The 288,358-nt window shown below is 41.8% G+C and overlaps 1 protein-coding gene across 1 annotated transcript; it reads left to right on the top strand.

The window, feature by feature from the left end:
* Positions 1–13,403: 13,403 nt before the first annotated feature.
* Positions 13,404–165,891, top strand: KCNH5 (potassium voltage-gated channel subfamily H member 5). The gene is made up of 11 exons (XM_035551291.1): positions 13,404–13,476; positions 25,691–25,814; positions 31,541–31,647; positions 35,352–35,480; positions 50,041–50,156; positions 54,045–54,437; positions 69,782–70,211; positions 116,697–116,896; positions 128,461–128,713; positions 139,135–139,331; positions 164,944–165,891. Exons 1-11 carry the CDS (start codon positions 13,404–13,406, stop codon positions 165,889–165,891), a joined length of 2,970 nt encoding a protein of 989 aa, XP_035407184.1.
* The last annotated feature ends 122,467 nt before the right edge of the window (positions 165,892–288,358 follow it).

Below are 288,358 nucleotides of genomic sequence, written 5' to 3' on the forward strand. Positions count from 1 at the left end.
GTGCTGCTGTAACTGAGAAACCCTATGCTTTATCGCTTACACTTCCGGCACAGCTCATCTATGCCAGAGACGGGGGAATGGAGAGACTTTGAGTTTGAAACTTGGCTTTGGACAAACCCAGCAGAAGACTGAGGTGACTCAAGGTCTGGTACTCTGAGGCTTTGCTCACAGGCATTTGCTCCCAGGGTGTAATATTGAAACCTGCTCCTCTGTCAAGGTAGCATGAGGGCCTGGTGACTGAATGAACACCAGCCTAATCTCCTCCTTGGTCAATTGTGTAGGTAATCATAAAAATTATGTAACCCTGGCCTGTTTTCACCAGCACTGCAGCAGCTGCATGTACCATTCCCCTACTGAGCTCTTGAGGGGATTTGTGCCCAGGGAGAGCATCCCCATGCCACTGGCAGTGGCTGTTGTGGATGTGCAGAAAGCCACAGATCCAGAGACCTTTCAGGGTCAGGGAGAGTTCTGGTACCTCTGGTCTTGGGTGACACGTGGTGCTCTGCATGGCACCGAGGGGCTGGTGGCACATGGGGGGCTCACAGGCTCCTGTCCTGGGAGCCTTGGGGGGCTTGGTGCCACAGGGATGTGATGCCACTTACAACCTGGCGTGACCTGAAATGGGTGGCTTGAGAAAAAGCTGTGCCCATCCCATGTAGGAATGTCTCTGCCAACCAGTTGCAGAGAGTTAAGGCAACCCCCAGCAAGAAATAATTCTGCTGTTCATCAAACAGGACAAGCCAAAGGTCCTGGTTTCAGCTGGGCATGGCATGGCTGAGGGAGAAGAGTTTTGTGTGGGTATGTGCCTGCTTTCCATTTTCTTGGAAATGGTGAAGGAATAGCCCAAGGCACAGCCATGATTGCTCAGCAGTAGGCATCTGCTGGGCTACCAGCAGTCACAAAATTCCTCCTGGTATTCCTGTGTATTTCAATGTTCTGTTATTTCATAAACAGATTATTTTGTCCCTCAGTTCTAATCCTGATATCACTGGTATGCTTTTAACCTGAGGACAGAGGCAAAATTCCTCCAGTGAGAGGCAGTGGCTCCAGAAGTTAAGGTAAAGGAGTGAAATGGGACTTATGCCTCCTGCTCCTGGCTCTGCTGCGGCTTCACAGCATAACACCAAGTCACCGAGGCTCTGGGCAGTTCAGCCATCTGCACGGTGGAGACCACATATGTCTCCAGGAAAAGGCTGTCATTTGCTGATAACCAGCTCTGGGTCACCTTTCTGATGAAGCAGGAGTCTGTGGCATCACAGGCTTGAAGAATAGATGTGACAGCACTCCACACAAATGCAAGGACTTTAATGACACCATTTGCAGCAAAATATGGGAGGACGGTAATTCCTGCTGTGCGTCTTCAATTCTGATGTTGTTTCTAGGTCAATACAAGGCAATGGTCTTTATGTTTTGCTCTGCTCTGTAGGTAGAAACTGTTTATCACTTACATACTGAGTGATACTTCCTTACAGCCTTTCTGATGGACAGATGCTCAGCCAGCCATGCAGGATCAGCCTGGCACTGTCCTCTGTTGACACATCTGCTATCTAGGACGGACAGGGAGTGTGCAGCTGTGGGCAGCTGGCAGGAATCCTTGCTGAAAGGCAAAGGTCCAGAGATGGGCACAAAGAACCTCCCACCACCTGCAGAAGTGATTCCCACCTCTGAGGTGATGTTGTCTCTGCTACTGCTCCTGAGACCACAGGTAGCAGTCATCTCAGCATCTTGTGCTGTCCAGAGCCGGGCACAGTGTTTCACCCCACCTTCGGTCAACAGAAAACAAGCTATTGGACAATGAACTTTTTGATGAAGAAATTAATTTTCTCTTGTTTGTTTATTCTTTTTTTTTTTTTTTTTTTTTTTCTTTTAATAAAGGGCAATTCCATGTTTAGGATAAAGTAACTACAGAAAAGTTAGCCAGATGAAGATGCTGTTAGTTCTCGGTTTGGGTGTCTCCTCAGAAACTATCAAAAGAGTTATAGAAAAGCTTAAGAAAATGTTGTTTGTTTGTTTGAAATAACTGACCCCAAATTAGCATTTTTTGCTTTCTCTAACAGGTAACCCAGAGGGCCCAGGCCCTATGGCTCCAGTTTACCATGTGTAGGTTCTGTGCCTCAGGACAAGTCGTTATAGGGCGCTCCCATCACTGGGACAGACACAAAAGCTTCCCATGCAGGAGAATGGGGCTCCTTGCTCATAGAGGAGGTGAGAAATGCCTTCAGGTGAGCCTGAAGCATAATCTCTCTGCCAATGTAAGATTTAAAATGTTGCGTACAACACTTTTCTTAGCACTAGGAACTGGAGGAATCCCTATGTGTATATGCTATGTATTTAGCTATATATAACCAACAGGGGGCATTAGGTTTATGCTGATTAAATGTGGATTTCTGCTCCTAGCAGAGAGAAATCACAAACTTGCTTGATTGAAAACAGCAAGACTGGAATCCTGTATCCTGCAAATTAGTAAGATTAGGCCTTGGTTTTCCAGAAGATTTATAATTAGTAACTGGAGAAGTCTATTCTATTTTCTTTGTCTAGCTTATGTCTCACTTGAGACGAAGATAAGTGAGATTGATATAATTAAGATCCAGATGATTTTTGCATGATCTGTAGCTCAAACAGCACTTGAAAAATTTAAGTGTTTCTGGTGCAAATTGGTTTATATTGATGGCTTCCGGTTTTCTAACTATAAATTAAAGTAAGGCTGCAATTATATTTTTTTCTGACAGAAATTAGATTCAGCAGTACAGAGTCAACTGCTGCTCTTCATTACGGACAAAACCTTGTCCTGAGCTGTTTGATTACTGAATGCAAATGGCTGTAGCAAGGAGCTACAGTGCAAACACAAATTGTGGTCTCTGAAAATGAAAGTAGTATTTATTACAGGGATAATTATGATGGCTACAACCACTCATACTCCTGTATGTGGGACCCTTCGCACACGTTCTGAGGGAGATGTGGTTTTTGATGCTTATAGCACTGGTTAAAGAAGCAACTTTTTCCTCTTCAAACGAGGATTTGGAAAACTGCAGCCTTTTCTGTGCTGTTGCCACACTCAAGCAGTTAGATGGATGCTTTAGGTGAAGGACTTTCTACTGTCTATGGTTAACCTGAGCTGCATTTGAAAATAAATGCTACGCAATTAGGCAGTACAGCTGAGGAGAACTGCTTTCATAAAGCAATATCAAAATGAATTGTTGGCTAAAAACGCACAGATGCTCTAAGTTTTGAGAAGTTGATTTAATTACCTTCCTTATGTTAAAATGGGTTTTAAATAACCTAATACCTTTAATTTCTTCCAAAATGAAGTAGCAGTTATGGTTTTAAAATAAAGTAAACAGATGAGTACCTCTAGCAGTAGCAGAGCTTTTGCCTGCCAGTGCATCTGGGATGCTGTGAGCAATTTTGGTCCCCCATGGTCAGATAAGAGGAATTCTAATTGGATCAGTGGCACACAGCATCTTCCCTCCCCTGAGCTTCTTAATATCCCTATCATAAAAGAAAAGGCAAGAGGAGTCTGGTTCATTTTTATCTAGCAAGAAGAAAGGTGGAAGGGATACAACCGAGTACAGCCAGTCCTGTAGCAGAGGTAAGAATTTATAAAGTGAGTTTATAAAGTAAAGCATATTTTTTGCCTGAGAAATGAATGAAAGTTTGCAAACCTGCAGGTGATGAGGAAATGAATATTTCTGTGGCACCTCTCTTTAGATGGTGCCTGAAGCAAGGAGGGTCAGATGCTTCCCAAGCATTTGCCCTGATGGTAAGTCCATTCAGTCAGTGTGTTCCCTGGGGTGCCCAACCCAAATCTGCTGTCAGTAGTGGGAAATGTGTAGCAGTGACATTTCTGAAGTGCCCAGGTTGCTCTGATGTTGCCCCGCTGACCTTTAGGGGCTGTGCTGTTCTCCCACTTGATGCACCTCCTTTGAATGAAGCTGATGAATTTCCACTGCCTGAGGGGAAGAAGAGCCTGTCCTGGTGCAGAACGACTTTTCTCCATTTGTGTTCCCTGCATGAGAGTATGGATGAGTGGTGGTTACAGGGCATTCCCTGGCTGGAGGAAATCACGAGGAAGGTACAAACGCTTGGGTCACCAACTTGCTGCTGCCTGGGGGTTCTGACCTCTGCCTGCTTGCCGGGCTTGTTTTGGATCTTAGCAGACAGCTCTGCATTGCTAAATGGGTCCTGGGGGATCACAAACTGTTCCTTAAGTGCCAAATCTGCATTAGAAGGCCAGGCCGGGTTCCCTTCAGTGCACTCTAAGAAGCTGCTTAGTTTTAATTGCTAGTATCAGATTGTAGATTTGCCTTCATGAGTAAATGAAGTGCTTAAAGATGTCAGAGGTTAAGTTACTAAAAGGTAATTGCTCCAATAGCTTCTCCTTGAAATCTGCTCCTATCTCCGCATATATTTGTCTATCTGCTCAACGTCAGCAGTGATGGTTTGCTACTTTTAAAGTCCAAATACTCAGGGGTGAGCCTCCTATTCAAACCTTCAGCACAGGAGGATCATGTAATTGAAAAAAGGAGAGCATTTAGCTGAGGGGAGGGTTGGAGCAGATTCACTGACAGAAAGAAATCTGAGACTCCTCTCTTTCCTCACCTCCTCTTTTCCCCCAGTCTGTTTTTTAGCTAGTGCATTTTAAAGTTCTTGGTCGGGATTTCCAAAGCATGGGAGAGGGCTAATACATGGGTCTGACTTGAGCCCAGGAGTCAATAACAAAATTAAATCCCACTTTGATGCTTGCAGATCTCTTCCAAAGATGGTCTTGAGTTACTCTGGCCCAAGCCCAGGAACAGCTCCCTGTGCCTGTATGTATGCGTTAGTCTTGATGTCTCACTTTGTGCCAGGCCCAGAAGCAGCTGTGGTGCAGGCCCTTTGTTGCTCTTGTGCACCTTTCTAAAGCAGTAGGAAGGTCTTGAGGAATGGTTACAGCCTGGCACTATCTGCAGCTGCAGTTGTAGACCGAGTGGTGGCCTGGTCTTCTGAGGGCTGGGATGCTTGTCCTGGTCCAGGAAGGGTCCCTGTCATTGCTCCAGCTGCAGAGACTTGACTTGGTTGAGGGATGGTCCTATATCTTAGGACCTCTTCCATAGTCCAAAGGTGCTGCAGGCAGTATGAGGTCTGTAGGCTTCAGACTGGCCACTTAACATAAAAACAAGTGTGTTTTAGCTTCCATTGCTTACCTGGTGTGTTTGTATTCTTAAGGGAAGCAACAGGATCATCTGGAAATATATATATTGAAAGCTTCACGGTCAATGCCTTGGAACATCCTTTCTTTAAGGCAGAGTTTAGTGTCCTTCAATATATAACTTCATATGAGCTATAGTTTAACTACGTCTCATCTGTTGGACCTGCTCGTGTTAGTGAAGAGTTGTATTATTCTGTATATACAATAGAACAGCAAATTAGAGACACCTTTTCCATGCTAATCAATTAGTCATGTAAGATGTTACTACTTTCCAAAGAAGTGCTGGAGTAGCAGCTGTGTCACTTATGAAAGGTTTGTGTGTCAGCAGATTCTGTGTCCATGTTATGGTTTCTGCAGAGCCAGCAGCAAACCCTAATAAAACTTAATGTGAGAAAACATCGCCAGCGAGGTGATGGGTTGAGATTAACTGAACTAAAAAGAGGCAATTCCATGCTAAGTTTTTTAAATTTTCTGAAGTCAACATTACAAACATACCAACTTAAGGACTTCTTTCTGCTTCTGTGAAAATCAATATGAAAATTTGCACAGAATTAATCTAAAGAAGAAAAAGGAGAGCCATCTAGCACTCATCCTAAGCCTGGGCAGCTAAACTGTGTGAGCCATATTAGCTGTGGGCTCAGTGGAAAACTTACCTGGTGCAAGACTATGGAGCTGAATTAAATGTTTACTGGGGAATCTGTGTTGTTATCCTGCCGATCTTTTGCCTTAGGAGTCAGGGAAATGGATTCACTAATCTGTTTTTTCTCTTATTGCAGTTAGACATAAGTTGAAGACTAACCTGTATGGTAAGGACAATGTTCAGCTGCCTTCCAGAAAGGCATGGGGGATCAGTTCCTCTGTTATGTGGTGCATCCATGGATAATTGGTTTTGCTACCTATACACTGAAATTGAGGTTTCCATGTCAAACTGGTGTCTGTGAAGAGAGAGGGCATGTGAGCAAGGGTTGATGCAAACATGCATCTGGTGTCATCCTTCTCTCCATCTCAAAAGGACTTTGGGACAGGAACGTGAAGCGTCAGGTTGGCAGTAAGAGGATTTGTATCTGATTGTGGGCTGATTTTTAATTATTTATTTACTTATTGGTAGCCTGACTGCTGTCTGAATTTTCTATCTATAGAAGAATGCTTTTTTGCCTGTCTCTTGTCAAGCTCAAACTGAACCATGTAGGAACATGTACCTAGAGTTACAGTGCCTTCATTGCTGAAACTTTCTGGCTTTCCAGCAATATAAATTTTAGCAAGTATGTTTAAATTCAAAATTTACCCCCATGCTGAGTTCTAATGACTATTTCTACCGAAAGCCATGGCTGAGCTAAGCCCCAGTGTAAGTAATTTCCTTCTCAAAGACAATTTTTTAAACAATTCTATATAAATCGTTTAAAATTGAAAGACCCATTATTCTTAACTGTGTCACTAATATTATAACATTTTTTACCCAAAACATATAAAACGCTTAACTTAGACTGCCAAATTAGAAGCAAAAGCCGTGTTTAAAGTATTTCTGTTTTTTAAGTGTATAATTTTCAGAACAATTTAATGTCATCCATTTATGTCGATGCTTCAGCTGCCAAAAAATCTTTTTTTTTTTTTTTTTTTTTTTTCTTCTGGGGTACTTGAGCTCTTAAGCTCTTGGAGACATTCCTACAGAAGTAGAGTGTGATGAAAACAGTGGACTTCTAGTTCTGGAGAAGGCTTTTATGTAGCTCCTGCCTGTTCCAGAAGAGGCTCCGGAATGTGATGTCCTTGCACAGAGACAAGGCCAAAGGAGGTGTTGAAGGTGAGAATAAATGTGGTGCCTCTGGGAAGGAGAATGAAGTAAAGGTCTGTCTCCAGCTATCCTGCCACGAGCAGCACTGATGGCTCTTTGCTCTGTCCTCCCTCTGGCCAGCACAGCTTGCCTGGTGGCTTTCCATGCGTGCATGCTGCTAAGTGAGGAAGGAGAAAAGATTCAACCAAATAAAAGAACCAAGATCAGACCTAGGGCCCCAGCTCCTGGAGTCATAGGATTACACATAATCCTAGCTTTAACTTTTTTTAAACAAACAAAAAAAAAAGTATCTTCCCCTGGGAGTACCCTCGGGGGGGGAGAAAAAAAGCCTGGAAACATGGTCACATAGCTATGAAGCTATCTATACCTGAGTGCACGAAGCCCAAAAACTATCTGTGATGAAGCAAATGGCTCCATCTTCCAGCAGGGTGCTTGCTTTCCTCCTGTCCCTACTGGGGGGGGTCGTGGGTGCAGAAGAGTGTGGTGTATTTCCAGCTATTCATTTAATAGCACCCCAGCTCCCTGCAGGTGGGATTGAGAACCATGGGAGTGCAAAAGGGGATATTATGCTCTTTGGGGTCTCTGTTAGACTTAACCAAGACTTTCACCCACTACTGCCCGACAATTTCTCCATTTCTGCTGTTAGGATAACATTTTTTGTGTTTCCCACCAATGAGGCGTCTGGGGTTTATTGCTAGTCCAAGCAGTCCAACCCCTACCCCATGAGGTGTTTTTTAGCTGGACACTACTTTGAGTGCAAAACATCTCTTTGGAGATACAACTGTGGATTGTTTCCCAACCTGAACCTTTTCTGTGATGATTCAGCTATTGGCAGAAATAACTCAGAGTATGATTTTTAAGGTAAAGGGACTTTCCGTAATCACATCTTCATAAGGTTGTTATTTCAGGCATTACCCATTTGTGGAAAGAAATATTTTTCCCTAAAAATAAATAAATAAAAAAGGCAAGTGGAGGACATCAGTCTGTTTTTCTTGGCTTTCTGTAATTAATCCAGTGATTTCACTCTGCAAAGTCAGACAATAAATTATTGATTCAAATCGCCTTATTTCTCAGGAAGAAAGGCTGGAAGAGGAAGTTGCGTGGGCCCATAAGAGCCCCCTGTGATTAACCTCACTGCTGACACTTGCTGTCCTTATGCTGGAGTAAAGTTTCCTCCCCTTATTCCATGTGCCCTTTTGACCTACTGAGCCATTCACACCATTGACTTCTGTGCCTGCATCCAATCTATTCAAACCTCACTTCAGGCAGCTGCAAGCTGCCATCCTGTGGTACTGGTCTTTTTTTTTTTTTTTTAAGGTTACCTCAGAGGACTCTGTCCTCCTCACCTTTCCGAACAGAAGTTTGAGATTCCTACCTCTTTCCTCCTGAAGGTCTAAAGGACATGGAAAGCTTCCACTCCTCTCACAGTACCTGTTTCTCTAGCAGTGAATGTGCTGCAGCATATGCAAAATTTTCCTTGCAGGGTTAGAAATATGAAATCTGTGCCCTTGAAGAGAAGGAAATTCCCTGCTTTCCTGCAAGAAACTCCACAGGCGTCTTGGTTTGGACCTTGCAGAACCTGCCTGGTGCTGTGATAATGGACTTTGAAAGTTTTGGCATCGTTAAATTAGAAGTTACTTGAGGTCGTTTCAGAAGCTCTAATGGCTCCCTGTGACTGCACAGCTGGTCTGATGATAACAGAAGCACAGGCTTTGCAGGTGAAGGAATATGAAAAACAATGCTCATAAAATGAGAATATTCCTCAGGCTTTTCTTCCCAAGCCTCAGATTCTGTCTTAAGAAAAGGTTGTGGGAAAGTAAAGTTGGGTTTTCTAAGTCATGTACTCCAAAGAGAGGCTATACCTATATAACGGTTACTTCTTCCCTTGTGTATGTTCATTGTGACACAGTTTCCAGTTACATTCCACAGTTTTGTATATGTGTGTGTATGTACATCTTCCCCACTTGCTTGCAATGTCTCTTCACCTTTGGCCTGTTACAACTTCGGTGTGCATGCTAGTGAAAATGAAAGGTATGAAGCAATAAGGCGAGGTCCTTAAAAAGTCTCATGTTAAAAGTGAAACCTATAATATTTGAATCTGTTACAAGGCTCTTCCATGAAGCTGCTAGAGTCACTCGAGCCTGGTGTCTCCTGGTGCCCCCTCCTCTGGTCTTTTTCACAAGCTCATGGATGTCTCAGGTTGGACACGGGTTGATTTTTGACCTTAACCTCACTGTGCCCATTTCCTGTCTGACCCCTCTATGACAAGGAAAAATGCAGAAGTTCACTGATGCCTACCAAGCACCAGGAGATTAGTGAAGAGCACCACGAAGAAATGAATCGCTCAGTGCTTGAGCAGAGTTTGGCTGGGATCCCAGCAATATGGCATGGGGCCATGCTGAATGAGAAATGTAAAGGGGAAATACTGAGTTAACCATTCACTGAGCACCATCCTGAGTGCATCCTGGATGCAAGATACACAGGAAGCCTGAATTCTTCCAAATTCCTGCGTGCTTGCCTCAGCTACCCAACCCTCTCTGAATGCTGTGTGCATCTCAGTTCTGCATCCCTTAGCCTTGGACTGCCAAAGATGTTAAGGGATGGGAGATCCATAACCTCTGGGTCAAGTTGTCGAGACTTAACTTGTACGACACAACAGAGAAGGAAGAATTCTCACTGGTGCCAAATCAGATACCAGCGAGTACTTTGGCTCTGAGTTTTCATCTCAACATCCCAACTTTTGTTGGGCTTTTATTGATTTCCTGTCTGTCAAACCACTCTTTCAAATTTCTAAAGGGAAAAGAAACAAACGACAAAGAAATAGGAAAGAAACTGTAATGTATTCCCTCTTCCCACTTTTTTTTCCCTCCTAAGTATTCTTGGTATTACCAGCTGTTACCTTGATTATTGTCAGCTGTTTAAAAACTCTATGTGCAGAGTTATTTCCTCTTTTCTTAAGTCTGTAGTCGAAAAAGAAGTAATCCTGTCACGTGTCTAAGATGATCTCTGGCACCCCCCTGGTGAGTTCAGAACTCAGATTTCACCTGAATGGTGAAGGGAGAGTGGGCTTAGAGATGCTTGCCTCATACAGATTTCCAGCGAGTCCCATGCACAGATCTTGGGCAGGTTTTTGGGACAAATAAGAGAATGACTTTATATTACTCCCTGCTGAGCAGAAGAAAGCTGTACAGTGGGCTCACCTGTTATCTGCTCTCACACACTAGAGTGAGACATGCTTTAACTACAGGGAAAGATTTTTTTGAGGAACTCCTGCCTCATCAGATACCAAAAAGTATTTTCTGTTGCATTCTAATGTGCAGACTCTCTGGGCTTCAGTGAGCAAATTCTACCTGCTTTTCCTGCAGATAGCATGCCTCAGACTTCTTCCCTGCTTCCCCCTTGAGTCTGTGTTTCAGCAATATACCCCTAAGTCACGAGACACAGATCCATCAGAAACCAGCCACTGCTAGTTTTAGAGTTCATAGGCTGGTGCGTGCGAATCCCATTGCTTACAACTAAAACTTGTGCTCGCTATGATTACTGTTTTCAGAGCGGGAAGTTTTCTGCATGCACCTGGGCTAGAAAACAGCTCTGAGCATTGCCAAGGGCATCTCATCCCTCAGTCCTGCTCACAGGGCATTGAAACCTACATGGGTGGCTCCCACTGGGTGTCCACACTGCTCCCAGGGAACCCGAGTCCTTGTTACGTACAAACACTGGCAGCAACAGCAATGCTGTGGAGGGGTTCAGCAGCTCATATGTTTTAATGGCTCAGGGCATCAGGGCGGCTCATCAGAGAACAGTGTCTGACCTGTGAGTGCCAGCCTACGGCTCCTGCCTCTTCTACGAGCCCCCTGAGTCCTAGGTGGGGATTCTTCGTTCATACATTTGTGGAAAATACATTCACAGCTCTGTGAAAAACCATTTCTGAAATGGTTAGTACTCCCTGAAGTAAAATAAGCCTGTGTTGTAGGTTTAGATTCAAAGGGTCAGCTCTTCACCAGGTGTAGCTGAGCTTTGCAGCGTGTGCTGTCTCTGCTCACTGTGAGAGTCGATGTTTGCCCACTGCTTGGTGGGTATGGGGTATCGGGCTTCTTGTAGGAGTACAAGTAAAGATTTAAAACACAATGAGCAGGTGTTTGAAATTGCAGAGGAAAAGAAATGGTGATTAAGAAAAGGAAGCAATCGTGGTTACTCTTTTACCCTGGTACAGCAATGCGCTCGTTTTAGCACCACTTAGGAAAGGAAAGCTTGTTTCTTTGTTAAAGAAATCAAGTTTGAAAGCTGGGGGGAAACAGCTGATCTTCTATCAGGAGTGTGGTTACATTTAGGTCAGACTTTTAAAAATGTTTTTAAAACTTACTAATTCCCTAAAGCTCCAACTGTGTTGACTTAAATAATTCTGGGTTAAAAAAAAAAAAAAAGGCATTTTGAACCACAGTGGTTTTTCTGTCATGTTTTAAAACAGCTGGTTGTGACTGGGGCATTTTTGGTTAAGAAATTGCTAAACTGCTTCTTTCCTACTTACACTGACCTCAAACCTTTCCAATAGCTTCCTGCACAGTGGTGGCATAATGCTGTCTGCAAGCACAGTCTGAAGATCCAAACAAGTAGATGAGAATCTCTTTGCAGTTCCCACTTCGCTTCCCTTATCAGACTCTTGTTTCCAAGGTTATCTTTTGCCTCACCCAGAGTTTCAGGAAAAAATATGAGGTGTCCTCTGGAGTTTGTTGCTGCCTGGATAGAAGTGATGCAGATGTTTAGTAGAAAGGGTCAACAAGAAAGGGGTCAATGCATTGATAAAATGGTGTGTGTCTGGGGCAGGAAAGGAAATCTAGGTTTCAAAGCAAGGATGGTAAATGAGTAGAATAATTCAAATTGGGTGGAACAGCAGGAGCTGGTGAGCAGAGGTCTAAGCAACACTATCCAGACAGGTCGGTCACACAGTATTTGCCTGTGCACGCATGTCTTTATATGTCTCCTGCTTACTTGAGAGAAAGGAAGGTGCTGCTTTCACTCACTGGTTAGCAGGAGCCAAGTTCCCTGGGATCTGGGGCAGAGCTCAGCAGGAGCATCTTTCAAACCACACCACTCTAAGGAAAGCACTGAAGATTTCAGAGCTGGGGGGGAAGCAGTGTTTGACAAACAGGGTCTGTTTCACCTTGCAAACTGGTTTTAGATCAGCATTTGCAAGGTGATTGTGATGGAGCTGCTCCTGATTTGCATTGATTTAAATGAAAGCAGAACCAGAGCTCTGCTTTTCAGCAGCTGTCTGTGGGTGAGCTGGCAGCAGCAGCAATCCTGGCTCTGCAACGTGTGCTTAACTTAGTAGAGGGGTGCAGGAGACCTCAGTGCAACTTTTTTGGACCAAGTATGGGAAAGGGGGATGCTGGAAGCAGGTGGGAGAGAGCAGCACACCGGGACACGCTGTGCAGGGATTGCCTAGGCAAGCTAATAGCTGGTTTCCATCTCTCGCTTCCTTCTGTGATCCTTGCTAGCCTGAAGCTGCGTGCAAAATGAGCAGAGGCAGAAGCAAGAGGTGGAGAATTTCCTTCCAGGATTTTCCTGTCCATAGCTTGAAAAGACGCTGTGTGAGTAATGAAAAGGCCGGAGGGAGAGATGCAGCGGGGTCAAGAATGGGGAAGAGCTTACGCCGCAGTTAGCGTGCGGTGTCTGCACTGAGCTCCTTTGGGGCTCCGGCACAGGAGCTGCACAGCTCCCTGGATAAAATGACAGAACAGAGGGCTCCAGCCCCAAATCCACCTCCTGTTGCCTCCCCCTCACACCCGCTCTCCCTGGAAAAGGGACGAATCCTCCCAAAACGGTTGATGCCTTCATGCAAGGCTGGCGTTTAACACGTTTCAGTGCACTTTATGGTTATTATTTGCGCACAAATTATGCGATGTGGCACTTTGTGATCCTGTTTCCCCAAAACGCCGTCTTAATAAATATGTGAGAGTAGAAAAATCGGGGATTTAGTGTTAGATTTGCTTAATTTTGGGGGGTTTCGCTCAGGGGCAAAACTTGGACGGGGGGGGGTTTGGAGAGCAAAGGGCGAGGACACCCCACGGGGGGCATCCCACGGCGCCTCGGTTCGCCTCGGCACGGCTCCTCCCATCCATACCGGGCCCGGGGCGGCCCGGGCGGGCGGCGCAGGCGCGGGGGGGGGGGGGGGGGGACACAACCGAAGGAGGGGGGGGAGATCAGGGGGCGGGCGGCGGCGCTCGGCGGCGCCGTGCGCGGCGCGGCCCCAGTCCGCGCTGCAGCCGCCGCGGGGGCGCCACTACCATGAGCGGCCGCGGCCGCCCCTGCGCGACTCACGGGCACCGGGCGCAGCAGCCGCCGCCGGCCCCCCCCCCGCCGCTGCTGCCGCCGCCGCTGCAGCCGCTGCCGCGCACCCCCGGCCCCCGAGCCCGGCGCTGCAGGATGCCGGGGGGCAAGAGAGGGCTGGTGGCACCGCAGAACACCTTCCTGGAGAACATCGTCCGGCGCTCCAGCGGTGAGAAGCAGCATCCCCGCTTTTATCCGGCCGTCCATCCTTCCATCCGTCCCTCCTTCCATCCTTCCATCTGTCCATCCATCCCTCCGTCCATCCATCCATCCCTCCTTCCATCCTTCCCTGAAGCTCCCTGCCCCAGCCTTTCCCTGCCCTGTCCCCTCGTTCCCTTCTCACCCCGCCGTCGGTGCTGCAGGCAGCGGGTCTCTAGCAGGTGTTGGTGTGAGCCCCTTCTGGGAGTCAGGGTTCCCCCTTTTCATTTCTCTCCACTCGCCGGGTGGTTTTTTTCCCTCTTTCTCGTTCGTTGGTTCCCCAATGTTCGGGTTTGCATTGTCTCATTCGGCGTTTTGAAGTCTTTGCAATTCTGTCTCACTTTAAAGCGTGTGGCGACGGTGCCGGGAGAGAGGACGAGGCAGTGCCTGTGGCTGGGGCGATGGTAAAATCCTGTGCCTGGAGGAACCTGTAAGAAGTGCCTGCAGTCACTACTGTGCCGCTCCTCTGCTGGGCGAGCAGTTACGGGACTGGTTCAGAACCACACGGGTAGAAAATAATTCCCTGCTGCTGGGGCTCGCTTTCCCATTCCAGCCCATTGCAAAGCAGTGGCCAAGAGTGCTGCACGCAGCTCCGTCGAAGTTACGGTGTGGCTGCAGGCATCTCTAGAGGTGTGTGAATGTAGACGTGGCTTTAGGCAAGTCTTGTGCTGCTTACCTTCTGGTTTTAGCTAGTTTTTGTACTGGCACGGAACTACTGAAATGTGAGTGCTTGTGCGAATGAAGTCTGGTAAAAGACCTCAACTTTGCATCTGCTGAAAGGTTTCTTCTTGGGCAGCCCGACCCTGCCATGCATGAGAGTGGGAATGGGAAAGGTGGGCAGAACAGAGCGTGGAAAGAAGTTTCCATATGCATTATTAATCGAGACACTAATGTGATGTGAAATGCTGCCGAAAAGTGTTTCCTTCCACCTTTCCACTGCACTGGTCTGGATTTACCTCTCGTTCATACTAATGTAGTCTGGTGTGCTAGCTTGAGTGGGTTTTGACGGCAAGTAGTGAATTCGTGAGCCACTGACTTCCACGGAAGCAGCAGTGGGCTGAGGACCTGGAATTTAAAACTTTGCATTAAGGCATCAACTTTTGATTGATCCCATCAGCTCTGTCAGGCTCTGTAGCTGCACAATCACTAGAAGCAAATTTCCTGCAATAGTGTATTTATTTACCAGAATATTGAATGCAAACTTAATTAATAGGGTTTTATATAGCACTTTCCCTCTGATAGTTTCAAAGTGGAACTTAATTACACTTTACAGCTCCTTGTGGAAGAGGGCACACAAAGGTGTTGCCAACATGTTCTTAAAACTGGTGTAACAGGGGCTCGGGGCATCGCAGTTGTTCTCCCAGGGTCTTGTGGCAAGTCGGGGGCAGAGCTGGGACCACGGTGTGGGAGCGCCGTGCTTTTGTATCGTGCTCTGATTGAACCACATGTCCTCCCTGGTGAAAGCTCAGTAAAGCTTTGAGATGTCAAAACCCAGAAAACCTCAGCAGGCTTTTGAACATTATACTTTAAAAACACATTAGCCCCCCTCAGGTTTTAACCTGGCCTAATTTGGGTGCATAAATGGTGCTGATCTGGTCACTCATTCTGCTTTTTCTCTGCCTAAGTGTGATGTTATGGAGTCAAATCTGTCCCATTGGACAATGAAGCAAAAAGTGGATTGGGAATCTGTTTTTAACTCATGTTAGCGGTCAGTGTTGTGCCCTGGAACATGATTTAGTTTTTATTTTTGTCATCCAGGTCATAGCCGTATTTGTCCTTTATAGAAATAGTAATTTTCATTGGATTCTGCACTGTTTAATCCGAACTTAATGGTATCCACTAGAGCAAATCTGGTTCAAGTATCTCCTGCCAGTGCTTGGTAGAAGGCAAGGATTTGATCTGCTGACTGTGTGCTGGGTTTTGTTTTTATACTTGGATTCACCAGTTTCAGAGAGATTTTTCATCATCAAGTTGAGGAACAGGATAAAGGAAAGAAGGATGATAGTTTTTTAAAATACATCTTTAGCATCCTCAAAAAAAAGCCTTTCCATCGTCTGTCCTAGTTAAAGAACACTCTCTTTTGAGATTTCTCATGCTTACACAATCCCATCACACTTCTTGTCCATAAATCTTTTCTCAACAACCAGGAGAAGGCTTGTAGATAGAGGTAATATCTTCTATTAGGCTAACAGGCACAGCTGGAAAAATTAGGTATTTTGGCAGACAGGCTCTTCTTCAGGTCTGAAATGGAAGCGGTGGATTTCAAAAATGAAACGCAGGTGCAGACAAATTATTCAGAGCTGGCAGAGATGGATCTGAACAACAAAGCATTTACAGACAAGGTTGCAGTATCTTTAAAGTGTAGAAAGTCAGAATGGACCTAGCGGGAGCTGTGTGTGCAGAGAGTGTGATGGCCGGCCTGGTGTTAAAAGCAGCCCTACGTTTCATTTTCGGCATTATTTAGGGATTTGCTTTTCAGGAATGTCGTGAACATTTCCTTTTTGCCCCAGCTTTGGCTACAGATGAGGTTAAAATTGTGAGGGAAATGCTCCTTGTGGTTCAGCTATGAGCGAAGCGTCAAGGAGTGGTGCAGAAGGAGCCGGGGTGGCCGTGGCACAGGGTGGGATGTCTGGGGGACCCCGGGTGCTCTCTGCCTGGGGGTCACTCTTTTTAAGGCAACTTCAGACCTTGGAGCTTACCAAGTGCTGTAGAGCAGCGGCTGACGCTGCTTTACGGATGGCAGCACCTTGCAGGAGGCTTCCAAATAATTTTGGGGTGGACAGTAACCTCCGAGCTGCTTTGCAGGTTGTCCGGCCACCCCATAACTGTGCTCCGCTCCCAGCAGACAGAATCTTCAGGAAGGAACAGGGTCCCTCCTTAGCCCCACTGCTGCTCTTGGTCTACGTTGACAAGCCCTCCGGGCACACAGGCCTATCTTCGAGGTGATCAGTGCACTCTGCGCAATAAAAATTTGTTCTTTTTTAAAGCACGGTGAAAATGCATGGAGTAAAGTCCTTCTCGTCGGGAGCCGCAGGTTGATGCGATCTCTCTCCAGCCTCGGCTGTACACTGATCTTGAGAACACCAGGTGTTTCGCTAAGCTGAAAGAAAAAGTGTTTTGTGGGAGCAGTGGGTTAAATCGCATTAAGGTGACTGCTTTCTACTGCCATTAGTATTTTGGGCTTTTAATAAAGCCCTTCCTTAGGGCAATGTTCTCTCCTAAGATGTTCTCAGCACTCTGTGCCTGTTATTACTATTATTATTATGGGTTGCTCCTTCAGTGTAGTCAGAGCTCCTGCTGGCACTGACCTTGGCTCAGCATCATGGAGGTGGAATGGGAATTTGGGCAAATCCCTAGAGCAGGGCTGGGCTTCGTGGTCCTGCCCTGCCTGCAGAAGGGACACGGCGAGTTGAGCCGCAGGCGTGGGGCAGAGATAAGTGTCTGTCTTGCCCATCTGCCTTCAACTTTCACGTCTTGTAGCAGCAAAAGCACGAAGCTTGCATTACCAGCGTAATTTGCTTTGGATGTAATTTGGTTGAGGTTGGAAAAAGGTTAACCCTGGGACTCTGTGGCGATATACAATAAAATGTGCTAATGGCATGGAAGCGGGGCATAATTTAGCGAAAGACAAATATGATAGCAGCCATCATTACTGGTTATTGTTTCTATTGCAATAACTCTTAGAAGCTTCCTTGGAAAAAGGCGTCTTTCAGGTCTTTCGCAAATGTATTTGACACTTGAGCTGAAATCTTGGCTCTGTAAGGAATTTTACCATAAGCTTTAATGAAGCTAGCATTTAATTCCAGGTCTTGCACAGCTTAGCACCATGTTCCTGCAAATCATCTCCTCCAGACAGAGCTTTACACCCTGTTGGGTTTGATGGGGAAAGGATCAGCCCAGTTCCCAGGTGACTGCGTTGGCAAGGCAGGTCCCCCAGGAAGGAGGGGACGTGAACATCACACCTATAGCACTAAGACACCTCTTCATTTTTATTAGACTGGTATTACTGACAAAATAGGTGTTTGCTCTCTCTCCCATCCTTCCTACTACCCCATGTAGCATACCTGATTTCTTGTAGACAGAGTTACAAAAACATTGTTCTCACTGGACAGGACACATGCAGGCTTCTTTCCCTCAAATGAAAACAAGCTGCATTTTCAACAGCTCCAAGCCAAATTACATTTGGAGCAGAAAAAAAAAGCTCTTTAAAGCAAGTTATTTCAAATTTACAGGGTGTCTGTCATTAGGGATCCTCTGCAAAGAAATCTGGACCTCAGCACTTGCTTAAATCTCTACTTAAAGATGCTAAATCTTGGGGCAAAAGTTTCCATCCTCCAGTTCTGTTGGCTGCGGGGAAGTTAGTGAAGGGATGACTAAGGAGCTTAAATTATTGGGGCTTTCCTGGGTGCAAGGTTGATTTTGCAATTTTTGTGGCTGCAGGGGACCCGCTGATATGTAAATCAATGCAAAGTGGAGTGTTACACTAAGAAGCATTACTAGATGACATTTGTGAGTAGTTTTCAATTGCAAGGGCCTCATTTTGTTTACTCTTTCAGTCAGTTTGGCCAAATCCTGGAAATTAGGTAAATCTGATGCCTGCTGAAGTCGGGGGAGATTTAGGTGGTTTAATTTAAATTTTTAAATTTTTAAGTTTTTAATTACAACAGCTCCATACCATCATGTTAATGTAGACCCCCCCCCCCCCCCCAAATAAAGGCGTATCATTAGTTAAAGGAATAACTGGATCTTTACAAGCTGCTCCTTGATCTCATTTACAGCTTTGTCAAATCTGTGTGTTATCTTCTTAATATTTCTTTCTGTGCATCTCGTTGGGAGCGGGATGGGGGTGGGAGAGATGTTCCCTGGGATGTCTGAGCGCTGCCGAGCACTTGCCACAAGAGGTCAGTGTAAGTGTTGTGGCGTTCCCAGGTTAATGTTGAAATCTGATAGAGAAGAGCAAAATGAAATTATTGATTTTTAGAATAAACATCTAGTTTTTTTTTTTTTATTGCCGTTGGAAGGAGTATACAGCCAAAGACTAATGTCAGGAAGTTAAGTGAGCTGTGGAAGTACATTTAATTAGCCTGTTTAACAGCATGCTGCTTGGTGATTAGCCTGGATTTTAAGTTATTCTCCTGGTGAGCTAAGAAAATAGTATGATTTTGGTTTGGCAAAATTAAGTAATAGAAGAAGATTTTGGAGTTGGCGCCCTAATAACCTTCTTTGCAGAAAAAAGTCAGTCTAAACCCCTTGTTTACTGAGCACGTTCAGTGACTGGCAGATTTGATTGAGAAGCCCTGCCTAACCCAGACAGCCAGGACCCAATTCTGCACCCGCGCTTGGTGCTGGTGGCATCTGAATGTTGCCTTGTGCGTAGCCCCTTACAAGCCTGAAGCAGCACCTTGCTATGGGGCTGGGACCTGTTCTGCTGACATGTTTTGCTTCAGCCCCTTGCTGGATGCTTGCACAAGCAGTGCTGCACGATTCTCTGCCAAAACAGGTTTGGGGAAATTTGGCCAAGCTCTGTGAAGCCGCAGCCATGGCTAGCTCCAGGCTGTGCGTTTGCAAGGCGAGCCCCCGTGTCTGAACGTCTACCCTTGGCACGATTTTCTCATATGGGAGTGTGAAGGAAGTGCTCTTGTTTGTCTATAGCTAGACGTCTGTTTTTTGGTTGCTCCCTGAGGGTGCCGGTGTGCCTGTGGTGAGAGCTACAGCTCCAGTTTAAATTCAGTCCCACTACATCTACGTTGTGCTCTGCATAATTTTAATAGAGAACATCTTCAGCATCATCATTTAGAAGATAACCAGGATAGGTGGGGATTGGTTTAACTCTAGGATAAGGGAATGTGTGGGGGAGAACCTGTGATCAGAACTGAACGAAATGCCATTTCTCAGGCAGCTCATAGGGACGCTCTCTTGTCCGTATTGATCTGAAACTCTTCCTGAAGTCAGTGAAGTTGTGCTGCAGTAAAGGAGGAGGACCAGGGTGTCTGTGGGATTTCACATTCAGAATGATTAAGGTTACATTTTAAAGTTTTTTTTTTAAAGATAAATTCGAGGCAGACTCTAATCTTTCTTCTTGGGCTCGCTTGCTAAATTGCTGAAAGCTGCTGTGCTCCTAGCTAAGTGACTTACACTTGGATTTAATATCTCAGCCAGCATTAGATTACTTAGATTTTGTTTTATCAGAGGAGAAGCGAATTGGGGCAGGAATTAGAACATTTTTGCATTGTTAGTATGGTATCTTGCCCTAGGTTTAGTCCTCCATGCATTTTCATAATACAAGTATTAAATAAAAACAACAGTGGTACAGAAAGGTGACTTAAAGAGTTTGTCCTTTGAGAGTTTTTTCAGGCAAGCAACACTTAATGTGCTGGATAAATTGGATGTGCTGGATAAATTGGATGACACTGATGTTTTGCATGCTTTAAAGACATCAGGGAAATAATAGCTGTGTTAGAAAACAGCAATGTGGTTTTGTAGTGAGGAGCACAAAGTGCTGGCGGAGGTTGCTGCTTCAAGCACAGCAGTCTGCCTGCAGCCGACCCCAAAGCTGGAGGGATGTTGGTGCCTGCTGAGGCTGATTTCGGAGGGCAGTGCCCATGCAGGTCTGCCAGAGGACTTAGGGTTTTGTCGTATTCTATAGGGATGTCTTGAGCATGTAGCTGGATTTGCTGTATACAAATGTCATTGGAAATGCATAGTATCAGGGCTTAGAAGAGCTAAAAGAAACAACACCCAAGAATATTTTGTAGAATTCCCCCTTCAAAACACACCTACCCAGGAGACCCACGAGTTTTCCAAGGTGGTCTGAAACAGATTGCAGCAGTATACTGATCCCGTGTAACTACAGGATCTCTATAAGGAGAGCAGCCTGACAGCAGTTCAAGTGGTTTGGGGCTTTTAAAAGACAGCGTTAGGAAAAAACAAACAAACAAACAAACAAACAAACAAAAAACGGCAAATTCCAGGCTTTTCACAGAGCCTGTCTGGTCTGTGCTGCACTTGCTCCGCGTAGGAAGGGCAGTAATTCTGAAGGACAGCTCTGTGTGAAATTGCTTGAGTTAGGAATTTATTCCGAGATGGAAACACTGCTGCTTCTTATTATTATTTGTGTTCTGCTACTGCTTCATTTTTTTAAGCATGTTTTCAATGGTGACTTTTCTAAAATGATTAGTTGGGTATTTTCTTGGGAAGGGATGGAATTCTGAAATGGTGATTTAAGCAATTTTGTTTACAAGTGGTACCCAAGCATTCTTGAGGAAAGATGATTAGAGACAACTTTTCTCACTTGGCTAAACATATCTCCTGGAATGATTTAGCTGTTCTTGCTCTCCTGTGATTACATAACATGAATTTTACACTGCTTTGGGCATTTTACTGGTTAAGAAAAAATTGCTTGCACACAGTGGTCATTTTTTTTTTTAAACAGCAAAACAAGGCTCAGTGCTGTGTTGAGTATTAGCTAGTGCAAGATAGACAAAGATTAAAGGCTTACTGCTTAAAGCACAGGCTGCCTTTATACAGAAGAGTCTTTTTGCAAAGTAGAAGCACAGGAATGGCAAATATAGTGCCTGTAACAATTGTTTACCTCAATTGTGTTTTCCAAATCTGAAATTCAGCTAACGGTATGACTTTAATATCTAAATTCTTTGCCATCTGTATTAAACTTTGTAAATAGGAGAGTGATATTAACTAGTAAAAAGCCTGCTGACTTCCTAAGAGGAATCTAGCAGCTCTGAGAAGGGCATGTCTGCTGTCTAAGCCCTGCTTCCCTGCTCTCTTGCAGACACCGGTGTTTAGATGGGTCTAGTAGAAGAATGCATGCACCTTATGGATTTGTGCTGGGGGCTCTGTGTGATAGATCAGAAAGTGGGATGGGGCAGAGAAAATGATGGATGGAGGCAGTGACATCAGGACAAGCTTAGAAATAATAAAAAAAAAAAAAAAAAAAAAAAAGACTTTTATCTCTAAGCAAATGGAAAGTAGATATGCATTTTCAGGGCATTGAAGAAATCCAAGAATGAATGCATTACTAGACACTTCAGGCTAATCCTTACTATGGAAGTTTTGAAGTTAGCTGCATGTTGATCTCTTCATTGTGTGATACATCACCACACGATAATTTGGCTTACAGGTTCATACTGTTTCATACATCAGATCAAACTGTTGGTCTGTCAGATTCACTGTACTGCTTTCAGCAATGGTCAGTACCTGGTGGATTGGGAAGAAGTTCCCAGCCTCCACCATGAAGTACTTGTGAGAACGGGTGCTGCCGTACATGGAAGGAGAAGATTTTCCTTTCTGGGCTGTAGCACTGACACTGCACAAGTTTCAGTTGCTCGTATCTTACTGGATGTGGAATGTGAGCTGCGTTTATGCACTGCCATCTGTAATGTCAGCTGTACTGGACAGTCCCTCTTGCAATACTGGTCTTTCAGTGAAATCATGGTATACTTAAAAAGTGAGGAAATTCTTCTCTTCAGGTGTAGACATACTGGCTCAAGTCTCTGTTGTCCATTTACTAGCTAAACTCTGTACAGACTTATCCTTGAGAATACCTCCAATATAATCTTTAAAAAAAATGTAACATTCAGAATATAGCTCTTACGTATTGAATCTAACAGCAAGTCCAACTGTGGACATCCCAGTGCTGCTGTCCTTGCATCTACAATTGTCAGACCTTTTGTCGGCTTCTTTTTGTCTTTTCCTTCTGAAGAAGGTGCAGAACACCAGTCTGCTCTGTGGAAGGCCCAAGTGGGTTGACAACTTGCCTCTCCCGTGGAGGGAGGCTGAGCCTGGGCCTACCTTGCGGAAGGCAGTCCTCGGTATGCTGCGATGAAGGGCTCATGCCCATACCCTACAAAAAAATGGTTGTGGAGAAGTCTTTTGGCTCACTCCAAACAAGAGCTTTGGTGCCAACCAACCATTGCAGAGTGTGGGCCACTGAGGCAAGTGGAGGAACGGGAGGGATCCTGGGGTTTGATGATGGAGGTGCACCCTGTGAGCAAATCTGATGGAGTGGAATTCACCGTAGTCAAATTAATAGAAATCTTAATTTGAGGCACAACTATAATTGAAATTTTTTAAACAAGGAAACCATGTAAGTGGGTTATAGAAGTATGGAAGTTGGGCATGAAGATGATTTTAGCCCAGGACTGGCTGTTAGGGCCCAACTCTAGAGGAAGTGACTGCAGAAATGGACTTTCACAAGTGGTAAGTGGTGATGATGTGCTATAAGGCAGTCTCTCCTCAAACTACCCAAAACCAATGGAAGCTCTTCTCTACTGTTGTTGACCAAAATTAGACTCCAAAATGGGGACATATTAGAGACTATACAAGGAGTCACAGCAGAGGATTCTGGTTATAGACTGGCCACTGTGAAGTTAAGTCATCTGGAGTTTTTGATCTGGACAAATTTTAGAAATAGGGAAGAAATAATGCATGTCCTGGGGAAAATAACATGACTACCTATAAAATGTAGGGTAGGCACAGAGTCCTGCAGATGCTGAGACTTGGGCACACAATAAAACCCCAGGGTCAGACGCTGACCTATTCATCCTTAAATTTTATCAAGCTGCTCACTGAACAGAGGCATTAATGAAACATGGATTCCTATAGCTTTGTGCCTGCAGTTAGATTCATTGGTCTCTAACAAGATGCAAACGTTGATTCAAGATTTTTGTTCAGGTGGAACAGGACACACGCGTTCGTATTCACATGCTCAGCATGGATGAGTAAGCCTTATTTGCTTAGAAGACAAGTAAAAAAAAGAAGTCAAGTAACAGAGTATTCGTGGGGACACAGGAAAACATATTCTAATATTTGGTCAAGTTACTAGTACATATGCTATGTGTATATATATATATGATCTAACTTTATAAGTACTAGTATCTATCAACATAATTCTAGTATCTTTTTTTCTTGCTTTATGATGAATTTTTTTTCTTGAAAGATCAGTAGTTTGGCTTTGTTGTATCTTCTCCCAACATCTTGGATTTGATCAGCTTAATGAATGCCTTAGCAATTATTTTGAGACCCTTAGGTGTAAGGAAGTAGAAAATCCATAGATGATGACCAATAAATGCTGAATGTCTGCTGGTGGCTGCAACGTGTATCTTCTGCAGTATACTCTGTGTCCTGAAACAGGGTTCTGCAGTGGGGATACACAATCAAGATGATTATGTTGGACAGAGAGGTTTCAAAACCTGCTTATGAACTGTGGTCCTCTGGGAGCACCCAGATGTGCACAGCATCCATGAGTGAGTTTGGATATCTGCTGCCTGTAATCACCCACCTTGTGCCCAGTGTATCTGGGTATGCGAGCAAAACTGTGGTGAAAGATAACCCTATAAAGAAGTCACTTTCCAAATCAAACCTTGGTTTGACCAGAGGGCTAATAGTAGTTGTTTCCAGCAGATACTGTAATCCATGTCTGTTGCTGGCTGTAGTGACTGAATCTCCCTTTGGGCAGAAAAAACAAATTTTTAAAGTTGGCATATAGGTTTAAGACTGTTTGTGATGAATTCAAATAAATTCTTTGAGTTTGGAAGTGTAAGACTTCACAAAATCTAAACTATATCTCACATTGGGTGGCTTTAAAATATTTTTCAATCTGCTTTTCTGCAGAAAATCTATTAATTTACAGATTACTATTTTCCAAATTCAGGCTTATAAAGAAAAAAGATAGAAAATACTTCTTTTTTCAGTACACTTTTCTTGTTCAATAGGATAATGTTTGAGTAATATACACTGCAGTCATGGTTATAAATATCCTGCAAAGGGCACATATAGCTCATAGAAACCCAGTGTCACATTTATGTAAAAATAATGCGTGCACCTGAGTGTATGTCTCAAGTAATTGACATAACCTAATAATTCTTCAGCTATTACGAGATTTGCAAAAATTCTCTCTTTTTTTTTTTTTTTACCCATGAAAACTGCTGAAAGGAACCTTTTCTATCATTTCTATACAGCAGTGATTTTAATATGTTTTATATAGTTGTGATGGCTTTTTAGTGTCAAGTGTTACCAGTTAGCTCCACAGCTACCATCAAAATAAACTGAAAATTATAAGTAAAAATAAGCGAAGTAAAATAAAAAAGCTCTGAAGATCATCACAGACTACAGCTTGAGAACCTCTACTAAGCGATATACTAAGTGAGAATATTATTTTTGAAGCAACATTAGAAACATTCACAGTGTTGATTAAGATAAAATCCCACAACATGTTTGACAAAATTGGTATTTCTTTCCTCAGAAAAGCCTTGCTAAAATCAGGGATGGAAGAATCCTTCCAAACTAGTGAATAAAACTATTTTAGGACTAACTCATAACATGTTGGTGCCAGTCCGTGTGTATAAACTGTAGGCACTGACTGAAAGAACATATGATTGAAGCAATATTTAAGCCTGAGTTCAGCCTCCTAAAAATACACCCTGCCCATATTTGTGTGTTTATGGCAGTTGGTACAGAAAAATGTTAGTGGGATGAACCAAAGCCACCTTTTTGCATTTTGATGTAGACCGCACCTGAAGTTTGATGCATTTTGTGTAATTTCAGCGTGTAAGTCCCTTTGGCATTCATCACTTCTGGTACCAAATTCTGCATGGGTCACCTCATACCTACCCTCCTGGGTGTAACGTGGCTCATGGTGTACCACCGGGTGCAGCAGGAGATCTCGCCCCTGCCCAGCTCCTGGCGCTGGCTGTCCCTCATCCCAGGGAGGGCTGCATCCTGCAGAACGTACAGGGACCTGCCAACAGGAAAATTTTACTTATCTGGTACAATAGTGTCATCAACAGTCTTACAGAAACATATGGCTCAGCATTTAAAGCTCAATTTTTAAGTTAATTTAAGGTTGGTTTCAAGATAAATATGTTTATATGCACATAAAATGAAAATGAAAATCAAACATGATAGCTTGTCCAGATGTTGCAAATAAATGAATCCTTTCTAAATTGTGAACTAGTTGGTGCTTATATCAGCATGTTGTTTTTCTAAAGCTCTCCTGTTTCATCATGATTTCCTTTCTGATGGCCGTTTTGATTTCAGTGCTCTCTGAAATTTCACGATGGAAGTTACCATTGTGTGTAACACTCTACATCTGCTGTGTAACATAAAGGATGTAAATGTACTTTGCCTCTGACAGCAGCTCTTTCTCTCTCCTCTCTTTTTCTTTTTAGAATCCAGTTTTTTGTTGGGAAATGCCCAGATTGTGGACTGGCCTGTAGTTTATAGTAATGACGGTTTTTGTAAACTCTCTGGATATCATCGCGCTGACGTCATGCAGAAAAGTAGCACTTGCAGGTAGGTCAACTGTCTCTTCATTGCCACTTGATGCACTTCCAAAATTATAATCTGCTGGCAAGAAAAATTAGGTTTTAAAAAAAGGATTGATATAAGGAAAGCATTGTTTTGCAGAAATTAAAGTATTAAAGCAGGCTTTAAATGAACAAAACCAGCAATTTACCTAGGACATAGCAAAGCACTTAACCATGTGCATTCAGTTCAGTGCATAGCTGACTATCATCCAGTAGTATCAATGGTTAGTTCCACCAGGATTAACAGACTATTCAGATACTTAATGTTAAGTCATTTGCTAAATCTGGGGTAGTGTTTAAAGTCCTGCAAGACTTAATCCTAAATAATAAAAAGCTAAATTCCAGATTTCTTGTTTGTTTTTGTTTTTTATTTAGAACATCTACAAATTTAATATATTTCACTCAAATATTTTTTGAAAGCAAGTCAAGTCTGCCTGGTTTTGCAGTTCCTGCTGTCCTCTGGTAATTCCATAAATGCAATGAGCGTTTCAGGAATAAAGACTGTTCAATGGAAAAACTTTTTAAAAGTTTTAGTAGTGAATGAGGATGAACTAGAGGTGTTCCCAAAGAGTGGTGTGGTGTGTGTGTTTAAATATTTTGAGGGTTTATTCCTTATTCTCTCATTTGAAATTTATCCCCGTTACTATCAGTATGAATGTGCTCTAACAATTCAGTAAAGAAAGTGGGATATTTAGGTGATACATTTCAAAAGCTTTTTTAATTTAATAGATTTTCATGAATTCTCCTGTTTACCATGCCAGGAGGTCTGCAGCGTGCTATCCTGGAGCCCATATTGGTCCCTATTCTTACACACACACACACACAGAGCACAGTAATGTGCAAACTGCATCTTTATTCCCAAGAAGGCGATTAGGCTGATGATGTATTTACTCTGAGCATTGCAGCTTTATGGCTTTTTCCTTTTGCTGGTGGTCTTTCAGGAGCAGGCAGCTGTGATTTATGGTTAGATGTGCATCTGCGCCTGCTCTGCTGCATCCTTTAAAAGGAGATGCTGTGGAGAGAGACTAAATCCCTAATGCATGTGTGGGTGTGTGAACAAAGTAAACCAGGGATAGGGGCAGCAAGAAATGGCCAAGATACAAGTTTGTGTAAGTTTCCCCTTCACGCAATCAGACAGTGACCAACTCCAGGGCTGCACACCTACAGGGCTGAAATGCTGATGTGTGGTCGCTGCTCTTGTCTGCTGAAAGGGGAAAGCCCTGGGGGTCTGAGGTTGCTCTGCGCAGCCAGGTGTCCTCTGATCGGCAGTGGAAAAGAGATGGGCACATGCAGCTGACAGGAAATATTAACTCACATGGTAGCAACAAAGTCAAAGTACTAGGTGGGGCTGGAAGAAACAGCGTTATCTCAGTATTCCCAAATATGCTTGCATGCTTCCCCCTTTGCTCTCTGTTGTGCTGCATGTTGAGTTGGATGTGTTACCCTGTGAGCCAGCACTTTTATAGTCTGTGCATGTTTAAGTCATTACATATGCAGAATGGGATTATAGGGAAATGTTGGGGAGATGAAGGTTTAGCAATACCTCACTGTTAATAATTCCCCTGTGCCTTAAATACTGAGGGGACCAAAAGGTTTAGTACGTCAGAGTGTCTTTTATGAACGTGATGGACTCTGGTTGATATTTGTAAGCATCCTGTTTTGACCACACTCAAGTGAATCATATGGATGCAAATCTAAGGAGAAGTTATTGTGGAAAACGAGGCTGGTAGCAAAGATTTAAATTTATTTATTTGTCTTCATTCTACATATCCAGCTCTGGATTTTGGAGGTACCTCTCTCCATTGAAAGCATGGCCAGCACTTGTTTTGTGTGTGGATCTTAGCTGGTGGAGTTATATTCGCAGTGTGATATTTCCTGCCTCTTAGGGCTCACCCTGGTCTTCACAGGTTAGAGCAGAGCTGGAGAGGTGCTCAGCATGATCTGATGTACCCTTCTGAAGAGGTGTCTTTGGGGCTGCTCTCTAATGAAGAGCTTTGCAGCTGTGTGGGAGGGAAAATGTTGGTGTGTGGAATGGAAAACGTGGGTGTGCACGACACCAAAAATTGCACGTGTGGCTGCAGCTGATCCACAGAGTAAGTGGCACAAGTGAGTGCTAAAATGCACAAGATTTTTAGGTGGAAGAACTTGCGTGCTTGTGCAGCGTTGCTGTGCCAAATGAAAATGAGCTGACAGTACGGAGGGAGCAGGGAGGGCATCTGCAATTGCTGCACCTCTGACATTCAATTAACCGTGCAAAAGCCCCTGCCTGGAGGTGCACCGATAGATTAACCAGTGCCTAGGAAAAACACTTGTTTCATGCCCAGTTGCCCACAGTCACGACAATTTGTCTTGATGAATACATTGCAAGAATAAACATCTCCAAACCATTAAAACCCTGTTTAATGTTGCAAATAATATCAGCATTGTTTAAAATTGTTTCTTACCAGTAAGTTCAGTCTTCTGGGCAAGCCCTCAGCAGAGCAGGCACCGTTTGGTGGCTGGGTAGTAGACCTAGTACCATTTTGCACTTGCTGTTTGCTCCAGGCTTTGCTCTCCTTACCCTTCCTTGCACCAGGCTGGGAGTAGCTGGGTGCTGGTTTTGTTTTTAAAGAGGAAACCTGCTTTGGAGCCCTGTTCTTGTGTTGCCTTCCAGCTGTACAGAGGGAGGGAATTAGATCTGCTGGCTGAAGTTGTGTACAGGTTGTGTTTCCACTGAAACACTTGCAGTGCTACGCTCAGCATATCCCTTCTCCCTTGTTTTGATTTACTGCCACTGCGAGCGGGATGAAAACGTCCAAGAGCCCTGGCCCCAGTGAAGATCATGGCAAAATCCCCACCATGGTCAACGAAATGGTGTTTTGCGTGGTGGGTACAGAGTGCTAGACCTGAGACAAGTTAAATTCGGTACCAGGATGTTAACTCTGTGACGATATTTTCCTGTACGAGAAGACCCCTTTGCACTGCCAAAGCTGTGCAAAGGAGTCTTGCTGCATGCCAGTGGGACCCGGGGAGCTGCCCTGTGCTGCCTCGAAGGGGTGCCTGCTGCTGTGCTTGCAAAGGTTTGGAGCTACTGGCACATAGATCAGTATTTGCTGTTCCTCCTGGGTAGCTGGTCAGTTGTAACTGATGCCTTTTCATCCAATGCTTTTGGATAAACAGAGCTGTTAACTGGATGTGCGATCGTATGCCTTTCGTGCTTTATCTGCCCCCTAACCTGGCTAAAGCCTCACAAACAACCACAAACACTTCTCTGGCACGTGCTGCAGACCCGGAGCTGCTGTGGTGGCACTTTTTTGGATCCTGTCAAAGGACAGGAGAAAGTGATGCAAAGCTTTAGATGTGGCTTTTCTGTGCCAAGGAGTGCTTTCAGAAGGAGGCAGGAGCATAGGCGTCTGAAATGACGGATGGTCTGTTGCAGGGATGGGGAAATTATCTAAGATTGTGCCTTTCTCTGCATGTTTCAGTAAGTCTTGTTTCTCTTTGATAAGTCTATTTTCTAGGTAGTAAGATCCCCAGTAGCAGGCTGGTTTTGATATTTATGTCTTGTACAGTTTGCACTGAAGGCACTTGACAAGCAATAAATAACAAAAACATGAGGCAGAAAAAGACAGAGTGATTGACTGAAGAAGTAGGAGTCCCTCCATGTGTACAAAATAGGACAGACTAAATTAAATTAAACCTGTGATAAGCAGAGATCTTATATAACTTATACAGTGAGTGGCTTGGAGGTCCCTTTGGTGCCTGCTAGTAAAAATCACCCCCTGAAAAACATTTGTATCTTTCCACAAGCTTTTAAAATGTCTGTTTATATGTGAAAATAATGCAAGATTTGAGTTTTACAGGTTTACTGCACTAGTAAGCTGACTTTAAAGCATAAAGCTTATTGATTGTATTCAGCAGAGCTAACTGCTATAGTCAACCACTGTTGAGTATGGTTTGTCATTTTAATGCTAATTAATGATGACTTTCTGTATTATAAGCCATGTAAAGTCATGCACTTTAACAAATTTTAATTATTTTTTCCTTCAGGACTAAGAGAAGCATTGTTTTTAAGTCTCAGGACCACAAAAAGAGAGTTCAATTGAATTGAATAACTAAAACACCAGCTCTTATTTTGTCTTGCAGACTTGAGCAGTCTGTTTTACCTCATCAGTGCACTAAAAAAAAGGGTTAGATTAAAAAAATAGCATTCAAACTGTTGTTTGTTTTCACCTCACGTGTAAATGTAGACAAGGCTATAGGGAATGAAAGGCAGGCCATATGAAAATGAGCAGCAAGGTGCCCAATGAGACATGCAAGTGCTGTGACTGGTCCCATGGCCTGTGTCTGCCTGGCCAGCACCTTATTTTGGGAGCAGCCCCATCGCCTCCCTCGGTCACTTGTGTAAAGGAAAGATTCACCGCCCAGCCTTCATTGAGTATTTTAATGCTTGCCAAGTCACTAACCACTGTGCTGTTTTATTGTTTCTTTCAGAACAGTAGACGTAAAATAAATGTTTATTGAACCTTTGGAGGTCTGTGGATCGATAAAAGAGAAGCTGGATTTAAACCACGGAGGCACCGATAGCTTTTCTTTTTCTCTTTCATATTCTCAGGGTTGTCTGTTGTAGGTTTCAGCCGGAGCTCAAACTGTTTGTGAACAAAGAAAACGGGGTGGGGGAGAAGCCTGATCAATTAAAAATGTATTCATCCAAGTGTCTGAAAGCTTTTATCCCTTGCTCCATTTTCCTTCGGTTCTATAATTGGGAATTTGCACAGGGCAGTCGTCACCTATTTTTAATCCAGGGAAGAATGACGAGAAAAGCCTGGCTGTTTTCTTACAAAGGCTTTCAAAAATAAGGTCGGGGTGTTGGGTTCACTTGCGCCAGCTGAAAGTCTGACCTGGAAAAGAGTGCAAAGGTGATGAAATGGTCAAGCAGCGAGAAACAGTGGAGTTAAAATTAGTCTTTTGTAATCTCTGTCTGGAAGGGGACGAGCCTTCAAAAGTATTTTAATGCTTTCCGTATTTTCAGTGGGGTATCAAAGAAATGTGACATACAGTAAGGAAAATGAGGGTGAATTTGGTTATCTTTGGTGGTAGTGCAGACACAGTGGGCCAACTCATTCACTTGCTTTCTGTGTGATTTTTCAGAGAATTCCAGTCATTAGTTCTCACTGGTTAAATCCTACCTCAATTCTAATTGCTTTTTGAGAAGAAGGATTCAGAATATCTTGTCAGATGCATCTTGACAAGATTAGATTTGCATCCATTGATTCAGCCAACAGCCCTTACCTGTAGCAAGTTCTGTTCTTCCTCCAGCAGCCTTTTCAGGAAAATTGAATGAAATTTGGGAGGTTTTGGAGGTTTTGCTTAATATTCTCCATTTTCACAGCAATATTCTCATGGCCTGCAGCTGTGGCAATAATGGCTTTATAGGATATCAGCTCTTTTTCTAACAATATGCCCTTAAAGATATGTTCAGAAAAGCACTTAATGAAACGTTAGATGACAGCAAATACATCTACTTTACAGAAAAAAGGCAGCCATGGTTATTACTATTGTAGGTTTCATAACAGCCTTGTGACATTCGGAATATTTAAATGAAGTGTAAATCATAGTTAAACTTTGGTAAATGACTGTGAATAGCATCCCCGTTGGTTATGCAGTCTAAGGCGACTGTAACAAGCTGTTGCTTGTCTAGCAAAAAGAGAAAAATGTTTTTTTCTTTTTCAGTTTTATGTATGGTGAGCTGACAGACAAGAAGACCATTGAAAAAGTCAGACAGACTTTTGACAACTACGAGTCAAACTGCTTTGAAATTCTCCTCTACAAGAAAAACAGTATGTATATATTAGTTTATGATGTTGGGAGTGATAATGCGTATTTATTATATATTATAGTACGCTATAAACATTATGTATAGTGTATATACATATTATGTATTATACCATATTATATATGTCTTTTATTGTACTATATGTATTAAACGTAATATATTATTATAACTCTATACTATAAGTATATAGGTACATATATATATATATATATATATATATATATTTCAGGTTGGAAGTTAGGAGAATTTTTTTCCCTGAAAGAGCAGTCAGGCATTGGAATGGGTTGCCCAGGGAGGTGGTGGAGTCACCATCCCTGGGGTGTTCAAGGAAATGTTGGACATGGTGTTTAGGGACACGGTTTAGTGGGTGACATTGGTGGTAGGGGGTGGTTGGACCAGATGATTTTGGAGGTCTTTTCCAACCTTAATGATTCTCTATATAAGTACTTAATAGACTAAGATGTTCATTTTGACATATGGGTAAACTTTGGAGCAAATTGTGGAGAAGAAATGGGTATTTTGCTCACCACTGATCAAGAAAAGAGCTTATGTTTCAGGACAACTGTTCAGATTGCCAAAGCTAGTAGGTGTTTCCTGGTGTCTCAGGTCTGAATCCCTCCTTCCAAAAAAAAAAATAATTTTGAGGAGTTGTATTCCTGAAGGGAATCTTGACTGGGTTAAGTGAAAAGAAATTCTGAATGAAATTTCCCCTCAGGAAACATCCCCAAATGTCTGCAGGTGAGAACGCACACCCTGATTTGTGAGTGGTTACTCCCAGCAGCAGCGATGTGTGCCTGTGGTAAGCACTGGTGAGCCCTGGGGGAGATGCTGACTATACTTGACTGCCCCTTCTCACTGCAAGCTCACATAAACCCTTCATGACATTGAAGAGAGCATTCAGGATACCTCAGCGTCTGGAAAAGTACTCATACGCTTATGCTTTATTTCCACTTCCCCTTTGTTGCCTAGATTTTCCTGTATGTGCAGTTAAACAATTGGGATTGTCTTCAGATTTCTCCAATTCTGCCTGCTTCAAAGCATTTTGGTAAACACTAATTAAAAAGAGAAGTAAGAGTGCCTCTGAAGTCCAGCTGTTCCTGCAGGTGCCCGTGATAGCCCTCCAAACCTTAGTCCTCCTTTTGGTCGCTCAGCAGGCGGATGTTCTCTGGATTTGCTGCCTCTCTCCCCTGTTCCTGTACAGGTGATCTGCGCACACCCTCGCAGTGGGGAGGCTTCCTGGGACAGACCTTTGTTGTGTATCTTTGTAGGTGGTGGTGCTCAGCACCCCCCTGATGTCCAGGTGATTGCAGAAGATCCCAGAGACTCAGGGATTTTCCCTACCCTGGCTTCCCTTTTTAAATGGGCTGTTTGTTCCTGCTTGGCATGGGCCAGTCCTAAACTAAATTTCTTTCCATTTTATTTAAATATTAAAAAGAGGAAAGCCTTATCTTTGTCACTGTTCTGTAACTAGCCAGTTGCTTTTTTTTGCTTTGGGCTGTAGATTGCCCGCTTGAGCTTGATGGTGTTTCAGAGATTTATTGAGCTGCAGTTGCCTTAATAAAATCTTCACCTTTGCCCAGATCTCCAAGTCTGTACTTTCTGTAAGATACGCAGGATTATAGAAGGACTTCATGGAAAAGTACTCATTTTTCTTTTCAGTCTTGAGCCAGTTCCCATCCATAACATGTTGCCAGCTTTCATCTCCATCACCTGTAGCCCAGCACTTCAGCCTCTTGCTAACATTAACAGCCTCACCTTTTGGCTCCAGTTCAGCAGCTGGTTTGCCTTGGGTTTGCTTCCATTTGTCATACGCTGGTACTTGTGAAAGAAGCTTCTTATAGAAACTGCATGCTTATCATCCAGGCTGAATATTGGAGCAGATAAGGAAATGAAGAATAGTGTCTGTTGGTATGAATATACTTGTGAAAAATGTGGAGTTATTCTGTAGAAAGGCTAGCGTTTATCACCCTGCATGCTGCTTCTCTCCTGCACGGAGCTTGCAGAGCACACTTCCACCCACACCTCCAAGCTGTAGCTCCAGAGGTGCTGGGTATTTTGTTATTTTATCGCAACCTTTTCTTTCTCACTCATTCCTTTATGCTTTCAGCAAATTTAGATCTTGAGATTTTCAGGTTGCTTTCCCATCCTCCTTTCTTTCGGCCTAGGGATGATGTTTAAGAGCTGTTGTTCCCAAGCAGCATCCATGTGGCTGCTGGCTTCACACGCTCCCTTGGCACTCTAACCCAGTTAGCTGATTTTAAGTTCAGACCTGCAAGTTTGCTATGAATTTCTGCTGCTTTACTGCATTCCCTCACATACGGTCCTCAGCTCTACCTACCCAGCTATTTAGCACCCACGTAGACATGCATAAATGTGTGGGTAACGCTCAGGAAACCTCTTTGCCTGCTTTTGAGCCCCTGTCCAGATTGCTGTTTCTACAGCACTGTCCACCTTGCCTCTCTCTTTGATTTTTCTCAGGGCTGTTGTACAGGTTATTTTGCCTACTTACATGTGGAGCTTTTCAAAGGGTGCTGATGAGTTGCCAGGTACAAGTGAAAGCACAGTATCACTCCTGAGAGCTGCAGCACTCTTTCTTAGAAGTTATGAAAAGAGCCTTTTATCTTGGGTTAGCAACTGGGAATTGAGATAATCAAGTGATCAGCATAATGGCTCTGGAATTACCACTGAAAGCAGTCTCCCATCTCCCCCACCTCTCCAGTTCAGTGAGTTACTGCTTTAATTCCAGCAGAGCACTGCTGAGTTTTGCCATGAACCCCTGTGGATTTTGACCTTCCCTACAGTAGCCCTGCTCCAAATGGGTTTCGTTGCCCTCTCGGCATCCATCCCTGGCGCAGCTCCCAGATGCGGTGTGTTAGAGGAGATTTGGAGGGGCCAGCTGTGCCCTGGGATAGCAGTGGGTGAGCAGCTTGTTTCAATGTCTCGGTAGAAAGCCCAGTTTTTAGCTGCTGAGCACTTGCAGGAGCCCTCTGTGGGCAGTGAGGCTTTACCATAAAACCATTCTAACCACTCTGACACTGTAAGCAGTTTTCTGGCTGTTCATTTGATGAATGGTATAATCTGAAAATTATTTTCTATTTAGTTCAAAACCTAAGTATAGATAAATGCATTGCAAATTTGTTCCACTCGGCAAGACAACGAGGAGATGGAGGGTATGACCTGAAACACAACAGGAAATCCTATCTCCATATTTGTCCAGATAGGACATTTAAATTTTATGTCTGAATTAGTTCAGGCCCTCTTAAATAACAGAGTAGCATCAAATTTGGAGCATTTGACAGTACAGTCTAGCAATTTTGGTTTTGATAGCTCCATATTATGTGAAGAAGGATTCAAAGATATCCTCAGTCTATTTTTTCTCACCTGACTACCCTGCAGATACCAGGTTTGTGAGATATAATGGTAAAACCAAGAGCAAGAGGGGACGAGTAATACAGTTATCACAGGGTGTTCTCTCTCTGGTTATCAGCTTGTCAGTTTGGTAGCATTTCCCCATTTTAATGAATCTGTAAAAAATAAGAATGTTGTTTTCTCTTGAGTAAGTGAAATTAAAGGTCTGGGACATGTGGAAATACTTCGATGTGGTCCTAAACAATGTGCATATCATATGATGTATGAAGTATTCTGTGTATGGGCTGGGGAAGGGTTGTGCTGCACCACACTCCAGCGTCACCTTTTTCTCTGCTCCAGGAACCCCAGTTTGGTTCTACATGCAAATTGCTCCTATAAGAAATGAGCATGAAAAAGTGGTTTTGTTCCTGTGCACTTTTAAGGATATCACTTTGTTCAAGCAACCAATTGAAGATGATTCAACAAAAGGTAAATATGAAATATACTAATATTTTTTTGTAAATGATAAATCGTATATTCAAGCTGAGTCCAGTGACAGGGAGATGTCGTGGCTGTGATCTTGCTATCAGGAAATGTTTTGTTGGAATTTTGATGCCACTTTTCCAAATTATTGATTAAAAAATAAAGAACTATGAGTGGAATATTCCCTTACAGTGCTTTGTCAGAGCAACAAACCTTCATTTTCCTTTGTAATATCACTATTTCTTCACTACAGCTGATATTTGCTAAAAATAGCATGGTTTTCAGTCATTATAATACTGTGTTGTATTGGGAGACCTTTCTTCTGCAGGACTGGTGTCTTTTATTTATCAAAACTAATTTCAGCTCCTTTGTGCTGAGGTGTTGGTCTTTACTCCGTTTCTCTTTCTTGGAGATGAGATGGGGAAGAACAGCCCAGCTGGGTTTCTTCTTACTGGCCAGCAGTGATGTCTGCATGGCAATGGATGTTCTGCCTAGTATTTAGCAGCTGCTGCTGGTGGTGTTTGCTGAGGTATGCAATGCTCTCATCACCTGATGACCTGTGCTGCACAGGGAGAATTGGTAGGAAAAGGATCCAGCAGCATTCTCGCCTTTGATTGTAGGATGTCTTTGGTGTCAGGTTCACATGTATATTGCTTTGGGTAAAATAATGCATGTTTCCATAAAGAAAGGCATCTATCCTATGGGATCCATATCCATCTTCTGTAGGAAGTTGCCTTCTGGTAATTTATTCCTTGCTCTGTTTTTCTGTTCCTGCTTGGAGAAGGCTTGATTTGTCACTGAGAGCAATGTGCCCTCTAAGCCATCTTGTGTAGAATAAAACTTAGTGTCATTTGAATGCAAACAGGATTTAAACTACTTTCCGATGATATAGATAACACTTATGTGCTTGGATAAATGACAAGTAGATTTATAAAGGCAGACTTCAAATAAAATGAAAGGCCTCTCTTTGGGCTGACATCAAATACGAGATTTTTTTTGCCTCCAGAGTATTATCTGTGAAGTTGTAAGATCGTGATGTAGGAGAACCTTCTCAGCCACCATAAGCCTCTCTGCCTCTACAATTCAGCTGGTGTCCTGCAAATGTTCCTTTGGATTCACAGCCTAGGAGATTTGTACTTTGAGGATGGAGGGATGTGCTGGGGGAGCTGAGCTCGCCCTCTCCCCATCTGAGGAGGAGCAGGATCCTCCTGACATCCACTATAGGAACAATACCTGTTCCTGTGGGAAAGAGCAACAGCTGCAAAGTGAGTAATGCATGTACTGCTGTCCTCCGGTGAAGGGAACTGTTAGTTACAATGCCAAGTATTAACTGTGAACACCACAAAACATTGTTGTCAGCAGCCGAGAGAGGTTTGACTGCATGTTTAAGGAGTACTTACTTCTGTCAAAGTCATACTTAAAGCAAAAAAAAAACAGCCACATCTCTTTTCAAGGCATATGACTGGAGTCTTAAGAATTTCCTCAGGATGCTTTGATTAGAGCATGGATTAACATTGATCAATACATCCAGCAAGCTCCATAATTAGAAACCATTGACCTGATGTTTTTCCTTTTGTGTAGATCTGAGTTTGTTTTTTTTATATTGATAAAATAGTAAGAAACAAAAAACACCACATAACCAAGTATTAGCAGCGTTTTACTACAAGGATGGAAGAACAGCACTGTTGCATTATTCTCTGCATCTCAACTGGGTGGATCTGCAGGATCCCACTGCACTGGGATCAGAGCACTGTTTTGTCAGACGTAGTGCTATGAGACATGCATAATTCATTGTCCTTGCAGATAACATTACAATGTGCTTAGAAACTGTCAGGCCACTTGCTTCTTGAATTATGAGATTGGTAAACATATATATTAGAATTTACGGGAGAATTTTTAAACTTTTGTAAAAAGCATTTCAGTAAAATACTGCTGGGATTTGTCATTGAAAGGGCTATTTAAAAAAGAAAAAAAAAAGATTTTTTTCTTCAGAAATTCTGCCAGGCCCATGCAATACATAATACATAAGTAACTATGGTGTAGATGAGTTACTGTCTATTACTTATGGGAGCAGTAAATTTGAGATAAAAAATTCAGCAGAAATAAAATATTGATGCCATTATACAATAATCTCTCCATACTGATGTATTCTGCACTGTTTGAAAGTATGCAGCTTTGTTGTGAAGCTGCAGTATATCACGCTCCTACGAGGTACAAGGGTTTGGTATTTAAATCATAACGATGGGTGTAGCTAGGCTGCAGGATGTCTGCGTGTCCTGGCTTCTGTGAAGAAATGGTTGTGTTTGCTGGGCCCACTTGCGGTGGCTGTGACGCTGTTGGCATCTTGTGCCGGCTTTGCACAGGGGACTCAGATCTGCTCAGAAGTGTTGGGGAGCTTGTCACGTGTGTGAAAAGAGGGCATTAAAATAAAAGAATATATTTTTTGTACTGCAAAGCATGTTGCAAGGGAGGAGTGGGATTTTTGCCCAACATGGGCTCAGAAACATGCTTGCTGAGAGGCTTGGTATCAAAAATCTAGTTGGCATCACAGGGACTGGCCCCGTGGGAGCAAGGGGAGCTAGAGAGGGCTGGGGCTCCGTGACAGATGGTGTATGTGTTTGCTTACCTGTGTGCTGACTGTTGGCTGCGTTAATGCTGTCAGAAAGCAGGAGGAGGAGCAGGCAGAGGGGGCATTGCTTGCAGGAGGGAGCAAAAGCGGTGAAAAATTTTCCCAGGTCACCCAGGAGGCTGTGATTTTATTTTAGTCCAGAAGGCTGCTGAAGTTTACTAAGCAAGAATGGAGAAAAGGGATACTTATCCTCCTCAGATAAAATACACTGTCAAAGATAAATCAAAAGCCTTGTGTTTGGGGAGGGGATAGGCAGGGTGACACTGAAGATCTGACTGGCATGTTTTCTTGTTACCTGTGCTGGTATCTGTTATTGTTGAGTGATGTGCAGGAAACCTATGATACATTGCTGTAAAACACAGAGAATTTTATTTGTTATTCTGTTAATCCCATTGATATAGAGCTGTTAAGTGCCGTGGATTCCTCCTGACTCTCCCCCCACCTTGCCAACAGTGTGCATACAGCTCTGAAGAGGTACAAGAAGCGCAAACAAGACTCAATTACCCAAGCAATATGTTAGCTTGGGTATAACAAGCAGCTACAGTGACCAAGAAGTACTGTTGTATCCTCTTAACTGGAAAAGTACTTTAAAACTGTCTAACCATGCAAGTCTGCAAAACCAGCATCTCAGGCAGAAGCAGTGAAAGCCATGATAATGGAAGGAGACATCAGCCACGTGCTTGGTGTGTGCCTGGATGGAGATGGCACCGACAGTTGTGCAGGTGCAGAGAGAAGGGAGAACATCCCTCTGTTGATTTGCTTTATGGTTTGTAGCAGCCTGGTGTGGAAGGAGAAATTGAGAGCCAGTGGTGGGGCAGGAGGTGCTGCAGGAGCTGCTGGCTGCACCTGGTGGTCACTGGGACAAAGCCTTATTTTCCACTGAAGGAGCTGTGCTGTGTTTTCTCCGGTTTTTCTTTGCTTTTCCTGTTCCTCTTTGGTGACACAAACACTTGTCTGACCTGGATTCAGTACGAATCAGTACCAGGTTGTACCTGTGGTGGTGGAGGGCCAGCTCTCCAGGCGTCCTGCCTGAATGCTTTACACAGCAGAGGTGGAAGGCCCTTACAAGCACATGAAGGTATTTTCTTCCAGAGAATAAAACCCAGAGAATCTTCTCTTTTATGTTTGTACCATTGTAGGGTCACAGTTGGATGCTTTTATCAGCTCGCTGTGTTTTTATTCTGTCTCAAAAGCATCTGAAGGCATTCAGTCCCTCCAAAGACACACAGTGGTAATAATCTTATGTTTATTTACCAGAAAAGAAATGAAGCCACTTTTCTGGGCCCTAACTATTAGGAGGGCAAACTGGGCCACTTAAAATTTTAACACCATTTGAAGCCAAGAGTGCTGTAGATTATACTAAACTGAAAGCTTAAGGATGGAAAAAAGACTGGCATTTTTGGGATAATAGTGAAACACCACCCAGTTATACGATGGTTTTATTTCCTTTGTTATCACCAGTGAAGAAAAAATGTGACCTCCAGGTAAACTTGAAAGCTTATTTTCCTGGGATTCTCACTGGTTGTCTTGAGTCTCTTTGGAGTGAAATATCAGACTTTTCTGCAGCTGGAAGTGGTTGGGAAGTTCCTGTGAATACTGGTGGAAGACTGGATTAGGATGCAACGATGTGCTGATGAGGTTTCTACAACTCAGGACAGTGTGCTGTTAACAGATGGGACCAGGAGACAGCACAGCAGTATCCTAAAGGTTTTTCTTCACTTGGTACAGCCAGACTTTGATAATCAAGACTGTCTGGGACAATGCTGTACTGCTTCCAGTGATATAACTCTTTATGGTTATATAACTCTATATAATAATACAACTCTATCTTGGAGTGTGACAGGGCTATAAAAAGTGTGGTAGTTGCAGAAATACGCACTTATGCTTGCTAATCCTTGCTAAGCCTATAATTCTGATCCTTTTTATCTTTAATAAGTGCAAGTTATTAAGCATATATAACTAGTTGCACATGGGAACTTTTTTTCTTGAGGGGGTATCAATCCTGGTGATAATAGAAGTGGATGGAGGGATTAGAGCATGAAAATGAGGTTTCTACCTTTAGCTGAAGCACAGTGTACCCTGTTGAATACATCGCCTTGACAGTAATCCATACCAGTAATTTAATAGGTCACAATTTGGATATCCTTCCCATGTTTTCATTGCACTTCTCCATGGCTATAATATCAAGGGTTTTGGTTCTACAGAGACCTGGTTGCAGTTTTGTTCTGGTGCTGTTTCCAATTGCTCTGATCTGCAGAGTTGCATCCTCCAAATGCCTTTGGGCACTCAGGAAATTGTCTCCATCTCTCTGTTTTCCCCTGGGTCCACTGTGCAGCATCCAGGGACACCTGCCCCTTGAGGAAGGACTCTGTGCAGGGTAATGGGAGAAGTGGTTATTTGCCTGGACACCGGGTAGGTTTCTGGTGGGAAGAGTAGACAACTCAGGGGAGTGGTGCTATGATACAGTCTCTTGGTGTTTGAAACTATCCATTTCAGAAGCACATAGCCTGCTAGTAAGCAGGAAGACCTCCTGAGGTGCCCTTGTTCCTGTTCGTGTGGGACAGGCATCCCCATTATTGCCTTTGGTGACATGTCAGTGGCAATCTTAGCAGACAGTGCAAAGGTTGAGAAGTCACAGAGATTTTTTAGAGTTTAACAATTTTAAATTCACTCCTACTCGTGTTGCTCTCAGGATTTACTTCTGCCCCCTGTTCTTGCATGCCACTGTCAGAGACCTGCTGTGGTGAAGAATGGAAAATTTCCACATCCAGGACTGTTTAGTTTTCTTCCCAGAAATCAAGTACTTTTCTGAATCTGGTATTGCCTGTGTGTGCTCCATCAGCAACCCAGAAAACATACGAAGTGTCTGTAAATTTCTAGAGTTTAATGTGCAATAAAAAAAAAATCCACTAAAATCAAATCTAACCTTCCAAGAGATTGAATTAAACTGGAATTTGATCTTTAAAGCAGTAACTGTTTGTAGATGGATACACTTTTTATGTAGAAAACTGAACACTCATAAGCCGTATATAAAATAATAACAATAAATACAGTAAAGTTAGGGAGTTTGACTCTAGTCTGTATATCACAGGCCATTACTTTTTTCTAAGTTACTCCTCTGTTGAACCCATGAACTTGTGTTTAACTAAACCAACTGGTCCAGACCAATAGCCAGTACTGATTTAGAAGTCTGAACAGAGACTGAGGATCTTCCACATCCCTTCATATTCTTTTCAATTTTTCATTACACTTTATGGCTTTAAAGAAAGTATCAGATTTAAATTAACCTGGCTTCAGCTTCTTGAACTGGCATCTACTTACACATTTTTTCCACTGTACTAAAAAAAAAAAAAAAGTCCTGTTAAGGCACTTACGGATGTAATCAAACCATCACTCAACCTCCTTTTGATAAAGTAAATGAGCTGAGCTCGTTAAAGCTCTGTCTAGCCTGAATTTGGATGTCTGGTGATGGCAGATACCAACATTTGGGCTGCACTTTAATCCAGCTCATTAGCAGCAGTAGGGATTTCAGCCTGCTGGGTCCCAAATACACGTTTCTGCAACTGGTATTGTAGCTTGTTGGGTTCAGAGCTTATTTGTCAATGCTGTCTGTTGCTTAGCCTCTCCAAGCCTACCTCTGACTATTGTATATCTCAGGAGTAGGTGACTTTTTGCCAGAGCAAACCACATGTTGGATTGCGCATCTAAGATTTCTAGATCCTTTTCAGAACTGTTCTTGCTTGGAAATTTTCCCCTTCCCGTGATGTAGATATGGTTTGCATTGCTTTCACTTTACATATCTGATTTTCATAGAAAACATTTTATTGGCACATGCCCAGTTATCAAACACATCATCCTGTGTGACTCCCCTCATTACTTTTTAAACATACCTCTAATCTTTCTGCCCACTGGAGTCTGAAAGGCTCTCAGTAATATTTTTTGTTTTTGCTACTTTCCACTACTCTCAACTCCTTGCTTGATATCTCACAGGTACCAATTTTTCATCCATGTAACCTGCAATTTATTGAACTGCATAGCCTTAACATTTAGTCAAGAGTGTCATGCCGTGTCAGTTCAGGAATGATTACCACACAAGAGGATTTGGGAAACCTGTGATGCTTGGGTGGTTCAAATACAGCAATGGGATGAGGTGATGCTGTACGATGGGCGCTGTGGCCATGTGGATCTGGGAGCTGTTGGGAGGAAGCTCCTTGGCTGCAGGAGGGAGCAACTCCTGAGGCCATCATCAAGCCAATGGTCCACATTGCAGCCCAGCCTAGCCTGAAGAAGGGGAGCACTGGTACCTGGAGCTGGCCTGGCTCATGCCTCTCTCGTAGACATTTACTGTGTGCTGTGGCGCTGTCTGGCTGCTGCATTTGTCCTGCAGCTTGTTCTGCCAAGGAGTTTGGCCATCTTTCTGGAGCAAATTTATACTCTTATCAGATAATGAAATATACATTATGGGGCATTTTACATCATTCCATATTGACAGCCATTCATTATGTTCTTTTCCTTCTTTATTAAACGTGTTTAAAGTTGGTTTGGCTATTTTGTTCTTTTGGCTGGCACTGAGATCAAGCTAAGCGACCTGTAGTACCTGGATCATCCTCTCTGCCCTTTCTGCTTTTGGATGCAGAAAGCCTTTTGGTCATACTCTGGAAGTTCTCTAACAACTTTATCATTGTTGTAATAAATCCAGCCATTGAAGGATTTTTTTCCATACGTACTGAGCTTTCAGTGTCCATTTCGTAAGCCATAATTTCTCATGCACATACTTAATTGTTCCCTCTTTCTTCCTATCCCTGTGTGTTTTATTGTATGTTGCTTTTCCATTTCTAGCCGCTGCCTTCCTTTTGACCCTGAGCCTTTGTCTGGTGTAGTCCTTTTCCTTGACCATTTAATGGCATCATTTTGCTATCTGATGAACTCCTAGAAGCCAGATGACTGACGTTTACAGTATTCAGGCTTTTTTCCTAAAATTACATTTGTTTTTATGTAGTTATGGGAAATAAGTCCCTGGTGGCCCTTTGTGTATGTGTAAAAAGTTTAGTTTTAGTTGCAGAAACATGAAATTTAAGTAGTTGTGCACTGTGAATTTATAGCTATGTCAGAATTAAATTAAAAAATACATTGTGTACCAAATGTAGCCTAGTGGTTTATAAATCTTACCAATTCTCATCAGTAGATCTCAAAATGGCTTGCAAAGTAGGTCATTAGCATTATCTCCATTTTATGGAGAGGAAACTGAAGCTCAGAAAGCTGAAGTGATATGCACAAGATTACCTGGTGGCAATTCATCCATTTCGAGCTCCCAAGTAGTTGTGGTGGGTGGATGCTAACCGGGAGTGCAAAATTGAGCAAGAACGGAGGTCAGGTGTAAAAATTATCCCAAGAGTGCAGTGAACTGGCAGACAATGGAAGGCGCAGAATTTCAAGTAGGGAAATTTATCCTAGTATTTTGAATTACATTTGCATGGGTAGTGTGGTTCTTCAGTTCATGAATAGTTTTACTGTATCATGGGAGTGATTTAGGTTTGTTTGACTATTATGCTATTTATTCAGGAATCCCATTTATCCCTCTGTCTCTAGCAAAGCAACAGCAGGATGATTAAGTTTTCTGAAGAGAGATTGAGCTCTTCCAGCCACATTTTACCTGCAATAAAGAGCAGATAGACAGCCATTGCTATGATCTTACAGTCTGAACGTCTATAAATAGTTGGGATTTGTAGATGCTAACTATTGATGTACAAGGACGATCGATGTTATCAATTGACATCCAAAGTGCCTAACAGCAATGCTAGCTCTTTGCTTTGTGGGTAAGGCATAGAGTATATATTATTTAAACATTCTTTGTTAACTGTTTCATGCTCCACAGCAAGAGAAGAATGACCTTTCCATGGTCTGGAGGTGTTACATACACTCCTGCAGGCAGAAATCTACACAAGTGTTGCTGTAATTACACTTTTTTTTTTTTTAAACGCAGAATATCATTGTTAACCCAGGTGTTTTCACTGAAGTCTAAAATATTGAGTAGTTTCCTGAAACACTGATTTAAAAGCCTTCATTATTTCTGTTCCTTTTAAGATCAGACAAACCTTGACAAAAAGGTTAATTGCAACCCAGTAGAGCTACACTAATGTTTTATTAGGGGGAAATAGTCATGTCTAGATTTTTCAGAGCAAGTGCACAATAGACAACGTTAACATATTACCTTGAAATTTTTAAAGTCTTCATAATCTCCGATGTACAAATTTAGCTTTAAAATAACATAATGCAATTTATGAACTAGATATTATATATTTTTTCAGTGCATCTGAGATGGGTGGCCGAACCAATATTGGGACCTGTACACAAATCCAGTCAGATATTGCAAAATTTTGACTCCTAATTAAACTAGGAGGAGAATTGGAAGGGCTTTCTCACTTGCAGATACTTATATTTGTAAATATTTGTTGTCATCTTTGAAGGCAGTGGATATACTTATATTTGTAAATATTTGTTGTCATCTTTGAAGGCAGTGGATAAGCTTATTGATTGCTGAGATCTGAGCAGAATCACAGAATGGTTAAGGTTGGAAAGGAGCTTCAGAGATCACCCTGTCCAACCCCCCTGCTCGAGCAGGGTCACCTAGAGCATGTTACACAGGATTGCATCCAGGTGGGTTTTGAATATCTCCAAAGAAGGAGATTCCACAAACTCTCTGGTGGTTTAACCACTAAGGGGGCAGGAGACCCAAAGCCATCTTTGCTCCTTAGCCCTCTCCTGCAGGGGGATCCCACCCTGGTGGAGGGACCTGCCTGAGTTTCGTCCAGCCTCTTGATAGGAGTGTCCATGTGTGATGGGTACCAGGAGCCATTCCTTGGGGTGTGCTAGGAGGCAGGTGGCTCACAGTTTGGGGTGGGATGTAGGCAATTCTGTGCCTGCTTTGTGGCCTCGGGAGGAATCAAAGATTTAAAGGTTTGGTCTCCAGATAGCCATCAGGAAATGGTGATTGTATCCTATCACTTCTGAAGAATTGTCTAAAAGGAAGGCTGGTGCTTCTCTCAGGAGGCACGTTGTTTGAAAGGAGAAAGGGAAGCCTCCCTTATTGTGCTCTCTTTGGACACCTTTTATCCTGGTCCTTTTTTTTTTGCTTTGCTGAATGCTGCAACAGCATCTTTGACCTGGATGATGTTTCTTCTGACTCAGAGAAGGCAGCAGAAAAGAGGAGCAGGTGTTGCAGATGGAGGAGAGTATTTGTATACTGGATGCATCTGTGTAGTCTGATAATGGGAAGAAGATGGGTGACCAAAAGGGCAGGAATAGAGGTCCCTATGGCAGTGCAAGGCTGCAGTTCACAGAAGGTCCCTGAATGCAGATTAAGCAGTGAGTATGGCTGTGTAGTAGAGCTGCCACAACAGCAGCTGCCACAGAGCTGTTCCCATCCCAGCTGTCCAAAATAAAACATAACGATTGATTTAGGATCTCAGGAAGAAAGATGTGTGAGCGTAATACTACTCTTGTTGGAGTAGTAGCTGATGAAAAGGCACATGCTGTAATTGGTAAGAGGTTTCAGTTAATATAGTTTGGACTTTCCAACTGTGGAAGGGCCATGGGCTCAAGTTCTAAGGTGGTAACCTTACATTACCTCTCTCCAAGGTATCATCCCTGTTTACGGGATCATTAACAAGAAAACTTGAAATACCATTTCCCACTTAGTCTCTACATCAGTTCTGAAGTGGTGTATGCATCTATGTGCATGAGAGGCTGAGTAAGCATCCTGGACCTGTCTGGAAAGCTTTTCACCCTCCAAGGCCAGGAGGTGTTTGGGTTCTCTGCCTTTCTTGACTAGTGCCTACCCCTGCATGTGGTCCTGCTCTCCTTCAAGCATCCTGGCACAACGTTAACAGTGTCACTTTGTCGTAGTAGCTAAGATTAAAAAGAAATACTAATTAAAATAAAAGTTCTTTTTTCTCCTCCAAGAAACCTTTGGCTCAGCTGTTATCTGAGGGACAACAACAGACCATCCCTGCTGCATTTAACTCCAAACTCAGAGGACTGTCAAATCAGCGGTCCTAATTAGAGCAAAGGACATGGAGAATATTTTGCTGATGTAAAGCATTGAATTGTGACTAAAACCACGGAGGAGGAGAGAAAGTTACATGCTTGGAAGAACAACACTACGGCAGGGCAAAGGCAGAGACTAGTTTAGTTCTTGTTTACCAGCATGCTTGTCTTGTTCACGTCCTGTTTTAATAACTGTATAGAGGTGTTAAACCTGCATCTTTGCTTTCTTGAGAATGCAAGAATTTCAATTTTAGTAATGGATAGGGCCGGTGAACTATTTTGGTAGCTTTCCATTTAAGAACTGACCTTTGTTTTGAATCATAAGAATGAATGGAGATCATGAGGTTTCTTAAAAGCAGGGATATAAGTTCTGTTTTTGTCAATTAATCAAAGAGAACCAGGGGAAACAATCATTTTATGTGTGCATTATTCAGAATTTTCCATCTCGGTAGTTCACATCTTCCTCTGAAATACCCAGTTTGGCTTCTTTGAAAGCAGCTGCTGGTGGGATTTGGTACCATGATGCCTTTGTCCCTGAGAATTTGAGTGTGACAGTGCAAGTTCAGGGTATTGTTTTTCAGGTGGAACCATGGAAGAAAGACACAGTCCAGATGAGCTGAAGAGAGCATCAGAAGTGTTGCTTTTTGTTGCAAGTAGGTTTTCTTCCATCTTACACCTGCTGTTTGTGCCATTCCTTCACTCCTTCCAGACTGAAAATATCTGTGAGGACAGGAGGTCACTAATAGACGTGGTAGAATTATCGTTCATTTTAAGCATTTATAGAGGAAAAGAAAGGAAGGAATCATTTGAAGAAACATTGACAGCATTAGGTAGCTATGCAAATTTTGTCTGGTCTATTTAAACATACAAATTGGTTTTAAATATAATTCTGAATTTAGCAAGTCTATAACAAGGTCAAGGAATGCAGAAATGTATCCTCTACAGATTGTTTCAGACACGAGGCAGCCTGTATACATTTTCACCTTCGCACTCATATCCTAGAATTTTGCTGTTACTATGTTTTTCTGTTGGGTTGTAAATAGGAAACAAAAGAACTTGGTACTTTTTCACGCTATTGCAGACAGATTGGTTAGATAGGGTAGAATAATGATGGACTTTGTGCTGAAGGACAAAGACACTGGAGCTTTTTTTTTTAGCGGGAAAAAAAAGTCATGTTAGTGTATTATGCACTTCCAATTTCCAGAATCATGGCCTTCATGGGACGGAAGGAAATGTATAAATGTGAAGCCCCTAAATGAGGCTGGAAGGGTTTTTGTGGAAGGTCTGCTCTAGCTCAATGCGAAGCTTTGCTCTTGGTGGAGCAAGGACACAATGAAATAGTTTGTGCCCTTAAGAGAAGAGGTCAGGCCAAATAACAACCGGAGTGGTAAACCTGAATGCTAAATTATGTGGCTCTCTTCTTTCGTGTGATCTCACCAAAGTGGAAAAGAAGTATTTGAAAAAGTCATAGTTCCTCCTTGCTTTTTGTTTTTACAGCAGATGTGTCACTGTTGTTTGCTGCCTGTCTTACATTGCTTCTTCAACATGTTGTGGTACATCTTTCCCAACTTCCCCAGGCTTTCTATACTTGTGGTAAATGTCAGAAAGGTATTCTTCTTACCTAAGATGATGACAAGGGCTTTCTTACTACTTTTGATTTTATAAGAGGAGAAGCATTTTTAACATCCATGTTTTTATGAATGGAATCTCTACACCTTTGAAGTGCTGTGGGGAAGAGAAGCAAGACAGTAACAAGGATCATCTCCTATCTTTGCCAGCCCTAGACTCTTCTAATCCTCATCTAATCACTGCATTGATCAATGCCCTAACCTCAGAAAATAAAGTAAACCTTGACTCATTAGCTGTCTGCCATCAGGAAGGTCAGAATAGTGAATTTGATGTGACAAACAAGGGTGTTTGGGACTGAATCCAACAGCTTGGCTGTGGTGGTTTTGGCTTTGCTGAGCATCTTTCCATCCTTCTCGTATCAGCTCTGTGGTGCAAGGTGACAAACAGAAGCTCAGAGGCTGGCCCTAATCTATCCCCACGGACCCCAGTGAAGCCTCTTTCCAGGGGAAGAGGATGCTGTGTGTTGAGGCACCTGCCCAGGGTCTGGAGGTGGATGACCACTTCCTGAAGGAGAGCTTCTCTTCTCTGGGTGTTGCAGCAGGATGCTGAAAATGTTTGAAACTTCACCCTGATGCAGTTTTATAGATAACTAAGAAAAAATGTCTGGAAGTTAACAGTTCATACTTGGATCACTGTAGTCTCTTGATATCATTTAATACAGAAAGTGCATATTCCTAATTGAATATTCCGGTAAGCTTGAGATGGATGAGACAAAGCTGAAGTTCACATTTAAGGTTTAGATTTGAAAAGTTAATAAAAACGCTTCTATATTTTATCTTTTTACAGTGCATTTTAATGTGTATTTTTGAGGTCATACATAAATAACCAGACACACATGGTTTGTGCTGTGCTGGTAGTGTATTGGGATATTGAGGTCCATTCTGATTGCTAAATGATGAACAATGGATTTACATTTGGGTGAATGTGGTATATAAGTGGTGTATTGCAAGGCCAAGCGGTAAGTGATTTTTTTTTTTCTTGAAGTTTTATTGCCTGGACTGGTCTCTGCTCTTTATTTTGTCTGCCTCAGGGCTTCCTTTAGCTCTTCGAGTCCCTGACTCCTATCAGACAACATGTATTTAAAAATAAACCGAGCTAACATAAAAATGTTGTGTTTCCTTTCTCAGATGTGACATTCATTCTATTTTTTCACCTTTTCAGCATTCAAGTTAGGTAAAAATATAACCTTCACCTGAACGCATTTCCCGTCCATGGCTTGTTTGATATTTTATGCACACCTCTATAGTAAAATAGCAGGCTATACCTGGCTGAACTGAACATTGAGCAGATGGGATTGCGGGCAATGCCACAATAAAACAAAGTTATGTCACAACAAGGATTAAAGACGTGAAGTCAAATCTACTTCAGTGCTCACGTGGAGGTGTTTCCTTCCTGCAAACATTTGAATTTTTAATTCTCTTGCTTTGTGGTGCTACCCCGGTGAAACCCCTCGCTTTTTCTTTGCTACCTCTGCTCTACCTCATCCCGTGATGCATCCGTACCAGCTGTCACCTATGGGCATTGTTCCAAAAGCAGTGGCTTAATGTCACGTTCCCTGCTCTGCACTGCTGTCACCAACAAACTCCCGACTGCTCCTTTCTGAATGCTGCAAAAAAGCATTCCCCAGGGCTGGCCCAGTGTGTGGGTCTCAAGCTACCGTGTGGGCAGCTGTTGGTCATTAGTTTAACAGCTAAATGTATTGCTTAATGCCATTTAAAATCCAGTGCTAAATCTGTCTGTAAAGTCTTCCAATTATTTTAGTTTGAAACACAGTTGTTGATGTGTTTTGCTTATTTATTTATTTATTTATTAGTTTTTATTTCCCTGAATTGTAGTTAGAGCAAGGAACAGTAAAAACTTAAGGATCTGACTTTTGGGGCTGCTCCAGCAGTCGTGGATCAGCCAGAGCCTTTCTGTAGCTGGCCAGGATTTCACTTCAGGAGGGTTTATATTTTAGCATCAGAGCAACTCCCCAGGAGGCTGAAAGCACAACATTATCCCTCTAACATAATGTCTCCAAAAGCCAGAAGAAAGAACAAGCCAGAGCATTTTAATTTTACTCCATTTTGCTGGTGGTTGCCTTAAAGCAGTGGTATTTTTCCTCTATTGCAATGCCTTTGAGCCTGGAGCCAGAACTTGTTCTGTGCAGCAATTTGGAGAAACGACTCAAGCCTGAGACTTAATACCAGTAAACATGAAAGAGATTTACTGGTGGTGAATGGGCCGTAAGTGCTTCTCACACTGTTTCCTCCTTCCCTACAGGTTGGACAAAGTTTGCGCGGCTGACGCGGGCCCTGACGAACAGCCGGAGCGTCCTGCAGCAGCTGACGCCGATGAACAAAGCTGAGGTGGTGCACAAGCACTCCCGCCTGGCTGAGGTAAGTGGGACAGGCACCAGCCCTTTATAAGGCACGAAATGGTGGGAGGGGGGAATACCAACATTCACATCAATAAATATTATTTTTAGGGTGAAACATTGCCCATTCTCTGATTTTTTTCCAACCTCTTTTCTGCTCATTCTTAATAAGCACTGTGTGCCAAGAGCATGTTTCCAGGACAGGTCATGGTCTTTCAGTTATGGAAATAGTCTCTAGGTCACTCTTACATGGCCCCATTTCTGCATGCAAGTCTCAGTTTTCTCATTGCTGCTTAACTTGGGGTGCCCGGTATGCTCCTCTACGTGCTGTCTCATAGAGACCTGGAACCAGGCTCGATGTTCTGAGCCCTGTGGATGGTTGCTGAGATCATGGATGGGTTGTTTGAGAAGCCAGGTGCTCTTCTTTGGAAGTATCCCTGCCTGGGTCCTTGGGGTTGTACAGGCACAATGACTATACATAGACCTTAACCTCCACTTCCTTGCAAAAGTCATTCCTGAAGTGTTTTGCTCATCATTTTCTTCTTCAGAACTGATGAAATAAACTCTTTGGCAGGTTGCAAACATCTCCTTAACAGTGCAGATGGTGCAACAAGTGAATGCCTTCAGGTTAACTGATGAAACAGAGGTACTGCTTTCGTCTTCATGTCCATTGGTAATGAAAAATATACGGGTCAAAAGTATATGGTCAGAATACACAGGCTCCTAAAAATGACAGCTCTAGCTAGCTTGTGCCAGAGAGCTTGTCCTGTGTCTGATGCTAAGAACTGGCAGCAGTTTTAAATGTTTTTGTTGTTTTGTTTTCTTTCTTGTTTTAGTGGCAATCTATAATATAAGCTCCACTTAAAATGAAATCAGAATGGAAGCTTACAGTTTTCATGTGTTGGCAGTGTGACATTTTCCATGAATTATCCCATACCAGTAGCTTGGCTGACTGCTGAATTACTCTCACTTCTTGCTGTCTGATTCATGGCATTTCAGCGTTCTGTAAATCCAGTTATATCTGTTAATGGTTTAGTCTAGAGAAGGGAAGACTGGAAAAGATAGGGCAACAATATTCAATCATATCTAAAGCACCTGCACAGAAGGAGGAAGGAAATTGTTCACCATCTCCTCTGTAGCTAGAGGAAAAACTAGTGAAATTCAGTCACTGCAAGGAAGATGTGGATTGGGCAGCAGGACAAACTCAGGTGAAGTATAAGGTTGTAGCTGGGGATAGGTTCTTTGGGGAGCATGCAATCTCCTCTCTTACAAGTTGTTTAAAGCTGCGAAGTGCTTTAGAGACAAAGTGCTGTCAGGAATTCAGAATGGGTTGCATTTCCCAGGTGGCGGTATGCCATTTCCATCCAGGACCCATTTTCCATACTCCTGTGTCTGAGGAGGAGCATTTTCATCCCACCTCATCACTGGCAGAACATACTGCTCGGCTTTACCAGACTTACCCACTGTCAGCCATGCCTGTTAGTTGTATACCAGAGTAATTCAGAGCGTCTGTGATGAATGCAGCTGACTAACAAGATATTGTGTATTCTTTAGTGGTTTAAAATTAAAAATTCATGCAGCATGAAAGAAATAATCATTATAGTTCAGTGGTCTCCACAGCCATTTGCCACCCACACGCCATGTCAAACTCAGCATGATATTATGTTAAGAATAATAATTATGCCTTTACAGTACCATGGGATCTCCTCAGCACTTCACCACCAGAGGTGTAGGGAACTATCAAGCATATGTTCATTGCATTTGGCTTGAGCCCTAAGAAACTTATTACTCCAGCTGTTGTGAGGCTGTTCCTAGCTCCTGCCCCAGTGAACAGGACAGGGAACAAATAGGCCTGGAGATACCAAGAATGGAAGATCCTGTCCTGGTGTATCATGCCAGTGAGGCGTAGAACTGTCTTGTCCACAGATGAGAGCAAAAAGAAGAGATGAGTGGAGATATTCACCAGATTATGTCTCAAAATCAAAATGGTGTGTTAAATGCAGGGGATAATTTTGGCATTAGAAGAAGTTTCATGGGCTTGCACAAAGGAGACCACTGTGGAAAAAAAAATATGTTTTGGGCTTTTTTTTTTTTTATTATTCTGGGAAGGACACGTTGATCCATGAGCAAGTTAAGTGTGCCACAATGGCCGTTTGAACCTTGCCTGTTGGGTAGTTAGAGGAGTGCTGTACGTGGGTATTGTCCCAGGCACTGGAGAAGGAATACCTGGAGGCTGACACCTTTTTGGGTCTCACCAGGAGTTTGGTGTCTGTAATGGTTTCTGGTGAGTGCCACTGGGACCAGGCTGCTCGGTGGGCGTTGGTGGTCAGCCAGAGCTCAATACGTGGCTTTGTGTTATGCCAGAGCTGCTGGCAAAGGGGACAGTCATGGTCTCATGGAGGTTTCTGCTGCACTTTCGCTGCTTCCCAGGTATTGTGTTGAGTGGTTTTCTGACCTTCAACTCAGCTGATGCTATAGAAAACAAATGGCTAACTAATGTAAGGATGAGTTAATTTTTCATTGTATCAGCTTAACTGATTTTCCTTACAGGTTGTGATTGCTAAGTCTGACATTAGGGAGGATGGGCACAGGTAGGCACAAGCAGGTTTGTGTTACATCAGGTTACAGAATAACACTGAGCCAGACATAGTGGGAAACCACATCCTCCAGCATGGAGTGAGAGAGGCTGCTGTTGTTGTCCCTTGGTGATCTCTGAATAACAGATTTCCAGTAGAGCCAGACTTTTACCGTCTGATCTCAGTAACAGCTTTCTCATCTTAAAAATAAGACTGTAAAGAATTAAGGGAGAATCTATATCTGTGATCCTTTAGTTTGTATTCTTAGTTGTTGTGCTATTTATTCAGCCATTCACTCCTCTTCATTGAGCAAGCATACTGCTTTTGTTTGTTTTTACATGTAAGGTGCTGCTCTTTACCATCTAACTGTCCTGCAAATGTGTTGTATCGGCTCCAATATGGGGCAGTCATAGGGCTGAAATGAGTTTTAAAGTTGCTGAAATTAGTTATTTTATTCTCTACGCACTTCAATCCCTAAATTTTAAAGGTGTTATTAGTTTGAAAACACACATGAATCTTTCAGTTGTCAGTGCAATATATTACCATGCTGTGTGTTCCTTTGTGCTTTTGTTTCTTGTGGTGGACTGAGATAAGAGGTAATTAGATTAGCTGGGAAGAATGTCTTGAATGAATTTGGCTTGGTTCCTTTGCAACATTTCCAGTTCCACATTTTACAAAAGTGCATGTGCAGGAGATTACAGTCATATGCAAAAAAAAGTAATTACAAAAAATAAAAGAGAACCCACTGGTGATACTGAGATTGTAAGGGCAACAGCGTTTTGAAGTAAATGGAAAGGAAGCATGGTATTGCCAAGGAGTTAGGGCAGAAGTTGTGCATATAATACTTCATTTTAGAAGGAGGTCAGCCAGGAAGGCTGAAGACTGGTTTGATAGGTATTGCTTTGGCTAAACAATGGTTTAAAATGGAGATCAAGCATGAAATTAACCTTGTAAAACTTCCAAATGTGAATGAATATTCATGTTCGTAACTGCAAGGCATGAGACAGTGCAGCAGTACCCACAACCTGTTGGTACGGAGCCTTTCTGCTCTTGCTATAGGCATGGTTTCCCCTGAGTACATCTGCAAAGATCTGCCTTTATGCAAAATTATCCTTGTACGCTCTCCTTATATGTATCTCCACTCTTTCTTATGTGACTTACACAGTGGTGAGCTAACTGGTTAATAAACCAAATAATTTAGAAACCGTGGGTTGACTTGGAATATCCAATGAACACAGTCCCATCTTTTTGCTTTTCCTTACAGAGATCTGTGAGACCCCTAATTGGATCGTGTTAATTGAAACCAGTAACATTTGCTTTTCTGTCTGTTGTAGGTTCTCCAGCTGGGATCTGATATTCTTCCTCAGTACAAGCAAGAAGCTCCAAAGACTCCACCACACATTATACTACATTATTGTGCTTTTAAGACCACTTGGGACTGGGTCATCTTAATTCTAACCTTCTACACAGCAATTATGGTTCCATATAACGTCTCCTTCAAGACGAAACAGAACAACATTGCCTGGCTCGTGCTGGACAGTGTCGTGGACGTTATTTTTCTCGTTGACATTGTTTTGAACTTTCACACAACCTTTGTTGGCCCTGGTGGAGAGGTTATATCTGATCCCAAACTCATAAGGATGAACTACCTGAAAACGTGGTTTGTGATTGATCTTCTGTCCTGTTTACCGTATGACATCATCAATGCCTTTGAGAATGTCGATGAGGTAAGCTGTTGTAGTCCACCTCAGAAGTGTTGTTTTAATTAGGAATTAATTTAGGAGCATGCTTCCAGACATCTGGCAGCAACAACAGGCAATGGAAGCCCTGTGCAAATGTGGGGATGGCATTATGCTGCTGGGCTTTACTATGTGATGTTCCCATGTTAGAGAAGAAGAGGTGTCTTAAGATTTCAGTGTTGCATTCAGCCATGAACATTAATGAACATGGTTCTCACAGTCACTTCCTTTTCCTCCAGAAGCATCATCTCACATCCATTTCCCAATGGGCTGAACCAGTTGGGGTGTCCCCCCCCAAGCCTCCCTTTTCAGCTCAGACCCAGGGATTGCCTTTAAGCACTCCTAATCCATTGCAGGACAGCCTGAAGCAGCTTTACGTAAATAATCAAAACCCTGTCTCTGCTCTGGCTGAAGTGGGTGGCAAATTTGCCACTGACTTTTACAAAATTAGAGAATGCCTCTGAACGAGCATTTTTAAAATCCTGTCCTAGGATTACTTTTCGAAGCATCCTGTAATTTTCTTTTTCTTGTGTTGTGTTTTTAAATGTCTGATTGAGAGGGAGGCTTATCTCCATTTTTTAAACAGTCTTGAGTTAGTGCTGGAATTTTAGAAACTGTGAGGAGAGACAAACACGTCTTAAAGGGACACTGAATTAACGCTTTTTAACTGCTAAATATATAAATGTTTAATAAATTGGGCTTGCAGCCTAAGATAATAGAGGAAACAAGCAATAACTAAGACAAATAATATAGGCACAAGTCAATGCAGAGAAAATTCATTATTAAAATGCAAGTATAATGGCATTAGAGCTTGTTTTAATTTTTCTCTAGAGCCTTTTATCTTTAGGGCCATAAACAGATGAAAAAGCCTTTGTTCATTTCTTTTTAAAACATTTTAAACATTTTTTTCTTAGATTCCTGTTTTTAAATTCTTAAAAAAAAAAAAAAATCTGCAGTTGTATATCCTTGCTTTATAAAATCCACATTAGTATTTTTTAATACAAACTTTGGTGCAGGTGTTGTAGAGCTCTTAAAATTCTGTCCCTGTCTGTGTGCCGAGTACCTTCTTTTGACATTGTTCCATTTTATTTATAGCAAATATGACAGAAGTTATAATACTTGCAGCTTAAATTCAAGATCATATGAGGGCTGCCCGTCTGGAATCAGGTTGTACAGTCAGGATTGTAAGGAGGTGGTATTACCAAGGTTGTAATAATACAGCTTTTTAAGATACCTTTTTAAGTTTCACATGAACAGGAACCTGATTTTTATAAAAATGCAGTGTTACCTCCAGATTTTCATGTTTTAATACGTAAAACAAAAAATTTCTGTGCCCAAGCAGTACAGATTTAAATGACAAGTTTAAACTCTTTCTCTAACATCCATGGGAGGTAAACCATCTGCGAGATTTGTGGCAGCAAAGAATCATTGGCATTGTGGATTATAATTGAGGCACATTTCAAGTGGCAAACTTTAACCAAAATGTAGTAACAATAAAAAGGTGATCCTGGAGCTGCTATGATTTTACCTTCAAAAAAATGAAATATCAGCTCCTTTTTATAAGAGAGCCACCAGCAACATTTCTCTCTTCTGAAAGGGTGTGTTATGGCCCTGGGGTCTCTAGCAGACACCAGACACTGGAGCCTAACTGCTTGTGTCTTTGATTTCAATGCCCTTCAGCCCCGATTTTCCCTAGCACCTGAAAAGAAGTGATTTTGAGAACAGGTATGTAAACAGCCAGTCTTTCTTCCTTGCTCTACATTTTTTTTTTTTTTTTTTTTTCTGTCCAGAGCAGGTTTTTAAGGTGGTATGTCTTCATTTGTGACATTTAAGTCCTTTAAGCTGGTTGGTGAGCTCTGGATGGTTGTAGTTGTTATGCTCTTTATCTTTGTGTGGCTTTTACCATTTATTTTAACTGTTACTTCTTTTGTGGGACTTAAATTCTTGGCCTGCTAGCAGCAATTTGCTTGCTATTCAGAGAATAAGTAAATTGATAAGCTTAATTTGGAAGAAATATTCAAATTGATTAAAAGGAGAGTGTTTCTCATTAGAAGGTGAGTGTTTCCTCCTCAAGGCAAGTCAGAGAGAGAAGTTCTTTTAGCTCTTGATTCTGGTAGATTTGTGCACTTTATCTTGGCACTGTGAGTCGGATAAGGGAATTTGTCTTCAGCATTAAAGTTGGTGGTTGTGGCACTTGAAAAAAAGTTAATGGAAAATCAGATCTTGTGGACAGGTTCTGGTGGTCTTTGAGCTTTTGGTGTGGTGGTGAAGGATGGCCCCAAATCAGTGGGATTTGCCCTAAAAGCCAGCTGAGTGAAAGATGACTTGCCAGATTACTTGCCACTTGTGTATCCCACCTCCAGACCCTCCTGTTTTTTCACATAAGACATCAAATGCACTTGTGTGAGTCGTTAAGGAACCAGCTGGGTAGGGGGCCACCACTATGGTCAGCTGCTTCTCTTCCCCATGAGCAGGTCTGTAATGCATAAGGGAAGATACAGCAAGGATGCTGAGGTTTGTGGCTCTGTTGTAGCACTCTCAGTTCGCAGCGCCTGTGGATTTGGCTTTGGCCCAGACATAATAAAACATAAGCTGCTAGTTCAGCATCGGCTACTTCAGAGTACATGTTTGCTAGTGTGTGCTCATGTATATGTGCTTGAAGTTTGTCGTGCAGAAGCTGGGTCATTGTATAAGGTGCCTGATGCACTCAAGTGCTATTTTATAAAGTCGGAATTAGGGAAAGAAATAGAAAGTTTAAACAAATGAATGTGGGGAAAAAAAAAGTGAGTTTCCTTGCTTGAGGGTTGGAGTTTTCCAAATAAAGTCTTGGCCAGGGTAGGAGCAGTGTCATTCCCATCATGAACATTAGGCCAAAGCTGGAGTCTTGTGAAATTTCCAACTGAGGTAAACATGACTGCAAATCAAAGTTATTTTGCTGTTGAGTGGACATAGAGTCTTAGTAGGTGGATATGATGGAAAGGATTATGACACACACATTGAGAATCGAGGTAATGATGTTGATTTGATGCGGAATTAGAGGTGGAGGTTCCCATGCCTAGAGCTACAGAGCCAGGCTGTTATATTCTGCTTCGAGGGATTTAGATGCATGACAAAGAAGGGAAAAGGTAAGGTAATGAGAGAGAGAGATACCTTGCACAATTTAGAGTGGTATAAATTGATGTGATGGGTAAGGAATTAAGTGGCTAAGTGGTATTGAGAGGGTAGGAGAACAGGGTAGAATAGGTTAGAGAAAAATAAGCTAAGAGTGAGGAAAGTGGAAGCCTTAGTTGGATACATGCCTTATTTAAGAAAATTGGTAGGATGAGATAGTAGTAGAAATCTGAAAAATGCATGGTATCTTTTCTAACTGGGAAACATTACTTGCACTGAAATACATGCTGGCTAAAGCAAAGACATAGAGAAAACTTCTCACATACAGGGGTACATGCTGAGGAATCCAGCTAGTTTTCAAGATGTGAACCAGAATGAGGTGTGTGTGCTCAGAGTCTCTGAAACTAGGCCATATTTTTTCTTCTTCTTTTTGAAAGAAAAAGAGTTGTGTGAAAATTCAGGTTTAGTTTGAAAGTTCTTATCTGTCTGGCTCTTATTTTGCGTAAAAAAAAAAAAAAAGGGGGGGGGGGTCGGGGGTGGAGTTTGGGTTAACAGGGAGATGAGGCATTTAGATTCCAAGATTTTGGTCATGTGAAATCCTTGTTGTTACAATGCTGATTTGAAGCCTGTAGAAGTTGGAAGTCTGGTCCATTTGCTTGGAGTCTTGGAGTTCTATGTCATATGAAAGAATGCTATCTTTTTTTCCTCAGTATTTAACTGTATGTAACAATTCTTTCCATTGGTGTGTGTACAGTCGCTTATATTTCTAAACTCATGACTCCCTACTTCTGAAGCTAGATGATGAAGTTACCTTGAAGCTTAGCCTTTTTGTGTGGTCTTCCTGTTTAAGAGATTACTATCTAGCCTCTCTCAGCCTGTGCTACCAAAAGGTTGGTTACAGTGTGGGCAACCACTCATTCCATACAAGCCACAATATTTATCAGAGTCAGGCTGGGCTGAATTTGTAATGGTTGGATCTACGGTGTGCCCAATGACGCTGGCCCCTTTTGTTTGTTCAGATGTGGTCAAGCCATGCTGCAATTCCCTTTGGGACTGGATGAGTGGATTTACTTCCCAGGGAAACGAGGATATTGTGCAAGTGTTTGGCTCTTGGTCCCACATGAAAGCATGCAATTAGGAGAGTGCCCTGGAGCTGGAAGCACCCCAGGTGCTACCACATAAGGGCACTCCAATACGCTGCTGCTGAGGGCTGCATTTGAGCTTCTGAAATTTAGTGCACAGCATAAGTAGTTCCAAGACCAGGTGGATGGACAGGCTCTTGGCTGAGTGGAAACTGCTTCCTCAAACTTCCCATTTTGATATTTGGAAAATATTGGTGCACTGTATTTTTTTTTCCTGGTAATTTTCCCCTAGTTTCATGAATTTATGAGTTCATAATGAAAGAAAACTCATAACTTTTAGTTCATCTCTGCCAAAGATATGGCCCTAGAATGACATGGCAAGTATTGCAAAGAATGGGATGGGATATTGGGATAATACACATACGTAGCCAAACAAATGGTTTTCAAATGAGTTGTATACAAGATCATCCTTCCTGCAAAAATTAATTCTCATGAGCCACTGGCTGGAAGTGAAAGCAGACAAATTTAAATGAGCTAAAACTCTGAAATCCTGTCTGTTGTTTAATAATGTAAGACTACATGACCCAGTGGCCTTTAAAATTTAGTGGTCTGTGCAGGACATGTTAAGGCATGGAATCCTTGTAAGTGTAATCGACTTTTAATTACTATTATTGATCTGTTCAGCATTGGCAGAAACTTTTTTGCATCACTGATATTAGCTAAAACAGCAATGTCTGTAAAATGAAAGCAAATGCAAGCTAGGACAATCAGTTTAGCCATATTCACACCTGCAGTGCTTTTCTGGAAACATTCCTTTTTCCCAAAGCTATTTGAAGAAGGGTTTATGGACCCCAGTCTGAGTGGTATAAGCAAAGAGGAGATGAATCAGCAAGTCGCAAGAATGTAGCTCTGGCTCTGAAATACAGTCTATTGCTAGCTGCCTTTCCTAAATCTCGGTGGCTGACATGGAGAAAATAATTCCCAGAGCTAAATCCCTGATGCAGCCAAGTGTAAAACTATGATGAAAGCTCCTAGCAACATAATGACAGACGTGCTAAGCCTGAGACCTGGCATTTTCCCCTTTGTTACGCAGTGGGAAGACAATTAAATATGAAGAACACTGTTACTGCAATATAATAATACAATGTCTTGGTTAGGATGTCCAAATATAAATTTAGCCACCCTAGGCATGCATGATATATAGATGGCTAACCATATTCACCCCTGTCGCTTATGTTCCTGCACTTAGGTGCAAAATTGCACCATTTGTCTTTATTTTTTATTCGAGCTATGGTTTTATTCAAGTTCTGCCATTCTTTAATTCTTAACTTTGTAACTGCTGTAAGATGATGGCAGTTTTGGTGTATTTCTACAGCTTCTTCCCTGAAAATTCAAAAGGGTCATCTTGATGTGCGGGGAAACTTGCAATAGGAAATCCCTGAACCTGAGACAATGCCAAGGGTGGTGAGGGGGCAGGCGGAGTTATCTCACCAGCTGGATGTGGTCTGGGAGTCCGTGATCTGGATTGTGGAATACTAAACTTTAATTATGTGTTTCAGTGTAGTGTGTTTTTTGTTTGTTTGTTTTGTTTTGTATATAACACTGGGAAGCAGATGTTGGGTACAAGCCATTTAACTCAAATCTTTAGTCAGAGCCATACTAAGTAATGAAGAATCTAATTGAGGCAAGTTGTATGTGGAGTACTTTCAAGGGAAACTTCGTGTTCTGCAGATGCCCTCTCTTGCAAAGGAGGAGAGGCTTAGGAAGGAGACAAGGCAAATGAAGTAATTCGGTCAGATACTGAATTAAATAATGCTGATGAGAATAGCACAAATCCACGTTATTGAGATTGCTGAATGCACGAGTTGAAGGAAGACTCGCAGACTTACGGATGCAGGCAGTTGATCTGCATAAAATGGATCCCAGATACAGCCTTGGAGAAACCAAATGCATGGCAGATAGCAGCATTGCCCATGTTTTCCTAGAGAGAGAGAGAGCTTTTAACTTGGTGTGAGTCTTCGTTTTGTTAAATCCTGAAGACTGTGTTGCATATATATCCCTCAGCATCAAGGCTATGTGTAGATCCAGAAGTACTTGAAGAAACATTGCAGCTCAGGTTACTCTATCCAGATATTTCTTCTCTTTTCCTTTCTATATTTGGGACAGAAAATGTGTAGTTTGTTGCTGGCGTTAAACTATCATCTAAGTTCAGTATCCTCCTCAGATACTGTCCTGAGCAATGGGACATACCTTCCTCTCCCTCCCATTTCATCCTCCATCCACCTTCCCTAAGTGAAAATTATAGTATTTTTTTGACAATGATATTATTCCCCAGTTAGGCACCCTGCAATACAACAAAAAAGTACAAAATTTCGCATACCCATCAGATTAAATGTAAAATATTTAAATATTTTGAAGTCTTCCTTCTTCTTGTAATCTCAGTTATTCTGTGTTTGAAATGTATTGCACTGTATGGTTCTGCCATAAACAATTAACAACAATTACCTGGAAGTGCATTTATAAAGTTCTAGTTTATTGAGCTAATTGGGGGGCAGGGGGACACGGACACGCCATAACACAGCAAAAGCTCCAAATCCTCATAGAAAAATAAAGTCGTGAGTGTAAATTTGGAGGTGCTTTCAGAGACTGCATGAGAAAACCTACTTGCTTTCGTTGTGCTGTAAGGGCTCAATTTTCTGCTCACTGCAGTTATTGCTCCCACTGCTGCCAGTGGTGCAGGATCAGGCACTAAATGGACTCTGCCTCTACCTGGAGCCATGAACTAGATAGCTTGTTCAGAAGCAATGCCCCTTACTCTTGTGTGGATTTACATAATTGAATCCAACCCTAAATTCAGTTCTTGAAGTGGTGATAAATCAGAAAAATTACTTCTTTATTTTTCTCATTCCAGCATTTTGATTTGTACCTATGCAACTTTATTGCATTAATTGATTACCTTAAAGAAAAAAAAAGTTTCTGAGGTATGTTGGAAGACTTATTTTAACATTAACTCCAATAAAGAAGCATTAAGGAGCTAACCAGGGATTTTAGAGCTAAGCTTTATTTAAGTAGCTCAGCTTGAAAATTTCTTTTGGGAATGATTTGCTGGTTAAATTTCAAACAGCCTGTACGTCCTTCTGGATACTCCTCTGTGCTACACAGAGCCATAACTTCTGGAGATGTGCCTGCGGGCTCACATGCTCGTGTAGACCAGAGCTCACCATTTCACTTGTTCCCCAAATCTGTAGGCACTTTGTCTTCTTTTTTCATTGTGTGCCATGTAACAACTGCTCGGTGAAGATTGCCTAAGGTTTACAAAAACGATGCATGCTTTACTGCTTCAGTGGCAAATCTCGAGCTATACCCTGACTTTACAGAAGCAAGTAAGTAGTTGGTTTGAGTGATTTTTTTCTTGTATGCAGTTACTTTTGGTGAGAGAAGGGTAATGAATGTTTTGCTGTGAAACCCAGAGCTAGGCACGCTCCACAAGGATATACCGGCACTTTCAGGGTATGATTCTTAATGTCCTAACAACGTGTCTTCAAAGTAGATCTGAGGAGTCACCCTCCCCTAAAATGCCCATTTCTCACCATTGTCAGTAATGGCACACTAGAGTGACTTGTTGTGATGTGGACCCCTCCACGGTGTAGTTTAGATTGAGCTGAGATGCAGCCTGCCCTTGGGGCTGTATTCACCTCAATTCAACTGCTCAAAGGATAAAAACAAAAGCAAATGGGAAAAAATAAGGGGGAGGGGGGTAAAAATCACAGAGACCTTTTTAATCATTGACTTGTGCCTTTGGTGGGCAGGTTCATAATATCGTTCTTCCCATAAACTGATCAAAATCTGCCTTAACTCATGTTGTCTGCAGATCTGTCTTAATTTGCAGTCTGCTTATTTGTCCCTGTGCCACCCTCCATGGTTACTTTAAATATTTCTTCTTTTTCCCTCACGTTTATCTCCTTGATGTGCATAGAAAGAACAGTCACCCTCCCGCACACACACATCAATTTTCCTTTCCTTAGTCTAAGCAAACTGATATTGTCTAGAAACCCCTTTTTTTTTTTTTTTTTTTAAATGAAAGAGGTTTTATGAGGTTTTTCCTGCGTGGCGTTATGTTTGAATGCATCTCTTTAGAGCAGAGCTGTATGTATTAATTGGGGGATCCATCACTGCCATGTAATGGGGTTTGGCTTTTCCTCTTGCCTGTCGAAACACTCACCTGATACATCCTGGAGCTGAATTAACCTTTTTTTGTGAGTGCACAACCCACTGATTGCTCTGAATCACTGTGTGTTTAACTGGGGTACCTAAATATTTCATTTTCTGTCATTTTCAGCTGAAGAACTTCCTAGTAACAGGAATTTAGATTATTTTTCCCTGTAATGGATTCTGTTAGTCTCTGTATTGTTTAGCTTTATCATTTTTGTTTTATTCCCACCCAGTTATTCCCCCTCCTTCTTTACACTGGCAGTGTCTTCCAAATTTGTGCCTCCAGAAGATTTCATGAGCATATAATGTTTCTGCTTGCATCAAGAAAGAAAACAAAAAAAAAAAATCAGAGTTTTGGCTTGTAGTCCTTACTAGATTTCCTTCTGAGTGGTCTCCATTTTGCCATCCTTTTCCCAAGTTCCTCAGTCACCTTACAATTCCTCTTTTAGTCTCTTGTTTCTCTGTTTCCTAACATTTTCACCCCTTGCCTTACTGAAATACTGCATGTATTTTCTTTAGAAAATCAGGTTTATCAGGGAAAGCTATCAGGCAAACTTGGCAGGACCCCAGCTAACCTAAGCTTAGCAAACCTGCACTGCTGCATTGATTGCATTTTGATTTATCTCAATGTTTCTAATTACCCTTTCCCTTAACATTTGTTCAGGTAATGTATCTGTTTGTTTCCTTCTTGATGCATTAGGTTTTCTGGAAAACATTAACATCATCTTTGAAAACTAAAGCTAAGAAATAATTTAATTTTTAGCCCAGGTCTGGATTATTTTTACTTCATTGTAGCCTGATCTCTTTTTTGTTCCTTTTTTTTTTTTTTTCCTCATTTATGAGTGCGAAGAATCTTTGGATATTTGTTTTAATGTTCTTTGCAAGAAAAGGTTCGACCTGACATTTGGCAATTCTCACTTCATCCATTTTATCCACTAAGATGTAATTTTCTGTTCATCATTTTTTTATTTTTCATATATTGTCAGTTCTAAATTACACTTTTCTTCTTTGGGACAATGATTTTCGTGTTTAGAACAGATGCCAAACTCTACAAGTTTTTCCTCTGCTTGAGAAGCAACCTCTGGATGTTTTTGTACCTGTGGTACTTTTTGACATAAGGACCCTCCAAGTGTCCCCTGCTGCCAGGTGTCTGACTCTCCTCTCTCTCCCACTCCAGTTGCCTTCACTTATTATTGTCTGCAATTCAATATAAAATCATTTATAATTTATCAGCTATTGCACTTTGGAAATCAAGAACCCTAGTCCAGTTTACTTTGTGATTGTTCATTTTCTATGAACTGATTCAATTCCTTTTTTCAAGCCAATGGGGACTTCTGCAAAATCCTATCAGAACCAAATGTAGTGTAGCATCACTTTCTGTGGAGTAATTGGCCATTCAATGAAGAAATAAGCATGCTACTGCATCTGCAGAAAATCTTGTCCTACTGTTATTAATAGCACTTATTCTCCAAGCTCATAGTGAGAAAGTTAAGTCTCACATTGTGAGGCAGTGCTCTGTAATATCCATCTCCGTAATAACATAATACAGGTTTGGACGCTGCCCAGATCTGGGCTATCCGGATTTCTAAGGATGGGTTTAATTTCTCCTCCCGTAAGCTGTGTAAGTGATAGGCTTCAGCCTCTTTGTATTCGGTGGGAGGGGAGAGAGGCAGCTCCAGGAGGTGATTCATCCCACTGCCAGCTGCCTGAGATGGATTGGGTGAATCACTTTTCTGACATGCCTGTCCTCATACACCGGGGTGGAATGCTAGACAATTAACATAGACTGGGTGGCGGCCGCAAGGTTGCAGCATTACAGCAGGTGGATTCCACCCCAGGAGGCTGGTTAGAGCTTGGTCACAGTGTGGCTGTGGCTTTTGTGGGTGTACCCGAGCTCAACTTCCATGAAACCATTTTGCTCTTGCACGGAGATAAAGAGCTCAGCCTGGGCTGCAGACTCCTCAGAAGATTCGATCAGGCTTTAATAGCTAGTTTTGCTGAATGCAGGTTGCTATAATTGCTTTGCATCCAGCAACTCTAAGCTTATTAGCTTAAATTTAGCTTAAGGTCTGCATGTGCTGCGGTCTCACCTTTGCAGTGGCGAGATGCCCTAAAACATTTTCATAGAAGGGCTCTCAGCTCTGGTTCTGGGCCACTCCATAAATTCTTCAAAACTGCAAAGTGTTGAACATCAAAGCATAATGAAAAGTCTTCCTTTTTTCCTTTGGCCTTTTCTAAGACAGTGTTTTCTGTTAAATGATGCAGTACCAATCCCTGTTTTCAGAGCTGGAAGGATTTCAGTTTTGGAACACATTTAATTTGCATGTTTCATTTTTTTTGTTGCTGTTGCATATATACCCACAGCTAAGAACATATAAATAAAAAATCATGGAGTGAAATCTAATCAAAAAAGTGCCTAGAGTTAAAAACACATTGTTTCCTAATAGGGGGAAAAAAATCTGTGCATGAATTTACCATTTCAGTATACTGGGATTTAATTTTGTGGTTTGAGCAGATTTTAGTATATTTAGATGATAGAAACTAATGACTATTTATGTTTTTATTTTACATTTTAAAACATTTATGCAATAATTTCCTACTGCAGAAAAGATTTATTAGATTAACAAGTAACCAGCTGATTAAATCTTTTATATCTTTTACAAAGATGCAGCTCTGCTGTGCTGAGAATTTCTCCTTTAGTGTACAACAGACCCTACTGCTCTGTTTTCTAGTTTAGGAGGACATCTCTAGCACTAATGCTAACTTGAATGATTTCCTGCACTTGTTGACCTGCATTTTCCTTTGGTGACAATGTTCCCTTTATCCTCTTGCATGTCTGACTCGTGACCTCTGTATAATGTAACTTTGAAAGCTTTATCCTTCCTATTGCCTGGCTTATCAGGGATTCATTAAGTGCAGGAGAGCTTTAGCTCCCTGTACTTGCTCAAGGTCCAGAGGTCTGTTCCTAGTGCCCGTATTGCAATTCCAGAAAAGGGTTTGCTCAGTTTTTGGTTAGAAAAAAAGTTTAGCCAGAAGCAGCCACACAGCTTAGAGACTTCTTTTATCCTGGAAGACTGGAGTTTGACAATGTGGACATTTAGGATCTGAAATGGTAAGATTCAGGTAACTTTATCAGGAAGGAGTGGGCCCCTCTGCATTTCAAACTGAGTGCTATCCCCACTTGTGCATCCCACTATAAAACTGAATTTTCTTTCTTAGTATATCAAGAAAATTGAGAAAACAGGTTTTGCAAGATGCTTAAGTCAATATACTTGGGCTTTGTTTAATCATGAATGGATAATCTAATTGCAAAGCCGAACATCCTTTCCCCAAAAGCATCCTTCTGGGTAAACATGACATTGTTCACTTCCTCTGCAGTGGCTTCAGCTGTCTGCTAAATAGTGATAGTTTAAAGATGGCTGGTTCACAGCTATTGCTTGTGTCCTCTCCTGATCAAGTGGCTTCAGAAATCACGGGGAAAGTCTCCATTGACTGCAGTGATGTATGACTCACACTTCTAAGTTGATGGTGTGTATCGGATAGGAATTTGGTTTGGGACTTCAGGTTCCAAACTTGACACACAAAAGGGAGTTCTGGAGTTTTCTGGTTTTCCACTTATAAGATTTCTGTGACTGAGATGATTGAAGGGTAAGCTGAATGAATGTCCTCATTTGATTAAGACGTGATCCCATACATTGGCCAAAACCTCAAGGGCCAGGTTTGGATAGTTCATAACATAATGAGATATTCTCAGTCAGACAACACACAGAGCAGCAAATACTATACATTATTGGCCCAATTGACTAAATATGGCAATAAAGCAACACGTGCCTCTCTCAGAAGGTTGGATTTTCAGTAGCAAAACCACTCATTACTTAAATGATGCTAGCACCAAACCAGATTACATGTTCCATTTCAGGTTTCTAATCACCTCTCTGTTCCTTGAGTGCCGAGGTTACTTCATTTACCACAGATGTTCGCCCTTTATTAGAAGGGTTTCAAAAACATTCACTGTAAAGCATAAATACAGTTAAAAGAAAAATGAAATTAAAGGCAGCCAGTAATCAGATGAATTAAAGAAACTGAGTTTCTTAATAGCTCAGATGTAATTCAAAGCAGTTAGTCTTTAGTATAATTTCAACCAAAGAGTGCTGCTGAATCTTGGAAAGAACTTTGTGTATTTAACAGTTGAGGCTTTATTGTCAAGATATAATTTAAGTATAAAGATACCAGCTTACCAGCTTTAGGCACCCAGTATTTAATAGTGCAATGCATCACATGTTCATTTAGTATGTGTTTAATTGCTCTTTCCTTGGTAGTGTTTTATGGAATAGGCTTTTAAAGCTCCAAACATTGTCTTTATATTTTGCAAGATTAGATATGAAATGTGAATGCTCAGTAAGTACATCTCTGATTATTTTAGCCATAAAGCAGTCGGTCAGACTGAACAGGCTTTAAGACTTGCTGGACTTCTAAGTAAGTTTTACTCAATTACTTTTTGGAAAAAATATGCTTGAATGTCAGCTGAAATGTTCTCTTTGTTTTATACATAAGATATATGACTGTTATCTGTGCTTAGAAAAAAAACACACATACAAAAAAAAAAGCAAACAGAACTTTCTCCCAGACTTTCAAATAAATGCTGTATTTTTATATTAGTTATACAACTGCTAAACTGCTCATGTAATTTAGGGAGAGAAGATGTAATAAGGATGGAAAACAGAGTGTCAGGTTATAAACTCTCCTGGTCAGGAATTGATTCTTGGCTTGGGTTTGTACAGTAGAAAGTGCAGTGTAAGTAAGCCTTGCCACTGGGTTGAATGTAAACTACTGGGTATAAAAACTCCCAAGTGTAGATTCCAGATCTCTAACTCCTTCCCTACCCATACTCCTGATAATAAGCAGCGTCTCTCTAAGTAAAATGGAAACAATGCTTATCTCCTTGACCAAAACAAGAGGACCTGATCCTACAAAAAAAACCCTTATGCCCTTTTTTTCTCCCTCTGATTTCCTAGCAAACTTCTGTTAACTTTCAGAATTGGGGTACGTTCACTGAAACACACTGCAAATTAATTTAGTGAAATAGATCATTAAACTACTCTATAGTTGGTTTATTATTATTATTTAATGTAGATACTGTTTCTGACTCATGCAGTAGTCTACTGGACCCAATCTGTTGCATAATGAACCCTAAAAGGAACTTCCCAAGTTATTGGACAAGTGGGCCATGCAGAGTAGCTCACAGACACATATCCCAAACCAATTAAGTAGGTATACATTTAGGTGAAAATAAGGACAATAAATAAGACCCATGTCTTGTGTAAAGGCAAAATACAGAAATCAAAATGGGAAAATTCCACTTCCCTCCATGGTATTAGTCATCATGACAGCTTCAATGCAAATATGGAACTTCAATTTATTAGGGATTTGGGGATCTGAAACAAATTCCAACAGGATTTGAAAAGCATACAAGAACTTTGTTGAACAGATTACATCTAAAAATATCAGATGCATGTTACCCTTCAAACGTTAGTTGTGAAAAGAAACAGAGGTGCAAAAGCAAGAAATGTTTTTCTGGTATGGAAAACTCCAGAAACTCCAGTCTTTTACTGTTTGATAATATAATTAGCCAGTGTTTTGACTAGACTGATTTGATAATGATGCATAGAAAAGGGCAATTTAATCTTGGCACAGTAACTAGGAATGTTTGCCTCATTGCTTTCTATGTCTTAATTTCTACTTTAAATTAAATGTCTTCAGCTTCTGAATGTTTTATATTAGAAACCTTCCTTTCCAAAGTTTCTATTTTGAGTCACTAATTAATTTAATGCACAAGTTAGGTATATCATGGGATTGCAATAGATCAGGAACATATTTTTCTTCTCTTTCTGCATCTATACCCTCTATTAAAATACATTGCCAATGGTTTGTGTGCTGAGGAGGACATACATATTTCTTGGTCCCTCTCAGATGTTTCCATTAACTTTTTAATGGTCCCTGTACTTCTATTCCCTAAATATTTGTGCTTCCACTTATTTGTACTTCATTTATCTTGCATGAAAAAAATGCTCAAATACTTGCTTTAGGAAAATATCTACTATGTCTCTTGATAGGCAAGGAAATTAATTCTATATGCAAAGGCATGCAGCTTTCTTGCCAGTGCTTTTTGGTCTACATTATGCTCAGTCAGAGAGGTGATGTGCCTACAGATGTTAGGTCCATGCTCAGTCAGTGAGATATAACTGGAAATTTTGTTATTTATAAAGATATTAGCTGTAGCGAAGCACACTATGAGATGGAGACTATTGGACCAGAGGACGTTACCCAGCTATTCTCTGATAGACAAGAAGAGCAGTACGCGTATTTCTCTCTTTACCACTTAAAATTATTTTCTGAGATTTCAGTTGAGCATTGGATAATGCTGCAGGCTGTTGAAGTAGGTGGACTCCCATTTTGGTTAGAGTGGCAATCCTCTCCTTGGCTTTAATTTTAATATATAGCTGTTGTGTTTTGAGAAGTTTGGAGAAAACCCCACTTGGATGGTGTTCTATGACTGCTCCTCTACTGCATTTGACCTCTTTGAGGTCAAAGCAGAATTTACCATTTACTTCAAATTGACAAAGTATCAACTCTCTCCTTTTAGTAACAAGCATGCCATTTCTCACTTTGGATTTCACAGGATTCTTTTGTTGCTTTGAAAGACTGAGCTTGATCGAAGTAATTTATTCACCTATTGAATGCCAAACTTGATTTACCCTGATGAGGCCAAAAGTACTGGAGGGGGAGAACAGTTTGTTCTTATCTGTCATCCGGGACGCTTAAAAATTGCGCAGAAAGGTTTATAGCAGCTGCAGAAATCGCTGCACAGCTTTCTCTGTTAACCACCAGGATATTTCTGATGAATTAATTATTTTTATTCTTTTCTAGGGGATCAGTAGCCTCTTCAGTTCCTTAAAAGTGGTGCGTCTTCTCCGACTTGGTCGAGTTGCCAGGAAGTTGGACCATTATCTGGAATATGGTGCTGCTGTACTGGTACTGTTGGTGTGTGTGTTTGGACTGGTGGCCCATTGGCTAGCCTGCATATGGTACAGCATTGGGGACTATGAAGTTATAGACGAAGTCACTAATACAATCAAAACAGATAGCTGGCTCTACCAGTTGGCACTGAGTATCGGGACACCATATCGATACAACACCACTGGCTCAGGGCAGTGGGAAGGAGGACCCAGTAAAGACTCCTTGTACATATCCTCTCTCTACTTTACCATGACAAGCCTTACAACGATAGGATTTGGAAACATTGCACCAACCACTGACGGAGAGAAGATTTTTTCGGTGGCCATGATGATGGTTGGCTGTAAGTAGAATTTGATTTTATTGTGCTTAAGCCGAAGATAATTGCATAAGCAGTATGATGGTTGAATAGAATACATGTGGTAACCTTTCTTGACACCGTAGAAAAACTGAAGTACCTGTAAATAATCATGAAATGAACTTGGAATTATCACTGAAAACAGAAGTTGAAACTATGTGCTTGTTGTAGCTTTTAACTTGTTTGCAAGACTAAGTGTAGTAGGTACAAAAGTGTGTCCAATGGTAATTGTATATTGAGTCTAGGGCCTGTTGTGAATTAATTTAGACAAACTCGAACTTAACAGGAAGTAGGATTTGTTAATAAATCATGAGATTAGATTTTGAGAATTTTAACAGCACTTAATGACCTGCCAATTTAATATATTGATATAAATTGGATTTATGTGATGTCTAAGAGCTCTTAAGGTTTATTGATATGATATAGCAATTTAACAAAAATTAGTTATGATTAAAACAGCAACTTAATTAAAGATTCGAGAATGGCAAGGTTCACATGAAACTTACTGCAGTGAGTTGCGTGCCTAAGGATTTCCCCCTTAGTGAATTACCCTTTGTGTTGGCATTAGTTAGTGGGTGATCGTGTACCATGAGAAGTTTGTCTTCGAGGTGTCCCAGCTCAGGGGGAGTCACTGGGTCAATGCTATATTGCACCTTTCCCCTGCTTCTTTCTGTTTCTCAGCTCTTAGTAGTCCAAAACAAAGCTCTTAATAGTCCAAAAACAATAGTGGTAAGGTGTGGGAGAAGAATTCGCAGGGAGCTTTGTGCTGTTTTGTGGGAAAGGAATTCGCAGGTGGCTTCATGCTGTTTCACACATCCCTAAGTTAGAGATAATGAGGAAAACAGCGGTAGAACCAAAAACTTGAGCAAGGACGAGATAAAGTAAATTGGCTAAAGTGTTAAAGATGAGTTTTGGGCAGTAGCCAATTGATGGCTGGCTCAAGGCGTGTGTCTGAGGGTCTCTAACCAATTGTAAGACAGATTCGGGCACGTGGACAACGTGTGGGGCTACGGGGAAAGTATATGTAGTGGTGAAAAATGGCAATAAAGGTCCTGCTGTTCAAGAGCCATCAGGAGTCCATGTTGTGTGTGCCTTCAGTAAGGCACATTTCTGATTTCCAGTGCTGCCAAGGTTAGGTGATTGAGAAGCTCTAGAGGTTAACAGAACATTTCAAACTATAGAAGAGAATGCTGAAAATGTTAACATTGTTTGGGAAAATTATTTTTCTTTTAAATAAATAATGCTTGGTGTTTCTCTGATGCTTTCCGTTTTCTAAGTTTCATACGAGTACTTAGCAATATGTAATGAGAGCAAACAAAACCTTTTGAAAATAAGATCTGCATAATCTCTCTGATAATTATCTCTGCTAACACTCTGAGCTCATCTCAGAGAAATACTGAACCATAAAAAGGAAGTTTTCTTGCTGAAGTCTTTCTAGATCTTCAGAAGATTAAAGCTATTTATTTTGCGATTTTTAAATACTTATTTAAAAACATGGTTGTGGTTTTAGGACTCTGCTTGCGGTGTGGTGCAATGAAATTTGTGCTGAACAGCATTGTTACATGATGGCTTGATGTGCTTCAAAACATTACAAAGTCCATAAAAAAACAAATCCCCAAGCTAGATCATTAACGAGCTATTGCAGCTGGGCTATGGAAAACCTGTAGGTGCTGATTGGTTATTTGTTGAAGGTGGTTGGTGGTATTCACAGAAGTCTGGGGATTTGGAGAATATGGTGCATTTAGAACATTTAAAATGTGATGATCTCTATTCCTCTGGCTTTTTGGGATACTTCTGTTGCCTTGCAGAGGAGGGTCCCAACAGCAATGGTAAATGATTTAAGGTGAGGTGAGAGCTTTAACATAATAACAATAATGTTGTAGTAATAACAAAATAGTAACATGGCATCAGTAAGTGAAGGGAAACGAAGCTTGTAACCTGCTTTGTATTTGTTCTATGTTATGTTCTTGTATTTTTTTGTCTCTGAAGCACATGCCAAAGATGTGGAATGGAATCAGAATCACAGGATAGTTTGGTTTGGAAGGGACCTCACAACCCAACTAATTCCAGCCCCTGCCATGGGCAGGGACCCCTGCCCCCAGCCAAGGCTGCCCGAAGCCCCATCCAGCCTGGCCTTGGGCACTGCCAGGGATGGGGCAGCCACAGCTTCTCTGGGCAGCCTGTGCCAGGGCCTCGCCGCCCTCAGAGTAAATAATGTCTTCCTAATTTCTAATCTAAATCTCTTTCAGTTTAAAAATGTTACTCCTTGCCCTATCCCTCTACCCCCTGACAGAGTCCCTCAGCTTTCCTGTAGCCCTCTTTAGCTATGAGAAGGCTGCTGTAAGGTCTCCCTGGAGCCTTCTCTTCTCCAGACTGAACACCCCCAAATCCCTCAGCCTGTTTCCACAGCAGAGGTGCTCCAGCCCCTTGATCATCTTTGTGGCCTTCCCCTGGACTTGTTCTTATACTTCCACGTCCTTCTTGTGTTGAGGGCCCCTGATCTGAATGCAGTACTTTAGGTGGGGTCTCACAAGAGCAGAGCAGAGGGGGACAATCCCCTCCCTCGCCCTGCTGCCCATGCTGCTTTTGATGCAGCCCAGGACATGGGTGGCTTTCTGGGCTGCAGGGGCACATTGCCGGATCATGTCGAGCTTCTCATCTCATCCCAGTCCTTCTCCTCAGGGCTACTCTCAGTCCATTCTCTGCCCAGCCTGTGTTTGGGTTTGGGATTGCCCTGGCCCAGGTGCAGGATCTTGCATTTGGCCTTGTTGAACCTCATGAGGTTTGCGCAGGCCCAGCTCTCAGGCCTGCCCAGGCCCCTCTGGATGGCGGCCCTTCCCACAGCTTGGTGTCACCAGCAAACGTGCTGAGAGTGCACTCGATCCCACATTACATGGCAGTATCAAAGTTGACATTGACAGCAACCAATATTAAAGCCACTGCCTGATTTTAATAGATGTCCGTTGTTACCTGCAAATCTATTAGCCCATGAACATGTCCAGTTTATAAGCAGTACTTGTAAGTCTAGTGGTTGGAAAATCATGAGTAAGCTTATAAACATCTGGGCAAAGTCAAGATTAGAGTCTGAAATTCAAGAAGCAGGGCAAAAGGACAGTTAAGGACTAAACTGAGTTTACTTATTGCACGTTAATTATGCCATCACCATGCTTATTTGGCGCATGCAAGAATGGTACAAGCGGAAGACACCATTTTTTGCCTTTTGTTGTTGTTTTAGATTATTTGAAAGTGTAAATATACCCAATTGTGATCAAATGGTTGAATCTTTCATAACCATATTAATGAAGGTTTGAAGATTTTCATCATAGTGATATGTATGAATTAACTGCTCCTGAAATATAAAGGAGTTGCTTGGTTGTTTGAATACTAGTTAGGAAATAAGCCACCTTCCAGGTGGATACCATTTTACTTGGAATATTTCTGCAGAGAAATCAGACCTGCAGGTTTGTGTAAACATGCTTTGCAGTGCCAGCTGCTGAAAATATGACAGTGGAACACCAAAACAGGGCAGGAAAATACAAGAAATAACTGATGGAAAATGCTATTTCTCAGGCAAAGTGGCCAGTGGGACTGGGAAGAGGTTTTGGCCCCACGAAAAGATGTAAATAAGAATGGAAAATTATTCATTTGAGTTGTTGTCAAAAAAAAAAATAATAAAGGGGGGTTGTTTTTCTTTTGAAACGTTTTTTTTTTAATTTTAAAAATTCAGCAAAATTCAATTACAGTTCAATCAATGAAAAAACACTGGTCCCTGAACTGCTTTTGTAAGCAGCAAGAGACTGAAGCACCTTTGGTAGCTCTTCTGAAGAAGCTTACTAATACCAGTAGTTGATATTGGCAGTGTCTTTCCTAACAGACTCTGCCAAATAAATGTCTAATACTTAGCACTGGAATCAGAGATAGTAATTCATCACAGTCCCAGCTGCCTACACATGCAAACTTCAGATATGAAAGAAATTCTTTGCTGTGTTGTCAACTAGCAGTGGCTTATTCTGCACACCAGAAGCTTCCTATTCGCACTGGCAAAGTTATCGGGACTTGGGAGTAGGGTTTGGAGAGGTTTGCAAATCGTTCTGGTGGGTAGGGCTGCACACTGGTGTGCTTGTTAAAAAGAGACAGATTAGGACTCTGTAGCTGCTGATACAGCATTTCACGATGCAGGGCGTTGGTGGGGGAAACCTAGATGAATGCGGATGCTTTTCTGTTTGATAGGCATTTTGTCACTTGGTTGTTCGTTGAGGACAGAACCAGGTGGAATATTTAGACTGTGATATATCACCTTGTGTCTTGCAGGAAAGAGGGCTTTGAATAACTTAACCTCATCCTGTGGAGCTTATTTCAGCTTTCTTTTCACCCTACCTTCCATTTCTCAGCGACCAGTGCTATTCAGCAGTATTTTTTCTGTTGCTTTTTAGCACTTTGAAAAGCTAAAAATAAACATAAAGCATCCCATGGAGAGGGTTACTGTTTAAATACCTATTCTGCATTTGTTGCTTAGAGTTGCTGAATATGCATTGAGAATCTGATTTGTTGTAGCTCCTTTTGTGTTGATATAGGTCATTTCATCCCCTCTGCTGCACAGAACAGAAGAAATGGGTAGGTCAGTCAGATCCTTTGAATGGCCAAGGAATCATTTATCATTCAGGAAGGACCTTTATTGTAAAGCTCCCATTAGCTCCTGTCAGCTCACCATCTCTAGGAAGAAAGTCAGTCTCTTCTGTTGCATTTTGCTCTAGCTTCAGTTCACAGGCAGGCTTTAGGCTTCTGCAACACAGCCATAGATGTAGATGTGAAACTAACTGTTTTTGTGCCTTTCACAAAAAGGAATATATTGTGGAAGAAGCTAGAAAAAAATCTTTTGGTTCATAGACCATTACTGTCTCATAATACATCACAAAGCACTTCAGTGAGCAAAAGTCTGTAAAAGGTAACAGTGATCTTGGGGAAGGTGGTAATGTGGCAGGATGAAATCTTGGGAGAGATGAGTTTTTCTGAAGAAACAAATGTGAATGTTTAAACCATAGGAGTCTGTGTACTACTATATGCCTTCTTCCCTCCTGTGGCTCCAGTGGGAGAAAAGTGGCCAGATTTCCAGCTTGCAACTCCAAAGGTCGCTGTTAAGCTTTGTGCTTCGTGTGTAGCCTAGAGCGATGAGTTTGGCCCTGACCATGTGCAACAATATATTGAAATAGCTCTGGAAGACATAGTGCAGATTGCACAGTCAGTGTAGCCCCATAAATGCGGCATTTACATGAGGTTGGTTGTCCAGTTGAGTGTGCCAAACCCCACAGCATATTTCTTCTCAGCGACAACAGAAATGCAGTGTATTCCACTCTGCAATGGTTGAAATTCTGTGATGATTCTCTCTGCATGGGAAGGTCAGAACAAGATAACGAAGGCAAAAACATTGATTTGATGAACATTGAATACTTCACTATTTCTCAGGATGTGAAAGACCCAGAAAAATCTCTTAGTCATTTGTCCATCCCCAGAAGAGCTCAGGAATGGTGCTTTGTTCTTGCTTTAGGGAGATACTGAAATCTATTATATACATAGCTTGCTTTGGCTTCTGTTTACTTTCAGATTTATGTGGGGGTGGTTTGGGGGGAGTTATTTTTCAATGACTGGTTTTAAATTATGGTGAAGACAGGTTTGTTAATACAAATGGGTTTTGTGTATGAGCAGAAGGATTTGTTATTGTGGTTGTACAGGATACCTTCTCTGGAAAATTGGTCCTTCCTGCCAGCTATTGGAACAATTTCCAAGCAGCTTGTTCCAAAACTCAGTTGCTAATTTCATGGCTTGAAATGCTGACTTCTTGTTTTCATCTTAAAAGTACTCATGATAGCAATTTGCAGGTTGGAAAAGAAAACAGACGCGACTGCCGTAGCTTTGACCCCGAGTTGTTGTTGTTCAGGGGAGAGCTGATGAAGGAGAGCGTGGGTGAGTTCCTCTTGAGACCCTGCTTGGCTCTTTTAATTTTACTAAATGGAGAGAGCAGGACATGCTCATTCCTGTTGAGATCAGGTGCACCTGGGGTTGCAAAACCCTCCCATAGTGAGCAACGGGCGAGTGAAAGGCTGCCGAGTGCTCATGGCACCCTCTTTGCTGTTGTTCAGCTCTTGTTTTGGAGTGGTGACACTGACTGTCAGTCATCTCTCCATTGATTGCCAAAGCCCAATTCATTATTCAAATGGTTTCTTTCATTGTTCAAGTAACGTTAGTCAGTTCCCTGCCAATATGTGGCAGTTAGCCATTTGAGTGCTGTTTGTATGAATCACAGAGGTTTATCTAGTAAATTTGTTAAGCAGTGGCTAAACCCACACACTGACACAACAGTGTATAATTGTAGGAAAGCGTTTATCTGGCAGACCTCCAGGCAAAGCAATCCCAAGGGTCCATAGGATTTAATTTTTGATCCCGAGGAAAAATGTATGTGTAAGACAGCACCTTCTAGCAAAAATCGTTACCAGTAGCGTAGATGAAATCATATTTTGCACAGCAGAAGATAGTAATGTGAGAAGCCTTTATTTACATCTGTAGGAATTCATCGTCTTGAGTGTTTGACTGTAATCCAGCTGTGCTCTAAAGGTGGCCTACAAGAGTCAGTGCTGGGCGAGGGTGTTTCCTTTTCCTACAGGGATGTGGGACATGGGAGGGACGCAGCAACCACCCAGGAGCCGCAGGAGGGTTCATCCTTCTTGGAAGTAGAGGACCTGCGTTGATTTTTGAGCTTGCTCCTTACAGTTTCATAAAATGTGAGCCAGTGAGGGGAAACGTGTGTTTGAACAACAGCACAGCCCTGCTAGTGAGCTATAATTGCTTTGATTACCTACAGATGTAACCCCCAAACCAGAGGATGGTGCAGGATGCTGCTGCAGCAGTGAGGTGGGGTGGCTAGGCCACAGCCTGCACCCCTGGGAGGGATTGCTTGCAGGTTATTGCCGGGGTTGTCTCAGCAAAGTTTTGAGTGTTCTACACAATTTGGACCAGTGAAGGAGTGAAGCAGCTTCTCACACCTTCATGGTCTTTCACATTGTACAACCTGCACCTACTACATGGTTTGGCAAAATGGGTCCGTTTCAAGGTTCACTCAGAGGAGGGCACGAGGATGTTTCCAAATGAGGAGCTCTTCTGTGTGTGACTGCTTCCCTCCTTTTCCTCTGTACAAGCATGCACCTACCCAGAAAGCTGTAAACTCAAGTGCGCGTTAATGACTATGGCTCAAAGACAGAGTATTTTGTTTAGAGGAGGCGGAGGTTGTCTAGAGGAAATCATCAGTTTCTAATTGGCCTTGTAAGAGACTTGGGGCTAATGGAGGAGGAGGTGTTGATGTGGGGATGGCCTTGCAGTAAAGGAGTGCTTGATCCCACATGGTTTTAAGCAGGTGATACTGTGGTGTGTTTGCTAGGAACTAGGTACTAGGAACTCTGTAAAATAAAACATATCAAGTTCCTTGGCAGCAAAGGAGTCCCCTCCCAATTCTTCATTGAGACTGGGTGCCAAAGATTTTTCTCAGAAGGATTGAGTTGGATTATTTCTGTCGTCTTCTGGGCAGGTTGGCATTTGGCTTCATCACCTTTATCCCACTGGATGAAATGCCAACAGTAAAGCTGTGCTTCCCCACTACCCCTTGCCTTTGAAGTGAGCATGTCTTGATATTTCAGAGCTTGAGGGAAGGTTTTCAAAAGGCTGCAGGTCACCTACAAAACCAGGGGTAAAGCTTTCTGCACAGCTAAGTCAGCAATACGATGCGGACATCGGGTTAAATTCACTTGTCTGCTGTTTCAGATGAGGCAATGAGAAAGGTGATAAATTCTTTAACTTTGGGATCAGAAGAAAGTAAAATTGTTTATCCATGGTTGCACATCAGTGCACAAAGAAGGAAGTGACACAAAGTAAAATTAAGTTGACTTTCAATGGAAATCTGCCCTTTTGAGTGACAGTGAAAAAGCTTTTTGGCATTTTTGGACTGCTGGACCACAGTCCAAACACTATTAGCTCTACAAAGCAAGAACATCAAGGTTTTTGTGTGATCTCTCTTAATTATTTGCAGTCTCGGTGGTTTCTCACGGCAGGAGCAGGCAGAGGATTTCCAGGCAGGGTAATGGTCTCAGTGCAGCATCCAAACTTGGCAATCTTCCTTTTCTGTAAGCAGCTGCATAGAAAAGGCTTATGGTATAAACATATCAGTAGCCTATAGGGAAAAAAAAAAAAGAATAAAAGGGAGGAAGAAAAACCCAACTAACTAGTAAAAGATGTAGCATCACATACTTTTTCATGAAACTTCAATCTGAGTTTGGTAGATGCAAAGAGGTAGGTTATGGTAGAAGCAATGAGTTTAATTGACAGAAGCGCCATGGGGGGCACAGATGCCTTATTTTGCTTTAACTCTGACATAGCAGTAAGATTTTGAGATACTCAGCTTATGGCAAGACCGTGTCTTATATAAACAGCTTTAAAACTGTAAAACAGCCTTGTTGGGAAGCTTTATGGGACTTTTTGCAAGGTTATATCTAGCATGTGTTTATATAAACTTCACTTTTATTATTATTGGCTTGATGTATTTAAATGAATTTATGGTATCAAGAGAGAAGGGGCAGTGAGTGGGAGAGGTAAGACTGAAGAACTGTTATTTAGTGCTATTGAACTCTGTTATTTAAAATAACTGAAAATTGCTATTAGATAAATACATAAATGTGGAAAATCAACCTTTCTACTGTGCTTTTGCTTTCACATAGTGCAAGTAACCACCTGAGATTGTCTCGGGGGATTATCAAATTGTCCCAGATTACTTATAACATCTGTATTTCTCAGGAAGCAAAAAGTTTTAATTAATCCAACTAGATCAGCAAATACATCCAAATAGATCATAACACAGCACAGCTTTATAGCACGTCATGCCAGAGGGGTAAATAAATCCTAGATAAAAGATAACCCCCAAGGTATTACACCACTTGGACGGAGGAGGCTGAAGAGATTGTGTTTCAGAAAGACAAATGAATGATCTAGACCTGTGTCCTCACTGAGATCCTTACAAATCTGCAGGGCTTGATTTTGTACTTACAGAGGTGTGGTTGGTGTTCAAAAGGGAGAGCTGCATAAATGCACTCTGCAGTATGTGTAAATGGTTCTCTGCAAGGGCTCAGGCCGCTGATCCAAGCAGATCTTGCCCGATTTCAGTGGAGCTCTGCTTCTTGGTGGGCACTGCTTTTCAGTCAGTAAAACAGATGTTTGCAGTTAAATCTCCTTACTATTGGCCTAGCTTGAGTCCTAGTGAACACCTTTGGTTTATCAACCAGTGGGTACAGAAAGTTGTTGGGAAGGGGGGTGGACTGAGGATATACGTCGTTTTAGGAAATGTCCCACTATGGAGAAATTGAATCATGCCAGTGAATCAGGCCTTAAAATACAATTATTTTTAATCTCAGTCAAAAGATTTTCTTACCCAAATTTTCTTGTGTTGAATTTCAGAACTGAAAAAAGGTGATGAAATTTCATGTCCAGAGAGGCTGAAGGAGCTGTTATTTTTGTTTCTTTCCTTTTTTTTTTTTAACAATAAAAATAAAAAGCTCAGATTTCCGGGAGATTTCATTATTGCACTGCTGCTTGTGGTAATGTAACATGTTTGGTGGTACTAAGAGATGTCAGGTAATTGTATAAAAGATGACAGATACTAGCTGTTGGTTTCTCATTGCTTCATTTCCGTAGTCTGAAGCAGTACGATGTCGTGTTTCTCTCGAAAATACTAAGAGCACTGAGGCTGAGCCAGCACATCTTTCTTCTTCATTCATCTTTCCTGCAGCTTTTTTGGCAAGCACCTTGTTAGAATCAGGAAGACTTTTTCCACTGGATGAAGCATACACAATGTGGGAGTATGACTGCAGGTTCCTCCTTAAAGACGTTTACCCCTTTCACTGTGATTTGGAGGAAGGACAGGATAGCATCCCGAATGGCCCCTCTCCCATGGGTACCTGCTGTGTGTACCCCTCCCACCCCATGCTGAGTCAAAAAATCCCGCTGTGCTTCAATAGGAATATTTTGGTCACGAATGACTAAAAATAGTTTTCTGCTGGCCAGCAGCCAGCATGGATTTGTCAAGAAGAGTTCAGTTCATGGCAACTTAATATGATTTCTCTTTCTGACAAGATAACTGCCTATTGAATAAGAAGTATCTAGTAGATAAGATGCATCTGAGCATTTTAAGAGGCTTCTGACACTTTTTTTGCATGGCAGTCTCATAGTAAACGAGTGAAAGATGATCTCAACACAATCATAGCAAAGTCAACGACAACTGATTGAAAAATCTTTCTCAAAAGTAATCAAGGGCTTCACTGTCAAACGCAGGAGGAATTGCCGGGAATGTCTTTGTCCCATGTGTGATTTTTAATTCAACGCTTTCATTAGCAGAGTTGAGTGGCAGAACAGAGGGGGGTACATCAGGAGAGTTATGGGAAGGGTTGCAAGTGACTTACATGACAGCATCAGAATCCATAATGATCCCAATAAATGGGAGAGGCATCCTGAAAGCAGAAAGGTGAATGTCAGTCAAGGCAAGAGCAATACGCCATGTGTAAGGAGGGCAAATCAAATGTGTAAGCACAGTACAGGGAATAACTGGCTCTGCTGCAGTGAGGCTGGAGAGGATCTTGGAGGATAAGGGCGAAGGAGAGTGTGCAGGTGCCTATCAGTGAATGTAATGCAGCACTGGGCTACTACCAGTAAATCTTATTCAGGGAAGCATCAGGAGCAGTATAATAGGCAAGCTGAAGAAAGCGTTTATTCTCCTGGGATCAGGGCTGGTGAGGTATCTTTTTGATATGGGGTTTTAAGAAAGTTGTAGGCCATCTGGAGATAGAGTAGATCAATAAAAATCTGTTACAAGACAGGATCTCAGGGGAACAGTTGAGGGAACTATTTGCTTGGTTTAAGTTGATGGAAGCTGAAGGGGAACACGAAGATTGACCTCTACCATGGAAAGAATGCACTTGAAAGTGAAAAATGGTTGTTCCCTTGTGTTTTCTGGGGGATAATCAGGTCAGTTAGGAAAGAAGGACTAGGTTTGTGAATGGGGCAAAAAATTTCAGTTGTTGGAGATTTCAGACCCTGGCAAAGCCACCACCGGATTTGGTAGACTCCACTTTATTGACAAGTATCTCTCAGGCTTGCCTCAGGCATACTTGCTCATGCCTCAGTATGGCAATTGAACCAGGGCAGTTCCTTGAGGTCCCTCTCAACCAACATCTCTGAGATACTGCAAGGCAAAGCTAGCAAAGCTCACTTTCTCCAAGTAGTTGACCATCTTTTAACATTTATTGAAGCTTGGTGGTCAGTGATGTAGTGGCTACATGTTTGCACTTCACATTCATGCTATATCGCATACTTAAACTATAAAGAATGCATGCACACACTGGTGTGCAGTTGTCCCTGGATATGCTGTCATCCAAATTGTGCAAGGCACTGACACGTGAATGAGGGTGTCCAACACTAAAATGATGTTTTAGTGGATTCTTTTTCCTGAGTACAAGGGCTGTGCATTAGTGTTCATATTCTCTAACGGTTTTGGAAGGTATCATTTTGAGCTGACAAATCTTGATTCAATTATTTTTGGAAGAAGAACCTCTTGTCTGAATCAAGTCTATCTGCAGGAAACAGGAAAATTAATTTCAGTAGAGGAGTTTGACTTTTTCTTGCTTTAAAAGTTTTTGTTACAGAAGCGTAGTTCTCAGCTAAATGTTCTTGTATGGGTGTTTTCATCAGGGTGCTTTCGTTAAAAAATAAGACGTTGCACTGAAGAAAGAGAAAATATTAATTTTATATTGGTAATTTTATTTTTCCTCTCCCTTGTCTTTATTTTTTTAAGATAAATTCTTACCTGTTTTATAAAAACATTCAGTCAGGTCCTCCAGTGCTTTCCTGAACTGGGGCCTTAAACACGTGATGTGTTTTAAGCACAGAAATAGTCCCACTGACCTCATTGTTGCTTAATGCGAGCTTACCTTTTAAGTGTTTTTTTGGCCACAAGCCATAATGAAAGGATCATTTCCGGTATTTAACATTTATGGGTTGAACTTCCAAATCTAGTTGAGAGGGAATTAAGAGCCTAAGTCCTGTCTGAAGGTCACTAGGACTCGAGCCTAAAATTTGTGTAGGTACATTGTAAACTGCCACCATCTATCTCCGCGAGGTCCCACATATGAAAATTATTTGTTACGTGACGTGTTAGAATGATCACCTGTTTGGAAGAGCTGGGAGCACTGTCATTTCTTTATACAGTGAAAAGACTGACTTTGCCCTTTGTTCTTGTTTTCTTGACCAGAAACATTTTAAAACACAAAATCAGATGGATGTTTCCACTCCATTATTTCTGAATAGGAAATTAAGGCATGAAGAAGCTCACTACTGTGATTCATTAATGCAGACATTTCCTGCCCAAATTGATAGCCCACCTTACCAAAAGGAAATGTAACTTTCTAGTTAATCAAACAAAATCTTTCTGCATTAACACTTGGAAGGGGAAAAAAAAGCAACAAAGCAAGTCAATAAGGTAAGAAGTGCAGAATGAGCTGTTGGCATCAGTGCCACGTCAGGAAATATTGAAAGAGCAGGAGGATGTGAATGATTAAATGTGGGTGAAGATTGGTCATGCAAGAAAGCTTGTAATTAAGCCTTGTTGTCTGAAGATGAATGAGGGGAAGGAGGACTGAGGAGGAAAACAAGTATATGAGATGCATGTAGCACTCGTGGTATGGTAACAACCCTTGGAGGACTTTGGCCAACCTTGGCCAACGTCCCTTTTCCCCATGCACTATGTCGTTTTAGCAGAAGAGGTCTGTTTGGTGACGTGCAGGACTGTGCATGTGCTTGAGCATGAGTGACAGTTTGCTGAGGCTTCACTTCTAGCAGGGGCTGAAAACTGGTCCTGCTGAGAAGTGAAACACAGGTGACCCTCCTGGTGTCCTGTGGGACCTGGTGGCATTGGTGCCACTGAGCTCTGCATCCCCTTCCTATCCCTAGGGTAGGAACAGGCAGGTGCCCATGGTTGCCCTGATGTCAGGGCTGCTCTGCTGACTCTTCTGGGAAGCTGAGGGGTAGCATTTCTGTTAAATGAGATTTTATATGGCTGAGTGAGTTAGGGAGATTTATCTGAAGCATTAGTCTTCATTTCAAAATAATAAATTTTCGTTGGCAGGACTTCCTTAATATTTTTCAGGGATTGTAGCAGATGCACATTACCTACACTAGGTTAACAGGCTTTGGAGCAGGATTACAGTTTTAGGAAGCTAGTGACTTCATAGATCCCACAGCCCGCTTTGGCTGTTTTTGAAATAGATATATATTTTTCCAAGCTTCAGAGTGAGGCCCAGTGCTGCAGGTGGATTACATATTCTGTAACCAATATTCCTGGACCAATCCAGGAAAGCATGTACTTAAATTAAGTTTCTGTGTAACCTGTTGGGAAAAACAAACAAACACAAAAACACAAAGAGGAATATCATAAAGTGTTAATGAATGAGATCCTAAAGTGCTTTGCTAAACTGAGGCCTTAATGATGAATACTGCAGTCTTCCCAAGTAGAACACTCTCTAGCCAGCTTAGGGGAGAAAGACTTAAACTCCCCTGCATTGTAGACAGAATAGCTAGAAAAGCATTCATATGGTTTAAACATGGATGTGTTTTTGTTTAAACACCTCAAATATGCAACAGAAGCCACTAAAGACTTCTAAATGTTTGGAGTATTGTAGGGAGTGGTTAGAGGCTTTGGAAGATGGAAACCTCATGAGTAGCAAACACCCCATGGACACACAGAATAGGGGGAACGGGAAGCAGAGTTGAACAGATTTGATCTAGCTTAATTAGTCAGGTTGTTGTTGTTTTTACAGTCTGTTATTGATATACAAACACACTGTTGAAGATTTAGTAATCTAAAACACTTCACTTCATTAGAGTTTTTAGTGGTGCTCTAATAACCAAGCTCCATCTGGATGATAATAAGAAATAATGGACCGTAGAGAAGTTACGCATCCTCACCTTATAATCCATTTTCAGCCAGCTGAGAAAGCAACAAAGAGGATGTTTGCTGAAATATATCACTTTGTGATTATAAATTCAAAGGGAACAAACAGAGTCCTGTGTTCTTTATCTCTGCACAAGATATTTATTCCTTTTCTCCTTTGTGTGCAGCACAAATATTTCTAACCAAATTTATGTTGTGGATAAAGGCACGTTATTGTGTCGATATGACACAGATATCTCTGCAGTGGCATGACATTTTTAATGGGTTTTATGTTACTACAATGAGAATGTCAGAATGAATCAGACTTTCTCATAGTTTATTGTCTTTCAGGTTATAATTGTAGAAACAAAGCAACTTTGTGTACCAGTGTAATGGCAGCATGTGGAGGTTGTTAACTAACATGCTTTCATCTATAGATGAAAAGGAGAAGGAGTCGGTTGTGCTCTCTTTTAACTGGTAGCATTTAACAGAGGAACAAGAGCTATTGGGTAGAGATATCAAAAGGTTAGGGCTCTCACCTAGGAATACGAAACTCTTAGTTTCATTTCCAGGTCTGACATTTGGTAGAATCACGGGTTTTGGCATTCGATAATTTTTGTGGTTCTTTTTTCACCTCCAAACCTACGCCTGATTTATTGGTTTAAATGTTAAACGGTCTGGGGCAGGAACTCCCCGTGTTTTTGGGCAATGGCTACCAAACCACATTCCAAGTTAGAGGGAGCCAACAAAAACAAAAGAAAATCTTCCAGGGATCACAAAAAAAAAAAATAAAGTCTGCACTGCATTAGTCTGAATTCCAGTAGTGGACTCCAGTTTATGTAACTGGTGGACTGTTCAGACCTCAGGTCAAATTCAGAGAGTGCAGGAGCATTTAATTTTTACCAATCTACATATTAAAAGCTCAGGTGAAGGCACAGGTAAATGCAACATGCTGTCCTCTGTGCTGGCCAGTGTAATAGTCTGCAGTCAGGGTATTTCAGGATAGCCAAAAGTTCATGTGGATCTTAGCCACAGCATAGGTGGGAAGAAATCAGATGAACCTCATAATTCACCCTGAATTAAAATATGTTCTTTTACTCTGGGGGATGCAGCATACCAAATAGGACAGGAGGCAGTTCTTTTTACCATATGCAGGATGTTCAATGGTAAATAGTTCCAGGATTAACATAGCAAGGGCACATGGAAAAAGGTCACAGTTGTGCTGAAATTAGTGCCAGAACTGTGCTGAAATTATTGTCTCTCTGATAAGGATGTGATGAACGTATGTAGGCCTAAGCACAACAGTCCAACAGGTTAAAGGCAGAGTCAATACTCTAAAGAATGTCGAGACTTACATTGCCAGCTTGACAAAGCCACAACAGTTGTCTGTTACAAATCTGCACAAGGTTTGGAATCCCCATTATAGACACTGGAAATATGAGTTGTTTAGGACATCAGACATCATGTTCAAAACACTGGTACAACTTCGGGGAGTTTTTATCTCGCTCATCTTCAGAGAGATCTAGGTTTTTGCAGCACGTTTATTATCTTGAACGCCTTTTCCATTCAAACAACATATGACATTTTAAACTAGCTTAGGATCTGCTCCCTGCTCCCTTTCACCCTCCCCTCCAAAACCCCCAAATACTAATTATAATAGGAGATCTGAGGTAAAAACTGCTTAAAAAAAAAAAAAAAAGGAAAACCATTAAGCCCTTACCTTGAATTCCCTGAGTAGTATAGTTCCCTGAGTGCTAGTTTAAAAGCTAAATTTTAATAGTAGATTAATATTGTATACATCTACTTTTTGCACCCCCCCCCCCCAAAAAAAAAAATCAACTAATTAAAACTACTTACTAAATTTTTTAATTAAAATTTTGATGCCTTGTTCTTGGTTTGAGCTTTCTGCATCAGATCTCATTGCATGTTTGTTCTTGCAACCTGTTTCTGCCTACAAAATTTTGGAGTAATCTAAGACAAAAGCATTATTAATTCAACTCAACCATAAATAAATCAAAAAATGTGTTGATTGCTTTTAATATTGAAAGCTTATTTTTGAAGTCTGCATGTATGCTTTATCCTAATGTGATCAATAATTACATTGAATTTGATACTTCTGACTGTAACTGCTGTTACTCTTACATGTACTTCCAGAATTTAATGAAAAAAAATGTATTTTTCACAACCACAACAAATGAAAAACAGCTGGACTCACTTTCCCTCAAGTTTCCTAAAAACATTCACCTTGAGGCTGAAAAATATCAGGCCAAAACAAATTAGACTAAGGAAAGGAAGGAAGTTTAAAGTAGGAGGTGAAACTCCATTTTGGCTGGGGAACGCACTGCTCACTCTGCAAAAACATTTTAACTCCCTTTCTTACTTTAAACTAAATTTCCTTATTTTGGCAAAAACCCGCTGAATATACATTTGTGGGACACAGTATTACCTTACTTCCATTTCCTGCCCCAAATAAAATTTTATGATCAGTTTTATATTTGTAATATTCTCTTTCCTTTGTTTTATTCCTTTGCTTCACATTCAAAAAACCTAACTAAAAATACCAAGAAAGTTAATATTCTAGGCAGAATATACCCTTGGAAAAATGTCATGAAATGAGGACAAAGGTAGTTTTTGACAAATCAGTCTCTTAGGGTTTGATCCTGTTACTTCTTTTTAAAACCAAATATAAAACAACACACTTCCCTAAATTGTGTTTATGCAGTCTGGTTACCTGATACGTTGGATAAAGATGTTTTGACAATTACCCCATTGTTATCCTCAGGGACTCTATCCTCATATACTGTTTTTCTTGAAACAGTTTCCATGAAGATGGTAATGTATTTTTTTCCTAGTCTTTCCCTGAAAGATTGCTGAAGTGGCACAACTCTGTTGACCTGGCATACAGCTAGATAGTTATTTGCAGCTATAATTGGAATAAGGCCATCTAAGTTGTCCCAGGGTAAACTCCTGACATCATTTTTTTTGCTTATTTCCATGCAGCCAGAGTTTTACCCCTGCTGTTTTGACAGCGAAGGGAGACCTGCAGGATCTATAGGCTCAACCATGCAATGTCTTGCTGATACTAATTTCAGCTGGCTCTTTGAGACAAGATAGAGTGTGGAGCACAATATCTTGGAGGATACATGGCATCTTTTCATTAAATCAGGGAAAACTTCAGCCCCCATCTGTTTTTTTTTTAATTTCTTTTTAATGTGAAAGCCAAGCTGGCTTAAGTCAGGGTGTAGTTACACTGTTGAGACATGAAAGCAAGTATATATCAGCTCAGGGTTTTTTGTGGCCGTTGGTAGCATCAATTTGTACATGCAGAATGTGAAGCCGGTGTTGTGCATCACAGTAGAATGTGAAATTGTAAGAAAAATGTTTTTTTGTTTCATTACAAAATTATCCATGCCATCCCATAACATAGTAGAAATAACGTGTGAAATAATTGCTGCTAATTAAACCCGAATTAAAAACATCTTCATAATCTAATTAGGCTAAGTACGTAGCTGAGTGTTGTATGGAGTAGTTAATGAAAATATTTATAAGCATGGATCATGCTGAAATTAGAAAAGGTTGAAATTAATTATAGTCAGGAATTTTGCTGCCTCTTTTCCAACCTGGGGTATGTAAAGGGCTGGGCTGAGGGCTGGCAGTGAGGTTTGATCCCTGTGTTTCTTCGTGCTACTAGAAAAGAGATTTTCTGCTGTCTTCTGAAACATTTATCACCACAATAGGCATAAGTATTTTCTTTCCTTTGGGAGGTTAGTGCTCTGTGTTCTTTCTGCAGGATAGATAAGCTTTTGTGCAGAATTATGTTGTCAAAGTCTTTAAGTACAGAATATTGCAGACATTTAAAAATATATTCAAAAAGCACTTTGGGCCCATTTCATAGCATTTATTCTGTTTGCTTCTGATTTAATCTTTCCCATTTTTCACTGGAAAATGTGATGCATGCTTCCAAGGAAAGGAGAGACTCCCACCTTTTCAGAATCGGTACCTACGCGGCTGTCCTTTAATCAAGCACTTAACAGAGAGTGCAGCAAAGTTATTCCAAAAATGCAAGGTGTCCCGTTTGACAAATCTCTAAGGATTAAGGCAACACCAGAAATGCTAAATCTCTGCACTAAATCCTCCAAGGAGGAAGACCCAGCTTGCCTCTTCCTCCTGGGGACTGCACCAGCAGAGCCCATATCTGCGTGCTTTGGGTGGATCCCAGAGGCTCCGTCTCTGTAAAGACTCTCAAGGCTGCCTTGGAAAGGCTACGTGAGCAAAACTGAAGGCAGAGATGGTCTGGGGGTGAAATGGCAGACACGTGTGGCTCTTCTCATCCAGACCTATTGGAAGAAGAAGGGCATGGCTTTGGGGATGTCACTAGGAACCTGGGTTCATGTTAAAACTTGGGGTGAAAGTGTGGAGCAGTTGTTCTATGCTAGGGGCTTGGTTGCAGGGGAAACGTCTGCACAGAAGGCAGGGCACTTTTTATTTATTTATTTTAGGTCTTGGAGAAATTCTGTGAAGTGAAATAAGCAATATAGTCAGACGGAAATGCTATACCCGAGCTTTTATTCTGTCAGTTCCTTTCTTGGCCTGAAAAAACTGGGGGAGGGGGGATGTTTGTAAAAGAGAGGAGAGAATTCTCTGCTTAGAGCATGCAAGAGGGGAGTTTGAAGGTCCCTCTTGTCAGTAGGTCTATGAAGAATAACAGAAGAAAATGATTTTGGATTTTCATCCTGCTGCCTTTTTTCTTCTTAATTTTAGAGTTAAATTTACCAAAACCAATATGAATGTCTGTTCAAGCTGATTATTTTTCCCAGGGATTCAGAGAACTGATTAAACCATGAAGTGGAAGCCATGCTGCTGTTTCTAAGTTGCCCTTAATGAGAAACCTCTTTTTTCTTAATGGCTAATAAACTGAACAACAACAACAAAAAGTTTCTGATGTATTATGGTAATAGCTGTAGACAATCATTTCTACTGTCAGCACAAAATTTGACCTTCATTTTCGTCTGTGCCATAAAAATATGCCCTATTAGTGCTTCTGTTTTGTCCCACTGGTGGTTTTTCTGCTAATTCAGGACTCAGTTACTTATGGATGTCGTATAAGGACGGGGTTAGGTGGAGGTAGGAAGTGAGTCTATCCCTTGAGAGGCTCAAAGTACATCCATAATTCAGCGATTTAGCAATAATCTTTTTTAATTAAAGTTATGTGATTTTCTTTTTTGACTTCAGGCTGTGGTTTTTCAGTGTGCTGTGGGACTTTTCTTATTTCTTATTTTAACAGCCATCAGGTTGCATACTTTCCTAGTAAAAAGCAGTATCATGGGGGGCTGTAAACTTGGATTCTCTGTCATCTTAAAAAAGCACGTTGTTCCTTATAAGAAAATATTAATTTTAGTGGGTTGTGCAGAATGCTTTAAAAATGGTCCCTGTGGCTGGAATTCATCTCGCCTGAGAACATGTACGATATAAAAAATTACTGATTTTTCCTAGGCCCCTTTAGCTTTCTTCTAGACTAATTTAGAAGAAATGGGTGCTTTAAGGGCACAATATATCTGGCCCATTGTAGGTATCTGGACTTTAAAATGAGATGTAACTTAAAGAGTCTGATTGTAAAAATACCTTAAATGTAGATATCTGTATCCCACATTTTTTTAGAAACACGGATACAACTTTGTAAGTACTACGCAGCTGTGCTTAGATAAAAGCATTTCATGAAGCATGGGAGTTTGTGCATTGCCAGTAAATATTTTGTCATAAAAGTTTGTGGAACTGAAACAGTGTATTTTTGTGGAAAAGGAAGGAGGAGAAAGCAAAAAGGACTGTTTCTCTTTGTATGTATATTGAGTGCATGTGGGTGGGTGTGAATTTATATATAAACTTGGCGTACATGTCTGGATGCTTTGTTTTTATAATTGCTGTGCTTTTATCATTCCTTCAATCGTAGGCGAATCTTTCGTTTTCCATTCTGTGTATTTATGTGCAGCCCATCCCCACGAGTGGGCTGTATTAATTGCTGTGGTTGTGCTTTCCCTTATGAAAGCACTTTGCCTAAAATTGTCTAAACTATGAGCAAAAGTGAGTCCCCTTGGCCACGCCTGAGACGTGCTTACTCTGTACGTACCAGTGCAACAGTTTTGAGTTGGACTAGGTTCATTTGTTATAAAATCGTGATTCAGAGAGATTACTCTGAGCATTCAAAAACCTGAAAATTGAAGTAGTTCAGTGTTGCTGGAAACCTACTTTATTTTATCCGCTCTTGAAAGGATGCACTGAGTTGCGCAGTGCAGCCTGCGGATAGCACCTTCGTAATCAGTAGCTTCGTTTTAGCCAGATCACACAAGGCGGGCACAGAAATTAAGAGCTGCAGCTGAGCTCCCTTAGCAGATTTGCAGAATGGTGATAAATTCCTGCCTTGCCCATGTTTTCCTTTGTTACTTGTTAATCTCCTAAGAAATGGTAAATATGACTGAGCGCTGAGTGTGCTGCCTTGCACAACAAACACCAGCCTAATTCCTGCAGGCAAATGGGGCCGTCGGAACTGCCGTGTACTTGGGAGGAGAACAGCTTAAGGAGGAGCCGATAAATGCCTTGGGAGTGAATGCGGAATTGATAACTATCCTTTCAATTCAGCAGAGCCCCCTCAAATCATGCTGCTCCCAAACGCCATGAGTTTCATCAGTTCTGGCGAGCATTACCTTACACGGCTTGGCTGCTTGTGGCTTGTTCACGTGCTGGCTGGTGGGTGTATCTCCTTTAAACAGCATTTAGCTCTCCAGGTTGTGGAATAGGTTGTATATGTGTGGCACTTGATGTCAGTGCTGTCAACACTTGTGGCAGCATGGCTTTGTTAGAGTTTATTGACTGGGTTCCTATAATGCCTGTAATGGTCCCAGTCAGTCTCCCATACAGGCTGTTAGATCATGGGGAGTGAACGGAAAGAGCTGGAGACTAGTTTAAAATTACAGAAGTATGGAAGTGTTTGATTTAAATTGTTATATAAATACACTCCAAAGGGTGGAGAGTGGAGGCATGAAACCTGCAATAAGGACCTTTCTGAGTAATTGTGTTTTGCTGCTTGCGGAGGCAATACCTGTGGTTTGTGCTCTGGGCTGCACCTTCAGAAGGCACGATCAATGCAATCATAATCCAGCAAAGCCTGCTTGTTTTCAAATAAAATTAAAAACATTCTTTTCCAGGATGAATTGAGCTGTGAAATACCAAACAATATAGGTCACTTTTCTAGTATTTTATATGCTTTGTTCCCCTATAAAAATATGATTAAGTTTTTCTTATTTGAATACCATTATTCACATTGCACCATATTATCCTGCATGTTGTGTTGCATTGCAGCAATAAACATAAAACACCACTTATTTGTACAAGTGTTATAGGTAGTTCCCTGCAAATGTTTGCATATTTTTCAATAGCAATAGAATTTTCAAATAGAAAACGTGATTTTTTTTTTTGGTTATCCAACATATAACAGACTGAGTACATGAGTACTTCTCTACCACCAACTCATTTTTCAGCCTGCCAAGACCAAATGTGATTGACAAAGAATCAAAAAAATAAAAAGCACAAATAAAAATAGATTCAGGAGACTTATGTTACTGCAGTTTCACTTCCTCTAAGCACCTAACCCTTTCTGTAATTTCAAGAATTTTCTGATAAATACCTTTCAATCATAAAAATGAAGGATTATCGCTGTGGTTTGCAACACAGGAAATTCTAGGTCTTTGAAAGAAGAGATACCTGAGATGTGTAATCAGATTGTAACGGTGCTTGGTTACTGGAGAAACGGCAAGAGTCAGCCTTGGACAGATAGCCTCCATACTGCATTACCCACCCACTAAGGCATTGGATCTCTCTCTTTTTTTTTTGTCCCCCCTTTTCCCCCCATGTGCTGAGATGCAATATGGAAAAATGATCAGCTGAATCCTCCTGGGAATAAGCAAAAAATAGTTTTTGGAAAGTGTTGTCACTTGACACTTGCTGCTGCCTGAAGGTAATGTGTATGAGAGGAACTCCTCACCACGGCATACGGTGCTACTACCACAATGTCTGGGTGGCTGCTGCCCACGTAGGATGTCTCCGGCCTCCTCCACTTGACTTTCTCCATTGGAAGAACAGTTGATTGAAGTAACATGCTATTTTACTTCAGAATAACGGTGTTTCAAATGTCTAGTGCTCGAGTCTCCCGAATACGTCAGGAGAGTGCTTTATAGTGCGTTAAGTGGTCACACACAGATCTTGAAGAATTTAATGATTTTTTTTTTTTTACAAATGTTTGTGGTGAAAGGAAGGGCAGTTGCCAAATCCCTTTGCTATAAAGTTTGATTTGCGTAAAGTAATCCACAGATGTTGTAGCATGTTGAAAAGTTTGTTCAACAGAACTAAGCAGGGAAATGAGGTCATTAGGAAAATCATAAACTGCAAAGTAGTTTGATCGCCTCTTGAAAATTTAAATGTACAGTAAAACGTGATTTCAGTACAATATGGAATCTTTTTTTCTCTTTCTAATTAAATATGTTCTAAACAGTTAGAGCTATCTTTATGGAGGACAAGAAGACAGGAACCAAACAGCAACTGACCTTTTCATTTTGTTCAGGGGCTACATTATCTGTGGTCACTTTGAGGACAGTTTAGTCATTTCAGGCATTCCCCAGATTACACTGAGATCCAGTCACTGGGTTTGTCTTAATGCTCACTGTAAAAAAGAATAAAATTTGTTTCTCTAAACAGTAAAAAAAAAAAAACAAAAAACCAAACCACAGGTATTTCTAAGCATATTCTCAGCATCTTGGTAGGTGAAGAAACCACCTGGGGTAAGGAGAATATGCTGCTTTGTGATTGCTAGTGCCACTGATCAGATTTTCTAACTTCCTGCTTTCTTTATAGCAGTTCTATTTTGAAGTGCAGAAGAGAAAATGCTTTGGGGAAGAAGCATCTATAGCAATAGCTAGGGAGTGATCTTAATCCCTTCAGTAATTCTTTGGTTCTTTGACCTCATACTGCTAATCTCCTTGAGAATTTTATTCCTTGACCTCTTGGTTCTAATCCCATCACAAATTTTATTCCTTGACCTCCTGGTTCTAATCCTTTTGCTAATTCTACTCCTGAGCATTTGAGTGTGTGTGAGCTTGGGGGGGGGGGGGGTTGTGTAAGCATATCTATGAATCTGGTACTTTAAAATCAGCAGTGGACCTCTGTTATTGGCCCTTCTTGGTTTGTTTCTGGTTAAAGGCAGTAGTGATGGGAAGAGAATTTATATGATGCTCCTTAAGCACATAGCCATATATATTCTGAAGGACAGTCAGTTATTTATATGACCCAAAACTGTGGGATATTTGGGGTAGGAAAGGTACGCAAACAGTTGCAAGTTACGTTGATGGAGGTATCAGCTTCTTAGATGAACGTTAAACTACTCTAAGATGAGTCTTGTGAACTAGATTACCTTATCATCGCAATTAGGTCCTCAGGGAGGATGTAAGATAGGAGGATTTGCAAATGAGTGGATGTTGAGGTGTTTGCAGGCTCACAGAGCAAGAGGAGGGTTTGAGTGCACTTTGCTTGTATATGAACCCAGCCAGGAATGTAGAGTTACTGACCGGCACTTAGCACAGGCCAAGGATGGGGAGATGAAAGACTTGCATCCCATCATTTTTCTTCTTTTGAACTATTCAGCATCCTACAGTGCATTAATTTTTAAACCGAGACTAATCTACAACATTTTATCCCCTTTCATGAAGGGATTTTTTTCCTTACTTTTTCCATTTTGCCAGTTATGTAAAACCATCTGCTGCTTACTTTTTGTCACTTTGTGCTCACTCCCTTTCTTTATTCTTGTTCTTTTCTGCGAGCTATTCGGCCGAAATAATCATGTTATTTGGGAAGTTTGCTTGAAAGTTGCTCGCATTTGTCTGTGGTAAGTCCTTTGGCTGGCTGCTACAGTAAGGCATGTAGGCATGTCTATTTTGCCTTGTGCACTTGACATTAAGATTTGATTTACCAAGGGCAGAGACAAGCACAGGCAGCTGGGAACAGTGCTGATTCCCAGCATCCACATGAGCAGTGTTGCAGTGATGTGCAGTTGTGCAGCTGTGGCTTAGAGATGGTTTTCAGGGTAGCCTTGAGCTAGGGGCTTTGCAGAACCATGTTTACTATGTCCTTTAATTATCAAGCTCATGTTCCACCTTGTGGATAAGACATAGAGGAAAAAGGATATTGTGAGTAAATGTGGGGTTTGATGCTCAACTTTTGCTGAGCAATTATTCCTGTAGGCAGCAGGAAGGGATTTTTGAAATGCTGGTTTATTTTTTACCCTCATTTTGTCTGCAAAACCACAGATGACTGTTTTACAGCTCTTCTGTTTGTTTATCCCAGTTATTCATAAGCAGTATAGCTACACGGTGAAAAGACTGGCAAAAAGGTCGTAAGGAGTACAGGACAAAAGACAGGAAGAAATATATTGCTGAAATTGTTTCTGAACACCTTCTCCTTCCTTTCTGCTGTCTTCCAATGACTCAATTCCCAAGTAGCTACCTCGCCCATCCTAAGTAAAAACTTATCAGTGGAAATTATCATTACCATTATTATTTAAATAATACCATTTAATTAAGAGGCAGATTCTGTCTGCTGTGCCTCCGCCTCTCCTTTTTTCCTCTCTTTTTTTTAAAAATTAGCTGTCAACTCTGGATCCTCTCAACAGTCTCAGCAATTTAAATATTAAAGTTCTAAGGTGATGCATTGAAACAGCTGTAATGCAAAAAACCTTGGAAGAGCTAGCCAAAACCAGGGATGTTAGTGCTTCCTGTGTTTTGGTCTTAATCTTAGTTGTGTTTCATCTGTTAAACGCCAAAGCAGCAATGGTGTCAGAGTTTGTTTGTTTATTTATTTATTTTTTAAAGTCAGAGGTCTCATCTGCTGACAAAACTGCCCACATGTTCTTTGTTACTGCAAGCACAGTGAGCTCCTTGAAGGAGTCTCATGCTATTACTGTGTGGCAAGCAAATACCAATGGTTCAGCTGTGTTGTAGAGTTCTTTGGCAAAGTTGCACGTTGTGGATGCTTGATTTGTTTGCCAGTTTTGAAATTGCCGCATGGAGAAGGCTTGAGCAGGAAAAGAGTATTATGTGCATTGTATATAAAAGCTGGAATGGGGAAAATGGTGCTTAGAAGATGCTTGAGGTTCATGGGAAACTGGTGCTGTTTGTATGCCCCATGCTGACACTGTGGCTGTCCTGGATTAAGGATGTGTTGCATGACCATGGGCTCTAGGCTTGTAGGAGGAGGGCTGAGCTGTCTTTACTGGCAGGAAAGGACATATATGTATCTTTCATAAAATAATAGATGATGTATGCATTTGACGCTGTATGTAGTGCTTATACAGATGCTATCCATGCATGTGTGGGGAGGCTGGCTCTTTCCACATGTTCCCTGGCCTGGGGGGAAGTTTTTCCACTGTGAAGAGCAGAGAGAACACTTAACCTCCCCCCTGGAACGGCACAATAGGAAATGGAAAGCTTGTGTCTCTGGAGCATAGGGATGTTACAGTGAGAGCTGTGATACGATGACAAAGCCATAAATGCTGCATAGCCTCATGTCAAAATAGCTTAGATAATTGCTTAAATATGAAGGTAAATTGAAATGGACTGTATATGTAGTCTGATGGAAGTCATAGTATACATATGCTTGAGATCTTGTTTTAATTCAATTTCTCCAGGGTGTTTCTCACCTCCGAGTTTTCTTTACGCTTTATCTTGTGGCAGATGCTTTATAGGCATTTCAGTCACTCAAGCTGCTATATTTAATCTATGTATTACTGTTACCACAGAAGGTGTTAATATCCATAATGATGTTTCCTCTGAAAAAGCCAGCAGCATTTATTCTAGCTTTTTATCTTTAACGTGATTGTCAAGATTTTGCTATGTTGGAGAGGGAAATGATGACATTCAAGCCACCTCAAAGCAGTAATTCCATTAGAGCACTTTCCAATTCCTAAGCTATTGTTTTGGCTTCTTTAATTAGCAGAGAAATTTAATAAATGTGTATTAGTGAAAGGAAACCCATTTTAAAGTGCTGTCTGAAGACAGAAAATAAATAACCATTTTTCTGTTACAAGTGTGAGGAAACATGCTCTGCTCAAGTGGATCCACAGGTTCTTCTGCTAGAGTTTGCTTTGGGTGGTGAACACCAGAGGTTACAAAAATGCCCCACCACTCGTAACAAATCTTCAAAGCAGTAGCTGAAGCTACAAACCTCCTTATCCATTCTAGGTGCTTTTTACCTGCATCCTAGATGGGAGTGCAGGACAGGAGTAATGGAAATAGCCAAATGAGTTGGCCATAGTCTAGTGAGATACTTGATGAACACAACAAGCATCCAAGTATTGGAAATCCCATAACAGATGGTTATAAGGCAGGCTGGCTACCAAGGTCCTTTGCACATTTGAGACCCACCACCACCAATGCAGTTGGGAGCCAGTAGTTAGTTACTCTCTGAAAGGAGCCAATAGAGGTTCACCATGGCAGGGTGGCTGCCCTCACCTGAGTATTTGAGGAGAAAATGGTTGTCTGAATATTTCCCTAGGGCCTGGGCAACTCTGCACAGCCTGAGGCATTTCAGGCCTGCATCACTCACCACCAAGCCTGACCAATCCTTAACTATGACCAAGCCTAGCCATCCTAAACTATTCCCCACATCCTCCTACTTCAGCAAACTCTGTTGTTTGCAGATGCTTCTTCCCAGTCCCTCCTTCATCCTTGCCAAGTCTGGTGGTGTGTTGGCATCCAACGACTACCCAGATGTGTTTCTGGGTCCCCGTACATCTGGGGTGGGAGACTACTGCCATGTTATAAGAAACCATTCACTTCTGGGCAAGCAGAAAAAAGCAGCATGGAAAGTGACTTAGGAATATTTAGATTAAAAAGAGAAGCAGCAGATCATATTGTGGAATTCCAGGGTTAATTCTCATTGCAACACAAGGATGAAGGCATCTGAATTTGCTTAACCTTTGTTTTTTGCTAGTGCTTCTTCTTTGGATCTGTTCTATGATTTCCAAAGACCCTAACAGTGATCCATTTTTCACTTTGCAAAGCACTCAACCAAGTGAAATTCTCTGTTCTGACTGTTTATGCTGAAATACTCTGGCAGCAAAGTGAAGCTGTGTGTACAAAGTGTGTACAGACCAGTTTCATCTGCAGTACCTTCTCCTTTTTTTTTTCCCAAAAATGCTAATGACTAAGAGCATTTAACATAATTACATAATCAAATTATGAGGAAAAGTACATTTTTAAATGGAATGTTTCTTCCAAAATTGGTATTTTAGATGTCTTCCTTCTTGAAAAATTCAAATAATCAAAATTGTATTATTTGTGCGAATGCTTGCTACTTTTGATTTTTTTTCCACTTTTGCAAAAACTGTTGTGTACATTAATGTGTAATTATAAAAATCTGAAACTTCTGTAGCCATTTTGTTAGCCATTTTGTATTCCTTATGAAGAGAGGAGATACTGATGAGAATATTTTATATTTAGAAAAGGTATACTTTATAGTGTATGTAATAGGCTTTTATTTCTCAAATGGCTTCCAATGTAAGCTAATTGATATTTAAGTGGGAAAAGGAGTAGCTAGAGTTTCTTTCTTGAGAAGAGAATCTGAAAATGGGCAGGTCTTGAGTAGTTATTGGGGATCTGGGAGAAGAGGAGGAGGTTGCACCTGCATTTCCCGTCCTGGTGCAACTGACTTAAAAGCACCATCAGTTTTATGGAGAACTGAGAGGACATTACTGCATTTGTAATCACTTTTCCTTTCTAAATGATTTAGGGAGCATTTGTTTGTTCCATTTTCTTTTTGTACTAAGGCAAAGGACAGAAAGTAGATCCTTTATTTTGGTTACCTCTACAGTGATCTGCAGCGAGGGAACTATTGGCGTTTTTTGCGGTGGGCCTGTGGCTTAGATGTGGTGTTTGGGTTAGGCTACTGTCCACACTCCTGAATCTTACATCACCCCACTTTTAATCTTCCTCAGTCAAAAATAGTGTTAGGGTAACAAAGCAAACCATTGCTTAAATTCTTTCGGTTTTCCCTGTCATTCCCTATTTACTTCTGCCGGTGCGCAAATCAATACCCATCTCCAAAATATGTCTCTGAAGTTGCTTGAGGCAAAGGAATCAGTCTGCAGGTTTGCTGTCAGAACAATGTTAATTCAGCACCTACAGTAATGCCAGATAATGTGGAATGGCCCAATTTAGACAGTTTTCTGTTTCTGGAAATAGGTGGCAGCTTTTCTGTATTGATTACAAGTGGATCATGAAATGTTTATGTAATGAAGATAAAAGGATTCCAAAACAGCATTGTTTTACCAACAACTGGAAAAATTATGTATTGCCAATTAAACCTCAGTTCTTATTCCTCATCTTTTGTCTACCTTTTCTTTCTGCCTTTTCAATGGACTGTTGAAAAGAAGTTCAGTCAGCTTATAGAGGCTGGCTCTTGCAATTGTTGGAGCTTGATTTTTCTGATAGCAGCTTTATATAACGTACATCTCCAGAACATCTATTGTCACTTTTCTCTAAATAGAAGACAGTGCATCTAATATAGATTCTCTTCATCTTTTTGTCATTCAAATATACTACCCATAAATTTAGAACCTGTTAATTTTTTATTTTTTTTTTAGTTAGGAAAATAAAGTGCTGGGTAATGTTCTTTTTTTCCCTTCTATTTTCTCATTGTATGAAGATAACATTTTCTGAAGTACTTTTTATTTTTTTTTTCCTCAAGGCCTTTCTATTGCAAATTATGTGAGGTGCATATTGCCAGACTAATTAAAATTCTGACAATTTTTGCTGTTACTTAGCTTGTGGTTGTGCTATAGGCTTACAGGAGAATTCATCACAAAAGCCTCACTGTTATTAAATAATGCAAAATACAATTGAGATACACAGCTGTGCACAAATACAGTTAGGTTGCTTTCATGGAAAATATTTCATTTTATTTCCAGAAGAGAACCTTATTTCTTCACCTAGTGATGATCCCTGTCTTCCCTGGCTCAGAAAACTGCCTGGAAGGTCTAGCATGTCCTGGCCGTATCTTCCAAGTTCCCATGGGTCTGATCAATCCTGAAAAAGTGCTGGTCTATTCTGGAAAAGTTATGGTCAAAGACCTAGTGAAACAGCCTAGAGAGCCACTAGTTTACTGGCAACAGTATGGTATTAAGTCATATTTTATTTCCATGCAGAGGAAAAGTCACTGCTTCTCCACCCAAGGGCAGGGTATACTGCCCTTGTCATGATTTTAATAAAAGGGAATTTGAATGATTCAGTTTCTATTTGAACTACAATAGGTGAAATATAGTGAGAAATAAACCTGCTTCTGAAGGACAGCGATATATATGTATATTTTAGTAAATATTTTTTTCCTTTTTTTTTTTTTTACTAGAAATACTATTTTTTATTTTTCTTTGAAGGAAAATGAAATACATCGTGTGGAAGGATCCATCATGTAGATGTGTACAATAGCCTTTCCTAAACGTCATCTCGGCCTGTGTGAGGATAATGAGATCAAAAATAAAAGAATTTTCTTCCAATAACTAAGAAAAATCAAAACACTATATGAGCAATTACTTACAAATCCTTTATAATAATCTAGTACTAGATTGTGTCACCACAGTAGCTTGTCTGAACATCCTCATGAATTTCAATACGAGGGTATTCAATGTTGCCCTTTTCAGACTGAATGCCTGGAATGTAAATACCAATGGCATGTTGTATTAGCAAGTAAGTTGGTATATTGTAAAAGCTACTTAAATTTTTTAAAGGAGAACATTATTTCAGTAGCAGATTCTAATTTGTCAAAGGGGAAGCATTTAACTGATCTTGCCAAAACATCCTTTAAAGTTTTGTTAGCACTGTGTGTTCTTTTCCTTCCATCATGTCCTGATAAGTTTGGTATAGGGCAAACTGACATATCAGTGTTGTCGTTAACTATCCTGGGTTTAAGGGAAATTGTCTGTGGGCTCTGTGGAGGGTTGAAAGGATCATTTCTCATCCTCTACTCAGTCCGTCTCAGTATATGTTCTGTAAAGCATCAGAGTTTGCTGATTGCTTGTAGAGGATGAACCTGAGAAGTGAACTGTACATTCATTTTGTGTAAATGAGATGGGAGATGGGCAAGTTCTGATTAATTATAATTGGAAAAGCGTAGCTTTTGAGAATTTTACATGTTATTATTTTGGTTAAAGAACTTGGAAATGTCTTTTGCAAATTAAAACAAATACATCAAGTACATAAATCAGTCCTTGAATCTGGCATGAATCTGCCCAAAATATTAATAAAAACATTGAAGTTTAATAATAGCCTTATGCCGTATGAAGTGTGAAATAGAGATACCATCAAGGACTTCAGCAGCAAAGTTGTTGTTGTATCTAACTCATTAATTAAGATTTCATTAGCTTCTTCCACCATTGTTACCCTCACCTTGCTGGTGAATTATCACCAACAAGAAAAGCATGTTTTACACAACAAATTTTTTAATAGTGTAAAAATGAAAATAAATGAATGTTTTCTTAGGATAAGAAGCTTTGCTATTCTCAGTCTTTACCAGTTCTGCAATATTAAATACACAGTTTTAAAGAGCAAGGAAGCTCTGGTAGTCTGTATAAATAAAAATAACTGATAGGGCTAATACTGTGTTTCCTTAATAACATTTACAGAGACAAATGCACTGTGTGGGTTGTCTGTGGCATGCTTTTCAGACTGCATTAGGTATGAAGTGTGGTCCTCTAAATTGTTTCTAATTGTCCAGGGTAATGCGATATAAACAGTGTTTTCCAACACTCCAGAAAACAAGCTGTAAAATTTCATTTGAAATTATTAGGTAGCATAATCTAACTGATTCTTGCGTCATGAAAACATGAAAAAAAAAATCCCTGCGAGACCTTGTGTGCTGGGTGCTTAAAAAATAGAGGAAGAAGAGAACCTCAGCCCAGGAGCATATGTTTTTAATATCCTTTGGTTGCTCCTAGGCATTTCTGGCCAGTGCAAATAAGGGTGCTTTCCATTTTTACACTTCCCCAAGTGCATTTCCATCCAGACTTGATGGATGGATCTAGACCAGCTGCTTAGTCACTTGTATTCAACAGCACAGAAAATGCCTCCAGAGCTCATGTTTGAAATAGTATAAGCTCTTCCCTAGTGAAGTCATGTTCCTCCAAAAGTTCCCTCGATGCACTGCTTTTTCTGTGACTGTAAAGCTCTTGGTGAGTTGCAAGACTCTTAAAACATCTCAAGCTATTAGCATCTGTTCTGTAATTCACTGTCTCAAAGCATGTTGCTGTAATTAGAAGATTGCCTGAAACTTCAGGGATAGGCACCAGCTTTCCAGACACTGACTTGATGTAAGTCAGTGATAGGAGTGTCAACAGCTCAAGTCTGATGCCACCCTACTGTTTATTGCTCTCCACGGAGTGCATTGTTGCATTGCATGTACCCTACATTTATTTCTAAGACCAGGAGCTGTCAGGGTGGTCCTACTCCGAGCAGCTTGTACCTCTACCTGCAGCAGCCATTCGTTAAATTTTCAAAGAAGTACTGCCTTCCATGCTGGTCCTTATGTTCTGAAGATTCCTTATGTTGTTCTGTGTGTTTTGAGGTTTACACGTGGTCACAAATGTACTAGAAGAACACCTGAAAACTTCCCTTCTTCATGAGTGCCTTCAAAACATGCTGCAAGGGAGAAGCAAGCATTCTTTTGGGTTAGTCAGTGCCGTTGTGTTGATTCCTTGAGTTTTGTTGTCTGGACGGTTGTGGAGGAAGAGTGCCTGCGCCTTGCAGTGCTGCTACTCTGATGTTGCAGCACAGGTGTAGACACAGCTCTGGCAGGAGTTGGGGTAGCATTTGGGCAGTTACAGCTCTCGTGCTGTGGGAGCAGTCCATTCTGCTCCACTGGACATGTGATTGTTGTTGCAGGTGGAAGATGATGGTAGATAAAGGTGAGTTTTGTCTGAATTTGAGGAGAAGCATCCAGGTGGTGTGTGTGTGCATGCAAGTTGTCTGTGTGTGTTTTGTAGCAGCTGGGCTAATACCCTCAGGTGCTCTGTGAGTGATGCTTCAAGTCCCACGTCTTAGACCAAAGCCAAGAAACTCTAGCAGGCGTCACAGGACAGAAACTGACAAGGCTGTTAATTATGGTTACTTTGGTGGAACAAGGCCCCAGTGATGACAGATTGCCATTTGGCAGCCAAACTGATGGCACTTTGTATGTCAAAGGTATGCGGTGCTATGGCAGAGAGTTACAGCTGTGGGATCTCAGCCAGTTTTAGCAGAAAAAAAGAAAACTTTATTTATGGAAGAAACATTTTTATCCCCATTACTCTGATAAAACCTGGCTGCAAGGGTTAGATTGTTAATTATTTTTTTTACAGATATGAGTGAAGCTTGGAAGTTGGTGAAAGATATTCTACATAAATTCTTTAGCAAGATCCAGGGATAGAGAAGTACGGAGTGATTTCTTACAGTGTCATGGCAACCAGCTCTACCCAGAGGTGGCATCTTATCAATTACATTAAATAATTAGGAACAACAGTGAGTAAAGTGAAGAAAAACAAGAATGTTGGGTAGGAGGCAGCTAAGCTTCTCAGCAAAATAATATGCTGTTTCACTTCTGGAAGACTTCAGCAGAGGCTGAAAAGAGACTTTGAGGAGAGAAGAAAATGGAAGGAATTAACAAGATAAAGGAAAAAAAGCTTATGGTGGAAACTTATTCAGATAACATGGAAAGTATTTAGGCAAAACCTGAGTTTTGTTGAAAAATGTGTTTTTATTGACATAGATTTTGCAAAAAAGAATTAATATATTTAAGTTGTTGGGGTTTCTTTGTTTGTTTTACTTTCCAACTGCATGTGTCTTTGTTTCCAAGGTAGCAGAAGAGTTCTCTCTTGCTCGTTCTTTCTCTCCTTTTCAGCTCTTTTCTTACACTAGAAATATACTGCAGAAAAATACTTCCCTTTGATTTCTGTTCAAAAGGTTTTAAAAATGAGCGGAAGTGTTACTTTGATTTTTAAAAAGCTTTTCACTTTTATGGTGGAAGAATTAGAATAAAGAAAAAAGATATTAGATTTGTACTTCTTTCACTTTAAAACACCTACTACTACAAATTCAGATTAAGAAAACCCAAAGATGTTATTTTCTGTTATTTTGCTAAACTTCACCCTATATCACAATTTAAAAAAGCTGAATAATAAAATAGGATAATTTTTAAAAGAGTAAATGTCTCAATACTATGTGATATTTAATTCTGAATTCTCCCTGTTCAATTCTGAACATTCAGTTCTGAACAGGGAGACCTGTAGTAAATGACAGATATGGAACAAAATTAAATCATTTATCTTTTTTTGTAAAATATTTGTATAAATGTCAAATATGTGGTGGCTGTGACATTATTATTAACATCATTTTGAGGAGAGCTAATTCTTATTTTAAGTTCCCTCTTTCTTTAGTAACAATATCTATCCTTCTTTATGCAGTGTCCATGTTGCAATGTATTTACTGTGAATAGACGCTTAAAAAAAATCAAAAAGTTTCCTAAAGGCCTTTCGTACTGCCTTTGGGAAATTTCACATACAGTTTCTTGAAGGAAAAGATAAATGTATGTGTTTATTGCCAACCCTAAAGCTCACAAACATCAGCACATATTTTCTATTGACCTCAGTGAATTTTGGATCATGACCTCTGGGAAAAATGTGTTCAGATTAATATCATTAAGAACCAAGGCAGGTTAGCTTGCAAATTTGGTGCAAAGTGTTTTTATTTAGGTTAGGTTAATATGTTTTAATGTTATGCTTACTAATATGTACTTACAGGAATAATCACTTGCATAAAATGAGAAATATGTGAAAGATTGTTTCTCCCAAGCCATCACTACAGGAAATGAGGAGACTCTGCTCCTCAGATAATACATTTCTATGTCTTAAAAGATTAAAGGAAATATTTGCAATTTGATCAAAGAAACTGGGGAATAACATTAACTCAGTTGGGATTGGTTTTGCAAAACTGAATAAGAATGTGAAGAAAACAGCTTTGCAAAGTCAACTACAATTAATAGTTCAGTATAAAATTGATGTACCATTCTACAAAGACTTGGGAACAAGCAGGCTGGAAGGCCTGAGAAGTTGCTCTAATAAATGAGTTGTTGAATTTTAAATTCATTGGGTTTGTAGACTTCATCCTGCAAGACTTATGGCAACTTCTTACTCACAGAAGTAGTTTGTGGGAGGGAGAATTGAACATGAATGATACCTGCAGGTGTTAGTAGCACTAACAGGATTTGGTCATTAACACAGAGGGACAAAAAATAAAAGACACCTCAAAATACTGTCAAACTCCCCCATTCCACATATATTCCATACTTTGTGTGTAATTCAAAATGTCATTGCCCCTAAAAAGGAGTTTAATAGAATACTTGCCCAGCTATTAGTGCCTTGTAATAGCTGAGAAGCAACTGAGAATGCTAAATGTATTGGCAAAAAATGCATGAGAAGAGACCCTGAAGTAATAAATATTTCATCAGCATATGAACAAAACCATTGAAAGCATCAAGATTACTTAAATTAATCCATTGTATTCGTAACTAATCTCATTTCTACTTGAATATATGGCTATTTAGCATCTTTCTTTAATAGGAGGTAAAGTGGTGTGAAACTGGGCCTGCCAAACTGGAGGGTTGAACATGTATTTTAGAAACGAACGGCTTACTTGCTGCTAAAGAGTTAATGTTCAAGAGACATCCCCTAGCTGGTAAATGCTTAGGTCACATCTTGATGTTTTTATTCAGTCAAATCTCTCCTTTATTTTCAATGGACTTTTAGGATTGGCTTAGTCACTGTTGGATAAAATTCAAAAAAGAACAGCTTTACTTGCATTTGCCCTGCTCTGGGAAATAGTAAATAGTGCTTGTAGTAGAAAGATGATAAAATCTTCCTAACTAGTGGGATCTAAGCCATGATACTAGTATAAGCCTAAAAACAAAATCTAAGAAACAATTTAAATTTTACTGATTTCTTTTTTTTAATTCTTTCCCTCATAGTCTTACTTAAGTGCAGCTTTTCTCTCTTGTGCAGCAGGTCTTTCTTCTGCTTAATCCTGAAATTAGGGTTTCCCTTTTGATATATAAATTCCACCACAGAAGCAATTGTGAAAAGGACAGATGAAATTCAATGTCAATGCATGTGAATTAATACATGTAGGCAAAAAATAGCTAGCTATACCTATATAATAATGGTTTCTAAATTAGCAATTGCCACTCGGGAAAGAAATCTGACTGTGACTGCAGATAGTTCCTTGAAAACATCAGTGCAATATTCACTACCGGTCAAAAAAAAGGCAAATAGTATTTCTAGGCAAGTAACTGCAATGGAAGTGGAAAACACTGCACCACACTGCACTGTTCTGCAACAAGATTCTGTAAGACTGAAAAGGGTATCTAAAAGGTGGCAAGAATGAAGCATGGAATGACTTCCTCAGAAGGAGAGATCAAATAGATGAGGGCTCTTCATGATGGAAAAAAACAAAACAGGAAAAGGCTTACATAAACCAGGAGTGGTGCACAAAATGTGCAGAGGAGCAATTGCTCCCTGTTTCTTGCAAGGGGAGCTGGGGGTGGCTGATATCAAGGTTGGGGCAGCAGTACTTGCAGAATGGCATGACAAAATACCTCATCATGTAATGTTTTGGTGAGAGAAAAAAAAAATAGATTTTTGGAAAGGAATTAGGTATTCTCAGTGCAAAAGTCTGGTCAGTGGCTATTAAATACCCAGTTTGGATGCAATGGGCAGTTTAGAAAGTCCCTGGACTCTGGGTTCATGGAAATCAAGGAAATGCCCTGCACACCTTCTTTCTTGTAGTTTTAACCTAAGTATCCATAAGGGGCTGCAGTCAGGGGAAGGATTTTGGCCTCAGTGGGCAGTTGGTGTGATGCTATGCATTACTTCTGTCTCTGTACACAGCTCCTTGGGCCATGTGCATCTCAAGCATCTTCCACACAGCTTCTGGAGCTTTACAGTGAGCACACCATTGTCCTGAAGAGGGTAACTTTATTGCAGGATCCGAGAGCAATGGGTTTTAGTGAAATGGGACATTTTAAAATGCTATGAAACAACCTCAAAAAAAGTCAAAGGAAAGTGATAAAATACACTCAATTATTCCTTTCTGATACTCTCCAGACGTCAATGTAATTTCATTGACTTCAGTGAAATTAGTGTTAATGTTGGAATGGAAATGCAGCAAATTTAATTCCCACGTCTCCTTCCTGGAATAGCGAGCAAGAAAACAGAGAGGTAATCAGATAGGAACAAGTGCTGATCAGAAGGAGCTGAGCAGGGAAGAGGAGCGCTCCAGGAGAGGCTGCCAGGAAATACAGACGCTTTTCCCGTCTCACATAGTCATGCAGAGTTTGGCAATTTGTGCACAGCGGTTGAAGTGAAAAGCCAGACTTGTTCTGTTTCTTTTGGTTGGCTAGTGTATGCAATCTCTTGCTGTTCTGTTGAATATTCGTAAAACCCTTGTACCAGGATGGTGTCAATGGCTACTAGTATTTCCAGCAGTGTCAATTTGCTTGGTATTGTGGAGAAGGGAGCTCTGGAGAGCTGGTGGACTGGTGGAAATAGTGGAGAAAATGTGCTTGATGTACTGTTTAGACAGCTTTTGCTTTGTCTGAGAACAGACCTGTCTGTGACCTTTGGAGTGCTGATGTCCACTTCTGCATATACATTGCTGTCTGGCTTTGTGTTCCACCGATGGAAAATAGAAAAATATGTTTAGGGTATTGCCTGCCATTTTACCATGCTGTTATTCTTCAGTGGAACTGTTTGCGGTACTGGCAAAGGGCAATGTAGACTGTAAAGGGGGAAAATGTGCTCATTTTTGCAGCTAGGCTTCACTGGGCTATTGACTGCTTTCCAACCAGCAGAAAGGCCCTGAAGAAGCTGTCGGGCCCAGGGACAGTTCAGCATCTGCCACAGCTAGATCGATACTGCAGTAAAGGACAGGCTCCCAAAGTGGATATTCAAAGCATAGCAAAGAGACTTCACGTTTAAAGCCTGCTAATGTTAGTGTGAATTTTTTGGATGGAACCAGAATGATTCCAGCAAATCTGGAGTGGAGCTGAGGCCTAGCCCTGCTCCGCGGCCTATGCAGGCATGGCCTTAGTGGAAGCAAGGAGCAGGTGTCACATCAGTCTTCGGAACAAATGTTTTGATAAAGTGGAAACCTACAGGAGAGAGGGTTTGGCCTTGGCCCTGATAGGCAGCAGTGGGCTAGGAGCTCAGGGTTTGCATTTTGTGGAAAATATTACATTGCTCCCCTGGGACGTAGTCACAGCACCAAGTCTGTCAGAGTTTAAGAAGTGTTTGGGCTGTGCTCTTAGTCATATGGTCTGAATTTTTGGGTAGACCTGTGTGGTGCCAGGAGAAGGGATCCTTATGGGTCCCTTCCAACTCGGGATATTCTATGATTATATAATATGATAAGTTTTTGGGAGGGGTGACGAAGGTAGTGAATGCTCCATTTTGTCTTATGGTCTTAATACATTTTTTGCATCAAAATGGAATTTTCTTCCATTGTTCAGATTCCAAAGGTTTCAAATCAAAAAGACAGGAGGAAAAATGTTTTGATATGTTATTTTAGCATTGTAAAACCTGAAGGTGAATTATTTAAACTTCTTTGTGAATTTCTTTTTTTCTTCCCTCTTGCTTTTTTGAGGGAAGGCACATTTAATTTGAGACAGACTTTCAGCATCACCATAGAAAATGTTGGATACAAAATTTTGCTCATTTCTGTGCAGGAGGGAAAATTTGAGGGAAGGAGTCTTTGCAGATGACTTGCACAAGTGAGAAACATAATTTGGTTCAATTAAGCCAGTTTTGTGGTCATTTTGCAGAGCAGAATTATTCTGAAAATAATGGGATGTAAGTGTCATCTCCAAATTGGAGGCTTTTAATATTAACGGTATTAAGTGCTTTATTTTGTTCCTTCTAAAAATACCATATAATTACATACAGAATCTATCCTCACAGAGTTCAGGCTGATGAATTAAAATACAGAAAGAGGGAACTGCCACACAGAAGCAGCACTGCTTTACCTGAACTCTGTCTCATTAGTGTTTTCAGGTAGATATTGTGTAAGTGATACTCTTGTTATGCTAACAGCTGTGTTCTCCTTACCTCTCAAGGCTGTGCATGGTCTGTGTTTTATAGCTGAGATCATTTGTCTAATTGTTCCAAACCCATTCTTATTAATTGTGTTGAGATAAAATTGAACATCTAATTAAATGAATAAACAAAGTTAGATTTGGGAGAAGTAGAAAGAAAGAGCAAATTAGAAGACTGAAAGGAAAATTAACAGCTGCAGAAAGTCTGAGCCCATTCATATTGTGCGTTCACCTTACTTTTGAATACAGTTGTACCTGTGCATACATATATGTGGATACATATTTGTACATGTGGATATGTATTTGTCTTTGTGAGTCTAATATACATCGTGTCTATACAGTACAATTTTTTTTACACTGACACGTCGGGGGGGAAAAAAAAAGAGCCTGGGAGGAAAGAGCTAGAAACATCTTCCAGCACAGTCCAATACTTTGAAGGTGTGTTTACAAATTTCCTATTAAATTTTAACAAGACAGGCAATTTAGGTGGTGTTCCTCAGTGCACAAGTGATGTTCTGGCATCGTGCCTCCAGCAATATTGCTATCCTGAGTTCATCTTAATGTGACAAGAACTTGATGTCCCACTAAAAAATTCCCTTAAAAATGTTAAAGAAAGGAAAAAAAAAAAGCAAGAAAAAAAAAGGCCCAATCTAGCAACAAGCTGTCAGTTTGTTTCAGATGCTAATACTGACAGCTGCCTACTTTACTCAGAGAACTTTTTTTCTCGAAATGATCATTTCTGAGATGCTGTTGGTCCCCATGCTTCCATGCAGTAGTGTGGGAGACTGTGTGTATCTTATGCTTGTTCCTGGTGACAGATCTGACACAGCGAGGCAGGCAGAGGAGGGCACATGGGATGGTTTTGATCCACAGGTGTCAGTGCAGGCTAGTACTAACACTAAAGACCAATCACTCTGGAAAAGAAGCTTCTTTCTTTCTTTGATGGAGAAAGGAATGAGAAAAATTGCTGTGATGGGTAGGTGATTGTTTGACAGACACAAATGAGGGTTTTTTTTTTTTTGGAAATACTGGAGAGATTTGCATGGAAGTGAGGCAATGTTAATAATATTCGATATAAAGAAAATGATAAATAAGGAAGGGGGCAAAGTGCTGGAGGCATAGAGTTGCTAGCATTCATGGTGAACATAATTCTCATGAATTTTGGTCATCATCTTCCTCTCTACTTTCCTTCTGCACCTACTGTAATGCCTTTAGGGAAGCAATTGCATTGCAATTGACATTTACCATGGCACAGGACTTTATCCAGTGTGTCAAATGCTAGATGTGTCATGCATAGGTGATGAATTTCTGGAGAAATAAGAATAGTGAAGCATTACTATAAGAAATGGTCTGGTTCGTTTTAGTAATTCTTCTCTGTATTTACGTCATACTCTTATCATAAATGGAAACTTGTCACAACCTTTGTTTAACACCACCAAAAGCTATGACCCACTAGATGCGACTTCCACTGCATATCAAATATGTAGAAAAAGCTTAACTCTTGGCCTCTTACACTAGAGCTCTCACGGAAGAATCTTCCACAATTAAGGCCCCTTCACTACAAGACATGGATTTTTCAGGTGATGTGAAGTTTTTCCACTCAGTTAACAAAGGGTAATGCTGTTTGCCCTGTTGCCTGTTGCAGCGTAACCACCCACAGCTGTTTTTCAGGCTGTGCCTGCCCATGTGGCACTTACCACCCTTGAATAATACAATGAGGGAGCAGCAGACCCAAGACATACAACACTTTCCAGATGAAAGAAAATGCAAGAAATTGTGTATAAATGCCAAGAGAAGACCACTGAACCCGTGCAAGGCTGTATGTCTGATGTCCAGCACAAAGTGGCCTAATAGCATGGGGTAGCTGTGGTAGGGGATGCTGAGCAGGGAAGATGTTGTCTGTGAGCTGTGACTTCAAGCTGGTTAGGCATCTGCATCATCATACCCAGGCAGCTCTTGGCCTCTTATCCTCAGGAGTTTTTTGTCTTTGCTGCCAGGTAACATTAGCCAACTTCTGCTAATGTCCATCGCTTCCTCAGGGCTGGAAGATGAACATACTGATAGCTACGGACAATGGTAGCCTTCATTTAAGACTCAGTAAAAGAATGGTACTGTGTTTTGTACCAATTTGGCCAGTCTTAGATTGTAACTGTGTGCCAAATTATAACTCATCACATTTGCATGGTGAAGAGGCATCGGAGCTCTAAAGTAAATATTTTCCTTTTTCTAAGTGCTCTTATAAACAAAAATGCTCCCAGTTCCACCATTTAAAAATTCGTGACTGTACAAGTGCAGTTGAAATCCCTTATTTTTATAAGGATTTATGCATAAAGTATGCAGAATGCATAACTGCATCCAAAACAGCTGTTCCACTCTGCTGTGCAAACAGTGTCCCCTATAAAGGGAAAAGAACAGCGAGTATCAGTTCCTATAGTTTACTACTGATGATCCTTGTAATTACATAATTATTTAATTTCTGTCAAACAACTATCCCATCAGTGTGAACAGGGATTTTACAGATCTATCATTATTATCATTATCCTCTTAGTTTAGAGTTTGCATGACTACAGTATCAGGAAGATGTTGAGTTGGAAAAACAGGGATGAACATCACCTGGCCCTGCAGAGGAGCTGTGCATCTTCTGTAACGGCAGCGAGGGCTAGAGGTATGTTCGAGGGCCACCACCTCCCTGCATTGGCAATGTGGAACATACATCTGGATGCAGGCACTGTCTGTAGAGCATATAGGCTATAGGGCTGATGGATTCAGGCTAGTGCAGTAATTAAGGTGTTACTGGAGGTGACAATGCTTTGGTGGGGCTTATGAGAGGATAAACGTATTGGATTATGTGGCATGAGAAATTGCAATGATATGGCTACAGGTGTAATAGGAGGAAAGATTTATTTATTTATTTATTTACTTTGGACTAAGTTATTTTGGGAATAAAATTTGAACGACAGTGTGCTCTGCTGTTGATGTCTCTTCCCTGTAAAGCAGAAGCAATTGCATTTAGGACACTGATTGAACACTGCTGTAAAACTGGCATCAGCATGGCAGGCATGGGGGAGTGTATTTTAACAGCATAGTTTTTGTAAGGGCCAAGGATACAAAATCAACTTTGGCCTTTTGCAGACTGGAGGAACCATGGGGCTGTGTCGGTGACTTTGCTGCCAGAACTGGCTGGCAGGAGCATCGACACGGGGTGGAGGTGGAGGGCTGGGTCTTCAGGACAGGATGGGGCAGGCAGACAAAAACTGCCATAAGATGGTGGGACTGGTGGGAGAGGGGGCTTAGAAGGACTTTTCTTCTCCATGTAAAAACTTCGTTGAATAATGCTGATGGTAGCAGAGGCAGGCTCAGCTGGGAGATAGACACTGCACTGTACTGCCAAGTGTTGCATCGAATAGTACCTGCAGCCATCTTGCAGTATGATCCAATGCATGAAGGTGACATGGAAAAGTATAACAGAAAACTGCTCAGACTTAAAATAAATCACACATTTGCATTTTGAGCTTATATCTAATTTTATCTTCTATGTACATAGCTGGGTTTATATCTAATTTCTCTATTGAAAGATATAGCTTGAAGAACATTAATCAAATATTATTACATGCATGCCTAATTCCAAAAATTTGTTGAAGAAGGTGCAGGTAGCCTCAGCATGCAAAAATAAGTATCTGTATTTTTCCAGGACCAAGGCCTCATCTTCTTCTTTACAATTAGTTTAAAGGTATATTGCGTATGCTTAGATTAAATAATACTCTAGCATGGAGCAGACTGTAGGGAAAATTAGATCTCTCAATCAAGCCTTCAGTTCCTAAAGGCAGATGTCCCTATTTGGACCTATTTAGCATGCAGTCAGGATAATATGAGATCTGAAATGCTTTGGGATAATTTAGGTAACTCTGAGTCTTTTTAAAGAAAATTCCTTGTTTTTAAACAGGCCTAAGGGTTTATTTAAATAATTCAAAATATTTTATGCTAAATCGTTCAAAAATATTTTATGTATGTACAAATACGGTATACCAACACACATTTTAGATATAAAAATATATACCACTTAGATCCTTGTATTTGATTTAGGGGAGTTTTTATTTTAAACACTGAAGAGTAAAAAATAGAAATTAAAATAGCAGTTGAACCAGTTTTGGGACAGAGAAGAAATATTTCTACATCATTATTTTAAATTGATCACCATGAAATCTAGTGAAGAATGAGATTTACACACACAGGACAATTAGGTGAGCGCTGCATGACTGTAGGAAACAGAAAAATTCTGGAGATGTGCGATTCATTAAGTAGAAGATGAATAAATGTAGTCTGACCTAACCAGTCATCTCAAGAAATTGGGTAAAGTAATTTCCCCTTCAGCCTGTGTAGCATCATTTTCCTTGTTTCCCCGAGCTTCTTGTAAAAGGAGAGACTAAATTAAAACTATTGAGGTATGTGTATACTTCTAGAGATTTCTTTACAGATTGTTTAAATCCTCTTGCCATCAAAAGAGGCACAGTATTTTCATAATCTTCAAAACCTTTTGTAAATGATCTTTACTGTAAGTTCCCCCCTCCAAAAGTAATTAAAATCCAGCAAAAAGAGAAAGACCCTCGGTAGTGCTCCTCTGCCTTTGTTTTTGAAAGGTGAGGGGTGAGGTTCACACCTGGCACTGCGGCGTTTGCTCATTAAGTAAGGGTGCTTGGAGAAATCTTCGTTAATTACAGGTGCTGAGGATACCTTAAACCCTCACAGGCTGAGAGGGGAAGGCAACGTTAGCTGCCTGTTAGAGAAGCCCACAGGTGTGCATCTCTGCACAGGGGAATCCATAGGGTGCCAGAGGCCCTGAGGCTTCCCTGAGCGGAGGCATTTCTGCCAGCTGAGGAGCTTGCCCAGTTCATCTCCCTGTTCTGGCCTGTCCCTTTTGTGTTTGCCACTGATGCAACCACCCCAGCCTAAAGAAGTTGGGTGCAGAAGACCAAAGGCAGGTAACTTGTGGTTTTAAGGGGAATTAACCTTGTCCTGTTACACGCTGACAAGCAGGCTTTTCCCTGTGGAGGACAATGCCCCAGCAGGTTTAAAAACACAGTGAAAATGATTTCTTTATCAGCATAAAGTCATTTTGTTGCACACTGAGACCTGCTAAAATATTTATATTAGCTATTTAAATGTCGTGTGTCATGCCCCCCCTCCCCCCCCCTTTTTTTTAAGGTATCATCTGGGGATGGGGAGCTGCTTTCCAGAGAGAGGTGGATTATTTGTACCAAATTATGAAAAATGTGCTCTCCACCAAAACTCTTCAAACTCACTGCAGCGGTGGTCAGTGCTGGCATAGGGAAGCACCATGAGCAAGTAGTCTTTGAGGCACAGCTTCAAAGCTCTGAAGATCTTCATAGGTTCCCCTTACATGTTTGCCACTGCTCTGCCATGCAGTAATCTGTAAGAGAAGTGGGATATTTAGATGAACTCAGCTGTGCGTCTTTACCATTTCCAATAGGAGTTGGTGGAAAGCTTTGATTTCCAACAGAAGGATAATGCCAGTTTTGTCTGTGCAGACTGTGTCGTGTAGGCTTGTGAGTTCTGGCTTAGTGAGGTACTGCGGGGTAATGTTTCCAACAATTTTGTAATCTTGATCCAGTGATTTATTCTATTCTTAATTTCTTGAACAGACATACTCTTTTTAGGTACAACTTTCTAGGGCCCTATATTAAGATGCACAGAGACAGAATTTCTCTTCTGGATGAGTATTTTCTATATATTGTCTCTGCCAATGAGTTGGTTTTTTTTGTTTGTTTGTAGAGGAGGAAATGTATGCTGGTTGCTTCAGAACAAGCTGTTTTTGCCATGGCATTCTTAGCTGTTTCCAACCTGGCAAGTGTCAGAGTTGAATCTCTTTGTTTCCCCAGTGTGATAGGCCACTATGTCACATTTTCGGTCAGCCCCTGTGTTCTGTGTAGGTTTGCATGTCCAGTTGGGTTGTGTGCACAGCAATTGCATATGCAGTCCAGGTGTAGTTACAGGAGTGTGTACATTTTATTCATGCAGAAAGGCAGGGTTGTGGGGCCAGTCCTGACCTCTCTTTACCTTTGTAGTCACGGTTGTTTTCACGTTGCATCTGACATCAGAGGGCAAGAAAGGAGATACTCTGCACTCACACATCTGTTGAGCTGAGTTCAAGATAAATCACCAAACGTTCTTCAGAAGGGTGAGGGATGTCAGACTTAACAGAAGTGACACTTCATCAAGAATGTCTTCCTATGAAGTGCAAAGGAGCAGAGAAAGCTTGGAAAAAAAAAAGTCATGTGGCATTCTTCCATCTACACTTTTTATAATCCTTAAATTTTTATTCTCTATGTGAGTGTTGCTATGTATCCAAGTGGGCACAGAGGTACAGAAAACCTTTTAGTGGCTAGCAGATATGAGACAACAATCGGTAAAGCAAAGGGGTTGGGGGGGGGTGGAGGACCAAACCCTTGCAAAGAGCTTTATTTTGGTCATCACATAGAGTATTAATCTGCTGTGCTCTCTAAAACTGAAGCCTCATGTTCATCTGTACTTCACGCTGTGTGACTTTGTTCAATACAATCTTGTCTGTTGAGATGAAAAAAAACCTTTTGACTTTGATGAAACAATGAACGTTATATTTCTGATTAACTCTATCATCTAATTTTTATATTGACATGGTAAAAAGCACAGTGAGAAATGGAAGTACAATTTTTCTATTAGATAGGTTTTAGGAAAGCACCATGTTTCTTTAAAAATGTCACCTCTTAAATAGGGGTGATAAACAATAGTAAATGAGTATGAAACAAAGTGAGTTTTCTGGAATGAGGCAGAAATGTGTAGAGGGAAGACATTATGCGCTGAGAGAAAGAAGGCATTTTTCCTTTCACAGAGGGTTATTTCTTGCCATTTGTAGGCTGTGGTTGTTTTTTAAAAAAGCAATATGAAAATGCATAGCTGCACTCTACTATACAGTACCTCTGAGCAAGGATTATTAAAAATGACAGGCATACTTCTTTGTATTTGATAACGTCAAGAGCAGAAATAAAGTGCTATGCATTGGCATTTTGAGAAATCAGAATAATTCTCTTTTTTGCAAAACCTGTATTACCTAATGGAAGAATGTCATTTTGGGCTTTCTTGCAAGGGTAATTATATTGTGACTCAAAAAGAAACTTTAAACCTGCTTGGTTTTAAGAATGTCTTTCAATTCACCACTATACAAGCAAAGATGTACATTTAAGTTTTTGCTTGAATGCTTTGTCGAATTTAGGTTTCAGAAATTAACCATTCTACATCAAACAGTGTTTCAGTGCATCACACTTGTAATGGGATACAGAGTACGATGCCTTATCAGTTGGAAAGGCTTACTCAAAACATGTGGTTTTCTTGAATATGGCATGTCATTTTTTGGTGTTGCACAGCTCGGCTGGCTGAGCTTGACAGTTACGGTGGCACAGCTGGAAAAGGGAGAATCAAACCAGAAGAGGCAGTGCCAGGAGTGGGTTTGAAGTACTGGTTCCTACTTTACTGTGTCCTCCTCCTGCCTTAGTGGCAGTGAGGTACACATGGGACTTCCCATTGTTTGCTAATCTCATTTTTCTCCTTTTGAAATAATTATTTTCTGACATCTGGAGTTGACATGACATACCCAAGTCATCTGCTTGGGGCTGGCTGTAAAATTGGACTATGAAGTGCAACTCTGAGTCTGTCTTGTGTACCCCTCGGCTATTGACAGAGGGCCTGTTTCTATAAGTATCCCATTGCAAGGCTTCCCAGGTTCCTTCCTCCTCCATTTCATTTCTTTTTTTTGAAACTGAGGCCACTCCACACGTGGCATGTGCTAGCTGATCTCACATGAGAGCCACGTTGATTAGATGATGCCATCGAGGTTATTGGCAGGCTTCAGCTACACTTGAAAATCAGTTTGGATTAGTACAGGGTGTAGAGTTAAAATGTGCTAGCTGTTTTTGAATAACTCCTTTTGTCGACATTTTGTTTGTGATTGATTTTGTAAGTTAACATGCTTTGACTGGCTATATGAGTTCTATGGGTAGGTTCAATAAATAACTCTGTATGTGTACACATGTGAGACCGTGTCCATAAACTGAAATCTTCAGTTTACACCTTCACTCCTACACATTTGTATTAATTTGTAACCATGCATCAATTTATTTGAAATTATTCTTTAATTATGAATAGCATTTTCCTGGAGCATGCATATTTATTTTTAATTATCGTTGTGTTTTTATTTTCAGCTCTTCTTTATGCAACTATTTTTGGAAATGTCACAACCATTTTCCAGCAGATGTATGCCAACACCAACCGATACCATGAGATGCTTAACAATGTGAGAGATTTCCTGAAATTATATCAAGTCCCAAAAGGCCTTAGTGAAAGAGTCATGGATTATATTGTCTCAACCTGGTCCATGTCTAAAGGAATTGACACAGAGAAGGTATGAGTGCATGAGGTAACAATTTGGATAGCAAGAGTTTGTGTCCATTGTATACTTCCTTAGAAACAGAACTGTATAACAGCATATAACTTACTAACAAAGTCTTAACTGCATGCTACTCCATTATTGTGGTTGTCATTGAATCAAAAAATGGATGTTTTAAGAAAAGTTGTGCTGTTTTGGAAATATGCCTTTATTTTTCATTATGGTAAATGTTTTCTGTCTTCTAGTTTGACTTTACCAAAATACTAAACAATTTTAATGTACTTAACTATTGAAATCAACAGGAAATTGGTCTTCAAATTAGTCTGAGGACATAATTTAATGTCAAACCTACATCAGTATTATTCTGAAAAATACTGGTATCTGTGAGTTGCAATGAAATGTTTGATTGGCTTGGACCTGTTGCTGATGCCCAGGACATCGTCATCAACCTAATTAGTATAGGATTTAATGGCAGTAGTGATTGATCTTCTTGAGCTGAAATCTCTCACCTAGAACTTAGGGCCTTTGGTAGGGAGATACTAAAAACGTGTTACTGCTGACATCTGTGCTGGGTCCTACTTGACTTTAGCCTTCAGAAAGGACTGGTCATTTAGGTGTCATCAAAAGTCAAGTAAAGGAAAAGGTTGTCTTCAGAGTGATTCATCCATTCTGTTCCAGGACAGACCTAGTGAATTGTCCTCAGGGCCTCTGTCTCCAAGACGTGTGTAGTGGAGTATGTCTAGCCTTGGACTGGATATTTTAGAGAGCTGAAGTCAGATGGGAGGGTTTCCACCTGCAATACCTTGAATGTAGGTAAGATATGACAGTTCTAAGTCTAGTTTTTTGTTCAGTGGAGATTGGGGATCCTCCTTTGACTTCCATGGAGCTGATACACATCAGCCGAAAGTAGGCATTCAGGCTCCAGTTTCCATGAAGATTTAACATCTGAGAACTTAGAAGGCAATATTCCGAGGGAGGGCAAGGAAGTGTCATAGCACATTAATGTCCTAAAATGAATAGTGTTCACAGAGCTTTGAAGTTCTTGCTTTGGCCGAATCTCTTGTATAATGTGGGATGATGATGCAGCTTGTTTGGATATGCCAAGATAAGTTGCTACACTGACAAATTTAGTCTTACATCATACTGATGCAACGACAGTTATCATACTCATTTTCTGCAATGAAATTCAGTTTACCATTGCAAATATAAAAATGTTAAGCAACACAGATTTTGATTTCTTTGGTTCTTGTACTTCAGTGTACCACGTTCTTTAATATGTTAATTTCTTATACACTAATACCCTAACTTCCAAATGCTGATTCATACAATGTTAACAGTGAGCTTTTCTGTTGTAAACTACTGTAAATGCATTCAGCCTTTTTGTGTAAACTCAAAAACGTGAAAATTCAACTCTCATTTGCATTTATCTCCTTGCAGTTGAGCCAGTATACTGTATTATTCTGCTACAGTTTCATTAGATTTTAATGATGCTTTGCAGTTAATGAGGAAAACCTATGCTTTAATTACTGAAATTTCCTTCCATAGTTTCCGCATGTCCGGTTTTATAGATTATAAAAATGCAGTTAGAGCCATAATCTTCAGCTTGTGGTAAGCAGTGTTCTCTGGTCTGTAAGATAGTAATGGCTGCTTAGCTAGATAATTAATATGGCTGTAAAATCTGTGACTTAGGTTTTTAACAATTTTCCCTTGGTAAAGACTTGCCTAAGCTTAGGCGTGGATCCAAAACCTATTTATAACAGTGGAAGGATTTCAGGAACTTCTGCATCTGGACATCAATAGTTGCATCTAATCGAACTTCCCAGAAAAGCCAATGTTACAGAAGAACAGAGACAAGATAAACGTAAGAACTTGAGCACCGGTTTGAATATGTTGGTATTTTGTATCCCCTACAGCCTGCAAGTCTGCAAAAGCAACAGCACCAGCAGCCTTTAGTGCCCGCACTGAGCATCCCCAAGTCTGTACAAGTGTAGCAGTTTGCTTTTGACTTCAGAACATTAGTCAAAGTGAGGATTTGTTTTAGGGTAAGGGTAGAAAGAAGGCTGTTAAGTAATAGGGCAGCTTTCCTATGTTTATCTCCACTCAGGACAGTGTTGTGATGTGCTTCACCAAAACAAATTAGAAAATGTTGTAAATCCTAGCTGAGAAATGATGGGAACATTGATACAGTTCCAGAGACTAGTCATGTAGAGTGGATCCTTCCTCTCGCATTAGTTCCTTCATTAGCCCTTCAAGCCTGTTGTAAAGCCCTCTGCATTTAAGTTGAAACCATCTGTGCAATCCCTAGAGCAGCAAAAGGGGATGGGAGCACACTATTGGGACCCCCAGGGTACACAGGCATAGAGTCAGATTTATTCCCATAGACACAGTGGGGCTAGCAGGACTACACTTTACCTGCAGCTCAGCTGCAGACAGTGCTTCAGTATATGTTGGAAAAGCAGATTACTGCCCCAAGGTCTTGAGTAGCTTCTCTGCACTGGTTTGTCTGACAGCCTGGACACGACCTTAGGGGCTCCTTCCAGTCTGGATTTCAAAGCTCCAATAATGAGATTCTGACCTGTCTGTGTCTGGATATTTTTGCATCAAATGATTTCCCATTCTCCTTAATTTTTACGAACCTTTCAATAAGCTTCGTATTACGCTGCAAAACATGTGTGCTCATGACACATTGTAATTAGTGAGGAATTTCTAAACTTTTCAGCTTCTATCAGACAGCTCAGACAGTTTCCACCATCAATGGATGTTTTTCAACCTAACATACATTATTATATCCTAAATTGTTCCAAATACATCAGCGTTGTCACAATGGAAGGTGTTTTGCAACATCATTTGCCACAAATTTATAACACATTTCATTCAGTCACTCAGCATGTTGAAATGGCTTTGTTTTGAAATCCAAATTCAAAGGACAAGAAGATTAACGTACGCAAGAATGAAATTTCTTGTACGAGTGTTACAGTAGGTTCCTATGGTGATGAACCGTCCTAGCAATTTGAAGGACTAAAAATAGATACATGTATGTGTTTCTTTGATAACTAAAGATTTTAAATTCATATGCTTGAAATTAAAATATAGTTCATAACTTAATTGGAATTACTACCATTTAACGTGTGTAGATTTCTTGCGTCAGAACTCAAATATCTATCTTTGAACGACACATTCAGTGTGTAGTCCCAAAGACGATCTTGGCTAAAACCAGGAAGGATGAATCCTTTATCAGATATGCACTGAAGGCAAAGCAGAAGTTACACACGGAGAAAGTTTAATGAGGATCTAGTCCTTGCTGCTCATGAGAACAGGCTGTCCCAAACAGAACTTTGTTTTAAAGCCCCCGTTGGTTGTCATTACGTGGAAGAGGTCTTGTTCTCCCACACTGGGGCAATGGTGCCTTAAGCATAGGCTTCCCTGTTCCTCTTGGGAATAGCTCATCTTCAAATCCCATCTTCAAACCACAGCACTTCAGCGTGTCTCTGGGTGTTCACAAATAAGGAATTAACAATGACACTAAAAGCATTAGTGTATTTATTATTATTACTTAAGAGGAAGCAAGTGGCCTATGATCCATAATCTTAAATCACTTAAACATTAGAGCCCTCCTGTGACAGCTGGGATGATGTATGTAGTACATGCACATGGACTCTATCTCCTGGAGTAACAGTGGCTCAGACAAGATGGAGTTTATTTTTATGTTTAATGCTACAGGTTTCAGGGTTATTCGTCTAATAACGACCAGAACTAAGAACATGAAAAAACTAAGATGCCTTTATATACTTAAACAGTATTTATCACACAGCAGAATATGTTTTTTGAGAGAGAGTTATAAAAGGAACCAGTGCATTCTCTGTATATGGCCAATTTTTAGCAGGAAAAAATTCTTTACAGTAATAATCTATGAAACACACACTGAATTCAAACCTCTTAAGTTTTTATTGAAATCTACTAGGCAGCAAATCAAAAATTTATAGGTATTAGCTCTTCTGTGAGAAATAGGTCATTATACATGAAAGCAGAACAACCATTAACTTACATGCAGATGTCTCAAGGTCTCATCTAATGATAATGTTCTGAAATGTCAGTAAAACCCAAAGATTTTCCCTTCTTGACCTCCATGCTGTTGTATGGCTTAGGATTTACTCAGAAAGCAATTAAATAAATGTCTGTCATGTTTTAACAGTCAATTTGTTCAGAAAAGCCATAGGTTGAAATAAAAAAAAGGTTCTATTTAGTATGAACCCAAGCATCAGTGTCGATTCAAATGAGAGCCAATTCCACATTGAAATGACTGAAATAGAAATCATGGGAAAATAAGTGTTAAAACTATTCATTGCTGGCCCGCTAAGCTTTCATTCAGGAGGGATAGGTTTATGGTAAATAGACGCAGGTTGTAACTTTATTAAACATTTAATCTACATAAGTACAGTGCAGTTTAGTTGTGTTTGCTGTTAATAGGATCTTCAAGAGCTGTAGTAAGAATTAGCATTACCCTGAGAAAACTAGTGGAATGAGGCTGCCATTCCTACAGTGCCCCATCACAGAGGTGTCTGTAAGTGCTGGCTGGATTTTCTCCTGGATGACCGGGGTAGAAGGCTTCCAAGCTTCATGGCCAAAGAGAACTTCTACAAAATTAGGTGTGACAGCTACATACAATCCCCTGCTGAAGAGGGAAGGTAAAAACCATTTGGACAAGTATTTTTGTTTCGTTGTAGAGGCGGGGTTGTTGGTCGTTCCTTGCAGATCGGGACGAGGTGAACAAGAAGTCTCCCTTCACCTCACAGAGCTGAGCTAGGACCAGGTACAGTTGCAATCCACAATTCTTTGGAGAGCGGGCTGCAGGAGAGATGGTCAGGGTCTCACTGTTCTTCACACAGGTCCAAGTGCAGGGCCTGTGCACCAGTGGGGCTTTCTGTTTCACCTTAATGGATGGTATGGATCATTTACATAGAGCATGCACTGTGCAGAGCCAGGAAAGATTATCCACAATGATCTCTTCCTCTTGGATGTGTTGAGTTTGGGTTGACAGAGATTAAACTATGAACCTCTCATACTTGAGGAAACACCAAGTCTATAAACCATGGCTGTAGAGCAGCTCATGAACTTTTTGCCTGGGGGAAGAAATACCTGCCTGGATGGGTCGGATGTTTTCCTAAGCATGGCCACCAAGGGGATGGAACTGACAGAGGGGCTGTCAGTTCCAGAGACCACATCTTAGGGGAATGACCACATCTAAGGGACTTCCAGACGTCCCTTCCAACCTCAACCGTTCTGTGATTCTGTCTTCTTCTGATCTGTTTTCTTAATACTTTTACCCTTGAATGATATCTTTACATAATGCTGCATGTTAAAAAATTAAGCCACTGTCAGCAGAAGCATGAAATAAAACCCATTGATCAACTCCGTTCTTCCAAGGGTGACCTTTGTGCCAAAAGTTGTCAATCCAAACAATCTTGAAGATCTTGAGAGATGCTTTGATGTAAGCCATATTCTTTTTGATGTTTATTTTGCTTTCTGTTACCCAAAAAGCACATTTGTAATGATAAAGCCCTTTAGTCTGCTATCCTTTGCCCCATCAGAAGGTCATGTAACTATTGTGTTACAGCAAAACTGAACACAATAAAATCCTTAACTGTTCTGAAACTTAGACAACCTGGGATCTGCTACTGTGTCATCAATGGATGTTTTTAGTGTGCTTCTTGCTACATTTCTCAGTGCATTATACAACAGGTACTGTCTTGGTGAACCAGTTGAATTCTTAAAGCACATTGTGCTGCTTCTCATCCTTCCATGGTTTTTCAGACCTTTAGTCAGACTCCATCTGTGTTGACAATATTGAATTTAACATGATCTAGAGCAGTTTCTAGGACTTTTTGAATGTCTCTAACTTCTTACTCAGTTAAAATGTGGTTAATTTTATTCCTGTAGTACTAAATCTAAGCATTTTGATCACTGGTTCAGGTCATGTATCATCAATAAGAAAAACAAGTGGACCTTACTAGGCTTGATTTTCAGATCTGAGCAGTTAAATCCAAGTGACCTTGGATGTTAGGCAGTGCATTTAAAATGGAACACACCATTGCTGCTTAGATTCAATTCTTAGTGCCAAGATATTCAGTGATGTATTAAAGATTACCCTAATGCATGCAGGGTTAATAACTGCTCAGTTGCATACATCACCTTTGATCTACTTCCAAAATTATCTGATTATTACAGGAAAATGTTCTGTGATTTGCTCATCAATTGTTTTCTTACCTTTGTCTCTTTGGCTCCAGTTCAGTGCCAAATGTAACACTTTTAGCCATGTCTGCAAAAGAATTCAATGCTCAAATGAGCCAAAACCTTCTAAAAATCTGAATAATTTGTTCAGGTGCCTAGAAAATAGTGCTTTTTTTTTCTTTCCTTTTTTTTTTTTTCTTTCTTAAAGATCTGACCTTGATTATAAGTGCTGAATATGTCTGAGAACCCAGAATGGCCTTTCTCCACAAAATAAAAAGAGAGATCTGTGGAGTATATAGCAGGTTAGAAGTCAGAAGAGTTTATTATTGAAGTTGACATTGCGAAATGTCTCCAATACTTGCTACTGTTACTCATTTAAGAAATGGTCCTTGTTATTCTTCTGCTAAGACTGCCTAAGCTCTTCATTTGAACATCAGTCAATATATCCCCTAGCTACAACCCCGAGAAAGTGAGAATTTTGTGTGCTGAAAGAGAATTGCAAATAGATATCATTCATGATTCACTGGCCTCTGTCCTCTTTGTTAACAAGTCTTAACAGATTCTGTAATATTTGTTTAAGCCATCCCGTAGTGTTTTCTAGCTGGGGAAGGTTTAAAAATATACTTAAACCCTTCCTAAAATCTATTATTTGGACACATTCTTAATCTGTACAGTTTTTGTTTCGATTCATTTGCTTTTCTTTGAGTTCTTCATAAGCTCTGCTCCCTGTAGAGTTCTTTGAACTGTTCAAGGGGCTTATCTTAAACTGCCTGAGCATGCTGAGGAAATGGATGGGAGAGGAAAAAAATCAGATTGAACTTCCTTTGGAATTTTAACACCCCACCCCCTTCCAGATCTTAAGTAGAAAAGATAGTGAGACATTTTGTGCCAATTCCTGTGTCTTCCAGAGCTGGTTACTGCTTTTCCCCATCTCTTGCATCAACCACAAGCTTTTCACTCACCACCAGCATTTTACAAACTCTGTAGGGTGTTCTGGAGATGATGCCAGTGCTGAATCTCTGTACTGAGTCCCCTTGTGCTGGGGTTTGTATCAACTGGGTGCCAGGCAGGAGAGTGCTGGTGGCAAAGCCCAGCAGTTGTTTTATACTGACTTTGAGGAGGCTTGATTTTCTACACAGATAAGGGATGTAATAAGTGTTATTCTGTGCTTTGTTTTCTCTTCTCTCAGCTTTATAATGGTTCAGATCTTTGTGGATACATGTGCACTGTTCACATGTGGCATGAAGCCTGGCTTCTTTTCAGTTAGAAATACATGCAGCTTATGCAGACAGAGAAGGTTTTCCTCTGGGGAGGCTTCAGCTTTCTCCTCTGATTTTGCTTCAAAACATAGCAGGTTCTGTTCTTTTATGATGGTTGGATGCATATGGGAAAGCTGACTGCAAACTCTGTGGATACAGATTTATTATGGAGCAATTTCTGTAGCAGCACAAGCATCTGGTCCCTGCAGGCAGCCTGCTCCAAGTCGTGTGCTCCAAAACCATCAGTTAGTAAAAGCATTGCAGTCAGCAACCTTCGTATCCTTCCTTACTTATAAACTACAGCTTTCACTGAGAAAGGTCTTGAAACCTCTAAGGAAATTTTGTCTTCAGAAACTTGTCTTGGTGGTTTTTTGATATGCTGCTGAAAGAATACACAGACTTGAGCAAATGTCCCAGATGAACTTTCCCTCTGCTAACATAAATGCCAGAGACATTTCCCTAATAGTGAAACGATCAACTGGGCATTACAGTTTATCTTCTCCCTTAAACTGAATTTTTCTTTATACCCATGTGTTGCATTTGTTTCACCATATAGACTCACCTACAACCAAGTTGCTACTAGTTTGTGTCTTTTTAGCTGCATGCTGCCTTAAAAATGCTGAGATTTTAGTAAGCATTTCACAAGGGGAATGTCTAATTCTTGTGTTACCAATAAAGGATCATTTTCAGAAGAATGTTTATCTGAAATTGAGGTGCTCATTTTATCATTTTCTGCTCTTAGGATCTTTGGAATGTTTATCATTAGCTTCCAAATGCTTGTGTGTGATCCTATATCACATTATGTCTTTTATGGAAGCAAGAAAATTACTCCTAATCTGTGTCACCCACGATCCCTTTTTACAGTATAGCTAATAGTCATATCAGAGAAGCTGATGGTGTCTGTGAGTATTCTCCTGAATTCATGATGTTGGTATTTGTAAACATAAAAAGTAGTGCTGCAAAGTCAGGTTGGAGCTCATGAAGTCCTGTCCTTGGAGCATACAGAAAACACATAACTTGATATTGAGATTGTCTTTCTTTGTCCTGCTCCCCTGCCCCCTGTGTATATCTACATTTGTCTTGATCAGTCAAAGTCCCTTTGCCAAGTCTTTCAATATTAAATATTTCTTTAGTTGTCATCCGTTTCATTCTCAGATCTCAGTACTAGCAGAGTAGCAGACAATAGAACTGAAATAAAAACTATTCATCTGTGGCTAACTCTTGGGTCATTTCTCATTTACTGTTGTACTTGTTGATAAGTTATATCTCCATACAGTAATATGTCATTAGGAGAATCACTTCATCATGACATCAGTGAATTCCTGAAGTATGCTAAGACTGGCTTTTTCTGTGCAATGGATTTTTTTTTCTGACTCTTCCTTTTACAAGATGTGATGATGAATACGTTTGCTGTAGCTACAAAAAGAGTAATGCTTTGAGTGCTCACTTCTAGTTCCCTGTACTTACCTCTGTATTTGTGAGGAAACAGTATGCTACTTCGCATCCAAGTGGCTTTTATTCTTCAGGGACACAGTTAATTTACACTTAAAAAATAAAGGGTCCTGGAACATGTCTGGACTTTACAGTAACATCCTCCGCAACGGTTAATCAATTTTGGATGCATTTAAGAAAATTTTCAACTATTATTCCTGCAGTTTGGAAGCTTAAAAGACAGAATTTGTAAATCAAATACACATATTTTTTCCTAAGAGCAGTGTTTGAGAATTCATGGCTCATGGCCTTGTTAAGTCAAAAGCAGTTACATTAGTGAAAACGTTCCTAAAAATAATTTAGGCCCAACAGTAGATAAAAATGTTAAAAATCATCCATCATTATGCCAAAGAAAGCACATTTTTTCATGCAATTATTATTAAGAAGAAAGGTGGCATTTTTATATTTTAAAACAAAGATGAACTTTCTGTTTGATCCAGAAGTATCCAAAATATTTTTTTTTATCTGAAAAAACTAAGGTGTCTCCATATTTCTCATGGTAAATGGAATGACTCAGGTAAGTGTAAGCTTGTAAAACTGACATTTGCCCCTAATAATATTATGGAAAAGATGATAAGGGATATGGTCACCAGTGACTCAGACAAGACATTATTACTAATGCAAATAATGGTTTATGGAGAATATGTCTTGTCAGATGTGTTTATTACTAGTTTTTATGATAAAACAGATGTAGGCAGGGTATTTGAACTTATTCTTTATACCATTTGATCACAGAAAAATGGCGTTAAGCAAAATTAACCTAGTCTCTATCAAAGGAAATGCGAACTAATTAGCTGTTAGATCTGGGAAGGTTGTTTTAAGTGAGAAAACCTCATGCTATGGGGAAGTTTCCAAAGAGATACTGTGCTTCGCAGTGTTAGATACAGGAAGCATCGTCTCTCTTGTTTATTCAAGATAAGATTTCAAGATAACTTGGCCGGATTCTATAAACGACTGAATGTGGAAAAGATTTCTGGTGTTTGCAAGCCTTTTATCAGAACAATATGATATGGTCCTCTGGCTGTTAGATGAAAAAAAAAATCAGTTTAGAAACAGCACGTTTGAAAAGAGAGGGTAGCTCTCCATTGGAACAACTAACCTATATAATTTGAAGGCATTAAATCAAGGCCTACTAGGCTTTAATTTTACCAGGTATTCTGGGATTGATATGAAAAGTCTGAGTTGACCCATAATGCAAGAGGTTAGTGCAGATAGTTGCAGTAACCCCTTCTAGCCTGGGAATCTGTGCATCTATGTGCAAACAGGTACTTGGGTTGTCTATTGATCTATTGAGATAAGAAAGAGACTAAAGGTTATTAATTAAACTAGAAATTGGTTATTATTTTCTCATTCTATGCTTTCGGATCTCTAAGTAATACATTACCATAATATGTTTTATACCTCTTCTGCATTAAACAGAAATGAAAGTCATGGCTTTACTTCTGAGTTAATATGACCGTTTGCCTCAAAGCTTATTCAGGGTTACGAGAGTCTCCCTCTACGTGCTATTATTCAGTGGTAGCCAGTGCATTGACCCAATGTCCCTCTCTTCCAGACTGTCTGCAGAGCAAGCTGCCAGATTAATTCCATACAGTAAGAAATTAATCAGTATGATTGATCTACATTCTTCTTTACATGAGTCTTCCAAGCGCTCTTCATCTTATTCCTTTTTCCATTATTTATCTTAGCAAAACTTTACAAGGCTTTATATGTTTCACAGTGAAATTAGCTACCACACAGCGAGGGACATGCGTTCTAGGATTATAAGGACACTAGTGTGTTTAGGTTGGTGTGCAAATATTAAACACTCATTTTACATGTCTAATGAGATCCACAGGTTTTCACTTTCTTTCTTCAGGTGTATTTGTGTTACTGTTTCAATAGGGAAAGCTATTTAAGGTAAGAACTTAATTAAAGGCCTTATTTAATTGATCTGTGGTAAAGACATATTCACCTTCACAGGGCAGTTTTCACTCACCTTTACTTTGCGTTTCGTACGGTTTCCTAGTACTTTCTTTTTACTCTAATCTCAAACTCTTTGGATTTTCTAGTCTGTAAGCCCTCCAGGGCAGGTTACTTATTGTTTGTCTGTACAGTGCTGAAACTAAACCCTACGTGTGTTCGGATACGCGTTGGTAAGTGGTCACCTACATCAGCGCTTCTGAAGACTAGGTTTCCAGATGGGAAATCAAAATCTGGTGGTTTTGATTGTGAGCGGTCTGCCTTTGCATGTCTTCAAGCTTCTTCAGCTCTGAGTGTCCATCCTGTGCTCCTGCAGGGACCGAGCATAGCAGTGGGCGGATGGTCTGGGCACCGAGTCTGGAGGGATACCCACAAAAGGGACACGGTAGTGCCACCTGCAATTCTGGAAAGCAAGTGTGAAAGAATAACAGAATAGTCCCTCTGTTCCACATCACCCTTCCACCTGTTCTCAAAGTGGTAGATGGGTAGAAAAATAATACTACCCCATTTCAAGATAAAACTCCCACCAGAAACTTAAGATCCACCCAGGCGAAACCACCCGTTCACTTATTTCATAAAGCACGCACTGCTGCGGTGTCATGTTCTTAGCTGATTATTTTTCGTCTTTCTTTCCTTCAGGTTCTCTCAATTTGCCCAAAGGACATGAGAGCAGATATTTGCGTGCACCTAAACCGGAAAGTTTTTAATGAGCACCCTGCCTTCCGGCTGGCCAGCGACGGCTGCCTGCGAGCCCTGGCTGTGGAGTTTCAGACCATCCATTGTGCCCCGGGGGACCTCATCTATCATGCTGGGGAAAGTGTTGATGCGCTTTGCTTTGTGGTCTCAGGATCCCTAGAAGTCATCCAGGACGACGAGGTGGTGGCTATTTTAGGTACTGTGATCTCTATTGAAATGGTGGTGCTTGGGATATATTAGCCTTCTGCAGACGTTTGAATATTAACTAGTCTTGCCTAACATCAGCTGGGACTACAGTAGGCTAGTGGTTTTCATAAGATGAGGATGTCACATTTCCAGAGATACCACTCTAGGAGGAAATGCTTCATCTTTTATTCAATTGAGAATGCTCTTTCTGCCTAGTATGGCTCACTGGTTACGGTTCCAGTGTCCCTGAGCAGAAGAGAATGTGAGCTTGACATCTTTTAAATAGTCTGCTAGAAGAAATGCACACTGTTTTATATCAGTCTCTCGGGAGGATTTCCACATTAACCTTTGCTCTGAGTTTTTCAGTTGTCTGTATTCTAGCCCAGAATACTTGCAAACAGTGTCTTCAAGGAAGCAAAACTGTTGCTTTTAGTGAAGTTGCTCTACAGAAAATAAATGGTTCAATCTGAGTATGTGAAGTGATAGGGATGCACCATTTATTCCAGCCTGAGTCATAAGAAATCTGAGTACTGGGGGAGCTCCAGGTTAATCCCACCACCACCCTGCTGCTGTGTCTGGTTTGCCAGCAGTAGGTGGGAAGGAGCCTCATGCAGACCCCTCACTAACTTGTGTGGGATTGGGAATTGTGTAGCAGATGGTGGGACTGGGTGGTCAGCACCAGTGTTGAGGCAGGAATCATCCTCAAAGGCAAGACAAGATAAATGAAAATGGGTGGCTCTCCTTGAAAATCATTCAGAGTCCATCATACCTGTCTATAATAGACCTGTCAATTGTAGAATTCATCTCTGGTTTCACATCAGCTATTTGCCTTCTCTTAAACTGGAGGCGAGGCTCTGAAGGCAGATGTGGGTTCTGGCCCTGTCCTAGATGGCCATTCATGTCACTGTACCTCTGTACTACTTCTTCCCTATAAGGGCAAATCCAGAGGGCTCCTTGGGTCCCTCTTGTGCCTCATGAGGACGACTGCTGAGAAATGAGGGTCATGACTGCACTTGGGAATTGTGCCAGCATGCGGGAACAGGGCAGATACGGGGAGTCACTACTGATCGTGGTTCAGTGCTTCACCTCTTTCCCAGCTGGCAGTGAGAGGGAGGAGAGGAGAAATTAGGACAAGCATGTGGAAGGAGACAGTCTGTACACGTACACCACCCTGGGGAGGGACTGGACTAATGTCCAGGTGTGTATGGGACTGCTGGGGGAGGCTTTCTGAGGGCGTAACTCTAGTGCTCCCAGCTGGAGTGTGTGTACTCACGTTATGCACATCAACACTCTTTCAAGCTACCTTCTGCAGCTTTTAGTACTCTGGAATACATTAAGGTTTTTAACAAAGGAGATTTAATATAAGAATGAATTTGTTTTCATATTCAGATGAGAAATCATTATGGTGAAAGCTCCTAAATCTGTAATTTCCATAGCAAAATGCTCCTTGTACTTCAGCTCACTGGGCCATTTTGTTTTTATTATTAATCTCAGTGACGAAAGGATCTCTTATGTTTGCTTACAGCTATTTAAAAATAAGAAAAGCTTTAAGAGTAAGTAGCAGCATTTAACCAAATAAATGGTTTTCAGGGTACTGCAATGAAACAGTAAATATGTAATTAACTAAACTGCAAGACATCACTAAGTGGATTACATGCCAAACCTTATTGTATTTACTAATGAATATTGTATTTGGAATAACAGTGAGAACTTTTTGTTTCTAACTTGTATATACTGTAAACCCAGTACCTATGTTATTCTCCATTTGGCTAGAGAGACCTTTAACCATATCTAGTTAAAATGAATTACCAGAAATGATTTTGATTCTGCCATGGCTGTTGACAGGTGATCCAGGGACTAGGAGAGATGTTCACTGTGTATTACAGGGACTGGCAGAATGTGTAAAGCTGACTTAGAGTGAGATAAACTGCTTCTTTTAGTCATAGGCACACCAAAGAGTTTTCTCATGTTCTGACAGGTTATTTAACAGAATAGTGAACTGAGTAATTATGAGATGTCGTATCCTAAAAATTCACTCGTGGAAGGAAATCTCTCTCGGATGTAGTTGCAGAGACATTTATAGTGACAGCTATTGCCCCTGAAATACCAACTGCATATCAGATGGTGGAGAGCATCATTTTCATCAACCTGTTCTGCCCTGAGAAGTTCAAGCACAAGGAAAATGATTCTGCGTAAGGTGGAGACCAGGTTTAAAAACTTCTTCCAAACATGAAAACCCATATAGACTACTTCAAATACTCCAAGCAACTACCTTCACACTGTTTTTCCTAGGAAAAGATGACTTATGGGGTTGTACTGCCAGTCTGTCCATCCTCCCCTTCCCCCAGCAGTAATCTGTAGTGGAAATGGGATAAGCGTCATTTGGAACTGGTCCTCATTAACTTCTGCTGTGGGAGCAGGAGGATAGCAGGATACACTGTCTGCCAGCCTTAGCTCCTTGCAGAGTTATCTGTTTCCTAAGCTTGGCATTTTGCAGTTAATATTTTAATAGTTGTTTTCATCCAAGGGTAGTGTTATTTGCATTGCAGAGAGAGAGAGAGAGAGAAGGGTTTTTTGTCCATGCTTGCCTGTAGAGAGGATTTTTGGTGTGTTCTTAAAAATCAGCAGGAGGGGACACCAAAATGGGTTAAGAGCATGCATCTTCCATCGCTTGCATTCATGCTTCTGTCCAAAGGGCATGGCTTCATCCTCCCTCAGGTCCCAGAGTGAATCGCTCTGTGATGTTTCTGCTCTTTCTTTCTCTGTCTTCCCTTACCACATCTCTCTCCCTTGCAGCCAGAGCAGGTTGGTGCGGCCAGCCTCCCTGCCTGCTGAAATAGTGTCCTCAGGAGCTTGAACATCCCACCCAGCTGCTCTCCATGGGCTACACTGGGGAGAAAAACATCCTTTTGCATAGTATCAGTTTTGCTGGATCAAAGGCCTTGGCATTTATTGTGCTTGAAAACAGGCGAAACCCAGTGACTGACAGGGCAACTTGCCACGCCATGACGTTTTTGTTCTCCCCTGGTTTGGTTTTGTTCTCATTTGTGTGTTATTAAATGCACATCTGCTGCAGTAATCAGCACTACAGAAATCGGTAAAGTAAGAGAACGAATCCAATTGAGCCTAGAGTGCTGCAGTTTATAGGACTCATTAATGAAGGTACCCAGCTGCCCCATTATGTTCCCCTCATTAGGTGTCTTCATTTCTTGGGGACAACCTCCCCCCTTTCACAGGTGCCAACTCTAGCAGACCACGCAGTGCTCTCAGAGTTGGTGTGAAGGGAAAAACAAGATCTGGTCATTTTAATGTAGCTCATATGTAGTTGCCATGATAATGGAGAAGGGCAAACTGTCTTCTCTCTAATTATCAAAACTTTCTTAGGCAGGGAGGTGACCCTTGGAAGGCACATCAGTAATTTTCCACCACCTCAAGCAGGAGTAAACAATCTGCCACTGCACTGCATGGGAAGGCAGTATCAGTGCAGATGTCTTAGGAAACACTCAGGGCTTGAAATCCCCCAGCATAATGAAAGAAGTCATCTGCTAGCAGAGGGCACCTAGCGACTCACCCTGCCACAGTTAGCCTGAGTTTTGCTCCTGGAGAGGAGTTTGGTGTGAGGGGCGATGCTGACCCAGTGTCTCTGGAAGCTGCTTTGCAGCTCTTGCAATTAGCACAGCTGACCACGGAAGTTGTACAGTAACTTAAACCGGGCAGATTGATTAGCAAGGCTGAGAGAAGTCCTTTTGCCAGCAGAAAACTAATGACTCGTGGTGTTCAAATGTTGATTGTAGGAATTGATCAAAAATATTGCTCAAACTGTGTAGCGATAAAAATATATTGAGCAGTGAATTCCTAGTGGGGGGCTGCTGCTGAACGAATTCAATTTTGATAGTCAAGCCAGGCTGAATATAGATTTAACAGCTCATGTTTCAGCCACACTTAGGGTCTTGATCCCATATGTATTCAATCAAGTTGTTCTTTGTCTTTATGTGTTGCACGTTAATTCTCAGCATGTTCTGCATATAGTCCCAGTGCAATGGTGTTGTTTATTGGATTTATTGTTCTTAGGCAAGCTAGAGTTTCACTTATTACTGGTCTCCTTCATGAGTTTGTTTCTAAAGATTTGGGCTGTGAAGAGAGCATTACACTGTGACAGAGGAGCTAAGGAAAGCAGGAGCACAAGTGGCATGTCTTCTCTAATTTGGTAATTCAAATGAAAACAAGGAAGAGTATCTTTCTACTCCTAAATTTTACATGTGTTTGAAGGTCAAAAGGTTAAGTCTCCTACCATATCACACAGGGAAAAGTTCTTTATGAGCTGAGCAAGAAGCAGCTCCCGTTTAGGTGAGCAGGAATCCCGGGCTCCATCGCTCTCATCCATGGGTGTTTGTAATTTGGTATTTGGGATCCATTCATCAACACTTTGAATTCCCATGGTGGCACACAGGTGGACGTATGCTTTGTGCAGGGCAAGACTGACTGTGTGATGCACTACATGATGTGAAAAACTGGCAGTCCAATTCCATCTCATAGTATTAGTACCTCATTCCTTGATTTTAATTAATGTAATCACAGCTTGGGTCACTTCTCAAGTGGAAGGAAGGTGGCAGAATTTGTCTTCACATAAAATCAGCTTGATACTGTGTAGTGAACTTTGTTTGTTTTTCATGTGAAGTAAACCAAGGCAAACTAGCTGTGAGAGTTTCCCCAGCTTAGTAACGTGCAGCTGGCAGGAATTTGTAGAACAGCCTATGTTCTGTTGCATCTGCAGGAAAAGTCTCCTTTGTTGCAGTGAGTTAAAGCTCCAAATAAACTCACAGGGAAATGATTCATAAAGGAAAGCTGTTTTTTTCAGTTAGCAGGACTGCAATAATTAAGGTGATGTAGGCTGTTTTTTAAGTGCTGAATCTCAAAGTATTTTGCAAAATACTCAGAGTACTGATCTGAGACCCAGTGAGATGCAGCTTTGCACTGTGCAGTATGCCTAAACGCGTTCCTTGGAATGAGTCCTGTCTTACACGTTGGGGTTAACACGCATAGCACCATGTAAAGTTTAGTCCTACTGATGTGTGTTCAAAGGTGTTATCATCTCCTACTGACAGAATTAAAGGGAATGTTCATTTTTTCACGTTATTTTGTAAGTTTAAAATATTTTTGTCTCTCTCTATCTGCACCATGGTTAACTATAATAAGAAGCATCAATCTTAATTTAGTGCCAGCTGGTGTGTTATAGATGTGATCTGCAGCCTCCAATGTCAGAAAGATTCCTTCCACTGAATTGAAATGGTTTTGAATTAAACCTGCACGCTTCACTGCCAAACCCAGGAGCTCAAAAGTGTTGGCAGTGCAAGAAAAGAAAAAATATTTTAAAATAATGTGATGTATTTCTTTTAAATCACACTAACAGTTTGAGGCAATCTGATTTGCCTTACGAATATTGAAGATGGTGGGAATGGTCATGCTTTCACATTTATTCCTTCAGTCAGGAAGGATGGATACTTATTTTTGTATCAAATCAAAACTGAGGTTTCCAATCATGAGGAGCTGGGGCTTCTAGAAAAATATGAAGTATTAGGCGACTTGTGTTTGAAGTGTGAGAGATGGGGACCACTAAGCCTTCACTAACAGGAGAATATCTCTACAGATCTTTCCCTCTTGTTGCAGCAGTCCTGAGTGCTGGAAGAAAGGTAAATTTATTTCCAGTATTTAGGTGCAGATGGGGAAGGTTGCACTGTATTTAATAATGCAAAGTGCTTTTGCAAGCATGGACTTGAATCTTTGGCACAGTCGCTTGTTATTGTTTCTTTGCTGGCTATTTTGACAGTCTTTCAGACGCTAAAAATGCTGTTTTCTCTGCTCATTCTATCCCTTCACAGGTTAATGTACAGTCAAGTTGGATGTCTGACTAGTGTTAAGTGGTTTTCAAGGGAGTTCTGGCTCTTTGGTATGCCCTAGGGAAGGCTGAAGTTTTGGTTAAAACCTCCAGAGTCAAGGAGCCCTCTCTTGGTCTGGTAGGTTGTGCTTACAGGCAGCAGTGATGTCCCGGAGGGCAGGAGACAGCTGGTGAGCTTGCTTCACTCCAGACCCCTTCTTTGGGTATAGGCACCTGGATCAGCTAAATCCACAAATCCAGCCAGCCCAGTACCCTGTCTCCAAAACTGGGCAATAGCAGATGTGCAGGAGAAAGTAGGAAGATGAAGCAACCAACACTCTCCAACCCTCCATTAAATTGTGCTTCAAGATCTCCCTCACCCAAAGGGAAATTCTTGTGTTTGGTAGCCACAGGTGGGTTTTATTCCACAAATCCATGCTGTTATTTTGTAAACCTCTGCAACCCTGATGTCCTGTGGCAAGGAGCTGCAGAGCTGGCCTATTTGCCAAACCATTACAGAGCTGTGGGCTGCTGTGAGTAAGGGAGCAGGTTCTCTCCTTGCTCGTTAGAGATCTACATCAGCCTGAGATACGTCTGTCTGGCAGCCAGAGCTTTCACTGCAGATGTATACACACAGACAAATGTATGTGTATGAATACTTGTACCAGTAGCAATGTAATTATGGCTACAGGGACTTGATATTTGGTTCCTGACCTCCACGTCTGTGCATCCTTCATGGCTATTTGTACCTGGGCAAATTAGGTGAACATTTTCTGTGTGTAATACAGTTCTACTGATTCTGCAACAAGATTGTTTTGTATTGCCTCTGTGTTTCATAAGCAACAGAAGATTTAGGCGTATCCTGATGGAAAGCCTACATTATTCATTGTGTCTGGCTTTTGCTAGTGTGACTGATGGGTCTTGGGAGATGTTTTAAAATGGGGGGTAGGGTAGCTGGCCTATTTGCTAAGACTGCACAGAATATATTTTCCAAATTTGCTCTCATCCACAAGAGCTATCACCTTAAGAAAAAGCCTGGGCCCCTTTTATATGTTTTTCTTCCCAGTGCTGTTTTCCACCAGGAATTCATTCCCTCATTGCCTGTCCAAACCTTCTCCAAAAGCCCTCTCAGGTTATCATGTGTACTAGGATATTTTTTAGCTGTTTCTTTCCCTATCTGGAGAAAGATATATTTTCTTTTTCTTTTCATAGATAATGGGTTCTGAGGGGTTCTGTTTTACAAGGGTGTTTCCTCTCTGTGAATCCAAGGACTTTTTCATTTCCATTTCGAGCCCCTGGGGAGTTTCATAAGGCCCATAAGATTTTTTTCTGCCTGAGAGGTCCAACCATGAGCTGCTGTTTCACAAACTGGCAACTCAGTCCATGGTGCGAGGCTGTGGAGAGCATCAGGCCTCCCCCCCCCTTCTGTGTGGGAGAGTTACCCAGAATATAAAATTTAGAATAATATATAGGAATATAATTATCCATTATATAGTTACATGCTGTATAATTCTCTCTCTCTCTCTCTCTCTCTCTATATATATATATATATATATATATATACACACATGCATGGATCCATATGTATGTTTTCATGTACAGGCATGTAAGCATAATACACCTGGAAATTTTTGTCTGTCCTTAGGGTGATACCAGTAGAGCTATTTCATCAAAAATTATGCTCGTGACCAACACCCTGCACACGTCTTCCTGGTTTCTGTGGTTCTTTTGGTCCCCAGATCCTTCCATCTGTGCTCCTGCCACATTTAAGCCAGCAACATCCACATCCTGACTCTCCTCTTGCCTTTCCTCTGTGTAATTCTTCACACCAACTGCAAAGTGTACACAAGAGGCCCCCAGTTTAACTTTACAGCACTCCCTGTTTTAGCTATGCTTCAGGCACTGCAAGAGCAATGGCACAAGAGGACTTCCTCAGTTCAGGAGGAGTATTGGGACTGCTCAGGACTCGGGGCAGTGCAAATGTGGGAGGTAACATGCTGGGGCCTTGAAAAATCTCAAGAGAGAGACCTTGAGAAGACTGTGGGCTGTGTCAGCCCCAAGTGCCTCTGCATCACCAGCCCAGCCCCGGGCTGTCCCTGGAGATGTGCGCGCATCGTGCCGGTGTGCACTGCAGATGTGCCTCCAAGTAACTGGGGTTTAAGACCTACCGGGTACATTTTTTATTGTAATTCTAAGATTTTTTTTTCCAATTAGTTGCACTGTGTTAAATAAAACTTGAATGAATAATTACTGCTCTCCACACAGTGAGCTACAGCTCATCCGGACAAAGTATAGTACATTAATCTCTGTGTTTATGAGGAAACGCACATTGTTTTGGAGAATCTGTTTGGTTTTGTTTTCATTCAGGACGTTCCTTAGCACATTTATAGCAGGCAAATGAGACTTGGAAGTGTGTGGGGAAACATCAAATTCAAAAAGCCTCGAGTGCTTCCAAGATTTTATACTCGCTGAAGAGAATAAACTGCAACATAAAGGGAGCTTATGGGCCTCTTATAGTCACCTCCTGCGAATCAATGAGCATTGGCAGCAGACAAAATACCAGCTTTACCTTTTAAGTTGTCTCTTCAAGTAACCATTTCACCATTCAAGTCCACTGAGTGATGACCCATGAAAGAGGGAAGAGGTACAGTTTATCTTGACTCAGACTCTTTCAGAGGAACCCAGTATCATTCCTGCCTCACTGAACTGCAGAAAATGAGGAGATCTCAGTTTTATGAATGGTGATTTTATCTGTATGTAATTTGGGTATATTCTGTAGCACAACATCCTACGGAGTTTCTGAGTCAGCATCCACTGCTTCCACCTTCTTGGCTTAAATTAGTTATATATTACTTTAAATTTAGAAAGAAAACAAGTATTTTGCTCTCATTTCAGTGGAAAAATCATAGTAGTCCCTGTTATTGAATTCTGTCTTTTTAACTGTAGTCGTCCACAGCTGCTGAAAGCAGGACTCGGTTCTGTCCTGTGTCCACCTCAGAGAGCAAATCCATTATGCAATTTTTGTGCACTTCAAAAATGGTCTATTTTCTATAAATTATGTAACTGTGCTGAGTATGCCTGTAAACCAGGTTTTGAACTGTGGGTATAGACAAGGACAATTAACAGCAAAGGGGTTCAAAACAGTACATTAGATAAATAATATGTTAGCAAGAAATGCTCTGTGATAAGGAGAGCATTTTAAGGCAACTTGTTTTATAAATTTTATCAGCAATATTATGTATTGCAGTTAATTTTAATTACATCCAAATATGTGGAATTATTCAAAAGCAATTCAATGAAAATGCTATAACCTTTCTGAGGGATGATTCTGCTGTACAGACTTCTGTTACAAAATGAAAACAAGGAAATGAAGATAGAGACTCGCAGATCACGTTACTCTACATGAGAAATGTTGGTCCTGTTTAACTGAATATGATACCAGGGGCAAAAATAGGGAAATAGTCTCTGACCCCGAAGAGTATTAAGATGGATAAATTATAACTCCAGTCTGTGTTCCCGAAATAGAGCAGAGTGAAATGTTGCTAGTCCTTAAAGGAAGAAGTACGAAAATATATATTACCTTTTCTATCCCCAAACTATAAAATCACTAACCTTCACCAAGGGGCTGCTTGAGGTACCCGAAATCAATAAAGATAATACCACTGACCGATTGATTTTCATTTCCTCTTAATAACTACTGAAATAAAGGGCTTGAATATCATTGGGAACTGAAGCAAATGTCTTTCCATGTACCATGCTTCAAAATTTGAGGTGCCAGCCACCAACCACACGTCGTGGCCCTCAGCCAGGGCCTCACCTCCCATCTGGTTGTAGCTATTTAAATATGCAGGTGTCTAAGGGGTCAAACCCTTTCGTAGTCAGAAAATATTTAAATACAGACATAAGCATAACCCTCTACTTAAGTTGATGTGTTTGGATTTAGAAACAGGCTTTTGGATCTGCTCAAGATTTAGAGCCAGGTATTTAGAGGTTAAAAGTCTCAGGAAATTTTGGGTGCATTTTCTGAAGGAACGTTGCCTTTCACGCTGAAGTAGAAGTGTTTAAACTGTCTTTAAAATGTGATCCTCGGTCCCTGGAAGCTGGCTCTTAGACAGCACTGCAAAGCCATGGTGATAAAAAAAAAAAAAAAAAACAACTAAACGGCATCAGCTTTCAGTGAGAGTGGAGCTCCTATATAATTTAGGAAAGATCCTCAGAAATATTTAGTAACCTGACCATTAGTTAAGTACTTCTAAGTTCAGGAACTTTTGGAAAATCCATTACCAGCATCTTCAGCTACACCAAGACCTTTACAATCTGGCTTTTATGCTTTGTGTCACTTCTCAGGGCAGTCTATAAATAAGTTAAAAACCTGGGGCTATTGCTAAGGATGCTCAAGTACCTCAGATATTTTTAAAACTTTTATTAGTTTTCACAGCTGGGAGCTGATGTTAGCTTAATCAAAAGCATAAGAGAGTTCAGGAAGAAATCATGCATGTGCTGAAGAACACCATGTAAGTGTTACCTTTTAACAAATTTGTGCTGCTGTTTTTCAGGTAAAGGCGATGTGTTTGGTGATATCTTCTGGAAGGAAACCAGTCTGGCCCATGCGTGTGCCAATGTGCGGGCTCTGACATACTGCGATTTACATATTATTAAACGAGAAGCCTTGCTTAAAGTGTTGGACTTTTACACTGCTTTCGCAAACTCATTCTCAAGGAATCTCACACTCACCTGCAATTTGAGGAAACGGGTAAGGCAGCTGCTCTTGTTTTCCCATTTCTTCCACCAAGAGATTGCACACTCCTGCAGACTGTTTGCAGTGCTGAACAACCCTCGATTTACTCTTGATGTTTTCAGGTCATTGCAGATTAACTGGCCTTTCAATAAATGTTGTAGCTCTTTGTTAATGATTGCTCAATAAAAGTTAGCCATAGATTTGCAGCCCTGAGAAGCAGTCCAGGCAGGGTGACATGAATTACTCTTTCTTTTCATTTTCTCTGCCTTTTTTTCTTTTTTTTTTCTTTCTGTTACATAATGTATGAAGTTATATGTTACAGTATGAGAGAATCTAGATTCCTCAGAGGTGAGGTTCAGTCTCTCACCTGCCAAGATATAGGTCAGAAGAGAACAGTCTGATGGATCTGCATGGCACAGACCAACTAAGAGAAATTTATTGATGTTAAATAAATAAAATGTACTCAGCAAAAGTATTATTTTAATACCTGCTTCTCTCACTTGCGTAGTTGAAAATTTTAATATGGCAAGGTTAATAAAGCTTGGTAGCAATTTTACATTCACAGCTCACTTTTTAAATCCTCCTGCTCATTTTATAATCAATCAGCAATGCTCACTATCCATTAGTCCTTTCAAAGAGCACTCCATCTAAAAATTAATTAGCTATAAGGACGTATCTTGAAAACAGGTTAAGGGATTCTTTAATTCACATTGCGGCTGCAAAATTTAATCTTTATGATGTTTTTTTTAAGATTGATGAGTGTTATATAAATTTAATTTGCATAGAGAAATCTCATAACAATGATTTATAGATTATTGAGCATTAACTGAGATCCTCTAGCTGCTGAAACATTTTTCTACAGCTGTACCTAAGGGCATCTCACCTAATAATGTATCGAGGCTACCTTGGTATTTTACAAGATAATTTCAGCCTCTGAAGCAACAGGACTTAAACAGAACTAGAATTGTACTTTTCTGAGTATAGTTTCTCCCTGGTCACTGGAGCATCTTACAAATGCTTCTTTCAAAGGAGATTCCTTTTTTGGTGTATTCCTTGTGTTCATTAATATACCAAGTATGGCACGAAATACCCTTGGCAAAAAGCAGATGCAATGGGATTACAGTCCCACTCTGCCTGTGCAGGAGTCTGAAAGAGCTGAATTATAATCAGGTTTGGTTCCAGCTTGTCAGCTTACCTCTGACTTGAAGCTTGTTAACTCTGCTTCAGACCTGAGGAAGGGCTTTGGGGCTTGAAAGCTCATTTGGGGTTTCTAGCTTTTTGCTTCTCTGTTGATAAGATGTTGTCCAAGCTGTGACATTAACATCCTTCCCTTGCCATCTCACCTACCTGTGACAAGCCACCAGCTCCAGTCCCAAGATGACAATTCTGCTCAGGCCTTCCTGACTGTGATTTCATGGGACAAGACAATGCCACATACGCTGCCAGAATGTATTCTTTCTTTCTTAAAACTATGAACATGTCACTTCAGCTAGCTTCCTGGGAATCCCCTGCCCACATTAGCATGACAAGGTTGTGCACAGCAAAAACCACACAGATAGTTTTTCCTGACAGGTCAATGTGCTGGAGTCCAAGTCTACAGTCCTGGGATGCATATGGGGAATAATCACCTGGCTGTGTTTCCATGGATTTTCTTCTCTACCATGCTCCTTGTTTTGGGCAATTTGGTTTCCTGCAGGGCCCTGGCAGAGAGAGTCACACAAATGGAAAAACACTCAGGGAGTTCAGATCCCCAGTGCACAGCTCAGTGTTGGGTACATGGATTGTGCCATGCTGGCAGTGATTCAAGGTAATCACATCACCTTATAGCCCATGTGGAGTGGTTCTTCTAGAGGGCAATCATCTGGTTCCTCTTCAGTGATGATCCCTAGTGTGGGATCATCCCCTTTATGTTGGGTTTTGAGGGAGTCCTCGATTGCTAACTTTTAAATACCTAGGATACATAAGATGAACTCCACCTATGATATCTCCTGTAGTGTTACTCAAGAGCTATTTCAGGAAAAGTTTTACTCCCAGTATTGCAGTACGTTGTGCTGAGCCAGAGCCTGCTTTGCAGAAATTTTGGGTACTGTTCATAGATACAAAATAGATCATACTACTTTCAACACCGGGGATGCAACCCAAGTCCTGTTACATAAAATTATTCAGGAGATTGTTTCAAACCTTATATCTGCGGAAAGTATATGTGATTACTAGTTGGGCTCAGAAGTGTTTGACTGTGAGTTCATCTTTTAGTAAAAGCCATGCCATCCAGGACAGTTTCATCAGGCAAACAGAAAGCAGTGAGAGCGGGCCGACAGAGCTGCACTGTACTGCAGCAATTTGTGCTGAAGTCACGTAATCTAAATGGAAAGAAAATCATTGTCTCCTTTAATTGATTTCAATAGAAATATACTTAATGCTTTTTCTACGTAGTCATCACTTGTAAGGTTTGACATTTAATTATAACAAAAATACGCTCCTTGCAGTTCTGTGCTCAAGAAAATGGCTGTTTGTTCTCACTGTCAAAAATATATAGACAGAGAGAATTGCTCTTTCATCAGGTCTGCTCTTCCAAATATGCATGCGTGCATGTGGGTGCATACACACACGTGTATTTGTGTTGCATTGTCCCTCAACAAGCACTTAGGTGTAGTCTATAGACTGTGAAACTATTTAAACGTTCAAAAGGCTAATAAATTAATAATAGTACTGAGCAGGAAAGGTTAGTTCCACATGACAGGGAAGAGAAAGTCACACTGAAGTGGGAAAATAATGTTTTCTCACTCCCGAATAACATTTAGAGGCTTGGCATGTTGAATGACCTACTTAAGGCATCTTCTCAGCATGCTATTATCAACTCTGGATTTTTGTTTTCTTTTTCCGTGCATTAGGTAGCTCAGGCATCACACTGCATTTATGAGCCCATAAAGTGAGCATGCTTGCTAGCTTTTCAGCCAGCAGTCTTCTCTCCTGCTCAGGGTGACAAAGTGACTTTTAATCTGTAATTGCAAAGTATTGCAGCGTATCTTGTTTCATGGTCTGAAATCTTTATGGCACATCTAACGTCACTAATGTACACTCCAAGGCAGAACCAGGACTTTGAACTTTTTTTTCCAAATAGGGAAAATAATTAATCTGGAAAGTTATTCTATAAAATCACAATGAGATTACATAGCTGCCTCTGAAGACTGGAAGTTATAAAGCAGAGTTTGGGATGAGTCTTCAAAGAGTTAATTACTGCCTTCTGATGTTGGAAGAGAATATTAATAATGCCTAATTCATTAAGTGCCTTTCAAGATTTCACACAGCTGGAGTGAGGGCCTCTACAAGCGTAAGCCATGGAGCTTGGCATAAGGAAGGGGAGTCAAGACAGATTTCCAAGAGACCCAAACCCATACAAATATATGTACGTTATATTGATGGTCAAAATCAGGAAGGAAAGATTGCATTGAGCTACCAGTTGTGTTTCCACAGAATACAAGTCTTCAGCTGAGATATTTTTAAATTTTTTTTTCCTTTTCTCATCGTTTCTTCCATTTACACCAACTAATGCACCATCTCCAGCTAACTGCTAGACCACCGCAGTCTGTGGAAGTGCAGGAAAAAATCAAACTGAAATTTCGCCCTTCTGAAATCCAAACTGAAATTCTCCTGTGCTTAAGTAAAGTAAGCATTTTCCCCTCATATGGTCACATACTACTGTGAGCAAAATGAGCTGTGTTAAATGAACCTGGAGCAGCCAAGGAAGAGGACAATTGGCCATAGAGGGTCTCTGGCGCATTTGCTCCTGGAAGGTGTGCTAGGAATGAGCCAAGGAAATGCGAAGAGAAACAAGTGCCTTTAAGGCAGTGAAATACCCTCTGGAGAGGTTCAGTTCTCTTCCCAGTGATATTCTTAAAGCCAGGAACAACACTGTGACTGACTGATGTTATCTAATTCCTCCTGCACAGTGTGAAGCTCTGAGGCGAAAAAGCAGGTGAGGCCATCACGCTCTCTTAATACAAATGTCCTGTTTGTCTTTCCATTTCAGGTCAGAATAATTTCTTTTTAAATTGGCTTTCTGTTTTTGCTTGAGGTTTTAATGAATCATGTGTTGTTTCTTGAGTGAATCACACATCATTTCTGTGTCACATAATTTTTAAAAAAGCTTTATTTCAATTTGAATTCTGCGTTCGTGTCTCCTAAAAGTGAAGGTTGTACCAAGGCTCATTCGGGATCCCCTCACTTTGTCAGCTTTAAGACTCCTTGGATGTCATGCTACATTAGCGAGTGTCCTGATGCAGAAGCAATATCAAAGGCAGAAGGTGTTGCTCTGTGCATTGGCCCCTGCTCCTGAAGGTTGCACTTGTGCTGGTGAACTTGCAGATTTTCACCACTTTTGAGCTCTGAAAGCCATTTCCAATTAAGGCAGCTTCTCTCAGAGCTGTTTGCACTTTGCCAGCTGGTGTTTCTGCTCAGTCCTGACTTGCTCACATAGGACGGGATCAGACCATGGTCCTTGGGTAACACTGGCAAACAGAACTAAGGGGTAACTGTGGAGCAGAGCATGCTGAGCACCTCCTGTGCCCCATGTCCATCTGCACTGGTAAATCCATCATCCATTGCCACCCCTTTTTGCATTGTCACTGGGATCTTCCCCCATGTGGGGACAGCAGACAGCAGTGGTGACGAAACCTATCTGGGCAAAACAAGTTTTTCTGTTGTTATTGCTGAAGAGAAGCAGGGAGAAGAATGTGCTGCTTAGGGAGCAGCCATGACTAGTAATGGAGATCAGATCAGCTGGGGGGGGGCTCCAGTGGGGCCCTGGGCCCCTGTCCTGTGCTGGGGAACGTGTCCACCCCCAGGCCTCATCCATCTCTCAGTCCTGGTACTTTTCTTCTGTGTGTAGAGCTTATTCCTTTGCTGGTTCAAGCCAGTGGCAAGGGTCCCAGTGAGCTCGGGATCAAGCCTCTGGAAGGGCAGATCCAACAGATCAATTTCTATTACGGCTTATATAGCCAGCAGGCTTTTGGCATGACTGTTAACTCGGAGTTTTGTTTGCAACTCAGTGGCTTGCTCAAGCTTATTGGAAATTAATTTGATCCACTTCTTGATGGCAAAGCATATGGCATGTTTCTTTTCTGTGCCCTTCCGGGGGACTCAAAGCATCTGCAAGCCCTCTTTGGTCTTTTGTTATTTGTATTTTTTCTTCTTTTTATGTGAGTGTGTTGTTCCAGAAAATGAAGTCCTATAGCTATAGTTTAGCTGTAGCTACAGTTTAGCACGATCACAGACCAAGTAAGTTACACCTTCCAAAATCAATACGGTTTCATTTTGTTGGCATCTTAGCAGACCTTGCAGCCTCCATTATGCTCTAAGAAGCTTTCATGTAAGACAATTTTCTTTTTTTTTATTGTTTGACCTTATTGTATTCAGTTATCTCCAGATATGCTATTATTCCATTGCTGTATTTCCTAAAGGACTGTTTCACTGATGTAGATTTGGCACCACCTCTGCAGGTGTCCAGGTGTGTATTGGATGTGCACGGGACCCAGCGTGGCCTCAGCAGTGCACCCATGCTGCCCCTCCTGCTCCAGAAAAACCCACATGCTCCCATGGGTGGAGGGATGCCAGACCTCAGCTTCAGAGTTTTTCTGCTGGTCCTTGCTCCTGTCTCCTGCTCCCCCGAGTCATTCTTTGGTCTCCTCTTCAGGGGCACAGGGATGTGAATTTGAGGCGGTCACAGCAGGGAAGTAAGTCCTTGGAGAGCCGTGCATGACTTTGCTAGGTAGAAGAGCAGAGACAAAATTCGGAGAGAAAGCTGCAGCAGCATTAACTTTACCCCTCTGTGCCTCTCTGTCAGCCGGCATGGGATGGCTGTCCCTGAGCAGAGAGATTGCTGTATAAAAGCTGTCGGGGGGTTTGCTCTCTCACTTTTCATGGTAGCTGTGAACTTGACTTTCCTGCGTGCCTCACTCCCTTCCCTTTCCTGTTTGCCACTTCATCATCTCCCTTACAGAGCTTGCTTCTGGGCGCAGCCTGGGTCATGCAGATGGGGGGGAATTGGGGGTGTGGGAGCAACTGCACCGCTGAGATCTTCCCTGCAGGCACAGAGGGAGCACAGGGGTTTTCTCTGCATCCTCCCGTGGCTGCGACCGTGTTCATAGATGGTGGGGGAGTGGATGATAAACCTGAAATCTCTCCTCTCCCTACCACCTCAAGGGCTCAGGCGTCTTAGTGAGCATTTAAATACCTGAAAATAGGGCACTGTGCATCACCTGGGGTCTCTGGGATGTGTGGGGTAGTGCAGATTTATGGCACAGTCTGGATTTTCAGACTGAAGGCAAAAGCAGAGATTAACCAACACTTTAATAGTGTTTCAGAGCCATGTTAATCCCACAAGGTACCAGTAGACCCCTATTCTATTTTGAATATAATCTCTAAGTTAAGTACCTTTCTCTGAGGTCCTGGTTGTGCTTCTGTAAAGAACAAGAGGCAAAGCACCACTAACTCTGTTAGAAGTGGGATTGAGCCCAATCCTAATAATCCTTTGGCATTACAGAGGTAGAATTATTTTTTCATGGGCATGCAGCTACTTTCTCTGTCTAAATCTAAATCAAAATAGCTTAGATCTCATTTGTCAGACCATTATTTAACTGTTTTTTTTTGTTGGGAAATGCAAGGCAATTTAGTATACTTTTCGTTCAAGGATCTTTGAACAGTACAGTACGGCTGCAGAAGAAAATTGTATGTGCTGATGTGTTGCTTTTTGCGCACAGAGACTCAGCAGCTGTTACACAAGGCACTCTGCTGATTTACCCCAGCTAAATGTGCAGGCATCTCTTCTTCGTGCAGCCAGGGAAATGCAGATTGAGTGATTTATTTGTGTGCAGACAGATCGTTCATCAGGAAATGTCAGGGATGGGCAGCATCCATAGGAAAACAAAAGTGTAAACTGGCTATGTTAGAGGGAAGATCTAGACTGAGAGTGATTTGCTAATGTGCTCTTTGTGGATTAATACCATTTTCTTGTTTAGAAAGCTGCCATAATTAAGAGACTCTCCTTAGTTCACTCAGAAAGCTTTCTGCAGGCTGTCTGTTAATATTGATTCAGGGTAGTGTTGCTTGCACAGGACTTGAATGATGATAAAAATAAATCAAAGGTTTACTATTTTTAATCTTGTAAATATTAAAAAATATTTTGTGTTCACATCCCTTCATCGATTAAATTTGATGCTTCTAATCTCTTCCAACCGCTAAAGAAAGGGAGGGAATGTGCATGGTGCAACAAGAAACAACACTGCCATGTCATTTTCAGTTGCCAGTTAGGAAAGTTTTTATCATCAGCCCTTGTGAGCTTTGATGTGATGAACATAGGCATGGGAGCTCAGCCCGCAGCAGACCTGGGCTGATCACCGTCCCTAAGTGCCCGAGTTTCCCTCGTGGACTGTTGCTTTGCTGGGCTTAGCTCTGCAGCAGGCTCTCTTGGGCAGGCGTCCTAATGAAGCTGCTCTCCCCATGGCTTTGTATGGCTCCCCTGGTGCCTAATAAGCCATGAGCCCAGCCACGGGCTGACTGGGAGTATCGTATTTGTGGTACTGCTGAGAGTAGCCAGTTTATTCCATGATGTCCTCAGTGTGTCCTGGGAGCTGTTGCTGCTGCAGGTAGCCGCTGCAGGTAACCTCTAGCAAGTGGGATTTGTACAGAAAGTGGGGAGAGACTTCGTTGTGTTATCTCTCACATCCTCCAAACAGCTCACCCAGACCAATGGATTTCTTGCGTGAGTTGCTGAGCTTAATTACCACATAGATCTACATCTTCTCCAACACAACAACTGCAGAAAGAGGGTGAAGTGTTACAAAGCTGAGATGTTGAACCCGAAGTTCTCTGGTGGCTTCCATCATTGCTTGCTGGAGCTGACTGCCAGATGTTTCAGTAACTCAGCATGACTTTCAAATATCAAAACGAGTTTCTGCACCTGAATTCTCACTCCCTCAAATCTTTCTTTGTCAAGACTGGGGATGCCAGCTGCAAAGCACCCAAAGCCATAGCTGGGTAGAGAGAACCTCTGCCAGTTCATTGGGATCATATGAATGGATGCCCATAGGCTTCACAGGGAGCAGGCAGAGTTTTAGCACTCACCCAAGAGGGAGTTTTCTCTCCTAGCCCAAAATGGGATCAGTTTCGTCCAGTCTAGAAATAACAATAATAATGTCACAGCTGTTTTGCACCGGAGATAGCACTAATTTTATTTTTGCCTCCCCTTGTCCAAACAGGTTTTTGTCTTGGCTTGCACAAAAAGGCTCCCCATGAAGCCCCTGAAATGCTGTGAAATGCTAAATAAAACTCCCTGCATAAGGTCTTTCTTTTCTGTGCAATTATAAATCCATCCATTTATTGTTTTTCAGCAAACACTTCACAAATGCGATAATACCCAAACATGCTGGTTCAGCATGTGATAATCATTGCAGGACTGCAGTTCCTAGATTTACCTTGCTTTAAATGCTATTTTGGGGCTACCTTCGATGGCAAGGAAACTTTGCCTGTAGGTAAGAGTTAAATTGTACAGAGGGCAAGAGGAACTTGGTGGAGAATTATGAATCCCACTTGTTTTAGTTAAAAATAACCCCCAGCCTGTCACTTTCAACTTCATGATAGTTGATTGACTTTGCCTTTTCTAATTGTCAGCCAGTCGCTGTGATTAGCAAGCTGCCTTGGTTAAGGTCTTGTGAAAAGGAAGTCTGGAAGAGCGATTCTTTGAGGAGCTGATTTACATATATGCCAGAGGTGGTGGGAATGGTTGTCAGTAGGGACAGGGGTATTCTGGGAAGAACCTGAGATAAGCTGAGTCCCCTGTTATTGCACTTCCGAGCAATTTGCTGAAAGGCAAAAGAAAGTTTAGTGAATTTAGGAAAGAATACTTATTACTAATCCATGTTTTTTCCTCCTATTTTCACTTCTCAGTTTCCACAGCCCCTGGTCTTAATTTGTTTCCCTTCTTAAAGGCAACAAAATGGAATACAGTTTTCGGATGTAAGACACTGTTAGAGCGTAGCATACTCAGTGATTAAAGTCTTTGTTTCTTTTAACTCCATTAATTAGACTGTCAGTGATCTTTTGAACTTTGGGCCTCCCCTTGGACTTCCAGCTGATGGTTAGATTGTTTTATTGGTATTCTGCAGAAGACATTTCAGCTGATGGAAAGATTTTGTGCAGAGCTTCCTACCTAAATATTTCTATTGGTCTACTGTATATCTGGGGCAGGCAGCTTACCTCTCCGCACTCTCTGAATACACAGCCCTCTTGGAAACAGTCTGTTGGCCTCTGCTTTGTTTTTTTATGGATGATGCTCCTGTTCCCACAGGAGTAGGCTTTGGCTTTGTCTGACAGCCCAGAAGACTTTCTAAGTGGGATATTTCTTTTGGTCAGCTGAAGTGTAGCATTTTTATCAAGATAAGCTTTGCTTTTCCATTTGTACCGATCACCTGTCCCTTGGTGCATGGGCATCCAGGTTTCCTTCTCCATGTTCCTTATCAGAGCATCCTGGCTTCTCAGCACTTCATTTCTAGGTCTAGCCCACCATTTTCACCGATTCTGCCTTCCTTGACTCCTGCCATTGTAATGAATGTCCATCTCCACCATGTGTCTAAGGCAAATCCATTTTTAAACGGAACAGTTGTTGGTAGTTCAGAGCAGCTCAATTATGAATGACCTCCATCCTTCTCCCAGGCTGTATTAGCCCTCCTGCCAAAGAAGGCTGCAGTAGAAAGGTAAATGGAGGAACTGAATCATGCATGCTTTTCATGTGTTATTAATTGTCCCTGTTTCCATTTATAAAAAGACTTGGCCAATAACTTCAAGATGTTCTACAAAAGTATATGAATAATAATTTACAAGCACAACCCAGCCATGCATTAATATACCAAACAGATGCCTGACTGATCAACATGAACCGTAAAGCTGTAACTTAAAGCATTTGTCACAGAGTTTGAACCAAGGCACTGCTTGCCCTGTGGTCCATCAGTAACGCGTGCCTGTGAAGAGCTTCCTCTCAGACCAGTTGTGCTCAAATTCAGCCCAACGTGTCAGATAGCTGCTAATAGGTAAGGACTCTGTTGAGACAGAGATTGACCTTGCAAAATCCCCAACGGCTTCATTTAACCTTGTTAACCTGCTTGTGGGCAGATGCTTGTGTCCCATGGATCAGCCCTGCCCCGTGGGTGGAATATCTGGCACAGCTGCACATCTTTAGGCATTCTCCAGCACCCAAGGGCATGTGTCAGACCCCACTGAGAAGGTTCAGCCTCCTAGTAGTGTCTGAGCAAGATCTTCCTGGAAGAAGATGACTGAAGAACTGGTGTCTAGTGTGGGAGATTAGGGGATAGCTGCATTTTCAGGTGCCAGAGAAATATCAACTCAGAGGAAAACAGAGAGGATGCTTTAGCCAAGGTCCCAGAGGTCACAAGGAGCACCGGGAAATGAATGCAGCATCTGAGATGAAAAGGTAACAGAGCCAGAGATCTGTACTTCTTCCGTCTGGTGTCGCTCCGCATCATCGCAGCAGCATTTATCGTGTAGCAGCTGGTGTTTTGTTAATTGTGTGCACAGGGAGTGGTAGAAAGGATACAAACAGTGTGTAAACAGGGTGCAGCATAGTCACTAATGGGGAACAACAGAATCATCAATGTTATTGATTGAAAAGACCTGTTATTTGTCCAAGTACAGTTGTTTTTTTTTTTTTTACTAGTCCCAGGCAGGGATAGGGGACAAATCAACTGGACTGACTCCAATTTTACAGGAGGAGGTCATTTCTGATCACTTTTAAAGCCAGATTTGCCAAAGTATACAATACTGAGGATTATAAACTAATTTGTTTGGGTCTGGAGCAATGAGATAAGCTAAGGCTGCAAAAACAGCAGGCTCAGCCCCTAAGGAGCATCCTGTGTTAGTACCTAAATGCATGGATAGGAGTGTAAAACAGTGTTGATGAGCTTTGCAGAGATCCACATCTAGAAAAGAGGCAGTGACTGTGATGTTGGTATTAGGGAAAATCACGAAGAATCACACGAAGAAATTTGAAGGAACTTTTCCCTGAGAAATAAGCTAAATGCTGGGACACAATAGAATGATACCCACAAGTAGGATATAGCCAGATCACTAAAATCCTCCCCAGCAGAGCCTTAGCTTACTGACATGAAAGCCCAGGGATTGATTTAATGCAGTCAGCATGTAAATGGGAAGGAAATGGCTCTTCACCACACCATCTGTTTATCCCATCCCCATACCCCCACTAGTTAACTCTTTTGTGCTGTCTCTTCCTTTTGCTCATAATGTTCAGAAATAAATACAAAGCTCATAAGAGTCACCACTTGTTGTGTTCCTCAGTCACATCTTCTGAGGTTAGAAATGGTCCCTTTGGGGATCGTCGGAGCAGTTGGTCCTCCCTGGGTGTTTGTCATGTAGGCAACCCGCTGGGTTTGCCTGCAGGAAGCTCTGATATGACTGTCATCAGCAACTTCATTCAGATTCAGGTACCAAGAAACATTACCAAATCATCAAAATGGAGTATTTGCTCTTTAAAAAGTTTTTGTTTGCTTATGCCATAAATTGTAGGCCCCTGGTCTGCTGATGATTACAGATGTCTCTGAAAAACCATTTCCTTTAATCTCTTGAACTAAAACACTTTCAGTGGCCTCTCAACACCAACCACGTTTGGCTGAAGGGAGATTTTATCCTTGGTGTAGGCTGTGCATCCTCCTCATAGAATATTTCTTCTTGGCTGGATACTCTTCAATGTTTGTGTGCTTATGTCTTGGGTCTTTTTTTCTCCCCAAGAGATTCCTCCCCACTGAAGCACTGGCTGGGAGCATATTAAAGGCAATTACAGCATGTTTCAACAACCAGCACTCCTTACTCACACGCTGCCAACTGAGAGCTCTCAGCTGGGAAAATTTTAGCTCTTGCTGAGTGAGATGTTTCACTTGAAGAATCCCAGGGATACTTGTTACGGTTATTTCAGAGAGCATTTTGTAGTTAAACGAGGTAGATATTAAAAGTTTAAATAACCTTTTGGTCTTTTTTTTTTTTTTCTGTTAAATTGAGATTTCCCAGTGGCTTAACTAAGTTATTTTGTGTCTGTTATGCAGTGGGCTGACCCGTCTTTCAGTTAGTGAATGATCTGCCAGGGGTGTTCATCTTTGCTGAGTCTTGATTTCAGCTTAAAAGAATTGCCAGGTCACACTGGCAGTGCATTTTGTTTCATTCTGGCATCTCTGAATGGAGAAGCAGAAGCATGGGCTGGTGAATTGCCCAACTCATTCTCCCTTGCAGTGTCCCTGTGGCTTCGTTTGCAGGGTGTCCCATGGGAGAGGTCACCATGGGGATATGTCCAGCAGTCATTTGAGCTTGGGCTTCATCCAAAAGATCTGTGGAAAGGGAGTAAGCACTGGTACCACTTTCCTTCCACTACCCAACAGCTAGACTTGGTTGACTGGCAGATTCAGTCATCTCTGGTAGAGCAATAGGCTGTATTTATGGGTCAAGAAGGAAAAAAAGTAATGTCTGGCTGTCTGAAAGCAGAACCACCGTGAGATTTGGACCTGAAAGCAGATTAGAGCAGATCTTCACCGAAGCTAATTTATCCTGCCCTTCCTCAGGACAGATACTACTATGCTACACCAGGGATCTTTGTACCCTTCTCTGTCAGGTGGCATAGTTACACTCCCTTCAACCCTACAAGTGTTTAAAAGATCAGGTCCTTGACTGGGTTCTAGAAGCAGAACAGAAACAAGCAAACGATTGCCCAGCCACCAGCCTAAATCTGCTCCACTCAAGAGTATTACCATGTCTGTGAATTAGCTTGAATCTGGAACCAGTGGCTTTCCCCATAAAACTAGCCTCCACTATTGGATCTGGCTCAGGCGAGGAATGTCTAACAGTGACAAAGCAGCACATTTGATGTCTCTGTTTCGTAATATGGATAGATGCAATAAGGTCTGATGCCTTGGCTTTTTGAGGTACATAGGCTTCCCATTGTCCTTTTCATTCGGATCTGTTGTTCGTATGTTCTGCCCTTTAAAATTATTTCTTCATTTCTGACTCATCGTTTCCAAACAAAACTGATGGTGTTCTACAATGCGTGTCATTGGAAATACATCGTTTTAATTGTAGCTCCCACTGTAAAAGCTTTTCAATAAATTAACAAAACCTTGAGAATGATGAAGTGAATGGATAGGGTAGCTAGTAGTACATTCCCTATAAAACCAAAGTTTCTGAAAGCCAGTTAGAATGTCTTCGCTGTCAGAAACAAGGCTAATAGGGAGGGACAGTATATTTTTTTAGACCAAGTGATATAGCTGAAAAAATCCACAAGCTTTCAGTCACAAAACCCTTTTTCAGGTCTGAAGACTTCAGATTAAATTTCAAGTACTTTCTAGTCTGTTAAAGTAATATTTAGGGGAAAAATAATGATTCCAATTAATTTAAATTTCCACTTAAGGTGGAAGAAAGCAAATGCTGTTCTTTTGCTGATGCGTTACTTTGTGAAAGGAGACACTCTCTTACGCATTTATTGAGACTGGTCTTCAGACAAAAACCAGTAAAAGGCAAAAACACAGAGAAAAATATACGAATTCTGCAGATTCTATGGGCTTATATTCTGTGTGGCTTTGTGCTTGGAATATGCAGGAATACTGGGTCTGTCACAAGTAAGGCTGGCCAGAAGCCAAACATGAAGATTTTGACATTTTTCATTGTAATAGAAGCAAGACCTTCAGAAAATGTTCAGTAAAGAAACAGAGATAGTGCTGCCTGCCCCCCTTCCTGCTTCCAACACAAAGCTGAACAGCAGTAAAGTTGTCCTGGACTGGATTTAACTGCAATTAAAGTTAACCCCTTCCAACTCTCAGCTATTTGAAATCTAGGTCTGTAATTCCCAAATTGGACAGCAGTGAAAAGAAAGTCTATTGTTATATTAAGTATTTTATTTAGTTTCAATATTGACCATATGGACCCTTATATTTGTTTATTTAATCTTTTTGAAGCATGGATTTTCCTACTGTGGGGTCTCTGGGCTGCAAACGTTTGCTCCATCCCCCTCACGTCCACCAAGGAGCTCAATGACCCTGGGCAAGTGATATGACCTCTCTGTGCCCTGGTTTTGGCATCTGGCAAAAGACAGAGCAACATGAATCCTCTCCCATATAGGGAAAGAAGAGTGGTGGATTAGTACTGCATATTATTATTGATGATTGATTTTCTGTTCCAAGCTAAATCAGGCTGAAGAGCAGCTTGAAAAGTCTTTTGGCACTTTTCCCCATCCCAGAGAGCATCATTTCTGCAGTCCACCCCGAGCTCAAACCACCCTGCTGTCATCCGGAGGCTTTGAACTATCTTTCCCTGTTTATGCTCAGAAGCATATCACTCTTAGGAGATACTGTGCTGGGCAAAGGGAAAGCTGCTTTCTTTGAGGAGTTTCTTTCTGTAATCATCTGTACTAAAATGTACAGACCGTAACCCATTTGCAGCACAGCAAAGCCTGAATCAATTGACAGTGCTGCATGCTGACATTTCACTAGGTCGTTGCCAATAGCAGGTATTGATCCAGTGGCCAGTATAAGTTTGTGAGGACCAGGTCTGCCTGATCTCGATGGAAGCTGTCCTCTTGAAGAGGCACTGCCTGCCGGTGAGCACAGCGCCCCACAGCCAGGCTGGGAGGCAATGGGAAGCTCCCTTCAGCTCCTGAGCCCTGGGGCTCCTGCTGGTGATGTGCTGGCAGGATTGGTGGCAGCAACGTGGTCATGGTGCTCCACTTGGTGATATGTGTCACCAGTTATTTACATCAATATGGACTCCAAAAAGTTGTGGGAGGGTTTTGGTGTGGGGTGGTCTTTGCTGTGGTTCTCCTCCAGATCTAGTGGAAGAGCTAGGCACTAAGGCTGCTGTATTTTATACAGAAAATGAACTAGGTGCTGATTCAACAAAATATTTCAGCTCTTCAGAATTTAGTCTTTGTACCGAGCTCAGTCTAGGATTTGAGGTCCTGGAAAGGAATTAGGAGGCTAAAGCAGGGTTTCATTGCCCCCGAGTTGTGATGAGAACCCCATAGAAGGGACTGTGACTTTTTGGATCACAGTCACAGGTAAGTCTCTTCAGAGGCAGCACAGACCCATATTCTTGTCTGCAACAGACTGACCCTAAACTATGCCTGCAGTAGGTCCTAGTTGAAGCATACCTTAATGCATAAATAAAGCAGTCTTGCTGGTTCATTGTTTAAAATAACTTTCTGTATGTGGAAGAGGCATTTTGCTGTCTTTGGAGGAATAGATCTGAGTCTGGCTGTTCTGCAACGTGCTAAGACATCTGCTGTTTGGTTACAGCAATGAAAACAGTGAGGGCAAAGCAGGAGAAAAAGTGATTAGTTTCAATTCCAGGGCCTTGTTTAAAACCCGTAGCAAAGCTGCCCACATCCAAAGGTGCTCAGTGCCATTCTTCAGCATCCTTTTCCTAGCAGGAACACAGAGCCCAGCAGGCATCAGATATAGCAGCTGTGCCTGCAGCAGCAGAAAATCCCTGCATTGTTTTCCCCCAGCGTACAAAGAAAGGGGAGCCTCCGTAAGTGCCAAACGTATGGACTGAAGGTGCTCAGGTTCTCGGTGTCTTGACAGGCTCCTGATCCAGGAGGCTTACCTGTTCTCAGAAAGTGCTCTTGTGGACGGTGTGAATGTATGTGGTTGTGCAAATGGGATAAGGAGCTTTGATGTTTCTTTTGGAAATCTGACTCCTTAGCCTCAAAGCTCAGCATACACTTAGTTAAATGTGTAATCACATCATTTTGCAGAATCAGTGCCCATCACTCAAGCTGTGCGACTTGCCTAATCTCTCCTTGCTAAGCAGGTGTCAGTGCTACCGTGAATCAAGGTCGGACAGATGTATCAGGGCATTGGAAAGGCCCACATGTACCACTGCACATTTGTTGTGCGCTGCCCTAGCACAGCAGAGACTTAAGGTCTTCTTCCTGAACTGAAATCCGAAGAACACCAATGTCTATTTTTTATGGCTTCTTTTGTTAATGAACTGCCTCAATTTTGGCAAGAAGCCAAAACATTGGTCTCTGTCTGTTACCAGCTATGAATTCTAGTCTCTCAGTTGTAAATAGTTAGCCGTGATATAGGGATTTCCAATTAACTGCAGAAATGATGGCAGGATCATTATCCTCTCTTACGCCGGGAGGGATGGATACACAAAGTGACAGTGTGATTTGCACAAGACCTCCTACTTGGCCAAAGGCTGGACCAGTGGAATAATCTATTCTCCCGAATCCCAGTCTGGTGCCGTATGTGTCGGGCCATGATGTTCTTGGGAGGTGACGAATGGGACTTGGATCTCTTCCTGCTTCTCTCCTCTTTCTTCTTCAATCCAGACTTGTGAAGTAAAGCAGGATGACTTCAGATCCATATGAAATAGATGGGGCGAACTCTCAACCACTCTCTTTTTAATATGCATGCTTGTTCACAAATGCAGATCAGCCTAATTGACTGTCAGCATGCACAGATGTCTCTCTGCAAGAGTAGTTGGGTGCCGTGCAAATTGGTTGCGAACACAAAATGGAACCAGGTTAAAATTTGACCTACAATATTCAATTTCTAAAGCATGGAGCAAACAGTAGCGAGGGGATGGAAGTTCTGGGATCTGGGAAATTGCTAATTGGCTGTTTTGGGGTTCTTCTGAAGAGCCTCTCCCTCGCTATGTACCCAGCTTTTTTTTCAGATGAGCAGCTTGGGGAACACAGATCTATATTAAGTAATGATGAAAGGATCAACCTTTTTCTTGCCCATAAAATGTGATTAAATTTCCCTTGAAAGGGCTTTTTCAGCTTCACACAAATAATTCTTCTTGCCCTGAAATGACATCACTTTGTCATTTGTATTGGAAATACTCACCTCTCTTACAAGTCAATTCAATAATCAGTTAGGAGGAAACTACATGAATACAGTTTCTCCATAGGAAAATTAAAATGTGCTTGGTAGCAAGCTTTTGCTTTTGCATGCTACCATATCTGTGAAGTCAAGATCAATAGAAATTTGCAGAAGGGTTATTATTTACTGTTTCTTTCAAGCAGCCAGCAGACCAACCTACAGAAATCTTCTTTTCCTTCAAAATCCAGCATGAAAGACTGTTTAGTGAAACATTCCTATCCCAGAGATTAACTAATTGCTCAACAGTCAGTCATTTTCACTGCACAGCCAAGGACAGTGATTCCTTTCCCACATGCAGATGGAGCAGTGGTTTAACAAAAAGCAGTTCCTGGGACAGGAGGATTAAGGAGAATTTACTGCAGAGCAATTAAAACCGTTGTTAGAGCAATTTGTTTTTGAGGCTGAATTTCACATCACAGTAAAGCTATCTGTCTGAGGAGTGTATAGAGCAGAACAATAAAGCCATCATTTCAGGCCATCCATTCTGCATCCTCGGTCGGAGTGCAGATTAATAAAGTGAGCTAAGAGGACAGGGAGATTTACAGGAGTAAATTAGGTGAGGCATCCTAAATGCAGTTTACATTTGGAAAGAGGTGCTCTGGCTTTGATCTCTGCTTGCTCTCGCTTATTCCAGCTTCTGCTGCCCTCCATTTCTGCCAGGTTTTTCATCGCTGTCAGCCTCAGCAGAGAGTTTCCGACCATGCTTCTTGGTTGCAGAGACTCCGGCCAGCAAAGGACACCATGGTCAGAGGCTGTTCTTATGCACAAGCCATACCCAAAAGATGTTAATTGAAAATGGGTTGGAGCCAGTGCTCCTTGCTGGCTCTTTGCTGGTGTTAGCTGGCCTTGCTGGCTTGGTCTTCCCATTGGGGATGTCTGCTCAAACCTCCTTGCTTTGCCTTGACCTAGGAGGAGGCATTGCTCCAAAGTCTACCCTGGTGTTAAGAGCCAAAAATGCATCTTGTGGGCAATGCTGCCATTGACCTCTCCATTTTGGAATGGTAGGAAGCCTGCAATGAAATAGGTTTTCAAGGCAGAGAACCAGACCAGAAGAGGATCCATCCACAGTGCGTTCCAGCAGTTTTTACATCCTGCCCAAAGGAAGATTTGAATTAACACTGCCTGTTCAGGCTTCTCTGGCGTGATACGAGGCTCACAGGCCAGACTTTCAGATGAAGGACAAATACAGAAAGCCCATGGTCTTCTATCAGACAGAGCTGCATTTCACAGCTCTGCTAGCCCAGGGGTCTGTTTTCTGTTGAACTACAAACAGAAGGACTCATGTTAGGTTATTTCGTGTGTATTCATTTCTTTCCCTTCTTTCTACAGTTAAACTTTTAAAATATAAGTTCATGTAAAATAAAAGGAAAAAAAATAACATCTTAAAAAGTAACATTCTAAAAAAATATTTAATTTCTGAAAAAAAAAAAATTAAGAACGTTTTACCCTGGAAGTATCAACAGTGTATCATGTTCTCTGTGACCTGCCTAGGTTTAAAAAACACTTTGCTTTTGGATCTGCCAGCCTGGTCCTCCGTGCAGTCATCGCTCATCCTCCCTCTGCAGCTTTTAAAATAATAGTGCTTATCTGGAAGGACTGGCTGGTGGCTGGGGCTGGGTGGGGAATGCATCCCAGCTGGGAACTGGCAATACCCCAGCATGCTGGAGGGAATAAAAATAGCATCAGATGAAGGGTATAATGCGCACACACACACACACACACACAAAAGCTTTAAGGGAAGGCTTTTTGAAAAGCCTTCTCCGAACCCTGACATTTGTGCTGCTAGAGGCAGGGGTTCAGATGCTTCTTACCCAGCATCACATGGAAGGTGTCTGAATCCAAGTGACTTGGACAAAGCTCCCTTTTTAGACACAGGAGACAAACAGGCATTTCAGGGTACAGTGTGTCTGACCTGTTTTAGCATCGAGCTGCAGGTGAAATGACTCACAGCCTCCAAGTTTTCTTTCCTTAGGCTGTGCGTGGCTGCCGGAGGATGGATGAGCTCAGTGGCAGACACTGGCTTTGTTAGGTGAACCCTGGTCGGAGGGTCCGTGCTCTGGAAGCTTGGTGCGTTTTGTACTTTGTTCTTAGAAGCAGGAAAATAGCACAGTTGTCTGGGCACAGCATGGATTAGGTTGTCCTATGTCCAAATCCTAGGTCTGACACAAATTCGCCTCCCTCGTTAGCATGAGAAAAAATGGCAATTACTGTTCTACAATGCACTCCAAAATGTGAAAGTTAATAGTGGGTTTTTTTTCAAACATCTTTGCAGAAGTTTGTTTTATGTTGATCAGCCTAGGCATGAATTAAGTATTCATTTGTGTTATTTTCAATTGTATTTGTTGCTGTTTTTTTCAACCATTGTTCCCACAGAGAATGAGGTATATGTGATTGCAGTATTTGTCTGTTATTGGTTGTATCATCAGGAACTTTCAATTCCACTTGCCTGCTTCAGCTAAGCTTATGATATGGAGGAAATCTCAAGGATAATTAAATTCCAAAAAGAAACCCGGTTGCTGGGTAAAGAAGAAGAGATCTAAATTGCTGCCTCCATCAAGGAAAAATCAAGCAGATCTCAGCTGTTCTTGCAGTGTGTTTGGGAGTGGCTGGTCAGTGGGGATCACCTGGCTGTGCTCGCATTCCTGTATGATCTCAGCATGCAGCTCCTGCCGAGTGGGATTGCCCTGTGGGAGGGCGCAGGGCTTATTATGGTGCTTGCATACAGAAAGGGCAAGTGATATACATTTGAAAACATGCTTTACTGTGTTGCACAGCTATCTTGGTTTGGCTGTTAATATACAGAAATAAATGTTTTTGTGTTGGGAACGTAATATAAAATACAAATACGATATCGAAGGAAGGAGTAATATTGTCTTGTAACCACCTTCCATGATTTTACCTTCATTTTTTGAGCTGAGAAACCATCTCAGAAAGAGGGGTGAGGCACCCTGCTCACTGCCAAGCTTTGGACTTGTAGTTACCATGTTCTGGAGGACAAGAGGGGGACAGACACTGAGAAATGGGGAATTCTTCTGAATAATCTCAGGTCAGAGTGGCAATGGAGGACAGCTCTTCTATTTCCAGAAATGAACCTATAGAAAAGAGTGTCACAGCCTACACACCTGGTGAGGACACTGACCCTTTTTATGGGAATTAGGTGGTTGTGTAGGATGTGGACCAGTTCAAATCCCTCCAGTGGGATCTGAACACTGGTCAAGGAGCTGCTCTGTGGGCCTCAGCCAGCTGCAAGCAAGCTTTGAGCTCTTCAGTGTGGTCAGAAAATGGGTGTATTTCCATAACACAGTCTGTGTTGCTGAAGACATCTTGGAAAGTTTCTGCTCATTCACGCCACGCGTTCCCTCTCCAGCATTTTCCAGTTCCGCTCTGGAGCTGTGCTGTCAGATGGATTGTTGGCATGGTCCAGGTTACAAACAGCCCTATTTATTTCTTCAAATTTATTAACCTGGATCATTTCACTAATCTGATTTGCAGTGCTGCAGGGGAGGGGAACAGTGAATAGTTGTCTCCAGGGCCACAATATTGAATTAAAGTGCCTTCCAGGATGCTCTTGTGTTAAATAAGAATAAAATCAGAGTGTTCTACATAAATACATAGGGTCGTGAGTAACCAGATGTGAGGACTTCTACAAGACATTAAATACAGACAGGATAGTTACCTCTGGAAGAGATATTTCAGTGGTGACCAGCACCCACCTCGTCCTGCCCATTAACGACTGTGGCGCCAATGCAGCCGAATGGTGGGGCTCCCCGTCTTGCTTTACATGGCCATATGTAGCTGTGGGGTGCTGAAATGTGATGTCTTCCTTGAGTTCCAGTTTCTGGAGCTGAGTCAGGCCATTTCTCACAGGACAAGGTGTCCCCTTGCTGCAGGATTTTGACCTCCCTTCCCAATCGGGTACCTTTGTAGGATGCCTCAGTCTGGGCACCCAGAGTTTATTAGTCACTGGGAAAATCTTTACATTGATGGCTTTCGTGTGGCTTCCCCTCTCCTTCCCTCAGTGCACACCTGCTATGTTCATCACCATCACAATTGTGTGCCCTTTTGTACAGGTTTCCATGAGGAGGAATGCATGTACACCACTAACAGCAGCAGTTGGACCTTTTAGGAATGGGACACAATGATCTGTGCTCAAACATTTGCCACTTTTATGAACTTACTGTAATTCTTCAATATTAATTAATTCATGTACTTTAATTAATTTGTCCTTGGGCTGACTTACTAAGAGGTCTTTGCAAATTGAACAAGGTTGTGGAGAGAGGATTTTTGCATTAGTGGTACAAAAAAGGCAACTGAAGACAGGTGCTTTTCAAAACATCTGAAAAAGCCACAGATTTACCAATTAAGTCCACAGTAGATGGGGATGAGAGGACTTGTGCACATCTCAGCCTTAAGCTGGCTGTACAGCCTCTCATTGCTGCTGCCCACCTCTGCATGTACACAAGTCAGCACCCCACGGGAATGGCTCCAGTGGGAACGTGCCCGTCGCTTCCACTTTCTGACATCTGGTAAGGTGTGTCTTTGGAAGTGATGATGGGCTGGGGTCACCAACATGGCGAGTTACTTCTCAGTGAGGTGTGCAGAGAAGGGAGATTGGGGTTAAGATCAAACCAAGAATCTCAGATCACCATTGTCTCCTCTCTGCCTGCCTCATAGGTAACTCGACCACTGCAGTTCCCAGGGCCAACCATTAGTTAACTTTTACTTAACCTTTGACAGCTCAATAACTACTGTCATCCCCATTCCCCTCAAATTCCCACCTCAAATAAATACATTAAAAGAAAGAAAAACAGGAGCCTGGTCTCAAGGAAACGGATTTGTGATACATTGGGGCCTTCTTTCACAATCCCATCCATAAAGGAAGTAAAGTCTTACACTGAGTCCCTGTCACATTAATGAATTTAGCCCTTGCCAGGAGACCCGAGTGTGGCTCTTTACTCCTTGAGATGTGCTCTGCTCACAGTTAATTCAGTTTTTTCTGATTAATTCCTTTGGGGTTTGTGTCTGTTCCCAGGATATATGTTTCGACAGGCCTATGTGTAACCTCACTTAAAAGGGTCAGGGACAACTGAAATAGCTCATCCAATTACAGATCTGAAAATAAGTCTCACTCAAATCACTGAGAAATGTCAGATTGCAGGAGGTGTTTTTCTGGCCTTATTTATAGAGAAAAATAGCCACCAATAGTTATTAGACAATTAATACAATTAATAGACAATTAATAGAATTAAGTCTCTGTGTAAACACATTTAATCCTGATTTGGCTTCAGTTAAACCACTGTGGAAGTGGATTAAATCCAACCACAAGAAAACATTCCTAATATGGAAAAATGTAGTGCAGAATAACTATCATTGCTAGAATTCAGATCCTAGCTTTTTTCCCAGTTCTTTGCCTGTGTAAGCAGAACTTTCTTTTCTTTTACTTGTACGTATTCTAATGATATTGATATTGAGTAGTCCTGACTAAGACTGGATTTCTGCTGTGCTATGCTTGGCGCTCCCTTCATTAGGGGTGGACATCCTGGAATAGGGACAGTCTCCATGGGGCAATGCAGGGGTGAAATGGTTTCCTCCTGGTGACAGCGGTTCAACAAATGGATGAGGACCAAGACCCCGGTCACCAACGTGCTGTAATCTCACACTGTCTGCTGGGACTGTGGAATCATAGAATCACTGGATGGCTTGGGTTGGGCGGGACCCTTAAAGATCATCTAGTCCAATACCCCCAGCATGGGCAGGGACATCTTTCCCTAGATCAGGTTGCTCAAAGCCCTGTCCTACCTGACTGAGCTCTTTCACTGATGGGGCATCCACAGCTTCTCTGGGTGACCTGTTCCAGGGTCTCACCATCCTCAATGTAAAATCTGTCTGCCTTATATCCAGTCCAAACACGGAGGGATACAGTCTGCCTGTTAATGCATTTCAGAGTGAAAAAGCAAATAGCAATCACCTATGGACACATCCAGTTTTCATCGGGAAGCTGAGGGCTGTGAATCCACCAGCCACTGCTGCCTTGAAAATATGTCTGCATTGGAAATACAGCTCTAGCAAGGTCAGTCCTGAGCTCACGAGTCCCAGCTATCCCCAGGATCACCCAGTCCCTGGGCTGCTGCAGAGTTCAGCAGGCTTGCTTCTTCAAAGGGGCTGCTGGTATCGTTCCAGGGTGTAGCAATTGCTATCGCAAGCAGAGAAAGAAGAAAAGATTTACCAAAGAGCTCTGCCAGGCTCCCCCCTTGGTCCTAGCAGAGGCTGAAGGAGGTGACAGCAGGGTGTCACCTCGGCCACCTGTCCCCACGACATGGATGCATTTAGCTTCCCCGGTGCTGAGGGGCTGCAGCGCTGGGCTGCGGACCCCCGTGCCTCTGGGCTCAGCTAATCCGAGTGACATCCAGCTCAGTGGTTCTGGGGTGAGGCTCTGGCACAGAAATACATAGCAATTTCCTGGCTTTCAGAAGGGCCCATTTCAGGAGTATGAAGTACAGACTGTGTCAAATTAGCAAAGTCTTGGCTTTTCTTTTGCAGAAGGCAGCAGCAGCAGTCACGGGCAATTATATTCTGTGCAGGGAGATAGCCTCTGGATAGAGACGTTTTGAACAGAGAGGAGGAAAGGGAGAAATGAAAAAACAAGAGTAGGCTGGGGGAAAAGAAAGGGAGATGAGGATAGTTTTCAGTGAAATGCAAGTGTTTGGAGAAGAAATTAAAAACCACTGCTGTGGGTTTTGTTGTTATCACTCTGGTCTTTACAAACAGCTGGCAGGGTGGAAGTTATCGAAGTTACCTCGATGCTCTCCTGACCATGTATTCACTGGTGTGTGGGACATGGGAGCACAGCCAGGCTGTAGGCACAGCCGGGCACGAGCTGGCTGGGAAGAGGAGGTTGCTCAAAGTATGAAACACGGCCGTGGCCACAGAGCAGGGAAAAATTGGGTAGAGGATGTTTTCCCCACCCTAGATGTTTCCAGGGACCCAAGCATGTTGGCCTGGCACAGAGGAGCACTGTAGGATGGGAGACCAGCAGGGGAACCAAGCATCTTCCCCAGGACACGGCTTGGGGACACAGCCTTGTCATCTGCCAGAGGTGCCACAATGCCCTCCAGGGAGAGGAAGACACAAACAAAACAACCGAACCTTCATTTAGAAAATGTGGCTTCAACTCAATCTAATTACGTACTTTTTCGAATCAAGGGCAACTTCTCTTGCATTTCTTTGCTGTCCCCTGTGGCTTACCCGAGAGAGTTGCTCCATGAGGGTAGGCACTAATGAAATGGAGCTGCCAAATGAGTGTACGTGTTGCTGCATCTAGGTCAGAGAGTCAGATGAAAGTATCTTCCATGTTTCCCTGCATTTTTTTTTTTTAAACTGGGCTTCTAATAAACACGTTAACTTTCCAAATTATTATAAGCAGCTGAATCTATCAGCAGCACACAAGAATATTACTTAGGGCATTTTAAAGCTCTCTAATGAAGCTTTGAAGTCCAGCTCATCCCAGATTCATGCGGGGAAGGAGATGTAGCCACACTCCTCTGCCAGCTTCTGAAGATGTGAGACTTGAAAGCAACTATTTCTTTGCAAATATGGACAGGTGTGAGAAGCCTCTCTTAAAGAAAATCAATACTGAAATATGTGTACTCAAATGGATACTTCAAAATCCACATCTGACTGTCACAGCATTTTGTTTGTGTATTGCGGGGGCTTTCTTTTACTTTTGTTACCAACACTGTCCCTACACTGCCCATATTTGCATCTTATCATGTGCTCCTTTTCAATTTAGTACCATCATCCAGAGAGACAGAGAGTTATCCTATCCTGCCTCAGTCCCACATTCAAGAAAATGGAACAAAATGTTTTTTAAAAAAGGACCAAAGATTATTTGGGAGTAACATGCATAAAATCAACAGAAAGGTTTTAATTCTGCGGATCCTTCCACAGCTTGAGGCTCGAATTCCTTTTGCTACAGAGAGATTCTGAACGGTGAAATAACTGCAGCACCAAATGCCTTCCTCCACATGTTAGACATAAAAACTGTTGTGCTGCCGTGTGAAGCCACACGACACAGCACACGGGGAACGTAATTGCACCCTCCAGCCACTGCTACAACAATAAGCAGAGCTAAAAAGTAGTGCATGCATTTGGATTTTCCAGCCTCTGGAAGGGTGTGTGCATTGAGTTAAAGTTACAGCCATGCAGTCTTTGCTGAATTGCTGTTTCCTTTTGATCTGTACTAAAGATAGCAAAGGAGCAGCTATGAGTGTGAGTAATGGGTAGGTGCGTATCACTGTGTTTGGGTTCTCGCTCGCTTGCTTTCTTCTCTTTGTTCAGTTTCTTTCTTTCTGGCATTGTTGGGGTAATTTTAGTTCTTCAGGGCTATGTCTTCTGCATCAAAAACACAGGTAAAAAACACTTTTAATCTATACCTTTAAAAAAGCATTTGTACGTATGTATATATGTACACCATCTATGCAGTGGCATATATCAAAGGTTACAATGCTGTGTTCAGTTCCATTTGAATTCACTGTCAGAAACTGAGACAGAGAGGAAGGAAAAATGCCTGATTACCCTTAGGGACCTTTCTGTTTCCCCATCCTCCAGTAACATTTGCCGTACTGTTGTATTTGATGTCCAGTGATTGACTGTTTTGGACTTATCCCCCTTAGATCATCTTCCGGAAAATCAGTGATGTCAAGAAGGAGGAAGAGGAGCGCCTGCGCCAGAAGAACGAGGTGACACTGAGCATCCCTGTGGACCACCCCGTGCGGAAACTCTTCCAGAAATTCAAACAGCAAAAGGAGATGCGTAATCAAGGCTCAACCCACATCGACCCGGAAAGGAACCAGCTTCAGGTGGAAAGCCGGAGCGTGCAGAACGGGGCCTCCATCACGGGCACCAGTGTGGTCACCGTGTCTCAGATCACCCCCATCCAGACATCCCTGGCTTACGTGAAAACCAGCGAGGCTGTGAAGCAGAACAACAGGGATGCAATGGAGCTAAAGCCCAATGGAAATGGAGACCAAAAATGTCTCAAAGTGAACAGCCCCATGCGGATGAAAAATGGGAACGGGAAAGGGTGGCTTCGGCTGAAGAACACGATGGGGACCCACGAGGAGAAGAAGGAAGACTGGAATAACGTCACAAAGGCTGAGTCGATGGGGCTGCTCTCGGAGGACCCCAAGTGCAACGATGCGGAGAACGGTGTAAATAAAAACCCACTGAGGAAAACAGACTCTTGTGACAGTGGAATAACAAAAAGTGACCTTCGCTTGGATAAAGCCGGTGAGACTCGCAGCCCCCTGGAGCACAGCCCCATTCAGGCTGATGCTAGGCATCCTTTCTACCCTATTCCTGAGCAGGCCTTACAAACCACGCTGCAGGAAGTCAAGCACGAACTCAAAGAAGATATCCAGCTGCTAAGCAGCAGGATGGCTGCCCTTGAGAAGCAGGTGGCAGAAATTTTAAAAATATTGTCTGAAAAGAACGTACCCCAGGTCTCTTCCCCCAAGTCTCATTTATCACCCCAGCGGCCCCCCCAGATACCCTGCCAGGATATTTTTAGCGTTTCAAGGCCTGCATCACCTGAATCAGAAAAAGATGAAATCCACTTTTAGCATATACCTATGTGTATATATGTATACAGTATATATGCAGAGGTGTATATATACCTTTATACATATATATGTGTGTGTATAAGGTAAATATATATACATATATATTTTCACTTGCATCCAATATGACTTGAACACACCAAGGATTTTGATATGTAAATATTTGCATGTCCAGCTGGATTCTGGCCTGCCAAAGAAAACAATTATTAACATAGATATTGCTTGTATAATATGCAGTTGACTGCATGCACACTTTACATTTATTTATAATCTCTATTATGTAATAAAAGAATGACTTTTGTTTAACAAAGGCAATGTACTATTTAAAGAATCAGGGTCTAACCTGCCAATATTGCCATGACAGTTTTGATCTCAGGCTGGGTGAATTGAGCTTTTACTTCATCACTGTCTTCTGCCGAGTTAGACAGTAGGTTAACATGACGTGGTTGACACGTTCAGACTCCAAGTAGTACTGTTTCCTCGTATCATTCCATTACAATATACTGTATATTTGGTGATAAATTCCCCCACTCCTCTTGAAGGGAGGGCTCAGCTCAGTCGCCAGGGAAGGGCACCGTGTCAGGTGCTGGGGTAGATCACTGGAATTGATTTGTGTGGGTGTTGTGCATGCACAGCCTTTTCTTTCGAGTATCCTCCTGCTCTTTTAACATCGTAAGTAAGACATAGTAGCGATGATTTATGTAACGAAATGAAACAAACAGAACATCTCTCAGCTGCACGCGCTGTGTATTTGGGGGTAATGTCTTTCTCGAAAGCCTTCTTTTTACGGATGGCATTTTTACTGAACTGTTAGCGTGACATTATGCAGAATCTCTTTGCAGCACTTAGCAACAGTGTCCGCTTCTGTCAGTATCCTCGTTAGGATGTCCCGTTTTTTGCAGAGCTGAGGTTGCTCTCTGGCTGTCCCACCCATTGCCCCTGGCAGAAAACCTTTGCACGAGATCTGAGCAAGGGAGAGAGCAATTGTGCTTCAGCTCCTCAGGAGCCTGTGAGCAGATTTGGAAGGCTGAAGTTAAAAGGCTGCAGTTAATCCCCCTCCACTCTTTTCTGAGGCTGTTTATCAGTCTGAAACTACCTTTGAGAAAGAGAAAATTACCAGTCAGGATGTGAAGTTGGTGATGGTGAATTACCCTTTAGCCTGAGGCATTGGATGGTGATGTTTGGGTGGGAGAGTGTTTTGTGGAGATGAAGTCCTTACTCGGGCACTGCCTGCTGTTCATACCTTGGACGCGTTGAAGGTTTCAGTGGCTGGGGTGTTGTGATCCGAATGCCAGCTCTCAGTGTCCACACCATCAGTCGTTGGGCACATTAAGGCCCTTAGGTCTGTGTCAGGTGCTCTGGCCCTCCTCTTGGCTGGCTCCCATCAGCATCTCCCCCTCCTGAACCACGATCCCACCTCCAGCAGCTGGGCTGGTGTGTTGTCCCTCATGATGGCTCTGCAGGGCTGCAGCAAGACAGGCTTTTGCATGGGCCCCTGATTCTTCTGCTCTTGGAAGCTGAGATTTTGGACACAGCCTGGGTCTGCACTTGAGTGTGGTGGGTTATTTACTTCTCCATTTGCAGCGAGTGAGAATCCAGGCACATGTTTCTTATGGCAGAAATGGCCATTGTGGCTTCAGAGCCGCTGCCAGTACAGCTGGAGGCTGGCACAGCAGAGTTCACTGGCTTCTTCAGAGAAGGATATCCCCACCACACATCAATGGCCCCTTGCATCAAGGTCCCGTGTCTTCAAAAGTGCCTTGAGTAAAACATATGTGTACAACAAGGCATCGCTATCAATCAGGTAAACAAAAGACATGTTTATAATTAGTGGGTATCCTTACCAGACACCAATGCCAGACATTTCATTTCATATTAGGAAGCTAAGCTAAACTAAATAAATTCCTCAGAAACAAAAAATAAAAATAAAAATCAAACAACAACAAAAACAGCAACATTTGTAGTAGTGGCAATTAGTAACCTGCATCTTAGGGTGATTGTATCTCCTACTGTGAAATCCAATCCCATAAACTCCCAAAAGATCACAAGAAAGCCAAAGAAGTCATTGCTTCTGTTGTGTCTGTTCGTGGAGAGAAGACAGTGATCTTTCCAATTTGCTTTTCCTTTTGGGCCCATTTCTGCCTCTCTTTCAGTCCCTTTCTTCAGGAAATTACAGACGAAAAAATAAGAATAAAAAGTCACCGAAAGGGACAACTCTTCCCAAAGACGGGCGGTGAGGCTGCCTGCTCATTATAGCTTTCTGCAGCTGCAGTTGCCACTGTCAAATTAGGCAGCTGTGCTTTGCAGCTGCTCTTCTGACAGGAATACAAATCTGCAAGCGCGCAGCCCTGCTGTGGTCTGCAGGGACAAACTGCACAACAGCAAAACCTTCGGGGTCCTGCTCTAAACCCTACCCCGGGACTCTGAAAGAGTCAAGGGTTATGGGGTTAAGGAGTCGCAGGGTTGCTGCAGGCTGCTGGAGTATGCACGGACCTTGTGGGTAGACCTTAAGTGCCAAGTTTTGAGGATTTGACTGTTCTTGCCTGGCTGGGGTCGCTGGCTCAGACAGACACACAGCACCTTACCCCACTGCCCAGTCAATTGCTGAGCCCTGCAGGCTGTCTGGGCTGGGGCTTGGTGAAGTTCCTTGGTGCAGGACTGTGCCATGAGGTGGTGCTGCAAAAGAGCCAGCAGGGTGGTGGGGTGACTGTTAGACAGCTTTAGCCTTAATGGCATTCCTCTGCCTTTGTCAAGGACTTTTTTTTCTTTCTCTGTGACTGATGTTAATTCTAGATAGAACTGCATGGCATGCAAAGGGATCTCTGTTTAGGTTCACCTTGCCAGTCAGGTGTAACTTTGTACCACCTTACAACATGAGAACATGTAACAGGATTCATCTGAACTTGAAAATTATTCAAGTCCAGAACATTTATTGCGGTTCAAGTGCAACTGTACTGGTTAAAATGAGTACTGGCTAAAAGCTATAGATAACGTAAAATAGCAAGTTCATGAAACAAACACAGCGTTTCCAAGCTCTCTGGTCCTGGTGCTGCTTTGACACTGGTGTTGACCCTCGCAAGGTCAGTGGGACCAGCTGGGGCCTGGCACCAGGCAGCAGTGGGATCAGTGCGATGGTGTCTTGCAAACAAACGCGATAAACTCGCGCTGCAGATGGGCTCCCCCCCCACATCTGTGTGCTGGGGGTGCAGCTGGAGGCCCAATTTGCACGATCAACTCTGATGGCAACTGCTCTGAAAATTCGGCGTGTACAATTGTGAAGCGCTTTGCCTCCAAAATTTCATTACACGTTGTTTCATGGAGTTGTTACCGGGGCACTTTCAGCTTTCCCCCGTCCTCGTGGCTGTGCATGATGCGATCAAGCGTGCTGCCGGCTGGGGCAATCCTTCTCTGTCAAAGAAGCAGGAGTCCTCGTGGTGCAGTTCAGGCTTGACTGAAAGCAACCACCCACAGCTGTAAGTGCAATAGGGGAACAAATGCACCTCTTCCAGCTGAGCCAGCACTGAAGCAGCTATGTGCCGCGTGGACGGAGCTCTCAGCTGCATGCTTCCCTTTCCTTTAGGAGCTGCGTGCCAGGACAGACATTCCTGCAACACCTAGTAACACGGTCATAGCACTTACCTTGTGCGCTGTGTGTTCAAAGCATTTTACCCATACACAAGTGGATTTTATCTTTCTGGACAAGATACAAATAGAAATAAAATGTGTACAGAAAAGTAAACACTTTCCGGAGCAAGCGAACTAGAGTACCTTGAATAGCATTTTTGTGTAATATTACCTATACGAGATAGAACAGCACTTCAGGATAATAGCTGAAAATATTGTAGTGAAGATATAGAAGGGAATACCCCTCAGTTCTTCCAATTTTGTATTTGTAAGTCCTGTTTTCCATCTTTCTGTCTTTGCCATGGGACAGGGGTTAGAGCAGAGCTGACTTTGGAAGTGACAAACTTAAGCTTTGCCAACTTTTCTTTTCCCTGTTCTGCAGAAGTAGCACAACCGTAGGGACTTGATGCTGCTGGCACTGAAGTTTGGGCTCTGCTAGCTCCAAATTCAGTCTTCATTTACCACCATGCGGAAAGCAACCCTGTTACACAGGTGTGAACTGAAGCTTGAATCTGATGAACATATTGGACCTTAAAGTGTATTTTGGATTCCAGGACAATTTTAGAGAACTGGCAGCTGCAGAATTAATGTTGCACTATTTGCAAGCCACGGGCAGTCACTCTGGAAGTAACTGAGACCACTAAGCAGACATCATCATTTGCACGGGTCAGAAAACAGATACTGTGATCACAAAATAGCTTGGAGGCTTTTGGGGGAAAAGACATCCTGAGCTGAAGAAAAAAAAAAAGCCAAAGGTTTCATATGCAATTTGTGAGGGAGGAGGAGGACGTGGGATATATCATGATGACTTGGCACTTTTTTACTTGGATTTTGAGCATTTAGAAAACCCAAACCTATCTTTTTGGATGTCAGAAGCGGACAGATGATTGTTTGTTAAAATAAATAATTTTTTTTTTGTAAGTGAGGTGGCATCAGTGATACCCATTTAAAAAAAAATGCATTCAAATGCCATTTTGCTACAGAAAAGAGTTTCAACAGATTTTGATATCATTTTTAACAGTCTGTATCTAAAGGCTTTATTTGATTCATCAATTCTTTTTTTTTTTTTTTTTTTTTTTTGTAGCAAAAGCTTCTCTGTGAACACGTATCTTCAGGTCTATAGGATCTGTAGTGCTTTATAGTCTTGCTGCTGACATACTTGTTAGAGAAGTGGGGTTCCTTTGGAGAAAAGCATCTCTTCGTGGTAGCCTGCGCTCCGTGACTCTCCAATCCTGAGCTGCAACCAGAGCTGTGGGCATCAAACAGCGGTAGTTTACATTAGTTCACAATTTTCTTGGCAATTCTGTATCTGCACTGATTTCCTTCAGGAATTTAAGGATGGAAATAGAAAAGTTGACGCTGTCAGTTTTCCCAGATGGCCCCAGTCCTTCACCTGTGTCTGTGCTGCCAGAGCAGCATGTTCCTGTGGGGCCCACAGGGAAGAAAGGTTTGATCAGGCTGGATTTCCACATCTGAGAACAGTCTTTCTAATTTCCCCCTCCATTTTTTCAAGCAGCTAACAATGTCTCTAAATGTTTTCATTGGTTTTAATATGCTATAGAGTATATTTCAAAATGAAGTAAATTCTTAAAGCAAATTGCTGGATGGAGACAAGAAGTCCACATTACTTTTGGCAGAAAAGCAAGGCATTTTTTTACTGACATCAAGAATATTGTACAAAGATCAGCTTTGTGATACTTAACAAATGACAAACAAAATAAAATCATCCTTACTGAGGGTGCATTTAGTCGTACAGAAAATTGACATTGTGTTTCACTGTGGGACAAGATATCTGCCGATATTGATTTTGAACACTCAAATGATATAACCACTCAAAAAGGGCTTGTCCAGCCTGTAACAAATACATTAAATTAATTTATTATGTTATGTTAATCAACCTTTTGTTGCAAGACAGGTGGAGCCAGGCATCTGGGGCAATATTCTCACAAACTTTTCTATCTGTCGTCTCTAAAGATAAGTGTATTTCATGATTTTCTGCTTGGAGATGTAAGCATGCTTGACCCACAGTCTGAGACTATTGGTGTACACCAACTTTGTATCTGGCTGTCCTCCATGAATATGTCAATTAGCCATAATTAAAAGCCCTATAAAAAGGACTTTGTATTATGTTGGGATCAGCCACCCCAGTGACATGACAGTATGTTATCAAGTCCAGAGCAGATTCAATTCAGACCAAGCAATGTCAGACTACATATTTCTGCCTGCCTGCGAAGGATGTGTACACACATCTTGCGTGTATATACCTGCTCGTTTGGAATGGGGACTCAGAGCTGGCCCGTTTAAGACAGGTGTTTCAGGCAGATGGGATAAATCGTGCTCCGGAGGTGTCAGTCTCTCATCATTTACTGTAGACTAATGACTTTAGATTAGACATTTGATTTGTAGACTGCTGGAGGGTAAGTGAAGTGAATTCAACCCACAACTCAAGCCTGATCCTGCTTGTATAAAAAGGTGCCCTGAAAAAGTACTGCTTACCATCTTTCCAGCACAAGAGCACTTTCTACAGATGTGACCATCACAGGGAAGATTGAAATTTCTCAGCATGCAGCCCGAAACAAAGTGTGCAACTCCTAAACTGCTTAAGACAGCTCCCTAAGGACACTCAGATGCTCAGTTCTTGGCCTGTGATGACCATTTTTTTAACTTCTTACCCCAATACCATGGCATGGTAGTCCAGGGTCCCCAGCTTCCACAGGTATATGGCAATCATGATGTCTTGCACAATGGCAAGGCATGGACAGGAATCACCCGTCACCTTCTGGACAGTGAAAGGCTGCCACCTATTTGGGATGTTTGGCTCCTGTGGGACACCAAGGATGTCAAGAGTCTCATAGCTGAGCTGTGTCATGCTGTGGAAAGACGCCAAGGCTTGGCAATGTCCATCGAAGGGAAAAAATGTGGTGGCAATCTTCCAAAGTTTTAGCAGAGAGCTTCCAAGGTGGAGAATGACCAGCCATCAGGTGATTGCCCAGACTGCAGCAGAGCCCTGGCTCTGAGCTGGGCAGCGGGAGGGAAGAAGAAAGGACATAAAGAATGAGGGTCCAAAACTAGTAGCAATATTCTGCTGAAGTCAGTATTTACTAGTCTCTATATAGTGGCCATTTGTGCTATGCAATTTGTTTAAATGTGGATATGGAGAGAGATGTCCACAGGGGAAAGTAGAGGATTCAGTGGAGGCTTGCCAGAGCCTGCTGGAAGGGGGCATACGTTGTCTGGACTGTGCAGCATCACAGTGAATGGACCTGTCCTTGACATTGGCCTTGCTTTGAGCAGGGGCTTGGACCAAAGGATTGCCAACAGGTCCCTTCTGAGCTGTGGTGTTGTATCATTTGGTGCTTCTGGAGGTTTTAATCGCACAAATAGGAGATGAAGGTTGAAGGTTCTTAGCTATGTCTCATTATTTTCCGGTTTTCAATTTAAATAGCATACTGAGGAATGTGTTAACAGTTTTCAGGATAAATAATGTTTCTGAGAGCTGATAATTGTCAAGCAGACACCAGAGAAATTTGGCATAGTCTAAAACTACGGCAGATAAATGAATTAAGCCCTTCACTGGTATCAGCTAACATCCACATTTGGTGCCAAAGGCTGAGAAAGATGTCTCGGTGACCATGCAGTTTCTGGAAGCGGTGGGCTAATACAGACACATCGGCAACACCCACTCCCTCTTCCAGCCTCTTCCCCAGCCCACAGAAAGGTGATTACAGTGTCTGACAATGCCGTAAAAATCAATAGCATTTGAGCTGGTTTTCAGCATTGCACTGGCAGGGATGCACGTCCAAGGTTATCGCGAATGTGTGAAGGGCAGTGGCTGGGGGGGGGGTTTCTCCTAAGCAGCTGGATCTGGGGGTTATTCTTACCCCCCCCCCAGGTTCAGTCTGCTCCTCTCACTGTCGGTGTGTGGACACCATTGCTCAAACAGGCTGGGTTTGTCCATAGGGTCTGAATGAATCTTTGGGCCCATGCATATCCCTGCAGGCTGCTCCAGCCCCACTCCCAGACTCATCCCCTGTTTTCCTAGGGTAATATTACAGCCACATTCCAAGGTTTACACCTGGCCCTGTTAGATTTAACTAGAAAACTGTTTTTTTTTTGACTCTAACCTCCTGCATGTCCATGATGGCTCACAGGGTTACTCAAAAACTCCTTTCCAAATGGTAACTTAGCAGAAAGTCCCCAGATAAATCAGGAACACCAGGGCAAACCTTCTACACATCTCAGTGCATTATTTTATTAAAGAAACTTTTTTTTTTTGGATGTATATATTTTTGGCTCTTCTGTACTATCTTGAATATTGTAGTGTCCCGTAAGGATAGCAAGGACTAGAGCATTTGTGTTTTTTATTGAGTCCTTTTAATGGTAAGGGGAACTCCAATGAGACATTAGCTGCACAGTCAATCCAGCACCTGCCACGTGACCGTTTTCTGTTTTCCTCATCCAATTACACCTAAGGTGAAGTGCAGCACCAGTGGCACTTTGAACTGATGCCCCATAGCTCTAGTAAGAGTCCTCTTCATTTCCCCCAGCAGACCCAAGGACTCCACTCAACATTTCCATGTGTGTTACGCCAGGACACTCAGGCCCTTTCCTGTCCTGGGCTCGGTTTCAGAAGAATTTCCCGAGTTGTTGCACCTCATCTCTCTACCATCATTTGGTTTTCCTAGAGAAAAAAAATATATATTTTGTGCTGGTGTCCAGCTCCTCCAGCTGGTGGGGCAGGAGAGGAGCAGTGGTTCCATACCCTGTGCTTTTGGGATGATATCTGAGAATCCAGCAGCATTTCGAGGCTGCTGTCAGGACCATTACTCCAGGGTCACAGTTCAGTTTGTAAATTGGGTGTATTACCCAAGCTCTCATGGAAAGTGTGTTTGTTTTTGTGTTGTGGTGTGTTTTTTTTCTAAAGCAAAACAAAATTTGTGCTCTGCTTTTAATTAGTCCTCTGGTGTCCCTGCAGGATTAATTACTGCTGCCTTCACTTGTATCATCAAATGTTGTTTGGACACAGCTTCTTTTTGCTTTTTTCTTTTCTTCTTTTTTTTTTTTTTTTTTTTTGGTATAATTAGGAGTCCTGGCATTAAAACAAGCTCTGTTTGGTGGTACTTAAAAATTACAGAGATGAAACCTCACCTAAATGGGTAGCTTACACCTGTCCTTTGAATACCAAAAACAGCACCGCATGTTCAAATCTCATGGCTTTGGGATCACCAGCATATCAGTGTTTGAAATGCCGTAAATGTGTGAATGTCCTCCTGAAACTAAGAGCAAAAGTGTATTTTTGTTCTTTGTGGTTCTTCCATGATGTGGCTCTTAGGAAAGGACTGTGGGTGCAAGGATGCGATGGCTCCTTCCAGCTCTTGCTACTGCCAGTTGATGCTCTATAGGTTCCCGGCCTTGTTTTTTGACTTAAGAGAAGGGCCGAGTGCCACCGACTGCATAATTCTATCAAGTGGTAAATTCAATTTATCGAGTGGGAGAGGCAGCAGCTCGCAATAAGGCAGGATTTGGGTTTTAAAAATCTGCCTTGTGGGAATTGGGCAAGCTACCAGAAAGACAATAAAAGATTTATCTGGCAACGCATGCCAAAGGAATGCTAAACATGCAAGCGGGAGAATTTATTGATACCAATGAAAAAGCTCATTAGCGTTAAAGTGCAGAGCAACTCTGTAAATGTACTTTTCAACTGTCCCAATAATATCCCTGTACTCAGAGGAGGGGAGCTGAGGCTTTGTTGCTGTGCAGTGCAGAATCGGCTAATCAGCTTTCCCAAAAAATTTCGCACACAGAACGACTCCCCAAATGAAGTAGTTAGCCCTGTTTCACTAGCGTAGACAAATTCCACAAATAACCTCAACCTACTTCCCCTGCCACTAGTCTGACAGTGATTCAGAGCTGTTCCTGCAGATGGTACCGTGGTGTTTCTCGTAGGCAGGTTTGTTCCCTTCCTCACTTGACACTGGTGGTCGATTATTTGTTCTTCAAGAAATCTGGGGCCCCATAAGGGAAGTGGGAGCCAACAGGAAACCTGCAGCTCGCAGGGGTGCAGTGGAGATGAGGATTCACAACAGTTTTAAGGAAAACATCCCAGTAGTAAAAATATTGCCCGTGCTCTCCTTTTTTTCTCTTTCTTTCTTTGTTTTTCCCTCCTCCCTACCTTGACCCTTTTCTTTTTCTTTTCTTGCCTTGATTATAGGGCTATCTGTCAACTTGTAGCAACGGGAAGATTGAATAAGTTATGCTGCCCCAGCAGATCTAATGAGATAATTATCTGTTTTGCTATTTGTGTTCAGAAGAAATAATGTGCTAATAGGAGCTGCAGTCAGGGCTGATTTGTTAATGTCCTGCTTAAATACCAGCCGGTGGCCCAGTGGCTCAGTAAAGTGGCCTCAGCAGCTGTTCTAAATGGTGCTCTTCATTTGGGAGGTAAATATTTTGAGGCTTCAAGCATCCCGTGTAAGAATTTTTATTAAGGTCAGTGGAAATCTTTCTGTTAATTTCTCTAAGCCAGGTTTGAAGCACTGAGGCGGGGAGTTGTGGTGTGGGCTGAGCTTTCTGAAAGCCCAGAACTGCTGGTACCAGAATTTTAATTTCAGGCCATTGCTTAATGCAAATAGGTCCACGTTTCCATGCCCTACAAAATGCTGCATGCCAAATGCAGGCAGAAATGGAGAGGATGTGTTTGAAGCTTGGGACAGCTAGGTAAATTGCCATAACATCAGCTGAACCGATCAGGGAAAGGGCACTTATTAATTAATACATATTTGAATCCAAATTCCCGGTGTCTGAACTGTCAGTAATCTCCATCCAAATTAACTGCTCAAAATTCATGACTGTCTAAAATATCCTCGCACATGCTAGGTATGTAGATCAGCTGTGCAAACTCTCTCTGGGGAGAAGCCCAGATAAAAATAAAGTTATTATTTCCGCCACAGAGAGGGCCAATGACGAAGGCAGGAGGTTGTGCACCCGGTGCTGGGAGGCTTTGAATCCTGCCCAGCCTCCTCTGTATCCAGTGCTGCTGGCTCAAAGTGGTCCAAAGTGCTCAACTTTTGGTCCTGGTGCATTTCCTCATGTCCAGCCACACCTGGAGTGGAGCAGAGCATCATGCAGGGGAGGGGTAGGACCTCATGAAGTGCGGCCCCCTCCCCAAACCAGGCTTTGAAAGGCGAATTCCCAGCTCCAGGAGATGCCACAGGAGTTTTGGCACGGATTTTAGGATTCTTCCCCTGCCTCCGCCATCCTTTTGAAATGCTTATGAGTTCCCACTCATGTTTAGGCAACTAGTCATCCCAGGCTCTTAAAGGAAGAAAGATCTGGGGAATAGGTACTGGGAGGAGAGGGGGACGAGGGGTGGGCACGTTCCTTTGTCTCTGTGCACCCCCGGCTCCCCGGTGGTGCCTGGTGACAGCATCCACGTAAGGCTCGCTCAGGCTGTTCTCCCCTTTGGTGGCAGGTGGAGACTTTTCTAACTAACCACTGTCATCTCAGAGGACCTCACTACCTTCAGAACATTGTACATTCTTCCTAGCTTCTTTTCCCCTAGGCTCCCCCCCCCTCCCCTTGGATGACAGCTGAGAACTAAACTGAGCCAGGAGCTGCTACACCACTCACCTACACGGGGAAAAAGGCAGAACCCAAAAACCAGCCCAGCCCAGCCTCACCAGGCACCCCATGGTCCATGCTGAGCACCCATCCTAGCCGTAACCTGCCTTCCCCATCTCCTTCTGTGCTGAAATGCAGCCACATAGCCAAGATGTGGATTTTTTTTTTCTTCCTGTCCTTGGGAGCTGTGCATTGCCAGCCCAGTGTTCACTGACTCGCTCAGCACCCTTGGGCACCCAACTGGCCGGTCCTGCAACGCTAATCCCTGGTTTGTGTGAACAGCTCCATTCAAATTAGCAGGACTTTCTTCCCGAGTGAGCGTTAGTCAGAGGGGCATCATGGGCTTTAAAACCTCCTTTTACAGAGTAACTGCAGCTTTTGAATGTATGTGATTCACAGACACTGGACTGAGGGGAGAAATATTTTGGGAAAACTCTTTTTTTGCAAGGGAGAAATTGGGGGAAAGGGTTATTGCTCGGATAATAATTATTATTTTTTGTTACTACTTGCTGCTCTTTGTACACTAGCCAATGCAAACAGCACTCATGTTACCAACGAGACTTTTGAACAGCCCAGCTCTCTTTTTTGCTGTTGTTAATATACTGAGGATTTGGGGGGATTTTAAATGCCTCTGCCTTTCAGGATTATTTCTACAAAAGCAATTAAGAACTGTATTTTGACAGCAGAAAGCTTATAAAAACCTAGAGGAAAAAAAAAAAAAAGGCATCTGAAACTGAATAGCTATAAAAGGAATGCACCTCTGCTACCATATCTGAAATCCGTGAAGCAATCACGAGCAGCATGAAGGAAGGCCCATCTCCCTCCCTGCTGGACACCTCACATCAGCCCACACGGAGCGGATGCTGCCCTGACTGAGGAGGAAGGTGTGGGACGTGGCTGCCCTGTCACTTCCCGACACTGCCACGGGCAGTCGGCCGAACTGGGTGAATCCGCAGCAAGTTTCTCGTTGCACTTTTCTGTTTTGCTGAATTTCAACGTCAAGGAAAACGTGGGTCACTTTAAAAGCATTGGCAGACAACTGTTTCTAACCCAAAGGATTATGGGTTTTAGCACAATGAACTGTACTTCTTCAGGGAGGATCAACTTTGATTTTTTTTTTCCACACGTCTTTATTTACATGTGGCTATATTTTCATTGATACAGAATAAAAAGTGCATTTTATTGACCTTGTCTTCCTGCGTTGCTGCTTCTCATGAGCTCTGGCACCACAAAAGATAGCTCCTGTTTTCCTGGCCAAAGCAGAACATGGTTTGTTGGGATTAATGAGCAAAATGTAATCTTATTTTTAGGAGGCTTGGGGGTGGGGATGACACATAGATCTGTTGTTAGAAGAGAGCTTGAATATGGAACAAGAGGTACAACGTTTGGCCTTCCTCCTCATTAACCTCAAGGCAATAGGAAATAAGTCAAGCTGAGCTGGGCACAGATCTCATCCATAAAATTTTGTAGCATTTAATTCTCCCCCAACCCCATAGCAAACTGGGAGGAAGAACGAATACTTAATCTAGATGGATAAGAAGTATTTGCTTGTCGCCTTTTGCTCATAAAACATCCCATTTGGATTAATGTAAACGCATAACTTTGCTTCCCAAAAATTCCCTATGTTAACTCCATGCCAAAAGAAAAATGGAGATTGGGAGGATGGGATAGAGGCAGTGTTTCTCTTGGAAATGGCATGTTCCAATAACTTTGGAGGCATTCCTCTCTGTGTTTCTTACATCATTAGCTTTGTCACAAGTGGCATTCCCCAGGGGGCCACCTGTGCCAAGGTGCCAGGGATTCTTCTGACACAGTTAAACACAGCATTGGTGACATGTTCTTGAAACCATGGCTGTTTTGGCACTCTTCAGCTCAGAGAACAAGACCTGTGGAAATCAGTGAAGTTTTTTTGTTTGTTTGTTTGTTTGTTTTCTGTTCCCTGCAATGGCTTTGACCCAGATCCTACAGCCTTTGTCCAGTGACAATACCATGGTGCGAGAGGGGAAATTTTGGCTGTGACAGACAGTGGAAGGGATTCAGTCTGAGGGTAAAGCATCCAAGCCTAGCTGTCCACAGGTTTTGTTGTCCATATGAACAACCTCTCTGGGGAGAAAATGCTTTCTCTTTATGATGAAAAATACCCATCACTGACCTTTTCTCTTTTCCTTGACACTCTGAGCTTAGTCTGAGCATTCTCAGCTGTGGCAGCAAGACCAAAGCTCAGCATAAGAGAGAGAGGACAGCCTAAAACCTCCATGGCAGGCTCTGTGGGAGAGGCCATAATTTTCATCGCTGAAAAACGATGGAACCTGCTCCCACTGCTCGTCTTTTGTTGTAATTAGGGCTGGCTCTCACCAGATGGGAAGCTGGCAGCAGCAGAGCAGCAGCATTTCCAAGTGGGTGTTTGGGACCATGTCGAGGGCATGCTTCCCGGCCCCGGGAGTGGGAAGCTGCCAGGAGGTGAGGGGAGAGCTGATGTCTTTGCTCGTTTGTTTGTCTGACGGCGCTGGTTGCTCGTGCAGCTGTGCCTGGGCAGGTGGGCAGCTTCTGTCCTTATCCCTGGGGCTGGTCCTCGCCAGCATCCCAAACTCCTTGCACCCCCAGACAGGGCTCGGTGTAAGCCCTGCAAGCAGCAAGGATGCAGGATGAGACCTGGGCTCAGTCCCCAACACTGCCAAGACCCCAGGGAGACGAAGCACCCATGTCACTTTGCAGATTGATTTACCTGTGCTTATTACCTCCGCCAAAATGAGCCCTGGGAGCCAGGGAAACAAGTTAATATATATGCACATCTCATTTGCTTTGCGCACACACCATTCAGCACACTGGGCTGAAGATTTATTCTCCAGGGCTGTTGCTCCCAGTAATTTAGGATCCAGCTATAAAAAATGTGTGCAAGCAACAGGGGCCAGGAGCACAGGGCAGGGACCGAGGCTCAGCGCAGCCTGGCTCCTTCAGCACACACCAGCACACTCTTTGACAGGCTGCTTCTTACAAATGTTCTGTTATAATTTGTCCACTGTGATGTTATGTGGAAGGGACTGAGGCTAAAATGATTGTCTTACACCTCTGGTTAGGCAAGGTAATGAAGACAGAGTGAGCAAGTTCTTTAATGCTGGAAATCCTTCCGTGGCTAACTTTGCTGCATGGAAATAAAACATCTGCTCCCTTCAGAGCACAAATTGTGCCAGGCTTCAAAAGCTATCTGAATGTGTTAAGTGGAGGCTTAGAAAATAGGTAAAGAGAGGTATGCCACTGATGTCAGCTACCGTGGAGGCCAGCTCAATGACTACCTGAGGGCGGAGCGTTCGAAGCATTTTGGGCAACATGGGACAAAGATGTTGGAAAAGCCACACTGAGCTCACACAGACCAACATGCCTCTGCAAACACCTCTGTGGTAGCACTGCTGAGTGCTTTTGACTGCCAGCACCAGCAGCTGCTCAGCAGCCCCGCCACAACTTTCTGCAGGCGTCCTTCTGCCCTTGGTTAGGCAGGAAGACAGAGAAAAGTCCTGATTGCCCAGCCCAGATGTGGGCGATGGAGCTTTGCTTTTCAATCCATTCATCAGTGACTTCTATTCATAACCACTTCTCTTTGAAGGCTGCCAAACAAGGAAGTAGAAATATATATTTATGGAATTAAACATCAATAAATTGTGCTGTATAAAGAATTAGTAAATAGAGACACTAGCAAAATACCTGCAATAATAACTTCTATGCCATCAAAAATGGACATGCAGAGTCCTGCAGGTGAACTGGGGTAGTTAGAGTCATCACACAGGTCCCTCAAGAGCAACACATGCACTATATATATTATATATATATATACACACACACTCTCTCTATATATATATATACACACACACATTATATAGAGAGAATATATATATACATATATATATATATATATATACTGTCTCCATCCAGGGTCCTGCAGGCTTGACTCCCTCCGAACAGATCCCACGACCGACAGCAGGGCTTTTAAATAGCCATAAGAGACAGATAGTTAAAGGGATCCCAAATCTGAACTCTCTCTAGAAATCTGTTTGCTTCAGATTTTCAGAGGTTCTAAAATAAGGATGAAGGTACCTGAAACCAAGCAGGCTGCCGCTTTGGGAAGGCTCATGTCTTGCTCGCAGGAAGGAAAAGCAACCTTAGGAGACACCAACAATTTATGGAGCATCTCACAGAAACCCACCACCAAAATGACTCATGCTCAGCTCAGGCCGCAGCTGGCCACGTTAGCCCAGTGCTGTGCTGGGAGTAGCGTGTCCTGGTTTTTGGCCAGGCCCCTTAGTTCAGCTGCTGAGCTGCCTATGCTGGCCAGATCACATTCGGACTGATGCTGGTGGTACCCAGTTAGCTCCGTACCACTCCCAGCTGCCTGGTCCCAGAAGGGTGGCACAGCAAGTCCCAGTCTAGAGACTCTATTTCTGTTCAGATGGCCCAGATAAGCCAAGGAGGCCTTATGGAGACAGAGATTGCCTCTACTCTAACTGCTCTGAATAAACTCAGTGATGATTCAGAGTATCTGAGTATGTTCTCTTTTAGGAGCTCTTTCCCGCTGCACTAGCCAAAACACAGTGTTGGCAGTGATTTCAGGCATTTCGGGTGTTACAAACTGCTGTTGTATTCACATAAACCCAAATCCAGGCAATTTGCATAAGACTGGTCACTGGGTGCTAGAGGTGAACCACCACTGGGCTGGCTGGGAAAGCCAGAACTAGTAACAAACTGTGTCTATTGTAAATGACGGTCCCAAAAGGGCAGATAAGTGCCTGACTTCCACTTTCAAAGCTGCCCAAACAGCATAGGTATCTGGGGGGAATTGGCAGCTTAAACAGGGCATACAAAAGGTTTGTTTCTCATTAGACCAGCCCAACTTAAATTGTTATTTTAAAATACGCTCTCACTGAGAGGGTTAGAAAGTAAAGTCTGTGGCAGGCTAAACATTGCAGTAAAGGGTCTGCATGTTGCCTTCCCCACTGGCATGGTAGAAAGCATGGCTGCATCAGCTGGAAGCTGGAAGCTGGCCACTAAGCCATTGAGGTGCCCTTCCTGATAACCAGCAAAGCGTGTCCCACCAGAGGGCACGGGAAGAGCCCTCAAGGGCAGGGGCGGGCAGCACATCACCAGGCATTTCTAAAACATCGCTGGAACAAAGCCTGGAGTGTGCTCTGTGGGAGCTGCCATTGATTGGCAGGAAGATGGACTGGCCGCTTTAATAAACCTCTTCCATCTCTCGCCTCTGTAATTCTGTGACATTTTCTCCAGGAAAGTAGCGTACTTCCAAATTAACCTGATTGCAGTGGAGCGGCCTGTCGCCAGCCTCTGGAGACAGCAGGGCTTCGCTGGCAGCAGCGGAGAGGGGCGATGGTGCAGCCCAGCTGACAGCAGAGGAGAGCAGTGCCCCATGGCATGGGGACCCTCTGAGAGGCCACCAGGTCTGCTATAAATTAGCAGGGGAATGAGGAAAGGATGGGAAAGGAGATAGACTGAATCAACTTATTGCCTGATAGGTAAATAAAGCGCAGGCAAGAAACGAAGGGAGACGAGAAGTAGATGGACAGACTTGATGGATTAATCAATCTTGCTATCTGCTTGAAAGCAGACATTAGGCTGACATCGCTGATCAGTGCTACAGACACTACTCAAAGAATAGCACACCGGTGTGCAAGATCTATGACTGCAGCACAGGGGCTATTCCACACAGGATGAGAATTTCACAGCATTTGTCTGCTTTTCATGTGTTTATGTGTTGTAACACCCAAAAACCCAGCTCCACCGCGCCACAACTTGGCAGCACCCTGCAGCAAGACAGAAGGTACCTGTGGGACCAGCTGTGGAGAGCTGGATGGACACAGCACTGCTGCCTGGTCGCTTTTATCGCATTTATTCCAGCCATTTGCTGAGATGGGAATTGAAGAAGCATAATTCCGTCCTTCTCATCCAGTTTCTTATATTATTCCTTTCAGATATTATAAATTACTGGATTCTCTTGGGAATGCAGAGAATATTCATTAGAAATAATTTTCCACTGAAACAGAACAGTGAAAAATGTCATCCCAGGTTTCATTGGTGGGGGAAGGTCAAAGGGTCTGGAAAAATCCACAGCCTCTCAGAAGTAGCTCAGCCTGCTGTGATTTTCCAAACTTTCTCAGAAGAGCTCTGCTTCATGCTCAGGACACCAAACTTCCTTCTCCAGCAGCAGTTTTTTGAACAGGAGAATCCTGGGATCAATGGGTATAAGCAGACACTTTAAATCATAGAATCATAGAATATCCCAAGTTGGAAGGGACCCATAAGGATCATCAAGTCCAACTCCTAGCACCACACAGGTCTACCCAAAATTTTAGACCATGTGACTAAGTGCACAGTCCAATCGCTTCTTAAATTCAGACAGGCTTGGTGCCATGACTGTGCCACTGGGGAGCCTGTTCCAGTGTGCGCCCACCCCCTCGGTGAAGAACCTCTTCCTGATGTCCAGCCTAAACCTCCCCTGCCTCAGCTTGACGCCGTTCCCGTGGGTCCTATCACTGGTGATTACAGAGAATAGGTCAGCGCCTGCCCCTCCACTGCCCCTCACAAGGAAGTTGTAGGCTGCGATGAGGTCCCTCCTCAGCCTCCTCTTCTCCAGGCTGAACAGGCCCAGTGACCTCAGCCGCTCCTTGTACGTCTTCCCCTCTAGGCCCTTCACCATCTCCGTAGCCCTCCTCTGGACACTCTCCAGCAGTTTCATGTCCTTTTTGTACTGTGGTGCCCAGAACTGCACACAGTACTCGAGGTGAGGCCGCACCAGCGCAGCGTAGAGTGGGACAATCCCTTCCCTCGACCGACTAGCGATGCCGTGCTTGATGCACCCCAGGATACGGTTGGCCCTCCTGGCTGAATCCCATTTCTGGTTCACGATCTGATAACACAGAGCATACTATCCTCCTTATCTTCTATTTACTTTGTGAAGCAGAGCCAGGAGCTGCAGTGATTTCCTCCAGCCAATAGATCACCCACCTGTTGTTTTTCCCCTTCCTTCTAAATATTAAAAAAATGCTACCCCAGTCTTACAGTGTAATTTTTTAACTGCGTATATAGTCAGCTTTTCTGAGTGAAAAATTAAGAATGCCAAGCAATGGTTTCCAAGACATGTGCTGTCTTCTGCATCCCTGTAAGAGAGAAGGACTGGCCCAGTGTAGACCCATTCCTAACAAACCTACAGCTTCAAAAGGTAAGGAAATTTCATCCAGGGCATGTATGAAGGTGTTACAGCTTTACAAAGACTCCATTTTCCCTTAGTAGGGTGATGTTCCTCTACCTTTTCCCTTTCCCTTTCCCTTTCCCTTTCCCTTTCCCTTTCCCTTTCCCTTTCCCTTTCCCTTTCCCTTTCCCTTTCCCTTTCCCTTTCCCTTCCCCTTCCCCTTCCCCTTCCCCTTCCCCTTCCCCTTCCCCTTCCCCTTCCCCTTCCCCTTCCCCTTCCCCTTCCCCTTCCTCTTCCCCTTTCCCTTTCCCTTTCCCTTTCCCTTTCCCTTTCCCTTTCCCTTTCACCTTCCCTTTCCCTTTCCGCCCTTCCCTTTCCCCTTCCCTTTCTCTTTCCCTTCTTTCCCTTTCCCTTTCCTTTTTGCCTTTGCCTTTGCCTTTCCCTTTCCCTTTCCCCTTCCCTTTCCGCCCTTCCCTTTCCCCTTCCCATTCTCTTTCCCTTCTTTCCCTTTCCCTTTCCTTTTTGCCTTTGCCTTTGCCTTTCCCTTTCCCTTTCCCCCTTTTCCTTTCCCTTTCCCTTTTGTCTCTCTCCCTCTCTTTTTTTTTTTCCCTTTTCCTTTTCTTTATGCTTTTGAGCTCTACCAAGAAATTCAGTCTTTTGTTCTGGCCTGTTTGACCCGCAGTTTCGAGGATGGCTTTTCATTTTGGCCAGACACCTTTCTAACTGTAGCAGGAAGAGGAAGGAAAAAAAAAAAAAAAAAAAAAAAAAAAAGAGGGAACCCAATGTATCCGTATTGATTGTGACAGTAAATATACACTAGTAGTCTAGCACACTCTGTATTTCCAGATAAGCTTGTTTAAAACAAAGACAACAAAAGAAAACAAACAAAAAAATCCCAACCTGTTAGAACTTAACAGAACTAACCCCTCACCCTATGGTATTTGCTAATGAACTCCATGCAGTGAAAAATGTGTAAGAATGCTTTATGTAGCTTTTTGGGGAGGGTGATGAATTATTACCAAGTAATGTAATAAGCAAGCCTGAAAATGGGTTGTGGTGGGTGGTAGCTTTTTATTATTTTTTTTCCTGCTAAATCATACCATAAATGTTTCCCTCAGCAGGTGCAGACGCACATCATTTCTTTTGGGATTTTATAACCATGACAACCAGTTTTAAAGGAACCTTTTCAGTTTCCACAGTTTAAATTAGAAGTGCATCCAAAAAGAGGATTGTAAAATGAGCAGAAGTAAGCTACTATTCCCACATCTTCTTAAGAAGTGTAGAGGGTTACATTTTAGCCTTTGTTATTATATACAAATATGATGCAATGTAAAATAAAGCTTCTATACCAACTTTTACTTTAAAGATCATTTTAAAAGCAAAGTTTGTTCCCTTGCTAAAAAACATTCATTTTAAAGATGATGAAATTAAATCTTTCTCATTTTAACTCATGTTAGATTTAATGATACTGTGATTTATAATGAGTAAAGTATGTTGACATTTAATGCATATGACTTCTTTGAAGTTACATCCTTTTAGTACAGATGAATTTTGATGAGTTTTACCAAAAGGGTTGAAAGAGTTTAGGCAAGCTAAAAATAACTCAGGAGCAAGTTTAATCTGGGTTAGACACAGTTCCTTTTATCTTACATTGAAATCTCATTAACAGCAAGGTGCAGAGAACCTTTCAGTGCTCTCAAATACTTAAAAAATCGATGTCAGGCTCTGGGCTGGAGTCACAAAGAGGGGCCAGTACCTACATCCATCATGCTGCCAGTGCTAGCATCCCCACAACCTGCTGAGCTGGGGCTTCACCCCAAAAGGCTCCCCTGGGCTCCCATTTCTGTTTCAGGATATGTCCTGCTCCACCCCAGGCTCATCAGCTCTGACCCAATGCCCAGCACTGCTCGTAACACTGGTCTTGCCCGTTTGAATCCAAAGAACCAGGGCAATGGGAAAAGAGAAGTGTGCACCACCCAAACAAAGGGACAAGATGGAGAGTGACCTCAAACACAACCCCCAAAAAAGCTAAATCAATATCGCTAACATGAAATTATCAGGAGTTCTAGCATCCTGTGTTTGTCTGTTTTTTTGTTGTTGTTGTTGTTTTAATCTGAAAATATAATTCTTACATCTTGTCTCTGTTTGCTGGTCCCACAGTTCTGAGAGCCTCAATGGGACCACCTCATCTGCTGATCCATTTGAGGGGTTGGCATTAGGGTGAGATGAACTACCCAGGGTGTCTCTGTTGATGACATGAGATGAGAAATGATTGCTCTCATTTATTCTGATGCCTGAGAGCAGAGGAAGGGGAAAGGGGACAGTGTTTGGGGTGACAGCTCTTTCTCCCCTTCTGGACTTACTATTGCAGAATCAGGCAAGATAATTGAAGATTTTAAATTTAAATTCCATACCTTGGAAGCAGCTTTTGACACACAGGAATAAAGAGGAGAGATGGGGCTTAATCTAGCCCAAAGATTTGCTGAGGCTGAGGGTTACAGAAACTAATAATTTTTTATTACTATGACTATTACTACGTAAAATTTCTTGACACCTGGCAGATGTAAGACCATTAGACCCTACAGCCATAGGAACATATCAGAGCCATCACTTAGCTTTTTAATGCAATTGTGTGGCTTACCAACCCTGGAGAATAACATGCCAACTTGCACATGATGTTACAATATCAAACCGCTGCATATTCCTCCTTTATACCTGCAAGAACTGCAGGGCAAACCTGGCCCATGATTTCTGATCCGGCAGTGCTAACAGTGCTGGCTGCTGAGCAGTGACACCAAACATGGTGTTCTGAGAGCACCTTGGACTCCATTGCTTTTTAAACATGGATTTAATCTGGTTATGGTATGTATGTGTGTGTGAGAGGGACGCTGACTACATTTATATAGCAACATAGATTGCGTTCTCAAAGTCCAGCTGAGTTATCTGCTCACTGCTGATGCCTCGTTGCTCTCTGGCAATGCTGCATCCTCTCACTTGCTGCCAGAGCCACGCTCTGGGTGCAGCATCAAACATGCAAAACGCTGCAAAACCAGGATGCCTCTCACACTCCAGAGAGGCAGTCACTCCTTTAGTAAGCTGAAATAAATTAGGAGAAATTTCTTCTCAGAAAGAGCAGTCAGGCATCGGAACGGGTTGCCCAGGGAGGTGGTGGAGTCACCATCCCTGGGGGTGTTCAAGGGAAGGTTGGGCCTGGTGCTTAGGGACATGGTTTAGTGGTGACATTGGTGGTAGGGGGATGGTTGGACCAGGTGATCTGGGAGGTCTTTTCCAATCTTAATGATTCTGTGATTCTGTGATAAATACAACAAAAGGAAATATGCCCGTTTCCATTCCTTTAATAGCAAGTCAACTATGCAGTGTCTCTAATTAGCAATCACAGCTGGCCATAGCTGAATTGCTGGGAAATGTTCAGTGGCCTGCAGGTATTTTGCCATCCTCCCCTTTCATCAATTGTACTCTCAGCCACAAATGCTTCTGCTCTTGACTGTGGTTACTTGAGCTGAAAAGCCAGCTGTTACCAAGTGGTCTTTGGACAGGGACAGAGGATTTTTCATTACCTGGGTGAAGAGAACAAAATAGTGGGCAGAACACAATGAGCAGCATTCGGAGACTTGCTTAACCTTTGTGAAATTGGGAAAGAGAACCTGGAGTGGGGGACAATTCAAATTCCTTCCCAGTGTTACCTAGGTCTGATTTAATTAGGGCTAAGAAAATGCTGTGTGTTATTTTCAAGCAGGAGCGAGTGCATGACACCTACTGTTTAGAACAGAGCCTTGTAGAGAGACAACCATAAAATTTCAGTACAAATCACAGAATACACACACCCCTATATAAGAATATATATATACACATGCACCCTCACACACACACACATTCCCATGTGCATGAAAATTAAATTATTAAAGAGGTGGACAGAAGACAGAATAAAAACAAAAGGAAGAGGAAGATGGCAAGTTTCACCCACTGAAGTAAAAGCTGTTCTTAGAAAAACCACCAAGATGACAGCGTAAAGAAGTAATGTTTCCCCTGCTTTTGTTACACCCCTGGCTTGTGCTGCTCCCCCCTTTATGTCCTCTGGAGCAAACCAAGCTGAAGAAAATGTTTCTCAGCATCAATGTTGAAAGCCAACTCCATAACCCTGTTTATTTGACAAGAAGGGTCTCCTCTGCCGTGAGCAGCTCTACTCTGTGAAGGGCAAATGTCAAATCTATGATGGGAAAGCCCACTGCAGTGCAGTGGTTTGCAAACGCATGGGAGGGAAAGGACAGCTTATGGCAGAATTTTGCAATGACTGAAGAAATGGAAGTGTGGTCCCGTCCCCATTTACTGATGAAGGGTACAAACACTTCTGCTAAACAATTTTGCACAATTGAATACCATTTGGCTCTAGGAATACTGTTACTGAAGAAGACAAGAACACTTAAAAGAATGAAAAAAAAAAGAAAATGCTGAAGGTTTTTTTAGAGATCATCTTTTCAAATTAGCTATGACACACCTAGTAAACATGTCAGGCTTGATAGGGCAGAGTGATATATTAGACTCTTTTCCCAGGACTTCTACCTTAATTTTATCACAGCTCTCAGGAAATTAAATACACTTGATATTGTTCCATCATTTGTGAGGTACCTGACCTTGGTCTAGATTTAGATTTTTCCAGTTGGATCAAATTGGGCAGTTATAATCCCTCCTTTCTGCTGTTGTTGAATCTGAAATATCTGAATTAATGAGGTCTCTTGTTTCCCTTTCACATGATCCAAGCTGCCAGAATATTTGCTTTCTCCCTGAGTGATGTACAAAAGAATGAAAATTTAGATGATCTACACAAAGTGCAAATATTCCTTTATATATGAGCCACTAACTTGGCTCCCTTTTATTTTCCAAGCTGTTCTTTGCAATACACAGAGAATGCTCAAATTCTGTCAATTTAACCAGAAGTATAAAGATAATCCCAGGCATGATATGCATTAGACCCACTTGAATTGCAAAAATCAGCTTAACCAAACTATCTGCTTATACTGTATCTTTGCACTAAGTCCCTCAAACAGATAGCTCCCAGCTCATAGGATAAACCAAAAGCTACATTTAAAACTCCAGTGAAGCCATAAAGATTAGGGATAGCTAAGACTTTAAGGTTCTTCTAATATTCATTTGAAAGTGGAACCTTCTTCTAACATGAGAGGAAAGCTGAAAACCCAACAAAAATAGTTGTACTTCACGCTGCACCCAATGAAGAATCCTGTAACAAAAAGCAATATTTAAATAAGACTAAACCCATTAAAATGCTCTTGCTCTGACTATGTTGTCAACTGGCATAACTCCATATCTTCAATGTCGTGAAAGGCAATTTAGTAGCAGTAGATCTGGTCCACCATGTTTGAAAAGAAGCAGATGAACATCCCATCATTATGATACAAGCAGCTTCCTTTTGCAGAGTGCATACTTCTAACATATGGATGGTCGAAGCACCCTTCAACCTGTTGAAAAGAGGCAAATACCCATTTTTTGGCTGTGACGGTCAGAAGGCAGGCAGCAGACACAGTAAGTACCAACTGTATCTATATCTAAAGGTCTCTGCAAACTAGGTGTTTACCCTAGCTTCTGACAAATCTTGTGTATTTAATAACAAAAATACTGTTGCTTTCTGCCCAGTTTGTGATAAATAGTTTATAGTTTGGGATGAAGATATTAAGTGCAAGCAAAAAATTTTCTGGGAGTAAATCAAGGCTGTGCCTTGTATTTAGCACAAAATATACAGAAATGGATTCTTACCTCTTTTGATGCTTCTCTTCAATTCAGAGAGAACTTGAGAAACATGAATGGGACAGCAGAAGCCTCTTGGAAGTCAACAGGCATGCAATGTTCTGCATTTGGAATTAATCCCACTCACTGGTGCAGGTTTGGATCTGCCTAAATGAGCAGCAGTCCTGCTGAAGGGGATGGAAGGGTTATGGTGAAAACCAGATTTAATATGAGTTAAATATGAGTTATTAGTGTACGTGACCTACAATGAGATGGTGAGAGGGCTGGGCATGTTTAATCTAGCAGATCGGAGGCTAAGGCATGATCAGGTGGCACCCTACAACTACCTGAAGTACAGTTACAAAAAATACAGAGCCAAACTTAGTAGGGGCAGGCAATATTACACTGGAAAAAACAATTACATTGTCTTTTGGGAAGTTCAGGTGAAGCTTTTTCATCAGGAGGGTGCTGAAACTCTAGAGCAAACTGCTCAGGGAGATGCTATCTCCCTGATAATCTCCATCCTTGGAGGTTTTCAGGACACAGCTAGACAAACCCATAGGTGATTTGTCTACAGACCTCCAGTGGTTCTTCCCAACCAACACCGCTATGCCTGTGATTCCACCAACAGATCTCCCATGCTTACATACTTCCTCTGTCAGTAATACCCATATTATCCCAGATAAATGCAGGTTTTGTCACATGCTGACAAAGCACAGGTGTTATTGAGGATTCTAAGGAAACTCTGATCAGAAATGTGCAGCCCTTGCATTAAAATCTATTTTCTCAGGGACAATCTGTGCTACAGGTGTGCTGTTTTCTTCATACGTTCCGAATTTTGGAAAGCAAAAACATAGCAACAGGATAAAAAAACAAAACAAACAAAAACAAACAAGCAAACAAAAAAAATACAAGAACCAATAATAGGGTATCTTCTGTTTTCAGCTACAGGAACTTTGAAGGAGGACTTCTAGCTACAGACCCGAAAATCATTTATTATGAATAGGGTTAGCAACGGACCTTCACTTGCATGAATCCAAATGAAGGATGGGCCACAGGCTCAGCTGGTGCACGTTCAGCATGCAACAGTCAGTGCAAATATTGTGATTTACACCAGCTGAGATACAGCTTTCTGTTTCTATTTTAATAAATCTGCTGTAAGAATTTCTCCTAGCTTTGTGTGGTTCTGCTGAGATGTTTAACCACACTAACAAAATGACTATATTTTTAGTGCAAGTCACAAACAAAACAGCCATTGTGCCACATAAAGCCCATGTTAGAGCCCAGATTGATCTTAGAGGTGCCAATCATATTATATAATACTGCAGGAACTACAGTAATTCACTTCTAAAATCCATTTAATTTCTTCTTAATTACGTATGTTTACCAATTCCTATAGATTTGGAAAAGGCGCAAAATTGCAGTTAGCAAAGGAAGCTTGAAGTGGAATGATTAAGAACATCTGGCATATACATAATTATACCAGGCAATTTATTCCGCCTTTACCATTTCACTACAGCCGTGATAATGAGGTAGAGATGGATTCCATCACTTTTCTGAACATTTATGAGTACCTTACTGTGCAGATAGTTTCACTGAAATAACTGGCATTAAATAAAAGGTTTAATATTGGAATAAAGGGTGGCAGACTCCCTCTTGCAAAGGGGCACTTCCAGCCCTGGATACATGGTCAGCCTTTCCCATGAATTAATTTTCCCAAGTCTGGGTTCATCTGACAGACTACGTGAATGCAACTCCTACAGCAAACACACCTGGGAAGAGCCACTAGCCACAGCGTTACCTGCAGCTTCTGTTTCCATGGCACTGGAAACCTGGAAGAAGACATCTCCTGAGGGCATTCTTAGCTGACAAGACCAGCATCAAGAATAACCCATCAGACCCAGATGACTGCACAAAGCCTGATAACACTTTCTATGTGAGTTCTTAAAATAGAAAAAAAAAAAAAAAAAAAAAGAGAGAGAGAAAGAAAAAAAGCACTGAAATGTGGGCTCCTTTCTTGGCAACATTTCATAAGAAAAGTATTGTCCTCAGATTCATTTAGAGTCTCAAGGGTCTAATTTAGAAGCCAATAGCATTTCTTCTGAAAATTCTGCCTTTTGATTTTCCACGAGATATATAACAGAAAAATCTAGCCCTACGATACAGTCAGAACAGTTTCAGCTGGAAGGAGCCAGGGCTGAATAACGAACTATGAAAAGGACAGTAGGAGGCTGAAAGATTTGGATAGCTCTGTCCGTGATGTACTGCTGCACTTTGGGGCCGCTACAGCTCTTTGGCCAGCTGGAGGGAAAGTTCCCCCCCCCCCCCCCGACACTGGTCAGCTGAAAGAACACCTCGTGTCTATGCATCAGCCATGGCTCAAAGGAGGTGGGCTAATGAAACCTCACCAGCAGTGTAAATACTTGTTCTTCTCACCACAAAACTAATCACAAAAGGAGTCATACACCAGGCCAACCAGTCACCCAACACGTGACTTTATTTTTAAGGATGAGAAGACACACTACTTATGCTTCCCAACTACTTCAAGTAAACAAAGCTATAAGTAGGCGACGCTGTCCAGCGTCCTTTGTGCAAGGACCTTTTTATTCTGGTCTCTTCTGCAGTCTCCTGTCCCCATCATTCACTTGTTATTGGCTCCTACTTGCCCTGCAGAACCAAATTCTTTTTTTTTTTTTTGTTCAGGGGATCTGTCAAGTCCACACAGCAGTGACCCTTATTTATCATTTCTTGTGGTTTTGACTGTCTTTTGCTCCATCTTCCTGTTTGTTCCTTTGTGATGCTTCACACTGCCTTACTCTGGCCTATATCACTCTTGTGAAAACAGGCAATGCTTTTATTGAACATTCAGCTTTTCTTCCTCATTCCCTGTCTGGCAAATATTGAACCAGGTTATTCTGGAGATTACAGTTCAGAGACTGAATTATTATTATTTTAAATCCTAGTGGTTTTTGATTTGATTTTAAACATTTTATTAGCATTTATGCATGTTTCTTGTTATATGCAAATTCTGCATCTATGGCCAGGTCATGATCCAAGTCCTCTTTATAGAGCCAAAGTGACGGCATGTATTTTAATTATGTTACCCTTGATTTAAATCTGTTTAATTGAAAAAGGTTTAAATTGTGATCTACACAGCCCTAGTGACTGTAACTTTTCTTGGTTAGCACAGGATTGTGGACTGGTATAAATGTCACGTTATACCTTCCTTGCTGGAAAACATCTTTTGGTCACCCAGTTCTCAATCCATGGAAACAACCAAGATAATATTCAGGATACGGCTGACGAAGATGCTCAAGGACAGAACTCTATTAGCTGTTTTTATCATGGGATTTTTTGTTTGAAAACAGTATTTACTTGGATACTTCTGGCTCTGCTGTTGGTCCTTTTACCCAAGTTTCACACGAAGACAGGTCTCACCAGATCTGTCAGACCACACCATTTTTTTCTGGAACCACAGTGCTGCTGTGGATAGCATTACCAGATGAAGGACAAGCGAAAAGAAGGTAAGAGAACAAAAAATGAACTGAAATAAACAGAAAGCATGGAAACTCACAAATTAGCTGGTCAAAAGGTTTTATTTCTACTGACAAGTACTTCTTTCATAGACCTTTTATAGTCCATTTGTCAGGCTGTGTAAGGATAAATGTGCCACTGTTGTCCCTCTAACTATACTCCTGACAGAATGAAAGCTTTAGCCCTCAATAATGACGGTTTCTATCCTTTCATCAATTTCTAATTTAACTTTTACGATGGTACACATCAGTGTTAGCATCCAAAATTGTTCAGGATAGACATGGTTTTGTTTTTTGAATTCAGTTAATGGTATACATTTATCAACACCAACTTCCATTGTTTATTTACTGAAAGCAAGATACTCTTAGAGCCATTTAGGATATGTGTGTGCAGGCACCCAAGGCCTGATTAAAAAACACTTCCTTTAAAAGAACCTGTTTTCAATTGTTTATAGCTTTGCCACACCATAACTAAATTTTTCCATTCTGAGTATTCATATGAGGCAGGGATTGCCTAGGCTTCATCTCTTCTTTCTCTCTCTCTTTTTTTTTTTGGTCAAAACCATTTGGGAACAAGGTTTATAACTCCAAAACAAGGATAAAAGAGTACAGGAAACATATTTCTTTTGCTCTCTTAAAATAATATTGGCAACCCTTTGAGTTTTGTTTTGTTTTGTTTTGCTTAGTTTCGGTAGAAACAACAAGCATATTAGAGTTTAATGAAGGGGTGACCTCTTCTCTGCCATTTCCTGTTGCTGTGAAATCCACCAAGTTACAACACCCAATTTAGTGGATTTCTCTGACTTTGTTGAAGGCTGCAGCTTCAGTCTCAGAAGACTGCACAGTCTCTGAGGCGTGTGATCCTTCTTACACGTAACTGGCATGGAGTATGAAATGTATGTGCAGCTCATAGACTTTTCTAGTCACAACAAAATGCCTGGCTTCATTCTCCACCACTTTTACCATTTGCAGAGATGCTCGTGGCTTCAACACCTGGCAAGCCCATGTCAGGCAACCAAGTCAGATGAATTACTGTTAACCTGTACTGTATTGCATGGCACAGCTTTTGCTTCATTCTTAAATTCCTCCTAGAATTAAAGTATTTCCTACCTCCTCCCTTTATACTGGAGAGGTACCGTCTGCAAGTGCCCAGACGGGTAAATAAAAAGGCACCGTGCAATGGACCCGCTCCATGGAGCTGATTGTGCAGCACAGCACTGAGCATTTCAAGCATAGCATCAGTCATATCAGGAGTGCAGATTTTGAAGGGCTGGGGTAAGTGTAAGCACGCTATTATATTCAGCTGACTTGATGTTGCTGAATGAAACAATAAAAGCAAAGAAGCTCTTCAAGCTATTGATTTCTGCAATGCATTGTATGCATTTACGTAAATCTAATTAAAACATTGTGCATAACCCAATTACGAGCTATTCCCTTACAGCAAGTTTTATATTTATCTAAGCCAGGCTGTGCCAGCTGTGAGACATAACCCTGGATTTGCAAATAGCTATTGTGTAACAGCTGAAGTGGTCAGATAAACACACTGATTATTTTGTCTTTCTTCTAATGAATCATATATTGTGGTCCAGGACCATTTTTTGCTGTATCAGGTTACTGAGTTTTACTTCAGTGACATATTTCAGCTATCAGATTGCTCAGCAGATAAGTTAAAAGTTCAATTTATGAGGCAGTCAGTTACAAGGCTGAGAGACAACAGACAACTCTCAGTTTCTATTCTGATAGTAAGCAGGGGTTTGGCAGGTCTTTAGGGGTAACACCAGCTCCGTGGATTTCTTTCAAGGGGAGGAAATGTCTCTTCATTGGCAGTACAGGGATACTGGCAATACAGGGGACAGGACTTCAAATCTAGGGGCTTAATGCATGGTTCTCTGAATAACCTTTCATCCTTGGGGCTCTTAGAGCATAAATATTTAGATTTTGATGGGGTGGGGTTGCACCAATATTCATAAAAATTCCCCTGCCAGCCTAAATGCAGTTCCATCACCCGAGTAATAGTGGCAGAAGATGTAGAAGGGACCACTTCTTGCTACTTTATACCTATACTATGCAACATTTTTCCTGCAGCAGATCTACACCATGTTTGTGACAGTAATAGCCTATGTATAATCTTTTCTAATGTTGGGTGAAATTTCAGGTTCAGGGGAAGAAAACAGTAAACTGAATTTTTGTTTTCAGTAGAGTCATCCTGAAATGTTCTTGTCCCCTCCAGGAGCAATTTGAAGAGATGCCATCATCCAAGGCTCAAATCTATTCTGTTGACAGCTTATGAAGAAGAGCTAGCACAGAAATACTCTTCCTAAGCCTGGGAAAAAGGAAAGGGAGGACCAGCCTAGCTTAACCATGGAAGAAGAGTACTGGAGTAGGAAAGTCCAGTTCAGTATATACAGAGGCAGAGAGAGAAGGGGAAAGGGGAAGACAGGGAGGCAGAGCACTGATGAGGGTAATATGGAGCCAAAGGGACCATTAGCAGAGCATGGTGAGACAGTACAGAGTGACACTGGGAAGAAAGGATGCAGGACATCTTCCAGTGAGTCATTCACTATTTCATCCCTCTAAGACAGGAATTGATGCTGTTGAGTGGAAATCCCATACAAGTCCTCACCTATGACTCTCAGTAAATGACTTTTCCTTTCCTTGCACAGGGATAAATAACTTGGCTGGCTGGCCAGTAGCTTAATGACTATCCCTATTCAAGTAGCACTTTCCCAAGAAACCTCTCAGCTCCCAGCACAGTGACTGCAGAGGCAAAGCTCCTGCCTGCAGAGCCACATGATGAGCAGCAGCCTCTCCTCATGCAACCTTTAAGCATAGACTTCAACTGCTGCAAGCATCCCCTGGGGCCGGTGAGATTGACGTGGCACCTCGGTACAAGTACTACCCAACTCTGGGATTTCAAACTACATGCCATTCCCTTCCAGTCGGAGACAAGTTTATGAGCTTGAGCAGGCCATAAAAGCTTCTCTCCATGCTAATGAAATGTCCAAGTCCTAATGGATTTGTAGTTTTCATATCAGATTAAATCTGCATTTTTGCTGATAAAGACACAAAACTCACTCCTAATAGGCTTTCAGATTTTGTTAGCAAAAATACATCTTAATAGAGCACAGCGCCTATGGGATGCACACAAGACAGCAGGGGCACTAACACATTATGACGGACTGCTCGGAAACTCTGCTTTCCTCCCACTGGCCAGAACACAGCCAGCTCACAGAAGTCCGTTGCTGATGTAGAGAAACCTTGTGGTCACTTTCCTAGAAACACGTGCACAGCCAGCCCACCACTGGTCTCCACAGCAGTCCCTGGCGCTGCTCTGCGACCCTGGTCAGACACAGGGACCCTGGAGCCTGGGAAAGTTCTCCCACTCACTTCAATCATTCCAGGCCCTTTTGACACCAGAAGTTATTCCGCACATCACCTTGTGAAGCCATTGAATTGACAGAGATCCCAAACTCAATGCCTCACCAGTAACTGTTCAACCTGCAGAACTACAGGCACTACCTGAGGATCAAACACCAGCCATGCTGCTCCTCCGGAGAGCTGCCTGGGCCACATCTGCACTGGCAAAGGCGACAGCCTCAGACAGCTAGACCAAGGGAAATGAGCTGGCTCACATCTGTGTTGTTTAGAGCTCACCTTCCCTGTCCCAGATTTGTCTAGAAATGAGCTGAAGAGGTCTATGACAGAGTTGGAGAGTGAGCTATCAGCTAAGCAGTGTGGATGATAGGGGTCCAGGATTTAAGTTGGCTCCCTGGCTATCTTCCATTTACCAGCATAGATATACCCTAGAATCCTGGCAAGGGATAAACTGATAAGCTGCTCCTGTGTGGTGGGATTACTCCAAAAACACAGAGTGCCTTGTGATGCAAAGCCTCTGCACAGGGTGGTGGCATGGCACAGGGCTGCTGCAGGACTCCACTTGCAGAAGAGAATTTCTGGCTGTGGATCCTCTGCCTGCAGCCCCGACCAGGTGCCAGCAGGCTGGATCTCAGAGCCTGGATCCCCCTTCTTGGGCAGCTCACCAGTCCCATGCAGCAGTGCTCTGTCATGCATCCCCTTGTGCTTTGAAAGCACGTCAAACCCCCTTCACATGCCAGTCCTTTTGGTGACCCTTCTGTAGAAATGTTTTAAAGTATAGGACAAAATTGTCTCAACCATGCATATTTTGACGGCAATTTTTTACATGGCCGGCTTTTGGTTTTGTTTTTCTTTACCTTTTGGAAACTTTTCCATTTGTTATTCTGTACCTTGATAAAATTATGCTATTTTCCATTTCAATCAGTGTTCCAGTTTGCTCCTCCACTTTCATTTCTGACTGAATCTAAGGTAACTTTTAGAAAGGAAGGAAAAGAGATAGATGAATTATGGCACTTGAAGTGAGAAAGAAAATTCTGATAGGAAAATGTAATTAAGAAATAAATTGAAAAACGGAAGCACCTGAGATACAGTGGCCAGGAATGATTATTTTAGGGGAGAAACTGTTTCAGGCAGCTTAATTCCATTTCATCCTGTTGCTTTCAGAACTTGGTCTGTTTGCTCATTTATTTGGATAAAATGTAAACCTCTTCTACTTGCATTGTTAGATGTAATGAGTATTATTTTGCATTTAATGAAAATACTGACACATTCTCACTGATGAAGAAGTTTCCATTGCTTTTCAGAAAGCTCTAGGTCATTTGACTTTTAGGATGTAGTCATTAACTGCTTGGCAAATACATTCCTAGAATGGCAATAGTTTTACCTGTAGGGAAAAGCACTACCACTGCTGTAAAAACAAAGAGATCGAAAGGTCTGGAACCTTTCGCACCTCTAAAGGTTTCATTGATTTCATGTCTGAGAAGGATGGGAAGGGAAAATACGCAGGAGAGAGACCATGTAAAAATGTTAAATGACAGTGATATTTTGAGTGTTCAATGACTGATACAAATATAATTTTACGTGGAAATATGTGTACACCAGTACAGGAAACACTGCAGGAACATTATGGAGTTTTGATTCAGTAGCTGGTTACCCACGTTGAAATGGGATGAGATGCAATAAAAGTACTGATGTATGAAAACATACTGTAGCATTGGGACAGACCCAAAGCTTCCCACAGTCTGAATCTGCATGGTGTAAAAGAAGGAAATTTCTCAAGTGAGTTTGCTAGTTTTCAAATAACCTCTAAAGTTGCTTCTTTCCTATGGGAGAGGGTGAGCAGAGCAGGAGACAAATTCAAAGCTGTGCCGAAGTCCAAAATTGGAAGTCAGAAAAGTTCTGCTCAGCAGCAACCCCATGCTGTCAGCCTCTTCCAGGTACCTTCTGACACATCTTCTGCCCAGTACCAAAACTACTCTTCTCACTGCTGGACTTCTCAATCCTACCAAAGACTGAAGTACCTAGAAGAGGTATCTTGAAATTAGGTGGGGGTAGTGACTCTTTCCAGAAAGACCTGCTATGTTCAGAACCACACCTAACACATACTTCCAGGCATGGCTTCTTCACTCAGAGGGTGGTGAGGCATTGGCACAGGCTGTCCAGAGAAGCTGTGGGTGCCTCATCCCTGGAGTTCAAGACCACGTTAGATGAGGCCCTGAGCAACCTGGTCTGGTGGGTGGCGTCCCTGCCTATGGCAGGTGGGTTGGAACTAGATGATCTTTAAGGTCCCTTCCAACCCGATCCATTCTATAATTCTCTGGCCATTTTTTGTTTTTCCTTTAAATAAAACAATTTATTATTATTATTATTATTATTTTTAATCTGTAACATGTTAGGAACCGGGGAGTTGTCATAGCTAACTCCACTGCAAGGAGGGAATTAAGCTCTTTCATCCTCTGATGTTCTTGATCATCACTATAGGATAGTAAGATTGAGAAGGTACGTTGGTATGATGGAAACGGACTCTATCATGGGATATTATAAGAACATTATGACTTGTCTCTAGCCTCTCACACTTATGAGTCCCTCTCACAGGGCCTGGAAGCAAGGTCCAGTAGAAAGGTATAAACACTTTTTTATGATGGGCTTAGTGCCGTGCCATCACCACAGAACATTAAACAAACTCTGTCATACTTTTTTTGCAAATTTGTGGGAAATTTTTGCCTTCATTTCTTTTACATTTTCAGGCACATAAAAATGAACATTATGAAGTAACAAATGCTGTCTGAATGTGTCCATATTCCTACTGAGGAAAACAGATTATTTTTTTTTTGGTCTGTCTCTCTGTATGTAAATACCTCTAAAGGGAGAGAGATGTTTCTTGTCTGATAGTTATAACTAAAAAGATTTCAGTACACCTTAACTGAAATGCTGAGGAAAAACAAATCACTTTGAACAGATCAAACTTATAGTCCAACAGGTACTATAAGTGATCTTGATTTACAACTTCTTTACAACACATTTAGTACACCATTCACTTCTGTGAACAATATTTATCAATACAGCCTTAGCAACAGAAAAAAGATTGAAGCTGCATAATCCCACCAGAGCATCAAAAGGCTAGCCAGAGAAGTGGATGAGATGACATTAATCTAGTTAATTTTTTAAAATCTAAAGTACTTCCTGAGAGTAGAGATGAAAATTTTAAAGTTTCTGTAATTAAATATCAACAGAACTCTGAGACTTCGAGACTGCAGCAACCTGCATAAGAATAATTGAGCTGAATTTACAGCACTTGTGTTGTCCTCAGGTACGTAATCTGTGCATCTATTAGCAATACATCAGACCTGGTAGGAATCTAGAACTAGTCTAGACTAAAAGGTTTCAAGTACTGGTGTTTCTGCCCCCAAAGCCAGGCCAATAATTATGGATTTGGAATTTATTTATTTTTTTTCACACAGCAACTCTGGGAACTACAGCCAATTGAAAGTTTTGTGAAAGAATGGCTTTAGACTAGAAAATTACATCCTAGAAGACTGGAACAAACTGAGGGAAAGCAAACAAACAACACAAACCAAACTAAAACAAAACAACAGATGAAAGTGTTTTCAAAACAAGTATTTCAATACTGGTGCAATCAAAGAGAGCTGCAGGCTCACAGAATGGATGAGGCTGGAAGGGACCCCTGGAGATCATCTAGTTCCACCCATCTGGTCCTTGCCCATGCTTAAGCAGAGTCCACTAGAGCAGATTACTTGGCCATTTCCGATTGGGCTTTGAATATCCCCAGAGAAGGAGACTCCACAAGATCTCCGGGCAGCCTGTTCCAGTGCTTGACAACATTTGCAGTAATAAATAAATAAATAAATCTTATGTTTTAGTGGTACTTCCCATGTTTCAGTTTGTGCCCATTGCTTCTTGTTCCTTCACTGAGAACCAAAGAAAAATGTGGCTCCATCTTTACTCCTACTCATAATGTATTTATAAATATTGATAAGATCCCAGCAAGCCTTCTCTTCTGCAGGCTGAGTCCCAGCCCCTCCTCATATTACAGATGCACCAGTCCTTCAATATTTTTGTGGTCCTTCATTGGACTTGCACCAGTATGTCCACATTTCCGTCATGTTGGTGTGCACTGAGCTGGAGCCAGAACTCCAGATGTGTCTCACCAGTCCTGAGCAGAGGGTAAGGATCACCTGCCTGCTTTGATCTGCTCCAGGTGTGTCTCCTAATGCAATGGGAGATAGCATACACCTGTCGTTCTCCACTCATCCATTCTCCAAGAACATGGCCCACCTGCATTTTACAAAAGTTTTCGGATGCTTGTGAGATGACCATTGATGGTCAGGACCGTGGATTTGTTAAGGTTCAAATACAATATTTCTTGAAACTAGCTCTGTTTCAATATATTTAAGGAATGCATTGACCGATACCAGCAGATACAGCTGACTGAAAAAGTAATTTTCAAGACTTTGTTTCTCAAATATCTGATTTACTGGCATCATGGGAAGACTTTAGTCTTTCATGGATTGTAAAAGGTGATTGCTCAGAGATGACAAAGACACATTTATTAATGTTTTTCATACAGCAGCATTGACCAATACTGAGCTCTTACTACGGGTCTGCGCACCTCAGCCCTTTGGGGTTTGCAGAACTCTTTATGGCCACTGCTCTGAATGATTTCTTCAAATGACCACTTGATGTCACTTGACACCATGCTAATAAACTTGATCAAGCCCACTTCTGGGCAATAAACAAATGTTCTTAGAATAGGGTGTCTGAAAATGGGAAACCAAGATGCTAAAAAAGTCCTATGAAAAGATCATATTTAATTTTTTCAGGTTTGCCTACAATTCTTGCAAACCAGTGTTGACAACTGCTAAATTACTTACAAATACACAGTTCTTTTTGTCCACAGAATTATTGGTACCAGTTCTCTTTTCCAGAGAGAGTCTAAAATTAATCACTAAGACCAAGATTTATTAAGTTAGGTTGTGTTTCTCAATTATTAGGTGTCCAGGTTTGAAGAGACATCAAACAGATACAGATGTTTCTAGACTACTGTTCCAAAAATAAGACTCCATTAAGTAATCTGGTGCCACTAGTCACTTTGAAAGTTTTGGCTAAGCCTCAGATTTTCTCTCCACTACAGATTCATTCCTCACCAATAGTGAATTTCACATTTCCCATGCATATGAGTTACCAGCTCTGAAAACGAAGGCAAGATACCACATTTCCTAATCTATCTAGTCCAAAATAAAGTGAATTACTGTTCCCTGACAGTCTTTTTCATACATCAGCATGACCTGAATTCTAATAAATTCACATGATCACAGCTTTACAGTCTCTCCTCTCCTTCTTTCTGCTTATGTACTGCTGGGACACTGATTTATCTGTGACAGAAACCTTTATCCTGAGACTTGTGTATGTTGGCTTTAGTTTCTGGTAATCACCAGCCAGGTGGTCTTGCCAGGAAATAGATCTGTCTGTAAAATAAATGTTAACCCAGGATATTCTAAATCCCAGGGCAGATGGAACTGTTTTAGCCAGAAAAGAACTTCCTTAAAGTTTCACTGAACATGAAATGTTTCTCTGGATACCTTTTTCAAACTATTATTAGATAGAAAAAAATATAAATGACTTATTGAGGTTGTCCCATTTTGTTTTGAAAATGTCAGAAGTGATTTGTTCTTGCTTTAATCAAAGCAAAATGAATGAGTGGTGTTGAAGCATATTTATAAAATATTTTGTATTGTTTTTGATCGTGGGTGGTATTTTTTTTAGCATTTCAGTGGTTCCAAATTTAAATGGTTTGGAATCCCTATTACCCAAAATTCTGAAGAATGGAAAGGACTCTGCTTGTTTCCTTTCAACATCTGCATTTAGCACAAAAAAAAAAAAAAGCCAGCCTGCTAATATAAATATTAGACAGTTGCTCTCATTTATGAAATGTTTTACTCGCAGAATATAGGCTTCCACCTAGGTAAGAAGATTTTCCTTAGCAAAATAATCTAAATCAATACCAATAAGACATTTGCACTACTCATGTGGTGAAAGTCAACTGAAGGCTGCAGAAACTTAATCCTTACACTCAAGAACTGCTTAAAAACTCCCCAGGTATCTCATTTATGATTGTGCCTTATTAGCTATCACCCTGACCCTCAGTTCTTGGTCAGCACCAAGGTCAGACCACATACAGGGGCTGGCAGGACCTATGGTTCATCCTTTTGGGAGGACTTCCAAGAAATGGTGGGGAAATGTGGATCTGTTCCAAAAACCTTCAAGCTTGATGAAGTGATGCACTTGAACTCAACAACTGTCTGTAACAAACTTGCCTCTCCTCAATAGCTGGGCTCCCACTTGCTTTAGTGCATGTCAAGCCAAAAACAAAATAAACAAACAAAAACAAAACAAAACAAAACAAACAAAAAAAAAAAACAAAACCAGTGTTTCAGTGTCTGTATACACATTAGAAAGTCTTCTTTTGCAAAGCTCTTTGTTTATGTACAGTATGGAGCTGCAACATGGGAGACAGTGTACACAAATGTGTATTGCTGTAATACTGAGTATTGCCAAGCTTATATCTAGGACAAGATAAAGAGGGTTGGGAAGAGGACGAGGATATACTTAACTCCATGTCTTGCCTTAGCCTCAGCCCTTGCAGAAGAAGAGCATGGTTGGTTTGGTTTTTGCTAATCTCTGGAGACTGTCTGACACAGGACCTTATTGTGGGAGACTCTTCACAGGTACTGGGAGCAGCCAGGTTGTCCCAAAGGGCAGAATGTTCAACTAGACCAGAAAGCCCATGGGTGGAGAGATGTCACTGCACCGTTGACAAAGAAAAGGACAGGCAAGCAGGTCAAAGAACTGTGCTGGAGACATTTCCAGCATTAAGGACGAAGAACATTGAAGACTTCTTGGTCAAACTTGCAGGTTTCTGCATCCCACAAGATGCAGAGACTTTCCATAATAAGCTTACCACAGAGCCAAGATGTTTCCCAAAAAAAAACAAAAGCTGGAATATTTTTGAAGATCAAGATTCAAAGGTGCCTGAGATATGTAGGAAGAGTATCTCTTCCTCTCTTTGGAAGGTAATGCCCTATATAAGACTGCAGTTTTGATATTCATGGACATATCTTGATTTCTCTACCTATACCTCAGTTCAGACCCATTTCCAAAGTTTTGGTTCCCAAAGAATAGGAATATTATTAAGATAATTAACTTTCTTCCTTAGGGAGGTAACTTTAGAGACAAACTACTTTCCAGCACCGTCTTCTCCAGCTGCTAGTACTTAGAGCTCTCTAGTGCTTTATAATCTTAATTTCTACAAGCACTGAGCAGATATTGGTGATTTATTTCTGTAATTATTGTGCTGTTGAATTTGTACCAGACTGTACAGTTCCATGCTAAACATTGCAAGTTAAATCCCACTGGTCAGGAAGGAGGAAAAAAAAAAATGGTATTGAAGCCTATCCTTAGCACATTTCAGCCTTTGCTTGGCTGTCCATCAAACAAGATGGTCTACAAGAGAAAGGTAAGACAGGGAACTACATGCAATCCATCTTCTTTCAGTGCATGCAGTGCATGCAGGTTATTCATCTAGCACTTTAAACTGTGTCCCTTGCCCTCTCACTTTAAAATTAAAGTTGACTAGAAGTTCTAGGGACGGGAAACTGTGATATTTTTTTCCAAATTGGAATGAAAAACAATTACTTTAAGAAATTATGAAAATAATTGGTAAAGCTACTTTCTCCTTATTGCAGTTACAGAGTTGGGTTCTAATGCACCCAGAGATTTGGTAAGGGTGAAAACAGACATAAAGCAAAAGCTTAAAAAAACAACCAAGATAATGCCTATGTCTTACCAAAACAAAACATTCTGCAGAAGCAGGAAAGATGAAACCATCTGTTCTCATAGAAAAACATATTTGCAAAAGACTTTGTTAAGTAAAATTTGACAAAAGTGTTTGAAGTGTATGTATTTGCTTAATTTGGGAATCCCAACATCATGGTTTTAGTGCCAATTCACTGTAATCTTAAGCAACAATGAAAGGCAAGAATTACCCAGCTTCGGAACTACAGAATTTCCCTTTCTCTCATCAGGTTACCAACATGAAAGGAGGTGTGTTTGTACTTGACTGCCAAGTTTTTCATGACACTACAAAAGGACAACCTGGTTTCATGGATCTTAGCTTGTAGCAGAGAGCACAGCACACATCTAAAGGTGAGTACATCCCTTCTCTCTTTGCTGTACCTAGGCACAGTGTACCTCCTAGCAAATCTAAATGTCAATGTTTTACTTCATTCATGTTGTGTCCTGAATTGACAGTTACCCTTAATTACTCCTCTCATTAGCAACCTTACACTGGACTTCCATTTCCATTGTCTTTTTTTAGCTATGTTTCCACTTGCTTTAAGTCAAGAAAGTCTTTGGGCTAAATATGATCTCAGTGAGTTGTAAATCAGGCAGCACTGTAAATCAGGTGTCCACCTGGTGTAACAGCTGAGATGGAAGGAGACTTGCAATTCATTCTAACAAAAGAAATCTCTGCTTTTTCAGCAAGTCAACTTAGCATTCCTCCTGAGAGATCACCCCACTTAAATATGAATCTTGGAGGAAGTGGAATGAGCCTGAGCAGCCCTGAATGCAAAACAGCAACAGGCAGCTCTCCCAGCAAGCTGAAAACCTGACAAGTTACACTAGCAAGAGCTAATGTTCTGCTGAATACCTCTGAACAGAGATGAAGCCAGCTTCCAGAAGACTACTGCTTTGGATTATATCACAAATTAAAAAGAAAATGTTGTGGCATAGGTTCACAGCTGTGTTTCTTGTCCATGCTCATTTAAAGGAGATAGACTTGAAGGCAATTGTGGAAAGTAATTTATTTACTCGATATGCTCCAGTTTTCCACCCAGAGGCATCAGGAAGGCACACAGGTATTTCATTAGAGTCCAGGATGTGTGACAACTTCCCTGCAAATGTTTACGTTATAACTTCTCACATCAAAATCCTTGCTAAAACTTCCTATCAACATGCATAGCCAATTAGTGGAGACAGAGAGCAGGAAATGCCATACAGAGTCCTACCTGGCATTGACCAAATGTAACCACAGTTTGGTCTGTGAGATTCCCCCTCTCCAAGCAAAACTCCACCAGAATTTCAGAATGGGAGGTGCCCAAGAGGTGCATCAATCACTCTGCGATGACACAGAGCAGACCTCCAGAGTGTGGCAAGCTAACGGCTCACAGCTGTAACACAAATTTCACCAGGAGCTAATCTAAGGGTCTGTTGGCTGTCTCTCTAGTGACATGGCAGTGCAAAAAAGAAAACTAAAATAAATAGCTTACTGAAGTGCTCCCTCAAAGCTAGGAGCCTGAGCATAATGAAACCAGCTTCTCTCATTCTTCTTCCTGTCTCTGTAGCTCAAGAAATGACCTGTACAACATCTTCATGGACTAGCTTGTGCAATAAGTAGTCATATGTTACAGTTATGAAAGAGTGGATGACACAGGCAGTGCTGCAATGTTCTGTACATCTTAAAATACAGCGAGAAGGCTGAGATCCTCAACACTCCCTGAAATGGCCATGGCTCTCAACACACTTTTGTGTCCCCAGGTTTTTTTCCTCAGTGAGACACCATTCCCCACAAAGAGTGATGGGTTGGGACTGTCCCTAACTAAACTCTCCTTATAATCAAGAATTTTTGACCAGAAAGTTTTGGAGGCTGTGAGAAACGCAGACTGGAAATGACATCCATAAACCACCATGGGAGGCAGCTTGAGGAGGAGCAGTCCAGAAATGCTTTCCATTTTTCCCTTGTCAGATTTCTTTGTTGATTATGTGTTTGACATGAAGATAGATCTCAGTAATTAATATCTTGTGTCAAGCTCATCTCACATCGCTGAAAGAAATAATTTGAGAGTGTCACTGTGATTCATTTGAACTATTGAACTCTATATCATTTTCAGAAGGAAAATGCAGGATGTCTGTATTTACAGGGAAGAATGCACTGAAAACCACCTATTTATTATCCCGAGTGCTTTCCTAGGGCACACATCAGCACAGATTCAATTTACAGAGGGTGTTTGGAAGCCAGAATACCAGTTTAATGAAGAAAAGCACTATGAACATAACAGACATGCTACTCTTCTAGAGAGCGAAGAGAAATGTTATTCCTGGCCCCCTGGAGAATCATCTTTTGTCCCACTTTGCTCTCACTTTCCCAATTGCCCACTCATTTTTGGGCTCTAAAACCTGCTCACGTTTCATTGGCCTTGCTTAATGCAAGATATGACAACATTTGTCCCTTTGGTGGGCTACTGGACATCTCTTCAGCTTTTCATGAGCTGCAGCATCTGCAATGCAGGGACATTAAAGGTAGCAGGAAACAGTGCAGGAGCCTGTTCCTGTCCTTTCACAAAACATCACATAAAACCAAGAATCATAGAATTATAAAATGACAGAATCACAGAATGGTTTGTGTTGGAAGGGACCTTAAAGATCACCTAACTCCAACCCACCTCCTGTGGTCAGGGACACTTCCCACCAGACCAAGTTGTCCAAACCATTTGAGCCAAATAGGCTCAGGAGAATAGGACTGCTCTCCATATTTAGGAGTTCAAATTGCCTTAAAAGACATAAAGCACATGTAAAACCCTGCAGTGAATCAGCAGGTGAAAGAGTGAGGACAGGGGGCACCACAGACTAAGAGCTAAGGCAGCCATGCTCTCCATCGACCATAGAAAACGGTGACAAAAGCAACAGGACAGAGGAGATTCTTATTGAACTCAGGCACCCATGGGTTTCCTCCCTCCTTGCTCCCTCCTTGGTCTCTGTTGTTTGCTAAACTCAGCAGGCTGAGCTGTCTCCAGAACATCCTCACTTTCAGCCAGACACAAGAAGGATTTTCTTACTTTCCCGTAACTTTTAAGGAGTTGTTGGATGCAGCTGTCTTGTTGGCTGCAGTAGTTTCAGTATTATTTTATGTTTTTTATGTTCATTTTTGAATATTTTATCTCTTTGCCATGCGATGACTCAATCCCCAAATACTCTGAAGTACACTGAGACTTCAGTCATCGCCTCCCATGACCCAGTGGAAGGCATTTGCTCCTGGAAGAGGTGGAGATGGATGGGGAGCACACTTCTTTTATCTCCTTAATCAGATCCTCCAGGTGACAGCCAGGCTCAGGTCCCAGTATTGATGTAGTTTGTCTGCTCTCCAGCACTGCTTAGTCCTTAAATTGGTGTCTTCTGAGGTGACCAGCGAGTTCCTTGGGCTTCCACAGGAAAAGACAACACTTTCTCGGCTAAACTATCATGTCTGGGCTTGCAGGGGTTCAGACTTTTATGCTCAGTGAAAGACACGCTCACAGTAGGACAGTTGTCACTTTCTTTATAACATAACAGCCTAACAGCCAGAGGACTTAACCTGAAATAACCTCAAGTGTAGGACTTTGCTTGAAGGGCTTTCAGTCCATCTCGGCTGCCTGTGAAAGACTCCCAGAGCCACCTGGCTACCGTGGGAAGGGGTCACTCGTGGGGTGAGGTTGTGGGGACACTTGGCTGATTTCCCTGGGACATTCTGTAGCCAGGAGCAGAGGAATTACAGAGCAGCCAAGGAGCACCTTAGAGGGAAAGAGCCTGCAACTTCCCAGTGCAGGCACTCAGATGGATGTGTGTGGTCTGGAACCGATCAAGTCGAATCTTCTCCTGGCTGTGTTTAATCCAGTCCATGAAGGCCTTGTGTCAGATGCTGACAGCTGAACCACATCTTTGGCTGGTGCCAGGCCAAACCTCACTGTTCAGGGGAGCCGAGTCCACTGAACCAGATGAGGGCAAAATAGCTGTACGAACCTGATGTTTATTTTCAGCACGTTTTAAGCACGTTTTAACATAAGTTAAATTTATTCATTTTAATCTTGACTAATGATTCGCCTCATGCCCACAGAAATGGGGCAGCAATCCGACAGGCAAAAATTAACGCAATGGAATTGGTTTAATGTCCTATACAGCATCAGAATAAAATTTGAACAGAGTGCAAAAAGATCTTCAGATAGAACATTTGTATCAAAGTGGAAGAAAGAATATTCTTCACTCATCAGAAGTGTCCTAAAATAAGCACAGCAATATCAAAGCCAATTAGGGAGACAGTGATGTAACTCAAAGACATAATAAGCAGTCTTCTGTGATGCAGTTTATGAACAATTTATCACCAAGCTTTGGCTCCAACAAGAATATAGCCCAATACTGGCTTAAACTTTACCTTTAGATTTCTATAATCGACTCATATTGATAGAGTCAAGACCTGAAAGAAGTGATAAAATGAATTATTTCTAATTATTCAAAAACTCAGTGATGGGTTTTCTAACAAATGCATCAAATACATTAAACTGAATTAATTTTCTTTTATGGCTTCCCAGCACCACTAAAATAAGTGGATCAGTGGAGGAAAAAAAAAAGTTTTTGTTGAAGTGACAGCGTAAATCAATAACGAGATACAAATAAGATACCTTATGCTCTTTTTCCAATCCATGGTGTTTTTTCAGCTCCAGTATTCCTAATGTGCTTCAATACCCTTGCAGGACTGAGGATGTTCTGGGAGACATAATAGGATGGGAAGGGAAGGAGATCTGTGGGAGCTGACATGATGCAGGGATGGACAGATTGATGACACCTAGCCCAGAGGCTTTGGTAGACCTGTAGATGGTAGACATTGTCCGAAGTCAAAGTTGCTCTGAAAAGGTGCTCATCGTCTAGGCCTGGAGAGAGTCAGCAGCACTGTGGTCTGCTACCCAGGGTCAGACCCCACTGTGTGAAGAGCCAGTGCAGTCACCAGGCAGAGTGGCACTGGGGCCTTACACTGTTACAGTCACAGGGCAGCACCACACGGAGACGTCAACTAGGAGCTGCATTGGCACATCGTCATTTCTCAGCCAGCAAGTTCTGGTCCTTGAAGCATCATCCTGATGTGGTTAAACCACTTCCAGCTGTAGTACCTTCTCGGGAAGCTTGTGGCCCCCAGTAGAATGGGAAAGGAGCACATGAAGAGATGTCCACTACCAGAGGCAGGAAGGGAGCATGTAAGTTGTGCACTATTTGCCTAGTGAACAACATTAACACAAAACCCGTGTTTACTCTAAAAGATGACTGCAGGAGCAGAGGAATTTGAAAAGCCTGTTCCAGACAAGAGAAGCCAGGGAGAGTCTGCTGGAAATGCACAAACACACCAAATACAAAATGTATGGGCACTTGAGAAAGGCTTTGTCAAGGAATAAACAGACAAGTGTGCACCTAAGACTGATCTTTCCTTCTACAAATCAAGAAGATATGCAGCAGAGATGACAAGCCTAGGCCTGGTTTCCAGCAACCCAGAGGCCCAAACTAGCCCTTGGGTTTGTCTTGTTTCTGATTCCAGACACACATTCCTGGATCTAAGGAATGAGGTCTCTCAGGGAGACGTTTAAGAGCAGGGCACAGCAGCCAGATGAGATGTTTCGCTCTCCAGAATTACAGAAGGTAAAACATCATCAATTAAATGGAATTGCATCAAAGTCAAATCACCTTCTCCCATTGCAAACATGTTCACCAAGCTCCTTGGTCTTGGAGAAAAAAGCAGACGGGCAGGTGGTCCCAAACTATCAGTTACTGATCTGGATATCAGCTCATCAAGTCCCTGCTTCCTCTGCTTCACACCTTTTTATTTTTTTCCCCTCTGAATGGCCCTCAGCACTAATGATACAACAAGATCAACTTGAGCCAGTCCATCACAACAGTGCAATTATGTCTCCTGTGTCCTGAAGCTGATGGGACATGAGGGAGGGAAATAGGTTGCATGATAACCAAGCCACTTTTGGCTTCCTAGCCCAAATGACCACCCAGTCTGGTGCAAAGCCTGAACTGACAGCCCCAGCTCTGTAGCAAATCACCCTCAATATTCTGCTACTCAGCCAGAGGTCCTCTGCAATTATAATGCATAAAGCAATTTGCTCTCCAAGAACACAAAGAAGAAACACAGACTGTGATTTTCACTGCACAAACTGGAAAGAGAAGCACTAGAGGATGTTGATTTAGCTGGACACTAATTGATTTAGCCAGTTGATGCTACTGGAGAAGCTTGTAGGTAATACATTGGCTATGAGGAATGTCAGATTTGCTGCCATTTGTGCTGCAGACCACCTCTGCACGTGCTGCTGGTTTAGCCCCACTTGCTGCTCTGCACAGGTTGGCTTTGTGCCATGAGAAGAGAGCCCGAAGCACCAATCTCTCCTTGCTTGTAGAATTTCTGCTGTGTGCGCACCGTGAACATTTGTCTAGCGCTTCCAGAGGACCAAAAGCCAGAGCTGCTGGGGGACTGCTGGATCATTGCCTGACACAGCATGGTGAGAGATCACCTCTGGGAATGGTGGAGCTGACAGGTTGAAATAGGGAGAAAAACTGAGATCTGATAAGTGGCATGTATAGGGATTTGGTGACACTTCTGTTCACAAACATATTCTTTATAACATGATCTCTGTTCCTGGATTCCTGAAGCAAGACTTAAGATTTTCCCCCTCCCTCCCTTCTCATGCTGTTCGTTTTCTCAGTATGGGGTAAGAGAGGATTAATGGGCCCTGGGGCTGACTTGTCCCAGGGGAGGGAAGGGAGAAGAGTGTCTTCTGGTGCATAATGAGTATCAACTTACATGATGGACACGTGGGCTCCACGTAAGTTTGTGTGATGGAAAAAATCCCTTCACAAGCAGCCTGCTGGGACACATGCCTTGCACCAGGGTAAATGCAGGAAGCAAACACTCATCTTTGTTTAAAAACTTTAGCATCTCCCCTTGCTCAGAGGATCTGCAACTTCTGTGTCCTATTTCTTTTTGTTGCACTGCTCAATTTTTCCATCCCTTCCACCCCTTCCTTTTTAGGAAGACTGTTTCATTTTGTCACATACACTCCTGTTTATAATCTAAATAATAGTAGTTAAACTTGCTAACAGATGGCACATTCATTATTTTAAGTTCCTCAGCCCCAGAGCCACCACAAAAAAAAAAAAAAAAAAAAAAAAAGCTGAGGAACTAGTAATTTTAGTTACACCAGCAAAATGAAGGGCTGGTACATCCCTTACCAAGAAACAAATTAAAGTAAGTCTAAAGCAACAAGCAATTTCTGACTTTTCCATGTGTGTTTTTATTTCCATGTCTCTGGTGTCTACCTATGAGGAGGAGTATGCCAAAAGCTTCCCTTAACTCTGCATTACATTATTAATGTCAGCAGAATTTCCACCATGCTCAGTTAGCTCGTGCAGCATGAATTCTTTGTGCCAGGCTGTGGTCTGCTCGACCACCTGGGCTGCCTGCCTGCATCCTGAGAGGAGATCGCTCCATGGGAACTGGGAGGCAGTCCTGCCTTCCCAGATTTGTTTGGTAGCCTAGAGCTGCAGGACCATTACAGCAGTGGATCTGTTCTTGCACACCTATCTGCCTGCAGGTCTGTGTGTTTCTCCACCTGCCCGCTTTGGAAGAGGAACTGTTCGTATTGCAGTAGCAGCCTGCTGCTGTGCAGACAGTCAGGCCTGAACATCTGTACTGTTCAGCCAGCAGTAATCAAAGCCACACATTATTCTTTGTTACTTCACTCTCCCATTGCAGCCCAAGCTAGGCTTGTTCCCCACTTCTATGAGTCAAAAAAGGACAGAGAGCACAAGTTCGACTCAGGAAATGCTTCTCAGTTAAGTTCTGCTTTGTAAGCATCTGGTTCTTGCTTGACTTTGTTCACTGCAATCTGAACTGTCTGAAAAGAAATCAAATGCAGCTTTTCCTAGCAACAGGGTGTTAGAAGAGTATAGGACTTACAATATCTGCAGTACCTAAAATCGGAGTACTGTACTGACTAAAGTCAGTCAAACCTAAAATTAGAGCCTAAAATTCTAAGCTTTAAAGGGATGGTTTTTCATTTAAAGACTTTTAGACTTGAACATGTAATTCTTTAGCTCAGGTTGCTGAGGGTCAAGTTTGTCTTGCGAGGCAAGTAGTGCTGCTCCCCCATCTCTTGTTCCAGGGGCTCCGATGGGATTTGCATGGCACCTCGCCATGTGCTGCGTTTCTGTGCACTTGCATTGTAAATGGCGTATAACAAGAGATAATAATATATGGTTGTTCTCCAGCAGCAGTAAAATAAAACCTACAAGGATGAGCACCACGTGTTGCTGGAGATTCAGGAAAGTCTAACAGCTTCCTTTTTCTGCTGTTATTATTTTTGAACACTTCCTCTGTTCAGTCTTTAACAGAAGTGCTGAGACTACAAGTACTTCTTGGCATCTGTAGATAGTGATATTCCTCATCCTCTGATGGCAATGTACTTTTCAAGCCTCGTATTCATAAATCTTTCAAATGCCCAGAAGACAACTAAGTACTATGGTGTACCATTATGGTAACCTAAGCTTAAAGAGGTTAAGCAACTTTTCATGCATTACCAACCGAATCAGAGCTGGGTATTGAACTTCCAAGTCTTGATGCCTCACGTTCCTTCTAATCACTTACCAGCCATCCCTCTCCCCATAACCAAGCTGTCTGGCTTGGTTTCCAAACTTTAGGTGCTGATTCTTCTTCTCCCTTTTAGAAAAATCGTTAACTTTCAAGATTTAGCCTATTGCTTATGTAAATGGAAAACATTTAAAATTCTTAGCACAAAGGAGTCAGATTTTCATTAAAGAAAATCCATTTCTCAGTGAGCGGGAGATGGGGCCAATTCCTCTACCATTCAGATGCTGTCTTCTCTTTCAGATATCCACCTTGAAAGCAAGCTTGTGATCCTGCAACCACCTAGCAGCCACTTTTGGATACTCAGCCTAAATAATGAGCGTACGTTATGACACCAGTGAGACAGCAGGAGGAGGTGAGATTTCACAGCGAAGGGCACAGAGGTAGGGGGAGAAAGAGGGAAAGGAAGTGAAACAGAAGCACCACCAAAAGGCCAAATCTGCTCATATGAATGTAGTCTGAGGGTCCCGGATTCAATGTCTTTTTGTATGCCCCTTCCAAGTCCAGGACAAACAAAGAGGATAGACATCTCATATTGTTTTGGCTCCCTGCCTGTATTGGCCATAAAGTCAGGCTGGGTACTGATGAATTCAGCCAGAGGCCTCTAAATTGGATCTATGCCTTTTCCAATGCAATTTTTATAAGGTGACACCAGCAAGTGTATTTTTCATTTTCAAACGAGAAGGCTATTTCAACAGGGATTAATCCTACACCAGAAGAAAAAAAAATCCTAGGGCTAAGTTTTATATATTAAATTTTTCAGATTTTTCAATCGAGGTGTGTAAAGTTCACCATTCAGTGCATCAACTTGTGCTGTGCCCTGCTGCTTCAGCCACTCAGTCTTGTTTCACCTCGAGCATTACTCACTCTTCTGTACTTTTGCCATAGTTCACAGCTGTAGCTAAAACTAAGTTACACTAAAATCTTGCCCCTTGGGGCTATCAAACACTTGCCATGGAAGGCGGGTTTTGCATGGGCTGTATTCTAAACTGAAGACTCCTTCTGGGTCCTATCCAGCCTTTATTGAGTTGGATGTCTGAGTACAAGCCTAACAGGTAACTGCTGTACAGTGGATGGGTGTTGGGCAAGAGGGTCCTGAACACCTCTGACATCTGTTTGAAGCATCTGTGAGTCCAATAGCTGCTCTCATAGGAGTGGCCCTCAGCTCCCCTTCTGTCATCTCTGACATGGGTAGAGCAAAGGCTACATGTGCAGTCACCCCAATGGCATGATCTCTCCCCATTTTAGCTACTTTCTTACAGGCAAAGGTGGCAGAAGCAATGCCATTCTTCATAGGTTTCACCACAAAGCCCCTGCAGGGAAACAAGGAGCTGGGTGCTAAGGAAGCTCCGCTGATAAATCACCTATGGGGCTGTTGAGAGGCTGAAGTTATCCAACACAGACCACAAAAAGAGTGAAGGTGCTGAAGACACAAGCATCTGCCAAGTTCCTTGGCTCTAAACAATGTAGGTTAGTCGATCACTTCTTGCCCTGTGCTGCCCAAAGGAAGCATTAGGGATCTCAGTTACCCAAAAGAAAAACAGCTGACCATATCAAATATGGCTTCGAGCAAGTCTGTTACAAATGGGAAGATTTGAAGAAAGCCAGGGTTATTGGTATCTATACCAAAATCCAAGGACCAGCTGATACAGTTGCTGCCAATCTATCTGCAAATTTGGAAGCCAGGCAGATGTACCCCCTGGCTCTGCCTGAAGCCCACTGACAGGAGCTGCTAAAGGAGCAGGTGCTTATTACCAAAGAGGTTAAAAGATGACAGCTGTGAGAAAATGAAGCTGTTCTCTGCAGTGTGGTTGCTGGGGGAGTGGGACAACCTGTCTTAGAAAGAAGCCCTGTTGCAGTTTTATTATTCAAGTATGAAAGGAAAATTGTATTCCCAGGGGACGTATACTGCAATACTGTTTTCCACATTGAATCTCACTCTTCTTTGTAAAAGGCCTGGAGAAGAAGTGCTTCTTGTAGCGCAGCTGAAAGCAGACCTCAAACCCAGGGAGTCTGACTGGACTTTTGCAGTATTTGGTGGTTGAAGTCACGAATGCAGGTCCAAAACCTTATGCTGGGATTAAAACCTCCAAGCAGACACGTGAGGGCTCCCATTCCATTTGAGGGGATTTTTTTGCAGAAGCTATGGCTGACTGTAACCAATCTTCTATTAATTATTTTTGGAAGAAGTAGCTCCAGCAGGCAAATTTCTTGGACTTGCAGCCTGGCCCATAATATTTCCTGTTAAAGGGAGAAAATACAGAAAAGCCTAAAAAAGACAGACAGTCTTAATCAGGTAGCAGAATATCTACTTAATTACAGTTGCGCTGAGGAAGTTACAGTCTGGGTACAATTAAAAGTAATTAAGACAATTACTTGATTGTCTTAACACAAAGCAGAACCAGCAATGTTTTGCAGATTCTTTCTTGAAACAGTAGCCAGGATGTCTCTGCCTTATACCACCTTAAGGCACTACCTTGTGCTCCATTTTCATCACCCTGGAACGTCCCTGAGCATAAAGCATTTTGTCTGATTTGTTAATACATCTGAGCAGGTTCGTAAGGAGAGAGGGTGACTGGTGACTTCTTTTTTAGCTCTGTACCCACATGATACAAATCTCATATTTCAGGGCTGCTGCTGCTTGTACACTATGGACAGGAAGGATTTCATATTTCTTCCTTCAATGCAGAGTATTTTCTGGTTGATTTTTTTTTCTTTTTTCCTTTTTTTTTTTTCTTTTCCAACTGAATTTCAACACATGAGGGAGAGTGCTTTTCTGAGTCTCATAATGACATTCTGCTCTCTGAAGTGTGCAGTGCTTACACTCAACTGCCAGGTTTGGGGCTAGGAGGGAATTTTCCATCCAGGTCGGACTGGCAGGAAATTTTGAGGCTTTGCTGGCTTGCCTCTGTCATGCACCTTCTCTCTTTCCCACAGTCTTCAGGGAAATCTGTTTACTTATTGTTCTGGCATCACAGGGGTGTATGACATTGGTGGTTCCCTCAACAACTTCTGTCCTCTTTTTGTCATACGCTTGTGGCATTTGTTCACTTACTTCAGGTCTTACATCGACCATAAATGGGACATGTTTTACAGTGCTTATTGGTGTGAACAGTAGCTGTTCTGTGGACTTTTCTCAGCCAGCTGTCTACTGCTAGATATCCTGCTCTTGCAAATGTCTGCATTCAATGCCTTGGATGACCCCTTCCAAGACAAAGGTTTTATTTCACTCATCCTTCATTAAATGCAAAAAAATATTCACAGCTGAGAGGTTATCAGTCTACAAAGATTATACTGAAGCTATACATGAACCTTTCAATTCTAGTACGTCAAGTGAGCCTGCTTAAAAACTGGGCTCTGTGCATTACAAAAATGCTCCATAATATCTAAGCTTTTCCTGCGATCATTCTCTTCTGACAGTGCCGTGAACCCATGAATTCTCATAGGGTTGAGAGAGGAGGAGGGCAAAACCTTAGCTAAAAATGTCCAGATACTGTTCGCCTCAGGACATGCTAGCAGCATCAGGCTTCCCCTAGTACAAGAGTAATTTCATGCAGCATTTTAACCATGTGGTTAAAGAGCCACTTTTAGGAGCAATGGTCTTTTATGAGGACTATTTCCCACTCATCCTGATTACCACCTCCTACCTTGCAGATTCTCTAGAGCTATGGCTAATGTTGCAATGCCAGTTTACATAATGTGCTTTACAGGCAATTCAGTTTCAGCCACTGAAAACAAGAACAACTATTGCATGGAAAAATGTCTCACTTGTTTTGCACTTAAAAACGGTGCAGTGAGAGTGTTGGCTTTCTAGTCTGATACATTTTCATTTGCTTTTGTTTCATGTATGGATACATACTGCATCTACGAGGTCAGTGTGTGGGTGTAGTGACACTTCAATATACATATATTGAGTAGCTCCTCATGGTAACAACCATCTTCTAAAAATCTTTTCTGCTATGCTTTCTCCAGTGCCTAGGAGAATCATCTATGATCCATAACTGAAATCTTCCTAGAACTGTTAACTAACGATAAACTAATGTCATAGATAATAGAACAAACTTTCTTACATGCACACACTTAAGACACTAGCAAATTTTCTTTTAAATAATTCTTTAACTATATCACTATATTTTAGCTGAAAGATTTTTAAGAAAATGTCCTTGATGACTTGAGATATCGTACTAATTGATTTTGAAGATACTCTCCACCATGGTGGATTGATTTGTTAATAGGCATTGGGAATAGTTCTTGGGTGCTGAATTATACACAATCCAGCAACTATTTGAATCTTTCCAAATGTCTGAACTCTGTAGAAAATAAAATATTAATGCTCTGGAAACATAAATATCAATGCAAAGTACTTAGTTATAATATTGGAATTTTAGTGGCAGGATATATGTCGTCTCCATTAAATATATGCCATACTACTTAAGTAGTATCAAGGATGTGACTTACACCCTTCAGTCACAAAATAAAGGTATTGAATCAGGTGTATATTCTTTTCCATTTTGCAGTTGGAAGTACCTAATTCATGGTAGATAGGTTAAGGGAGAGGGGTATGCTGAAACAGCATTAAGAGTCTGAGTATTCACCTCTCACTGTAAGTAGGTGGACAAGCATTAATAGCTTTTTACTAGCTAACATAGACCATACAGGACATTTCAGTAGGCAAGATTTTCATGTGAAGCTGAAACCTGTGTCCCAGACAGATGTCAGTAAGCCCAAAGCTAAAGCAATGACCACAGGAAGGAGACTGGGAGGGGTCTTTGTAGGTCTCTTATTTCAAGGAAACCCTCACCTGAGGACAGGAGTGTAAGGTTGTGGCTGGGAAACACCCTTGGACACATCTCCTTGGCATGTGGGATGCTGAGGTGGGGCTGCTCACACCTTTCTGGTCGGTGCAGTGGAGAGGACAAGTAGGACCAGGGGCAGCAGAAGCAGCACAATGCTGCCCTGTATTACTGCAAGAGAGGAGCCAAGTGAGTTGGTCTTGATCTCAAGGCCTAGTCCAAGGCTTCTCAGCTCAGAAACAGAATCTGAAGCAAATAAATAACTAAATGACAAAGAGACAGTCAGACAAGAATCACAAGTCCTGTTTAGGTCAAGCTGCTACTCACTGTAAAAATGGCACCTCTGGTGCTTGGGCTGTTCTCTTCAGGGGCTGTGTCTAGCAGAGCTCTGTCTGCCTTTGCCTTGCTCAGCCCCTGCCTTTCCAGCCTACCAGTACTGAGCTCTGTGGAAATGACAAACCAAACAACATGACTGCAAAACAGTCACAACAGTGTGTGCTATTGCTCATCCTCTGTGGACCACTGGCTGTGCCAGGGCTGTCCTGAGAGCAGACAGGCCACAGTTCATTAATTGTTCCTTTAATAAATGATTTAAGATTCCAGCTGAAGGGCTGAGAAACACTCTAAAAATCGGTTCAACCAGCTGGCCCTGTAGTCAGCAAAGAGTTTGTTTTCTGCACAGTAGGTGACATACTCCACATGTGTTTTCAAGGACTACTAGTCAGAAGCCAGAGTGAACAAAAACTAAAAATATTTGGTCTCCAGTCTTTGAAAATATCCTGTAGCAAGGCACCACTTGGTCTTCTGCCTCCACTAGATTTGGGCTACCACCGTGATGGATTGAAGTGCTCATGCTCTGAGAAAACACATTGACAATGACACATCCAATAAGTTCTTGGGGTCACGATTGACTGCATTGTCCCAGTCAAGTTCAATCAAAGCAACATTTGTCTTGCTTATACCTGCCACTGCTGCAGTGCTGTAAATGAAGAACAGCCTTGACAGTCTGTTAATCAAAGACCAGGAAAGAAGAAATTAAGAAACTTCAGCAATCCTTACCAGCAGCCTTCTATCCTCTGAGCAAGTTGCTTGTTGGGGTGAGCAACAAGCTCACCCCAGCAAAATTATACCTGCAGAACCTTTTATTTTGCCACAAGCAGAAAATCAGTGGTGGCCTCAGTACTGTATGGTGTACTCTAGCAAACATCTAGTTCTTCTCCATATATCCCAATGCTATGCTATGAATTCCCAGGATCTAAAGGGCTTAAAGCTGAGAGGCTAATACATCATGTCATACATCCAAACATTTGAGTCCTTGCATAGACCAGTACCAAAGTTTTCTTGAACTGATCCCACTTTAAACAGGCACATATTCATTTGGATTTCAAAAATCAAAAAAAAAAACAAACCTCAATGTGTCTGAATGAACACTCACTACACCAACATCACTGTTACGTACAATGCTGAGTAATATTCAGATCCTTCTGAAAGAAAACCAAAATGCTCTCAAGCAGATGGATCCCATTAGACAAGGGTGTTCTACTGGGCCATGCACTTGCTGAAGAAAAGAAATTGGGACTGTAATTATAGATGCTCTTTTCCACTATTGCACATTCCCCCCAAGTTTGAAGAACATGTGCTGAAGGAGAACAGCATTTGTTAGCTGTCCACAAAGATAGACTGAGTGGGCAGCCAACCCCAGCTATTTTCTTTTCACCAGGCTAGGAACAAATTCACAACTAACAACCAGGACCACAGCTCCAAGTTTTGTATCTTCTTGTTCAGAAAATAATACATACCAGCTAGACTTACACTGATTTTTAGTACATTGCTAGAGCTGTACCAAGAGTAGCATACAGCGGTCCGCTTCAGAGTAAAAGTCTGTATTTCAAACACTGCAGACTCAGGCAAGAATTCAGCATTAATGGACAACTATCAAGCTTAATTACATCACAATAAATTTGAGGCAAATTCTCTCATATGGTTAATTAATCCAGATTGGCACTAAAACAACTGAGAGTCCATGAGCAACTGAGTATCTTCATAATATTAAGTTATTTATGATCAATAATGTTGTCTTAAAATATTCATTGTGTATTACCATATAACAAACCAACTTGTACATTTATTATGGTATAATTTCTTAGTGTTTTAGGCTGTAAATATCCTAAGATAGCAAGCAGTAAAAAAAAGCACCAGTTCCTTGTGGTCAGGGAAACAAACAGAAGATCTGCTGTCTAGTTTCAGGCCTGCTGTTGGGCTGCTGAACAACATAAGCCCCGTCTCTCTCTTCCATTTGCTAGCTGCACAAGGACAGTGCTCTATTCAGCACTGTGAAACCCAGATAACCTTATTACGAAGGATATGCAACAGGAATGGTAACACATTTAATTGAAGATGACTAAAAGGCTGGGTACTAGGTGAACTGCTTTTATGTGTCTAATGGTCTATCACTAGAATGGCTACCATACCTCCACCTACCCAGGCTTTTCCAAAATCAATACCTGCAGACAAATGACAAGTTTTCTTTTCATGTATTTGACCATTTCCTGAACTGTGTTTTCACTTCCAGCACTCTCCATTTCTGGTCACAGCATTTAACTTTAACAGCACAGACATCAAGTCACTTCATTATTCATTTCCTCTCGTTAATGTAAATGACACATCAAACCTCCTCACTAACCTCCTGTCCCCAGCTCGGTGCGGGCACCTCTCAAAGAGACAGGAAGAAAACTCACCCCCGTATTTCTGATTTGGCACATTTAGGTGAATTCAATGACCAGTGTGAGTAAGAAAAACAAATAAAATCCCTTGGCCCAAGTACAGCTAATGGCCATGCAGGCATTTCTGCAGCATTGTCCTGTAGATAGTGCTATAGAGGGTCGTGGGTACTATAAATAGCAGTGGGTGCTATAGATAGCAATGGGTGCTAAAGAAGCACCTGTTGGCTATATAGTTTATATTGTGATAACCCTATCAGGTACATGGACCTGCGGGCATATGACATCCTGAGCAAGTGACTCCCACTGGAGGAGTGTGGCTGCTTTTGAAAACATTACTTTCTATTTCAGTTTGAGGACAGCTTTGCTGGATTTTGTTGTTGTTGCTAAAGTTGACTGATCCTATACTCTGGTGATACATTATTCTCCCTCGCCTGCCTTCACCAATCACCGTATCTCTGTCAAAAGTGTTAGAATTAGTTGGCACAGTTGCACTGTGAGTGGGAACAAGCTGGGTCTTTTGGAAATCCTATGAATTTTCATAGTGAGAAAGGGTTATCTACAGAACCTGGCTGAAATTTCAGTGCTGGTGTTATGTCTTCAAGATGCTGAAAAAAAAATAGTCAGCACTTAACAAGTCTGAATTATTGAGGCAGGAGGAAAAAAAAACACACACCCAATAACAAAAAAGCAGTCAGTCATAGAGGACAATTGTGATTTCTGCAAAAGCAACTGGAACATTTAATAGACTTTTTAAAAGCCTGGAATGAAGTCACAAAGTCCTCAGACGTTGAATTAAAATATCCACAATAGCCTGTTCTGAAATGGAGCCTGGGATGTTTTAGAAGTTGAATAAATGGCAGACTTCACACTCAGTGCCAAGAATTCAATTCCAACTTTTAGTTGCTTCACTTCAATATTGTCTAAACTTACCTTTTTTTTTTTTCTTTTCCTGTGTGTTGAGATTTAGAAATTATATTGCTGTGCTGGCAAGAACTGTTATTAGGTGCTGAAAAATTCAATCATGCAGCAGGGAGTGGGGTGGGGGGAAATGTATGCCAGGTTATTTATTATCTCTCTGTAAGAGCCCTGTATTTTGTCAAGGCAGCATCCTAAGGAAAATTTTGTTGTAGTTACGGAGACAAGAAGACAATGAAAAATCCAGTTAAAAATGTAGAAATTCTGATAGTAGCTCTATATTCAGTCTAGTTTAATTCAGTTACATAGCTCTAATATATGCTGATCTAATTTAGAACCAGTGAACAGCTATTAATAGAAATGTGTCTTGGATGCTAATAATGTGGGCTTTATGCCCCTGCCTAAAAGCTGATATGTTAGAAGCAATAGGAGTATTGGTGTTACAGGGAGCTGCCATGCCGTGAATTACTCAGTGTGGGTGAGATCTTCCCACCCGAGAGACCCTGTAAGCATTAACGGTGCCCCTCTGCATACATGATGCAAAAGACTGTCATTTATAGTCCCCAAGTGGTGCAAAGGATGACTGGCCTTCAGAAAACACAGATGGGAAGGTGTTTATCCGGAAAGAGAAGCAGTTTGTGAGACAGCATCTAATACCTATCATCTCCTGTACCCCACACACATCTCTGTCTAGCCATCACAGCCCTTCAAGCTCTGTTCCAAAAATAAATAAATAAAGTCACAGCCTGTATCACAGAGCATCCAGCAGACACTAAGCACGTTGCAGAGAGGGAATGGAGGTGTCCTGTGCAGACGCAGACGCGAGGCACTGCCAACTGCTCTGCGTGCAGCACACGTGGCCGTCTGTCCAGCAGGGACCGAGGGAGGATGACTTCTCAGGTCTGGTACAGCCTGGTGCTGCAGTAATGCAGCATCTTCCATTTCAGAAGGAAAAAGAGAAAGAAGATGGTCGTCATAAGGCTTTAATGGATTTTCCTGTCATCAGGTGCTGGACTGATGTCTCCGCGATTAGACAAGTACCACTAAGGAGCAAGAGAACCCAATGGGACTAAATTGTTAGGGCAACTAACAGAAAGTCAGAGGCAACCCAGACCAAAAAAACTATGATCCCTTTTCTCCACATTAGTTATCTGTAGCAAAAACATCCAAATCTGACTTTCTGTTCTTTGGCTTTGATTTTTTGCTGTTTTTACACAAAATATCTCAAATGACAATGGAATAAAAACAAGTCCGAAAAGGCTGCTTATTCGGTTTTACAACAGTAAGTGGTGGTTTTCTTGACAAAATTGGGAAGTTTTCCAGGAAAGTATCAAATTCCACCAGTGCTTTCACTGGGAAATTACATTTCATTGTGATACATTCAAATCATTTTGTTTCAATAGAATAATTTTAGCTACTATTATGACAGTAGAAATAAGAGCAAAATGTTCTAAATTACTATAACGAAGCATTTCAAGAAAGCCATTTCAATTTTTCAGGAACAAAAAATTTCCCAGACTTCAGCTAGTATTTAATTTTGACTTCTTGAGCCAGGTTGAAAACTAAAATTGTGAGTTTTCTGCAGAATGAAAATTCCATTTTCCGACCAGCCATCTTCAATAACAGCATTTGAAATCTAATATGAAGGACTACAATGGACCTATTGTCACAGACCACTATGGGGCACTGCTCCAGTTTTCTCCTGGCCTTTTGCCTTACAAAAACCACACTGCAAGCCCTCAGGAGTATTTTGTGGGCAGCAGCAGTGAGCTGCGCACAGCACATCAGCCCGCAATAATGGTCAGGAGAGGTCTTGGCCACTTCAAAATGTTACAAAGCCAAGTTCAGGCAAATCTAATAAACCAAAGAAAAGGAAAGCTATTTCAGAGAGCAGCAGAAGGGAAGAAAGGGAGAGGAAATAGAGTTATGGGAATCCATTTACCCACTGCAGGCTTCAGTGGGTCTCACACAAAATTTGCAGAGACAGAATGGGTCACGCATGTTTTGTCCCCGTGCTTGGTAACTTAAGTAACTTCGTCTCATACCTTCCACTAATTCAAAATGAAAGACAAAAAGAGAGAAAAAGAAAAAAGAGGGAAAAAAAGTGATCTGTGTCTGAGCAGGAAAGGTAAGAGACACCTCTAGGAATTTTAGTTTGTGTGTAGAGGCACCCCCTTCACTCACCTACTCGGTGCACATTTCTTCCCTAAGCAGATGCTGCTTTTCTCGGAGGGTCAGCATTATGCTCCTGTACCCTATGGGAAGGCACTTTGGAAAGTATTTTTCTGCAGAGATCAGACCAGGTATTTCTGTGGTCCCTTCTGGCCTGCACAAGCTCTCCACCCCCCACCTGGGCGGTGGGAGCAAGAGAGATGAAGCACCCTGGGGGATTTCTGCAGAGAGCTTTATCTGAGGAATTGCTTCTCTCCAACACGCTCAAGGGCTTGCACAATCTGAGGGCATTCAAATGTCTCTTTCTTTTTTCTTTTCTTTCTTTCCCTTTTTTTTTTTTTTTCCTTTCCTTTTCCTGATAAACGTCACATCTCAGAAGTCTGGTCTTTCAGCTGGGGAATAACACAGAGGGTTCCAGGGATGAGCATCACACACAGCTTGAAATTTTTTTCAAGGACATTTTCGTAAGAGAAGGGGGAGAAGGAGGCATGCACATGCAGAGGCCCTGATGCACAGCTCTGCACTGGGGCAGAACCAGGAGCTGTTGTTCCACTCCAGCCACTGAGCACCATAAGAAAACTGTCTTGGATCGGGCTGGGACCCAGATAGATCCCCTTGCTGTCACACACAGCCCTGCCCCAAGAGAGATATACAACAGGGAGGTCTAGGCTGCTCCTACATGGCCTCTGCCCCCCATTGGTGTAAAAGCCCCAAAGTGCTGTGTGAAGACTTCTGCTGCCCCCAGAGAGGCCACAGCATCCTACTCAGTCCCTGCAGTGGGCTCCTTGCCATGAAATCAAAATGGTAACTTCTGGGGGGACCAAAGTAGAGATGGCTGCTAACACGCTAACATCAGTGCATGCAATATCCTTCTGTCCCCATCCTGTCTCCATACCCCGCACACCTCTGCGCAGCACGGAGCTACCTGTCCCTCTGCAGATCCTGCCACTGGCAGCAAAGTCTCCTGTGCTTTCTGTCTCCTTGCCGAGTTACAACTGAGCTGAAACTGGGTAGGAAATGGGAGAGGTGAAGTTGGACAGTGTGAAAGAGACCAAAAGGGTGAGCCTTGGGGTGGAGGAAAAGAACAAATGGCCAAGTGCCACCTTGGAGGCAAGCAGCTGAACAGTGCTGGATCCTGTCTGTGCCCTTCTTGGTGTGAAAACGCACTCCTTCTGCAGGCTGGGCAAGAGGGATGGATTTCATTTGCTTTTCATAGGCATCTGTCCTGAATATCACCCAGAATGCAGAGATCCAACGTTTATAAGCCAACCATCAGCAGGATTTTATTTCCTAACCTCTCTTTAATTGCAGCGTTAACTTGTCAAATACCACAATATTGCTTTCCCATGACCTTTGCTGTTAACCAGAGACTTCAGGGCAAGCAGGATTGCTTCTCGTGTTCGCAGCAGCTGTGGGGAGCAGCCGACTGCATTAGGCAATCTGCAGCAGAGGGACTGACTCAGAAGCACTAACCGAAGTGTGAAATTTGCCTTCCCCTCTCTTCTTAATCAGCCCTTCACATTTAAAACCTCTGTATCCACTCGGGTGCCACCATACTAGGGGACAGCTGAGTGAATATGAATTATGGCGTATTCATTAATTGTGAATATGCATCAAACAGGCCAGCTAGCGCCAACGTGCTCATGTTTTGGAGGGTCTCAGCAGCATGACAGCAGGCTCTTTAAGAAGCAGAAATATTGTAAAGGGAAAAAAAATATCTGGGAAATAATTAAAAGCTGTTTGAACAGTCAGAACATGTTACACAGAGCCAGACCTTGCTGGGAGATTTTCTTCCAGGGAATATGCATATTCTCTGTGTCCATTAGAGCAAACGCTGGTCTGTTTTTATCCCCACTGGTACTTTGTGTCTTAAGCATAAAGCTAGTGCTGTTTCAGGCCATGCAACAGCACTGATTCAAAGAAAAAACTCTTCTGTAGTCGTAACAATGTTCTTTCGCTTATGTTTGCATTGCCAATAAAGAGGAGGTCCAGAATAAGTTAATGAAATGCAAAGACCATTCCAAACAAAATTAAAATTTTCTACCTTCATCACAGTCAAAAATCCTTTTGAATTATTTTACTCAACATTACCGATCTGCCCTTTTTTTATTATGCTTTAAAATACATACACAAACACGTTTGTAATATAAGTGATGCCAAACAATACAGAATTTAGAAAAAACCAGAGAAATTAATGGCTTCTAAGAGGGAGAGAAGAAAGCACCTTTAAGCCTTCCAAAAACACACTCTCAACAGATAGTGGCTGCCCTCTTCATGTGTTCCTCAAGGAGAAGCTATCAAAGCAAGACACAGCTTGTATCTGCTACACCACCCCTTGTAATCTCACTGCCTTGAGATAAATCTTGAGCTTCATCTTCTCCATGGGAGAAAACAATCACATTTACCACATTTATAATGAGATAAACCGAGCTCAGAGCACTTCACAAACTGCAGGTTATTGCCTGCATTGCATTAGTAGTGCAATATGGACAGAAAGATAGAGCTGCGTGCCAAAAGTATTCTAAGTAAGCTGGTGATGGGACCAGACAAGGACTCCCCATTCATGACCCTCCATGCCATCAGCCTCCCTGGGCCAATGTCCCCAGATTGTGCCTGCGGTGGGGCAGGTGATGTCTGGGAGCATGGGGAACTGCTGGCTTGGGTTGTCTGGTCTCAGTTTCCCTTCTGAGCTGTGGATCAGCATACAAAGGAGGAGTACAGCCAAGCCAAGCCAAGCAGTCTTGGCTGAAGCACAGCGAATATTCTTTTCTTTTTTTTTTTTGATAACAAATTGCAACACTTTCAAAATATTTCCCTTGGAGGCTTCTCATATGCTGTGGGCAGTGCTGTCTGTTGGAGATTTGGGCTTGATTTTGGGACAGGATTAGTTTCTTTAAAAAATATATATAATAATAATAAATTTAAAAAAAAAAAAAAGGAGATGAAGCAGGGAAAGAACTACCACAGTGACAGAAACACGAAATCTGTTTTCTAACTACACAAGGTCACATACGGCAAAATACCGTGTCATTATAAAACTTCACATTTGAAGTTTATCAATGTCTTCTAGGCAGCAGTTCAAACCCTCTCAGGGTCTATTGAGCCTTTCAGTATTACTAAACACAGAGAAGGAATACTTTGGTCCCTCAGATGAGAGCTAAATGCTGCTTATGCCACATGGTCATTCAGGTGTTCATAGAACATCTTGTCATAAGGACATGGACCTTTGGCTACTTATCCCAGTACCCAAAGCTATACAATACATGTCACTCCTAGCCTTTTCCATCCCTCAGGACATTCATGTAGCATCCTAAAAATGGTAGCATTTCAGTGGTGGAGGGTATTTGTAACTTGGGAGATGCCTTTCGATCCTTCAGCACAAGAAGCAGAGGAATCTGAGGCTTCTGTCTTCATTGCTCCTTGAAGCAGCTCATGCACCCTTAGCAAACACAGGGCAGGCTTCAAATATTTCAGTCTTAGGGCCACACAAGTGGGGTGAGTTTGTACAAGAGCATCAGGAAAACACACCCAACTGGTCTGAAAACTTTGGCTTGACTAGTGGGAAATGAACTCTCCCAGTTCAATCTTTGATGAAAACCAGGCTCCTTTATAACCTTCCCTGTGTGTTACGATAATCGACACCACAGCTCCACCGTTAGCCCGTGATGAGGAGATGTTTAGGATGGGAACAGCAGAGGATGCTTCACGCCAAGGGATCAACACATCTATCTGGGGCAGTCGCAACACAGCCTACCAGTCCTACGTCTGGCTCATATCCATGCTACTCATCCCTTGCTCTCATAAGAGCTGAGCTCCATCTGCAAAGCTTAAAAAAGGAAAAAACAAGCAAACCTTTATTTTTTCCCCCCTTCATCAAGTTCTGTCTAAGCAGACAGCTTTCAAAGGGCTCAGCATTTTCCGAGTTGCAGGTTCCCTTTATGTTTCTCACAAAGTGGTTGCCCACAGTCATCAGATCTGTTTGAAAACCTTTGCCTTCGCCACGTAGGAAATTAGATGCACAATTGCATTTCCCCAGGGTTTCAGAATGGTGTCCCTGGCTCACAAAATAGAGCATAAAAGAGGCAGGTTTGTGTCTGAAATACAGACAAATAAATGGTAGCTCACATCGTGAGGATTTGTTTATTTAGCAAAGACACGGAATGACAGATGAGGACTTGAAAGGAAAGGGTAAATGTGATCCTTATTTTGTCCACTACATGGAACTTCTTTTCCTAATCCTTCAGCCATTTGAATACGACAACTCCTGGAGGCTGCCAAGATCAGAGAGACAAAAAGGCAATCCTTCATGTAAGCACCAGCCCTCCACTTTAAAAGCTCCCTGTGCACTCTTTCAACTTATGCCCCCAATTATATTTTCTTAACATTTGAAAATGCTTCAGGACAGCGGGTGCCTTCCTCACTCATGTGTTGTTCACACATTGTTGCCTGCCTTCCCTGTGGTTGTCCTCTCCTACTTTAAAACCTCACCTTTCCATAAAGGTTAGCATAATAGCCTTGTCTCCCAAAGGAAAAGAAGTGGGAAGCCAGAGGATCTGCAATCCTCTGGTACACGCTAGCCATATCCCAGCCTGACCTGTGACAGGTCTATGCCCTGAGCTGCTTGGTCTAAATGCAGAATTTCTGCTGCAGGAAGTAATAGTTTGGGTGTACACCCTTATGAGGGCTGTGTGCTGCCAACCACCAGTCCCCCTCCACTGGGGCTCTGCTGGCTGCAGCCCCAGCTGACTGCTGAATGCTCCACATGGAGATGGCAGAGCAGGAGAGGGGACAGCCCCTAAGGAAGGAGGCTGTGGTGGTGAGGATGGGGACGGTGAGTCTTGTCTGAAAGGGTGAAGAGCCACTACCAGGCCACACAGGGTAGGTTGGTTACTTGGCTTTTTTTTTTTTTTTCCCCAGGTGGGAACACATTAAGCCATCTTTTCCTGTATAAAACATGTGGATAGCTGGCATGTGGGGCTAACTACCAAGCCTCTCTGAATACATTGACACTGTGAGGTCCAAAGCACCTGTCCAGAAGGCTCCAGACTTTACCTGGGAGTTGAATCCCACCCCAGGGGTCTCCTGGTGCTACACTGAGCTGGGACAATGGCTCAACTTTCTGCTGCCTCCAATGCATTGCATTTTTTTTCCTAAGAACTCAGCTGAAGATTTATCTGGTCCCACACCCAATCTCCTTGCTGTTTGAGAATGAAGCTAATAGTTCAGACCTACCAAAATGGCTAGTTAGCACCTTCTGGTGATGGCCAGACAGCAATGCAAAGACCCAGGGAATGAGGTTTTGTACCTTGGGTACTTGGGAGTCTGTGGAGGAAACCAGAAGGTAATAAAGATACACCATTTAAAAATTCATATCTACATAATGAGTCCTGCAACTCCCTTCTTAACCAAGGATGCAAAAGTCCCATATAATTGGGGAAAGCATTTAAAGCAATAAGAAGGTACTGCTTCCTCCAAGTTGTTCGAATAGACATTAATGCTGCAGAGAGAGTTTGCAAATCATCACAACCTGCTGCCGAGCAGCTTGCACAGCACAGAGAATTGCACGGGCTGCCATCTTGGTCATCCTTATTAAAAAATAAATCATGTATAGAAAGGGAGGAGCAGCTTTGTGCTGCTCTGTAAGGGCTCCTGATTAAGCGTGCTGCTGCTTTTAATGACCCTCAAATCTGGCATTTTAATGCCTGGCAGGGGTGCGGTGCTTTGATTTTACAGTATCAAGGGCACATGAAAAACAGATTCAGATGATTAAGTTTATCAATATAACCTTTCGCTTCTCATTTCTCTGTAGAGCACTGCAGGGTTTCAGGCACAGAAAAGAGACAGAACTGTCCTGGTACATCTTCCCTACCTCTAGCCTTGCAGCAGATCTTACACTCATGACCTAATCACACACAGTGACTACCAATTATCAGTCTTTACCTGTGGATGAAGCCTGGGATGGGCTAGTTGGAGCATTTTCAAGCAGGAGGGAGAAAGTTCAGTGCTTGTACCACTCCCTCACCTTTTGTGTCTCTATCTGTGTCTGGTGGGATTTGTGCTGGCCCATCCTGACTTGCTACCTGCAAGAAATCCAAAGAAGGGAGAAGATTTAATCCTTACTGCTTTCAATGTCTACCCTCCTGCCACCTGAGCAAAATGCCAGCAATAAGCTTCATCTGAGCATGAGGTGAGGGAGAGCTGTCCTAGCATTTCTTATCCCCTTTCATCTACGAGAGCATTCAGCTAAGCCTTCAGGATGTGCCACCACAGGATGCCCTCAGAGGGCCTTCTCATTCCTCAAGGCCTCTTGAGGGACACTGGAAGAGGAGAAATGTGTAGGACATTCCTCTTAGCAGGACAGCAGCAGTAAAGCTAGAGAGGATGCTCTCTGAACGCATACTGATAGCACAAAATGCCTTAATTCCCACTGTCCCACAGCCTTTCTTCTCTGGTGGTGCAGCTTTACCACGTGGTAAATAATATGTCTTGAGGCTACCGGGTCAGGAGGAAATGTTGCTAATGTCTAGTGTGACTTTCTGTGTAATGCAGAACCTAGGACTCCTGGGACTTCACCCCATTTAAACTGCAGTTCTGTTTTAGAAAAAAAATGTCTAATCTCAGTTTAAGAGATGCCAGCAACAGACAGCTGACAAGAACTCCTTACATTTGCTCTGGTGATTACTTGCCATTGCTATGAAAAACACACAGACTGTTTCTAGTCTGGATTTAGCTTGGCTTGAATTTCCAGTGCCTGCGTACGAGATTATGAAGAGGAATTTTAGTGCAAGTTTAGCAAAGTTTAGTACGATTGCCTTTAGGAACACCTACAGCACGTAAAAAACCTCATTCACTGGGTTTGTAACTCATTTCTTTCACAGAGTACACGTACCAGCCCTTCATAAGGAATTTACTAGGGTGGCACACCTACGTGGCATTTTCTACTGCCCATTTAGGTCTATCAGTGTAGGAAAGATTCCCTTTACAGACCTGGCTCACAGAGGTTATTACAGACATCTGAACTTCAAGTATCCTGACTTACCTATTCAAATTATAACCTTAGTGTATGTTCAGTAAGGACCAACAGTGCTCCGAGTTCAATCAAGTCCCCAAGTTTTGTAGCACTTTTCAAAATATTCTTTTTTCTTTTTTTCTTCGAAACCAACTTGTTTTAGAAAAGAATATTAAAATCACAAGCTTGAGATACTTTTCTCTCACCTTTCAACCCGTGTTAGCAACTCAGGTTGCCACGAACCCAAAGTGTCAGTTTTGGAGTATCTAGGAAGAAGGAGTAGGAGCAATTACTTGCATTCTTTAAAACATGATTGATCTAATGCTGTCACAGGAGAACTCACGCCTGATTCTGATGGCACTGGCTGCTGAAACGAACCTAAAGTGTCACTCTGTGACTAAGAAACATAACGAAAAGCAGAATATATTTTCCGAGCTTAGGTCAAAGATCCCCTGATGGAAAATTCTGAAATATGCTTGGAGATGATTTTGCTAACATATAATTTTTGACATATTTCTATCTATTTTAGGCTCTCTGGAACCAATAACCTATGAACGTATACAATACCCCTGTCTATACATCCTGATACTTGGGTGAACAGAGGAGCTTTCAAAGTTTCTGAGCTTGTCTGCTATTATTGCATATTTAACCATATTTTTAATTTTTTGCTGAACATATAATTAGTATGCCTGCCTCTTTTTTGAAATAGATTTCGAAGAGATTTCAAAAAAAAAAAAAATCTATTTAAAAAAAAGTGATTTTTTTTTGGGGGGGGGGGGGAGTGGGGAGGGAACAAAATAGTTTAAGTGACCATCAAAAACTGCTGATTCAATGAAAGCAAACCCTTTCAGGGACATATACACATTTTAATGGCAACCTTGGTCAGACGAGGTTTATAAAAATCAGAATAGAACTAATGACTCAAAAGGGACACAGTGTTTCACCCAAGCCAGATAGGAAAGGGGCTGTTAATAAGAGCAGTATTCCCAAACAGGACTATGCCAGTTACAGACGTATTAAATACTGGTAAAGATTTTGAACCCAGATATCCCACAATCTAGGCAGATACCCTTACAATCCAGTATTGGGGTCACTGCAACAGTCCATCTCTTTTCTACATAACTTCTGCTGGAGCTCTTCCCTTCTGCATTGTAAATGAAGAGCAGTGGGGAAGGCAGCAATTCTACAGACTGACATTTAGGGAGGGCATTCACCTCCAAGAATAGGGAACAGTTTACTCTCCTATAAACTAAAGTTTATATGTCACTAAAAGAGCAGGCATGTAAAAGAAACTAATAACCACCCAGAAGTAGACATTTGTCACTTAGAAATTGAATAAATTCAACTGAGGAATAAAACTAGAGAGAGAAATACACTCTGGAGCAGGAAAAGCTCTTGGTCTGAATGCTGTCTCATGGTCATGGCTTTATCCTGAGTATCCCGAGTCCTTTTCCCCTCTGATCAGACGCTTCACAGTTATCATCTGCAATTGCAAATCAAAACATTTTGATTTCCCAAGGAACTGAGGTACTTTTTGTTTGTTTATTTGTTTTTTATCCACAAGGACATGAATCTTGTCTAGGATGTAAAACAGAAGGGAACAAAGATCACAGCCCCAGCAGGGCAGAGTAGTCCTAGCCCTTAGGCTCTGCCCCTTGGTCATAAATACAATAATAAGGCAAGCATGACTATCAAATGGAATTTCAAGGTTTTCCTACAAAAGATGCCACAGTAACACCTGTTTATAGGGCACATATGGCTGTGGGGCCTCTCACATGACAGCAGAACCACCACAAGAACAGAGGGACACGACAAGAAGACCACAATGATGTGTCATGCACCTCAGCTTCCCAAAGTCTACACATGAGATTGGTGGGCAAAGAACACTTCAATACTCCCTGGTCTGCGCAGACCTCATCTTTCCTGGCATCCACATCTGATAATTCCTACTGGAATCATCCCCTGCAGATTTCCATCCACAGGGAGGCTTAACAGTGAGTCAACAAGAAAATAAATGTTTTCCTGAACATTTTCAGGAGGGAGTCATTGTTAAAGCCAGAAAAGTAGAAATGGAAGCGTACAAAGTTTAGGGGAGAACTTATCTGGGACAAAGTTCTCAGCAGCTCCATGCTGAGTGAATGGTCTGACCTCTGTGTATGTATACTAGTACACAGAAAATACAGATGTCTATGTTTTGTAAAAGAAATAAGAGTTCTTTAAGTAGTAGTAATTTGGTTCCCAAGTGGATCATATTAGGAAGCTGAAGGCAGCAAGTAGTTGTGAGGTGATTTATCGTCTAATAAAATTGACAACAATAAGATCACTAAACTACATTTATTAAAAATAGATTAGCGTTGCATTTGGAAGAAAGATTCAAAGCAAAGGAGCGTGGCACAGCTAATCAAGTCCAGCTATGCACAGCAATGACATGAGGAGAGAGTAAACGTCTTTCTTAGCAAATTGTTTGTGTAACTGATCAAAATAATATGGGAAAATATTGAAAAGGAAGGTGGAGCAAGAAAATGAAATAAGAGGAGAAAAATATAAAAATAAAAACTCCTAAAATATCTTTATACATATTTATAAAGAGGTCTCATACACTCTGTTTATGTCTCCCCTGATTGTGGCATAATGAACTCAATGAGGCAATGTCTGAAAGGATGTTGGTCAACTGCATGTCTTACAGACATATCTTGAAAGAAGAGACTAAGACGAGACTAAAGAGCATCATCCAACACCCAAAACTATCCTTCCATAATAAAGAAAGTTTTCAACACAAAATTGTCACTTTAAATGAAGTTTCTCTCAAAAACACACAGACTTAAGTATTTGACTCATATCAGAACTTTCCAGTCTGAGGTGACTCCAACATGCTACCTGCATTTTGCAATATAGTTTAATTGAGGATGTTCTCTGACCCAATTAAAATAAATGTCACAATCCATTATCTTTTATGGAACAGAAATTCTGATTTCCATTTATGCTATTTCCTTCATCCAAGAGAAAATTAAAATGTGATTTAAATGAAAGCATGAGACAGAAAGAGTGGAAACACACCCTGTGCAAAAGACCCTTTAAACCAACAGAGATAATTTCCAATGCTTGGATGCTTAAGTCCACGAAGTCCAAATATAGAATAAGATATTTTGAATAGTAAAAATAACTAAGCATTGGAGCAGAATGTGAAGGAGAGGGTAATATGGTGTATCATTATCTATCTGACCTTTGTAAGTGAAAGTTATATGTTTTATTAAAATGTATACTCTATTTCAATCATAAAGTATCTGGCTCCAAGAAGGATAAGCTTCTCTGTGAAGAAGGCAAAAGCAGGTAATTACAACGGCTTAAACTCAATGAGCTGCCATAGCAGGATATATGTGTTGTCAGGATATGTATACTACCTGTTGATGGGAAATGCTCTTTGCTGGACCAGTTTTGCATACTGGAGAGCGTGGGACTTACCTGAGTGAATTTGGTGCTGTGAGTGGAATGTCACTTCTGGGTTAACAGATGAGTAGGTATAAAAATTTTGGAGGGTTTGCTCTGAACCAGATCCACAATGAAGTTTAGAGGTTGCTCTAAGACTTGCACAGCATGTTACTGCTGCAAAACAAGTTACAGACCCTGCAGAAGTGATTTCTGAGCTAGAACATTTGTCTTCCCTCTCCCCAGGCAGACGTGCAGGACGTGTGGCCCCAGGCATGGCCCTGCAGCAGAAACAGCTGTGGGACCATCCTGCAGCTCCAGGAACAAGTCACTAGGAAGGGGAGGTTAGGCATAGATCTTATTTGATCACACTGCTTCCTCCAAAATCATTGCAATGTGTTTTTAAGAAGTGTTCCTGGGGAGGGTTATTTTAATGTAAGAAAGCTGGAGAGACATGCAGGCTTACAGGAGTGACAGAGGCTCTGGGAAACGCTTGTGGCATTGCTTGTAAATACTTCAGGTACCATAATTCAAGGGTGTACTCTGTAACCAGGTACAAGGCTTGGCTGTGCTGGAAAAATTACTAAACATTTGAGTTACTAAAAATAGGTGGAAAAAATAATGTAGCACGGAGGTGCAATTGCTACCAACATGACAGCTTACACTAGGAAACAGATACTGCAGAGATCCTGGTATCATCTCAGATCCCACTCTTATCCCCAGAAGCAAACATTCACTGCTTTTCAGCTGTGATCTCATCAGCAATCTTGCAAGCCACATCTTAATTTGGCGTGAGCAATTCCCAGATGTGAGGTCAGAAGTTTACAGGGATACAGCTAACTCAAGTGGAAAGATTCTTGTAGGTGTGGACATCATGCTCCCCAGTGCAATCGTGGGTGTGCTGCAGCCAGCCCTCTGCTCACAGCAAGCAGCTTTGTGCCAACATGTAGCAGAAATTACAATGAAACACCAGCCGTGGGATTGAAACACTACAGAGGACTTAATAATCTCTCCAAAAGAACAGTAACCCTGGTTTCTCTGGCTCTGGGCTATACCTGGGTACAAAAATTTCCTTCCACCCCTTGCCTTCTCTTTGCTTATGCAGCTCAAGCACTGCTCAGTTCTTGTGCCCGGCTCAGTGCTGCTCTGTGCCACAGACCCACAGAGCTCAGACCTCAGACAGGAAGAGATCAGAGATTGACTTCTGTGGGTGCACAGATAAATCACAGGAGCACCCAGAGTTCAGCATTCACATGTCATGCAGCTGAACTCCTCACACACAAAACAGCATCAGCACATTTGCAGTATGTCTGGACCGGTAAATGACCTCTAAATTTGGGCAAGGCTCACGAAATCCTTCTAACAGGCTTAACCCTGTCCCCTCAGCTCAACAGCTTCTCAGGAAACTCCTTCACCTGGCTGTTTGTAATTGCTGCTGCTGCTTGGGACTGATGAATTACTACCTCCTCAACCCCATACTGCTTCTCTTGAATGCAGGGGGAATTTCAGCACATTATCCCCAAGGTTCAGAGCTTAACAAGGTTACCCTGATAACCAACAGGACCTGCTAGTCACAGTAACTCATTTGGAGATCCCCTGAACTGTACAGACCTTGCTCTCAGGGGAGCCAAGAAGTGAAATTCTTGGCCCTGAAGTGGCCTGGGCTGAGCGTGTTCATACCTCACACAGCCCTGAAGAGTATCCTGTGGCTGGGCAGGCAGGCACAGGAAGTCATTGTCAGCATTTTGACTCCCTTCCATAACTGCTCCCAAATTTCAGAGCAGTCATTTATTTTGCCCGGACAGCCAAAGCCTCGCCCAGCTCACAGGCCATGTTGAGGAAGCAATGTTGAAATGGCATTTTACAAGCTACTGATGAAAAAGAACAGGAGTCTCAAGCTGCTGGTCAACGATGCAGAAAAAGCAGTGGATTTACCAGCAAACGCGTACGCAATAAGCACAGCGAGACAGAGCCATCTATCATCAATTTGTTGTGTGGGGCCGGGGGGGTTTATCGCCTGACTGGCATCTGCATAAGCAGCTGGACTCTATGTTACCAAAGAAGATAAAAATAATAAATATGATTAATTAACAGCATCAACACCAGTCACATATTTGCATTACTGGAAAAGCTAATGGCTGCAAGAATAATGTTAATATAGTGCAGCAATAAGTAATAGTATTCCTTAGCTATCCAGAGGAAAAGGTGAAATGAAATGGACTTACAGTGCCTACCAGGTCTGCTTCTGAAGTAAAAAAAAAAAAATAAAAAAAAAAAAATTAAAAAAAATCCAGATGAAGAATTGTAAGATTGAGCTCCTAGTAGTTAGAAAATCTATTAAAAAAAAAAAAAAAAAAGGAAAATTCATAAAAGGATTTAAACTCCCAGTTTATTAGGGAGCAGACTGAGGCCTATTCTCCCACTCAAGGGCATGGTTAGACTAAAAAGATTACCAAGGAAAGCAGCAAATTCTGCATCTCAGTGTTGTTAAAACAAGACTAAATGCCTATATCTGAGAGATCTGTTCTAGCTCAAACACAGGCTGGGATGCAACACACAAAGCAGGAATTACTGGGAGGAATTCTCTGGCCCGTGTTAGGCAGAAGCTGAGAATGGAGGATTATAAACAGCCTCTTCTGGACTTAAATTATGGCTTTCTGGTCCACTGCCTTCCTGTGCAGGGCAGTCCAAACTTCATCTCCCTGCACATGTGAGGACTCAAGGGATGCAGCCACCAGGGAGGATGAACAGGCTTTGACCCTTTACCCTGCTCTCGGGTGTTCTGTTGGATCCACAGCTCCAGCCTATGGCTAGGGAAGCATTAAATAAACTTCCTCAGCAGGGATGCAATCACACCCCATCCTGGCCATTTGTGGCTCTACACAACAGCAAAAGCACTGGAGAAGGAAGAAACGCTGATGCTTCTTCCCTTTGCACACTCACACTCCCTCGGGGTGTCTGCCCCAAATCTTCATGTCTCAGAAGCTGATGTGACCAACACAGAGGGTGGGCACTAAACTCAGGTCTAAGACAAAATAAGGGATGATACAAGCAGACCCTGAGTACCTGCATAGTGCAAGGTCAAACAAAAAAAGCTACTTAGGAGAGAAGAAAAGGAGACACCCATGACACACCAAGAAAAGAGAAAAGGGAGGTACGTTTATAACAGGACATGCTAAGAAGGCACATCTTGCCTTTGCTTGGAAGTACGTCTGTGCTGTGCACTCATTTGCAATCTGGTACATCATCAGGATACAAGTACTTCCCACTCTCATCTGCGCCTTTAACATCCACTTGGGAATTTCTCTGTAACATTGTGGTAAATCCCACAAGCTCTGCCTGAGAGGATGCAGTTGTCTCTGTGGAGACCACAGGATGCACAGACTACTCAGATCCACGGGGGCCATGGGTGTATGAGCTATTAAAACTCTTAGATCTCAGTACCATTTGCATCGGTTTGCCTCACCCTCTTGGGCTATTTGTAAGCCTCTTATCACATTTGGCCATAGCTTATCATCAGTTTTTCCCTGCAGCAAAGACCAGCTAAGTATAGCCAACAAGTTAAGGGAAATCATCCTTCTCCTCTATTCAGCATCTGTGAGACTGGGCTGGGTCCATTTTCAGAACAGAAGACCTCCAGAGGTCCCTTCCAACCCAAATTATTCAATGATTACCAAGGTACTACTATACCTAACCCCATGTGGTGCCCGTTCCAGGTAACAGAAGACTCCCCTGGAGCTTCAAAACAGATTTCATTATGGAAGGGAGTCCCAGGCAGGAGAGAGTAAAACATGTCCTTGACTTCAGGATCAAGTTCATCTACTGCTGATGCATGTGAAAGAATATGACAAAACAAACAAACAATAACAAAAAAAACAAATGAACAATTCAAGCTGGTGCAGACTGATGTGAAGAGGGAAAATACTGGCTACAAGTCATAAAGGCTTATGATGTGGAGGTAGTATAGAGAAGGGTTTCTCCATGAAATTCCAGGCACTTAGAATTTCTTCTTGGGGCTCACCAAAGCATGGGCTTCAAAACCACGACCAAACAGCTTTCAAGAGCTTCTTAAAGTGTCCTTAGGACAAATTATATCGCCATTTAGTGTTTTGATTTCAAGATGGGCAACGAAAAGGAGTAATTAATAAAGGAAACTGCAGACAGGTGGAGAATTAAAGAGGTCTCATGTTTTTGCAAGGATAAGTCAAGAAAACATCCAAAGCTAAAAGTGTAGAGCAATGGATACGGAAAGTGCAGAAATCCTTCCATTCCTCGATCAAACACGCTCCTCCTCAGAACCAAGCAGGAGCACTGGGTGTACAGTTACAGTTCAGCTTAGGTGTTGCCATGAACAGATGATCTTACACGAAGCTTGACTTTGACTAAGATATTTTTAAATCAGATGCTAGACAGAAATACTTGAGAATAATCACAAAGCAAATATTCACAAGACCTGATTTGAGATGGAAAATAAGACAGTAAGGTTCTGCCTTGTATATGTCTGCCCATGGGCTTGGTCTGTGAGGGAGAAAGAATGATAAAACCAAGATGTCAAGTAGAATAAAACATACCAGGAGCCACACCCTATGAAAATGCTAAGCTCATAGTTGGATCTTGCCAGATTTAAGTAGGTTTGACTTAAAACAGTTATGAAGATACCTGCTAGGGACAGACACTCGAGTTCACTGCCTGGACTGTGTCTGATTTATCCATGTGGTGTGAAGAAAGCTGTGTCTCTGCTGAGGCTTTCTCTTCAGATAAATCTGATGGTGGCTGACTGGAGGAGTCTCAGATGGCCACCAGCTCAAGCCCAGGAGAGGGCTTGGGCCAGCACCTTGCAGCATGGACGCGGTCTGCTCAGTGGTATTCACTGGTCAAAATATCTACATTATGAAGGCAAGACCGGGGAACACAACTGGGAAAAAGGAATCAAATGAAATTATGAGAAAAAAAAAAATGTAGCTTATACAAGAGTTTTACCCTACCTGAAACAATTTTATATAGTTAATGGATTGTGCCTTAGCATTAAATGCTTGGCGTGAGTAATGTTTTCACACTAACTGGGAAAAGGCATCTTTTCTAATTTAGTCAAACAGCACACCACAGTTAAGATTTTATAATGCAAAATTGAGTAATATTTTTTAATGGTAGAAATGACAATCTCACACAGACTCTCTCTTTCTTAATAGTGGTGTTCCTTCCTCAAAAGCAGCTCAGGCAGCTCGGCTAAAACTTTCATACTTCATGTAATCCGGGCAAAATTATAGAGACAATACCTCAGAGGAAACTCAAGCTAAAAAAAAAGGAAATCACATATCAGAAAAATACATTTTAACAAGTCTTTCACAGGTTATTGTTACAGGAAACTGCAAACAAAAATACTTCCTTTTATTTGTCCTAAATGGATTTTTTTTCTATAAGGAGTTTGAGCTAGATACGAGTTGGCTACATGAAAGGGTAGAACTTGGAATTCGTGATTCCCTTAAAGTACAAACACTGATAAAAAGTTATAACAAGGATTTTTATCTTTTTTTTTTCTTTTTTAATTCTGACCCATGGAAATTTTGGGGTCTACTCAGTGTTGCCAACATATCTTGGGAGAAAATTCGTGTTCAACATTTTTTCCTATGGCATAGAAGAGAGACAAACTAATTGCACGAGGGATGCTCAACTGGGCTTGGGGGGGGCGGAGTGACAGGCACTGCTCTGCCAACTCAGACTGAAGGAGTAATCCTGGTTCTTGTCACCTCTGATTGCTTTGAAGATGTAAGTGCCAGACTATTCCTGTCTGTCTTGGAGGAGATGTTCCACTTTTCAATCAAACTTTGGGCAGAAGAGACCAGGAGACTGATCCCCTGGGCTGCATCCACCTGCAAAGTGGGACATCTGTGCTCCAGACCCACTGAGTGTTTCATGGCCAAACAGCAGAAGAGCTATAGTTTACCACCCTCTGTAGGGTGCTCACGCTGCAGCTGGCCACAGCACCGTATCTTGCTGAGGACACCGAGACAAGGTTATTTAGTCTGGTTTCAATTATCCAGGGGAGATCTGGGCAGTCACAGCAAGACCTGTTACTTATATAGGTAGAGTATGTTCCTTAAAAGGCTCATGTTCTGCATAGTCCCCAAATATATGGCAAGTTATTTTATTCACGTTGTATCTCCTGACAAAAAAAAAAAAAAGAAAAAGAAAAAGAAAAATCAACACAAAACATGTGTTGTATATTGGGGCCAATACAGTTGCTGCTCCTTGTTTTCAGTTCAACTAAGAACAATCTAAAAATAGAAAACAGTCAAAGAACCAAAACTCAACAGCAGCCTGCGTCATTGCTATATATTTTCAAACCACAGTAATATGAGACGATAAATAAAAAATAGAGAAAAAACCTCCAGGCCGTAAAAACAGAGAAAGGGAAGAAGTTTCTAAGGAGAAAAAAAAAACCTCTCAAATGTTGCAATTTTAAATGAAAAACAGCGTAACATGAAGATTAACATTTTATTCATTTCAAGACAAAGAGAAATACCCCAGGTATGTAAAGAAAAAATACTGTGGCCAAAGTCTCCCTTCTAAAGAAGCACACAGAATTGTTCACAGCCTTGTACCATCTTACAGCTTGTGGACCAGCAGTCCTACGCCCCAATGCCAACACCAAACCCAGTTTCTTTGGATCTCTTGCCCCTGTTTTAGAAGTCTGCTCCATTAAGTCTAGGGCAGAGAAAATCTCATAAGATCTCATATATCTCCTCATGAGAGGTTTCAGTAGGGAATTATCCTCACTGTTAAAATCACTCTTTTTCTAGCACAGCCTTGGCTGAATTTCCCATTCCACCCATTTGATCACATTTTTTCTTTGCTAATTTGAAGACCATCCCCTCAATTTCAGAGATGACCCATTTATAGAGCTGCTACACCAAAGCCTCCTTCAAGTTTGGTCTCTCTAGGGCACATTTCCCAGGCCTAGGCCCTTTTCTGCAGCTCTTTTCCAAGTTTTCCCACCTCAGTTTTTAGGACAGCCACCAGAACTGAACATTCCAGTGACAAGCTCACTAATGCCACTGATACCAAGGGTCAGAGTCACCATTGCGCCTGGCCTGCGACTCCACAGCCACCTCTCTGGAGCACATCTCCACAGGCCCCAGCTGCCTGTTCCCGCCCTCAGGCCACCCTGTCACCCCTTTACCAGGCCCCAGCTCCACAGACTACCTAAATCTTGATTCCCATTGAATTCTTGGCCCCCTGGTTCCTCAGTGGAACAATAATGAATGTTTTATCCACATGGGTTCAGGGACGCTTGCACTCTTTGAGGATGAGTGTGAATGTCTGTTCCCTCTTCAGCCCTTGCTGTCTATCACACTCAGGTAGTCATTGGCTTTGCTTTCCCAGCAAGCACAAATTGATTTCTATTCTCCTTTTTTTTTATGCTAACCTAACGGCTTAAAATAATGAGCACTTTTTAATTGGCCAAATATTTATTCAATGACAGGGTGGTGAGCAGGGACTTGTTTTCACTTCCAGTCACGACTGTCTCCCTGGCACGATCCTTGGTGCCATGAGCAGAATGCTTATTGACTTCACCCCTGCATGGAGACGGGAAACCTTGCTGCACAGGGGCAACTCTCTTTGTTCTGCAATATGAATGCTAAATTTAAATGTCATTAAAATTACATCACGGAGCCTGAAACTTTCTAAACAGAGCTGGTTAGACTGCATCCCAGAAGAAGCTGCTTCTGAAAGATAGTGCTTATTTATTCACCTGTTTTATAACAGCATCGTGCACTTAACTCTTCAGAAAAGAGGTTCAGGAAAGATAAAGACCCTGACCACAGATACCATTTTCTTTTTCTTCTTTTCTTTTTTTTTTTTTTCTGGATTTTACACCTATGTTAAGAAAGAAATATGCTTAACACATTTTTTGTTAAAGCTAAGGAGGACAGATTTGTGCCCCTTCAGGCAACTGAAATATGAAACACAAGCAGTTTTGTTTGCTCAGATTTATCAAGTCCTGTAAATTAAAATTTCTTCTGAATTCCCACTGGTATTGCTCGGCTGCAACCTGATAACCAAAACTCTTCTGTTGCTAGAAACAGATCAATGAAATTTCCATTATCCAGGCTGAAACAAATGCAAAACCAGAATCAGTGGTAAAAATCATCAGGAGACAGAAACATCTTGAAAGTCTTTCTGGGTGAATTAGACAAAGGCAAATGTTTTAAGACCTGTCATGCAGTGCTCTCCTCCAGACCTTCAGTGGTTCTAGAGAAAGTGGGAACCCAGCCTAGTCAATCATTGTTTCAGCTTCATGGCAGCAACAGTACTGTCTTCTTGACTCACTTCTCACATTCATGAACTTGCTCGTCTTAGTTTTAGCATCAAATGAAATACAGGAGAGAAGTTTTTACCTAAATGACCTAAGAGCAAAAGTCGCACTAATTTTCAATGTGTCAGCTGTCATCCAGGACACCAAGCTGCTTTTGAAAGTCGTACAGTGCATGTTGGTGTTGTTACACAAAGGGATTTCCAGCCATACACACTCTTTGATAACAGCTCATTGTCTCAGAAGAAAGCAACTCGCTCAGTTTGCCAGTGACCACTTCTAAGGCCTCTGTTAAGCTTTTAAATGGAATTAGTGAAGTTTTCAAAAGTTACCACAGACTCATCACTAAAAGCTAAGCTCGTGTTTCTCATTGAGAACTCTGTGCAAATGATATAAAAGTAAAGCAAAATGAAAACTCAGAGAACAGCCATACCCACAGACACCATAACACTGAGGAGTAGAGTAAGAATACAAGTGGAGAAGTGCAGTTGGAGTTAAATAGTGAGAAGATGCAACTTTCCACTAGCTTTGTTTTGTAACACATAAATGAGACACATCTGTGCAGAAGCAGGAAGTTTTCTATTGCCCTACACACCAACTGTCACTCCACAACCATGTCAACCCAAGCATCAGATGTAGGCCTGTGTCTTTTTTATCTATATATGATAACTAAGGGCAGAGAAACCTCCAAGAGTTTCTTAAAGCTCTTCTTTAGTAGTACTAGCCCTATCTTATTGACAGAGGTTCCATATATAAAATCAGATGTTAAAAATGTAAGGAAAATCAGAAGTTTTTCTTAAATACGTCACCTCCAGTATCATTTACCCAAACACAGCCTAGGAACAACATTACTATAGTGGTAAGAAATGCAAAATACATTAAACAAGGCATCAGCACAGAGAAAGGACAAGGTGTTGCCAAATAGCTTGGGAGCTGATATGGTCCCATTTTGATCCCCATATCAGCAAGTCATATGTCTAACTTCACACATGAAATCTTATCTGAAGATGCTTTACTGAAGTTATGTTATGATCCTGATTATAAATTCTCCAGACTCTTCTGGGGCCAATTTACAAAGGTTTATGTGCAAACCTAATGCTGGGAGATGAGAACACAATGTTCTTTAATATGCAAAGAAAACCTGACCAGAGTACTATGATCAGATGACTTCAGTTTCACCAAAGATAAAACATCTGTTGAGTTTGGAGTGAGCAGCTCTTAGACAGATGTCTTAAGAAAAATTGCTTTTCATGGCTACCTTACACACTACAGCAGACAGCTTGTTGATGAAGCTGATCAAAACCTTTTTAAGCAGAAATCTAGGGAGAGAGGATGTCTTAAAAAGAGAAGATCTGCTTTCCCTGAAAAATTTCCACTTTTTAGAGAAAATGGAAAACCAAGGCACTAGTATTCTGAAAAGTTCTAAGATTTCAGCCAAAAAAATGACATGTGACTGGCAAGGTGTTAAAATGCCACATGCTCTCTCCATTTCTCTGGGCTGTGTTTCCTATGGGAAGTACGGAGGCAGGATTAGGAAGGCTTGGGGAGGAAGACTTTGGAAAGAGGGGAGATCAGTAAACCTGGAGGGAGAATGATGCACAATGCATTGAACTAGAGTTCCCACATTGTGTCTCAGCAGCATTTCTCACCAGACTGGGGGAGTCGGAAAGAAAGTATGCAGGGCGTGATTGCTTTTTTTGGACAGAAAGAAAAAAATAGCCCCAGAATTGACAGTTTCTAGTTTTATTGGCTGAAAAGTCAAAAATCTTCCATAGGGAACCCTTCCGCCCCCTCTCTGATCCCTGACCATATTTGTTTGACCAGATTTGCTGGGTACTGGCATACTAGTTCAGTGTTTCTTTTTAGGGAAAAGGAGGAGACCGTAGTCTGTCATATCTTGGGGAACTGGGTTAGAGACAAGAGACGGATGACAAGGGTGATTGGGCATGGTGTTGGCAGGGTGTCAAGGGGAGCTGAGAGGGGGTGGTAACCATCTGCCTGGAGAAGGAGGTTGCTGAGACGGAGGTAAAGGAGGTGGCAGAAGGAGAACAAGTTTGTGCAGTATTTCAGAAAGACTTTGGTTTAGTTTGGAGTAGGGTGAATGTGGACCCATTTCTAATCCAGCAGAGGGAAGTTATTAATGTCACTCAATAGGAGCTTCCTTTCATTGAACAAAAGGTGGGTGAACCCACTCTAAGGAAGTTAACATTTGCCTTGCCTCACAAGGCTGTGGAAATACTGAATAAAGCTGCAGGGAAGTGAATTTCAGCTACAAAAAGCCTGAAGTAGATGACTCATGCTCTTTCTAGGTATTCCTGCCAGAGGGTCTAATTGTAGGAACCTGAATTGCAACCAAAGATTCATTCCCAGGTTGAAGTTATTCCTTCCCTGTATGCATCATTCATCCCAGTATAAGCAGTGTCAGAGAGAACAGCATCAAACACCCTTGCATCTATAACCCAAAAGGGGAAGGCTAGTAAGAATCACATCTTTGTAAGTTTTCTGGCCTTACAGCAATGGTCTCCACACAGTCAGCACTCAGAGAATACCAAATATAACACAAGCTTGAGGAATGCACAATTACAGACCATGCAGGAACAAGAGCAGGGTGAAGAGGAAGCCAAATTCACAGAAGCGACTGATGGAGAAAATGATGTTTCCAATGACCGTCCAAAATATTCAATGGAATATTAGTGTTCTAATGCAAAACTGAGATATTAATGTCAGAAAAACAACAACAATAACAACGAACCATTATGGAGCTGCAGAACATTCAGCATTATCAAAAAATGACAATTCCCGGACAGGAAGTTAGCAGTGTTGTGACAGAAGCCTCAGGTGAGCCTGCCACAATCTTTCCTACATGGTGAAAAAAGGGAAAGCTCAAAAATGAAAAGTTTTATTTATTTATTGCCTCCCTCCAGATGGCAACCAAGCTGATGGTTCAGAGAGACATAATACACAGACCAAACCCCGTTCCATCAGACTCTGCCCCTATGTTTAGAAATAGACAAACTCTTGTTTCAAGCTGAGCTCTGTCTCTACCCATACAGCAACTTCAATGAGCCATGAAATAGTTATGAACACTTCTTCTGCCCTGGCACTTCACAGAGCCACTAAGGTGGTACCTGGGCCTGTGCTAGAAGCTGTGTCACTCATCTTCATGGATAAAGGACAACGATAATGACAGACCCATAGGGAAAATTTTCTGAATGCAAGTGTAGCCACAGAAATACAGGTTTGCTTATTTATCCTTCTCAAGCAAGGATGAAAAAATATCGAGGTTCAACACTCTGAGTCCATCTGGTTCTCAGCCCAGCTGCTCCCATGAGAGATCTCCAACTTGGGCAGGGCACAGACCTGGTCCCTTCCAGCCCAGCCAGAGTCCCAACTACTGTTTGTGGAGTCTTAGTCCTTCCTTCCCTTTCTGCCTCTCAGAAGAAAATATCATTATAAATAACTCACCTCCATGGTATGCTGTAGTTATGAAGGCATACCATTTAATCAAAATGTTCAAAATTAACTCTGTTTGTGAACTTCAAATCAGCATAACATTCAAGTAGATGCTGAAATCCTATTGAGGTCAAACTACTCAGTACAGCCTACACTGTTGCATGAAATACCTTAAATATTTGCATTAAATAAAATTAGACTAAGGGTGACAAGCTTATATGTCTGGCAACTCATTTCTCCTCTTTCTGAAATCTGTAAAAGACTTCCCCATTTAGCATTCAGGATTCATGCTTTTAAACAGATCTGAGTTTTCACATTTTGCTCAAGAGAAAGACCAAGCAAGAATAATACAGAAAGTAGACATAATTTTCATGTGATATGAGTTCAAATGTATGTTATTATGCTAAATTAAATAACAAACATTTGGGTTATCTCAGTTTTAAAATAATGAACTTCCTTTTACTTTTATCAGAATCTGAAATATAATATGGGGGAAGAGGGGGAATAACTAGAAGTCTCATCAAATCCCCAAAGATAAGATCTACCCAAAATTATCTTTGTTCCACTGAGAACTAACAATGATTCCAAGGACACCTGCTGGATATAGATGTGTTGGATGGTGTGAGGAGGTCTACCTGGAAAAGAGAAGCTAATTGCTGTCATGAAGGCAAATACAAAATTTCATCGTAAGAAAAAATCCAAGCACCCACTATGTAAATTTTAATTTAATAGGTCCAGATCCTGTCAGTATATCTATACACCTTTCTGGCTGTTGAAAAGAATCTGACCTCTCCTGCAGTAATCCAGTAAGGTAAATGCATTTTCAAGGCTGGTGTCTGAAGCATGCAGTTTTGGAAAGAACAACTTGGGTTGCTGGTATACACCAGCACCAAAACAGAAAGAAGTAACTCCAGCTTAATGTTTGTAGTGTAATGAAGAACAGTATGTTGCAGTTTGGGTAAATCACTTGATCAACACGTACAGAAATGAACGCTTCCTCTTGCATAAGGGGAAGCAATTAAAAAAGAAAAGATTATATTTGTCAGGTAATTTGCTTTCAATGATTAATTCAACTAACTCCAAACAATTCCATTATTTAGTCTTCCAGCGTCCTACTAATCTGGATCTCTTTCCCTCATCTCCCAAGAAACCCTATGCAAAAAAAGCAGAGGAATTATTAATTTTTCAGCATTAGACAGCCTGACCTTGCTCCCCATTAAGCAGAGTGTTTCCATAGCTTCCATGTAATTTGTCATGGATGAGTTCAGCTACATATCAAGCAGGCTCTTTATATTACCAGACTTGCATGGGAAATAAAATCTGAATTGCTGCAGTTTAATGAAAATGTAAAACCCAAAGCAAAACTGTAAATAAATAAACAAATAAATAAATAAATAAATTGTATTTTCTGCAGAAGGTCAAATGCCCACTATGTTTTTAGACATGTCCCCATGAACTTGCGGAGCTTTTCAACAAAAGGACAGAACACCACGGAGTCCTTAGCATTTCTGAGGATGCAAATGAAGCAAAAAGACCTCAGGTCAAAGCCCAGATCCACTGCAATCAACAAGATTCAGGCCATTGATTTCAAAGGATCACAAGGCTTCTTAGCAACTTGTTAGAATTTAGTTTCAGACCTTTAATTAAGGGCTTAGCACCAAAGGTCCCATTGCTCAGAGCAGACACTGAAAGCTGCTGCTCTCCTAACGATTTATGATCATGTTTGCACTTCTCCTTTCTGCTGTTGTGAAGACAAAAGCTCTCCTGAAGATGCCAGGAGAGCCCAGATCAGCAAGGTCCAGCATCCCACCCTGCCGAGGTGTGGCAGATGGCTGGAGAAAGCTGATGCAGAAACGGAGCGAAGGAAAAAAGCTGCAGCAAGGTGGGCTTGCTCAGGTGAGGCACTGCGTGCTGAGCACTAACTGTGTTGCGTTTGCTTTCATAACGTGGACAACAGACCTGATAAGCTGTGGAACACTGCACTTGCCAGCATCAGCTGGCAGCAATCCAGAGGTGTCGCAGGAGGGTTAGAGAGTGGCTTTGGGATGTTTTTTTTTTTTTTTCCTCAGCTAAGTGCAAATGAGAGACGCTGGCAAGCAGGATAAAATGTTAACTCAAAAACTTTCCACTCTCTTGGCAGCTAAAAAGGCTTAATACGGTTTGCTGAAAAGGTTTTTCACAGCCAAGTCCTTTGGCCAATTTAGAAAAGTGAGCAAGAGAAGTTTTTGATCTAAAATAAAACAGCTCTTTCTGGGTGCCGCAGTCCACACTTAAAGAGATGGGTTAGGGTTTTCTCCCTTATAGTTACTGAAGGAGAAGAGTTCATGGAGAGACACAGCTGAACATAAGCATGAGCAGAAAGAAGTTTCTGTGCAATCATTTTCATACATCCAGATGTGTTCTTCCCGTATCTCCACGTATGAAACGTGAATGGTCTTGCTTGAGCGACCTGCCTGAAAGTACCCAGCAGCAGTGAGCACATCTGAACTCCCAAAATGAGGAGTTTCAAAGGAAAGGATTGGATCATATTTGTAAAGATAATAGAACACATTCTGCCACCCTTTCTTGATGTACTGGTAGTGGATGTAAAAGACAAAAGTTTACTACAGTCTTAAGGCCCAGCTCCAAGCTAGACGAAAACCCCACTGAAACTTGCAGAGCTGATGGCAAAGGAAGTATTTCTGCATTAGGATCATTCCTCAGGCAGTGTAAAATGCCTTAATTTCATTGATTTCAAAAGAGCAATGTCACTCTAATCGGACTAAGATTGGTACTGAGCAGAATGCTGCAGGTCCCCGAGGTAGGTGCTTAGTTGGAATTGCCCCAGTGGGGTGTCAACACCATTTGGAAAAGTCATAAACAAGAAATTGCTATCGCTACATTTGGGAAAGAATAGCTGTGACTGTTTTCTTCTCTCAAATCTATTTGTCTGTAGGGACAAGCAGTAACTAATTTTCTGCTGTCCTTGAAAAATCAGTGCTTGCTATGCTAATTCAAAGGCAAAAGCCACCACAACATGTGTGTTTATCAACACTCTTAAAAAAAAAAAAAAGCCATCCTGCAAAGAGCTAACTTCATAGAAACTGAATTAAGAGAAATATCCCCCCCTGCAAATTGTAAGACTTTATCACCAGTTTTGATGTGATAAAGTTACACAGATGAAATAAATCTGTGCTGTGAGAGTGCATGTGTTCACCTCTCTAACTTTATTGTGGTTATAGGTCCCGCATGCCATGGTGGGGAAATGACTGATATCAGTGATGGTAACTCAATTCCACATCCGCATAGTCGTCAGTCTTCTGGTGCTCTTAAAAAAACAAACAAACAAACAAACTGCTTAATGTTCTACTGATGTTCTGTAGAGTTTCTCCTTTCTGATGTTATGTATTATTGCTGCAACTTCCAAAATTGCAAAGATTTTCATTGTTTACAAAGTGAATTATGCTCTCATATCTTTCGCCTTACTGTTTCCTCAATTGCTTAGCAACAAATCTCCAGAAAGAAAGGAAAAACAAAATTGCATTTTTTCTTTCTTTCATGTTATGCATCAGATGCATCTCTGGTGCAACCCCACCATCAGCCAGCTTAACACCCAGGACACATTTGGTCCATGTTAATCCTGATGTTCTGTAAAGAGTCTCTACATGTCAGTATTTAAGTACTGCCTCTCTGCATCTGTGATAGTTCTAGCCCTGGGGCTACAGCTTCATAAACACTATCTTCCACGTTCAACTTTTCTAATACCACTACTGATTTCCAGTTGTTCCTTTTCAGTTCAGAACTTGAGGTACATCAGACTTGGGCTGGGTTGAAAAAAACTGTAGTTACTGATCCAGCCAGCCCGTATGCACAACATTGGAAACGGACTTCTGCAGCTTTCACAGACGTGGTTTTTGCAAAATGAATGTCACTGACTTTATTTTAGACTTAAACAGCCACAGTGATGTTCACCACGTAAGAAATATCTATTTGTACCTTGACAGCTACCTCTCCTTTCTTTAGCTTAGGATATGGAGTTAAATGATAGAGTCCAATAGCCTGAATTGACTATTGTTATATGCTAGATAGAGCATCAATAGGTATAAAACTATTTATGTAGGTAATCCATGCTCCCAAAGGAATGAGGAAAGAGATACTGAGTGACAACTGTGTACAAGAATCACACGGAGCAATGGGAGAAAACATCCCAATAGCATGTGAAAATAAATGACTGCTTCGCATAACAGCATAGAGGGTCACACTGGTACACAAAGGAGGTGCCAGTCCTGCATTGCCGGGGAAAGCGCCGCATTACCTAATACTATTTTCTGTCTTTAATTTTAATGAATGTCAAGCTGCTATATCCAATGAAATGCATTCCCAAATGGGAAAGTTATATAGGTTTACAGAGTTATATTAGTTTTATAGTGCGCTGAGTCAGATGACTTCCAGAAGAAGCTAGTGCAACTCAATCAACCGTTATTATAATTCAGGAGATGCACAATAAAATCACAACAAATACGCAGTGTGTGCACAGAGGCCAGAACACCTGTGCATTGCTTTAATAAGCTTGCGAGTGGCTGCAAGTTATAGCAGTAGTCTGCTATGGTATTTCTGTTTAATGAATAGCTTTTGCTATTCAGGTGACAAAAGATGCACGGTTTTCATGGTGAAATCTCCTGCCTCTACTGCCCTGACTCCTTGGTGTCTGTATTCAACACTGCTTCATTACACATCCAGATATTAGGTAAAATCCTAAGTGGATTTTCCCCATAGTGGAGAAATAAAGCCATTTCCCTAAAAACCTATAAACTTTTTCAAGGCAAGAGAGATCCTAGAAGGCTGTCTATATTACTAAGAAGCCCAAATTTCCAGTTTGTAACGCCTTTGACTTAACATTTTGGTTACGGCTATCCCATCCCTGCTGAATTAGCATTGTGGTGCCTTTCCAGCATCTGACAGACAGCATTTAAATGGCTTTTGGGAGTGGGTGCATTTTCCAGATGAGCTGTTATTGAGTCCATTTGTCCATTTTCACAGTTCACACTTTACATTTTCCAGGTGCTTTTAGTTTCTTTATGCAATGTGGAACTTGCCTAGAGAAAGGAAATGTCCAAGTGTGCCAGTGCAACTTGGGCATCCTTACAGGGTGGTTTGAATGTCTTATGTACAGGCAGGATACTGAGGAACTAGAAATATAAAAACTCTTTAAACCAGGGGAAGATTTTCAAATCCATTGGGACTTAATCTAAAAAAGCAGAACCCATATTTCTTTACCTTGAAATCTGAGCCAATCTCCTCTGAATTCATTCAAAGTGCATAGCACATTGAATGCACAATACATTCTTTGTCACAGTGTAAAAAATGAAAAATAATTGTAAGGGGTTCTGATGCAAGACTCCAGGACATAATTAATTGCCGTTAGTCAGCCCTACTATCAGTTCTTCAGTGCAGAGACTGAAATTTACTTCCCCTGCCTTTTTATGAGTACTATTAGTCATATTCACAGATTAACTCATGCTTCAGCTTTGCAGAGTGAAACAGCTATCAAGTCACCCATGTTATTCTACACAGTTCAACTCCAGGATGTTTGATTAAAGGTTGGGCAGAGTAGCAGCTCTGGGATATGCTGTTGTTCATTAACAAGCCTCATGTAAGAAACACCCTCAGGTTCTGGTTCTTCAGAAATGGGGCAGAAAACGCGTTGAACCTTGGAGTCATTACCTCACTCCAGATTTTCCCCCCTGTTGATGTGCAGAGCATCCCTATCACATTGAGCAATGGCAGCCAAGAATTCACCTGTCACTGCTCAAGGCTCACCCATTCAAAAGCAGAGAGAGCATGCAAGCAGCCCTGATGAGGCCATGACTCAGTGGGAGAATGAGCACCTAACAAAACAGGAAAGGAGGAGAGCCATGCAGAGCAGACATGGGAGCATGAAACAGGCCAGCTCAAGATTATGCAGTGATGCTATGCTGTTTGGCATGGGTAAAAATCGTGCTTTGTCTGAACTTACATAGCCTGAATTTCAGCTGGAGAAAGGTCAGGAGAACAGAGGTGGCAGGTGGAAAGTGCTCCGTATTCTGGCAAGCGAAGACCATATAAACCTGGAAACAGATGTGACCAGTCCAGGAGAACAGCATTCAGCATGGTAGCTGTTCTCTGTGTTACAAAAGATTCTTGAAATGTGAAAGACTTCACTGGTGTCAAGAGAACCAGACGCTTTTGGAGACTCCAGAGGTCTAGTTCAAATCACAGTTCAGCTCTGGATTGGCTGCACAAACTCATAAATTGTCTGGATCTGCCTGGGATCTCAGCTTCCCTGACCATAAGTGGGGGCAATCACTCCACTTCTCTTCCTTGCAGGACTTAGCAAGGCTGAACTTCAGAGAAGACTACAAGCTGCTACCAGGAAAATGAGGGCCAAAGAAGCCTCTAGACAGATGGACCTCTCAACTCCTATGAAGAGCTAGCAAGAGCATTTATGAGTACACACAGTGCAGCTTGCCCCTGCCCATTCTCGTGTCTGAAAAGGTCTCTAGGTATTTATGGAAAAATATCTGACAATCAAGGATGTCTTTCAGAAGTATATTAGAGCAAGCTTAGGCACAAAGATCTCTTCACAGTAGCGAATAGATTTCTAAGTTAAGAGAGAGATCCCTGCACACCTCATGTACAAGGTTAAGTAAAACAACATCAAATGCAAACGGGTCATAGTCTCCAATCTTGTTCCATGCTCTCGAGCGCAGGTAAAGGACAGGAGGACTTCTTCCAGGTTTTGGTCTGAAAGAATGTTTCATCACTAAAGAAATCTATTGGAATAACTGCCACCCCAGACACATAATACACAGCAGCATTTATGCAGCAATATGAAAGCCAATATCCTTATTTGCAAAGCAATAGCAGCTAAAGAAAATATACCTGAAGTGTATGGGCAAGACAGCACATGAAGATGAATTATTCCCCAAAGGAACATTGGATTCCATGTATATTACTTCTACATGGAGTTGATTACTTTCAGTATCATGTACAGAGACCAGCAAAGAGTACCTCAGTGGCTGTTATCAGCAATGATTTACAAGAAATCTAAATTAATTTTTAAGTATTGCAGGTTAGAAGAAGACAGTGAAGTGCAGCAATCTGCACAAAAGGATAGACTTAAAACAAAACAAAACACGGAATTGCTAGCTGCAACTCCCCCTTGAATTGATCCACCTGATAAACAACTTTGGGTTTTGCTGCCTTCAATAATTCAGCCCTGTTTTTTCTCACTTCTATATGCAAGCACAATAAGCCTGTGTAGATTCCTTACAGACTAACTGATCAGTCACTGCATATATAGTAGGCCAGGGTCACGGCTAGTCCTTTCTTCCTCAAGCCAAGAACTTTCCTCAAGCCAAGAACTCCTTGTTGTCTTTAATGTTTCTTTGGCATGATAAACAAACCTTGACTTACTACAGAATAAAGCTTCCTACCCTGAAAGATCAAAAGATGGCTAGCAGAATAACAAACAGAAGAAAACCCACACCCAACAAATATTTCAGGTACCCAAGAATTCCTCACTTATACTGAAACACTAACTCCTGCAGGACATGCCAGGCTCCCTGCACACAGCACTGTACGAATTTAACAGAGTGAGGAGTTTTACATCAAACTGAAGACTCAGAATAAATGTAAAGAGGAAATTGAAGGCATACTGGGACAGCAAAGCATGGTCTGTCATAGGCAAGATTTCCTCACCCACTGAGCCATCGGGCTACAATGCAGCTCTGGGTTGGAAGCAGTCTAAAGACTGCAGCAAAGCACTACAACAGCACTAATAAGTCAGGCTTCATAGCTGGGCTTCCTAATGCAGGTAGGAGTACCACAAACTCAGCTCTGTGATCTCTGAGCAGAGATGAATAAGGTCCTGCCAGCTGCCAAGGTGAGGCGTGACTGGTTGCATCTGGTTGTATCAGCAGGATCTGTTACCCAGGCTGGGTCACCTTCAGTCTGCCTGAGACAACATCTAGAGGCATGTAGAGCAACACAATTTTTATGGTTATAGGTTTGCCACCTCCTTTGGCCCGCGACATCTTCAGGAACAGGCTGACCACAGGGATGCCATTCCTAGAGCACTAACTCAGTGAGGAGATGTGTTACCTCTTTCAACAGAGCTTTCTGGGTTAACCACAGTTTTTCACCCAAGGCTCCCAGGGTGCAAGTCCAATTCTGCTTGGGTATGGAAAACTGAGAACATGAAGAAATAGCAAAAGGTGTTGCTAACCTGAAAACCACTAGATGTGGGGAGGCTGAAGAGAAGCTGGACAAATTTAGGAGAGATAGTAAGTTATACCACTTCTGACCTAGCAGTACTTTGGATAGTTTGTACTTCAGCTTGATGGAGGGAGGAAAATCAGTTATTGTCCTGATTCTTTGCTTCAGACTGTACTCCACTGTAAGTATTAAAGCTGGGTGAGTCATTCAGAAGAAATTTGTAATTTGTTTATTTTGACCCATTTCTATTTCACAAATCACTTTTTCTTTTACAGTTCTACAACAGTCTTTCTCAACTTCTGTCAGGGTGAAGGCTGCTCATGAATTATTTACTGTTCAGTACATAGCGTACTGATTTGTCACCAAATCTAGAAGGTGATGCGGAGGTTCATGGGTCAATTACAAAACGAAAGGCAAGTCAAAATTCATTGCATGATCTTTTACCTAAAAACTTCCACATGAGACTTTCAGACAGTTAACTACTTTCTTGTTCTTAACCAAAAGATCTGGTTTATCAGTAAATATAGAAAATTAATTACAAGGATTGTAAAAACTACAGGAGCAAGCTCCAAGACACATTTGCTGAAATATTCCTTTATGTGGATTTCTAATGTAGATGCGATTGGTAGTCCTTGTCAATCAGCAATTGTATATATGCTTAGAAATAAAAATGGATGGCAATAATTCTACTTCTGATTTTGTTGTATTTGTATCCAAAATATGAAAGTAATTTTCCAACAATACTGCAAAATACATACACCTCAAAAGCCTTTATTCTTTATAATCTGTAAAGGGTACAGCCATCAATTTTAACACTTATTTGGTACATTACATTTTTGCCATGTTGCTATCATAATCATAAAATGTGATTGATGTACCGCTATTCACTATTTCATTTAGACAGGTTTATAGACTAAACTACAAATGCTCAAATTCAAAGACTATGTTCTTTCTACAGAGAGATATTTTGTTAGCACATGGCTTAAAATGAAAAATCTATTACAATCTCATTTTTAATCTGAATGTGGCTTTAGAATTAGCCTTCAGACAAAACTTCTATAGCAGTGCATGTGTTGAGTTGTGCCTCAAACTTGTTTCATACTTACACCTTTTAAGAACCCATCATCTGCAGAGTTGATTTTTTTTTTTACAGCTGTGCCAAAATTCAGGAATAATCTTTCATAAATTATTTATTCTTCTGTTGGCAAGACAATAGATCATGTACCCAGTTTTTATTGCATATGTAAATATAACTGTATGAGATAATTTGCAGATTCAAAGCAGAACAGCAAATAATTATAATAAAATAACGTTGAGAAAGGAATTTATCAAAGCCAGCTTACTGCTCCTGATAACAGCAAGTGATTAGAATTTGGGCTAAAGCAACGCTGCAATTTCTGCTTATGGTAATAATTATGCCCTGGTTTTATGGCCATTCATGTAAATGGTAAGATTTCCATAGACAGCAACTGGGAGAAGAAGTAAACTTGGCTTTTTTTTTTTTTGTGACTGCAGTGCCAGACAGAGGAGATGGCGATGAGAAGCACACACGGGCATTTCAGCAAGACTCATGCAGAGGGTGGAAGGAAGAATTCTGCACAGGACAGGAAGCAGGAGATAAAGAAAAAGCAGTTCTGTGCAGGATGACAGGAGGAACAGCACTGAACTGCAAGGGGGACTGGAGAAGGGTACTCCTCCTGTGGTGACGTGAGACTGGGGTCAAGATGTACAATCCCAAATTCTCTATTTTAAACCACTGGCAAACCCCCTAGACAGCATGAGCCATTCTGGGTGTTATAATTCAGCAGGACTGAATTAATCCTACCCCTGTGCAGAGGGATCAGCTCTCCACCAGAGCAAGCCAGCCTTGCTCCAGGCACCACAGGAGCCTTTTGTTTCACTCTAGCTGGGAATCTGAACCACAATGCCTATTAGTTTATGCTACATAAAACCAATCTAGTCTGCTGATCAAAGCTTTAGAAGGCTGAGCTCGATTTAAATCTCACCTTTGTATTTTTAGAGGCCAATGAGTGCGAAGAGAAGCTGCCAGAGGAGAATTAACCACTGTTTTTATTAAATTAGAGAGAATACTCGATACATTTCAGTCTCTCGAGTTAATACTGTGCAGAAGCATGCAGGCAAAGGCCCATCTTTCATTAAAAATACCGCACCAAAGTGGAGCTTGATCTATTATTCAATCAATGCTCTTTTGAAGTAAATGGTCATTTTACATCAAACCCTTCTTCTTCTTTGTTTTCTTTTTAATGCCAAGTCTACTGGGATGTGGGGGCACTCACTACCCTGGACTGTATTCATTCAGCTGCAACAAGAAAGCAGGGAAAGGAAAGGAAAAGTATTTATAAAGCCACAGAAAGCGCTGTAGTGGAGCCTTTTGCACTTTCTATGGGTGCAGAGACAGATAAAAGGGCTTTGTTTAAATATATAAATTTGGATGAGACTGCAAGGAAGTTATTTATCCTTCTAGCCCCACTGGAAGTCCAGCGTATTTTAACTGGGGGTGGCCATTCCCTAATAAAACTACAAAGCTCTGCCTCTGCTCTCTGCCCACCATTTTTGCTGACAATAGAGGCCTCACGGGTGCATCCACCTGCACCTTTACACAAGAAGAGAAAAGCTGCAGGAAGTGAACAGCCAGAGCCCCTGACAGTACAGATACCAAGCAGGGAGAGCCGACAGGACAAATCAATAAGGAGTTTGCAGGTGTCTGCAAGACAAAGGCTGCTGCAAAACAAATCGCTGTTGGAAAGGAAAGGCATGTTGTGCATGGTTATGTATTAAAGAAATTGGCTGGTGACAACATAAACTGGAAGTCTGTCCTTTGAAATGGAAAGGCAAAGAGCTGCCCGTGATGGTGAGGATGGTGGAGTGGGATTAAAAGCAAAGCAGTTTTATATGGGGGAAAAGCTCCCTGACTATGAAACGGAGAGATGGCATCAGTGAGAGATTCACGTGAGCAAAGACAGGAAAGCAGAAGACAAAACAGAAGGCAGCTTTTTAAAAATAGCTGCCAGTCAGAGATGACGGGCTGGCAGGAATGTGTGTGCATGCACGCATGCACATGCAGTGGGGGAGCTTCCAGTGACAGCACAGAACTAGTTTTTGCAGACAAGCTATTCTGGAGGGGGATTAATGTGCATCCCAAGCAGTTCCACCAGCTGCCCCAATACTGGGGAGATTCAGGGCCTTCCTTTGGAGAGACCAAGAACAGCAGTTTACATCAGATCCTTTGCCACTAGCCAGGAAAATGCCTCCTCTTTACGATCCACATCTGCTACCAGCAGAGAACAAAGCTAGATTAGGAACTGAAGCCCTGTCTGCAAAAGTCAGTAGGAAGTAACACATTGACTTCTGCTGGTTTTAGATAAGGCCTTCATAAAGGACTAGATGGAACATATTGGCGTGCTGGGAGGTGGGGCCCAGATGTGCTAGTTAAAGCAGATACAAAAGCCTTTGGCAGAAAATGATGCTTAACATCTTAACCGTGGAAGTTATCTGTGCGTGCTCTGGCTCATGCCACTCCACCTGGCTGGTACCAGTCACACAGAGCAGAATGGCCCTGCCTGGGCTGGGAAGACTTCTGTCCATGGAACGGCTGAGGCTGGAAGGCACAACTGTAGATGGCCAAGTCCAAACCCCTGCTCAAAGCAAGGGCAGAGAGAGCAGGTTGGTCAGTGCTGCAGCCTGCTGGGTTTTGAGCAGCTCCAGGTATGGAGACTTCACATCTCTGTGAGAAACCTGTCTCACTCTTTGACCACTTTCATGGTAAAACAAAATGACAACAACAGCAAAGTATTTTCACTTGTTTAAATTGAATTTTCTGCCCATTTGTGCCTTTTGTCCTTCCACAGGACACCAATGAGAAGAGGGTAGCTCCATCTTCTATACACCACCCTATAAAGTATTCATATACATTGATAAGTTCCTTTTGAGCCTTCTCTTCTCTAGACTAAGTAGTCTCACCTCTCAAATTCTCCTCATACAAGAGATGCTGTCTATTTTCTACTTTACTTCAACTTTGTATTGCTTGATTTATGTATTCAGATATACTAAATGTACTTTGGATTTCCAAACCTGAATAAGAAGTTTTTTCTTTGCAGGATAAGAGATGTTTCAAAACACCACTGAATTTTGCCCCAGTACTTCCTGGCCTTTCGAGTGAGCTTTCTTTGTTTCTATATACATTTGGCTTGGGCTCTTGTAGTCAAAGGACTAGCCCATTTTTTAATTTTTTTTTTTTTTTTGGGGGGGGGGGGGGGGGGGGGGTGGAATATGTGGGGAGTTACATCTGCAAAAAGCTGTTATTTCAAAGTTTTCAGGTTTAAGTCCCAACAGAAACCAACTTTCAGTCATTTTTTATGCAAGCCTCCCCCATTTTGCCTTTGTGATTGGGTAAAGGAGACACCCTGAAGAAGGAAAAAAATTTGCAAAACACTGCTGAAACAATAGTACCAAAGGTCAATCCACCCAATGAATCAGCTGTAGCATTTTCTCACATTCTGTGAAAGCCTCTTACCAGTCTGCTCCAACTTGTTCCAGATACAAAAGCAAACTGATAAACAGCTCTTTTTTGATTTTATTCCCCTACCTTTAATAACGCTTTATTAAAGCATTGACAAGCTTGTGCCTAGTAATTATTTAGAAGCTGCCTCATGGTCAGGTTGTATAGCTTATTGTTGCTGTATGTTTTTCAGTTGTCAACAATTGAAAAAGGGCCAATATTAAAATACCTCGTCTAAAGTCTCTTTTCTTATCATGCATTGTGATATAAAAAGAACTGAAAAAAAATAAAGATTTCATTGCATATTTATGCCTTTCAAGTTCTCAGATTATTGAAGTACAGGAATGGATGAATGAAATGGCATCCTCATTGTGCTGCTTCCTTTTATCATCTGGATGTTCAAATCAGACAGTGGGATGCATACGTACATCTCTTTTTAATAAATGGCTGCTCATTGTATTTTACCACATTATGTAGTGTCTGCTTTAGAAGACTGGCACTTCTTACCTTTCGCAACATAACTGGGGGGCAACATTTCAGATACAGTTTAGTTCAGGACTGGAACAAAGTAGCACAACGAGTCAGAGACTGGAAGCTGATGTTAGAATATATTCAGGGAAAGAGAAAAGAGGGAAGTGTGAGGCATGTTAAATCATAGCCCACGATGAAGTGTGCCAGGTGCTACCCTCTATTCGTCTGAAATATTTCAGTCAAGATCGGGTATCTTTTAGAAAAGATACATTTATCTTTAGAACTCTGGGAGAAAAATGCTGAGGATTTTTTCAGAGTGAATCCTAGTCACAATTTCAAAAGCCTTAAACATCCTAGCTGAACTCAAACGTTGCAGAGTCCTAGCATTTTGAGGCCAGAATCCAAAAGGACAGACATTATATCAAGGTCTGCAGCATGTGAAAACTAGACATTTTTTTCAAAGAGTAAAAATCACACTACTTTGTTACACATTGTGCAAGAATTCACACTTAAGTATGCTGAATAAGTGACACTCAGAAGTCAACAGGACATGTCTCACACTGCCACCCTCTTGGACATAGGTCTGTTCTGGGATTGCAGAAGAGAGCATAAGGGAAATCAAAATTGAGGCTGAAGCCTTCTGAACTTAGTGGCTTGCATACCCATTCTGATTTCTGTCTTCTGTACAACAGTACACAGGTTAAAAACTGAAGTCTTCCTGCAGCCAAGAACCTATGAGTTGTAAGGTTAGAAGAACGGCAAAGAGACAAAAGGCTCAGTTGTTCGATAGATACCAGGGAGTCAAAAGACAACAGGAAGATCTGCATACCAAGTTCTACCTCCTTGGGGGAATGTTACAGCTCCTCAAAGATATGCCAGACTGAATCATAAGAAAAATTTCAATGTTTTTTCTTTTCCTTCAGCATTTCCTCAGAGTTCACAAAGAAAGTTCTTTTGTAGTCTGTTCTCCCCTGAATCTCTGCTGTAAGATGAAAATCTGATGAGTGCCTGACTTTTTGAGCTAACATACAGCCTGCTTATTGGTCACTTTTTACACTTTGACCAATGCCATTTTTCTCCTGTTTGAAGATGTCTTTAACAAAACACCAAGAGAAAAATAAACGCACGCATCACTTGCCTTACCTCCTGACAAGTTGTTAATGTTCTGTGCAAATTTCCTGTTTGCTATTTGTCTGCAAGTTTCCCAGCTTGGGACTGCTTTGATGTTTCTCCTCTCTTTTTAGGGTGTTTTTTTAGGGTATTTCTCCCCAGACTGTCTTGCCCTCCAGTTGGAGAGTTCTACTGATGGTGATTCCCCGCATTGCTTTTTCCTTTGTTGGAGTTCATTCTTGATGCTTTCTGGTACTACACCAAGTAACCTGACTAATACTATTGATAGCTTATTTTCTCCTTTTCCTCCCAGCATAATTCAAGAAACATCTTATTGTAAAGAACAACAAATCCTTGCTGTTGGAATAGAGGGAACCTTAAAGATGAAAACAGTGTTGGCTGCATTATGACTGACAGCAGCTTTCCTTTGAAAGCAACTTTGAAAAGACACAAGTAACATTACTTCATACCCAAACATGCAGTGCTTCCATTTTCCTTCTAAAACACTTTGTCAGCAATAAGCCATTACCAACTCCGTTCTCCAGGGAGTTAAAAAATATAATCAGTATATTTAACACCTGCACAGCTGTTGTTGCTGCAGCAACCTTTCTTCTCTCCTTTTCCATCCCTTACTTATTTTCACCACAAGTTTTACTACTTAGTACAGGCTTCTCACAGTTATCTCTTGCATAACAAAGCTTTCACCATAACTCATCACTTCCATCCACCACAGACTTCACCAACCCTGTAGGGTACAGGCCCAAGGAAGATTTGTGAAGTTGACCAAGAATCAAGTCTGGGAAGGTAAGCAGCTACAGTTCACAGAGGAAAGAAAGGAAGATACATTCTTTTATTAATATTTGAGATCCCCATGAATGCTCATGGAGGTTTTAATAGCAATGTGGGAGAGCTGGAATGTGGAAAAGTGATAACTTAGGCAGAAAAAAGAAAAAAATGAAGACTTCCTGATTACAATCAGGATCTAAAGACACATTCTTATTCTTGCCTCTCCTTAGCCTGAACTCTACCCACTGCCAAGTCTAGACTGTGTTACTTTATGTGGTGGTGCCCATGGACCAGGCCACAGACAGGTATTGGAAATCAAAGGTGGCAAAGGAGGACTCCTACTCACCAACTGGGTAGAGTCTGTGCCTGCCAACCTTCCAGTACTTCCCCATTTCAGAACCACACCTTCTGAAAGGGCCCAGAAACAAATTATTGTCCTGTGAAAACCTACAAGAAATAGGATCCAAGAGACTGCTTTCACTCCCATCCCAAGCACAGCATAGCTGGTTGGATTTGCCTTGTCAAAGCAACATGTTGCTGGCAAGAGTCTCCAAAAGGCCCCACAACTTTGTGAGCCTTCCTTCCCCAGCATCAGAAATAGGTCCTACACGTGGTGTAAGCACCTGCAGCAGTCAAAGCTTATCTTTACAAGCAGACATTCACTCAAGGCTGGAACTTGATGTTTCTTTGGGGAAGCAAAACTTTGAGAAGTTTTTGCAGTAACACAAATGTGTCAGCAAGCTTTGTAACACAGGAGAGCAGATGCTGCTATTTCTGTCTTATAGCCTCAAACAGTAGCCAAGATTTTTCCAAGGTTGGGCAGGGGGTTGGTTTGTTGGTTTTGGAAGACCTCTCAAAGAAATGCAATCTTAAGAGGATATGGTAGGCACTCCTTTGCAGGAAGGCAACAGCATTTATCCCAATGCACCTGGGAGGGATCCCAGAAATGGGGGTACTTTGTTTTCTATTTTAAATAACAGTTACAGATGGCAAAATTCAAACATATAATATTTTAATTCAGGGTATGGAAAGATCAAATGCTCTTATAGATCCATCACTTAAAGCATTAGATCTTTAGGAAGTATACTGATATATTCAATACAAAAAGACAATTGCTTCATAATAATTACTGATACTTTATGTGGAATATCCCTTCAGTTAGCTTAACTATTCCAGGTATAAGCATAACTGTGAGGAAAATTTACCCAAATGTTAACTGAGAACTTTGTATAGCACATTACTGCATTAAACATCCCTCATGTTTTCCAAACATATTTTCAGAGGTGTGAAGTCTAACAGAGTACAATTAACTTAATGAGATTTAAATTACACTAATGCAACTCATTAGGAGAAAAAGGTTAATGTGTTCAGCAGTTAATCAAAGGATCATGTCAACAAACGGAGACAAGTCTTCCAAGATTCCTCTGTAGTCAGTAATAAGGAGCAGTTTCTCCTAGAGAGCAAGATTCAGTCTAGAAACTTAATTCAGGTGTTCTTATTTAGCCTCAGAGGATCCTGCCTCTCTTCATCAACTCTTAATGAAGCCTAGAGGTCACCATCCCCAAAAGAAAAGATACATTGCTCTGAACCTGCTGTTGTATTTTAGGATCTTCATTATTATTTGAAAACCTGGTATCTTCAGGTATCTGAAGATATCTGAAATATCTGGTATTATCTTCACTATTATTTGAAAACCTGGTATGGAAAGAGACATTGTGATGAAGTGATGAGATCCATTGACATATAATCATTTTCCATAGAGCAGTAGCGATCAAAAAAGTTAGAAATTCCATTTCCCATACTTTATAAGTAGACCGTGAACCTTACGAAATCCAATAACGGAACTTCTTGTAAAACAAGACTGAGTCTTGAGCCAGACTGCTTCTTGAATCTACACAGATAAGGCCTACAGTGAGGACATTATACCCAGTCAGTAACAGGATTAGCAAAATTAAGCCACAGAGCAGGAATCACAATACTGAACTCAAAGTCGAGTTATTTTAAGAAAGTAAATATTTTTTTCTTACTATTTTCTCATCTTTACAGCCATTATAGAACACTTCAGAAGTGAGTAGGAAATTACTTCAACGATGGAAGGTTTTGAAAAGCAGTTCTATAATGAGGAATTTCCCACTACACAGAGAGCAAAGCACAACTTAAAGACTAAGTGGGCACAGTTTGGTAAGCAAATATCTATCATCATATGACTGTACATCTACCAGCACTTGAAGCTTCCTGAATTCGCATGGAACATAGCTCCTTATATTTTAATGGCAACCGTGAAGGATTAAACATTCTTATCTTTCTTAATGGCTGCCTTCCACTCCCCTCCTCTGAACTGCACCTAATGACCAAGATCACTCTGTGGATTAGATAACTTGGTGTTACTGTTCTATCCTCCACTTCAACAAGTGACGTTTTTGGACTCATGTCCCACAGTTTTGGAGGGGGGATGGTGGTGGTTGCTTGTGGTTCCTTCCACCCCACCCCCCACCACCTTGGTCTGGCTTATAGTCCACTATGAAAGCAAACACAACTCTCAGCACCATGTCACCTCTCATTCAGCAGACATCCAAAAAGCAATAGTGCCTCGTTCCTCCATTGCTGAATGCTTCTTCCACACTAGCCCTTCTTCTGGCAATTGCATTGCTGGCAAGGACTTGCAAGCTGAATACAAGCAAGTGTCCAACATCCCATTTCAAAGGCCAATATAGTGCCTCCATTTACGAAGGGGAAAAAAAAAAAGGCATTACTTCTTTGGTACTGTTTAGAACTTTCCCACCCAGTTTGCACTTTAATCTCTCATTAACAAAAAAGACCAGGAATCTTCCCATCATCTCCTTTGCTGGTGGTGCTGCCTCTGAAGTTTCCTATGGCACCCTCCAACTGATGTCTCCATATTACCTTGGCATACCCACATCCAGTACAAATGCAGATATCTTTCTGCTGTTATTCTAGCAGCTCACATTTACTCAATCACTCTATATACTCTTCCTTGCCATCCAATACCAGACCTAGGTCCTAAGAATTATGACCGTCAACAGCTTTGTTTTTGAAGGGAGTCGTCACAACCCAGAAAAAAAAATATATGGTTTATATATATAATTTTTAATAACCCACCATTATTCTGTTGGGCTTGATGTTTAGTATCCCCTTAGTACCTTTATCAGGCTTTATATCATGACACAAGTGTTGCTATAGCAAAGACTGTCTATGGATGAAAGAACAAGGCTCACAGGGTTTTGTTTTGTTTATTATTAGACTAAACAATCTAACTGAAAGAAATAGACAAGCTCTTTGGCATCCTTAGTATCAAAGGACATGATCCTGTCATCTGTCTGATTAGTAACTTCTAATTATTTCTTCAGTTTATTAGCTTATTTCTCAGACTGATAACCCTTTGACTGTTAGAAGGGACCAAAGCTGTAATAGAGAAGTGTGTTAACATAAAACCAAACAGACTGAGCTAATCACCACCACAAGAATTTTGTTTAAACTAGGTCCAACCTAATCCACAGTGTGTTAGAAACAAGATTAGTAGCAGGCAAGATGCCACATCATCTTTACAAACAGTCCCAAAAGCCCTTTTTCATTTTTGTGTATTCTTATTAACTATGTATTATGCATATAATCTGACATATATTGAGTAGTTAATTGGTAAAGATAAGTGCACTAGTTAGCATCACAGTAACATTGCATTATATTTGATGAATTATGGCAATATTCTACAATAAAAACATTTCACAATAATGTGTACATTACCAAGTTCCTTTACCTATTAAAATGGACCACAGTTTAAAAACCACTTGTCCATTGTAAAATTTATCTGCATTCTAGACCTATCACTTCATAGTCTCTTTTTCTTCTATTCCCTAATTAGTGACTCACACATATATTAACAGACATGAGCCACGTCAAGGGTAATGTCCTTTTCCCCTGTATTCTATGTCATACCAATATTAGGCCTCTGCTTTGCTTTAGACTGTAAAGATTTGGGGTTAAAGTCAGTAATCCATGGCTAACTTCCTATTTCTCCCCTGTAAGTTATAACAAATACTTAGAACTCAATCAAACGCTTTGCCAGTTTTAAGTTAGATTTCTCAGCCTCCAGTGGGTAAGGCTAGCCTTCTGAAATTTTCAGAAACAATCCCTTCTTCATGCATTACCCCACGTCAACCTGAAGCTACAACTATAAGCTCAGCCTTTGATTTCCTCTTGATAGGAGGAAAATCTAGATGCTCCCAAATTTCAATTCTATTCTGCCTGAAATACTGCTATGTGATTTTCCCCAGTATTTATAATTTGTACTCATGGAAACAACACCAAGGATAAACAGAAAGAAAACCAGACAAACAAAAAAGAAACCCCAAAATTACACACACACACACACAGACAACAATACCATGAAAGCATCTCCAGAGTGTAAAAATATCTGGATTGCTCTCTGGAAGCAAGGCGCCTATGTCTGTTTTGGATTTTAGAGCAGAGAGTCTAAAACCAGCCCCCCGGGCTTAGACAGGTCATATTTCAATTAAAGTCATTCCCAGTTTCTTATATCTAGTCATGTCTCCATGTTCTGCAGCCAATAGACCTAAAACTTCAACAGAAGGTGAGAAACCTTTGCAACATTTGCATAACAAGTTTGGCAAAGCTGGAGATGGCAATGGGGTATTGCCATGCATACAAAGTCAATTAAAATAGCATTATGGAAAATGCAGAAGTAAGAAAATAGTAGACAAAAACATAACCTGTACAAGATCCCAAAAGCACTGTCTGAAAAGCTTCTAATTTTTCCAGGTTTAAAAAGATTTGTAGAGCAGAACAGCATTTGCAACATAAACAACTAATACGTATATTTTTAACTGAAGAAAAACACAAGTTTCCAAAATGCTATTTCAGGCTCAGATCACTACCTTTTTATTGTCAATTCTCTGAAGTTGTACAATGAGGAGAATTTTACCAATGTCAGAAGTTGGAGAAGTGCAGGGAATGAAAAGATCCAGTCCTCTTCAAGCTTGTGGTGCCATGAAATATTTAGTCAAGAGATCCCCTATAAGCAGGGGAAAGAAAAAAAAGCTTTGTGTCCTTTGTGACTCAAAATGATGCATTGCATCACCTGGAAATTTACTAAGACATGGGCCAACAAGTGAGAAAAATAGAAGACAGATGCAAATTGTCCAAGGGAATCAGCTGTCATATTGCAAATAGATTGGAAAGGAAATTCAAGAATCAGGTATCTGAGAACACAAACATACGAGATTTTATTGTTTCCAGTGCTGACACTGAACCTTCAAACACAGATGCAGACAGCAGTTAGTCTGAGAGCCACTGCTGAAGGCATTAACACTTCTACAGCGTATGCAATGCTTCAAGCACACTTTACTACGTAGTTATTTGAAGTATAATTAGTTCCTACTGCAAACCCTGAGAGATGCTTTTTGTCAGTATGGGACCAAGCACAAAGAGGGTCCCAGAAGGACTGAACCCAGCCAAGCTCTGAAGAGCTTCACATTAACAGAGTACCTGTGTATGGGTGACACCTTCCCCACTAGAGGGTTTGCCTGAAGAGGTTGGACAGACTTTTGCAGAGAATGGTTTGACCAAGGTTAGTTGTCCAGTGGGTCTTTCCAACTCTAGAGTTTTGATTCATCAAGAATGAAGTCAGTGTTACACTGTCATTGCCATCCTGATCACTCTTCCCCAACGATCACACTATTAATTCTTCTGCCCGTCCTTACTTCTCTTTAATAGACTAGAGACCAGGAGGTTTACCTCTAAACCGAAGCCAAGCCTAGGAAGCATTGCAGTGCAAAAGTAGACTCAGAAGTGGTTCTGTGCATGTAGGATCTTGGGGGAGAGTTAAGGCAGCAGACACAAGGTCATCTTCCTATGAGATGAGACCCAAGACAAGGACATTAGACTTCAGCTGACCAGCCTGAGAAAACTCTTCCTTAATGCTTTAGCAGTAAGATGATTACGTGTACATTCCAGGAACATGAAGAGTTTGGAGCTAACCAAGATAGCAATCAAATGCAAACATCCAAATTAGAGAGAACAAGTGACAGAGCTGCTAACTGGCAGATCCCCGTAGCTTGTTATGTTAACAGGAGTTCAGCTATTGCTATAACAAGGATAACATTACTGACAGATCCCCCGCACACAGGGTACTGAAATCTTGACCCCTGTGAAGTCAGTGGGTGTCTGTCATTACGTTAAATGGGGACGTGACTCCATCAGAACGTGCTAATGTTTCTTTTTTTTACTCCCCACCCATGAATATGTACCCCTTCCCCCAGAAATACTAGAGTCTCAACAAAACCATCCTTTTCGGGATCAGTCTTGCATAGATAAGAGAGCAAGAAACGTCCTTCAGCAACCCACTTTCTATGTAGGGTTTACAGAAATAGGGCAGCCCAGCCCCTTCAGAGAGCAGCACATATCCCCAAGATTTGCTGAACGGCTTTTCAGGTGGCTGAAGAAAACTACTGAACAAGCACATCACAGCGAACGGAGCTGTGGTCTTGTCTGCCAGCTTGGGCAAGCAATATGCACAAAGAGAAGACAGGACTCCAGCACGCAGGGGATGACAGGACTGGGTCATCTCACAGGAGAAATCTCTCTGCTGTCTCTGTTCATCTGGAGGTCTCATCCTTTGTGTACTTCTGCCAGTAACATCACCCTTCCTCGCTTCTCAAGCCATACAGACAGCCCTGAGTGATATCCCAGATCACACAGCCCCAGGTGATGGTAGTCACACGCAATTGCCAAAAGCCATGTGGATTCAAGGCCTGCAGTGCCAGACCATGAATCCACATGACTCAGAGCTAGCACAGGGGAATCCAGCGGATCCAGAAAACCCAAGAGTTAGGTCTCTGGCCTGTCAGGTCTCTTGGGTGCTCCAGAAATTGTTCTCTACCCCTCCCTTGAATCCACCTATGCTCCCCCTGCCAGAGCCCCGGCCTGCTCCAGGAGCTCCTCCACATCACACCTGCCATGTCCTTAGTACCACCAGTATTGATTTTCTCAGGAGATTCTGAGCCAGACCACACCTCAGACAATGAGACTTACTACATTTAATGAAATATACATATTTCCCTGGTGGTACTATCAGGGCTGCTACCAGGAACCAGTTAGAAACACAAAACTGCCTGCCACACTAGCAGAGAAGCATGGGTAAGCTTCTGCTCATTATACCTGTGCGAGCTGCTCTCTTCTCTTTGTGCCTTTAATCTAAGCCTTGCATAAGAGCAACACACAGAAGAAATGCCTGCTGTTCGGGCTGTGCTGCAGTCAGTAGTTCTAAAGGGGGGAAAACAAAAGGATGTTTAATTTCTGTCATTCCCATATAGAGTGATGCCAGAAAGGCCATTCCAGAAGTGTAGTGAAGTCAAAGTGGACCATAAATTTTAAAAACAACTCTGATCCCAGCACCCCGAAGCTGAGCTGGAGACAGCAGCCTTCTAAAACTACTTTTCAAATACACAAACCATCGTTTATGCCACAGGAAGTTACTACAAAAAGCATGGCATTTTTGTCTGGCAGATTCCAGGAGGAAGCTTTACGTGCGCAGTGGCTGTGTTATTACATGAACCATATAGAGAAGTCCCCAGAACGTTACACAATTCCAGCCCTAAGCTATGGTTGGAAGCTCAGGTCAGATGCCGAGCAGAATTTTGGGAAAAAGAATATTCTTAGATTTTGAAAACCGAATTTAAGCTCAGATCCTCCCATGTTCAGGCAAGATAACAGGTGAATTAATACATCTCTCCCCCACACACCACCCCCAGCTCCCGGAAGGGATCTATGTGTAGAGTATTGTATTAATCACTAAATACAATCTCTGCCTTTTGAAGCTAACAGGAAGCTTCCGATTACTTATAGACTCCGTAGCATATTGGTTGTAATAAAGAAGTGCAGAACAGGCAACTGCACAGCTGATTTTTCTAATCCTGCACTTTTCCAACAGTGTGACACTGACAGCATAGCACTGAAGGTTATTAGTAAATATTAGTAAATTAGCAAATATTAGTAAGTGTGCCAGATGGCATGCAGTGGAGGGGGGCACACCTGAACTCTCTGCCTGTGAACAGACCAGGATCATGTGCCGTTCCTTCTCCAATCTCGGAGTTTTTGTCATTCCCAAAGCACAGCCTGTAAAGGAGTTCAATTCATCTATGAGACTGGATTAGTTAACACAAGGCAGGGATTCACAAAAAGTGCCATTTTTTTCTCTTGACATGGTCCCAAAGCATATGCTTTTGACAGCAACGTCTTCTGCACTCCAGCAGTGATTTTGATTTTCATATTTCAAATTCAAGCCTTATCATTCAATCCTTTTCTCAGCCTCCACTGCCATTTTTGCCTTCATTTCCAATCAGAATTAAACTTACACAGCAGATGCCACCTGACAGCATGAATACATACATAACTCTCAAAAAAGCTTTGAACACCTTGGCCAACTTGTCACTGGATTAAGAGGTCTCAAAAGACACTGAGATTCCTACAGTTTCAGTCATGACATGGCTGAATATAGAAGAAAGACCCCCAAATTGTACCACCTTCTTATTAGACACTAGAGAATTGACAGAGACCTCTGAGTTTAGGGAATATCAGGAATATTTCCTAACATATGAAACATTTCACTTGCTTTTTACATTGTTAGCTACCAAAGCAATCCCCATAAGACAGCAGGCTTTAAGGTGTAGCCACAGGGGATGGGGAGGGAGCCAGTTAGCTGTCCATTGGAAGTCAATTCCTTCCTTTCCTTACTATTGTGGCTCTTTATCTGTGATATTATATCGACGCCAGAAATTCATCAACACTGAAAAAAGTCACTGCACATCTGTTTGAGTCATCGGTGTATTTAAAGATCAACACAGGTGAAAGTTCAGCTTCTGGAAAACATAAATACAATCATCACTATCTGTGGTTTGACCAGCCGATGCCCAGCTGGGTTCAGTCTTGCCACATGGCAGTCCTAAAGTCCAGAGCTTCTCCACTGTTAAATCATAGCCTAAATGAAGAGACAATTGTTTGTCTGTCTGCTGTGAACCTCTGACAATTTCTCCTTTCTGATGCCACCCAGAAGAGGCCAAGGTGTGCAGGATAGTAACCTATGCAAAATAAAATGCTGGTGCCCAGACTTCTGAGACCACAGGCTAACGTAGGACTTGGCCAATTGAAACGTAATTCTTCTGCACAGATGGGGACAATTTCACTGGAAGCCAGTAAGAGATCTAATTAAAAAAAAAAAAGACCTTTAGCTCCATATTTCCCTTCGTGGTACTTTGAAGAACCAAGTCTAAACTTCTCTTTGGCAGGAGATGTAAAGAAAGCAAAGGTGAGCACCTCCTGTACACACGTTCCAATCCCTGACCTATTTGAAAAGGTAGGACTGCTTCTACCAATGCATCCACACATCCAGAAGAAAAGTGCTTTTGTTCTTACTGACCTTCATGCCACATTTGACTTTTTGACTTCTGAACAGCGACTGGTGGTTCTTTGCAACCCAGAGTAAAGCCCCAGCCTTCCCAAGAGCAGCGAAGTGGCAGGAAGCACTAAGGAGGGCGATGTGCTTTGCTTCAGACCACACAGTCTGCCCAACCACAAGGAGCACAGAAGGCAAGCACTGCTCACCACCACTCTCAGTCCAAGAGCCAAAGGGCATCAAAGGGACCTCACCAGCATTAGGCTCGGAGGCAAACAGACAGAAGCAGTTCTCAACACAGCTTAAAATTAAGCTGCATAATGCCCTGCCCCTGGAGTTGCAGACATCAGAAGGATGCACGGAGTTCAAAAAGCCACTAGACAGTTTCATAGGAGGGAAATCCATCCTGAGCTGTTAAAGATGAAGACATCACTAATGGCTAAGGGCCAGCAAGCACACAGGGGCCCTTTCTCCTGAGCACTTGCTGCCAGAGGCAGCATGATGTGCCTTTGGTCCAGCACAGCCATTCTTCCGTTCTTTTCTTGGCCTTCACTGTTAATTTTCTGATTCTTTTCCTAAATTGGGTATGGAGTAAATGGGAATAAGAGCTCAGGTACCTGCCTCAGCTGCTGATGTCGCTAGGCAACAGGACATCCAAAAGTTAGCCATCACAGCCATGGCCTCAAGCCCTGATGGGGAATTTAGGGCTGGGTTTTAAAGGTTCCCCCCCCTACAAGAAATCAGCAGAAATGAAGTGCCCGAATACCTTTCCACACGCCGTCCTAAGCACTGATCTTGCTATGTGTTAGTAATCTTTGCAAACCACAGTGAGCTCCTCTGATGTAAGCAAGCAGCTGGGTGGTGCCTTCTGTCAAAGAATGGTATCTGAGGTCCATCTAGGCTCATAATCTGCTCTGCGCTATTCCATCAGCAGCCTGGGTAAAAAATAGCATTGCTCCTATCTCCCAGTGGATTAATTGCTACTCTGGCCATAAGTCAGCGAAAGAAAAAGTCATAGCTTTAACATGAAGTTTGCAAAGCTAAAACAGGCAGGCAGGAGCAGGGAAAGGAAGAAAATTTGTCTTGACAAAGCAACAAAAGACCACAGAAACTGCCAGGACAGAGAGGGGCAGGCAGCCTAGCTGCAAGTATCGTCACTGGCAGGGCCTGCTGTGACACTGCAGCCATACCCAACTAATTGCAGCACAAACACCAAGACACAGCCAAAATGTTCACTGGAAGGTGCCAGTTCCTGGAGGGTGCTCTGCTACAACATTATTCCAGCTTAGGTTTGATGTACCGACATGGCCGTGCATGCGGCAGAGTCCCCACAGATGTTCCTGTTGACTCACGTCCAAGTTTTGACGGGATGCAGGGTGCTTGCTTTGTAGGGCCAAAGTCTGTTAACATGAGCCAGGAGGACCCTGAGATGCTCACTGTTCCCGTGTCAGCACGAAGCACTGCTTTGCTTTCTCTGCGATAGCCTCCTGGCTTTTCAAATAAGCAGCCTCCCTCTACCAGTGGCTGATAATTACACTTCTAAAACAAAGCCTAACCAGGAAAAAAGACAAAGAAATGTCTTGTGATTTCAGGTATTGCCTGTCAGTTAGACAGTAAAATTCACTTGGCAAACTATCGCCTCTCCTCCACACTACCAAGTTCAGCTCTCAAAGTTTTCCTGTCAGATCACTGGACTGAACAGCCTTGGATAAGGACTGCATTGCTTATGAGAAGCTCTGCCCTCTGGCTTCCATCTCTCGTGGATGCCCATGCCTCCCCAGACCAGAAGACAGGATATGGGAGGGCATCTATAAGAAAGAAATTACCTAATGGATTTCTGTATTCACCTAATGGATTTATGTATTCAAAAGCATGTTTTTGTAATGCAGCTTAACAGAACATCCCAGACTAAATACCACCAGCACTGAGCTTTGCTTGACGCCAGTCCATATTCGCTGGATATGGATCTGTTTTCTTTTTCTAAAAACTCCACATCTAAAACAGTGCTCCTTTGCTGTTCTGTTTGATCTTGCTCAAATATTTATAACATTCCTGAGCAAAAATGCATACCAATAGTACATGTTCTTTAGATTTCCACAGTGGCAAGTGAACTTTAGAAGCAGATTTCTTTTGTAGCTAGGGCCTTTTTTCCCCTCATTTAATGCAAACAGTGTCTTCAAGTCCTTTCCCTTAATAAAGCTTGTTTCAGGCTGAATGTGAAATAAATAATTGCATTGCACTCTTTTAAATATTATATCTAGATGGCCAAAAACTGAACTAGCTAATAATGCTCTTGGCAGATAAATTTTTATGCTATTATGAAATAAAAGCAAATTGATATAAGATTAAGGTACTAGCCTACATTTCTTTTAAAGTCTGAATTATTACTTCATTGATTTTTTTCTATAATGATATAGAATCATACAGTAAAAAAGGCTCCACAAGCAATACACTCCTGGAATCTTCAGCACCAATGAGAAATGCAACCGTGATGCATGCTCCATTATGCTAAGTGGAAATTAATATATGAGGTCTTTTTGACATTAAACATTTAAAATAAAGGCAGGTAAAAGATAGACAAGAGAAAAGGATCATCATATCCATTTCATGAGCTAAAGGAATAAGTTTAGAACGAGGTCACCAGCTCTTCTTCTGTGTCTCACCAAACCTTAAGTCCTCCACCATGCTCCTTCCCACACCACTGAAGTTCTGTGTGTGCCAAAGAATCGCTCTCTTTCTCCATGGTCCATCACCTAGAAAGGGTCACAGAAGACTGTAACAAGCACTTACAACCCTGTCTCTTTGTACCCATTCAGTGTCTCAGCTCAGTTCACAGAGATTTTGAGGAAAGAACTGTCTTTTTGCTCCACGTCATAGTAAAGAGTGAGCCATGCTGTTGTTTGGTGCTTACCCAAGTCTGGTAATGAGCTTTTCCCCCCTTGCTATGCAGTAAAGCGACACATAGGAAGTTTATACTTGCAGACTAAAGCATTTTCTGTAATTTGCAGCATGTTTAGCAAGAGAACACACATATGCTTTGCACAAGTTTTCTTGATACATCAACTGATGACTCAGCCTGTCTGTCCCACAAAATATTTCAGAAGCATCTCAGACAAAGTTACTGCTCCAGCAGACAGCTGTGCACTAGCTTGCAAATTATACTTATGATATAAACTTGACAGAAGTTGTGGCATTTGGGAAATCCCAAGGTGTACAACCACATTCAGGTGAGTCAATATTGGGTTCCTAAGGGGAAAGTGCTGCCTCACCCACCAAATAAAAAGTGGCCCCTAACACCTGCTGTAACTTTGCCCCCCACACGTTTTCCAAGCCTAGCACCTAGTTTTTTTAAACTTCATGTTTTAGAAGAGTAAAGCTCACGCAGCTTTCTCATGCAGGATTGGGATGGATTTCAGGGTGACCTAGCATGTAGTGAGGTGTTTTTTTCCTGGTGCATCTTTTATCTCAAAAGTATTACACACAGCTTATGTGACTCAAAAGAAGAGGTGCAGAGACTTGGGGATTTGTCTAGAATAAAACAGAAAGTTGAGTCACAAAACAAGATCCGTGGGCTGCTACTCTATAAACAAACAAAATAGACCTCTGGGTTGGACTTCCAGCTTTTTCCTCACACCTCCTGGATCCAGGTGAACATACAAGAGCTAGATGAGCTCTTTGATATCTTAATTTAGGCAAACAAGTCATCGGCTCCCCCCTGTCCTGAAATGCTTGCACCGCTTGAAAATTGCAAGAAGTCCATTTGAGAGACTATCAAATTAAGCGTTACATCTCTCTCTGCTGTGTGATTCTGAAGAACATACATGTCATGCCAAACAGCTCTTTCCCTGGAGCAGTTAGTTTATTCTCTTCGTGGTCACCAGAAGAGTTTCCTGCACATAGCAAGAGCAGCATTCATCACTACTCTTCCAGTACCACAATGCTGCTGGAGGAAAGAGGTGAAGTTAGATGCCTCCAGCTGCAAAAAGAAGAGGAAGCAGACCCAGGCTGATAGAGAAGTGTTCACAAACAGCCACCAGGAAGGACCTGGGATGGTTTCAAGTAGTGAGAAGCAACAAAAAGCAGAAAGGAACCCTCTCACCATCTCCATCTCCAAATCTTTAAAACTGGTAACCAGGAAAGGAGTACAAATCAATAAGTAAAACCCAAGTCACCCCAATATTGAAGAAAAAATCATGACCTAATCACATCTCTCTACTTGAAGGATCTGAACCATCTCTCTGTGGGCTGGCACAGCCAGGGTAGACGTCAGACAGCCACAGCATGCAGCCAGTAGCACTTCTCAACACAAGGGCATGGATCATTCAACCCACACATAGAGATGCAAGTATCAGGCTCTATAACACTTCTAAGTATGTTATCAACCGAACTCCATAATGACTGTCTCCTAACAGATATGGGAACAGCAGAATCACATACAAAATCACATATTTGGTTAAATGTAAAGTCTTGATCTGAATGCCAATGAAAGACTGTTATATGGCACATCCATAGAAAATGTGAGGTTGGCATTGGTCCATTACTGTTTAACCACAGCCCACTGGAGAGAGCTCACAGCAGACACAAAGGTGTGTGAGCTCAGTTCCTGAAGCAGCTTTATTTCTGCCTTCCACATCAGCTTTGGTGAGACTTCTGCCTTCATTTCTGATGATTCCCTGTTTGGCAGTGAGCAGGGGGGCAGAATAAGGGAGAGGTGGTGGGGAGGGTTATAATTCTGCTAGTTCTCATCTACACTGGCACCCCGTGATAGCCTCAGGTTTGGAAACACTCCTGTCATTAGGAGATGAACCCTTCATGAAATATTCAAGTGCTTGCTTACTGCATGCACAGTCCTCCCATGCAAAGTAAAAGTGCTTTCACCATTCATATCCCAGCATCTTTCCAAGCAACACATTTAGGGGGAAAAAAAGGGAACTTTACTAATGAGCACACACTTTGCATCATTTGCACTACAGAAACTCTTTTCATATTCCAGATCCCATCAGTACAAACTGATTTGGGACAGACAGGAATGCTCCGGTCTTCCCTTGTCAAGGAGAGCTGGTCTTAGAGAGAGGGAGCAAATGAATGAAGGGAAGATTCAGAGGATGTAAGCCTGACTGCGGTCAGCTGAGCCTTTCAGAGGGACGAAGGCATTCTCAGCAATCATTCATTCAATGGACACTAATACATTACCTTGGGATGGGCACATCGCTAGTGCTGAGCAGCATTTTGCTAATCCAGCCAGGAAATAAACAGCCCCTTTCCATCACGTCTCTCTCAGCTGTATGTGGCTGCAGGTCAAACTGAGTTGGAAGTTACATCAGGCCAAACATCTGAGCAGTCTTTTGTCACCATGAGCACCATGAGCAGGAGCCCATTTCCTCACATGGGAACATGTACCCCAGCTATTGGCTTATATTAATATTTACTAGTTTTAGCCCTGAGCATAAGCACAACTGGAAAGACACACAAAGCAAACAGAGCTTAAACAATCACAAACAAAAAACCAACAACAACAGAGATGGGGGTTCAGATACCCTCAGAGCTGATGTGGAGACAGCCTTTGGGCATGCAGGTGAGTCCTGCGCTACGGTTGGGTCAACACATTTCCTGCTTCTTCAGCTGTAGCAGAGAACTGACAGCTCTACCTTGGAAAACTAGACCCCAGGACAGAATAATTAAACAAAAGCCTGACAGCTTTTGTCTAGGAAACTGCAGTCCAGCTCTTTCCCTCTGTGTCTCATGGGAAGTGCATTTTGGATCCTTCATAACCCTCTGACTCACGTTCTTACATGGACTGGACTCCTCAGATACACACAAAATACAAACTATAGCCTCTTCTGCCCCGACTCTGCTTATAACTCACTGATATTTCTGCAAGTGCCAGATCACAATATCTAGGCAAGAAGTTGAATGTGTGGTGGTCTTTGTTTTTTTTCCCTCCTTATTTTATTAGAATAATAAAGGGGAGGGACAGCATTCTGCAGAATAACCTCCATTTAATAAAAATTCATTTGCTGTCAAAACCCTTTTTAATGGAAAATTTTAACAAGCTCTAAGGGTAGCATAATTGACCTCTCGCCTGTAACCTTCTACATTCATATTTACAGCAGTACTCTCCCTGTGCTTGCTCCAATACAGATCACATCTGCAGCTTTCAATCCTTCAGGTTCAAGACTTCAGGCAGTGTCCTCTCCCATGCAAACTGCCCACTTTGTGAAGATTCTTGTAGCTTTTTATTTCCTCAGTGGCTAACTTCTAAGTAATATCCACATTTTGTACAAAAATAATGCTGGAGGTTAAGTCAGATTAAAAATAACTCTGTCTTTCCTTTTCTAGAAGGATATTTTTACCTGGATCATTTCTGTAACACAGCATAACTCCAAAAGACCACATTGGCACAACTAAGGGAATGTGAACAAGCAACATGAGAGAGAGACAAGAAAGTCTTAAGTTGGCTCCATCCTCACAGCCAGCATCTTAAGAGCCTCCAGTGATAGTTTTCACCTGACTTTTAGAGCAAAATTATCACCAGCAACTTGAGTCCTCCCAGGAAGAGCCAGACTAGAAAAAGAAAGTGTATTGAACTTCCATAAGCATCCTCCATCTATAAACCCGTTTGACAGAAGAATGGTATTTCTATTCACCACCATTAAAAACCAATCTGAATACATCTAATATTAAAGATCACTTCTAAATATTTCTTTGAGCCGCCAGCCAGTTTTTACCTCCATGCACATGCCAAACAACAGGAAGCGCAGATACTTTCCCAGCTCTCAGAAGCCTCACTAGACAGCTAATTCAATTGGCTTCTTCACTGCAATACAGTTAATGTCAGCAAGCTGAAAATCCGAAGATATCATGCCTGTATATAAGTACTACGATAATCCATCTCAGGATTGTAACTGAGTCATATAATCGATTTCTACTGAAAGAAGTGCCCGACACAAGACATCTAGCTTCTCCTGGCTACTTCTAAGCATAGCTTGAATAAAGGTCCTGGAGGTATAAGAGATCCATTCAAGGAGAGTAAAACATAAGGAGTAGTACTTTCCTATTTCAAGCATAGTAAGTACTGTAAAACTAGATGAAATAAAACTAAAGACTAAGAATTGTAATGATGTTGGCACCACGTGGAAACAAGAGACCAATAAAAAACACTGTGGTGTCCAAATACCAGGGCTCATATTGAGACACGAAAAAAGCTTGCCCACCTTATCAAAGGTGGCAGGGAGGACAGAATTTTTTTGGTTTGCTGCACAAAGCAGCAAGAACAAAGCACCACAGCATCCCATGCTCCAAAGAGTTCTGAAGGCATGACTGAATTGAAGCTTTAAAGTTCCTATTCTCACTCATAGCTGAGGAAAACCTCCTCATTTTTCAACGTTTCGCTTGCAATAGGCCTCACTAATGGAGGGAGAAAAAAAACAACAAAACAGCACCCTGTTTTTTCTTCCCACAAGTCACTGAGAGCAGAGACTACTCATTTCTCCTACTTGCCCTGTCCTTTGGGTGCTCTAATCTTTCCTTAGGCTTCAAGGCAGGCCTTTAATACAGAATGAGTCATTGATTTTTCACAGGCATGCTAATGTTTACCTGAAATATTGCTAAATTATCAGCTAGTGATACATTCAATTAAACAGACCTTATCACTTCCCCCTCACACCACCACCCATATGTACTTGACAAAGCTGCAGATATCAGCTCATGTTGTGTGGGTGGTGGGAAACCCATCTCCGGTCTGCAGGTGGCTATTCAATACGATTCTGTATAGCACCCTGGGCACTGGAGATGGGGAAACACAAGGTGCTTGAAGAAAGAGCTAAATTGAGATCAGAAAGACAAGAGAAATTCACTGAAGGATGTAAAGCTCAATTACTCATCTTGGCAGACGTGTAAGATGTTTTCCCTCTGCACATTCACCCTATTTAATGCAATGAGCATGTAGAACGTTCTCCAGAGAGCTCAGCATGCACAACTCAGTCCATGCACAATTCATTAGTGTGTGGGATCTCTCACTATCTGCCAGAACTGGCTGGAGATTTTTGGATGGAAGAGATTTGCCAAAAAAAAAAAAAATGCTCCTACAGAAGGATCAAGAGTGTTGCACAGCAAAGCACTGATGCCACTGGTCTTTTGGCAGGCAGCTTCGTCACGAGCTCAAGCTACCCAGGGCCGTCCTGCAGACACTGCCAGCGCAGGCAGCCCACCCACCCACCCACTATCCTGGGGCTAGAGGCAATCCAGCATCTCAGAGTTTCTGAGGGAAGCAAAAGGTTTGAGAAGTGAGCTGGATCTTTGTCTACTCTGACTCCTTTGGTAAGAAAAGCACACTGTTTGGTGCCAAACGCTAAAGCTTGCCATGGCTGAGATTTTCCAAAGCTTCTTAAAGTATTTGGACACTTAATTCTCACAGCAATCTCAAAGGGGTTTTCAGGAGCCCAGCTGACCTATGCAAGTATTCACGGGAAAGACCACGTGTCTGTAGAGCCAGAAAAGTAAAGGGCGACTGTTTCAGAGCAAGAATCCATAGCCAGTAAGTTTTGTGCCAATAGTGAGGAGGGAGAGTAGCTACCCTACTGCCAGGTGTTAGCATCCTTTGAACCAAAATATTGGTTAGAAAACAGAGAATACAAACTTGGGATCCCAGAGCTGGAATTCAAGCAGACAAACTAAGTTAGTTGCCTGGACTCATTTCTAATGAATGAAGAAATGGAAACTTCTAAGTTTCAGTACATCTGACTGATTTTGGATAGCTGTCATGGCATGAAATAAATCAACTCTTACGAAAAGCTATTTCTCTCCATCAACTTTGAAGGGAGTCCAGACAAGATGTCAGATGAGCCGCTTGCAGTGCGGATGTCTACTCATTGAAGAAGATGAATCCCAGCTCAGAATGTCACCCAAGCCCCAGGCACTTCTCTACAGTACTGGAGGTAAAAACTGTATTAATCAAACTGGGAGAGATGAGGTATTTGTTACGCTTACAGACAGAGGAAGCCTCCAGTCAATAGTAGTTGTAATTTCTAGTAACAAAGCAGGTAAAGCAATCTCACAGCTGGTGGCTTGTTTCCTTGCGAAGCTTAAGAGTTATGGTTTTGCAGACAGGACATATGGTAAGATGGACTTTTTCTCAGCCTCAGCACTGTTGTTCTTTTGTTCTCATTTAAAAAAAAAAATCTTTGCTACTGCTTCTAGAAGAACACTACAATTACTTTAAGTCCTCTAGGGTGGCAAAATTACTATGTGCTCCAAAGAAAACCCCACACAAGTGAGAAACTTTCTATGCCAGGCATGACCAACACAGTAAAACCCAAAAAGGGGCAGCTTCTATTAGTCTGCTGCCAAATCAAATCAAGGGTATGAGAGACAGTTAAGGGGTGACATCCTTATCTGGCCAAACACATCATGTGGTCTAAAACAACAGTGCTCAGAGTGGATGCTCAAGGATGCGCAAGCCTTGAAGACACTGTCTCATGCCTCTTGGCCAGCATAATTCTCAAAGCCCCTCTCATTCCCTACCATACCTCACCCCATTCACACTTTCAATGGAGCCCCAAAGCCCCCTTAGGAAGAGGAGGTGGACCAAGCGCAGGATGCTGTGAGAGAGCAGATGGAGGCACGTTCCCTAGCAAGGAGCCACTCTTGGGAAACCCCACTGATCATGAGTCCCAGAACGCAAGCACGCATGCTCCAGCAGTAGTATGGAAACCACTCCCATCAGGGGGTCCAAGTGTAGCCCTCACACGGCCTGCTGAATGGTCATCACACATGCTCACAATCAGGTAAAGCCTAACTTCCCTTCCTGCCCCACACAGAGACTTCAGAAAATCAACAGGTCTCAAGAGATGAATACAAAACCAGCCCATGGAAAGGTCTCCACCTGTTCCATGGACCACCAGAGAATGGGACAAGGCCCAGGCTGTATTCAGAAAGATCTCTTACAAACCCAGCTCCAAGGCAATCAAACATTTTTTTTTAGCTCACATATCAATACCAGGTAATTAAAATCAGCTATGCAATAGTTGCTTTGGGATTTTTGTTATGTGATTTTGTTCCTTAACATTACATTTTCAATGCAAAATATGAAAGCTGAAAACCTGCAAGAATTCCCCCAGCAAAGGTCTCATTGAAAGAAAGCGATATGCTTAAAACACTATTGATTTAACCTCTGAGGGATCTATACATCAAAGAAAGCTGACACTCCCAACTCACTGCCAAATTGAAATGAAACTCAGCAAGCCACCTAATGACGGAAGGACAAGGGCAATAAACTCCAGAGGAGTGAGTTAGCCTCTAACAGAGTTGACATCTCCATAAGGCACCTCCCTGGAGAAGAGAGCAAATCCCACATGTTACCCATCCATTAAACCAATAAATATTAATATTTAAACTGAAGACCTGTATATTTGCTTACTTGACTTTCATTATTGCCCAAAAGATGAAGTGCACATGGGATACAGAACAAAGGTTCTGTTGCTTCAGCAGTTACCTACAAGAGATCAAAGACTGAAATACAGTTAATGCTAATCAAAATAAAAGATTTCTGCCTGAATGCAATTTAATGCCATAAAACTGAAGAAATTCACTCACTGCCTGATGTGGTTTAAGCTCCACAGGCAAGTGCACCCAGCACTAAACACCCTAGACACCACATTCCCAGAAAGATGCAGGTGTACAGATTTCTCCAATGCATTCACTTTTGCACAGTTCTGAAAAAAGATGATTAAAAGAAAAATCTCACTTTCAATTGATATTTACTATGCCCACTATAGTCACTGAACAGATGGTAAGTATACAGTGGCAGTAATAACATTATCTGCAGCAGAAATATAGAAGCAAATACCATCAGCATTGATACTTCAAGTATCTGTCCAGAAACATACATAGTCGTTCATTTAAATAATATATTGACCATACAGACCCTCAGACGTTCTCAAAAATTTATCTGCTTCAATCCTTTGTCTGATTTTTTTTTCCTAAATCAAAGTTACTATTGGATCTTGAGATGTGCATTCTAATTGCTATAAATAAATCATGAATGATTGGCTCAATGTATTTTTCCATGGCAACTCCTGCGTCACAGGCAGTGTTACACTTTTGAAAGAGAGATGTGTTTTTTGAAAGAGGCAGAGATTCGCATTTAGGATAGAACTCAGTCCAGTTTTGCAATTTGTTTGACTAGACATATATTAGTAATGAAATAAAACAGTTTTAGACTAATTTTAAATAGTTTAATTACGCACCAATGCCTATATGGTATCCTTTACCAGTAGAGAGAGCTGCATGATGAATTCAATATAAAATAAGGCTATTTGATTATTTATGCACAGATGCTGTGCAACGTCTCCTCAAACGTGCAAGAAAATAAAAATCACACACCAACAAAACCCTGTTTTGTTTGTCTTGCATTCAAGAAACCTGTCTCCTGAAGCTTCCAGCATGAAGGGGAAAGAAATTATTGTCCTGAGGTCTATGATCTGATCCATAGCAAATGGACCAAGCAAAGCACAAGGACCACCTTGCAACACACAGTTTGATCCTGGTAATGCAAAACAAGCAAAACATGAGCAACAGATAGATTTTGTTTGTTGGTTTGTTTTTTTTTGTTGTTGTTGTTTTCTTTTTTTTTCTTTTTAAAGGAAAAAGGAAAAGTCACAAAGTGCACATTTCCAACTATTTCCTGAATTGAATATTCATTATTTTACAGTACCAACATCAATTTTTGCTGAAGGCAAGATTTGTACACCAAGTTGAGAGTTTTGCTATCTGAAGTCCAGTAAGCTTCCACTATTCACTAAAAAGAAAAGTTTAAAGGAGCCATTCCCACGAGACTGTAACCAACCAATAGGTCATGGGTATGGCTGATATCCCAGGCATCCTTTCCCCTTCCTGAGCTTGATCCAGAGCATCCCAAGCACTTAAGTTTTCAACCTAACTCTAACCAAACCATGGTTTGGCTTTAAACTTTCGCAGATACCAGTACTGTTATCTTGGAGAAACATTAAAAGCACACTTAAAACAGAAGGCAGAGAATCCTATTTTGAAAATTAGCTGTCAGGACTCTTAATCAAGAAGTAAAGCCCTTTGTACAGTTTGCCTCTGAGCAGAGGTTTTTACATTGGTTATTTACTCTGCATTTTCTAAGCAGTGTATATTTATGACATCCACTGCCTACATTACAGAGTTTAACTTCCATTTATTCAGCAGCATTCATGTTTACATTCAGTAACCTGCAGGAGACAACACATACCTTTGTTAAACAGCCATTTGTGGAATAAAGTTTACAGTGATGTACAAGCAGGCTCTGTTATTTCCAGTTCATGGTGAGCATCAGGAGAGCAGAGCGAATTATCCATGCTGGGTAACAATTCTGCCTAAACTTTTTCCTAGTAGGAAGCAGAGTTTTCACTCTTATGAAGACTTATTATTGTCTGTTTTCCAGAGAAAATGTTGAGCTGTCATTGTATATTTTAGTCGAAACTTTGATGCTTTCATTTTAAAAAGTTTTCGATTTGTTTGAAGAAGAAATCTGCACTTTCAATGTATACGTTTTCATCAACTGTTTCCAAAAGGAAAAAACAGAGATAAATATCTGCCTCTGAAAAATTGCACTGGACAGCATGTTCCTTGATATTATCAGTAAAATAAAAAAAAATTATATTTGACAGGAGGGATTTTTTTTCATTATAATAGCCTACGTGGTTTCTAAAGGAACTGAAATTCTCAACTGTTCAGTCTAAACATAGCCCAACTAACGATGCAGTTCCACAGGTAAACTTCAGATCTTGCATGGATTATATAAAGTCTCTTAATAACTACAAGTGATGGTTAACAGCAATAAAGCTATCTGAATAACAACAATCTGGCTAATGGTAATTATTACAGCTATCCTGCTAAGGTACCTTACTGTCTCAGAGCTTCTAGACATAAGGCCAAGTGAGAATGGCTTGTACTTCATCATACCAGTAAATCAAAATCACTTTAATTATTTTCCAGTGGGACTCCCAAGATTTCAAGTCAGCATGGCACGAGCCATATGTTTCTTTCCATTCAGGCAACATTGCTAATTAGCAAAGTTGGGGAAATCCTATCTCAAAGTGATAAACTACAAAGCTCAGAAGCTCAGCATATATTTACCTGAGAAAGAGAAGTAATTTTAATTACAATGAGTACATTTACTCCTGTACTAATAAGGAGGCTTCTAGGCTAAAGTATGAAATGACTTGATTACATCCTCAGCTGGTGCAATGTTGTTTCACAGAGCAGCTATGCTGAAATATGCCATGTCAGGCTGTAGCCACTTGTGTTGCTCATCATTAAGTGCATATAATGATGTGAATACCTCAGGCCCAACACATTTCTTTCACAGGGGACGGACTGAAGAGGGACTTGCAAGAGCATCACTTGTAGAGACTTGATGATGTCTGCTTTCTTTGAGGTGGGGCTTCCCTCTCCCAAAGAGAAAAGGAAACATTTCAGGAATCAGAAGACTCCTGTCATGAAGGGGTCATTCACCACAGCAGACTTTAAGACAAAATTTGTTGACAGTCAGCTTACAAGAGTCTGCTCAAAAAGGGCTAAAAATGAAATTGTTGACACCAAAGTTTCTAACTTGGTACAAGATCAAACAACTTCGGATCTTTCCAGATCCCCTCATCTTGTGATTAGCACAGCTTCAACCAACAAGGACATAAATCCAAACATAGCTCATCTCAGGTGGATTTTTCCAGCCAGTTGCAATACACTAAACTCCTTAATAAATTCAGCTTCAAGATTGTGTTTAGAGAGCACCAAGGGAAAGGCCTAACCTCACTAAAGCTGTGAGGTTGAACGTTAAGACAGCAAATCAGTAATATTGCCGCAGTATTCTGTCATGCTACTGTGCAAAGAAAAGAGGGCACAAGTAGTAAGACCCATCAGTATGGGTTGGAAATGAACAGAACTGACACTCTCTTGCCTGGTTCTCTTTATTTCAGCGTCATCCTTCAGCTGCCACAATGGGGTATTTGTAGTTCTATCTCCTTTGTTTCTATTCAAGAACAAAAAGCAGAACAAATGAAAGGAGGACGGGACTTTGCTAATAGCGCTGTTACTTCAGCAACTTCAGAAAGAAGGGGTAAAATGTTTCAAAGATTTTGAAAGAGCAGAGCTAATTTAGTCAGATGGAGACTTGTTTTACTTCCAGAAGCACCTATGAATGTTAAGGGAGTTGGGGCTAGGAGGCTGCTCCCATTACATCCTCTCTGAGCAACTGCATCCCTGTTCCTCAAACCATCAAGGTTTCATTGAATCAGTATTTTTGCATGAAAAGCTCTTCCAGCAAGGTCATTGTTCAAAAGCCAAAGCATGTTTCCTCCCACACCTTCTGCCTCTAGAGTTGCTAGAGCTATGAATGAATACTTTGTTTTCTCCTTTTTGAGATATGAATGAATACTCTGTTTAAAAAAAAAATATCTATTAACACCAGATAATTGCTTACTTAACTCAAAGTTTCCAGATACACAACATAACACTTCCTCAAATTGCAGTCATCAGTACCACTTACCGGAGCAACCTCCTCAATTTATCTTTGTAGTCAGTTCCACCGTGAATGCATCCAAGTATACACAGTTTCCTACAAAGCTGCTATTTCCCTGCCTTATGCTCCTTCTAATGCCTCCCCATAGGTAATTCTTCACCTGTAATCTCTCTTGGGATTTTTCCAAACACGTATCTCATGCCCTGCATCTTCTCCCAAAAGCTGGCTGCAAAATACCCTACTTTTATCAAGCTTGACTTTCAAATGAGTGGAAGGGGAGGAGAAAGTGATTGTAAGGAAAGAAAAAAATAATATATCCTTCAGGTTTTTCAGGGCATTAATTGTAAATTAAAATATTATTTAAAGAAAAAGTTTATATCTATATTTAGAGCCTGGTACGTCTAAATTATGTAGTTATGAACACGACATTAGCATAATTAACAACCTACACTACAAGTACACTGAAATTGTATACCAATATATAGCAGATACTATATAGTCACTTTTTTTTCCCCCCTCAAAGGAACTTTAAACGGATCTTTCAAAATTATTGATTTGAAATTAGAATGATTTAAGTCTAGAAAATACTAGGTTATTTTGCAAAACTAAAGACTGACCCATTTTACAACAGGAAAAATAACTTGTTGTCTCAACAAGGGTGAAGGAAAATTGCTTCCCACTCAGGTACATTCACCAATACCTGTGAAAAAGGCCAGTTTTCCCCACACGTTATATTTGCTTTATTCTTTTTTTAAAAAAACACATACACAGACCAATACTATAGTCTGAAATGAGTTGCTCCAGCTGAAGTCTCCATCCTTGGAGATATATAGAAGTGAAAGGGCCCTGTAGACAGGGCTCTACAAGTTTCAATAGTCATTAAAACATGGTTTAAGGTTCTTTCAAAATCTACCCCTACAACTCTCCACCCCAAAATAATATTTGGCTCAAGAACATAATAAAAAACAGGTTTAACAGACTGCAACATTCAATGAGAACACATGCTCCTTATAGCACTTCTGGAGAGTCCATTACTCTATAGTGAACAAAAACGAAATTGAAGCACTCTTAACAAAACTATATTGTGACAAACATCAAAATACAAGAAGAAACATTAAAAAAATGGTCAAAACAAAAGTGGAGAAAGAGAGAAGATGCTTCACGAGAAGCTACAAAATGTAACCTTACCTTGTTTGTGGGAACTCTGTTGAAGACATGACGTAAGACCCTTGTAGTAAGCTGGTGTATCTTCAGCACAATATTTTCCACGCACCTCTAAGATGTTATGATGTGAATATATAATCATTTTCCTGGGGTCCTTGCAGTCTACTGCAAGCAAGTAAAAGAAAAATTCATGACTTCCCCATCTCTCTGTTTCAAAGAACCCTCTAGTAAGTATTGTAGCCAACGTATTTTGACCTACATATAAATATTCAGTAACCAATCTACAAAGTATCACTTTACACCAGTTTTTCAGAATGCTATCAGAAAGGTTTTTAAAAGGATTTTACAGACTGTATACATAGCTTTCTCTTTTCCTCACTCTTTTAAGCCACTTTTTTTGTGCCTGCAGTCTATCTTCATATTTAGTAGCCCTCCCAAACCCATTATAAGCCCTGTTTTCCTTCATAATTTGCACGCACAATTTATTTACTAGGCACAGTCATTTCAGCCCCTCTAAATATTTATTTCCAGAAAGAACAGGTTCTGCTGAGCCTTTATTAGTTGCAGTCTTACCTTCATGCTAACCTTCCTGCCTCCACCATGACCCTACAGTAACAGCATCCAATTATCTATGCCCATCTTTTCCCTCATTCTGTGGAAACTGAGTCTTTTAAATTCAAAAGCCTAGCTCTTTCCTTCACCTCTACAGCTTAATATACAAGGTCAAATCTAACATTTAAGCAATTTCTGTTCCCAAAAGTCTATGGTCCTTACTACTACTTTTCTCCAGAACCTGCCATCTCTAGCATTGCCTATCTAGTTTTTTCTTTTGCAACTTTCATCTGAATTCTAGTATCCCTAATTTATTGAAATCTTCCATTTTCTAGCCAATTGTAACCTGATAGGGGAAGGTACTTATTAGCTCTCTTAATTTGTATACTGCTTCCTGCTTGCTTCAAGCAAAGCATGAGTTTTTTACCTTGCTTAAAAAGGATGTATTTCAGGATAAGGGATTGGCTTTCTATCTGTGACTTTATAGTAATTCACTGATCAGTTGTATGCTCTCACTTTGATCAAAATAAAGGGCACAAAAATGATGCTGCTCTTCCAAGTTAATCAGCTTCCCTTCAGAGAAATAAGCTGCAGAATTAACCACAGGTGGAGTCCATCCTTATTCTAATTGTTAACTCCCCACACAAGTTTGTGACAAAGAAGCAGGGATGAGTCTAACGCTTTGGCAGAAGTTACATGATTTGCAACATTTCCTATAATATGTAGAAAAAGCAGACAATGTGTTTTTCCCAATTTGCTGCAAGCAATATTCTGTCTCTCACATATGTATGCACACGTTTGCAAGAGAAATAATCACCACTTCTCAGCCAGCCAACTCTCCAGATAATGGACCTTGTTCTACCTTCAGACTCTGAACTACCAGAGTCATTGCTGAAAGGTCAGCATTTAGTCACAGCAATGTTATTTAAAGATTCTTTCTAGCACTTGGAAGAGTAATTAATTATTGTAACATGGTTTATTAGCTGCCACCCTTGGAGACCACCTGCTTTACTGCTTTGCCAGCAAAGCTCTCTTGGTAGTAGAATACTCTCCAGCCAGCTGGAGAGTCTCAGACAAACGCCACAAGAAGTAACACAGCCTGGCCTGGACTGGCAGGATACCCACCTCCTGTTCCTAGCTCTGTTCTCAATCTCCTCCGTGACTGGAGAGAAGCAGCCTCACTCTGCACCAGTTCTGTCTTGTATCAGGGCAGAGACCACAGCCCTGGGAGGTGTCTGTGCAGCACCTACCAAA

The sequence above is a fragment of the Cygnus atratus genome, chromosome 5 (genome assembly GCF_013377495.2).
Source record: "Cygnus atratus isolate AKBS03 ecotype Queensland, Australia chromosome 5, CAtr_DNAZoo_HiC_assembly, whole genome shotgun sequence".
NCBI lineage: Eukaryota > Metazoa > Chordata > Aves > Anseriformes > Anatidae > Cygnus > Cygnus atratus.

What these genes read in the sequence shown, in the direction of transcription:
- KCNH5 (XM_035551291.1), top strand. Translation starts at nt 13,404, where the DNA reads ATGCCGGGGGGCAAGAGAGGGCTGGTGGCACCGCAGAACACCTTCCTG. An exon ending in TGAAGATGATTCAACAAAAG is followed by an intron (nt 35,481 to 50,040) that starts GTAAATATGAAA and finishes CCTTCCCTACAG; the next exon opens with GTTGGACAAAGTTTGCGCGG. An exon ending in AAGGAATTGACACAGAGAAG is followed by an intron (nt 116,897 to 128,460) that starts GTATGAGTGCAT and finishes TCTTTCCTTCAG; the next exon opens with GTTCTCTCAATTTGCCCAAA.